Source organism: Pseudophryne corroboree, chromosome 12 (assembly GCF_028390025.1).
Source record: "Pseudophryne corroboree isolate aPseCor3 chromosome 12, aPseCor3.hap2, whole genome shotgun sequence".
NCBI lineage: Eukaryota > Metazoa > Chordata > Amphibia > Anura > Myobatrachidae > Pseudophryne > Pseudophryne corroboree.
This window is the reverse complement of record NC_086455.1, coordinates 70,379,287-70,667,644: the sequence shown is the minus strand read 5'-3', so window position 1 is coordinate 70,667,644 and position 288,358 is coordinate 70,379,287. Positions and strand designations below refer to the sequence as shown.

General features: G+C 48.1%; 2 protein-coding genes across 3 annotated transcripts; both read right to left on the bottom strand.

Moving 5' to 3' along the window:
* Positions 1-42,406: 42,406 nt before the first annotated feature.
* Positions 42,407-60,488, bottom strand: VCPKMT (valosin containing protein lysine methyltransferase). Of its 2 annotated transcripts, XM_063947621.1 has the most exons (6): positions 60,168-60,485; positions 59,263-59,373; positions 59,100-59,169; positions 58,899-59,018; positions 50,876-50,980; positions 42,407-50,112 (listed from the first exon to the last, which is right to left on the bottom strand). In XM_063947621.1, the coding sequence occupies exons 1-5, from the start codon at positions 60,401-60,403 to the stop codon at positions 50,876-50,878; spliced, it is 642 nt and encodes a 213-aa protein (XP_063803691.1). In that variant the 5' UTR covers positions 60,404-60,485; the 3' UTR covers positions 42,407-50,112. The 2 variants fall into 2 exon arrangements, with proteins under 2 accessions (XP_063803691.1, XP_063803692.1); XM_063947622.1 differs by lacking the exon at positions 42,407-50,112 and having other exon boundaries at positions 50,177-50,980; positions 60,168-60,488.
* Positions 60,489-75,861: 15,373 nt separating this feature from the next.
* SOS2 (SOS Ras/Rho guanine nucleotide exchange factor 2) lies at positions 75,862-257,795 on the bottom strand. The gene is made up of 23 exons (XM_063947620.1): positions 257,226-257,795; positions 207,290-207,415; positions 200,251-200,382; positions 171,162-171,326; positions 169,947-170,153; positions 144,211-144,354; positions 143,621-143,731; positions 140,956-141,054; positions 140,551-140,678; positions 127,338-127,993; positions 125,693-125,774; positions 125,225-125,347; positions 123,103-123,206; positions 122,805-123,027; positions 121,625-121,744; positions 121,113-121,275; positions 120,284-120,401; positions 118,161-118,333; positions 117,422-117,538; positions 117,058-117,319; positions 109,672-109,713; positions 91,253-91,362; positions 75,862-78,544 (listed from the first exon to the last, which is right to left on the bottom strand). The coding sequence occupies exons 1-23, from the start codon at positions 257,310-257,312 to the stop codon at positions 78,035-78,037; spliced, it is 4,002 nt and encodes a 1,333-aa protein (XP_063803690.1). The 5' UTR covers positions 257,313-257,795; the 3' UTR covers positions 75,862-78,034.
* Positions 257,796-288,358: the final 30,563 nt, after the last annotated feature.

Genomic DNA, 288,358 nt, shown 5'->3' with positions numbered 1-288,358 from the left:
ATCACCCATGACTTTATTCCGACGAACTTAACATTTATAACTAGCTAGCTTATCACTAAGAAATAAACACACGGACACCAACTGCTAGATTTAAAAGGTCAAACAGATATTTATTGTTTGGTGACCTGTCGTTTAAACTAAGAATATTGGAGGATGGCAAGAAAAAGGCGCTACCAACTCACCAGCACCAGTCAACTATAATAAACCATAAAATAGGAGGGGCCTCACAACCGCCTCCTTAACATAACCTGCACTGCGCAGGCTCACCCCCCTTACTTTAGCAGAGCCGTGGACGAACCCGCACGGGAACATCCGTAGTCCACCCGCAAGGGGAGGGCATACTCGCTGTTCATTCAAAAGGGGGTGCCCCACAGTGACCACTTATGTAACTATTTGACCGCTGGCTGGTAGCGACTTTCCGCCACAACAAGGATTTTAACAAAAAACCGCAGACCGCCATCCACCAACAACAGGAGAAGAGATTCAACCGGACAGTACTCTAACAATACTGTCCAAGAACACACCAATACCCGCAGGGGAAAGGTGAATACCATCTTCCCTATAAAACTGCACATTGTGCAGCACCAAAAGCGGATGCCTAACCACTAAACCTCCTATCGCCTGCACGTATACGGACACTGAGGAAATTAACTTTCTTCCTAGCTTTTTCTATAGCGGAGAAACGAATGGCACCCCGCCAATGGAAACGGGGCACTATGTCGGACCACACCACTATCACCCGTGGCCAAGATGCCCGTAACGCCACTAAGTCCGCTTTGATACTCAAGATGAGATCAATGCCTTTGACCCTCCCCATATCATTCCCCCCGAGGTGAATGACAACCCAGCCGGGCCGCCCCCACCTCCGCTCATGGCGAAACAGCAAGCGAAGTAAACCCATCCAACGTAAACCTCTAACTCCTAACCATCTAACTACCTTGTCCCCAAATAGTTCGCCCGTTCGTCCTGCCATTGGATGCCTCTCCGCCCAAAAAATAAAAGAATGGCCAATGAGCCAAATCTGATCCGCGATGTCCAAAGTAGCTGCAAAAAGAAAACTCCTTACCGTCAGACATTATAAAGATCAAAACAAATTAACTTAAACATGCAAGTAAGAACCCGAGTGAAGGAGAAAACTCAAAAAACCTCCCGTGAACCGTGTGTGAATGCCAATTGTAATTCGGTCCCCTCGGAGGAAAATTTAAAAATTCACTTCACACCCTCCATTTCTGAACGCTAGCCGTTCAAAACCCGACGAGTAAAACACGTTTCCGGGTTCGCGCAACAGGCGCAATAACAACAATACTTAACAGATCCTTATACTAGGCGCAAGCCTAGCCAACTGAATACCGGTTGCCCAAACCCAAACGGTATCCCGCCCGCAGGGGCAAGATCCACTCACCGGGGAGGGCCTTAGTCAACGATTCTCCACAGGAAGGGCGGCACCAATAGACCCCCAACCTCCGCATCGGGTACCAGCTCCCTAAACTTGTCGAACTCAAAACGCGACAGTGCGTCAGCAATTCTGTTGTCAACCCCTGGGACATGCGCAGCCGTGAAATGAATGTTATGCCTCAAGCACTTGAGCACAAGATAACGCAACAAGCGCAGAGCCTCAGGAGAGGACGAGCGCTGGTTATTAACGGCGTGCACGACGCCCAGATTGTCGCAGCGAAATACAATACTCCGATCCGACAAGCTGGGTGCCCACAACTCAACCGCCACTATCAAGGGGAATAACTCCAGCAGGAGCAAGTTCTTTGTAAACCCTCGGGTCACCCATGCTGTGGGCCAAGGCGCGGCGCACCACTGTGTTCTGAAAAAAGCCCCAAAGCCCGAACCACCAGCGGCGTCGGTGAAAAGTTGTAACGCAGCGTTGGAACAGCGTTTCGCTGGCCACAACACCTCCCGGTTAAAAGAAACCAAGAAAGTGGACCAGGTTCTCAAGTCCTCCCTGACCTCGCGCGAAATGTAAACCGTATGGTGAGGTTTCCGTACCCCCGCTATGGATCTCTCAAGTTTACGGCAGAAAACCCGGCCCATGGGTATGATCCTGCACGCAAAATTAAATGACCCGAGCAACGACTGAACCCGTTGTAGTCTGACCCTGCGCGAGAGGAGGCACTGCTCTATGAGACCCAACAATTTGAGCACCTTATCGGCCGGAAGCCGGCAACAGCCGGCTTCCGAATCGATTTCAATGCCCAAATAACTGAGGCATGCCGTGGGCCCCTCGGTCTTATCCGAGGCCACGGGAACGCCCAGGCGACCGAATAAACTCTGAGCTAAACCCAGTACATCCCCGCACGCCGACCCCACTCTTGGACCCACAAAGAGAAAATCGTCTAGGTAGTGGGCGACCCCCGGGTGGCCGGAGGCCGACACTACGCACCAATGCAAAAATTAGCTGAATTTCTCAAAATAGGCACAAGAAATGGAACACCCCATGGGCAAGCACCTGTCTACATAATACCCACCCCCTAACCTGAAACCAAGGAAACGCAGGGAGTCTGGGTGGATGGGCAGGAGGCGGAAAGCGGACTCAATGTCCAGCTTGGCCATGAGGGCGCCGGGACCCGCCCTTTGGACTAACCGCAGGGCCTCATCAAACGATTGATATCGCACCCTGCAAGCTTCCTCCGGGATGGAGTCGTTGACCGAGCCGCCACGGGGGTGTGACAAATGCTGGATGAGGCGGAATTTACCCTGAGCTTTCTTGGGGACCACCCCTAACGGTGAAATGCACAGCCGGGGCAGTGGAGGGGACGGGAAAGGGCCGCACATGCGCCCCAAATCGATTTCCGCCCGAACCTTACGGGCGACCACGGAGGGGAAATCCCGTGCGGATTTTAAATTGCGCCTGGAGACCACGAGGACCGAATCCGGGATGGGAAGCCTGAAACCGCTACGAAAACCTTCCAACAAAAACAACCCCGAAGTGACGTCGGGGTAACTGCCCAACCATTTAGCCAATTCGGGGACGTTGATGGGGGAAAACGCCTTACTTTCCACTTCCGGGCACCTCGGCAGCATCAGAGGGCCTGGACCCGGAAGGGGACTGGCAATCTTTGGCTGGGTGCCCCCCGCCGCACGCCTTGCAGGAGTGGCGAAAACGGCAGTTAGCCCCCCGGGAACACTTGCCCTCATTGAAGGCAAAGCATTTCCCTTTATTCCCCGTGGGCGGGCTCGGTCGGACATTTAAACCCGGCTTACCGCCCTGGGCTTCATAAAGGGGCCTATTCTGATGAGTGACCTCTAACCAAACTTCCACGTCCTTGAAACCCAAGGGTAGTGTCGGGTTACCTTCTTGGTTACGACGGAATTTCTCATCGTAATCCCTCCACGCGTAACCCTTGGATGTCAAGTACATTTCATGCACCAGGTACAAATACTTGACCGTGTTGTGATATTCCTTAGGCCTCGTCTCGGCGTAGCACGCCGTGAACACTAAAAACCCCCGGAGCCACTGGTGAAAATTGCGAAATGCATTCTCGCCAATGCCACCAACCTTCTTGGCCTTATCGAAAGCCTTCCGCATGTCATCCGTAAGGGTGAACATATCTACGTATTTACCTTTCTTAATCTTCTCCCTCATCCGTTTACGTAAACCCCTGGTGACCGCAGTGTTAGCGCAGTGCACCATTTCCGTAAAACGCGGAGGGTCAGGCGTCCTTAGCCTTCCTCGCTTTCTTGTGCAAGCGATGCGCAATGAGCCTAGCTAACTTACGCGGGCGCCTGGGGGACCCGGAAGACCTAGTATCAGAAGAGGAGCTGGAAGAAGAGCTATCAGAAGAAGGATTAACTGTCTCACCCGTTCCCGGAGGACCCCCCGCGTCTACTGCTGCGATGGCGGGGCCGGATGGAACCTCTTCAGGGACCCGAGATCCCCCCGTCTCCACATGTTCAGCCTGCTTCGCCGCTCCTGTCTGTGCCTCGCTGGATGTTGCTGTCGTCGTGGCCCCCGACAATCCGGCCGGGGGAGAGACCCCCCTCACCGTACCTGCACCTGTTGGGGAAACAGAAGGGGGGGGGGGGGGGGAGGCACAAAAGCAGCCACCTCCGGGGGGGGGAACCGGAGGTAGCGGGGGAGGGGGAGCCGCAAGTGGGGGCCGCGAACCGATTGCGGGCAAGCCCGGTGTCGCGACGCCCGTCATTTCAAACGCAGCGCCAGACGCTGGAGGCACTGTGCCCGGGGAAGTAAAACCAGCGTGCCAAGTGGACGGAGCCAGTGAAAACGGCGACGCCCAGTAAGGCGTCTGGCCGAGGGCCCCTGGGGTAAAACCACTGGAGTAAGAACTCCTCCATTGCGCAAAACCCGGACCACTCGGCGTGGGCCATGAGGTCACCGATCCCTGCGCGTGCGTAAACGCCGCCGGCAAATAAGTGGACGAAAAGGGGGCAGGAACCCCGCGGAATGCGGGTGCCGCCCCGGAAGTCATGACCGGGAGCTGCAATGACCCCGACCAGGCCACTGACACCGAAGCCGCCGGAAGGAAACCCGCGGGCGAAGCCGTATATGTGCCGCCCCGGTACGCGAATGGAGCGGCCAAGGAACTTGGTCCTGACCCCATCTGGTGCACCAGGAGCTGGCCAGCAGACGGCGTCGGCTCGCCGGGCCACGGGCCACTCACAGGCGGCAGCAGTATCTGGGACACCGGGAGCGCCCCAGGGTAAATCCCAGATGTCTGCCCGCTGACGCCCGACACCCCACTGCCCCCCACGATATTGGCACCTATGGAAACGGTGGGGGGAAACAGAGCCTGCGCATGCTCAAACGCAGGCCCCGCACCCCCCGTTGTCCCTGAACCAGAAGGCAGGGACACTACATCCTGCACCAGCCAGGCACCCGCAGGGGAGCTGGCCGGTGAAAGCCCCGTCATTCCCCTCCTCACCGCTGATTCGCGGCACCCACCCGCCGGGTCACGTGACCCGCCAATCGCGGCCGTGTGGAGAGGCGTACTAATGCCTGTGGAGGCCGGAGCCCCGGCGCGCGCGGCTCTGCCGCTGCGCCAGGCTCCGGGAACGGCCGACGCTGGGGAAGCACCGCCGCCCGTGGAGAGCAGGACCCTGTCTCCGGCGGGCGGCGAAGCGGAGGGGGGGACCGCGCGCACCCGCGGCCGGCGATAGCCCGCTGCCGCGAGCGGTCGGGAGGCCTCAGCCAGGCGGCGGGGGGGGGGGGGGGGGGGGGGGGCGCTGATCTTCTGGGACGGGGCATGCTGCAGCAAAACAGTGTGGATAACACCTAAAGTGTGCACTGACTGTAATATAAAGGGAGGGAGCAGTAGTATATGCAGTATTTAAAAGAGGGGAAATAACTGACAAAATGCTGACAGTATGCCTTACCCTCATCCAAGAAAAACTGGCAAGAGGAAGATGGCTGCCAAAACCCTGAACTATATACCCCTGTGCATACTCCTCCTACCTATCCCTAATAGGCACCCATCTGTCACCTGACCACCACTGTCAATCACTAAGGCTAGCCCTGCCTATCCTCAACACATGTCAGAAAAATTCAGGGAGTTTATGTGGCTTCGAGCCTATGCGGATCTCTGCCTGCCAAAACAAAAGTTCAGTAAAATGACCCAAAAATCAAAATTAAAAGCGTCTGAGGGGAAGCGCAAACTTGCCAATGTGCCATTTACGACACGGAGTGGCAAGGAACGACTGAGGCCCTGGCCTATGTTCATGGCTAGTGGTTCAGCTTCACATGAGGATGGAAGCACTCATCCTCTCGCTAGAAAACTGCAGTGCCACTCCTAGATGGGCCAGGTGTTTATGTCGGCCACTTGGGTCGCTTAGCTTAGTCATCCAGCGACCTCGGTGCAAATTTTAGGACTAAAAATAATATTGTGAGGTGTGAGGTGTTCAGAATAGACTGAAAATGAGTGGAAATTATGGTTATTGAGGTTAATAATACTATGGGATCAAAATGACCCCCAAATTCTATGATTTAAGCTGTTTTTGAGGTTTTTTTGTAAAAAACACCCGAATCCAAAACACACCCGAATCCGACAAAAAATTTTCAGGGAGGTTTAGCCAAAACGCGTCCGAATCCAAAACACGGCCGCGGAACCGAATCCAAAACCAAAACCCGAAAAATTTTCGGTGCACATCACTAGTTCAAACCAGTGTGACTTAATGAAACTTAACACCACATTAAGGTCCCAAGGCGCCACCGGAGGTACAAAAGGAGGCTGAATATGCAGTACTCCCTTCACAAAAGTTTGTACTTCAGGGAGAGAGTCCAATTCCTTTTGAAAGAAAATGGATAAGGCCGAAATCTGAACCTTAATAGATCCTAATTTTAGGCCGAAATTCACTGCAGGAAGTGAAGGAAACGGCCCAGATGGAATTCTTTCGTAGGAGCATTCCTGGCCTCACACCAAGAAACATCTTTTCGCCATATACGGTGATAATGTTTAGATGTCATGTCCTTCCTAGCCTTTATTAGCGTAGGAATGACCTCATCCGGAATACCCTTATCCGCTAGGATCCGGCGTTCATCCGCCATGCCGTCCAACGCAGCCGCGGTAAGTCTTGGAATAGACATGGCCCCTGTTGTAACCGGTCCTATCTTAGAGGAAGAGGCCACAGATCTTCTGTGAGCATTTCCTGCAGATCCGAATACCAGGTCCTTCGTGGCCAATCTGGAACAATGAGGATTGTTCTCATTCCTCTCCCTCCTACCATTCTCAACACCTTGGGTATGAGAGGAAGAGGGGGAAATACTTAGACCGACTGGAACACCCACGGTGTCACTAGGGCATCTACAGCTACTGCCTGAGGGTCTCTTGACCTGGTGCAATACCTCTGTAGCTTCTTGTTGAGGCGGGACGCCATCATGTCTATCTGTGGCAGTTCCCACTGACTTGCAATCTGTGCGAAGGGTTCCTAAAGAAGTCCTCTCTTGGATGCAGGTCGTGTTTGCTGAGGAAGTCTGCTTCTCAGTTGTCCACTCCCGGAATGAACTGCTGAAAATGCGCTTACATGATTTTCCGCCCAGCGGAGAATCCTGGTGGCTTCTGCCATTTCCACTCTGCTCTTTGTGCCGCCTTGGCGGTTTACATGAGCCACTGCGGTGATGTCTGACTGGATCAGAACCGTTAGGTCGCGAAGCAATGTTTCCGCTTGCCGAAGGGCATTGTATATGGCCCTCAGCTCCAGGATGTTGATTTGAATACAAGTTTTTTGACTTGACCCAAAGACCTTGGAAGTTTCTTCCCTGTGTGACTGCTCCCCCACCTCGGAGGCTCGCGTCCGTGGCTACCAGAATCCAGTCCTGGATGGCGAACCTGCGACCCTGCAGAAGGTGAGCACTCTACAGCCACCATAGGAGAGACACCCTGTCCCTAGGGGACAGGGTGATTAACTGATGCATCTGTAGATGTGATCCGGACCACTTGTTCCGTAGATCCCATTGGAAAGTCCTCGCATGGAACCTGCCGAAGGGAATGGCCCCGTAAGATGCCACCATCTTTCCCAGGACCCGAGTGCAGTGATGCACTGACACCTGTTTTGGCTTTAATAGGTTTTTTACCAGAGTCATTAGTTCCTGGGCCTTCTCTATCGGAAGATAAACCCATTTCTGGTCCGTATTCAGAATCATACCCAAGAAGGGCAGACGAGTCATAGGAACCAACTGTGACTTCGGGATATTGAGAATCCAGCCGAGTTGCTGTGACACTTTCAGCGAAAGTGACACGCTGTTCAACAACTGCTCTTTTGATCTCGCCCTTATTATGAGATCGTCCAAGTATGGGATAATTGTGACTCCTTGCTTGCGTAGGAGCACCATAATTTCCGCCAATTACCCTGAAATTGGTAATGACAATACTGTACTGTAATTCTCAGGTACGCCTGATGGGGTGGATAAATGGGAACATGAAGGTATGCAGCCTTTATGTCTAGATACACCATAAAATCCCCCCCTTCCAGGCTGGCGATGATCGCTCTGAGCGATTCTACCTTGAATTTGAACCTTTTCAAGTATAGGTTCAGAGATTTTAATTTTAAAATAGGTCAAGGTTGAGTAATATCCCCTTCCTTGTTGAAGAAGGGGAACCTTGAGCTCCACCTGTTGGAGATACAATGTGTGAATTGTATTTAATATTATCTCCCTTTCTGGGGGAGAAGCCGGTAGGGCCGATAAGGAAAACCGGCGAGGGGGCACCTCTTCGAATTCCAGCTTGTAACCCTGAGAAACAATTTTTATTGCCCAGGGATCAACCTGTGAGTGAACTCAGATGTGGCTGAAGAGTCGAAGACGTGCTCCCACTGGGGCGGACTCCCTTAGCGGAGCCCCAACGTCATGCGGTGGATTTAGTAGAGGCTGGGGAGGACTTCTGTTCCTGGGAACTAGCTGTGCCCTACGCTCCTCGTACTTTCTTGTTTTTCTGCGACCGAAAGGACTGCATTTGATAATGTCATGCTTTCTTAGGCTATGAGGGAATATAAGGCAAAAGATCAGATTTACCAGCTATAGCTGTGGAGACCAGGTCCGAGAGCCCTTCTCCACACAATTCCTCACTCTTGTAAGGTAAAACCTTCATATGCCTCTTTTGGTCGGCATCACCTGTCCATTGCATGTTCCACAGGACACGTCTAGCAGAAATCGACATAGCGTTGATTCTAGAACCCAGTAGACCAATGTCTCTTTGAGCATGTCTTATATATAAGACAGCATCTTTTATATATCCTAGGGTCAATAACATGGTATCCTTATCTAGGGTTTCAATCTCCGCTGATAAGGTATCTGTCCACGCTGTTACAGCGCTATAAACCCCTGCCGACACAATCGCCGGTCTGAGTAGTGTACCAGAATGTGTGTAAATGGACTTCAAAGTACTTTTCTGCATGCTATCTGCAGGATCCCTGAGGGTAGCTGTATCTTGGTATGTCAGCGCTACCTTTTGGGTAAACGTGTCAACGCCTTGTCCACCCTAGGGGAGGATTCCCATCGTATCCTGGCCCTAGCAGGGAAAGGATACACCATGAGAATTCTTTTGGGAAACTGCAGTTTCTTGTCTGGAGATTCCCGCTCTTTTTCACACAATTCATTTGGTTCATGAGAGGGGTGAAATGTTATCTCAGCTTTCTTCCCCTTAACCATGTGTACCCTCGTGTCAGGGACAGATGGGTCATCAGTGATATGCAAAACATCTTTTATTACAATAATCATATATTGAATACTTTTCTGCCAGTTTTGGCTGTAACTTTGCATCATCGTAGTCGACACTGGAGTCAGACTCCGTGTCGGTATCAGTGTCTGTTATTTTGGATAGTGGGCGTTTTGAGACTCTGAAGGTCCCTGCGACATAGGGACAGACATGGGTAGATTCCCTGTCTGTTCTCTAATCTTTTGTGCAATAAATTTACCTCAGCACTTAATTCCACATATCCAGTCAGGTGTCGGCGTTGCCGACGGAGACACCACACACACACACATTTGCTCCATCTCCTCCTTAAAAGAGCCTTTTACCTCAGACATGTCGACACACACGTACCGACACACCACACACTCAGGGAATCCTCTTATCTGAAGACCGTTCCCCCACAAGGCCCTTTGGAGAGACAGAGAGAGAGTATGCCAGCACACACCCAGCGCTAATACTCCAGGAAAAACACACAATGTGTTTACCCAGTAGCGCTGTAATACTATTATTTGCTGCCAATTATGTGCCCCCCCTCTTCTCTGAAACCCCCTTTCACCGTGTGATAAGCAGGGGAGAGTCCGGGGAGCTTCCTCTCAGCTGTGCTGTGGAGAAAATGGCGCTGGTGAGTGCTGAGGGGGAAGCCCCGCCCCCTCGGCGACGGGCTTCTGTCCCGCTTAAATATAATAAAAACTGTCGGGGGCTCTTTATATATACAGTGCCTAGCTGTATATATATCTCTTTTGCCAGAAATTAGGTTTATATTGCTGCCCAGGGCGCCCCCCCTGCGCCCTTACAGTGACTGCCGTGTGTGAGGTGTGTGGGAGCAATGGCGCACAGCTGCACTGCTGTGCGTTACCTCAGTGAAGATCATGAAGTCTTCTGCCGCCTCTGAAGTCTTCTTTTCTTCTCATACTCACCCGGCTTCTATCTTCTGGCTCTGTGAGGAGGACGGCGGCGCGGCTCCAGGGTGAGATCTGTGTTCTGACTCCCTCTGGAGCTAATGGTGTCCAGTAGCCTAAGAAGCAGAGCCTTGAAACTCACAGAAGTAGGTCTGCTTCTCTCCCCTCAGTCCCTCGATGCAGGGAGTCTGTTGCCAGCAGGCTCCCTAAAAATAAAAAACCTAACAAATATACTTTCTGTCAGAAAGCTCAGGAGAGCTCTCTGAAAAGCACCCAGTCTCCACTGGGCACCGTATCAAACTCATGTCTGGAGGAGGGGCATAGAGGGAGGAGCCAGTGCACACCAGATCTAAAGTCTTTCTTAAAGTGCCCATGTCTCCTGCGGAGCCCGTCTATCCCCATGGTCCTTACGGAGTCCCCAGCATCCTCTAGGACGTAAGAGAAACACATATGTATATCAATTCTAAGAATAAGAATGTTTAGTGCAAATTTTATATTAAAAAATAATATTATAAAGACGTGTCTGCACTCATCTCATTTCAGCCGTTGAAATATCTATATTAGCGCAAAGTGAATTAGTGTAATTGGTTTGTTATCTCCTGTAGCAACAGGGGGTGATTTTTTTTATATGCACACACAGGCATATTATCACTGTTTGCAGCTGATTATGAATTAAGATCATTGGAGATTATTTTTCTGGGCATTTATCTAACAAACAGTATTAGCGCCAAGAGACATATTTGTAGAGTTACGACTCCTCAGTCTTGCCAGTGACATGGCCTGCAGGACTACTGTTATTCCTGAGAAGGTAGTTGACGTTGAGGGAGTTGGTGGTGTGCCTTGCAGGAGCTTGGGTACAAGAGGAAGAAGGGATTTAGGTGTCAGTGGAATGCTTACGCTCTTACCCAAAGTTTCTGAACTTGACAATGACTTCTGATGAATGCGCAGCAGGTGACGCATAAGGGAGGACGTTCCTCAATGGTTATCGTCCTCCTTACGCCTACTTATTACAGATTGACAGAGGCAACACACGGCTTGACACCTGTTGTCCGGATTTGTGGAGAAATAATTCCACACAGAAGAGGTGTCTTTTTTGGTATTTTGTCCAGGCATCACAATGGGCTTATTCATCCCACGGACAACAACTGTCTCCCCCGGTGCCTGATTTAAAGAAACCACATCACCATCAGAATCCTCATCGTCAACTTCCTCCTTGGAGCCATCAACACCCATATCCTCATCCTGGTGTACTTCAACAGTGACATCTTCAATTTGAATATCAGAAACTGGACTGTGGGTGGTACTTCCAGCACTTGCAGAGGGCGTGCAAATGGTGGAAGGAGCCACCTCTTCCCTTCCAGTGTTGGGAAGGTCAAGCATCGCAACCGCCGACACACTTGGACTTTCCTTGGGGATTTGTGATACCATCTTAAAATGCACAGTTCTTTGCTGTGCTTTTGCCATCTTAACTCTTATAATTTTTCTAGCGGGAGGATGAGGGCTTCCATCTTCATGTGAAGCTGAACCACTAGTCATGAACATAGGCCAGGGCCTTAGCCGTTCCTTGCCACTCTGTGTCGTAAATGGCATATTGGCAAGTTTACGTTTCTCCTCAGACAATTTAAATAAATGTTTTGGGGTCTTTTTACTGAACTTTGGCTTTTTGGATTAAACATGCCCTCTACTACCACATTGGGCAGCGGCCTTGGCAGACGACGTTTATGACATTTCATCGCCTATGTCATGACTAGTGGCAGCAGCTTCAGCACTAGGAGGAAGTGGTTCTTGATCTTTCCCTATTTTATCCTCCAAATTTATGTTCTCCATTATTTTTCTGGAGTTAAATAACACAATATGCAGCACAGGACAGCGTATCCCTAGACCACACAGGGCAAACCCTGTAAAAATTATTTGGATTAAAATAAGAATTTACTCACCGGTAATTCTATTTCTCGTAGTCCGTAGTGGATGCTGGGTACTCCGTAAGGACCATGGGGTATAGACGGGCTCTGCAGGAGACTGGGCACTCTTAAAAGAAAGATTAGGTACTATATCTGGTGTGCACTGGCTCCTCCCTCTATGCCCCTCCTCCAGACCTCAGTTAGGGAAACTGTGCCCGGAAGAGCTGACATTACTAGGAAAGGATTTGGAATCCAGGGTAAGACTCATACCAGCCACACCAATCACACCGTACAACTCGTGATAACTATACCCAGTTAACAGTATGAACAATAACTGAGCCTCTCTCAACAGATGGCTCATACAATAACCCTTTAGTTAAGCAATAACTATATACATGTATTGCAGAGAGTCCGCACTTTGGACGGGCTCCCAGCATCCACTACGGACTACGAGAAATAGAATTAACGGTGAGTAAATTCTTATTTTCTCTGACGTCCTAGTGGATGCTGGGTACTCCGTAAGGACCATGGGGATTATACCAAAGCTCCCAAACGGGCGGGAGAGTGCGGATGACTCTGCAGCACCGAATGAGCAAACTCAAGGTCCTCCTCAGCCAGGGTATCAAACTTGTAGAATTTTGCAAAAGTGTTTGAACCCGACCAAGTAGCAGCTCGGCAAAGTTGTAAAGCCGAGACCCCTCGGGCAGCCGCCCAAGAAGAGCTCACCTTCCTCGTGGAATGGGCTTTTACTAATTTAGGATGCGGCAGTCCAGCCGCAGAATGTGCAAGCTGAATCGTGCTACAGATCCAGCGAGCAATAGTCTGCTTTGAAGCAGGAGCACCCAGCTTGTTGGGTGCATGCAGGATAAATAGCGAGTCAGTTTTTCTGACTCTAGCCGTCCTGGAAACAAAAAGTTTCAGGGCCCGGACTACGTCCAGCAACTTGGAATCCTCCAAGTCCCTAGTAGCCGCAGGCACCACAATAGGTTGGTTCAAATGAAACGATGATACCACCTTAGGGAGAAATTGGGGACGAGTCCTCCATCCTGCCCTTTCCATATGGAAGATCAGATATGGGCTTTTACATGACAAAGCCGCCAATTCTGACACACGCCTAGTCCAAGCTAAGGCCAAAAGCATGACCACTTTCCACGTGAGATATTTTAGCTCCACGGTCTTAAGTGGCTCAAACCAGTGGGATTTTAGGAATCCAACACACGTTAAGATCCCAAGGTGCCACTGGAGGCACAAAAGGGGCTGAATATGCAGCACCCCTGTAACAACGTCCGAACTTCAGGCAGTGAAGCCAGTTCTTTTTGAGAGAGAAAAAGGGATAGGGCCGAAATCTTGGCCTTTATGGATCCTAATTTTAGGCCCATAGTCACTCCTGACTGTAGGAAGTGCAGGAATCGACCCCCCTGGAATTCCTCTGTAGGGCCTTCCCGGCCACACACCAAGCAACCTATTTTCGCCATATACAGTGAAAAAGTCTTGCTGTCACGTCTTTCCTAGCCTTTATCAGCGTAGGAATAACTGCATCCGGAATGCCCTTTTCCGCTAGGATTCGGCGTTCAACCGCCATGCCGTCCAACGCAGCCGCAGTAAGTCTTGGATCAGACAGGGTCCCTGTTGCAACATGTCCTGACTGAGAGGCAGAGGCCATGGGTCCTCTGAGAGCATTTCTTGCAGTTCCGGGTACCGAGTCCTTCTTGGCCAATCCGGAGCAAAGAATATTGTTCACACTCCTCCGTTTATTACAATTCTCAGCCCTTGGGTCTGAGAGGAAGAGGAGGGAATATATAGACCGACTGGAACACCCACGGTGTTACTAGTGCGACCACAGCTATCGCCTGAGAGTCCCTTGACCCAGCGTAAAACCTTTTTCTCTAACGTCCTAAGTGGATGCTGGGGACTCCGTAAGGACCATGGGGAATAGCGGCTCCGCAGGAGACTGGGCACATCTAAAGAAAGCTTTAGGACTATCTGGTGTGCACTGGCTCCTCCCCCTATGACCCTCCTCCAAGCCTCAGTTAGATCTCTGTGCCCGAACGAGAAGGGTGCACACTAGGGGCTCTCCTGAGCTTCTTAGTGAAAGTTTTAGATTAGGTTTTTTATTTTCAGTGAGACCTGCTGGCAACAGGCTCACTGCATCGAGGGACTAAGGGGAGAAGAAGCGAACTCACCTGCGTGCAGAGTGGATTGGGCTTCTTAGGCTACTGGACATTAGCTCCAGAGGGACGATCACAGGCCCAGCTTGGATGGGTCCCAGAGCCGCGCCGCCGGCCCCCTTACAGAGCCAGAAGGCAGAAGAGGTCCGGAAAATCGGCGGCAGAAGACGTCCTGTCTTCAACAAGGTAGCGCACAGCACTGCAGCTGTGCGCCATTGCTCTCAGCACACTTCACACTTCGGTCACTGAGGGTGCAGGGCGCTGGGGGGGGGGCGCCCTGAGACGCAATAAAAACACCTTGGATGGCAAAAAAATGCATCACATATAGCTCCTGGGCTATATGGATGCATTTAACCCCTGCCAGAATCCATAAAAAAGCAGGAGAAAAGTCCGCGAAAAAGGGGCGGAGCCTATCTCCTCAGCACACTGGCGCCATTTTCCCTCACAGCTCCGTTGGAGGGAAGCTCCCTGTCTCTCCCCTGCAGTCACTACACTACAGAAAGGGTTAAAAAAAGAGAGGGGGGCACTAATTGGGCGCAGTATTAACTATACAGCAGCTATAAGGGGAAAAACACTTATATAAGGTTATCCCTGTATATATATAGCGCTCTGGTGTGTGCTGGCAAACTCTCCCTCTGTCTCCCCAAAGGGCTAGTGGGGTCCTGTCCTCTATCAGAGCATTCCCTGTGTGTGTGCTGTATGTCGGTACTTTTGTGTCGACATGTATGAGGAGAAAAATTATGTGGAGACGGAGCAGATTGCCTGTAATAGTGATGTCACCCCCTAGGGGGTCGACACCTGAGTGGATGAACTGTTGGAAGGAATTACGTGACAGTGTCAGCTCTGTATAAAAGACAGTGGTTGACATGAGACAGCCGGCTACTCAGCTTGTGCCTGTCCAGACGTCTCATAGGCCGTCAGGGGCTCTAAAGCGCCCGTTACCTCAGATGGCAGATATAGACGCCGACACGGATACTGACTCCAGTGTCGACGGTGAAGAGACGAATGTGACTTCCAGTAGGGCCACACGTTACATGATTGAGGCAATGAAAAATGTTTTACACATTTCTGATAATACGAGTACCACCAAAAAAAGGGGTATTATGTTCGGTGAGGAAAAACTACCTGTAGTTTTCCTGAATCTGAGAAATTAAATGAGGTGTGTGATGATGCGTGGGTTTCCCCCGATAACAACGGATAATTTCTAAAATGTTATTGGCATTATATCCTTTCCCGCCAGAGGTTAGGGTGCGTTGGGAAACACCCCCTAGGGGGGATAAAGCGCTCACACGCTTGTAAGGGCTCTACCTTCGCCTGAGATGGCCGCCCTTAAGGATCCTGCTGATAGAAAGCAGGAGGGTATCCTAAAAGGTATTTACACACATACTGGTGTTATACTGCGACCAGCAATCGCCTCAGCCTGGATGTGCAGTGCTGGGTTGGCGTGGTCGGATTCCCTGACTGAAAATATTGATACCCTAGATAGGGACAGTATATTTTTGCCTATAGAGCATTTAAAAGATGATTTTTTATATATGCGTGATGCACAGCGGAATATTTGCCGACTGGCATCAAGTCTAAGCGCGTTGTCTATTTCTACCAGTAGAGGGTTATGGACACGTCAGTGGTCAGGTGATGCGTATTCCAAACGGCATTTGGAAGTATTGCTTTATTAAGGGAGGAGTTATTTGGGGTCGTTCTTTCAGACCTGGTGGCCACGGCAACAGCTGGGAATTCCACGTTTGTACCCCAGGTCGCCTCTCAACATGAGAAGACGCCGTATTATCAGGCGCAGTCTTTTCGTGGACAAGCGGGCAAAAGGTTCCTCATTTCTGCCCCGTGACAGAGGGAGAGGAAAAAGGCTGCAGAAATCAGCCAGTTCCCAGGAACAGAAACCCTCTCCCGCCTCTGCCAAGCCCTCAGTATACGCTGGGGCTTTACAAGCAGAATCAGGCACGGTGGGGGGCCCGTCTCAATGAATTTCAGCGCGCAGTGGGCTCACTCGCAAGTAGACCCCTGGATCCTTCAGGTGATATCTCAGGGGTACAAATTAGAATTCGAGACGTCTCCCCCTCGCCGTTTCCTAAAGTCGGCTTTACCGATGTCTCCTTCTGACAGGGAGACAGTTTTGGAAGCCATTCACAAGCTGTATTCCCAGCAGGTGATAATCAAGATACCCCTCCTGCAACAGGGAACGGGGTATTATTCCACACTGTTGTGGTACCGAAGCCGGACGGCTCGGTGAGACCGATTCTAAATCTAAAATCTTTGAACACTTACGTACAGAGGTTCAAATTCAAGATTGAGTCACTCAGAGCAGTGATTGCGAACCTGGAAGAAGGGGACTACATGATGTCTCGGGACATCAAGGATGCTTACCTTCATGTCAAAATTTACCCTTCTCACCAAGGGTACCTCAGGTTTATGGTACAGAACTGTCACTATCAGTTCAGACGCTGCCGTATGGATGGTACACGGCACCCCGGGTCTTTACCAAGGTAATGGCCGAAATGATGATATTCCTTCGAAGGAAGTGAATTTTAGTTATCCCTTCCTTGGACAATTCCCTGATAAGGGTAAGATCCAGGGAACAGTTGGAGGTCGGTGTAGCACTATCTCAGGTAGTGTTGCGGCAGCACGATTGGATTCTCAATATTCCAAAATCGCACCTGGTTCCGACGACGTGTCTTCTGTTCCTAGGGATGATCCTGGACACAGTCCAGAAAAAGGTGTTTCTCCCGGAGGAGAAAGCCAGGGAGTTATCCGAGCTAGTCAGGAACCTCCTAAAACCGAGCCAAGTCTCAGTGCATCAATGCACAAGGGTTCTGGGTAAAATGGTGGCTTCCTACGAAGCAATCCCATTCGGCAGATTCCACGCAAGAACTTTCCAGTGGGACCTGCTGGACAAATGGTCCGGATCGCATCTTCAGATGCATCAGCTGATAACCCTGTCACCAAGGACAAGGGTGTCCCTCCTGTGGTGGTTGCAGAGTGCTCATCTTCTAGAGGGCCGCAGATTAGGCATTCAGGACTGGGTCCTGGTGACCACGGATGCCAGCCTGCGAGGCTGGGGAGCAGTCACACAGGGAAGGAATATCCAGGGCTTATGGTCAAGCCTGGAGACATCACTTCACATAAATATCCTGAAGCTAAGGGACATTTACAATGCTCTAAGCTTAGCAAGACCTCTGCTTCAAGGTCAGCCGGTGTTGATCCAGTCGGACAACATCACGGCAGTCACCCACGTAAACAGACAGGGTGGCACAAGAAGCAGGAGGGCAATGGCAGAAGCTGCAAGGATTCTTCGCTGGGCGGAAAATCATGTGATAGCACTGTCAGCAGTATTCATTCCGGGAGTGGACAACTGGGAAGCAGACTTCCTCAGCACGACCTCCACCCGGGAGAGTGGGGACTTCACCCAGAAGTCTTCCACATGATTAAAAACTCGACAGGTATTGCGCCAGGTCCAGGACCCTCAGGCAATAAGCTGTAGACGCTCTGGTAACACCGTGGGTGTACCAGTCAGGGTATGTGTTCCCTCCTCTGCCTCTCATACCCAAGGTACTGAGATTGATAAGATGGAGAGGAGTAAGCACTATATTCGTGGTTCCGGATTGGCCAAGAAGGACTTGGTAACCGGAACTTCAAGAGATGCTCACGGAGGATCCGTGGCCTCTACCTCTAAGAAGGGACCTGCTCCAGCAAGGACCCTGTCTGTTCCAAGACTTACCGCGGCTGCGTTTGACGGCATGGCGGTTGAACGCCGGATCCTGAAGGAAAAAAGGCATTCCAGATGAAGTCATCCCTATCCTGATCAAAGCCAGGAAGGATGTAACCGCAAAAACATTATCACCGCAATTGGCGAAAATATGTTGCGTGGTGCGAGGCCAGTAAGGCCCGACGGAGGAAATTCAACTGGGTCGATTCCTACATTTCCTGCAAACAGGAGTGTCTATGGGCCTGAAATTGGGGTCCATTAAGGTTCAAATTTCGGCCCTGTCAATTTTCTTCCAAAAAGAACTAGCTTCAGTCCCTGAAGTTCAGACGTTTGTAAAAGGGGTACTGCATATACAGCCTCCTTTTGTGCCTCCAGTGGCACTTTGGGATCTCAATGTAGTTTTGGGTTCCAAAAGTCACATTGGTTTGAACCACTTAAATCTGTGGAGTTAAAATATCTCACATGGAAAGTGGTCATGCTGTTGGCCCTGGCCTGGGCCAGGCGCGTGTCAGAATTGGCGGCTTTATCCTGAAAAAGCCCTTATCTGATTTTCCATTCGGACAGGGCGGAATTGAGGACTCGTCCTCAGTTTCTCCCCAAGGTGGTTTCAGCGTCTCACCTGAACCAACCTATTGGTGGTGCCTGCGGCTACTAGGGACTTGGAGGCCTCCAAGTTGCTAGACGTTGTCAGTGCCCTGAAAATATATGTTTCCAGGACGGCTGGAGTCAGGAAATCTGACTCGCTGTTTATCCTGTGTGCACCCAACAAGCTGGGTGCTCCTGCTTCTAAGCAGACTATTGCTCGTTGGATTTGTAGTACAATTCAGCTTGCACATTCTGTGGCAGGCCTGCCACAGCCAAAAATCTGTAAATGCCCACTCCACAAGGAAGGTGGGCTCATCTTGGGCGGCTGCCCGAGGGGTCTCGGCTTTACAACTTTGCCGAGCAGCTACTTGGTCAGGAGCAAATACGTTTGTAAAATTCTACAAAATTGATATCCTGGCTGAGGAGGACCTGGAGTTCTCTCATTTGGTGCTGCAGAGTCATCCGCACTCTCCCGCCCGTTTGGGAGCTTTGGTATAATCCCCATGGTCCTTACGGAGTCCCCAGCATCCACTTAGGACGTTAGAGAAAATAAGAATTTACTTACCGATAATTCTATTTCTCATAGTCCGTAGTGGATGCTGGGCGCCCATCCCAAGTGCGGATTGTCTGCAATACTTGTACATAGTTATTGTTACAAAAATCGGGTTATTATTGTTGTGAGCCATCTTTCAGAGGCTCCTCTGTTATCATGCTGTTAACTGGGTTCAGATCACAGGTTATACGGTGTGATTGGTGTGGCTGGTATGAGTCTTACCCGGGATTCAAAATCCTTCCTTATTGTGTACGCTCGTCCGGGCACAGTATCCTAACTGAGGCTTGGAGGAGGGTCATAGGGGGAGGAGCCAGTGCACACCAGATAGTCCTAAAGCTTTCTTTAGATGTGCCCAGTCTCCTGCGGAGCCGCTATTCCCCATGGTCCTTACGGAGTCCCCAGCATCCACTACGGACTATGAGAAATAGAATTATCGGTAAATAAATTCTTATTTTTATCTTTTTATTGAGGTGGGACGCCATGTAGTCCACCTGAGGCAGTTTCCATCAATTTGAAAAACTGCGTGAAGACTTCCTGATGAAGTCACCACTTTCCCGGGTGGAGGTCGTGTCCACTCCCGGAATGAACACTGCTGACAGTGCGCTTACTTGATTCTCCGCCCAGCGAAGAATTCTGGTGGCTTCTACCCTCGCCACCCTGCTCCTTGTGCCGCCCTGGCGGTTTACATGAGCCACTGCGGTCTGACTGGATCAGAACCGGTTGGTCGCGAAGCAGGAACTCCGCTTGACTTAGGGCGTTGTATATGGCCCTTAGTTCCAGGATATTGATGTGAAGGCAAGTCTGTTGGCTTGACCACAAACCTTGGAATTTTCTTCCCTGTGTAACTGCCCCCCACCCTCGGAGGCTTGCATCCGTGGTCACCAGGACCCAGTCCTGAATGCCGAATCTGCGGCCCTCGAGAAGGTGAGCACTCCGCAGCCACCACAGGAGAGACACCCTGGCCCTGGGGGATAGGGTGATTAACCGATGCATCTGAAGATGTGATCCGGACCACTTGTCCAGTAAGTTCCATTGTCCTTGCATGGAACCAGCCGAAGGGGATGGCCTCGTATGATGCCATCATCCTTCCCAGGACTCGAGTGCAGTGATGCACTGACACCTGTTTTGGTTTTCAATGGATTCCTGACCAGTGTCATGAGCTCCTGAGCTCTCTCTATCGGGAGATAAACCCTCTTCTGGTCTGTGTCTAGGATCATGCCTAGGCGAGGCAGATGAGCTGTAGGAACCAACTGCGACTTCGGAATATATAGAATCCAGTCGTGTTGCCGTTCCACTTCCAGAGAAGGTGATACGCTGTCCAGCAACTGCTCTCTTGATCTCGCTTTTATGAGGAGATCATCCAAGTATGTGATAATAGTGACACCTTGCTTCCGCAGGAGCACCATCATATCCGCCATTACCTTGGTGAAATTGGTAATGACAATCCCGTACCGCAATTCTGAGGTACGCCTGATGAGGTGGATAAATGGGGACACGAAGGTATGCATCCCTTATGTCCCGATTCATTTCAGGCTTGCAATGACCGCTCTTAGCGATTCCATCTTGAACCTGAACCTTTTCAGGTATATGTTCAGGGATTTTAATACAATATGGGTCTAACCGAACCGTCTGGTTTCGGGATTATAACATGGTCGAATAATAACACCCTCTTGTTGAAGGAGGGGACCCTTGACCACCACCTGTTGAAGATAAAATTTACGAATTGCAGTTAACACTGGCTCCCTCTCTTGTGGGGAAGCCCGCCGGGTCCTCGGTGAGGGGGCATCTTCTCACAGTCCAGCCTGTATCCCTGCGATACAATTTCTATTGCCCAGGGATCTAACAGGGAGTGAACCCACTTGTGGCTGAACTTACGAAGGCGTGTCCCCACCGGGCCTAGCTCCGCCTGTGGAGCCCCAGCGACATGCGGTGGATTTTTGTAGAGGCCGGGGAGGACTTCTGTTCCTGGGGACTAGCTGTGTTGTACAGCTTCTTTCCTCTGCCCCCGGCTCTGACAAGAAAGGACGCACCTCAGACTTTCTTGTTTCTTTATTCGAAAAGCTGCATTTAATAATGTCGTGCTTTCCTAGGCTGTGCAGGAATATAAGGCAAAATATCAGAATTACCAGCTATAGCTGTGGAGACCAGGCCCGAGAACCTTTCTCCACACAATCCTCAGCCTTCCATATGCCTCTTAAGTCGGCATCATCTGTCCAATGTATATTCTACAGGACACGTCAAGCAGAAATCGACATAGCTTTTGTCTCTAGGACCCAGTATACTCATGTCCCTTTGGGCATGCTTTATAATTATATATCTATCACTTAAGACAGCATCTTAAAATATTTATATGCATACTAGGGTCTCAATCTCTGCTGATAAGGTACCTGTCCACGCTGCCACAGCGCTATAAACCCATGCCGACACAATCGCCGGTCTGGGTAGTATACTAGAATGTGCACACTATCTGCAGGATCCCTGAGAATAGCTAGTGCAAACAGGACACCCAAGGGGAAGATTCTCAACACATCCTGGCCCTAGTGGGGAAAGGATACAGCCTGAGAATTCTCTTGTGGGAAGCTGCCGTCTCTTGTCTGGAGATTCCCGCTCTTTTTCCTTATGAGAGGAGGGAAATTTACCTCAGCATTCTTCCCCTTAACATGTGTACTCTCGTGTCAGGGACAGATGAGTCATCAGTGATATGCAAATCATCTTTTATTCCAATAATCATATATTGAATATCTTTTAGCCCTCTTGGCTGTAACTTTGCATTATCGTAGTCAACAGTGGAGTTAAACTCCGTGTCGATACTTTGTTATTTTGGATAGTGAGCATAGAGAGACTCTGAAGGACTCTGTGACATAGGGACAGACCAGGGTAGATTTCCTTTCTGTTCCCTAACCTTTTGTGCAATAATTTTACCTCAGCACTTACACATATCCAAACAGGTGTCGGCGTTGTCGACAGAGACACCCTCCCACACACATATCCGCTCTATCACCTCCTTAGAGGAGCCTTTTACCTCAGACATGTCGACACACGCGTACCGACACACCACACACACAGGGGATGCTCTATTTGAAGACAGTTCCCCCACTAGGCCCTTTGGAGAGACAGAGAGAGAGTATGCCAGCACACACCACAGCGCTATATAATACAGGGATGTACACTAAACTGAGTGATTTTTCCCCTATAGCAGCTTATATACACAGTTTTGCGCCTAAATTTATGTGCCCCCCCTCTCTTTTTTACCCTTTGTGTACCAGGATACTGCAGGGGAGAGCCTGGGGAGCTTCCTTCCAGCTGAGCTGTGAAGAGAAAATGGCGCCGGTGTGCTGAAGAAGAAGGCCCGGCCCCCTCAGCGGCGGGCTTCTTTCCTTTTATGTACTTTAATGGCGGGGGTTAATGCACATATACAGTTTATCAGACTGTATTATGTGCTTTTCGCCAAGTAAGGTAATCTAATTGCTGCCCAGGCCCCCCCCCCCCCAGCGCCCTGCACCCATCAGTGACCGGAGTGTGTGGTGTGCAGTGGGAGCAATGGCGCACAGCTGCAGTGCTGTGCGCTACCTTAATGAAGACCGGAGTCTTCAGCCACCGATTTTCAACTTCTCTTCGTTCTTCTGGCTCTGCAAGGGGGACGGCGGCGCGGCTCCGGGACCGGATGACCGAGGACTGGGCCTGTGTTCGATCCCTCTGGAGCTAATGGTGTCCAGTAGCCTTAGAAGCCCAAGCTAGCTGCAAGCAGGTAGGTTCGCTTCTCTCCCCTCAGTCCCACGTAGCAGTGAGTCTGTTGCCAGCAGATCTTACTGAAAATAAAAAACCTAACAAATACTTTCTTTTCTAGGAAGCTCAGGAGAGCCCCTAGGGTGCATCCAGCTCTGGCCGGGCACAGATACTAACTGAGGTCTGGAGGAGAGGCATAGAGGGGGGAGCCAGTGCACACCAGATATAGTACCTAATCTTTCTTTTAAGAGTGCCCAGTCTCCTGCGGAGCCCGTCTATACCCCATGGTCCTTACGGAGTACCCAGCATCCACTAGGACGTCAGAGAAATATTAATAACCCCTTTAAATGGAGTAAATAATATACAGCACAGGACAGTACCACTGAACTTATACGTTAGTATCACTGGACTGGATTTATACGCCAGTAGCACTAGAATTATACGGCAGTACAACTGGACATATACGGCAGTATCACTGAACATATATGGCAGTACCACTGGAATTATACGGCAGTACCACTGGAATTATATGGCAGTATCACTGGATTTATACACCAGTACCACTGGACTGGATTTATACGGCAGTATCACTGGACTTATACACCAGTACCACTGGACTGGATTTATACGGCAGTACCACTGGACATATACGGCAGTATCACTGGACTTATCCGCCAGTACCACTGGACTTTTACGGCAGTACCACTGGAATTATACGGCAGTATCACTGGAATTATACGGCAGTATCACTGGACTTATACGGCATTACCACTGGAATTATACGGCAGTACCACTGGAATTATACGGCAGTATCACTGGACATATACGGCAGTATCACTGGAATTATACGGCAGTATCACTGGACTTATACGGCAGTACCACTGGACTTATACGGCAGTACCACTGGACTTATACGGCAGTACCACTGGACTTATACGGCAGTACCACTGGACTTATACGGCAGTACCACTGGACTTATACGCCAGTACAATTGAACGTGAGGTGGCTCCTCCCACTTGGCGCTAATCCTATGTTACAAAATGTATAGACTTTATGACTTCGGTTTTAATAAGAATAGAGTATGAAAAACGTACCAACGTGATATGTTAAAAACAAGTAGATGTTTTATTCTGTACAAACACTAAAATTCAGGACAGAGAATGGCCCCAAATGGGAAAACAAATCCTTCCAGGATGACAATAGGAGCCGCAGGTGTAATATGCAAGGTATTCCCGGGAAAGATACCCTGCATCTGGCTCCTTCAGGTGTGTTTCCCAATGGTACTTTCCCCAGTCCAAATGTCCTTAAAAGTCCGGAGGCACTGGAAGGCAAACGCCTACGCGTACTAGATGATTTCTTAAATTCGGGGCTTTACGATAAATTATTTTTAAGAAAACATCTAGTACGCAGCGCTTTACCTTTTAAAAAATATAATCCAATTAGGACATCAGGTTTTCATCGCTCCGGTACTTGTCTGGGATGTAGAAACATCAAATCTGAAAACTCAAAGTACACTGAAGTAACTGTAAATGGAACGGTCATGAGAATTCGTGATTTCATCACGTGTAATACCACCAACGTTGTATATATGATCACATGCAAATGTGGTAAAACTTATATAGGCAGGACATCTAGATCTTTAAAGACTTCAGGTGGGAAACACACCTGAAGGAAGTATCTTTCCCGGGAGGGTAGGGTATCTTTCCCAGGAATACCTTGCATATTACACCTGCGGGTACTATTGTCATCCTGGTAGGATATGTTTTCCCATTTTGGGTCATTCTCTGTCCTGAATTTTAGTGTTTGTACAGAATAAAACATCTACTTGTTTTTAACATAACACGGTACTTATATCACATTTTTCATACTCTATTCTTATTAAACCCAAAGTCATGAAGTCTATACATTTTGTAACATAGGACTAGCGCCAAGTGGGAGGAGCCACCTCATGTTAAATTGTTTATCTAACTTTTTGGAGCTTTTTAGGGGACTTCTAGACTCCTCCCAGGCCTGCATAAGTCCCCACAATGCAGTTATCTACCTCTATCTTCCCCACTTGTTCTTATACGCCAGTACCACTGGAATTATACGGCAGTACCACTGGAAATATACGGCAGTACCACTGGAAATATATGGCAGTACCACTGGACTGGAATTATACGGCAGTACCACTGGAAATATATGGCAGTACCACTGGAAATATACGGCAGTACCACTGGACTGGAATTATACGGCAGTACCACTGGACTGGATTTATACGGCAGTATCACTGGACTTATACGCCAGTACAACTGGACTTATACGACAGTACGACTGGACTGGATTTATACGGCAGTATCACTGGATTTATATGGCAGTACCACTGGACATATACGGCAGTACCACTGGAATTATATGGCAGTACCACTGGAATTATATGGCAGTACCACTGGACATATACAGCAGTGCTACTGGACATATACGGCAGTACCACTGGAATTATATGGCAGTACCACTGGACATATACGGCAGTACCACTGGACATATACGGCAGTACCACTGGAATTATATGGCAGTACCACTGGAATTATATGGCAGTACCACTGGACATATACGGCAGTACTACTGGACATATACAGCAGTGCTACTGGACATATACGGCAGTATCACTGGACATATACAGCAGTACTACTGGACATATACGGCAGTATCACTGGACATATACAGCAGTACTACTGGACATATACGGCAGCACAGGGACACCACCACTGGACTGATGCAGGACAACACAGCACTGCTGCAATGGACTGGATTTATACAGCAGCACTGGACATAAGGCAGCAGAGGACACCACCACAGTGACTGGACTGATGCAGCACAAGACACCACCATTGTACTGATGCAGGACAACACCGCACAACTGCACTGGATTTATACAGCTACACTGGATTTATACAGCTACACTGGACATATGGCAGCAGAGGACACCCCCACTGTGACTGGACTGATGCAGCCAGCATAAGACACTACACTGGACTAAGCAGCACAAGACAGCACTGGAATCGCCACCCCACTTTCTCTCCCGCACAGACACTGAGGACGGAGACACACATCCTCTCGCTGCCGGAGTGAAAATGGTAGCGACGCGCGGCTCCTTATATGGAATCCAAAACCCGTGAGAATTCGACAGGAGGATGATGACGTTTTGCCTTGTTCTGGTTTCCGAGTCAGGTGGGAAAACCCGAGCCGGGCTCGGGTAGTAAAGTCCGGTAGGGTTTGGTTCTCGGGGAACCAAACCCGCTCATCTCTAGTCAGGACCCGTCTCAGTTCACATGTAAAACAAATAAGTAATACAAATGTTTCAAAATGAATTTATCGTAATACCAGTCTAAAAACAGTTATTGGAAAATACTTAAAGCAACATTGCTTATTGGGAGGGGTTGGGAGCTGGGGACAGGCGTAACATGTCAGATCAATAATGGTGAGAAGTAAGATGGAGATTATTTATTAACAGCTATTTACACACAGTGGTTTACAGAGACTATTTGACCATTCATATCAGTCACTGACCCAGTGGAGCTTACAATCTATCACAGCCCCTATCACATCAAGAAACATATAGTCTGAGGTTATTTTTTTATGTCAGGAGCCAATTAACCTATCAGTTTATTTTTGGTATATGGGAGTAAACTGGAGCACTTGTAGGAAACCCACATAAATGCAGAGGCACATACAAACTTCACACACAGAGGGCATGGCTGGGAACTGAACTCATAACCTCAATGCTGTGAGGCAGTAATGCTAACCATTACATCCTCTCAACTTTAGCTGTAGCAGGAAGCCTGAAAAAGGATGCAGAGCATAATGGAAAGAGGGTGGGGCCTTATATGGAAGGGGTGTGGCCATGCAGCACGCCTGTTTCCAACAACGTGTGGGGTACCCAGCTGCCCCCAGGCTCTTCCCGCACTGTGAATAGATGCCGTGAGCATTGCACGTCATCCATGTGCTATGCAGAGCAGCGTTGGCAGTGCTCCCCACCCCGGTGAGTGGGACAGGCCCCCCCCCCCCGCAAAAAAAAATGGGACTGTCCCGCTGAATGCAGTGTTTTGTGATTAACTTCACTAAGTTTGGGGAAAATGGTTCTCTTTTAAGCAACATTAAACAGCACTGACAGACATACTGATGACATCTTAGACTGGATTCAGTATGATATGCCGGTCAGGAGACCGACGCCGGGATCCCGACAGCTTTGGGTCCGGTGGGTGGTGGCGTTTACCAGCACCCAAATAGAGATACCGGCCGGCGGTTGGGATTTCGACCCCCGGTAATTTACCGGGTGCCAGGATTCCGGCGTCGGTATCCTGAAACCGGCAAAATTAATGCCTCCCCTCCAGCTAGACTGAGGCATTACACACCTGTCACCTGGGAAACAGAACAGGGTGCCACTATGACACCTACCCGTGCACTGTTCTCATGCATACTTCCTCATTCCCCAACCTAGGGGGTCATTCCGAGTTGATCCCTCGCTAGCAACTTTTTTCAGCGCTGCGATTAGATAGTCGCCGCCTATGGGGGGAGTCTATTTTAGCTTTGCAAGTGTGCGAACGCTTTTGCAGCTGACGGCACAAAAAAGTTTTTTCCAGATTCTGAGTAGCTCTGGACTTACTCAGCCGCTGCGATCACTTCAGTCTTTTTGGTCCTGGAATTGACGTCAGACACCCGCGCCCTGCAAACGCTTGGGCACGCCTGCGTTTTTCCAAACACTCCCAGGAAACGGTCAGGTGACACCCACAAACGCCCTCTTTCTGTCAATCACCCTGCAATCGGCTGTGCGAATGGATTCTTCGTTAAATCCATTGCCCAGCACCGATCCTCTTTGTACCCATACGACGCACCTGCGCAATGCGGTGCATGCGCAGTTATGCCGAGATTTAACCTGATCGCAGTGCTGCAAAAAGTTGCTAGCGAGCGATCAACTCGGAATGACCCCCCTAACCCCCAAACTTGGAGGTTTGTCATTAAGGGGTGCAGAATCTGCTCGTATAGAACGTGTGACTATTTACAGAAACCTAAAAGACTAGCTTTGTTTTTAAAATTAAAGCATTATGAATAAAAAAATGGTAACAGAACCCCAACCCATCTATATGTATCTATATGTATGTACAGTATGTAAAACTTTCAGATGTTTAACACAATTAAAGGTTTTCCATATATACAGTACATCAGCCTCGCTGTCAGTAAGTAAACCTAAGGACACTGCAAGGACCCTTTTGGAGCATAAAATGGCAGTGAGCCAATGACTATAGCTTGCGTTCCAGAATTGTACATGCATATTGATGTAGTGGTGGTTTTGGGATAGCGGCTATCTTGCCTTATAAAATAAACAACAGTCAATCTTCTAGTGACTGGAATGCATACAGTACACCTGCTGGGAATGTGGAGCATGTATAATTAATGAGATGAATCAGTGCTCTATAATGAAACACCTGGCCTAGCACATTTACCAGCGCACAGCTCTTTACCTAGGCACAACGATTCACATCACCATGATAACATACAACGAAGAATGCAATTTCAGCAAAATAAAACAAGTCATGCCTCTGATTTGGTGCCTGCACCTTAGTTTTGTAGCATCTAAGATTGGTTGCAAGATACGCAGTTCCTTTTAACCCAGATGATGTACGTATCATTGTGTTTAACCCCTTCAAAGCTAAGGACAAGTTGAACTCATCCTCCGCAGTTATCTCTTGTAGTTAGGGAGGCACCCCACTTGTTCTTAGTAATCATGGGATTTAAATACCTACAAATAACTATCTGCTCTTGAGCTGCAGGAACAGTGAGTGTGTATTAGTGGTGGTGCATGGGGGAAGCGGCTGTACGTGATGATGTCACAGAGCACAGGTCAGGGCACTATAAGTTTCTGATCTCTCCCATCCTGGAACATACATACTAAGGGCAACCATGTTTGAAAATATGTGGCCCACTAGAAGCTATTGTCCGTTTCTCATGTCCGGTGATCACCGCGAACAGTACCCTACACTACAGAAAAGCATGTAAGAAGTTCAGTTACTGTGGAAGGGGACATGGATCTCACCTATCCTGGCTTCAACACACTCATGGTTACACTTCATTTGAAAAAAGGGAATCCCCTCTTTTAAACAAAATCATCTTCACCATCCTTGTATTGATGCAATAGATGGTCTATTTTTTTTATTTTTTTTATAATGCTATACCTTGTTGGGCTAACCATTATTATAGTTACATACTGTACTTTATACATGTTCTCATTCAAGCCACAAAAAAAATAATAAGATTTTAAACCTACCGGTAAATCTTTTTCTCGTAGTCCGTAGAGGATGCTGGGACTCCGTAAGGACCATGGGGATAGACGGGCTCCGCAGGAGACATGGGCACTTTAAGAAAGACTTTGACTCTGGGTGTGCACTGGCTCCTCCCTTTATGCCCCTCCTCCAGACCTCAGTTAGAGAAACTGTGCCCAGAGGAGACGGACAGTACAAGGAAAGGATTTTTGTAATCCAAGGGCAAGATTCATACCAGCCACACCAATCACACCGTATAACTTGTGATATACTATCTAGTTAACAGTATGAAGAACAACATATCATCGGCCCAAAACCGATGAAACTATAACATAACCCTTATGTAAGCAATAACTATATACAAGTCTTGCAGAAGTAGTCCACACTTGGTGACGGGCGCCCAGCATCCTCTACGGACTACGAGAAAAAGATTTACCGGTAGGTTTAAAATCTTATTTTCTCTAACGTCCTAGAGGATGCTGGGGACTCCGTAAGGACCATGGGGATTATACCAAAGCTCCCAAACGGGCGGGAGAGTGCGGATGACTCTGCAGCACCGATTGAGCAAACAGGAGGTCCTCCTCAGCCAGGGTATCAAACTTATAGAACTTTGCAAAGGTGTTTGACCCCGACCAAGTAGCAGCTCGGCACAGCTGTAGTGCCGAGACCCCTCGGGCAGCCGCCCAAGACGAGCCCACCTTCATAGTGGAATGGGCCTTAACCGATTTCGGTAACGGTAATCCTGCCATAGAATGCGCCTGCTGAATCATGTTACAGATCGAGCGAGCAATAGTCTGCTTTGAAGCAGGGCCGCCAACCTTGTTGGCTGCATACAGGACAAACAGTGCTTCTGTTTTTCTGATCCTAGCCGTTCTGGCCACGTAAATTTTCAAAGCCCTGACCACATCAAGGCACTCGGAATCCTCCAAGTCAAGTGTAGCCACAGGCACGACAATAGGTTGGTTCATATGAAAGGATGAGACCACCTTAGGTAGGAATTGAGGACGGGTCCGCAACTCCGCTCTATCCATATGGAAAACCAGATAGGGGCTTTTATGCGATAAAGCCGCCAATTCCGAAACTCGCCTAGCCGAAGCCAAGGCTAACAACATGACCACCTTCCAAGTGAGATATTTCAACTCCACTGTTTTAAGTGGTTCAAACCAATGTGACTTAAGGAAACTTAACACCACGTTAAGGTCCCAAGGCGCCACCGGAGGTACAAAAGGAGGCTGAATATGCAGTACTCCCTTCACAAAAGTCTGTACTTCAGGTAAAGAGGCCAATTCCTTTTGAAAGAAAATGGATAAGGCTGAAATCTGAACTTTAATGGAGCCTAATTTTAGGCCCAAATTCACTCCAGTTTGTAGGAAGTGAAGAAAACGGCCTAGATGGAATTCTTCCGTAGGAGCATTCCTGGCCTCACACCAAGAAACATATTTTCGCCATATTAGTTGATAATGTTTAGACGTCACGTCCTTCCTAGCCTTTATTAGCGTAGGAATGACCTCATCCGGAATACCTTTTTCCGCTAGGATCCGGCGTTCAACCGCCATGCCGTCAAACGCAGCCGCGGTAAGTCTTGGAACAGACAGGGACCTTGTTGTAACAGGTCCTGCCTTAGAGGAAGAGGCCACGGATCTTCTGTGAGCATTTCTTGCAGATCCGGATACCAGGTCCTTCGTGGCCAATCTGGAACAATGAGAATTGTTCTCACTCCTCTTTTTCTTATTATCCTCAACACCTTGGGTATGAGAGGAAGAGGAGGAAACACATATACCGATTGGAACACCCACAGTGTCACTAGGGCGTCCACAGCTACCGCCTGAGGGTCTCTTGACCTGGCGCAGTACCTTTGTAGATTTTTGTTGAGACGGGATGCCATCATGTCTATTTGGGGTAGTCCCCACCGACTTGAAATCTGCGCGAAGACTTCCTGATGAAGTCCCCACTCTCCCGGATGCAGATCGTGTCTGCTGAGGAAGTCTGCTTCCCAGTTGTCCACTCCCGGAATGAACACTGCTGACAGAGCGCTTACATGATTTTCCGCCCAGCAAAGAATTCAGGTGGCTTCCGCCATTGCCACTCTGCTCCTTGTGCCGCCTTGGCGGTTTACATGAGCTACTGCGGTGATGTTGTCTGACTGGATCAGAACTGGTCGATTGCGAAGTAAGATCTCCGCTTGACGTAGGGCGTTGTATATGGCCCTTAGTTCCAGTATGTTGATGTGAAGACAAGTCTCTTGACTTGACCAAAGTCCTTGGAAATTTCTTCCCTGTGTGACTGCTCCCCAACCTCGGAGGCTCGCGTCCGTGGTCACCAGGATCCAGTCCTGAATGCCGAACCTGCGGTCCTCTAGAAGGTGAGAACTGTTTAGCCACCACAGGAGAGATACTCTGGCCCTGGGGGACAGGGTGATCCGCTGATGCAATTGCAGATGCGACCCGGGCCATTTTTCCAATAGGTCCCATTGGAATGTCCTTGCATGGAATCTGCCGTATGGAATGGCTTCGTATGTTGCCACCATCTTTCCCAGAACTTGAGTGCAATGATGTACTGACACTTGTTTTGGTTTCAACAGGTTCATGACTAGAGTCATGAGTTCCTGCGCTTTTTCCGTCGGAAGAAAAACCCTTTTCTGGTCTGTGTCCAGAATCATGCCCAAGAAGGGCAGACGAGTTGTAGGATTCAGCTGCGACTTTGGAATATTGAGAATCCAGCCGTGTCGCTGTAACACATTCAGTGAAAGTGATACGCTGTTCAGCAACTTCTCCCGTGATCTCGCTTTTATGAGGAGATCGTCCAAGTATGGGATAATTGTGACACCCTGCTTGTGCAGGAGCGCCATCATTTCCACCATTACCTTGGTGAAAATTCTCGGGGCCGTGGAAAGCCCAAACGGCAACTTCTGAAATTGGTAATGACAATCCTGTACCGCAAATCTCAGGTACGCCTGATGAGGAGGATATATGGGGACATGCAGGTATGCATCCTTTATGTCCAGAGATACCAAAAAATCTCCCCCTTCTAGGCTGGCGATGACCGCCCTGAGCGATTCCATTCTGAACTTGAACCGTTTTAAGTAAAGGTTCAGGCATTTTAAATTTAAAATGGGTCTGACCGAACCGTCCGGTTTCGGAACCACAAACAGAGTTGAGTAGTACCCCTGCCCTCTTTGAAGCAGGTGAACCTCTACCACCACTTGTTGAAGACACAATTTGTGAATCGCATGTAACACTATCTCCCTTTCCAGGGGTTGTTTCGGTAGGGCCGATTTGAAAAACCGGCGAGGAGGCACTTCTTCGAATTCCAGCTTGTAACCCTGGGAAACTATTTCTATTGCCCATGGATCCACCTGTGAGTGGACCCAGACGTGGCTGAACAGTCGAAGACGTGCCCCCACAGGAGCAGACTACCTCAGGGGAGCCCCAGTCATGCGGTGGATTTTGCAGAGGCCGGGGAGGACTTCTGTTCCTGGGAACTAGCTGTGTTATGCAGCTTTTTCCCTCTGCCCTTACCTCTGGCAAGAAAGGACAATCCACGTGCTCTCTTGCTTTTATTGGAACGAAAAGACTGCATTTGATAATGAGGCGCTTTCTTAGATTGTGAGGGAATATATGGCAAAAAAATTTGATTTACCTGCCGTAGCCGTGGAGACGAGGTCAGAGAGTCCCTCTCCAAACAATTCCTCACCCTTGTAAGGCAACAACTCCATATGTCTCTTGGAGTCGGCATCACCAGTCCACTGTCAGGTCCATAAGACACGCCTAGCAGAAATAGACATAGCGTTTATCCTGGAACCCAGTAAACTAATGTCTCTTTGAGCATCCCTCATATACAAGACCGCATCTTTTATATGCATTGGGTCAATAAAATGGTATCCTTATCAAGAGTCTCAATATCCGTTGATAAGGAATCTGTCCATGCTGCTACAGCACTACAAACCCAGGCCGACGCAATAGCCGGTCTGAGTAACGTACCAGAATGTGTGTAAATGGACTTCAGGGTAACCTCCTGCTTACGGTCAGCAGGATCCTTGAGGGTAGCCGTATCTTGGGATGGAAGCGATATCTTCTTTGATAAGCGCGTCAAGGCCTTGTCCACCCTAGGGGAGGATTCCCACCGTATCCTGTCCTGCGACGGGAAAGGATACGCTGTTAGGATCCTTTTGGGAATCTGCAGTTTTTTGTCTGGAGTTTCCCACGCTTTTTTACATACTTCGTTCAGCTCATGTGAGGAGGGAAAGGAGACCTCAGGTTTCTTTCCTTTATACATGTGTACCCTCGTGTCAGGGAAAGGGGGTTCCTCAGTGATATGCAACACATCTTTTATTGCGATAATCATATATCGAATACCTTTAGCCACCTTCGGCTGTAATTTAGTATCATCGTAATAGACACTGGAGTATGAATCCGCGTCGGTATCTGTGTCAACTATTTGGGATAGTGGGCGCTTCTGAGACCCCGAAGGTCCCGGCGACATAGGAACAGGCATGGGTTGACTCCCTGACTGTGCCCCAGCTTCGGCTTTGTCTAGCCTTTTGTGCAATAAATTAACATTTGCACTTAAAACATTCCACATATTCATCCAGTCCGACGTCGGCACCGCCGACGGAGACCTAACATTCATAAACTCCCCCTCCTCCTTAGGTGAGCCCTCAGCCTCAGACATGTCGACACACACGTACCGACACACCACACATACACAGGGAAGCTCTTTTCTGAAGACAGGTTCCCCACCAGGCCCTTTGGAGAGACAGAGGGGTATATGCAATTGCCGGCGAATCGCGGAAATTTTTCGCCCGTTTTTTTATTCTACACAATTCGACCGTCGAATTCCGGCAAGTGGGTGCCGGAATTCAACATATTCAATAAAAAACGGATTCGACAGTCCCGCTGTCGAAAAACGGCCGATTTGACGGATTTTGATTAGATTTAAAAAAAAAAACGGGAAAAAACTGTAAAAAACCCGAAAAAAAATTGCGTGGGGTCCCCCCTCCAAAGCATAACTAGCCTCGGGCTCTTCGAGCCGGTCCTGGTTCTAAAAATCCGGGGAAAAAACTGACAGGGGATCCCCCGTATTTTTAAAACCAGCACCGGGCTCTGCGCCTGGTGCTGGTGCAAAAAATACGGGGGACAAAAAGCGTAGGGGTCCCCCGTATTTTTTACACCAGCATCGGGCTCCACTAGCTGGGTAGATAATGCCACAGCCGGGGGTCACTTTTATACAGCGCCCTGCGGCCGTGGCATTAAATACGCAACTAGTCACCCCTGGCCGGGGTACCCTGGAGGAGTGGGGACCCCTTCAATCAAGGGGTCCCCCCCTTCCAGCCACCCAAGGGCCAGGGGTGAAGCCCGAGGCTGTCCCCCCCATCCAAGGGCTGCGGATGGGGGGCTGATAGCCTTTTGAAAAAATGAAAGAATATTGTTTTTTTTCCAGTAGTACTACAAGTCCCAGCAAGCCTCCCCCGCAAGCTGGTACTTGGAGAACCACAAGTACCAGCATGCGGGAGAAAAATGGGCCCGCTGTTACCTGTAGTTCTACTGGAAAAAAAATACCCAAATAAAAACAGGAGACACACACCGTGAAAGTAAAACTTTATTTCACACCTGCCGACACACACATACTTACCTATGTTGACCCGCCGACTGGCACGTCTCCAATGTCTCCGACGATCCGGGGTACCTGTGAATAAAATTATCCTCACCTGATCCAGTGTCCAGATTATAATCCACGTACTTGGCAAAAAAAAAAAACGAACACCCGGACCAGGCGGACTGAAAGGGGTCCCATGTTTACACAATGGGACCCCTTTCCCCGAATGCAGAGACCCCCGTGACTCCTGTCACAGAAAAGTCTCTTCAGCCAATCAGGAAGCGCCACTTCGTGGCACTCACCTGATTGGCTCTGCGCGTCTAAGCTCAGACGCGCATTGCACAGCTCCCTCCATTACTTTCAATGGTGGGAACTTTGCGGTCAGCGGTGAGGTCACCCGCGGTCAGCCGCTGACCGCGGGTAACCCCACCGCTGACCGCAAAGTTCCCACCATTGAAACTAATGGAGGGAGCTGTGCGATGCGCTGTCTGCCAGTTCAGACGCGCATACAGCAATCAGGAGAGTGCCACGAAGGAGCTGTGCAATGCGCGTCCGAGCTTAGACGCGCAGAGCCAATCAGGTGAGTGCCACGAAGTGGCGCTTCCTGATTGGCTGAAGAGACTTTTCTGTGACAGGAGTCACGGGGGTCTCTGCATTCGGGGAAAGGGGTCCCATGTGTAAACATGGGACCCCTTTCAGTCCGCCTGGTCCGGGTGTTCGTTTTTTTTTTTTGCCAAGTACGTGGATTATAATAAAAGACCACAGGACACTGGATCAGGTGAGTATAATTTTATTTTCAGGTACACCGTGGATTCTACTTGGACAAGTGGACAGAGGTCGGCGTGTGAACATAGGTAAGTATGTGTGTGTCGACATGTGTGAAATAAAGTTTTACTCTCACGGTGTGCGTGTCCTGTTTTTATTTGGGTATTTTTTTTCCATTAGAACTACAGGTCCCAGCGGGCCCATTTTTCTCCCGCATGCTGGTACTTGTGGTTCTCCAAGTACCAGCTTGCGAGGGAGGCTTGCTGGGACTTGTAGTACTACTGGAAAAATCAATATTCTTTCATTACTTCAAAAGGCTATCAGCCCCCCATCCGCAGCCCTTGGATGGGGGGGGGGGGGGGGGGGAGGACAGCCTCGGGCTTCACCCCTGGCCCTTGGGTGGCTGGAGGGGGGGACCCCTTGATTGAAGGGGTCCCCACTCCTCCAGGGTACCCCGGCCAGGGGTGACTAGTTGCGTATTTAATGCCACGGCCGCAGGGCGCTGTATAAAAGTGACCCCCGGCTGTGGCATTATCTACCCAGCTAGTGGAGCCTGATGCTGGTGTTAAAAATACGGGGGACCCCTACACTTTTTGTCCCCCGTATTTTTTGCACCAGCACCAGGTGCAGAGCCCGGTGCTGGTTTTAAAAATACGGGGGATCCCATGTCAGTTTTCCCCCCGGATTTTTAGAACCAGGACCGGCTCGAAGAGCCCGAGGCTGGTTATGCTTAGGAGGGGGGACCCACACATTCCCCCCCCCCTGATTTTTACCATTCCATAAAAAAAAAAAATATATTTTTTTAAATATATATATAAATAATACTTGTGCCTCCAAAATAGACAAACCAAGTACCTAATCCCTTCTAATATAAATAGATATGCTATTACCAATTAAAAAAACATGTTTTTACATTTTTTTATTAGATTCCGCCAGCAAAATGTGGCGGATTGAAAATGACGAATTTACTGTCTAAAAGCACTGTTGTCGAATTTACAATCTTCAATTGAATATACTTTTGTCGAATTGCCGCATTTGTACCATTGCAGAAATGTCGAATTTGACAAATGTCGAATTTCAAAAAGTCGAATTTTGAAAGTCCGTTTTTTTGACGAAAAGTACTGAATTGCATTGTCGAATTTTTTTTTTGGGGCGAAAATGTCCCGTTTTTCGACATTTTCGGGAATTCGACCGCAATTGCATATACCCCAGAGAGAGAGTATGCCAGCACACACCCCAGCGCTATATGACCCAGGAATAACACAGTAAATTAATGTTTACCCAGCAGCGCTGTTTTATGTATCTGCGCCAATTATGTGCCCCCCCTCTACTTTAAAACCCTCTGTCACCGTGTGTCAAGCAGGGGAGAGTCCGGGGAGATTCCTCTCAGCGGTGCTGTGGAGAAAAAATGGCGCTGGTGAGTGCTGAGGGAGAAGCCCCGCCCCCCTCGGTGGCGGGCTTCTGTCCCGCTCAATTTTTTCAGTACATGGCGGGGGCTCTTTTTATACATGTACAGTGCCCAGCACTACATCTGTGCCATAAGAGAGGTTTATATTGCTGCCCAGGGCGCCCCCCCCCTGCGCCTTTACAGTGACCGGAGTGTGTGAGGTGAAGGGGAGCAATGGCGCACAGCTGCAGTGCTGTGCATTACCTCAGTGAAGATCCAAGTGTCTTCTGCCGCCTCAGATGGGTCTTTTCCTCACACACTCACCCGGCTTCTTTCTTCCGGCTCTGCGAGGAGGACGGAGGCGCGGCTCTGGGACGGACGGCGAGGGTGAGACCTGCGTACCGATCCCTCTGGAGCTAATGGTGTCCAGTAGCCTAAGAAACAGAGCCCTGAACTCAGAGAAGTGGGTCTGTTTCTCTCTCCTCAGTCCCTCGATGCAGGGAGTCTGTTGCCAGCAGGCTCCCTGAAATTAAAAAAACCTAACAAAAATGCTTTCTTACAGGAAACTCAGGAGAGCTCCTGAAATGCACCCAGTCTCCACTGGGCACAGTATCAAACTGAGATCTGGAGGAGGGGCATAGAGGGAGGAGCCAGTGCACATCCAGAGTCAAAGTCTTTCTTAAAGTGCCCATGTCTCCTGCGGAGCCCGTCTATCCCCATGGTCCTTACGGAGTCCCAGCATCCTCTAGGACGTTAGAGAAATAATAATCAAGGAATGCATTATCATTTTCATGTGCAGATTTTTTTTATGAAAACTGATGTGCAGAATCTGTCTTTGCTGGTTTGGAAAGGTGAATGGATGCCAAAACAAGAACTACACTTTATTACTTTTTTTTTTTTTTTTTTAAAAGACGTATATGCATTTAGTTCTCATTCTATTCAATAAAAAACAAAACAAAACCTCCCCACTTTTTATCGATTGGACAAACCTGGCAATGACCGGATGCAGGGTAATGCGGCAGTGCACAATATATCCTCCAGTGTGTACAGCACAATATATATTGTAATATCAGTTGTGCTGTTGGCTTTAAGCTACAATGGGACATGAGCTTAGGGGGTTAGGCACTAGAAGGATTGTTAGGGTTAGGCCTTAAAAATGGAGGATAAGGTTAGGCTACGTTACACCCCCCATCACAAGGCCACGCTCGGAGTGGGTGGGTGAGACGGCCATTACCGGTTCAATACTGCACCACTTTGAGCATCCTAAGGACGCTTGGAGCAGCTACACAGCCTGCAGGGTGCATGGCTGGTATGTCCAAAGAACACACTGGCTAGCACTGCAGCAGTGACACTCACTCCATTCCTATGCTCTTTCTTTATCCATCCCTTTCTCAGCTCTCATGTGTCAACTCTCCTATAGTCTTCTTATATTCTATCCTTCACCTCCAAGAGCACAGAAGAACAGAGATAGAGTGTGAGCAGGGGGCAAAGCTACACGGCAGGTCTGCGCTTTCAGTGACAGCAGTAATGGAACTGGGAGAGGAGGAGCTGCTGTAGACCCAGGGCCTGATAGTTGGACACTGGACCGATTTGGTAACAAATGTCTGATGGTTTCTATAATGAGCATGCGTCGGAGCTGCAGTGTGCATGTGCCATTGCTCCACACACAGTGTGGGTAAAGCCGCAGCCTGATTGAAGGTGGCAGGAACAGGGAGCGTCTCAGAAAATGGAAGCATGTAGCCTCAGTTTCTGGGGGCATGCTGTAGCCAGCAACTGCATCTTCATACGCAGATTCACCAGCCTAGGCAGCATAGTTGTAGTGGCCATTCTGCATCACTAATTTAGCTTATTAGGGCCACCCAGTCTTAAGTGGGAGGTTAGAGTTATGCACTAGGGGGAAGTGTCGGCTAAAGGAGGTAAGGTTAAGGTTAGGCACTAGGGGAAGGGTTAGGCTACGGGAGGTAAGGTTAAGCACTATGGGAAGTGTTAGGTTACGGGAGGTAAGGTTAGGCACGAGGGGAAGTGTTAGGCTACGGGAGGAAAGGTTAAGGTTAGGCACTAGGGGAAGTGTTATGCTACGGTAGGTAAGGTTAGGCACTAGGGGAAGTATTAGGCTACGGGCGGTAAGGTTAAGGTTAGGCACTAGGGGAAGTGTTAGGCTACGGGAGGTAAGGTTAAGGTTAGGCACTAGGGAAAGTGTTAGGCTACAGGTGGTAAGGTTAGGGTTAGGCACTAGTGTGGCATACTGGAATGTTAGGAGACAAGAGATATTGGAAAGTTCCAAAAGCCATTTGATTCTTATCAGTGAGTGGGGGAGTTTATGGCCCCAAAACCAGTTAAATCAGTTCTGACAGACTCTGCAACATGTAGGGGTTTAGGACAGGAAGTGTAGGGGGTATTTAGAGGACAAGGAAAAAAAAACAGGATAGAGTTCAGTGTGAGCTGAGGACAGAGATGGAAGGCACAGGCTAAGTGACCAGGAAAAACACAATCTGGGGACTGTGGAACAAGCATGGTACTCCACAGTCACTAGCATTATGGAGAGAAGAGCAGCGTATGGGTGTTGCTATGAAGCGAGGGAGAGCCCATATCTGCAGTGTAACAGGAGAGCCAGCAGCTTCAGTGAGAGATGGAGGGTGCAGTATGAGAACCACCATATGCAGAGTACAGTGGATGGAACCAGGAACAAAGGGGATCCCCACCTTCAGGGGTATCCAAGAAGCCGGACAGGAGGTGTGAGTCTTCAGGAAAGGACGATCTGGGTGAGTGGTAGGAAACCACGTGTGGCGGAAGGCCCCAAGTAACGTGTCCATGAGAGATCCCGTTTAGATAGAGCCCCCAGCGAATAGGGGAGAGCACATTAATCTGTTTGCGGACGCCGTACTACTGATTCCCAGAGACTGCGCCGGTATGTACTGTAATTCTGTCCCATCATTGTTTATGCTATTATTGCCAGTGAAGCCAATGAAAGGAAATGTAACCCATATGAATATTACACTGGAGAGAGAACAAGAAATGAAATGTTATTGTCGTGATAACCCTGTCTGAACTGTGAATAAACTGCTTGCTTATGTGATGAGATGGCCTGGCGTACAATGCTTTAAAATGACTGACGGAACTGGCGCTGCCCGGCTGACACACTAGGAGGAGAGTTAGGCTACGGTAGGTGAGTTTAGGGTAAGGCACTAGAAGGAGCGTTAGAGGCCAGGGTTAGGATAACTTACCATTGTAAGTCACTCAAGATCGACTGGAAGTCACGAGGACGTCACTGACGAACCCCGGAAGACACAGTTGGAGCTGCCCCACTCGCAGTAAAAAAAGTAAGTCACCACTAGACCACAGGGATGTTTTGTTAACATTTTAATCATGTTGACATTTTATCAGTGTTGATGTAGTCAGGCATGTCAACATCATGACCATGTTGATATGGTGAATGGCGACAAATTAAATTGCAGCCGCTTTTTATACTATTACAATATCACTCCTATATATAGCCTACTTCAGAGTGATATTTTCTGCAAGGTAGTGGAAAGTTGATAGAACATGAATACTTCTCATTCCTATTTATAGCAATGCACCGATAAGGAGAACAGTTTTATACTGATAGCAACATTAATATTTATTTTTAAATGGAACGGCACCTGCTTTCATTAACAGTAATGATATCCTGCACACAGACATTCATTTTTGTATATATCAGCTCTAAACTTTGCACGCAGTCCAAGCTTAGTTCCTATACGCAGGCATTACACAAGCTTTGAGAATGGTATATTCATTCCCTAGCATTAAGGGCCAGGTAAGGAAAGAGGTTGTATATATAAATAATGCAGTACTGTCCTCACTATGATCCAGAGGATCTGTCAGGCCTGGTCTGTAACTTACTGTATTATTTAGCTTTCGGTGAGCTGGGAATTGATAATTAGGGGGCAGAGCTGCCTAACATTGCAGAAGGGATATTTCTGGCTTCTTAAAGCAGTTGGGGGTCTATTCATGAAGCAGTGAAAATAGTGGAAAAGGGAGCCAGTGGAGAAGTTGCACATGGCAACCAATCAGCAGCTCTGTATGATTTTATAGTATGCAAATTATAAATGTTACCTCAACACTGATTGGTTGCCATGGGCAACTTCTCCACACTTTTTACTGCTTCGTGAATAGACCCCTTGGTAATTTTGAACAGAAACGGGCAGATGTGATAAAACAGTGATAAGTGCAAGGTGATAACGCACCAGACAGTCAGCTCCTAACTGTCAATTTACATGTTGGAGCTGATTGGCTGGTGCGTTATCACCTTGCACTTATCACTGCTTTATCACTTATCCAATGTATTGCAGCTTTCAACCATGGCCGGCCATAGACAGAAGTGACCAGACACCCCTGTTTTCCATTTCTATGGATATAAATGTAGCATTAGAGGTTTAAATGACTGCAGATCCCCCTACACATCTGACCTAGATCAGTTCAATGTCAAGCTGCATAGCTCCAGTACCAGATGGTGACCACATATTACTTTGTGCGGTCATAGTACTTTACACACAATGGAAAATCTGCCATGGTTTTAAATAATCAATTTTTAGTGCGTTGTTTAAAAAAAAACAAAAAAACAAACAAACAAACAAACAAACAAACAACAACAACAACAACAACAACAACAACAACAACAACACATGAACCACACTTTATGTACTGCAGTAAGTTGCATTAATTCTTATTTTTAGAAACACATACAAAAACTGTAAAAATAAAACCACTTATTTTGGCAATGTTGATTACAAGACAGCATTAAATGTGAAAAAGCATGCAATAAATGCACTTACATAGCCAATGCCTATGTTCATGTGGGTGTGGTATGAAAGGTCGACCACACTTAGGTCGACAGGGTCTAGGTCGACATGAGTTTTTTCACTTTTTTTGGTGTAGTTTTCTCCGTACAGTGACCGGGAACCCCAATCAGTGCACCCACTTTGCTCGCCATGCTTCGGGCAAGGTGCCTCGCTGCGCTCAGCACAGGTTACCATTCCTAATTGTAGTCCACGTGGATCGCAAAGTATGAAAAACTTAAAAAAATGAAAAAAAAAGGGTAAAAACTCATGTCGACCTTTTGTCATGTCAACCTAGAGTCCCAGTCGACCTAGAAACCATGTTGACCTACTTACTGTCGACCAATGGTGGTCAACCTAGACACTGTCGACATAAGTCTGGTCAACCTAGAGACCGGATGCCGTTCATGTAGTTGAACGATTATTTGCAACTGTCCATGTGCAGAAAGCTCTGAAAACCCCTAGGGCACATGTATTACGCACAGAGTGTACACACAAAGGTGCTGCTGCGATCGGGTCAGGTGGTATGGAGTGTATCAGAAATGTGATGGGTGGTGACTGGGTGGTGCTAGACATCCACACAAAATTGTTCCGCTCAGTGGGCGTGTTCTGGGAGTGTCATGAGCAACTCAGCGAAAACGCAGACACATGACTGCCGCCATAGGAGGCCGCAGTCGGACAGAGAAATTGCAATGTCATAGGGCAAAGTTAAACAAAAGGTTCTTATTCCACAATATAGTGAGCTACATGATAGGTTGGCCAGGGGCAAATTTTACCTAGAGACTGCAGTCCCACCCCCCTCCCAATCCCCACCCTCGTGGCTTCCTATAGGAAGTACTAGCTGCTAATCACAGCTGGACAGGCAGTCCCAGGGGGAGACAGCCAATTTACCGCCTGTCGAGATCCCGGCGGTCAGGATACAGGTGCTGGAATCCCGACACCAGCTGAAATACCGGCGTACGGAGTCCCGAATATGACTTGGGGGCCCCCCCAACGCTAAAGAAAAATGAGGCGTTTAGTACCTTGTTGCAACGTGTGCCTGTGCCCTCTCCACAAGTGTTTTCCCTACATTCCTCCTTATGTGCCCCAAATGCCCCCAGTGTCTCCCCTGACATGGCTCCTCCACAGCAGAATGTTCCCTACATGCCCCCTGTCTGGCCCAAATACCCTAAGCATCTGTCACATGGGCCACCAGCAGCATGTGCCCAAAATGCCCTAAGCTTCTCTGTCACAAAGCCCCTGGCAGCACGTTCCACTACATGCCCCCGTGTGTCCCCATACAGTACTTTGCACTACATGACCATATATGCTGCACTACATCACTATACTACATACCTCTATACGCTACATCACTAAATATCCCCTATACGCTGCACTACATCCCATATATGCTGTACATCACTACTCGACATACCCTTATACACTGCACTACATCACTAAACTATATACCCCTATATGCTGCACTACATCACTAAACTTTATCCCCATATATGCTGCAGTACTTTACTGCACTACATCCGCCCAATACGCTGCACATCACTACTACATATCCCCCTATACACTGCACTACAATCACACTACATCCCCCTACACGCTGCACTTTACCACTAGACTACATCCTCTTATACACACTACACTACATCCCCTATATGCTATACTGCAGTTTTCAACCGCTGTGCCGCACGGCACACTAGTGTGTAGTGAGCATTTTTTAAGTGTGTCGCCTGAGTCACTGACCAGGTGCGCATCTGCCGCCATCAATTAACTTATAATTTCGGCTAGGCGGCTCAGACGTGGCCCGGGCCATGACCTAGACAGCATAGGTCATGCACACATGCCACGTCGGTGCCCCTTCCTAGTGCGCCCACCAGCTTAGAGCTGCTCCCTTCTCACCCTTAGTGCAGGCTCCTGCCACACGTTTGAGGCTGCTGAAGCTCCCTTCACTGAAGGACAGTGACAACGGAAATCCTTCTTTCTCACCAAGTGACAAGTAGGAGAGAGTGTTTTTTTTTTTTTTTCTGTAAAGGGCCGTTGTCTGTAATTATACTGGGGGACAATGTATTTGTTCTAATACTGTGGGGGCCAATGTATTTGTAGTATTGTGGAGGAAGTTTGATTTATTACTTTGGGGTCCAATAGGTTTGCACTACTGTGGGGGCCAGTGTGTTTGCACTACTGTGGGGGCCAGTGTGTTTGCACTACTGTGGGGGCCAGTGTGTTTGCACTACTGTGGGGGCCAGTGTGTTTGCACTACCGAGAGGCCCAGTGTGTTTGCACTACCGGGAGGCCCAGTGTGTTTGCACTACCGTGGGGGCCAGTGTGTTTGCACTACCGTGGGGGCCAGTGTGTTTGCACTACCGTGGGGGCCAGTGTGTTTGCACTACCGTGGGGGCCAGTGTGTTTGCACTACCGTGCGGGCCAGTGTGTTTGCACTACCGTGCGGGCCAGTGTGTTTGCATTAATATGGAGGTCAGTGTTTGTGTTTGATTGCTATGGGGCTAATGTGTGTGTGTTTTTTCCCCCATGGGGCCTTGCCATACTGTATCACTACACTGCACTACATTCCCCACAATAACATCAGAACATCTTAGTGCCTCCCTCCACATGAGCTTACCATGAGGAAGATCTCTCAGTCTCAGCACCTATGTCCTATGGAGCACCAGAAAGATTTGAACAAGGGCAGCATGGAGTGAAGATCCATTGGACAGGAGGGAGTCGAATAGTGGGCAGCAAGGAAAAGTGGAAGGAGGGGGCGAGCCTGGTCCTCTGGATGGGCGAGAGCAGAACAGACTAGAGGGTGGCAGGGTAGAGGGGAAGGAGGGTGGCAGGGTAGAAGGCTGGCCTGGTCCTGCAGAAGGGAGGGAGTACTTGGGTACAGCAGCTCACGGGTGGCTGGTCCTAGAGGAGGAACCAGCCCCCACTTACAACAGATCACTTGCAGCAGAGATTGGATGCACTCACTGACACTATGCTGTCCACCCTCCTCTCCTCCAGCCAGGCCACCTTCTTCTTTGTTATTGCCCGCATTGTCCTGCCAGCGTACTATAGTTAGTCATTCAGACTCGTTATTAGTACTGCTAATGCCTGCTGCGGGCAATTGGAAGCCACTTCTGTGTTGAGTATGCCAGAGCAACCTGGCTTATAGGGGCTGTAGCCAGTGTATTCCTTAGAAGCCAGGTTTTGTGCGCATGTGGATTTTTCACTACATTCCTGTTCCCAGTTTGTTCGTGTATGCATAATGGATGCACCCAACTGTAGTCGGAAATGAATAGTAGGCGGGCAGTGCCCCTCTCTCCACAAGGTAGGAGCTGACACTGATAGTGACCGTGGCTCCCATACGACCAAATTCCTGTGGGGCTCTTGCCAAAGCAGTGGCTAAGGTACGAAATAGCTCTGCCTACAATGTAACAGGTGATGGGTTCAAATCCTGACTATGACCTACCTCAAAGTCTCATCTTTGAACCAACTCCACCTACCCCATACAACTAATTCCATTAATACTCTTTCAGAGAAGTCAGTGTTGGAGAAAGAAGATGTGCTGTCACTGATCAGAATAGGAGGCATTCAGTACATATCGTGTGAGGCTATTTACTTTCTTATGCTAATATGAGATCTGCAAGAGCAGGGCCTTCTGCCCTCATGTGCCACTTACTTACACTATCTTATACTCTATACTCCCTTTGATGGCGCCTAACCCGTTTTTCCGTACATGTCCTATGTTGTCTTGAACTGTAAGTGCTGTTTTCTTATTTTGCTCATTTGTTTATATACTCTATAATGGGCGCTGCGGATCCCTTGTGGCGCCATATAAATAAAGGATAATAATAATGATGATATGTGCTTCTGCCCACTGTTTTTATATACACATTCACAATTGTTATCACCAGTACCTGGACTCGTCTGAACATGTACAAACGAGGGAGGGCCTCGTTAACGACAGCCTGCAGATGCAGCATGGGCGCCATTCCCCCCGCCGCCCCCCAACCACCGCTGCCTGTCCCGGCCGCATCGGCAAGTGTGTGTGCACTTGCCAATGCTGTCCCTTCCTCCGCCAATACCGGCATTGGCGGGGATTGGGTAGTTTATAGGGACCTTTACTAGAACACCATCACCTTGCTTCTGTATTGTATTATTTACACATGAATAAAACAGAAAATATCAGCAGCCCAGTGTGTTGTATACTGACAGATGATATGGTTGCCAGCCAAATCGGTCACTCTAACCAAATGATCACTGCACCATATGGGCACGCTGTTCTTTTGGCAGGCATGCAGGGACATGAATGGTTATGTCACTTGGGGGAAATTCATCAAATCTTGGAGAGAGATAAAAGTACCAATCTGCTTCTGTCATTTTACAAACTGGAATACAGAACTAAGGGCCTAATTCAAGGTTGATTGCAGTGTAAAAATAAAGCAGCCAATATTTACCCTGCACTTCTTGCAGCACGGCCCAACAACACGGCATCCCCGCCCCGCGAACGCCTCTGTCTGTCAATCACAGCTACAGCAGAGTGTAGACACTGAAAGCTGTATGGAAAAAGCTACTAAAGAACACTGTTCAAGCTAATGCTGGCTTCTGTAAGTTCTAATAATTATTACTACCAGTTATTTATATAGCACACACATATTCCACAGCGCTTTACAGAGAATGAAACAATTCTCTACTTTAATGAGCTCAAAACAAGCAACCTCAAATTTACTAGGGAGGTATAACAGAACTCTATGAACAGTTTAAAAAAGGAAAATGTATGTACAGTAGGAGGACATCAGCCGGTTGAGAAACATACTCAATGAGTGGAGAAACAGCTCCACCAGCAGGACAATGCCAGTCATTACCGTTTATAAGAAAGGAGCAGACTAGATCGGCCAAGTGGTTCTTATCTGCCGTCATAGTCTCTGTTTCTATGTTATGTGTGATAGAGTAGAACATTCTCTGTTTCTGTATACTTATTTTTAATGCTCCCGCCGATAATATATCTGGATGAACCACGTTTTACAAAACTGTTATTTTACCCAGACCGCTTATTCTGTATTAAATTTAGAGAGAACCCAAACAGACTCATTATCATGAATGCTTGTGCTGATCCTCATCCCAACATTGAAAGAGAATCTAGGTGACCTGTACAGGGACATGTGGAGTAATGTTTATACCTGGACGTTGTTATAGGTGGCTGCCATGGAAGGCTAAACGGACAACAGGAGCAGATACAAATAAGTGAATGGAAGACACGGCTCTTGCTGAGCATTAATGTTTTGTAGCCTATATAGAGATGGTCTTTGTTAAAGTCAATTGTTGTTCTTAGATGTTGGGACACACTTGCCATGTATAATGAAATCAGGATATGCACAGACCAGTACATGACACCTTTGTCTCATTCACGCGCAGACTGACTGGCTACACAGGAGGAGATGTATCATACCTTGGAGAGGGAGAAAGTGCCAACCAATAATCATCTCCCCCAGACTTATGGAGTTGGGAAGATAGCAGAAGCACTGAAGGAGACCTTTGGGTCTAGGCACACCCAGGCTTCTATACAGGAGGTGTCTGCCATGCTGTGGCGGAACTACTATTTATGAGAACTCTACCAAGACGGAGACCATTTGTTCTTGTTCAGCAAAGAAGCTTCCCTTGCCAAGTATGCCCAATATTAGTACCTAGTACACTATCAGGCAGAAGGGGCTGCTCTGAACCCTCGATCTGGGCAGTTACACAGACATTTCTGGATTACAGATACAGCAAGCATTCGTCTATTCTAACACGAGCAGCAAAACCAATATGTAGCCGTTTCCACAAAGAGACTTTCATATATATATTTTTTTAACTTGTGTTTTATTGAAAACGAGTTAGAGCAAAACTTGGCATCTGCATAACAAGCATTAGAAACGTACAGCCAGGATACAGAGAGGTCACAGTGATCACAAGGCATGTGTCAGCCAATCCTGATCTTCTATAAGTGCCAACCAGGCAGGTACAAAGACAACGGGGGCAGGGAATTACCAATCACAAATAAGCCATAGGGAGGTGTGGATCTAGCAGCAACGAACCAAAGGGAGACGCTTAGAGTTCCAAGTCATAAACTTGTACAATAAGCTGGTATCTAATGGATCCCACAACACAAATCCACTTAGTTTCCCAAAAAAAGAGGACTGCTGCTACTGAAGGAGGGTAAGGGCAGCTGTTAAGAGTCTAATGGTCAGGATTTATATTGTGTCAGTCTTTCAGGGTGCCAAGCTTATAGCAAATGAAAAGAGGCTAGCTGTAATAAAGAGGAGTAAATGAGATGCATGCTCTCAACAAGAAGCAGCCCCGATCAGTCCTTGCATAAAGCAGCAGTTGTAGACGCATCTACTACAGTGGTTGGGTATACAGGTGTCAGCTGGCCTGGATATATCAGACACTCCCACATCACGTACAGTACAGGTCAGTGCACCAATGGGGAAAGACTAGTTACAGAACATGGTGTATCAGGTTAGAGGTTTAACTTGCAATTAACGGTCACTCATTCCACCTCTTGAATAAGCAGACCATACATCTACTGGGAGTGAAATCAGGAGACTCGGGGTGCCACGCAGAAGTAATGGAAGATACAATGCCAGCTCAACCTAGTAGTCGTCTGATGTTAAGGCAAGTGGAGCACTGCCAGTAAAAGCTGCTGATCCCTGGCTCAGAGAACGGCCTCACATAGAGTGTACACCACTCAGGTGTACTCAGGCAAGGGCTCAGTAAGCTGGGGAAAGTGTGAACAGGTGCAGCGGCAGTGACTCATGACATCCAGGATAATAAAGTGATGTAGCTGTACGTAGATTGGCTACTCATCCTCAGGTTAGATATGCTGGTGGAAGATGCTGCGGAGTATGTGCGGCAGAACTCTCCTCTAGTACTGCCCTCTCATCAGCAGCTGTTTCTTAGAACTGTATTTTCACAAAGAGCGTCCTGTCTATTCCCCTTTAGGACTGCTGCAATGTCCAAGGTGGGGTGTGTGAAAAGATGGGAATTTTTATATTTTACATTTATTAATAAATATAATGGTCACTCTAGGTGCAGGGTGCTGATCTTGGAGGACAACATTTTGACGTGATGTATCGCTACAGCTACTGGTGCGACCACTTATCTTATAAAGCATCAGTTCTTTAGTGTAGGTGCTATCTGGAACAGTCTGCAGCAAGGGGAGTGCCCCTAATACAGTACCAATGACCCAGTCACAATAAGTGATGGGAGCACAGAGACGCATCAGACTGGGTTAAAGCTTCTACCTCAAGATTGCACATTAAACAAGCAGGAATGCATTCACATGAGGCGAATTCGCATCTACCCGAGTTCTGCTGCGCTGTCTTCAAACCATACGGTAAGCCTTAGGCAATCTGGCAGTTGAAAAGCTACAAATCTCAGCATGCCCTCATAGGGGATCCAGTCAGCATACTGGTGTTCGGGATGCCAGCAGCAGTAATCCCGACATTGGTCGCAATGCTGACACTGGGATCCCGACATGGATCAACATGCTGGCACCGGAATACCGACTGCCGGCATCCCGAAAGTAAGTATGCCAGGATCATGCTGTGAAGGGAGGGGGGGGGGGGGGTGGCGGAGGGCTAGCTTTAGGCTGTGCGGAGGGGGGTTATGGTGAGGCACCACAAGGGAGGGTTAGGGTTAGGCTGCAGGGGTGTGTTAGGTCTAGGCTGCGGTGAGGTGGGGTTAGGTTAAAGCACCGCCGGGAAGGGGGTGTGGGTGTTTAGAGTTAGGCTGGGGGAAGGGGGCGGCGGTTAGGTTAGATTAGGGTTAGCCTACTGACCTTCCAGGTGTCAGGATCCTGCACGCCAAGATGCCGCCGTTGGCATTCTGACCGACAGCATCCCAAGCGCCAGGATCTGGATACCATCCCTCAGATAGCATGGATTAACTGGAAAATGCATAGGCTGCCAAAGCCTTGTGTGGACCAATCTGTAAGTGATGTCACATCATATTAGTCACTGACACAATAAGTCAACTTAACACATCATCTGTCTCCCCTACTGGTCTCATTGCACCTCCTTCCACCAGTCACCACATGCCTGAGACCTTCTATCCCCGGCCTACAGGAAGCACCAGGCACAAACCAGCCTTGGGTTTGGAATTGCACATCGGAAACAGGACATCTCTAGTCTATTGCTTCTATTTAAATGTGGATATACATTCCTTTTAAAAAATAAAAAGGACACAGCATAAATGTAGGCTCCAACATCAAAGATGCTCAGGCCATCAGAATCAATGCGAAGGCCACCCAGCAGGAAAGAATTGGTAAGGCAGGAAATACCTTAAGCTCTCACCCAGTCATGCCATGTATGCACACAAGTGGCTGGCCATGCAGATTTTTATCCCATGACATTTTGAAATAAGTCAGTGATGGACCAGATAAGTCTTGCAATGTAAACGACTATTAGATCTGAGGATGACTTTTAGCCAAGTTTGGTCACCCATTTCCTGTCTCTATTCCCATCATTATCTGCTGATCCAGTCCAGTAATGCAAGAGGATGAGATGGTAAAACGCGGCCCCAATATATCACAGTCTGTGGAAAAAGGAGCAAGAAAAAGATAGGAGATATTACTTTGCCCCATTTTAACCCGTAACCACACTTTATGGGCAAACATAAGAGCAAATATTTCCAAAGCAGGACAAATATTTTGGGTTTAAACAATTCCTTTAAAATCAGAAATACAGTATATGACAAACTAGGAGGATATTAAAAATGATCTTTAAACTTTAAATACTAGGCGGGCCGTAACTGCGTTCCCAAGTATTCCAGCACAAATTCCGCACTGATAAACCCCATGTGTGAGCGTAACAAGCCCCTTGCGGGCTCGCTGCTCTCGCCACGGTGGCGACCACAAGTTCTATTCCCACTCTATGCACAAGTGGGAATAGTCCCTGTTTGTTGGATTTTTAGGGTGCGGGGTTGTCACATAACCGCATCCCGAGTGTCACACAACAAGGCAACTGATCTAAATGTTTGTGTATGATTACATATTGTTAAATGATTGCATAGATGCAGTGTGTGTGTGTGTGTGTGTGTGTGTGTAGCCTACACAAAACTTCAGAGACAAGTGTTACTATATATACTGTACATTATTATATTATGCAACGACAAGACAGTAGTTTTAGCACAGCGATTCCTACTTACAAATGCAGCACGATTTCAAATAAATAACACTAAAAAGATCACTATTCCTAACAGCAAGGCTTCATATGAAAGAGATAACATATAATAGATTTAAAAAAAAAACACTAAAACAGGGATGGATAACTGTATACAATATAATACTCGGGCTCACTTATTTTTTCCTGTAAACTTGTAGAATATGAATGTCTTCACTCCTATATTCTTCATCGTGTTTTTCAATGGACACTTCTTCATACTCAAAGTCAGTTTTTAGAAGCTGCAACAGGAAAGCAGATCAATACTGAAATAGGAACGTTTTGTAGTAATAGAAGAATGATTAGATACACAGATACACTTCCACTGAAATGTGCACATGACTTCCTAGCACTAGGACCCACTCGTTCTTTCCATGCCGTGGCAAACATCTCCAGGGATACAAGACATTCTGAACAATGTTCTGAAATACATATTTCCATTTGAACAGTATGGGGGCAATTTAATTGTGTCACGCCTTCCCTTCTGGCCATCTAAATGAATGGGCGTCTATCGGAACTATTCAATTGTTGATTCGATCAGACGCTAATGAGCATTTATCGCGACTGACAGCTCTGGGTTTATCCACCCAAAGTGGCTAAACTCATCTAAAGCTCTCCTTTGGGTGTTTTAAATTCCAGGTTAGGCCGCATTGGGAGCCCAAACTACGGACTTTTCACATTTTTTTTTCTCTCACCTCTGGAGGCTGCGAGAAAAAAAAAGTGTGTCTGCCACGGCTAATGGGTGTCCGATTGAAGCAACAACTGAACAGCTTAGATAGACTATGCCAAACAGCATGGGTATAAAGTGTACCGCCATGTGCACTGGATGCATAATGGCGCTGAGAGGTCATTAACGGATCAGTAGGCCTTTTCCTGGATCCCATTAAAATCAAAGATGAAGACTGCAGATAAAACCACATCCTTATTTTCTGTGCAAAGCTCTCAGGCAGCGCATATTCTGGAGGGATAATAACATTTAACTCTGGGGCAAGAGACTGGATAACTATTCAGCAGACTGAAGACTTTCCCAGGAGCCTCCTATGACCTTATGTATAAATATAACTATACTGAACATGGCTTTGCTGGTGCTCTGCTACTACTGGTCGCCTTAACACCCAGGCAGCAAACCAACCAATGAAAGGCAGTAACCCAGGGTCAAGGGGCAGCAGGCAACATACCTCACAGAAAATAAAAATGCAAAACAAAATGTATTCCTGCGACACTGGACCCCATATGTACGTTCTTTCCCTAGATCAGAGATTCCCAAACTCTGCCATTACAGTCCAGGTTTTAAGGCTATCCACGCTTGAGCACTTAATTAGTTAAGTACCTCGGACAATCTGATTTAACCTGGATTCAAACCTGGATATCCTTAAAACTTGGATTGTAATGGTGGACTCTGCCTTAGATATTTGTCTACAACTTTCTTTAATTGTGCTACTTGCAGAGATCACCCTTCAATTAAGTTGCCATAGTGTTGGTCAGTCTTACTGAGGTGTGATAGTCCTCATGTAATAATCTAGCATGGGGCATGGCCTAGGGGCTCAGATGAAGTAAGATAAACATGACTGAGGGAAGAGACATGCCAGACATGGGATCTGGTTAGGGTCGCGGCAGTCTAAATACAGACACCGGGATCCTGACATTGATCACTATCCTGGTCCCGGGATCCAGAACGAGGATTTGTTGGGCCTCGGGAGAGGAAAGCTGGGGGGGGGGGGGGGGGGGGGGGGGGGTTGGGTTCAGGTTGCGGTGGGGGAGGGTTAGGCTGTGGGTAGGAGGGGTTAGGCACCACCTTGGTGTCAGGATCTCCCTTGGTGTCAGGATCTCCAGCTTCGGGATGCCGCTGTCAGTATTCTGACAGCATCCTAAGTGCTGGGATCCCGATACCATCCCCCAAACACAATCTCTGTAGTAAGATAATAAAACTAGGCAGCATACTTTCCTCTTGGCACAATTAGGCAAAGAAATGGTTTGAAATCTCCATATCGAAGATATTTTGTATTCCTATTACATAATGGGGTATGAATCTAGGTGTGGCAGCAATTTATACATGAACTATAATAAGAATTTACTCACCGGTAATTCTATTTCTCGTAGTCCGTAGTGGATGCTGGGAACTCCGTAAGGACCATGGGGAATAGCGGGCTCCGAAGGAGGCTGGGCACTCTAGAAAGATTTATGACTACCTGGTGTGCACTGGCTCCTCCCACTATGACCCTCCTCCAAGCCTCAGTTAGGACACTGTGCCCGGACGAGCAGACATAATAAGGAAGGATTTAGAATCCCGGGTAAGACTCTTACCAGCCACACCAATCACACCGTACAACTCGTGATACTATATCCAGTTTGACAGTATGAAAACAACTGAGCCTCTCAACAGATGGCTCAACAATAACCCTTTAGTTAACAATAACTATTTACAAGTATTGCAGACAATCCACACTTGGGATGGGCGCCCAGCATCCACTACGGACTACGAGAAATAGAATTACCGGTGAGTAAATTCTTATTTTCTCTAACGTCCTAGTGGATGCTGGGAACTCCGTAAGGACCATGGGGATTATACCAAAGCTCCCAAACGGGCGGGAGAGTGCGGATGACTCTGTAGCACCGAATGAGAGAACTCCAGGTCCTCCTCAGCCAGGGTATCAAATTTGTAGAATTTTGCAAACGTGTTTGCCCCTGACCAAGTAGCTGCTCGGCAAAGTTGTAAAGCCGAGACCCCTCGGGCAGCCGCCCAAGATGAGCCCACCTTCCTTGTGGAATGGGCATTTACAGATTTTGGCTGTGGTATGCCTGCCACAGAATGTGCAAGCTGAATTGTACTACAAATCCAGCGAGCAATAGACTGCTTAGAAGCAGGAGCACCCATCTTGTTGGGTGCATACAGGATAAACAGCGAGTCAGAGTTTCTGACTCCAGCCGTCCTGGAAACATATATTTTCAGGGCCCTGACAACGTCTAGCAACTTGGAGTCCTCCAATTCACTAGTAGCCGCCGGCACCACAATAGGCTGGTTCAGGTGAAACGCTGACACCACCTTAGGAAGAAATTGGGGACGAGTCCTCAATTCTGCCCTATCCATATGGAAAATCAGATAAGGGCTTTTACATGATAAAGCCGCCAATTCTGACACTCGCCTGGCTGAAGCCAAGGCCAATAACATGACCACTTTCCACGTGAGATATTTTAGATCCACGGTTTTTAGTGGCTCAAACCAGTGTGATTTTAAGAAAACTCAACACCACGTTGAGATCCCAAGGTGCCACAGGGGGCACAAACGGGGGCTGAATATGCAGCACTCCTTTCACAATGTCTGAACTTCAGGTACTGAAGCTAATTCTTTTTGAAAGAAAATCGACAGAGCCGAGATCTGTACTTTAATGGAGCCTAGACTTAGGCCCATATTCACTCCTGCTTGCAGGAAATGTAGAAATCGACCTAGTGGAAATTCCTCTGTTGGGGCCTTTTTGGCCTCGCACCATGCAACATATTTCCGCCACATGCGGTGATAATGCTTTGCCGTAACATCTTTCCTGGCTTTAATAAGCGCAGGAATGACTTCTTCCGGAATACCCTTTTCCTTCAGGATCCGGCGCTCAATCGCCATGCCGTCAAACGCAGCCGCGGTAAGTCTTGGAACAGACAGGGCCCCTGCTGAAGCAGGTCCTGTCTGAGCGGCAGAGGCCATGGGTCCTCTGATATAATTTCCTGAAGTTCCGGGTACCAAGCCCTTCTTGGCCAATCCGGAAGCACGAGTATCGTTCTTACTCCTCGCCATCTTATTATTCTCAGTACCTTTGGTATGAGAGGCAGAGTAGGGAACACATAAACCGACTGGTACACCCACGGTGTCACTAGAGCGTCCACAGCTATCGCCTGAGGGTCCCTTGACCTGGCGCAATATCTCTTTAGTTTTTTGTTGAGGCGGGACGCCATCATGTCCACCTGTGGTCTTTCCCAACGGTTTACCAACAGCAGGAAGACTTCTGGATGCAGTCCCCACTCTCCCGGGTGTAGGTCGTGTCTGCTGAGGAAGTCTGCTTCCCAGTTGTCCACTCCCGGAATGAACACTGCTGACAGTGCTAGTACGTGATTTTCCGCCCACCGGAGAATCCTTGTGGCTTCTGCCATTGCCATCCTGCTTCTTGTGCCGCCCTGTCGGGTCACATGGGCGACTGCCGTGATGTTGTCTGACTGTATCAGTACCGGCTGGTTTTGAAGCAGGGGTCTTGCCTGACTTAGGGCATTGTAAATGGCCCTCAGTTCCAGAATTTATATGTAGGGAAGTCTCCTGACTTGACCATAGGCCCTGGAAGTTTCTTCCCTGTGTGACTGCTCCCCAGCCTTGAAGGCTGGCATCCGTGGTCACCAGGACCCAGTCCTGTATGCCGAAACTGCGGCCCTCTAGAAGATGAGCACCCTGCATCCACCACAGTAGAGACACCCTGGTCCTTGGAGACAGGGTTATCATTTGATGCATTTGAAGATGCGATCCCGACCACTTATCTAAGAGGTCTCACTGGAAGGTCCTCGCATGGAACCTGCCGAATGGAATTGCTTCGTATGAAGCCACCATTTTTCCCAGGACTCGTGTGCAACGATGCACCGATACCCTTTTTGGTTTTAGGAGGTCTCTGACTAGAGATGACAGCTCCTTGGCTTTCTCCTGCGGGAGAAACACTTTTTTCTGTTCTGTGTCCAAAATCATCCCCAGGAACAGTAAGCGAGTGGAAGGAACCAGCTGTGACTTTGGAATGTTCAGAATCCAGCCATGCTGTTGTAGCACCTCCTGAGATAGTGCTACTCCGACCAGTAACTGCTCCCTGGACCTTGCCTTTATAAGGAGATCGTCCAAGTATGGGATAAATAAAAACTCTTTTTTTTTTTTTTTTTTTTTTTTTGAAGGAGTATCATCATTTCTGCCATTACCTTGGTAAACACCCTCGGTGCCGTGGACAGTCCAAACGGTAGTGTCTGGAATTGGTAATGGCAATCCTGTACCACAATCTGAGGTACTCCTGGTGAGGAAGGTAAATAGGGACATGCAGGTAAGCATCCTTGATGTCCAGGGATACCATGTAATCCGCCTTGTCCAGGCTTGCAATAACCGCCCTGAGCGATTCCATCTTGAACTTTGTTATGTAAGTGTTCAAGGATTTCCATTTTAAAATGGGTCTCACCGAACCGGCTGGTTTCGGTACCACAAACAGTGTGGAATAGTAACCCCGTCCTTGTTGTAGTAGGGGCACCTTGACTATCACCTGCTGGGAATACAGCTTGTGAATTGCCTCTAGCACAGCCTCCCTGCCTGAGGGAGTTGTCGGCAAGGCAGATTTGAGTAAACGGCGGGGGGGGAGACGCCTCGACTTCCAGCTTGTACCCCTGAGATACTACTTGACGGATCCAGGGATCCACCTGTGAGCGAGCCCACTGATCGCTGAAATTTTTGAGGCGGCCCCCCACCGTACCTGGCTACGCCTGTGGAGCCCCCGCGTCATGCGGTGGAAGCAGGGGAAGAATTTTGATTCTGGGAACTGGCTGCTGGTGCAGCTTTTTTCCTCTTCCCTCGTTTGACCCGCCTGCTTTTTTGAAGCCGAAAGGACTGTACCTGATAATACAGTGCGTTTCTTAGGCTGTGAGGAAAACTGAGGTAAAATATTTTCATCCCAGTTGTTGCTGTGGATACGAGGTCCCAGAGACCAACCCCAACCAATTCCTCACCCTTATAAGGCTCTATGTGCCTTTTAAAGTCAGCATCACCTGTCCAGTGTCGGGTCTCCAATACCCTCCTGACAGAATGGACATTGCAATAATTCAGGATGCCAGCCGGCAAAATATTCCTCTGTGCATCCCTCATATATAAGACGACGTCTTATGTTCGCAAAATAGTATCCCTGTTTGAAAGGGGTACAGACCACGCTGCAGCAGTCTGCAGGTCTCAGTCTAGTACCTGAGTGTGTAATTACAGACTTCAGGATAGCCTCCTGCTATTTATCAGCAGGTACCTTCAAAGTGGCCGTATCCTAAGACGGCAGTGCCACCTTGACAAACGTGTGAGCGCCTTATCCACCCTAGGGGATATCTCCCAGCGTAACTTATCCTCTGGCGGGAAAGGGTACGCCATCAGTAACTTGTTAGAAATTACCAGTTTCTTATCGGGGAAACCCACGCTTTTTCACACTTCATTCACTCATTTGATGGGGGAACAAAACACTGCCTGCTTTTTCTCCCCACACATAAAACCCTTTGTTTTTAGTGGTACTTGGGTTAATGTCAGAAATGTGTAACACATTTTATATTGCCGGGATCATGTAACGGATGTTCCTAGTGGATTGTGTATATGTCTCAACCTCGTCGACACTGGAGTCAGACTCCGTGTCGACATCTGTGTCTGCCATCTGAGGGTTGATGGCCTTTGAGACGTCTGGGCAGGCGCGGGCTGAGAAGCCGGCTGTCCCATAGCTGTTACGTCATTCAGCCTTTTATGTAAGGAGTTGACACTGTCGGTTAATACCTTCCACCTATCCATCCACTCTGGTGTCGGCCCACAGGGGCGACATCTCATTTATCGGCATCTGCTCCGCCTCCACATAAGTCTCCTCATCAAACATGTCGACACAGCCGTACCGACACACCGCACACACACAAGGAATGCTCCAATGAGGACAGGACCCACAAAAGCCCTTTGGGGTGACAGAGTGAGAGTATGCCAGCACACACCAGAGCGCTATATAATGCAGGGACTAACTGAGTTATGTCCCCTATAGCTGCTTTTATATATTTTATACTGCGCCTAAATTTAGTGCCTCCCCTCTCTGTTTTAACCCTGTTCTGTAGTGTAGACTGCAGGGGAGAGCCAGGGAGCTTCCCTCCAACGGAGCTGTGAGGGTAAAATGGCGCCAGTGTGCTGAGGAGATAGGCTCCGCCCCTTTTTCGCGGCCTTTTCTCCCGCATTTTTATGGAATCTGGCAGGGGTTAATATACATCCATATAGCCCTGGGGGTTATATGTGATGTATTTTTGCCAGCCAAGGTGTTTATATTGCTGCTCAGGGCGCCCCCCCCCCCGCCCTGCACCCTCAGTGACCGGAGTGTGTGGTGTGCATGAGGAGCAATGGCGCACAGCTGCAGTGCTGTGCGCTACCTTGGTGAAGACTGATGTCTTCTGCCGCCGATTTTCCGGACCTCTTCTTGCTTCTGGCTCTGTAAGGGGGACGGCGGCGCGGCTCCGGGACAGAACACCAAGGACTGGGCCTGCGGTCGATCCCTCTGGAGCTAATGGTGTCCAGTAGCCTAAGAAGCCCAATCCGGCTGCAAGCAGGCGAGTTCGCTTCTTCTCCCCTTAGTCCCTCGCTGCAGTGAGCCTGTTGTCCCTAGTGGAAACGGGTCCCCCAGCAGGTCTCACTGAAAATAAAAAACCTAAATCTATACTTTCTTTCTAAGGGCTCAGGAGAGCCCCTAGTGTGCATCCAACCTCGGCCGGGCACAAGATCTAACTGAGGCTTGGAGGAGGGTCATAGTGGGAGGAGCCAGTGCACACCAGGTAGTCATAAATCTTTCTAGAGTGCCCAGCCTCCTTCGGAGCCCGCTATTCCCCATGGTCCTTACGGAGTTCCCAGCATCCACTAGGACGTTAGAGAAAAGAAGGAGCAACAAAATAGCATTTCATATCTCCCCCCCCCTCAATTACGCTAAGTAAGAGCATAAGGTAGAGCAGTGATTAGTATTGCTGCTTTGCAGGGTTGGGGTCATGGGTTCGCATCTGAGCAGGGCCTATCCATGCAGAGTTTTACATGCCCCACCACTTCCATATTTAATCCTTACTTTGTATGTTCTCAAACGCGCCAAAGATTTACTGGTAGGTAATTGGACTGGCGTTTGTGAGCTAAGAGATATGGATTTTAGCTCCAGTGGGGCAGGGCCAGAATATCCTCCGTACAGCATTGCTGATTATGTAGGCCAGGCATGTCCAAACTGCGGTACTCCAGCTGTTGTGAAACTACATATCCCAGCATGCCCTGACACAGTTTTGCTCTCAGAGAATGCTAAAGCTGTGTCAGGGCATGCTGGGATGTATAGTTTCTCAACAGCTGGAGGGCCGCAGTTTGGACATGCCTGATGTAGGCATAAGATTTACACTACTGCAATATCTCACCTCAAAAAACTTCCTTTCAATCTCTGGATTTTTACCAGTCATTCTTTCCTCATAGCAGCAGAAAATACAGGTCTCGTGCCCGGCGAGGTCCTTGAGAGTCTTCAGCAATGGTTTCAGGGACTGCATAATGAAGAATGATGCTGTAATCTGATCACGGAGCATCAACTACTAGTACTGATAATGCAATGCTATTATACAGACCTCCTCATAGTAGATGCAGTCAGCCATCAGTATGTAGTCAAGTGTGGGGAAGGAATCAGACACTTCTCCCCTACAGACAAAACATATTGGCATCACCAACAGCATTTTAGATGGTAAAGCGAACAACGTTTCCAATTCTTTTGAAAACCACTAAAATACAAACCATTTTAATACCTTCGCTTGGCAAGATCCAGTGATCAGATGAGAGTTACTATCAATGTTTGATTTCATCAGTTCTTGCAGTTCTTCTAGATCAGTCACAGTAACATCTGCCCTGAAATAAACAAAGTGCATGTGGTTTGGCAAATAGAGTGTGTGTGTGTATATCTCTCTTTCTCTCTACATCTCCCAACATGACCCTCTCCAGGAGGACAGAATGCTCCCTCTTGCTCTATGATTGCCATCACCTGTGCTGAACACCTTTCTTATCTATTAGCCTGTTCGAAACAGGTGTCGGCAATCCTAAACTAACACCCCTTTTCCACTAGATTTTTTAAACACAGGTAAATGCGCGGGGGCGCGCATTTACCCGTGTTTTTCCCTAGGGGAAACGGGTCCCCCGGCAAATTCCCGGATCAAGTGATCCGGGAATCCTACCCTGGTAGCTTGCCGGGTTGAACAGCTAGCTGTCTAGTGTGAACGGGAGCCGTGTCGAGGCTATACGGCTCCCGTTCACAGTGCATAGGGAGGTCGGCGCTGGGAGATCATGTGATCTCCCAGCGCCGCCCCTGCCACGTCACTAGCGCGTCACCAACCCGGCAATGGCCGGGTTGGTGAGCGCTGTCTGCAGGGGGCTGTAGCACGGGTCGCAGCCGTGTCAGGCGACACGGCTGCGACCCGTGCTATGCTAGTGGAAAAGGGGTATCAGAGAAAACTCCAGAAGCAGAGCATTGTATCCTTCCTGGAGAGGGTCATGTTGGGAGGTACGCATATATGAATCTATACAAGCTGTTGTGGAACTACGACTCCCAGCATGCCTCGCGTGGCCACATGTAGGTCGGCCTGAGACTGGGTAGAAGGTGGGGCCGCAAGTCATGTGACCACTCAGACGACCCGTCTCTCTCTTACCCCAGGGTGGCGGCCATGATGCCCACAATGCCGGTGCCGGAGCCCAGCTCCAGCGCGGATCGCCCTCTCAGCGAGCCCGGTTCCGTACACTCCCGGCGCTCCAGGAACTTGGATAAGACGATGGCGGCGTCCCAAACCACGCATCCCACATCACCGGAACTCAGCTGCCGAATCTCCAGCACGGACCCGTCCCGGCGCTCCACACACCTGATGAATATCCCGGCCGCTTCCGCCATGACGCCCCGGCGATCCCTCTGCTCTGCGCATGCGTGGCGCAAGGCAGGCGCTATGGGCTCCCTCCGCGCATGCGCACTGCTGTGCGCTGGAGAATCAACCCCAGCGGCTAACCTAGCCACTGCCGGTCATTAGGGGGTCTGTGTACGTGACGCTCGTTGACACCTTATCTCTCGCCAAGGCTTTGTAAATAGACCCCTAGGTTCCTGATTTAAGGATTAGAGAAGCTGTGACCATTATACAGTGACTGCAGTTATTTAATTAGGTTATGAATTATAACCTTCATAGTGTGAAATACAGTATTAAATGGCTAAAGACAGTGTTAGTGTTACAGTCGTGACATTATCATTGATAAGGATTGTAAGCTAGCAGCCAAATGGTAATGTGAAAGGTTATGGGGGAATTCAATTGGCCGCAAGGTGAATAATAAAAAAAAAAAAAAAAAAAGTGCAGACTTTCCACCTGATTTTGGATTACTGCAGGTATGCATGCATCTGTTACCTGCAGTATCCACTTAAATAAAAATAAGATTTTAAATCTACCGGTAAATCTTTTTCTCCTAGTCCGTAGAGGATGCTGGGGACTCTGTAAGGACCATGGGGTTGATAATGCTGATGATCTTTACAGGAATGAAAGCTATACCTTAAACATACCTTAAATACACTTTAAATCTTTAGCCGCTGCGGCCGCTATACTTAATTCACACTCTACGCACCTTTTACGCTATTAGCGTACAGTGTACGGACTTTGCGTACACACGCCGCGCTGACGGTACAAAGTACTCACAGCGCATACACACCTAGAGATACACTTTAAACCTTCTACAGCAATGCTATGCAATAATAATACACTTTAAACCTTAGCAGGGCAGTGAGGACACGACACCAATTGTGATTTTACCGCTGGGTTCCGACACCACAGTGGATTATTTATGAAAGGGGGTTTACAATACAAATTATACACTACAATACAAGTCAATATAAGAGAATAAGGGCTACAGTTAATGTACATACGTGAGTATATTCGCGTGCGCTTCCCGGTCCGGTCCTCCGTCATCAAATAGATAACGTTGTGAGTCTTGTGTGTGGCCAGGCTGCAGCAGTCTTTATTTATACAATTCTTCCAAAAGCAATACAATGGATACTGTAATCCCTTTGTCCATTGGACACAGGAATGCACTTTTACAGTACAGGAGAGATCATAGGTTGATTTGAAAAGGTAGGTGATGTCTTTCTCAACTGCTCTTGTGGGTGGTCTCCTCTGGATTCCCGCCGCATACATAATATACAGTAAATACAGTTTATATCTATATTCTGCACATAACTATCCGCAGGAACATGCGATCTTCCGCAGACCAACACCGGACAACACCGGAATGTTACCCTTAAAATACCCAACAGTTGGATACCAAATACCATCTTATAACCTTAGTCTGTCCCCTCTTATCCTGTAAAGGTGAATCCCTTTGTTCTGCAACCATTTAAACAGCTATAACTTTCTGATGTGGTGCAAGGAGACTATGTGTACATTGTGCACTATTTGGATTAAATATGTAATGTGTTTTGATGGCTCTCCATGCGTACACAAACTCTGCCGTAAATACCCATACCACGCGCCGATGCGCAGGACCGCGGGAGCGACCATACACAAATTGCGGATATGTGCACGCACGGCAGAACAAGTGCATGCGCAGTGGGCATGTGTGTGCAGTTTGTACGTGATGTGTGTTCTGCAATATTTTTCGACTTTGACAGGGTATAGACAGGCTCCGCAGGAGACATGGGCACTTTAAGACTTTAGATGGGTGTGAACTGGCTCCTCCCTCTATGCCCCTCCTCCAGACCTCAGTTATAGAACTGTGCCCAGAGGAGACTGACCGTACGAGGAAAGGATTTTTGTTAATCTAAGGGCGAGATACATACCAACTCACACCATACACACCGTACAACATGGTATATACTAAACCAGTTAACAGTATGAACAAAACAGCATCAGCCAGAGACTGATCTCAACTGTAAAATAACCCTTATGTAAGCAACAAATATATACAAGCCTTGCAGAATTTGTCCGCACTGGGACGGGCGCCCAGCATCCTCTACGGACTAGGAGAAAAGGATTTACCGGTAGGTTTAAAATCTTATTTTCTCTTACGTCCTAGAGGATGCTGGGGACTTCGTAAGGACCATGGGGTTTATACCAAAGCTCCAGACCGGGCGGGAGAGTGCGGATGACTCTGCAGCACCGATTGAGCAAACATGAGGTCCTCATCAGCCAGGGTATCAAACTTGTAGAATTTTGCAAAAGTGTTTGAACCCGACCAAGTAGCTGCTTGGCAAAGCTGTAATGCCGAGACGCATCGGGCAGCCGCCCAAGAAGAGCCCACCTTCCTAGTGGAATGGGCCTTTACCGAATTTGGTAACGGCAATCCAGCCGTAGAATGAGCCTGTTGAATCGTGTTATAGATCCAGCGAGCAATAGTCTGCTTAGAAGCAGGAGCACCAACCTCGTTGGCTGCATACAGGACAAACAGTGCCTCTGTTTTCCTAACCTGAGCCGTTTTGCTACATACATTTTTAAGGCCCTGACTATATCAATGGACTTGGAATCCTCCAAGTCACCCGTAGCCACAGGCACCACAATAGGTTGGTTCATATGAAACGACGAAACCACTTTAGGTAGAAATTGAGAACGAGTCCTCAACTCTGCTCGATCCACATGGAAAATCAGATAGGGGCACTTGTGAGACAAAGCCGCCAATTCGGACACCCGCCTCGCAGATGCCAAGGCCAACAACATGACCACTTTCCAAGTGAGAAATTTTAATTCAACTGTTTGAAGAGGTTCAAACCAGTGTGATTTAAGGAACTGTAACACCACGTTAAGGTCCCACTGGGGGCACAAAAGGAGGTTGGATGTGCAGCACTCCCTTTACAAAAGTCTGGACTTCTGGGAGAGAAGCCAATTCCCTCTGAAAGAATATAGATAAGGCCGAAATCTGCACCTTAATGGAGCCTAATTTTAGGCCCATATCCACTCCTGTCTGTAGAAAATGGAGAAAACGACCCAGCTGAAAATCTTCCGTAGGAGCATTCTTGGCTTCATACCAAGATACATATTTCCTCCAGATACAGTGATAGTGCTTCGCCGTTACCTCCTTCCTAGCTTTGATTAGAGTAGGGATGACTTCCCCCGGAATACCTTTCCTAGCTAGGATTTGGTGTTCAACCGCCATGCCGTCAAACGTAACCGCGGTAAGTCTTGGAACACACAGGGCCCCTATTGCAACAGGTCCTCCCTGGGAGGAAAAGGCCACAGATCTTCTGTGATCATTTCCTGAAGATCTGAATACCAGGCCCTTCAAGGCCAATCTGGAACAATGAGTATTGTCTGCACTCTTGTTCGTCTTATGATTCTCAATATTTTTGAGATAAGTGGAAGTGGAGGGAACACATAGACCGACTGAAACACCCACGGTGTCACCAGGGCATCCACCGCCACTGCCTGAGGGTCCCTCGACCTGGAAAAATACGTCCGAAGCTTTCTGTTGAGGCGTGACGCCATCATGTCTATTTAAGGAAGTCCCCAACGACTTGTTACCTCTGCAAAGACCTCTTGATGAAGTCCCCACTCTCCTGGATGGAGATTGTGCCTGCTGAGGAAGTCTGCCTCCCCGTTGTCTACTCCCGGAATGAAGACCGCTGACAGAGCGCTTACATGATTTTCCGCCCAGCGAAGAATCCTGGCGGCTTCTGCCACTGCTGCTCTGCTCCTTGTCCCGCCCTGGTGGTTTGCATGCGCCACGGCTGTGACGTTGTCTGACTGGATCAGAACGGGTAGGTTGCGAAGAAGATTCTCCGCCTGTTGCAGGCCGTTGTATATGGCCCTTAATTCCAGCACATTGATGTGTAGACAAGCCTCCTGGCTTGACCATATTCCCTGAAATTTTTTTCCTTGTGTGACTGCTCCCCAGCCTCGGAGGCTCGCGTCCGTGGTCACAAGAACCCAATCTTGAATGCCGAACCTGCAACCCTCTAGAAGGTGAGCACTCCGGAGCCACCACAGAAGAGAGACCCTGGGGGACAGGCTAATCCTCCGATGCATCTGTAGATGGGACCCTGACCACTTGTCCAGAAGGTCCCACTGAAAAGTTCTCGCATGGAACCTGCCGAACGGAATGGCCTCGTAGGCTGCCACCATCTTTCCCAATACTCGAGTGCATTGATGAACTGACACTCTTTTTGGTTTCAGCAGGTCCTTGACCATGTTCTGGAGTTCCTGGGCTTTTTCCATTGGGAGAAAAACCCTCTTTTTTTCCGTGTCCAGAATCATGCCCAAAAATGACAGCCGAGTTGTCGGAACCAACTGCAACTTTGGTAGATTTAGAATCCAGCCGTGTTGTAGTACTCTCAGGGAGAGAGACACGCTTTTTAGTAACTGATCTCTTGATCTTGCCTTTATCAGGAGATCGTCCAAGTATGGGATAATTGTGACCTCCTGCTTGCGTAAGAGCACCATCATTTCCGCCATTACCTTGGTGAAAATTCTCTGGGCCGTGGAAAGCCCAAACGGCAACGTCTGAAACTGGTAATGACAATCCTGTACAGTGAATCTCCGGTACGCCTGATGAGGATATATGGGGACATGAAGGTATGCATCCTTTGTCTAGTGACACCATAAAATCCCCCCCTTCCAGGCTGGAGATCACTGCCCGGAGAGATTCCATCTTGAATTTGAACCACTTCAAATATAGATTTAGGGATTTTAGATTCAGAATTGGTCTGACCGAGCCATCCGACTTCGGGACCACAAATAGGGTTGAATAAAACCCTTTCCCCTGTTGCACTAGGGGAACCCTGATAATCACTTGCTGTTGACACAGCTTTTGTATGGCATCTGAAACTATTTCCCTCTCTGGGGGAGAAGCTGGCAAGGCCGATTTGAAAAATCGGTGTAAAGGCACATCTTCGAACTCCAGCTTGTAGCCTTGGGACACAATTTCGACCACCCAAGGATCCAAATCCGACTGAACCCAGACTTGGCTGAAGAGTCGAAGACGTGCCCCCACCGGTGCGGACTCCCGTAGCAGAGCCCCAGCGTCATGCAGTGGATTTTGTAGAGGCCGGGGAGGATTTTTGTTCCTGGGAACTAGCCTTAGCTGGTGTACCTACCTCTGGCGAGGAAGTAAGAGCCACGCCCCTTTCTGAACTTATGAGACCGAAAGGACTGCATCTGGTATTGATGTGTTTTCTTTTGCTAGCAGAAACGGCCATGGCATTGGCTCTTGAACCCAAAAGCCCAATATCTCTCGCAGCCTCTCTCATATATAACGCTGCGTCCTTGATGTGACCTAAGGTCAACAAAATACTATCTTTATCTAGGGTGTCAATGTCAGATGACAAGTTATCTGCCCAAGCTGCAATTACGCTACCCACCCATGCCGACGCTACTTCAGATCTGAGCAGGGCTCCCGTAGTCGCATAAATTGATTTTAAGGTAGTTTCCTGCCTGCGATCCCCAAGATCCTTTAGGGCCGCCGTGTCCGGGAACGGTAGTTCCACCTTTTTGGACAAGCGCGTCAAGGCCTTGTCCACCGTGGGCGAGGATTCCCACCGTAACCTGTCCCTTGAGGGGAAAGGATACACCATAATAATTCTCTTGGGAACCTGCAGTCTCCTGTCTGGAGTTTCCCAAGCCTTTTCAAATAAAGCGTTCAGCTCATGAGATGGGGGAAACGTTACCTCAGGCTTCTTTTCCTTAAACATGCAGACCCTCGTGTCAGGGACAGAGGGGTCCTCTGTGATATGCAAAACATCTTTTATTTCAATAATCATATATTGAATACTATTGGCCACTCTTGGGTGCAACCTTACATCATCATAGTCGACACTGGAGTCGGAATCCGTGTCGGTATCAGTGTCTGCTATCTGGGAAAAGGGACGTTTATGGGACCCTGAAGGGTCTTGTGACACAGTAACAGCCATGGATTGACTCCCTGCTTTGTCCTTGGACTCTGCTTTGTCCAATCTCTTGTAATAAAGCCACATTAGCATTTAAAACATTGCACATGTCCAACCAATCAGGTGTCGGCTGTGCCGACGGAGACACCACCACCATCTGCTCTGCTTCCTCCCTAGATGAGCCTTCCGCTTCAGACATGTCGACACACACACTGGGATATATGAATATGGGGACAGACCCACAGTAAGGCCCTTTGGAGAGACAGAGAGAGAGTATGCAAGCACACACCCAGCGCCACTAGATACTGAAACAAAGTCCCAGCCTGTACAGCGCTTTATATATAGAATTAGCACCAAATAAATGTGTCCCCCCCCCCCTCGTTTTTGCCCCGTTACTTGTTCAGCAGGGGAGAGTCCGGGAGCAGCTTCTCTGCAGCATGCTGTGGAGAAAATGGCCCTGGTTAGTGCTGGAAGATCAAGCTCCGCCCCCTCGATGGCGGGCTTCGGTCCCGCTATTTTTATTATACTTGCAGGGGATTTATAATATACTGCCTCCGCAGTATCTATATATTTGTGCCAGTCTTATGTGAGGTAAAAATTGCTGCCCAGGGCGCCCCCCCTGCGCCCTGCACCCTTGCTGTGCCTGTGTGTGTTGTGGGAGCAATGGCGCGCAGCGCGACCTCTGCGCGGTACCTCATGAAGATCTGAAGTCTTCTGCCGCCTTTGAAGTCTTCTTGCTTTCTATACTTACCCGGCTTCAATCTTCCAGCTCTGTGAGGAGGACGGCGGCGCGGCTCTGGGACGAACAGCGAGGACGACACCTGTGTTCCGACCCTCTGGAGCTACTGGTGTCCAGTAGCCTAAGAAGCAGAGCCCATCAGTCCAGGAAAAAGGGTCTGCTACTCTCCCCTCAGTCCCACGATGCAGGGAGCCTGTTGCCAGCAGTGCTCCCTGAAAATAAAAAACCTAACAAAAGTATTTTCTAGAGAAAATCAGGAGAACTCCCCTAGTGTGCATCTAGTCTCCTCTGGGCACAGGATCTAACTGAGGTCTGGAGGAGGGGCATAGAGGGAGGAGCCAGTTCACACCCATCTAAAGTCTTAGGGTGCCCATGTCTCCTGCGGAGCCCGTCTATACCCCATGGTCCTTACGGAGTCCCCAGCATCCTCTAGGACGTAAGAGAAAATGTGTTTTCAGAGCCGAAAACTCCATGGTGCGAGTGCTCCCCATCTTTACACTGGGGAGGGGCTGCTGGGAGATGTAGTTCTCCCAGTCACTGGCTCCTGGGGATGACTATACACTCACAATACACTTCACACTCACTGCTCCAGGAGTCCGGATCACGACCCCTTCAAAAAGGTAATTACTAATTAAGCAAATTGGAAACTTCCGATTGCTTACTTAGTCCCCAGCGGGGGTGCCAGGGCAAGTCCCAGTGATTTTCCCTAAAATTAACGATTTTAGGGAAAATCAGACTTGCTCTGGGAGCGTGTGAAAAAAGATGTGGTTATTTCTAATGAAATCACTGCATCTCATTTTCTGTCCCACAATTGAATAGAAAAACCTCATGCAGCAGGATTTTTTGAATTTACCACCATCAGTTGAATTCCCCCCCTAAGCGTCTACTTGTACCCCTTACCTTATTGTTGAGTATCTTACCGGGAAGAAATATATGAAGTCATCTGCCATTTTCAAATATATCCTGAATACATGCAATCTATTTGTGTCCTGGTTACAGCCCGAGGCACTAGGGGGTTTGTTTAGTTAGGGGTGAATTGTGGCTGATGCATCATTGTAACACCAGCAGTGGCAGCCAAATCGTCTTTTATAATTCACAGCTCCATAGGGACTACAGTGTGTAGGGCTAAGGTGCGCACTGTATCGCAGCGTTGCCTGCGGTGCTAATTAGAATTTGGAAGAAAATGCAAATATATGTATACGTAAAACCCATTTCGTTCTGTGTGTTCAGAACCATTTGGATCTGTATTGTGGCTTTTCCGGATATTACTTTTCCACGTGTGCAAACCATACTTGTAAAAGCGCATGGTTCTCCATGGGAGCAAACAGTGTTGTGGTGTATTTGCCCATCCACTCCCATTGTTTTTTTGTTTCAATTAGAGGTGTAATCTTCACTAAAATGAAAGTGTCATTTACATGAATGGAGCTGCACAGCAGTGGTAATTGGGCTTCCCAACAGAAAGCAAATTAATCTCTTTTGATACACAATCAAAGTAATGCCGACCAAGGGTGGAAAATGGCTTGTGATTAACTAAGTGGCTGCTGACTCGCACGCCAGTATTTCCTCCCTAATTGTGCAGCCGGGCTCATAGAGCAGTGGTTCTCAAACTCTGTCCTCAGGACCCCAACAGTTCACGTTTTCCAGGTCACCTAGCAGATGCACAGGTGTATTACTCACAGATACATTTTAAAAGTTCCACAGGTGGAGCTAATTTTCTCTTACGCCCTAGAGGATGCTGGGGACTCCAAAAGGACCATGGGGTATAGACGGGATCCGCAGGAGCTTGGGCACACTAAAAAGACTTTGACTGGGTATGAACTGGCTCCTCCCTCTATGCCCCTCCTCCAGACCTCGGTTAGACTTTGTGCCCAGGAGTGACTGGACACTCACTAGGGGAGCTCTACTGAGTTTCTCTAGAAAAGACTTTTGTTAGGTTTTTTATGTTCAGGGAGACCTGCTGGCTACAGGCTCCCTGCATTGTGGGACTGAGGGGAGAGAAGTCAGACCTACTTCTACTTAGTTAAGGGCTCTGCTTCTTAGGCTACTGGACACCATTAGCTCCAGAGGGTTCGATCACTTGATACGCCTAGCTGCTTGTTCCCGGAGCCGCGCCGTCACCCCCCTCACAGAAGCCCGGTGAGTATGAGAAGATCCGAAGACATCAGACGGCAGAAGACTTCAGTAACGGTAGCATGTGCGCTCCATGCTCCCACACACTTCACCAACGGCATTTGTGGGTGCAGGGCGCTGGGGGGGGGGGGGGGGGGGGAAGCGCCCTGGGCAGCATGATACTGGGGTCATTGTAAGCTGGCAGACAGGCATATTCGGTGCCCAAGCACCGTTTTTCATACCCCCGCCAGCATGAGATTTGAATTTTTGCGGGACTGAAGCGCGCCGGGAAGGGGTGGGGCTTAGCCGCACAGCTCACCAGCACCATTTTCTCTCATTCACAGCTGCTGCATGAGACGCTGGCCCGGGACCTCCAGGCTCCATTCAAGTAAAAGGGAGCAAAACAGGGGGGGGGGGGGGCACAGATAAATTGGTGCTGGTTTATAATTAAGGGCAGCGCTATCTTCAGATATTATATTGGTGTGATATATGGGTGCTGGGGTGTGAGCTGGCATACTCTGTGTTTCTCTCTCCGGGCTTCCCTGTGGGTCTGTCCCCTGGTTTGAGCAGTGTGTGTGTGGGTATGTCGGTACTACGTGTCGGCATGTCTGAGGCTGAGTGTTACTCCCCGGAGGAGGTTATTGGGGGCGCAGAAAAGGGGCTGGAAATGGCTCTGTCGGCATAGCCGACACCTGATTTGGTTACTATGTTAAGTGCACTTAATGCAAATGTGGCCTCATTGTCCAAGAGGTTGGATAAATCTGGGTCTCAGACACAAGTATGGAGGAAATCCATGGGGGACGCTTTGACTCAGGTGCAGACCCCGTCAGGGTCACAAAAGCGTTCGTTTACCCAGAGGGTAGATACGGATACCGACACGGATTCTGATTCCGATGTCGATTTCAATGAGGCTACTTTACACCCAAGGCTAGTTAAGAGTATTCAGTACATGATTGTGGCTATTAAAGATGTTTTACGTATCTGACGAACCTGCGGTGCAGGAAACAAGGATTTGTTTATTTAAAGGGAAAAGACCTGAGGTGAAGTTTCCCCCCTCTCATGAAATGAATGCTCTTTGTGAAAAGGCTTGGGAGTCACCAGACAAGAGATGGCAGATTCCCAAGAGAATTTTCATGGCGTATCCTTTCCCCTCGGATGACAGGGAAAAATGGGAGTCGTCACTGAATGTCGACAAGGCTCTATCCCGTTTGTCTAAGAAGGTGGCGCTTCCGTCCCCTGACACGGCAGCTCTCAAGGATCCGGCGGATCGCAAGCTGGAAACGTCTTTGAAGGCCATTTTCGTTAATACGGGTGCATTGCTCAGACCTGCTGTGGCGTCGGTATGGGTGAGTAGTGCTATTGCTGAATGGGCTGATAATTTAGCTTCTGATATGGATACCCTTGATAAAGATAATATTCTTTTGACTTTTGGTTATATCAAGGACGCTGCAGATTACCTGAAGGATGCGGCGAGGGATGTTGGTCTCTTGGGATCAAGAGCCAATGCCATGGCAGTCTCGGCCAGGAGGGCGCTGTGGATCCATCAATGGAATGCGGATGCCGACTCCAAGAAAAATATGGAAGCTCTTCCCTTCAAAGGTAGTGTCTTGTTTGGTGACGGCCTGGCTGATCTGGTGTCTACGGCGACTGCGGGTAAGTCATCTTTTCTTCCTTATGTTCCCACACAACAGAAAAAGGCACCCCAGCAGCAGATGCAGTCCTTTCGACCCAATAAATACAAGCGAGGAAAAGGCTCGTCCTTCCTCGCTTCAAAGGGTAGAGGAAGGGGAAGGAAGTCGCCTGCAGTATCAGGCGCCCAGGACTAAAAGTCCTCCCCCGCCTCTACCAAGTCCACCGCATGACACTGGGGCTCCCGTGCGGGAGTCCGGGCCAGTGTGGGGCCGTCTACGGATCTTCAGTCAGGTCTGGGTTCAATTAGGCCTGGATCCGTGGGTCCTAGACATAGTGTCTCAGGGATACAAGCTGGAGTTTCAGGAGATGCCCCCCTCACCGCTTTTTCATTTCGGCCTTGCCAATGTCTCTTCCGGAAAGAGATGTGGTAAATGCTGCGATACAAAAGTTGTGTCAACAGAGGGTCATTGTTCCCGTTCCCCCGTCCCAACGGGGGGAGGGGTTCTATTCGAGCCTCTTTGTCGTACCGAAGCCGGACGGTTCGGTCAGACCGATTCTGAACCTAAAATCCCTCAATCCATACTTGAAAACTTTCAAGTTCAAGATGGAATCTCTTCGAGCTGTGATCTCCAGCCTAGGAGGGGGGGGGGGGATTTTATGACATAAAGGATGCCTACTTACACGTCCCGATATATCCTCAGCATCAGGCCTTCCTGAGATTTGCGGTGCAGAATTGTCATTACCAATTTCAGACGTTGCCGTTTGGGCTTTCCACGGCCCCGAGGATTTTCACCAAGGTCATGGCAGAAATGATGGTTCTCCTTCGCAAGGAAGGGGTTACAATTATCCCGTACTTAGACGATCTCCAGATAAAGGCGAGGTCCAAGGAACAGTTCTTAAGAAATGTTGATCTGTCTCTGTCGGTTCTGCGAAAACACGGTTGGGTTCTAAATTTGCCAAAGTCTCAGTTGATCCCGGGCACTCGGCTGCCCTTTCTGGGCATGATTCTAGACACGGAGTTACAGAGAGTGTTTCTTCCGGAAGACGAAGCTCTGGAAATACAGACAATGGTCAGGGAGCTTCTGAGACCGACAAGTGTGTCGATTCATCAATGTACTCGGGTTCTGGGGAAGATGGTTGCAGCTTATGAAGCCATTCCGTTTGGCAAGTTTCATGCCCAGGTGTTTCAGTGGGATCTGCTGAACAAATGGTCTGGGTCTCACCTGCACATGCACCGGAAAATAAGTCTATCTTCCAGGGCCAGGATTTCTCTCCTGTGGTGGCTACAAAGCTCTCACCTTCTAGAGGGACGCAGATTCGGAATCCAGGACTGGGTCCTGCTGACAACAGATGCAAGTCTCCGAGGCTGGGGTGCAGTCACGCAAGGAAGAAATTTCCAGGGAAAATGGTCAAACCAGGAATCTTGTCTCCACATAAATGTTCTCGAGTTAAGAGCCATTTACAACGGCCTGCTACAAGCAAAGAGCCTTCTTCAGGGTCGTCCTGTCCTGATCCAGTCGGACAACATAACAGCGGTGGCGTACGTAAACCGCCAAGGCGGAACAAGGAGCAGGGCGGCTATGGCGGAGGCCACAAGAATCCTTCGCTGGGCGGAACAGCACGTGAGCGCTCTGTCAGCAGTCTTCCTCCCGGGCGTGGACAACTGGGAAGCAGACTTCCTCAGCAGACACGATCTCCATCCGGGAGAGTGGGCTCTTCACCAAGAGGTATTTGCAGAAGTGACGGGGCGTTGGGGAATTCCTCTGATAGACATGATGGCGTTTCGCCTCAACAAGAAGCTTCTGAGGTATTGTTCCAGGTCAAGAGACCCCCAAGCCAGTGCAGTGGACGCCCTGGTAACTCCGTGGGTGTTTCAGTCGGTATATATGTTCCCTCCACTTCCTCTCATTCCAAAGGTGCTGGGGATCATACGACGAACAAGGGTTCAGGCGATTCTCGTCGTTCCAGACTGGCCACGCAGGGCCTGGTATCCGGATCTTCGGGAATTGCTTGTGGAAGATCCTTGGCCGCTTCCTCTAAGAGAGGACTTGTTACTGCAGGGGCCCTGCGTGTTTCCGGACCGCGGCTGCGTTTGATGGAAGTTAAGCGCCAAATCTTAGCTCGAAAAGGTATTCCTGGGGAGGTCATCCCCACTCTCCTTAAGGCTAGGAAGGAGGTTACGGCAAAACATTATCACCGTATTTGGAGATAGTATGTTTTGTGGTGTGAAACCAAAACTGCTCCTGCGGAGGAATTTTACTTGGGTCGGTTTCTCCATTTTTTGCAGGCAGGCGTCGATGCAGGCCTGAAATTGGGTTCCATCAAAGTGCAGATTTTGGCTTTATTCTTTATTTTCTTTCAAAAGGAATTGGCCGTCCTTCCAGAGGTTCAGACTTTTGTGAAGGGAGGCTGCATATCTATCCTCCATTTGTGCCGCCGTGGGATCTTGAAGTGGTCTTGCAGTTTCTTATGTCTCACTGGTTTTAACCTTTGCGTAAGGTTGAGTTGAAGTTTCTCACGTGGAAAGTGGTCATGCTTCTGGCTCTGGCGTCTGCCAGGCGAGTGTCAGAGTTGGCGGCCTTATCTCACAAGAGTCCATATTTGATCTTCCATTCGGATAGAGCAGAATTGAGGACTCGTCAACAATTTATGCCAAAGGTGGTTTCTTCGTTTCACATTAACCAACCTATGGTGGTGCCTGTGGCTACAGATGCTGTGGCGGTTCCAAAGTCTCTTGATGTTGTAAGAGCTTTGAAAATTTACGTCGCCAGAGCGGCTCTTACCAGGAAAACAGAGGCTTTGTTTGTCCTGTATGCTTCCAACAAGATTGGAAATCCTGCTTCTAAGCAAACTATTGCACGCTGGATTTGTAATACGATTCAGCAAGCTCATTCTTCGGCTGGGCTACCGTTGCCGAAGTCAGTAAAGGCCTATTCTACCAGAAGAGTGGGCTCGTCTTGGGCGGCTGCCTGAGGGGTCTCGGCACTTTAGCTTTGCCGAGCAGCTACGTTGGTGGGTTCAAACACCTTTGCTAAGTTTTACAAGTTTGATACCCTGGCTGATGAGGACCTCATGTTTGCTCAATCGGTGCTGCAGTCTCGTCCGCACTCTCCCGCCCGTTCTGGAGCTTTGGTATAGACCCCATGGTCCTTTTGGAGTCCCCAGCATCCTCTAGGACGTAAGAGAAAATAGGATTTTAGTACCTAATAGTCCGTAGAGGATGCTGGGCGCCCCATCCCAGTGCGGACTGTTACTTGCAGTGTATTATTACTGGTTAAATTTGTTTACACGCGGGTTGTGTATTAGTTATGTTCAGCTTGTTGTGTTGTTAATTCATACTGTTATCTGGTTTCCTGATACTCCGGTTGTACGGTATGTTTGTGGTGTGGGCTGGTAGGTTTCTCGCCCTTAGTTTAAACAAAAATCCTTTCCTCGAAATGTCAGTCTCTCCTGGGCACAGTTCCTATAACTGAGGTCTGGAGGAGGGGCATAGAGGGAGGAGCCAGTTCACACCCAGTCAAAGTCTTTTTAGTGTGGCCAAGCTCCTGCGGATCCGTCTATACCCCATGGTCCTTTTGGAGTCCCCAGCATCCTCTACGGACTAGGAGAAAAGGATTTACCGGTAGGTACTAAAATCCTATTTCACATCTGTGAGAAGACTCGTCTGGGGTCCTGAGGACTGAGTTTGAGAACCTCTGGCCTAGAGGAACAACTGCATCGTTTTTTTAGTTTCCAGTGAATTAAAGGAAGATTTTTTTCCTTTGGAATACAAGGAGATAACCTTGATTGGAATGCATGAATCATTTATTTTTTTTTAGTCCTAGTTTGATAACAGTTTGGAGGATTATTTTAATATGTTTAACAATGGGGTTTGTGTTTTACATATTGTTACTGTAGTATAGAGGTAGGCAAGGTGTGGCTGACACTGCAGCTGCTGTGGAACTACTCATCCCAGCATACCTTGCCCCAGTTTTAGAATGCAGTGCCATAAACAGTGGACGCTATTGTACCAAATGTAAAACATGCTGCTTTACATTTAAAATTATCACTAGAATACCAAAGTAGGGTGTTTGCTTTTTTAACTACTGTAAGACGAATCTGGTTCACACTAATGTGTCTACCCCTCTCCTAGCCAAACATTTCCTTTATTGCTGGTCGTTACTACCTTACTCTTGCCTGTGAATAACTAGTCTTGTTGTATTACTTTGTCTCTGTGGAGTATGATATCATATATATGTAAAGGTTAATAAATATAACAATTAAGCATCTCTTAATATTTACATTATACACATGGAAAAAATATATAAGGCTAGAGCCCTTTAATAACATTTTTACAGGACAGTATACCTCCATCTGGCCTTTTCCCCAATTTTATTAAAACAACCATCAATGTGCAAATAAACTCAACCTTACTGTGTTAGGTACTGCAGGAATGGGCTAGGTATGGCTGACCGGCACTGGGGATCCCGGCGGCCAGCATACCGACCGCGGGATCGCTGGCGGGGGCGAGAGCAACGAAGCCCCTTGTGGGCTCGGTGGCAAGCTGCGCTCGCCACAGGTTCTACTTCTATTCCCACTCTATGGGTGTCGTGGTCGCCCACGAGTGTTGGTCGGCATGCCGACTGTTGATATTTAGAGGGGTTGGGATGTAGGAGTCAGTATTGTGAAGACCGCCGATCACATAACTACATCCGTAGGTATAGATGAAAAAAAAAAAAGTGCGGTTGATTGGACGTGTGTACACACACCATAAGATGTGAACGATATCTCTGTACACTATATTGCATCGTTTGTGTAGCACAGCCGATGTGATATATCTGCTTAGGACGTCATTCACATAGACAGTGTGTGTACACATGTGCAGGTGGTTGCTACGATATATTGTTAGCTGTACGAATGATATATCGCCTGGTGCATATCCAGCCTTAGAATCTGACATGTACGCATGGCTTACCATATCTGATACAGATCACTTAGTCTCACACCTTCACGCGACACAGAAACGTATCAGAGATCCACAGGGTTAAGACTACTGTAAATTTATTACATCTGTTAAGAACACAGATACAAAGCACAGTAAAAGGCCACAGGACAGGAAATAAACGTGGCTCTTAAGACATCTGTACAAACACTGCTGAAACCTGATAAGTCATGTGACATCCCACACCATCGTCATTAGAGGCTCAGTTAAAATAAAATTGCGACTGAGTTTGCAGATTTAATCAGGAGCTTAACCTTAAGCGACGTCGGATTTATACCACCGCTACCAAAGTATGATTAATCAGAAGAGACTGTAGAATGCTTTCATTTGTTCTTGTTCGTGTATCACAATGTTATTTAGTTACCTTCCATATGCATCAGCTGAAATCCAGGTAGATCGATCCAGAATAGCCGTAAAAGAGGAATACAACATACCAGCTATATCAGTTTTTAATCACAATACGGTTTTCCTTCACTTTATCCGAGAGTGCCATGATTTTGGGAAAAAAATAAATAAATATAACTTTGTACTGTGCCATGCCCAGTGGAAGGAGACACACAGGTTGCATGTTCACAAGAGTGTAGCCAACATGTTCTCTCTTCCTCACGGATGTTATGAGCGCTTAACAAACCAATATTATCTTCTTACTAACGGTCTTGTCTATTACGTGGCTTCATCCATGGACTGTGCAGGCAACACATCTAAGCTGTGGTTTTGATGTAGACTACTCTACGTTATAAAAAAATATCTATAAAAGGGCAATAACTGAATATCTGATCGAACGTTCAATTTTTGTTTTTCAAATCCTTTTCATGCCATTTGCAAATTCTGTGCTTAAGACACATTTGTGATAAGATTTTGAAAAAAAAAAAAAACATGGCATGAGACTTTATTGAGAATATTGTGCTTCAACCTTTTTGCTTTGTGACCTACCAAGACTACCAAACACTTTGCCAGCGGCATTGGTTCTGCGCAGTAAAGCACTCCATGGCGGCTTAAGACATTCTTCAGAAAATAAGTGACTGTTTAAGAACCTGTTAAGGGAAAATTGTTATTACATGGCTGAAGGAGCTGGGATGTGTCCTTTGCCAGTTCCCAACACACAAACCTGATAGCGTATACATTCAGCGGAGATCTCCCCCCCAAAGAAAAGGCAACTTATGAGCCCAGTCTGGCTTTTACCTGCTAAAATAAAGGAAAAAGGCACATTTGAATACGCTGCATGCTTAATACTAATTATTCGAGATCCAGTAGCTATTTATTTCTTTAGGTAGTGTTTGTGACAAATAAACATGTAGTGCACTTCAATTCTATATGAAAACTTGTTTCTTGCTAGGTTCTCTTTGTTGAATTCTGACAGTCGGTAAACACTTGCCTATGCAAAGAGAGTCAGCTGCCGTTTGCGGGAGACATAAAAAAACAGACTTCCAATTCCCTAGGAAGCAGTAATAAACTTGAGGCACTGTGCGTCTCACTGCCGTCATTAGCTCCTAATGAATTTATGGGCCGCATTCTCCCGCACATTGGCTGCTTGTAGGCGACAGGTAGACTGTAACCCCTTCACCTTCGCAGGGGTCAGCACTGTCTGCTCTGCAGGGTCTATTAGGACTTATCCAGCAATAGAGAGCCTAGTGGAATGATGTAACTTCTAGATTCCTAAGGCGGTTCAATGACGCTGTATGTCCCGGTTCAGCGTTTGGAAATAAATAGGCCACTAGTGCTTTAAATAAATGTAACAAAATATCCCTCCTAAAAAAACAACAACACAATCCCATATAATTATATGGTTCCGTGTATATAACCGATGTCTCACTGATTTGGTCTTTCGGAGGGTACAGTGCAAAACAAAAAAGTAACAAACGAAAAAAAAGCTCTGGACAAGCATGGTGTGTCCAAAAGGTCAGGACACATTTTCACCTGAGGCAGTAACACGCTGTTTTAGTGTTTGAAGGCCGTAGTGTGTTGAAACAGTCCTCCCATGGACTTCATTCCTGCGCTTGCTGTTTGCGATCAGTAGCACTTAAAAAAAAAAAAAAAAGAGTGTTATTGTTAAACCCCTCTGTCGTTAAACAAGCGACAATAAATCAGGCAGAGAATGGGTTAAAAGTGAAAGTACAGTGCCTTTTCCAAAATAAATTACAAAAACACAAAGAAAGTGAAGTATAAGTCCATTTGCTGATCCCTATCCAGTGTCAAGGACTGTTATGGCTATACGTCATTGCGGAGTTTCTGAATTTTCCAATAAGGTTAGTCTGTGCAAAGGTGGATGGGAGAAATCCCTTTTGTAAGTCTTTGGAGGCAGTTTTGGTAGCTGAGGACTGGAGTTCTGCCTGGGAGGAACCGGAGGAGCTGCAGACTGAAAGAGGTTGTTGTGGCTCGCGCTAAGACCGCAGCAGCGTCGCAACACTCTTGGAGATGGGGTACTGGGAGGGGTACAAGGAGAGTTTGGAACTGTGTTGACCTCCCTGAACCATTCCTGCTCTCTGTGAAGACGTCCCAGGGGTGGAGGCTGAAGATTCAAGGGGCAGTTTATAAAGTGTTCTGGAGGCCTCTGTGGGACTGGTGGTGGGGTGTCGGGAAGCGGATCTCTCGGTGGAGGGGGAGGCGGGCTGTGCAGAGGTCCATCAAACTGCCCAATATAAGCAGGAACTCTGGGCTGGATCTTTGGAGGTGGAGGCAATCTGGGTGGAATGGCGGGAGGTTCCTCATCTTGTCTAGAATTTCCCTGGATGAAATGGTGAAACGTGCAATCAGTATAGCTCCAGTGATGTAAAAATAAAATGCACATATATATCAAAGGTATCAAATAAATACATAAATCCCAACAATTTATTTGTATTTCAAATTATTGATTAAAAAACGGGATTTTGGTACTTACCGGTAAATCCATTTCTCCGATTCCACAGGGGACACTGGAAGGTCATTATGGTGGGTATAGATGTTGGACAAGTGGAGCCGAAACTTTAAATTCTTTGAATAGTGACTGGCTCCTCCCCTTTATGCCCCCGCCCACAGACCAGTTTAGAAAACTGAGCCCGAGAGGAGACGGCGCGATACAACAAGACAAAGGAGGAGGAGAAAGAACGAGAACAGTATATGTGTATGTATATATAATAAGAATTTACTCACCGGTAATTCTATTTCTCGTAGTCCGTAGTGGATGCTGGGGACTCCGTAAGGACCATGGGGAATAGCGGGCTCCGAAGGAGACTGGGCACATCTAAGAAAGAATTAGGACTACCTGGTGTGCACTGGCTCCTCCCTCTATGCCCCTCCTCCAGACCTCAGTTGGGAAACTGTGCCCGGAAGAGCTGACACAATAAGGAAAGGATTTGGAATCCCGGGTAAGACTCATACCAGCCACACCAATCACACCGTACAACTCGTGATACTATACCCAGTGAACAGTATGAATAACACCTGAGCCTCTCAAACAGATGGCTCCAAACAATAACCCTTTAGTTAGGCAATAACTATATACAAGTATTGCAGACAATCCGCACTTGGGATGGGCGCCCAGCATCCACTACGGACTACGAGAAATAGAATTACCGGTGAGTAAATTCTTATTTTCTCTGACGTCCTAGTGGATGCTGGGGACTCCGTAAGGACCATGGGGATTATACCAAAGCTCCCAAACGGGCGGGAGAGTGCGGATGACTCTGCAGCACCGAATGAGCAAACTCAAGATCCTCCTCAGCCAGGGTATCAAACTTGTAGAATTTAGCAAATGTGTTTGAACCCGACCAAGTAGCAGCTCGGCAAAGTTGTAAAGCCGAGACCCCTCGGGCAGCCGCCCAAGAAGAGCCCACTTTCCTTGTGGAATGGGCTTTTACAGATTTAGGATGCGGCAATCCAGCCGCAGAATGTGCAAGTTGAATCGTGCTACAGATCCAGCGAGCAATAGTCTGCTTTGAAGCAGGAGCACCCAGCTTGTTGGGTGCATACAGGATAAATAGCGAGTCAGTCTTCCTGACTCTAGCCGTCCTGGAAACATAGATTTTCAGGGCCCTTACTAGATCTAGCAACTTGGAATCCTCCAAGTCCCGAGTAGCCGCAGGCACCACAATAGAGTGGTTCAAATGAAACGCTGATACCACCTTAGGAAGAAATTGGGGACGAGTCCTCAATTCCGCCCTAACCATATGGAAAATCAGATAAGGGGCGGGATGTATTAACATACATCGCCGCACCTCACCGGTTACCGCAGCGATGTTGATCGCGTATGTACTAACATGCGATCAACATCGCGATGCGGTGACGGAGGCCCCCCGCGATACCTGTTAGGTGGTCTGCGGGGGGTCTCCGTCACCTCCATGGGGTCCCCACACTGCCTTGATGCCGGGTAGCAGCAGCAGGCTGCCCCCGGCGCCTCCTCCTCCCCCCTGCAGCCGGAAGGACGTCCGGCTGCGTTGCTAGGGGGAGGAGGAGATTACCTTCCGGGTCCGGGGCATCATGGAGGAAGGTAAGCTGGGGGGGAGAGAGGTCGGCGTTTGCGGCGGTGTCGACGGGTTGCGGCGGTCGGCGAAAAGAAGCCCATAGGCTTCTATAGGGTATCGCCATCCAGAGATGGCGATACCCTGCACGCCGAAAACGCGGCGGTAGGGTGTTAGTAAATATGAAAATGTGGTAAAACCCCCGTTTTCGGGGGTTTTACCGCATTTTTGCTTTAGTACATCCCGCCCAAGGGCTTTTACAAGACAAAGCCGCCAATTCTGACACACGCCGGGCCGAAGCCAAGGCCAACAGCATGACCACTTTCCACGTGAGATATTTTAGCTCCACGGTTTTAAGTGGCTCAAACCAATGCGACTTTAGGAAATCCAACACCACGTTGAGATCCCAAGGTGCCACTGGAGGCACTAAAGGGGGCTGAATATGCAGCACTCCCTTAACAAAAAACTTCAGGCCGTGAAGCCAGTTCTTTTTGGAAGAAAATCGACAGAGCCGAAATCTGGACCTTAATGGAACCGAATTTGAGGCCCATAGTCACCCCTGACTGTAGGAAGTGCAGAAAACGACCCAGCTGAAATTCCTCCGTTGGGGCCTTCCTGGCCTCACACCACGCAACATATTTTCGCCATATGCGGTGATAATGTATTGCGGTCACATCCTTCCTAGCTTTAATCAGCGTAGGGATGACTTCCTCCGGAATGCCCTTTTCCTTCAGGATCCGGTGTTCAACCGCCATGCCGTCAAACGTAGTTGCGGTAAGTCTTGGAACAGACAGGGCCCCTGCTGCAGCAGGTCCTGTCTGAGCGGCAGAGGCCATGGGTCCTCTGAGATCATTTCTTGAAGTTCTGGGTACCAAGCTCTTCTTGGCCAATCCGGAACAATGATTATAGTTATTACTCTTCTCCTTCTTATTCTCCTCAGTACCTTGGGTATGAGAGGAAGAGGAGGGAACACATAAACCGACTGGTACACCCACGGTGTCACTAGAGCGTCCACAGCTATCGCCTGAGGGTCCCTTGACCTGGCGCAATATCTTTTTAGCTTTTTATTGAGGCGGGACGCCATCATGTCCACCTGTGGTCATTCCCACCGGTGTACAATCAGCTTGAAGACTTCTGGATGAAGTTCCCACTCTCCCGGGTGGAGGTTGTGTCTGCTGAGGAAGTCTGCTTCCCAGTTTTCCACTCCCGGAATGAACACTGCTGACAGTGCTATCACGTGATTCTCCGCCCATCGAAGAATCCTTGTGGCTTCTGCCATTGCTATCCTGCTTCTTGTGCCGCCTTGTCGATATACCTGGGCGACAGCCGTGATGTTGTCTGACTGAATCAGCACCGGTTGTTTTTGAAGCAGGGATTCTGTTTTACTCAGGGCATTGTAAATGACCCCTAGTTCCAGAATATTTATATGCAAGGAAGTTTTTGTCCTTGGACGTTTTCTTCCCTGAGTGACTGCCCCCCACCCTCGGAGGCTTGCATTCGTGGTCACCAGGACCCAGTCCTGTATGCCGAATCTGCGGCCTTCGCGAAGATGAGCACTCTGCAGCCACCACAGCAGAGACACCCTGGCCCTTGGTGACAGGGTGATCCACCGATGCATCTGAAGATGCGATTCGGACCACTTGTCCAAGAGATCCCACTGGAAGATCTTCGCATGGAACCTGCCAAAGGGAAACGCTTCGTAAGAGCTACCATCTTTCCCAGGATTCGCGCGCAGTGATGCACCGACACCTGTTTTGGTTGCAGAGATGATAATTCCTGGGCCTTCTCCTCCGGGAGAAAAACCTTCTTCTGTTCTGTGTCTAGAATCATACCCAGGAACAGCAGACGCGTTGCGGGAATCTGCTGCGACTTTGGGATATTCAGGATCCAGCCGTGCTGATGCAGCACTTCCTGAGATAGTGCTACGCTGACTAGCAACTGCTCCTTGGACCTCGCCTTTTCAGGAGATCGTCCAAGTACGGGATAATTATAACTCCCTTCTTTCTAAGGAGTATCATCATTTTGGCCATTACCTTGGTAAATACCCTCGGTGCCGTGGACAGACCAAACGGCAACGTCTGGCATTGGTAATGACAGTCCTGTACCACAAACCTGAGGTACTCCTGGTGAGGTGGGTACATGGGGACACCCTCTTCCAGGCTTGTATAACCGCCCTGGGCGATTCCATCTTGAACTTCCTTATATAAGTGTTCAAGAATTTTAATTTTAGGATGGGTCTCACCGAACCATCTGGTTTCGGTACCACAACATTGTGGAATAGTAACCCCGCCCCTGTTGAAGGGGGGGGGGGGGTACCTTGATTATCACCTGCTGGAAGTACAGCTTGTGAATAGCGTCCAGTACTACCTCCCTTCCTTAGGGAGCAGCCGGCAAGGCAGATTTGAGGTAACGGCGAAGGGGAGTGGCCTCTAACTCCAGCTTGTATCCCTGAGATACCACTTGTAGAACCCAGGGATCTACCTGTGAGCGAACCCACTGGTCGCTGAAGTTCCGGAGACGCGCCCCCACCGCACCTGGCTCCGCCTGTGGAGCCCCAGCGTCATGCGGTGGACTTTAGAGGAAGCGGGGGAGGATTTTGGTTCCAGGGAACTGGCTGTCTGGTGCAGCTTTTACCCTCTACCCCTGCCTCTGGGCAGAAAGGAAGCGCCTCTGACCCGCTTGCCTTTTTGTGGCCGAAAGGACTGTACCTGATAATACGGTGCTTTCTTCGGCTGTGAGGAAACCTGAGGTAAAAATGTCGACTTCCCAGCTGTTGCTGTGGATACTAGGTCCGAGAGACCCTCCCCAAACAATTCCTCACTCTTATAGGGCAAAACCTCCATGTGCCTTTTAGAATCAGCATCACCTGTCCACTGCCGAGTCCATAATACTCTTCTGGCAGAAATGGACATTGCATTAATTTTAGATGCCAGCCGGCAAATATCCCTCTGTGCATCTCTCATATATAAGACCACGTCTTTAAAATGCTCTATGGTTAGCAAAATAGTATCCCTGTCTAGTATCCATATTATCTGACAGGGTATCGGAGCAAGCTGCTGCAGCACTACACACTGAAGCAATTGCAGGTCTCAGTATAATACCTGAGCGTGTATATACAGACTTCAGGATAGCTTCCTGCTTTTTATCAGCAGGCTCCTTTAAGGCGGCCGTATCCTGAGACGGCAGTGCCACCTTTTTTGCCAAGCGTGTGAGCGCCTTCTCCACCCTAGGGGACGTCTCCCAACGTAACCTGTCCTTTGGCGGGACAGGGTACGCCATCAGTAACGTTTTAGAAATTACTATTTTCTTATCGGGGGAACCCCACTTCACACACTTTATTCAATTCATCTGATGGGGGAAGAACCACTGGATACTTTTTCTCCCCAACTATAATACCCTTTTTTGTGGTAACTGGGTTAATGTCAGAAATGTGCAACACATTTTTCATTGCCGTAATCATACAACGGATGGCCCTTGTGGATTTTACATTTGTCTCATCGTCGTCTACACTGGAGTCAGACTCCGTGTCGACATCTGTGTCTGCCATCTGAGGTAGCGGGCGTTTTTGAGCCCCTGATGGCTTTTGAGACGCCTGGGCAGGCACGAGCTGAGAAGCCGGCTGTCCCACTGCTGTACGTCATCTAGCCTTTTATGTAAAGGAGTTGACACGGTCGGTTAATACCTTCCACATATCCACCCACTCTGGTGTCGACCCCGCAGGGGGTGACATCACACTTATCGGCACCTGCTCCGCCTCCATATAATCTTCCTCATCAATCATGTCGACACAGCCGTACCGACACACACACACACACAGGGAATGCTCTGACTGAGGACAGGACCCCACAAAGTCCTTTGGGGAGACAGAGAGAGAGTATGCCAGCACACACCAGAGCGCTATATAATGCAGGGATTCACACTACACACAGTGATTTTTCCCCTATAGCTGCTATAAATATACAGTTTGCGCCTATATTTAGTGCCCCCCCTTTATTTTTCACCCTATTGAGCCTGGAAACTGCAGGGGAGAGCCTGGGGAGCGTCCCTCCAGCGGAGCTGTGAGAGGAAATGGCGCCAGTGTGCTGAGGGAGATAGCCCCGCCCCCTTCTCGGCGGACTTCTCCCGCTTTTTTAAGGATATTTTTGGCTGGGGATTTTACACATATATAGTCTTACTGACTATATTATGTGTTTTATGCCAATATAAGGTACTCTTATTGCAGCCCAGGGCGCCCCCCCCCCAGCGCCCTGCACCCATCAGTGACCGGAGTGTGTGGTGTGCATGGGGAGCAATGGCGCACAGCTGCAGTGCTGTGCGCTACCTTAATGAAGACCGGAGTCTTCAGCCGCCGATTTCCTGGACGTTCTTCTTGCTTCTGGCTCTGCAAGGGGGACGGCGGCGCGGCTCCGGGACCGGACGACCGAGGCTGAGGCCTGTGTTCGATCCCTCTGGAGCTAATGGTGTCCAGTAGCCTAAAAGCCCAAGCTAGCTGCAAGCAGGTAGGTTCGCTTCTCTCCCCTAAGTCCCTCGTAGCAGTGAGTCTGTTACCAGCAGATCTCACTGAAAATAAAAAACCTAAATATATACTTTCTTTTCTAGGAGCTCAGGAGAGCCCCTAGTGTGCAACCAGCTCGGCCGGGCACAGAATTCTAACTAAGGTCTGGAGGAGGGGCATAGAGGGAGGAGCCAGTGCACACCAGGTAGTCCTAATTCTTTCTTAGATGTGCCCAGTCTCCTTCGGAGCCCGCTATTCCCCATGGTCCTTACGGAGTCCCCAGCATCCACTAGGACGTCAGATATATATATATATATATATATATATATTAAACAAACAAGAACAATTGTCATCTGTCCACATTAGTGTAAAAAAACTGAAGACTATTCTTCCTCACTGGAGAAACTAAACCCAAAGACGCCCAGCGCTGGGAGGGTGTCCAATGTCCCCTGTGGTATCGGAGAAATGGATTTACCAGTAAGTACCAAAATCCCGTTTTCGCCTTCATACACTGGGGGACACTGGAAGGTCATTATGGTGGGGATGTCCTAGAGCTCCCATTACGGGCGGGAAAGGCTGAAAGTCCTGTAAAACCGCTCGGCCAAACTGAGCAGCCGAAGCCGCAAAAGTATCAAACTTCTAGAACTTGATAAACATATGTTTCCCCGACCAAGTTGCCGCTCTACACAACTGCGTCAAGGAAACGCCACTAGTAACCGCCCAGGAAGAACCCACTGACTTAGTGGAATGTGTGGAGACTGAAGTAGGCGGAGGTAGCGATGCTGCTAGATACGCCTGTCGAATAGTAAATCTGATCCAACGTGCTAATATCGGTTTTGAGGCCGGCCATCCTGGCTTGGCGGCATCATAGAGCACAAAAAGAGCATCCGTTTTGCGTAAAGTAGCGGTTCTCTCTACATAAATCCGCAGGCCCCGAACAACGTCCAGGGATCTTGAAGAGGGAGAGTCGCCTGAGAGTACTGGAACCACAATAGGCTGATTAATATGAAAGGCCGAAACAACCTTAGGTAAAAAAAGATCTGTGAGTGCGAAGTTCCGCTCTGTCCTCATGGCAGATCAAATACGGATGACGGCACGAGAGAGCTACCAACTCAGAGATCCTCCGAGCCAAGGCCAGTGCCAACAGTAACACCACCTTCCATGTAAGGAATTTGAGCTCTACCGATTCCAGAGGCTCAAATAGAGATGATTGCAAAAATGAAAGAACCGTATCCAGATCCCAGAGAGTTGTGGGAGGAACGAACGGTGGCTTAAGGCGGATAACCCCCTGAAGAAAAGTCTGTACCGCAGGCAGTAAAGCCCATTTTTTCTTTTGAAAAAAATTGACAGGGTGGAAATTTGAACCTTTAGCGACCCTAGGCTCAAACCCGCCGAGAAGCCAACCTGGAGGAAAAGGAGACGTCTGGCCAACCTAAAGGAAGTAGGCGAGAAATGACGCTGTTCACACCATGAGACGTATGACCTCCAAATGCGATAATAGTGTCTAGAAGTGACCTCCTTTCTAGCATTCATCATAGTAGGAATCACTGGTGTTGGGATGCCGTTTTGTCTTAAAAGTTCCCTCTCAACAACCACGCCATCAAATGTAGCCGCTGTAAGTCCGGATAAACGAAAGGACCTTATGACGGCAAATCCCGTCTCAGAGGTAGCGGCCACGGGTCGTCAGACTAACTGAAGGAGATCGCTGTACCAAGTTCTTCGAGGCTGGTCTGGAGCCACATGTAGAACTTTGACGGTTTCCCGTTTGATTCTCTTGAGAAGACGTGGCAATAGGGGAAACAGGTACACAAATTGGAAAGTTCAAGGTATCGTCAATGCGTCGACCGCCTCTGCCTGTGGCTCTCTGGTGCGAGAGCAATACCGAAGAAGGTTGTGGTTCCATCTGGACGCCATGAGATCGATTTGCGGGAGTCCCCATCGATGAACCAGTTGCTGAAAAACATGCGGAGTTAGTTCCCATTTGCTTGGATGCATATCCTGACGACTTAGGTAATCGGCCTCCCAATTCTCCACTCCTGGAATGAACAACGCCGATATTGCTACTGCATACCTCTCGGCCCATAAGAGGATCTTGGTGACCTCCTTCATAGCGTCTCTGCTGCGGGTTCCCCCATGGCGATTTATGTATGCAACAGACGTGGCATTGTCTGACTGCATGCATACTGCTCGTCCTTGTAGGAGATGACTTGCCAACAGGACAGCGTTGTAGACAGCTAGAAGTTCCAGAATATTGATAGGTAGAGTCTGTTCTTGGAAAGTCCAGAGACCCTGGAATTGGTAATCTAGAGTTACCGCTGCCCAGCCGCGGAGGCTGGCTTCCGTCGTGAGAATGACCCAATCCAGGACAGCAAAGTCTCTGCCCTATGACTGATTTGCCGTCTTCAGCCACCAAAGCAATGACAGATGAGTTTTGGGGCTTAGTTGAACCTTCTGATGCATAAAAAGATGCAAACCGGACCATTTGGAAAGGAGATCTAGTTGAAATGGTCTGGAGTGGAACCTCCCGTACTGTACTGCTTCGAACGCTGCTACCATCTTTGCCAGAAGACGAATGCAAAGATGAATCGAAACTCTGCAATGTTGTAAGACCAACCGAACTAACTCTTGAATGGATTGAATCTTGTCCTGAGGGAGAAATATCTTCTGAAGCACAGTGTCCATGATCATGCCTAGGAATTGAAGCCGCTGTGTCGGTTGTAAGAGACTTTTGGATATTTATGATCCAACCGTGTCTCCTGAGAAAGTCTTGTGCTGTTCTCATATCGTCTACTAACTTTTCCTCCGACTGGTCCTTTAGGAGAAGATCGTCTAAGTAGGGGACAATGTTGACCCCTGTGATCGTAAGCGCGCCATCATTATTGCCATCACCTTTGTGAAAACTCGAGGTGCTGAAGACCGACCGAAAGGTAAGGCTTGGAATTGAAAATGTATATCCTTTTCCGCAAAATGGAAACACTGATGGGGCGGCCAAATCGGGATATGGAGGTAGGCATCTCTGATGTTTATTGACACCACAAAGTCCCCTGCTTCTAGACCATTTATGACTGACCGCAGAGACTCCATCTTGAATTTGACTATTCTCAAAAAAGGATTGAGACTCTTTAAATTCAGAATGGTTCTTACCGAGCCGTCCGGCTTCGGCACCACGAACAAACTGGAATAAAATCCCTGTTTCTGCTAGTGTAAAGGTACAGGAACGATGACACCCTTCTCCAGGAGATTCTGTATAGCCAAGAGAAGAGAATCCCGACGCTCCTGTGAAACTGTAAACTTGTTGTAAAATATTTTGGAGGAGGATGTAACTGAAACTTGAGTCTGTATCACTGAGTAATAATGTCCCTTACCCAGGCGTCTGTGCATGTTTCCGACCGAATCTGTACGAAACTTAGTAACAGAGCTCCAACTCTGGAATCCCCCAAGAGGGAGTGAAGCCAGTCATGCGGCAGGCTTAGTGGCTGGTTCAGTGTCCGTCTGTATGGCAGCTGTAGCACGACCATGTCCTCTGCCACCTCTGAAAGACGTGGCTCCACCTCTAGAACTTCCTCTGAACTTTGATGGAGGTCGAAAGGACGGTCCAGAGTAAGTCTTTCTGGGAGGAGGAGCTGCAGAAGGAAGATGTGTTGACTTACCTCCCGTGGCCTTAGAGATTAGAGTGTCCAGTTCCTGACCCAACAGGAACTCACCATTATACGGTATTGCTTCTACCGCCTTCTTGGAATCCGCTTGCCATTGCTTAAGCCAAAGCGTACGGCGAGCTGAAATAGACAAGGCCGATATCCTGGATCCAATGGTTCCGGCGTCCTTGGATGCTTCCCCCAAATATACCACAGACTCTCTGATATGTTCTGCCAGAGTAATCAATTGATCTGTAGGGAGACCAGATTGTAAACCTGTTACCAATTGTTCTGCCCAGGCTTCTATTGCCTTGTTAACCCACATACCAACCAGAGTAGGACAAATAAGTATCCCTGCTGCTATGTAAATAGACTTTAAGGTATTTTCTAACCTGCGGTCTGCTTGCTCCTTTAACGTGGTAGCGCTAGCCACCGGTAAGACCGTCTTCTTTGACAATCTAGATACGGAGGGATCTACCAGAAGAGGGTTCTCTCACTTAGCTCTATTTTCCTCTGGGAAAGGATACGACAGTAACAGTCTACGTGTAACTTGGCATTTCCTGTCAGGGTGCTTCCATGCTAGTGCAAAATGATCATCTATTTCTGTGGAAATAGGAAAGGAGGTCGCACTCTTGTTTTTTTGTAAAAAAAAGCAGGCTGTGGAGGAGTTGGATCAGACTCTGTAATTTGTAACACCTGGCGCACTGCCACTATGAGAGCATTTAAGCCCTCTGATTCAACATCTGCGTCATCCTGTATTAACTCTGTATCCGAGTCCTGAGGAGCTTCACCCTCCTCTAACGCAATGGATATCTTCCATGTCTGAGTCGTCAGACTGCAAAACAGCTAGTAACGGTCTCTTTTTGGAGACTGCCTGTGTAGAAACACAGGTGGGGGATTTAGATGCCCCCATAGACTTATGTAAGTCCTTTACTGACTTGGCTAGACAGTACGCCCACTCTGGTTCAGATAGAGAAGTCTGAGCTCTGGATTCTTCTATATCTTTACGGGAAGCTGCCAGCTCCGCCGACAAATCTGTCATGACTCCGGACAATTGAACCAGCCATGGTGGAGTGGGATCCTGCATATTTTCTTCACAGTTATCACAATATAATGAACCCTCATTCTGTTGAGTGAACTTTGCAGAGCACTTCTTACAAGCATATAGCTTCTGAGAAGCCTTGGAAGAAGTGCCTCTGCCAGTCAGTAATAAAAATGAAGAAAATAAATAAATAAAAATACAGGTACAGTAGTGAACTGTTAGAAACAGAGAGAAGACAATAGAGAGGGGGAAGATAGGTGAGAGACCAGTCACAGCCGCCCTAACTGACAGTTAAACTTAGTGTAACTCACAGGCGTTCCTTTTACAGTTTTACTATATTATAGTGACTCTCCCCCTCTATAGTGGTATCAACGATACCGGACCACCGCTCTGAGCCTTCTGGTTCTGCAGCGTCCTTTGTGTGAACGCTGCCCCAACGTCCAAGCAGCACTTGCAGCGTGTTCTGAAATGGCACCGAGCTGCCGGAAGACGCCGCCGCCGCCTTCTAAGCACTGCGCTTTGGAGCATAGCTCCGCCCCCCCGAGCCTGCTAGGCGGGAAATTCAAAGATGCTTCCTTGCGGTTAGCGCTGAAGTACTGCCGCTGTACAGAGCGGCTTCGGTACTCAGGGTTGGAGCAGAGTGCCCTGTAGGAAGTTATCCGGAGACTCTGCTAGTCAGAGCTCCATTTATACTCACCACTGCCTTGGTGAACCGGCTGGGCACTAGGCTGTGGGGACCCTAGCAGACCTGCATGCAGTGTCTGTACGAGTCCCTCCAGGACTGAAGTCCTTGTAGCCGGGACAATGGCTGCAGTTTAAAGAAACTGTGCCAAAGTCCCACCGGCAGCTCCCACAGTGCAGACAGACAGGGGCAGTAGGCTGTTAAATTCAAAGAATTTAAAGTGCCAGCTCCACTTGTCCACCATCTATACCCACCGTAATGACCTCCCAGTGTCCCCTGGTGGATGAGATTATACAAATTATACAGAGAACAACAAGATGAACTATAGCATAACCTTTTGGGACAATACCTAAATATATTGAGTCGATTCTATGTTTTTGTAATGTGGCGACCATGATGGTGGGCTGCGCACATCATGGCAGACTATGCACAGTGCCATAACAATGCCTCCGCCCAGCTACTCCAGAGGCACTTTGTGGCTCAGGCTTAGAACTGAATCTCTCCCTTTAAGAGAGTCCCATTTCAGAATTGACGGGGGTATGGGGAGTTGATGCAAATAAGATTGTCGTTAATGGTTTTATGAGGGTAACAGCATGGATTGTGTACCATGGCTAACCCAACGCACACTGTCTACCCAATCTGTGTCACCCCCTCCCCTTTAGAATGTAAGCTCTCACAAGCAGGGTCCTCTTCCCTCATGTGCCTTTCCTTCTCTTACTTAAACAATCTTCTACTCCATACTCTATTCGACGGCCCCAGTTTCCTCAGTTTTCTGCCACCCTAACACTTATTTCAGTGTCGTCTGCTGATGCAGATATGTTTATATACCCTGTTCACGCCCTTTTTGTCTTGAACCGTAAGTCACTTTTTTTCTTGTTTTGCTTTTTTGTTTACAAACTGTTTAATTGGGCGCTGCGGATCCCTTGTGGCGCTATATAAATAAAGAACAACAACAGCAATGGCTCACAATTGTTGCGATTATGTACTCCATATTGGAAATGAAACAGATATGGTATATTACGTCATGGTATTAAGTATGGGGTCTGGTTTATTCCACTGAAATATTGATAATAAAAGAGGAGCTATTTATTTATTCAGATGTTTATTTATGCTGCAACCAAGAGGCAGTATAATTACACGTACCATGAGGTTGGAGGTATCCTGATCGACCTTCTTGCGTGGAGGCAATGGGGGAGGCAGCAGAGGCTCTTCACTTAGCCTGTGCAGACTATTGCAAGAACTGAAGAAAGACTCTGGAATGAAATGATAAACAAAATAAATATATCAAACATGCTTTGTGAATGCTGGTGTTGCTACTATTAATGGACTCCTGATTCACAGATTTATGAAAAAATGAAGAAAATCCAGCAGTTGTTCAGACATATCAATGACAGAACATTTAACTACAATACCTTCTAATGAAATTGTTTAGGAACAGAAGTGTTAATTAAAAGGATATGTATGAAAACAAATACAAAAAATACACCCCCCCCCCCCCCACACACACAATACCTAACTAAAAACTATTTAACAAAAAAAAAAAATGGCTTTTTATGATTTTTATTCTTTTAACCTTTTTTTCTTTCTTTCAAGAAATGCAATAATCAGCCAATTCAAACAATTTAAAAGCTCAAAGTATGTATCTTTGGGACAGTAAGGGACATCTATGCTGTTACTAAATATTTATTTGTAGTTTTTGTGGGAACAGGCTAATTTCCACATTGTTTTTAAAATTTCCCACAAGTTTTTGTTGGAAAAAGGACTACAACCGGTTTTTCTCAATTGGATAGTGCAAGAATCGCGAATGCACATACCCAGGTTCATTTATAAACAGGCGAGATAGCCGCATTAATTTATTGACAAAAAAACGTGTGCTTAATTGAATATTCCCCAAAGTGCTTTACATTTGCATTTAAAAAACACATCATACAAAAAGGGGATTTTTGTCCTTACCTGTCAATTTTTTTCTCTCTGAAGCCATGGGGAACATTGGGATGACTATGGATATCGAGTGGAATAGCGGAGACTTGTCACCAAATTGTTAACTGTTTTTTTCCCAGCAGCATAGGCTCCCTCTTCCCTATACCCCGTCCCCTGAGCACCAATAGGTCATGGAGATGGAGGAGGAGTAGAGGAGAGGGAAACCAGCATACATACCAAACGCATAAGAGAGAGAGCTAAGGCAGTAACTGGAAGCAGACAAGTACTGCAGACAAGTACTGCAAGCAGCAGCATCAGGGTGGGCGCCCAGTCCCCATGGCTTCAGAGATAAGGATTTAACAGGTAAGGATAAAAATCCCCTTTTCTCCTATGAGCCATGGTGGACACTGGGATGACTATGGAATGTCCTAAAGCTATCCCCTAAAGGGAGGGAATGCTCTCCTGTGCTACACCTAGCACTCTATGGCACTCTATGACCAAAACTCGCATCTGGCGAAGTAAAGGTGTCAAATTGGTAGAACTTAATGACTATAATGGGCCGGCGTGGCGACCTTGCAAAGCTGTTCCACTGAACCACTAAATGGGCTGACCAGGAAGCCCCGTATGCCCTGGTGGAAAGGGCAAGCACAGAGGTCAGGACTGAAAGGACAAAGCACTAAGGTCCATGACCCTATGGACTAAAGCAATGAAATAAGGAAGATGGTCTTTAATAGGTAAGCCACCAAAGGTCCACCATCTTCGAAGGTTCAAAAGGACCCACCTGGAGATCCCGAAGCACCAAAGAGAGGTCCTATGAAGCCACTGGAGGGACAAATCTAGGCTGGAAATAAGGAATTAAATCCTTGCAGACAAAGGCTTGCAGTCATTAAGTAGGGTACAGATCACCTGAGATGACAAGCTCTTATCTCTCAAGATGTACTTCTCAAGAGCCACCCCTTATAGCGAGGCGTCCAGATCTGGGTGAAGAAAATGACAATGAGACAGCAGGTACGGCTGGAGCAGAAGACAACATGGGGAGTCGACGGACAAGGACAGAAAGTCGGTGTAAAAAGCCTAACAGGCCCAGTCCTGGGCGATAAGAATCACTATGCCCCCCTCCCTGCTTGATCTTCCGCAGGACTAGAGGTATCATGGATATTGGAGGGAACATGTACAGAAGAGGAAATGCCCACAGGATCATTATAGCATCCACCAGAAAGGCTTCCGGATCTTTTTTGCAGGAGCAACAGCGAAGGAGTTTGTGATTGTGGCGCTTTGTCATCAGGTCTATGTCTGGACGACCACAGCAACTTACTAACATGAGAAACACTTCGTGGTGCAGAGTCCATACACCTGAGTGGACATATTGGCGACTTAGAAAGTCGGCCCCCAGTTCTGGACTCTGGGGATGTGAACAGCAGTCAGCCCCAAAAGTTCGGCCCATTGGAAAATGCAGCGGACTTCCCTAATGGCACTCTTGCTTTGTGTACCCCCCCTGATGATTTAGGTACACAACAGCTGTTGCACTGTCAGACTGCACCTTGACAAGCCCGTGAAGAAGGAGGCACTTGACCTTGTAAATGGCCCCGAGTTACAGGACGCTGATCGGACGATTCACTTCCTGTATTGTCCAGCATTCCTGAAATATACATTATGGTAAGAACTTACCGTTGATAACAGTATTTCTCCTAAGTCCACAGGTTCCACAGGATACATTAGGATATGGTTGAGCAACAGCGGATCTTACACCAATCGGTTAAAGCTTTCTGGCCTCCCAGCATGCAGTGGGCCCGTCCATATATCCCCGTCTCCTGGCTCAGGCAAATCAGTTGTTTTCCAAAGCTTAAAGCAGGAGCATCATGCAGAGCACTAATCAGGCGAGAAGGGCACACATGCACACCCTACCGTACAAGAGGGAAGAGGTTAGTGAGTAAAAGGAACCTCAAATCAGGTGCGTCAGGGTGGGATCCCTGTGGAACCTGTGGACTTAGGAGAAATACTGTTATCAACGGTAAGTTCTTACCATAACGTAAATTTCTCCTGCAGGGTCCACAGGGTATCCACAGGATAAATTGGGATGTCCCAAAGCAATTTAGTGGTGGGGACGCTCCTGATAAGACAGGAGAATCCTTCGCCCGAATTCAGCGTCCTGAGAGGCAAAGGTATCTACGGCATAATGTCTAATGAGTGTGTTAATGGAAGACCATGTGGCTGCCTTACATATCTGTTCTGCTGAAGCACCACGCTGTGCTGCCCACGATGGACCTACCTTACGAGTAGAGGGAACAGAGACATTATCCAGAACTGGGAAATCAGCCTGTGAATATGTTTCTGAACTAGTCAACTGAAGCCACCTCGCCAGTGTCTGCTTATTAGCAGGCCATCCTCTCCAGTGAAATCTGTAGAGAACAAAGAGAGAATCTGTCTTTCTGATAGCACTGGTACGATCTACGTAGATCCTTAAGGCACGGACTACGTCCAAATATGCATCTCCCACAGTGAGGTCCGGCCCCTGGAAAGCCGGGACTACAATTTCTTCATTAAGGTGGAATTTAGACACCACCTTAGGAAGATAATCACATTTAGTTCTGAGAACTGCTCTATCTGGATAAAAAAAAAATCAGAAATGGAGGACGACATAATAATGTGCCTAAATCTGAAACTCTTCTAGCTAAAGCCATGGCCAGTAGAAAGAGAACCTTAGCTGTCAACCATTTAAAATCCACTCTTTTAAGTGGTTCAAATGGGACACCTTGAAGGGCCTTTAGAACTAAACTTAGGTCCCAAGGCACAAAAGGAGGTTGAATGCACAGCATTCCCCGGAAAAAAGTGCACACATCCTGTAGGTTGGCAAATTTCTTTTGGACTCATACAGTTAGTGCTGACATCTGCACTCTCAAGGAAGCCACCCTTAAACCTTTATCCATTCCTGCCTGAAGGAATGCTAGGATTCTGGAAACTCTAAAAGACCTGGGATTAAGTTTCTGTTCTCTGCACCATTGAATATAGGCTTGCCATATTCTGTGATAAATGCGAGCTGAGGAGGGTTTCCTTGCTCTAATTAGTGTTTGAATTACCTGTTGTGAGAATCCTCTTGACTTCAGGATGGAGGTTTCTAGAGCCAAGCCGTCAAAGACAGTCGATCCAGATGTCTGTGATGACAAGGCCCCTAAATCAGTAGATCTGGACGTTAAGGTAGTAGGAATGGAGCATCCATCGACATCCTCTGCAGATCTATGTACCAATGTCTTCTGGGCCAAGCCGGAGCTATTAGTATCACTGCACTTTTTCCTTGTTTTACCTTTCTCACCACCCTGGGTAACAGGGCGATGGGAGGAAACACATAGGCCAGATGAAAGTCCCATCTCACTGACAGGGCATCCACAAAAATCGCTTTGGGATCATTTGTTCTTGATCCGTATGCGGGCACCTTGTGGTTCTGACGAGACGCCATGAGATCTATCTCTGGCAACCCCCATCTGGCGACCAGGAAGACTTCCAGGTGTAAAGCCCATTCGTTTATATGAATGGTGTGCAGACTGAGAAATAGACGTTATGGTAAGAACTTACCGTTGATAACGTGATTTCTCTTATGTCCACAGGTATCCACAGGATAACATTGGGATATGGTTGAGCGACAGCGGAAATGGCACCAACACGGTCACGAGCTTTCTGGTCTCCCAGGATGCATCGGGGCTTCACCATATAATCCCGCCCACTGACTCAGTCAGATCAGTTCTTTCCACAGCGATTTAGGCAGGAGCATCAGGTAGAAACCTATTTAGGCGATAAGAACACACATGCACACCCTTCCATACAAGAGGGAAGAGTTTTAGTGATTGTCAAGATCCTCAAATCAGGTGCGTCAGGGTGGGATCCCTGTGGATACCTGTGGACATAAGAGAAATCACGTTATCAACGGTAAGATCTTACCATAACGTCTATTTTTCTGGCTGGGTCCACAGGATTATCCACAGGATAACATTGGGATTCCCAAAGCCAATTTTAGTGGTGGGGACGCTCCTGATTACACAGGAGGACCTTTCGCCCGAAGTCTGCGTCATGAGAGGCAAAAGTATCCAAGGCATAATGTCTGATGAATGTGTTTATGGAAGACCATGTGGCTGCCTTACAAATCTGTTCTGCTGAAGCACCCTGTTGTGCTGCCCATGAAGGACCTACCTTACGTGTAGAGTGTGCAGAGACATTAGCCAGAGTAGGGAGATCTGCATGAGAATAAGCTTCTGATATTACCATTCAGAGCCATCTCGCCAGCATCTGTTTACTAGCAGGCCATCCTCTTCTATGAAATCCGTAGAGGATGAAGAGAGAATTTTTTTTCCTGATGGCACTAGTACGATCTATGTAGATTCTTAAAGCTCGGACCACGTCCAGCGACGCTTCTCCCGCAGATAGTCCTGATACCTGAAAAGCTGGGACTACAATCTCTTCATTCAGATGAAACTTTGATACCACCTTTGGAAGATAACCAGATCTCGTTCTGAGAACTGCTCTGTCTGGAAAAAAACTTAGGAAAGGAGACTTACACGATAACGCTCCTAAATCTGACACTCTTCTGGCTGATGCCAGTGCCAGTAGAAAAAGTACTTTAACCGTTAACCATTTAAGATCTGCTCTCTTAAGCGGTTCAAACGGAGGACCCTGGAGGAATTTCAGAACTAAGGAGGTCATTCCGAGTTGTTCGCTCGCAAGCGGATTTTAGCAGATTTGCTCATGCTAAGCCGCCGCCTACTGGGAGTGAATCTTAGCATCTTAAAATTGAGAACGATGTATTCGCAATATTGCGATTTTCATTACACACCTCGTAGCAGTTTCTGAGTAGCTTCAGACTTACTCGGCATCTGCGATCAGTTCAGTGCTTGTCGTTCCTGGTTTGACGTCACAAACACACCCAGCGTTCGCCCAGACACTCCTCCGTTTCTCCAGCCACTCCTGCGTTTTTTCAGGAAACGGTAGCGTTTTTTCCCACACGCCCATAAAACGGCCTGTTTCCGCCCAGTAACACCCATTTCCTGTCAATCACATTACGATCGCCAGAACGATGAAAAAGCCGTGAGTAAAATTCCTAACTGCATAGCAAATTTACTTGGCGCAGTCGCAGTGCGAACATTGCGCATTAAGCGGAAAATCGCTGCGATGCGAAGATTTTTACCGAGCGAACAACTCGGAATGAGGGCCTAAATTCAAATCCCAAGGAGCTGCAGGAGGAACAAATGGAGGTTGAATATGTACAACTCCCTGAAAGAAAGTACGTACATCCTGTAAATCAGCAATCTTTCACTGAAACCATACAGTTAATTCTGATACTTGAACTCTCAAGGAAGCCACTTTCAAACCTTTATCCAATCCTGCTTGAAGGAAATCCAAAATCCTGGATACTTTAAAAGATCTTGGATTCAAACTTTTTCCAGTACACCAATGAATATAGGCTTGCCATATTCTATGATACACACGAGCTGAAGAAGGCTTTCTTGCTCTAAGCATAGTTTGGATTACTTGTTTCGAATATCCTCTAGCTTCTAGGATAGAGGTTTCAATAGCCACGCCGTCAAAGACGATCCAGATGGCTGTGCCAACAAGGACCCTGCATTAGCAGATCTGGACGTTGAGGGAGCAGTATTGGTGCTTCCACGGACATCGTTAGTAGATCTGTGTACCAATGCCTTCTTGGCCAAGCTGGAGCGATTAGAATTATTGCTCCTTTTGCTTGCTTCATTTTTCTCACTACTCTGGGTAACAGATATTGGAGGGAACAGATAGGCCAGACGAAATTTCCATTCTACTGACAGTGCGTCTACAAGGACCGCTCCGGGATCCTTTGTTCTCGATCCATACCTTGGAACTTTGTTGTTTAGACGAGACGCCATGAGGTCTATCTCTGGTAGACCCCATCTGTTCACTATTGCCTATTCGGTTTCCTGAATGGTGTGTCGACTGAGAAAATCCGCTTCCCAGTTCAGTACACCTGGGACAAACACTGCTGACAATGCTGGGAGATGGAGTTCTGCCCACTTTAGAATGGGAGTTACTTCCTCCATCAGTCTCTTGCTGTGAGTTCCTCCTTGATGATTGAGGTATGCTACTGCTGTCGCATTGTCTGAGCGAATCTGGACCGGTCTTCCTTGCAGACTGTCCTTTGCCTGAACTAAAGCCATGTAAATGGCCCTTATTTCCAGCAGATTTATTGGCAGGCGACTTTCCCTTGCGGTCCATTTTCCCTGGAACCACAGGCTTCCGAGTACCGCACCCCAGCCTTGCAGGCTGGCAACTGTTGTCAGGACTTGCCATTCTTTTATCCAAAAGGATCTCCCCTTGTTTAAATGGTCTGTCTGTAGCCACCACGCTAGAGACCTTTTTACGTTTACTGGAAACTTTATCATCTGCTTTTTTATCGTCTGATGATTTCCGTTCCATTTGGTCAGAATAAGGTGCTGCAATGGTCTGGAGTGGAATTGCGCATATTCCACCATGTCGAAGGTTGATACCATCAGACCCAACAGTCGCATTGCTGCATGGACTGACATTGTCTGGGCGTGCAACGCTTCCTGAGCCATGACCTGCACCTTGACTATCTTTTTCTCTGGTACGAGAACTTTCTGTAGGTCTGAATCCAATATGGCCCCAAATGAACCATCCGCTGTGACGGATTCAGAGACGACTTTTCCCAATTTATGAGCCACCCATGTCTCTGTAAACAAACTATTGTCTGTTGAAGATGGCTCAAAAGTAAATTTTGCAAATGTGCTAAGATTAACAGGTCGTCGAGGTATGGGAATATTCTTATCCCCTGCTTGCGCAGACAAGCTGCCATAACCACCATAATCTTGGTAAACACCCTGGGTGCTGTTGCTAGCCAGAAGGGCAAGGCTTGGAAGTGAAAATGTTCCTGCAGGATGGCAAACCTGAGGTAACACTGATGAGACAGTGCTATAGGCACATGTAGGTAAGCATCCCGTACATCCAGAGATACCATGAAATCTCCCGGTTCCATAGCCAACATTATGGAGCGTAACGTCTCCATATGGAACTTCGGGATCCAAATGTATTTGTTTAACATTTTCAGATTGAGAATTGGTCGATATGACCCATTTGGCTTCTGGATCAAAAATAGATTGGAGTAAAACCCCTGTCCCCTTTGTGATGGAGGTACTGGGACAATCACACCTGACTGCAGTAATTTTTGGACTGCTTCTTGCAGGGCATTGGCCTTCGACTCTATACGAGACGGGCTGGTGCAAAAATATCTTTGAGGAGGCTGCCTCCTGAATGGGAACCCATACCCCTGAGATACTACCTTCTGCACCCAGGCATCTGTTGTTGACGGTTGCCATATGTGTGCAAATTGAAGGAGTCGGCCCCCAACCCTGGAATCCTCCAGGCGGAGGCCCGTCTCTTCAGGCTGAGGGTTTCTGATCAGGTTTGGAAGCTGGCTTTTTGCTAGCCCACTGCTTCCTACCCCTGGCTTTAAACTGGGGTTGCTTAGGCTCCTCTTTAGCTTTCGCTTTGCTTTGCCAACGAAAGGAGCTAAATTTTAAACCCTTGGACTTAGGGTTATAGGTAGCCGGAAATCTGACCTTTTTCGATTCAGCCTCTGATTCTAGGATATCCGATAACGGTTTTCCAAATAATATATTACCTACAAAAGGCAATGCTTCCAATTCCTTCTTGGATTCCGCATCTGCCTTCCAGGTACGTAGCCAGACTGCTCTGAGAGCGACTACTGACAAGGCTGAAGCTTTAGAAGCGACTGTACCTATATCAATTGCTGCTTCTTCCAAATACTGGGCAGATTGTCTCAAACGGCAAAAACGATCCACTTGCTCCCTAGTAGGAGAAGGGATGTCATTCTCTAGTTCCTCTATCCATTCGCCCATTGCCTTTGCTACCCAGGCCGAAGCCATAGCAGGTCTTACCACTGCTCCTACTAGAGAAAATATATTTTTCAAAAGGCTATCTACCCTTCTGTCTGTGACATCATTTAGTGAGGTAGGTGACAGTGGTAAAGCAGATTTTTGCACGAGTCGCAGAACATGTGCATCTACTTTCGGAGGAACTTCTCTTTTTGAACAATCCACAGCTGGAAATGGATAATAAGAATCCCATCTTTTAGGAATCTTATACTTTTTACTGGGCGCCGCCCAAGACTCATCCATCATTCCGTCAGCTCATCTGACGCTGGGAATACAGCTTTCACTGCCTTTGTTCGTTTAAATACAGGTGCTAGAGTTTTTAACGCTGTCTTGGCTGGCTCTTCTAACGAGAGAACAGCCTTCACAGCATTAATAAGTTCAGCAACATCATCTGAACTAAAACTCTGCGACTGATCATCATACGGAGTCGAGGCTACTGTATCATCATCCGTTGTATCATCTTGTGTAGTCTGCCACATAGACGTATCTGTCTTAGTCTTATCTGACTCTTGGTTGCTAGTAGAGGCTACTGGAACCAGGCCATAGGAAGGGAGCTGCATGTATGGGTTCATAGTGTAACCTAACCCTTGAGGTGGTGCTACTGGAGCCAACTTGTCCACAATAGAGGACAGAGTCTTTGAAAACATATTCCATGGTGGCTCTGTTGGTGGTTGAACCAACTCCTGTCTTTTACTTCGCTGAAAAGCGAAACAGTTTGCACACAAACCCTCATAAGTGACCAATTGATTCATATCAATTACCCCTGACTTACAAGATAAGCATGTTAGGGCTATGGGAGTGCTTGACAAATTCTCCTCATCACTTTTGCCGCTCACAGACATTTTATCTGATATTGACTACACAATTTTGTGACTGAAAAACACCCTATAATCAGTATATAGAGGTGAAATCAATCTGACCACAGTGCACCTGATTTGAGGGTCAGAACAGGACTGACATTACACAGAAAAGTCAGCACGCATACTAGCAGTCAGTCACATGTTAAAGCATTAAACATTGTCATATGAGAATACAACCTCCATAATAACTTATACATAAGTAGGAAAATTGTACTTCTGTTTAACTGGTTCTTTTTTCAACATAACATGCAGAAAACACAGTAATATACAGGTCTCATATGCAATAGGTACTAAAAATTAACAATGCATACTAAAAAGTAGAAGGAATTTTTAGTACTGTATACCCTGCCTCCGGAGAGCGGGATACAGGGAGACTCACCACACTTCCATATCCAAGCAAAGACGCTCGTAAGACGCTGAGTGGATTCAGACGCTACTGATGTACACTGCCGCTCTTGATAACTGATAACTGACACGGACGCTCACTGACGGACACGGACGCTGAGCGATTTCCACGTGTATGCAGACGCTAAGGCCTGCGACTCGGTCTGGCGGGTTTTATCTCCAGTGTACACAACCGCAGCGTCTAAGCTGCGACCGAGTACCCTCGTGGTAGCGTCTGAGCCGGAAGTGAGGTCATTCAGTTCATGAAACGAGAGACACGCGGGAACTGGCCATGAACTCGGAGGAGGGACGGCCAGGAGAGCGTCTGAAACCCCCTGTTGACTTAAACTCCCAGGATCGTGGCCTCACCTAGTCCTGGCGCCTATGATCCCCAGAGCGTAGCGCTGTCACACCGGGATGTTCGGCGCATCAACACACTGTTTGTAGTCTCCACCAAATCAGTGTAGCTGTGTCCTGACCCCTCTAGTAAGAGGAAGTCCATAGACTCACCGTCTCCCCATGCTCCGGCCACAGCCTGGTTACGTCTGCTGGACCTGCTAGAACATCCGACACAGACGCCCGTCGAGACAGCACTGATACCCGAAGGTAAGCGTTGTTGCGACCCGGTGGGGAGTTCTTGGAGCGACTCTTTCTAATATGCGTTTAAGACGCTGTTAAGAGAAGTCGCTCAAACCAAAACAGTAAGTCTATAAAAATAAATGAATGAAAACTTAAGGCTGCTTTCACAGCAGCCCTGTGACCATGCGGCTTCCTGCCGCACCAAGCAAAAAACTGATCTGACTGAGTCAGTGGGCGGGACTATATAGTGGAGGCCCCAATGCATCCTGGGAGGCCAGAAAGCTTGTGACCGTGTTGGTGCCATTTTCGCTGTCGCTCGACAATATCCCAATGTTATCCTGTGGATAATCCTGTGGACCCAGCCAGAGAAATACCAGCTATTGCAGATATTAGTGCTAAGGAGGCGGTGTATAAGGGAGGGAGAACCTGTGCTTCTGAGAAAGGAAAGTTAACTATTTGGTCCCAGGCTCTGCTGCACCACTCTATACCCATAGTCACTGCAGTGTCCCCATTGGCTAAAAGGAGAAATAAGCTTAAACGAAAAGAGAACTAAGCATTTGGGTTGTATTTTGTTAGGAAATAAAGGAACATTAGTGAAATGTCTCAGTAAATAGGCAAGTCTTGAGTCTGTTTTTGAAGGATTCTAGTAGAGGCTTCTCGACTTGTGCGGGGTTGAAAGTTTCGGAGAGTCGGTGCCCCAAAGCTAAAAAGCAGGACCCCCACCAAATTAAATAAGGGAGATTATAGGTATTGCTAATAGTCCTTCATATACAGATCGCACTTAGCGTGAAGGACAGAAACTTTCCTTTATAAACGTTCTTCCAAGCTTACATAATACTCCTCTTTAATATATAACTTCTGTGCAATTTCAGGACAGTTGCAATGAAAAAAACAATATTATAATCATAATAAAAAAAAATAAGATTTTACTTACCAGTAAATCTATTTCTCGTAGTCCGTAGAGGATGCTGGGACTCCGTAAGGACCATGGGGAATAGACGGGCTCCGCAGGAGATAGGGCACTTTAAGAAAGCTTTGGACTCTGGGTGTGCACTGGCTCCTCCCTCTATGCCCCTCCTCCAGACCTCAGTTAGGGAAACTGTGCCCAGAGGAGATGAACAGTACGAGGAAGGATTTTTGTAAATCTAAGGGCGAGATCCATACCAGCCACACCAATCACACCGTATAACTTGTGATAAACTACCCAGTTAACAGTATGAACAACGACATAGCCACGGTTCAACCGATAAACTATAACATAACCCTTATGTAAGCAATAACTATATACAAGTCATGCAGAAGAAGTCCGCACTTGGGACGGGCGCCCAGCATCCTCTACGGACTACGAGAAATAGATTTACCGGTAAGTAAAATCTCATTTTCTCTAACGTCCTTGAGGATGCTGGGACTCCGTAAGGACCATGGGGATTATACCAAAGCTCCCAAACGGGCGGGAGAGTGCGGATGACTCTGCAGCACCGATTGAGCAAACAGGAGGTCCTCCTCAGCCAGGGTATCAAACTTATAGAACTTTGCAAAGGTGTTAGACCCCGACCAAGTAGCTGCTCGGCACAACTGTAATGCCGAGACCCCTCGGGCAGCCGCCCAAGAAGAGCCCACTTTCCTAGTGGAATGGGCCTTAACCGATTTCGGTAACTGCAATCCTGCCGTAGAATGCGCCTGCTGAATCGTGTTACAGATCCAGCGAGCAATAGTCTGCTTTGAAGCAGGAGCGCCAACCTTGTTGGCCGCATACAGAACAAACAGAGCTTCAGTCTTCCTGATTCTAGCTGTTCTGGTCACATAAATCTTCAAAGCCCTGACCACATCCAGGGACTCGGAATCCTCCAAGTCCCGTGTAGCCACAGGCACGACAATAGGTTGGTTCATATGAAAAGATGAGACCACCTTTGGCAGAAATTGAGGACGAGTCCTCACCCTATCCACGTGAAAAACCAAGTATGGGCTTTTATGTGAAAAAGCCGCCAATTCTGAAACACGTCTAGCCGAAGCTAATGCCAACAACATGACCACTTTCCACGTGAGGTATTTCAACTCCACAGTTTTGAGTGGTTCAAACCAAGGTGACTTGAGAAAACGTAACACCACGTTAAGATCCCAAGGCGCCACCGGAGGCACAAAGGGAGGCTGAATATGCAGCACCCCCTTCACAAAAGTTTGTACTTCAGGAAGAGAGGCTGATTCTCTTTGAAAGAAAATGGATAAGGCCGAAATTTGGACTTTTATGGACCCTAATTTTAGGCCCAAAGTCACTCCTGTTTGAAGGAAGTGAAGCAGACGGCCCAAATGGAACTCCTCCGTAGGAGCAGCTCTGGCCTCACACCAAGAAACATATTTCCGCCATATACGGTGATAATGTTTTAACGTCACGTCTTTCCTAGCCTTGATCAGGGTAGGAATGACTTCCTCCGGAATTCCTTTTTCCGCTAGGATCCGGCTTTCAACCGTCATGCCGTCAAACGCAGCCGCGGTATGTCTTGGAACAGACAGGGCCCCTGCTGCAGCAGGTCCTGCCTTAGAGGAAGAGGCCACGGATCTTCTGTAAGCAACTCTTGCAGCTCCGGATACCAAGTCCTCCGTGGCCAATCTGGAACAATGAGGATTGTTCTGACCCTGCTCATTCTTATTATTCTCAACACTTTGGGTATGAGAGGAAGAGGAGGAAACACATAGACCGATCTGAACACGCAAGGTGTCACCAGAGCGTCTACCGCTACCGCCTGAGGGTCCCTTGACCTGGCGCAGTACCGCTTTAGCTTTTTGTTGAGACGGGATGCCATCATGTCGATTTGAGGCAGTCCCCATCGATCCGTGATCTGTACGAAGACTTCTTGATGAAGTCCCCACTCTCCCGGATGCAGTTCGTGCCTGCTGAGGAAGTCCGCCTCCCAGTTGTCCACCCCCGGGATGAACACTGCTGATAGCGCGCTTACATAGCCTTCTGCCCAGCGTAGAATCCTAGACGCTTCTGCCATGGCCACTCTGCTCCTTGTTCCGCCTTGCCGGTTTTTATGAGCCACTGCCATGACGTTGTCCGACTGAATCAGAACCGGTTTTCTCTGAAGCAATTCCTCCGCTTGACACAGGGCGTTGTATATGGCCCTCAACACCAGGACGTTGATGTGGAGACAAGTCTCTAGGTTTGACCAGAGACCTTGGAAATTTCTTCCCAGTGTTACTGCTCCCCAGCCTCGGAGGCTTGCGTCTGTGGTCACCAGGACCCAGTCCTGAATGCCGAACCTGCGACCCTCTAGCAGGTGAGCACTGTTCAGCCACCACAGGAGAGATACCCTGGTCCTGGGACACAGGGTGATCCTTTGATGCATTCGTAAATGGGACCCGGACCACTTGTCCATGAGGTCCCATTGAAAGGTCCTCGCATGGAACCTGCCGAAAGGGATGGCTTCGTATGAAGCCACCATCTTCCCCAGGACCCGCGTGCAATGATGCACTGAAACCTTTTTTGGTTTTAATAGGTTCCTGACCATGGCTATGAGCTCCTGAACCTTTTCGATCGGAAGAAAAACCTTTTTCTGGTCTGTGTCTAGAATCAGGCCCAAAAAGGTCAGACGCATTGTAGGGACTAGCTGGGACTTCGGTATATTGAGAATCCAGCCGTGTATCTGCAACGTCTTCATGGACAGAGACACGCTGTCCAGTAACTTCTCCCGAGATCTCGCCTTTATGAGGAGATCGTCCAAGTATGGGATAATTGTGACCCCCTGCCTGCGCAGGAGCACCATCATTTCCGCCATTACCTTGGTGAAAATCCTCGGGGCCGTGGAAAGCCCAAACGGCAACGTCTGAAATTGGTAGTGACAGTCCTGCACTGCAAATCTCAGGAACGCCTGATGAGGGGGGAATATCGGAACATGAAGGTATGCATCCTTTATATCCAGGGACACCATCCAATCCCCCCCCTCCAGGCTGGCGATGACCGCCCTGAGTGATTCCATCTTGAACTTTAACCTCTTCAAGTACAGGTTCAGAGATTTTAGGTTTAAAATGGGTCTGACCGAACCGTCCGGTTTCGGAACCACAAACAGGGTTGAGTAATATCCCTCTCCTTGCTGGAGATGAGGAACTGTGACAATCACCTGTTGAATATACAATTTTTGGATTGCCGCCAACACTAGCTCCCTCTCTGATGGGGAAGCCGGCAGCACCGATTTGAAAAACCGTCGAGGAGGCAAGTCTTCGAATTCCAGCCTGTATCCCTGAGAAACAATCTCTAATGCCCAGGGATCCACCTGCGAGTGAACCCAGACGTGGCTGAAAAACCGAAGACGAGCCCCCACTTAGATCTGCCTCCCCCCGGGAAGCCCCAGCGTCATGCGGTGGACTTTGCAGAGGCAGGGGAGGACTTTTGCTCTTGGGAACTAGCTGTGTGCAGCTTCTTTCCCCTGCCTTTCCCTCTGGCAACAAAGGACGATCCCCGTACCTTTTTGTTTTTATTGGAACGAAAGGACTGCATTTGATAATGAGGTGCCTTTTTTGTATGCTGCGGGGGGACATAAGGTAAGAAATTCGACTTACCAGCCGTAGCCGTAGAGACAAGGTCCGAGAGGCCGTCTCCAAACAACTCCTCCTTTGTAAGGCAAGGACTCCATATGCCGCTTTGAATCGGCATCTCCCGTCCACTGTCGGGTCCACAAGAGCCGCCTAGCAGAAATAGACATAGCATTTATTCTGGAGCTTAATAAACAAATGTCTCTCTGAGCATCTCTCATATACAAGGCAGCATCTCTGATATGCTCTATGGTCATTTGAATAGCATCCCTATCTAAGGTGTCAATCTCCGTAGATAAGGAATCTGCCCATGCCACAACCGCACTACAAACCCAGGCCGACGCCATAGCCGGTCTAGCAATAGTACCTGAATGAGTGTAAATGTGCTTCAAGGTAATTTCCTGCTTGCGGTCAGCAGGTTCCTTGAGGGAAGCCGTATCCTGAGAAGGCAGTGCCACCTTTTTGGACAAGCGTGTCAGCGCCTTGTCTACCTTAGGCGAAGATTCCCAGCGTATCCTATCAGTTTGTGGAAAAGGATACGCCATAAGAACCCTTTTGGGAACTTGTGGTCTCCTATCCGGAGATTCCCAAGCCTTTTCGCACAATTCACTTAGTTCAAATGAGGATGGAAAGGTGACTTCAGGCTTTTTCCCTTTATACATGTGTACCCTCGTGTCAGGGACCGGGGGTTCTTCAGTAATATGCAAAACCTCTTTAATGGCAATAATCATGTACTGAATACCTTTTGCCACCTTCGGCTGTAATTTTTCATCTTCATAGTCGACACTAGAGTCAGTATCTGTGTCATCGATCTGGGATATGGTGCGCTTCTGAGACCCCGAAGGGCCTGGCGCCACAGGGACAGGCATGGACTGGCTACCTGACTGTTTCCTAGCTTCTGCCTTATCTAACCTTTTATGCAATAGATTGACATTTGCATTCAAGACATTCAGCATATCCACCCATTCCGGTGTCGGCGCTGCCGACGGCGACATGACATTCAAGCACTCCCCCTCCACATTAAGCGAGCCCTCCTCGTCAAACATGTCGACACACGCGTACCGACACACTTCACACACACAGGGAACCCCTTTCCTGAAGACAGTATCCCTGTCAAGGCCCTTTGGAGAGACAGAAAGAGAGTATGCCAGCACACACCCCAGTGCAATGATCCTGGAGACCAACACAAAATGTTTTTCCCCAGCAGCGCTATATAATATGTTATCCGCCAATTATGTGCCCCCCCCCCCCCCCCTCTCTTTTAAACACCCCTTCACCGTGTGTAAGCAGGGGAGAGTCCGGGGAGCTTCCTCTCAGCGGTGCTGTGGAGAGAAAATGGCGCTGGTGAGTGCTGAGGGAGAAGCCCCGCCCCCTCGGCGGCGGGCTTCTGTCCCGCTCAAACTTACAAAAATATGGCGGGGGCTCTTTTATATACATGTACAGTGCCCACCTGTACATGTATATTGTCTTTTGCCATAAGAGGTGTTTATATTGCTGCCCAGGGCGCCCCCCCCTGCGCCCTGCACCCTTACAGTGACCGGAGTGTGTGAGGTGTATGGGAGCAATGACGCACAGCTGCAGTGCTGTGCATTACCTCCGTGAAGCTGAAGGCTTCTGCCGCCTGACGACTTCTGTCTTCTGTTCTTCTAGCTCTGTTAGGAGAACGGCGGCGCGGCTCCGGGGGTGGACGCCCAGTAAGAACTTGCGTTCACCCCCTCTGGAGCTAATGGTGTCCAGTAGCCGAGGAAGCAGAGCCTATCTTAGACAAGAAGGTCTGCTCCTCTCTCCTCAGTCCCTCGATGCAGGGAGCCTGTTGCCAGCAGTGCTCCCTGTGAAAAAGTAGAAAAAGTAGAGAAAAAATCCAAACAAAAATGCTTTTAGGCAGAGAACTCAGGAGAGCTCTCTGCAGTGCACCCATCCTGCTCTGGGCACAGTGTAAAACTGGAGGAGGGGCATAGAGGGAGGAGCCAGTGCACACCCAGAGTCCAAAGCTTTCTTAAAGTGCCCTATCTCCTGCGGAGACCGTCTATTCCCCATGGTCCTTACGGAGTCCCAGCATCCTCAAGGACGTTAGAGAAAAAAAAAAATCAAGATGTAAGACAAATGGTCAACGTGGGAACTAGAAAACCACTGACGTTTGCGCAGGCTCAAGAGACTTATCCGTTTATTCTAAATTACCCGCTCGCATTTTTACAGATGCAACACTACACATGCTCGATACTTAACGCCCTTTCGGAGGAGGACTACACGAATGACCTCGATATCCTTCTCAGAACACCATCGGCCACTAAAAAGGCCTTATCTATACATTATAGAACACTTAACGCTCCGATGGATCATTCACGGTCGAAATCGGGGATGACAAAATGGTTATCAGATTTTCCTACACTAACGTGTGAGGCGTTGCTAAACAACCTGCTCCTTTCTTGCAAATTACTACCCTCGGCACAATATCACGAAATGTTCTACAATATTGTCCATAGGGCATATTTTTCCCCTTACAAACAATACAAAGCGGGCATGGTAGATTCGGACAGGTGTCTGAAATGTCATGCCCCGAGAGCAGATCTCATACATTGTTTCTGGTTGTGTCCGATGCTCCGACGCTTTTGGCTTCAGGTGCGGCAATTTGTCACAGGGCAGTTGATAAATTTTATTCCCCTCACGGCAGAATGGGCGGTTTTTGGAATAATTCCGGCTGGACAAAGGGTAACGAGGGGATGTAAAAGGTTGTTAGTGGCGATTAGTGCGGCTGCGCGCAAAGCTATTTTGCAATCTTGGATATATAAAGATCCGCCTACCCTAGATTTGTTTAAGGGAAAACTCCATCATTTGTTTCAGATGCAATGGTTAGAAACTACGTTACAGAAAGATAAATTGGTGGGGAGATTTTTCGACTCCTGGGAGAGTTACGTTGCTACTCTTCCTATAGACTTCCAAGCTAGGATTAAACACTCCTTTAAAGCCACTGAGTGGTATGAGACAAGGGTAGCGGTGGGGGACCCCCCCATTGTGTTAGATAACCGAATATTGATGGTGTGGTGGGACCCCGGCCTCCCCGCTTCGCCTAAGATGCAGGTTGTTGGTTTTTTTTTTTTGTAGTAAGAATTGTACTATACCTAATATCAAAGGTACAGGTGAATGACATTACTATATGTATTCAGCTTTGTTTTTTAAAATGACTAACTGTGAATTGTATATTCATGTCTATATGGTATAATTGCACTTATGCCTGACTTGCAATGTTATCTGAACACGTTTTTCATTTTGTACTGCTTATACAACTTTTCCTGTATTATGAAGTGATGCATTAATAAAAAATTGTTTTACAAAAAAAAAAAAATATCAATATACTTACTGGAATTTGGCAGAAGTACCGGGGCAAAGATGCTGTTGCAACCTATAAAAGACAGGGATATCCAGGTATTCAATCATTTTGCTTGCATTAAAGTGTGACATTTGAGACACTGTTGACGTTAAGAGAAAAACAGGATTTTGATACCTACCGGTAAATCCTTTTCTCGTAGTCCGTAGAGGATGCTGGGGTCCACTTCATGACCATGGGGTATAGACGGTTCTGCAGAAGCCATGGGCACTCTTAAGACTTTTCAATGGGTGTGAACTGGCTCCTCCCTCTATGCCCCTCCTCCAGACCTCAGTTATAGGAACTGTGCCCAGGGAGACGGACATTTCGAGGAAAGGATTTACTTTAATACTAGTGGTAAGATACATACCAGCTCACACCTCAACCATGCCGCACAACATGGCATTCAACATAACACACACCAACAGGCATGAACCAATGACAGCAACATGCTGAAACTAATATAACACAACTTGTGTAACTGTAATAACAAAACTGCAGGTAAAGTACGCACTGGGACAGGCGCCCAGCATCCTCTACGGACTAGGAGAAAAGGATTTACAGGTAGGTATCAAAATCCTGTTTTCTCATACGTCCTAGAGGATGCTGGGGTCCACTTCATGACCATGGGATTTATACCAAAACTCCAGTACGGGTGGGAGAGTGCGGATGACCCTGCAGCACCGATTGACCGAACTTGAGGTCTTCATCGGCCAAGGTGTCAAACTTGTAGAATTTTGCAGATGTGTTTGACCCCGACCAAGTAGCTGCTCGGCAAAGTTGTAATGCCGAGACCCCCCGGGCAGCCGCCCAGGAAGAGCCCACCTTCCTAGTGGAATGGGCCTTCACCGACGTCGGTAACAGCAATCCAACCGTAGTATGAGCGTGCTGAATCGTACCTCTGATCCTACGCGCAATAGTCTGCTTGGAAGCAGGACATCCAATCTTGTTGGGAGCATACAGGACAAACAGAGCCTGTTTTCCATATGCGAGCTGTTCTAGCGACATAAATCTTCAAAGCCCTAACCACATCTAGAGACTTTGAATCAGTGAATGTGTCAGTAACTACTGACACCACAATAGGTTGGTTTATGTGGAAAGATGAAACCACCTTTGGAAGGAAATGTTGACTCTGCCCTATCTTCATGGAAGATCAGGTAAGGGCTCCTGTGAGACAAGGCCCCCAATTCAGACACCCGCCGTGCGGATGCCAATGCCAAAAGCATCACCACTTTCCAAGTGAGAAACTTCAACTCTATCTCTTGTAGAGGCTCAAACCAATCCGATTGAATGAACTGCAACACCACATTAAGGTCCCATGGTGCCACTGGAGGCACAAATGGAGGCGGGATGTGCAGAACCCCTTTCACGAAGGTCTGAACCTCTGGAAGAGAGGCCAATTGTTTTTGGAAGAACACTGACAAGGCCAAAATCTGGACCTTGATTGATCCCAATCGGAGGCCGGCTTCCCACACCAGCCTGCAGAAAATGGAGAAAACGTCCCAACTGAAAAACTCTTCCATAGGAGCCTTCTTGGATTCACACTAAGACACATATTTTCTCCAAATACGGTGGTAATGTTTCAACGTTACTCCTTTCCTGGCCTGAATAAGGGTGGGGATGACTTCCTTGGGAATACCCTTTCGGGCTAGGATCCGGCGCTCAACAGCCATGCTGTCAAACGTAGCCGCGGTAAGTCTTGATACACGCACGGCCCCTGCTGCAGCAGGGCCTCGCGAAGAGGAAGAGGCCGAGGATCTTCTATGAGCAACTCCTGAAGATCTGGATACCAAGCCCTCCTTGGCCAGTCTGGGGCAATGAAGATTGCTCGAACCCTTGTTCTTCTTATGATTCTGAGTACTTTTGGGATCAGCGGAAGTGGAGGGAAGACATACACTGACCGGAATACCCACTGGGTCACTAGCGCATCCACTGCTATTGCTTGAGGATCTCTCGACCTGGAACAATATTTCTGAAGCTTCTTGTTTAGACGAGATGCCATCATGTCTATTTGAGGAAATCCCCAAAGACTTGTCACCTCTGCGAAGACTTCTTGGTGGAGGCCCCACTCTCCTGGATGGAGATCGTGTCTGCTGAGGAAGTCTGCTTCCCAGTTGTCTACTCCCGGAATGAAAATTGCCGACAAAGCCTTTACATGTCTTTCTGCCCAGAGGAGGATCTTCGTCACCTCTGCCATTGCCGCTCTGCTTTTCGTTCCGCCCTGCCTGTTTATGTACGCGACTGCTGTTACATTGTCCGACTGGATCTGCACGGGATGATCTTGAAGAAGATGTACCGCTTGTTGAAGGCCGTTGTAAATGGCTTTCAATTCCAGCACGTTTATGTGAAGGCAGGCTTCCTGACATGACCATTTTCCTTGGAAGCTTTCCCCCTGAGTGACAGCTCCCCAGCCTCGGAGACTTGCATCCGTGGTTACCAGGACCCAGTCTTGAATCCCGAACCTGCGTCCCTCTAGTAGGTGAGAACTGTGTAGCCACCACAGGAGCGAAATCCTGGCTTTTGACGACAGGATTATCTTCCGGTGCATGTGTAGGTGGGATCCCACCCACTTGTCCAACAGGTCCCACTGGAATACTCTGGCATGGAACCTGCCAAACTGTATGGCCTCGTAGGCCGCCACCATCTTCCCCAACAATCGAATGCACTGATGGATCGACACACTTGATGGTTTCAATATCTGTTTTACCATTTTCTGGATTTCCAGAGCCTTTTCCACCGGAAGAAATACTCTCTGAACTTCTGTGTCCAGAATCATTCCGAGAAAAGACAATCTTGTTGTCTGTTCCAACTGTGACTTTGGATAATTTATGATCCAACCGTTTTGTTGGAGTATTGACAGGGAGAGTGTGATGTTTTGTAATAACTGCTCCCTGGATCTCGCCTTTATCAGGAGATCGTCTAGATAAGGAATTATATTGACTCCTTTTTAACGCAGGAGAACCATCATCTCTGCCATCACCTTGGTGAATACCCTCGGCGCCATGGAGAGACCGAAAGGTAACGTCTGGAATTGGTAATGGCAATCCTGAACCGCGAATCTCAGATAAGCCTGGTGAGGAGGATAAATGGGAACATGCAGGTAAGCATCCTTTATGTCTACAGACACCATGTAGTCCCCCTCCTCCAGACTGGAAATCACTGCCCTCAGTGATTCCATTTTGAACTTGAATCGTTTCAAGTAGAATTCAGATTTTTTAGGTTTAGGATCGGTCTGACCGAGCCGTCCGGCTTCAGAACTACAAAAAGGCTTGAATAAAACCCCTCTCTCCTTGTTGTGACAAAGGTACCAGGACTATGACCTGATCCTGACATAATTTTGGATTGCCGCTGTTACTGCTTCCCTTTCCGGAAAAGAAGCTGGCAAGGTCGATTTGAAAAATCGGCATGGGGGAATGTCTTGAAACTCCAGCTTGTACCCCTGGGATACCATCTGCAAAACCCAGGGGTCCAGGCCAGACAGAATCCAACCTTGGCTGAACAGTTTGAGATGTGCCCCCACCCGAGCAGCCTCCCGCAAAGGAGCCCCAGCGTCATGCTGAAGATTTGGCAGAAGTAGGGGTATTCTTCTGTTCCTGGGAACCTGGAGCCGCTGTGGACTTCTTTCCCCTTCCCCTATCTGCAAAGACGGGGGAACCTCTTGCTTTTCTGTATTTATTGGGCCGAAAGGACTGCATGTGCGGGTGATATGTCTTTTTTGCCGGTGCAGGCGCAGAGGGCAAAAATGTCGACTTACCTGCTGTAGCCACCGAGACCAACGCATCCAGTCCATCGCCAAATAAGGTCTCACCTTTATATGGGAGAGCCTCCATATTTCTTTTGGAATCTGCATCCGCGTTCCTCTTATGTGACCCAGAGGGGTCGCCTGCGGATGAAAGAACAGAGCCCTGAAAAATCACATCCTCCACAGATTTTCTCCAGCACTCAGCATGAGATTCAGATTTATCTAATCTCCTATTGATATGATGCATACTATCACGAATTTCTTTCACCCATGCAGGCTCTTGGTGTGCCGGCAACGCCACCACATTACAACTCTGTGTCCCTAAAATGCCTTCCTCTGGAGAGGAACTCCCTGCCTCAGACATGTCTTACACACGTGTACAACACACACTCACAGACACACTGGGACTTATAGGAGACAGACGCACAGTAAAATCTGTCAGAGGGACACAGTTTAGGAGCAGCCAGTTCACAACCCAGCGCCAAAGAAAAAATCCCCGTACCGCGTACTTTGTACACAGAGACAAAATCCCCGTGTTGCGTACTCCGTACACAGAAACCTTTAAGCGCTATTATATTATATGTATTAGCACCCAGGCCCCCCATTTTTCACCCTGATACTTGTTCAGAAGTGGAGGAGGACCAGCTTCTTCTCTGCAGTCTGTGAATGAGAGAAAATGGCGCTGAACAGTCTGCTGGCTGCCTGAGGAGGAAGCTCCGCCCCCGCAATGGCGTGTTTCTCCTCAGAGATTTTTCACATAATATTTATACTGGCGGGGGTAGGGCTGTGCCTTGGCATCTTATGCCCCCTTTTATCCAGTTTACAAGGTTATTTGCTGCCCAGGGCGCCCCCCCCAGCGCCCTGCACCCTGCAGTGCCTTTGTATGTGTGGGCAGCAATGGCACGCCGCGCGGTACCTCAGCCGTCACTTTGCTTGATTGAAGATCTATCTTCATACACTCACCTGTCTTCTGACTTCTGGCTCTGTGAGGGGGGTGACGGCGTGCTGTGGGAGTGAGCATCTAGACACGGCTAGCGTTCAGTTCCCTTCAGGAGCTAATGGTGTCCTGTCAGCCAGAAGCAGAGCCATGAAACTATTCAGGATGTTGGTTCCTACTTCTGCCCCCTCAGTCCCACGAAGCAGGGAGACTGTTGCCAGCAGTTCTCCCTGAAAATAAAAAACCTAACATAAGTCTTTTCAGAGAAACTCAGTAGAGCTCCTCAGAGTGCATCCAGTCTGCCTTGGCACATTTCTAAAACTGAGGTCTGGAGAAGGGGCATAGAAGGAGGAGCCAGTTCACACCCATTGAAAAGTCTTAAGAGTGCCCATGGCTCCTGTGGAACCTTCTATACCCCATGGTCATGAAGTGGACCCCAGCATCCTCTAGGACGTATGAGAAATAATATCTCTCCAAAACTTATCATCCTTTCACTTTAACTGAAGTGCTTACCAGGGGTGCAAGTGGGCGGGTATGGGTGGGCACGGCGTACTCTTAATAATTTAGCCGCAGGTACGCCGTACCCACGCCGACAGGCCGCCACTTCCTCCCTCCCTGCTCACCGCCGTTGCATGAGGGGAGGAGAGCGCAGCGTGCGCTTCTCCTACCCCTCAAGTGTCTTCAATTCAGCGCCAGCCCGCTGCGCTCTCCTCCCCTCACACACAAGACAGCAGCAGCGCGGTAAACAGCAGGGGAAGGGGGGGCATGTGTATCTGGCAGTGGGGACATATCTGGCACTGGGGGCATTTGTGTAACTGGCACTCTGGGGGCATTTGTGTAACTGGCACTCTGGGGGCATTTGTGTAACTGGCACTCTGGGGGCATTTGTGTAACTGGCACTCTGGGGGCATTTGTGTAACTGGCACTGTGGGGGCATTTGTGTATCTGGCACTGTGGGGGCATTTGTGTATCTGGCACTATTGGGGTCATATGTGTATCTGCCCCTCCCCCCATATGTGTATCATTCCCCCATTTTCATTGGCCACGCCCCATGTGGCATTTGGCCACACCCATTTTTTTTGCACGCGCGCACCTTCGGCGCGTGCACACAGTACCTGGAAGACATTTTTTCTACTTGCACCACTGGTGCTTACCAAACAATGGACAACAGTTCATAGTTCATAGCGGTTTCCACACATGCGGGGAGATGTATCAAGCCTTGGAGAGATAAAGTGGAGTAGACGCCCAAAGCATCACCTTTTTATTACTAGCCACGGGGCGGGCCGTAGCAGACGCAGGTCCCGGTCATTCCCAGGCGACCACGACGCTGCTTGTCTTCTTGCCGCTCAAGTCCTCAGCCCCCGTCCGGTGCCTAGCAACCACGGTGCAGCGGCCGCAATGCCTGCCAGGTGCTAAGCAAACGGGATGCTGGACGTAGGCGGCGTTCTCGGTTGCTAGGTAATGTTACGCAGGCGGCTTCTGGCTCTCAGCCTGGATGAGGTGGACGTGCAGCAATGCAGCTACACGTCATTAGAGATCACTGCTCACTCCTCACTACCTGCGTGCTGATTGGTCAGATACCCTTTATATATCTTGCTGACCACTCCCTCTGTGCTGGTTATAGGTTACCCTTGCCGTGTAAACCACTGGTCCCTGTTATCTATATCTACGTTGATCGTTGTCCCATGGATACTCTGCTGAAATCTCTGCCCGTCAGCGTCCTGTATCCTGCTCTGCCTGCCATTACCCAGGCTTGGTGTGGCGGTCTCCATCTACCAAACCTTGCTCTCCGGCTGGGAGCTTGCATACCATCTTCACTGCTGCCTAGATTGAGGTTAATCAAACTTGTGCCGCATACCTCAGGCAGCCATGTACCTCATTCTCATCTGCGATCCAGTGCACTCGGGGTTCTCAGTCTATTGGGTGAGCTCCTACTGCTGAAGGTATCTAGTCCAGTGGGCCCGTCAAGTACAGATTGTGTGCAACAAGCGCTAAGGGAACAGCAGGGGGTTACTACTGTTGAAAACCCTCTTGAGGGCTCAAGGAGTCTCACCCCAATAGTACCAAGTTCCCTACAACATCAAGCAAGTCCAAGTATCTTAACATCTATCAAGTCCAAGCATCTGCAGACTTATTAAGTCCAAGTATATTCACGTTTATCAAGTCCAAGTGTTTCCACACTCATCAAGTCCAAGAACCACAGCGGCTAATTCAGACTGGCGATCACAGTCTCATGTGGGGCAGACTAGCTCTGTGCTGGGCATCCCCCTGCATGTCTGAGACACTGATCGTAGATGTGCTAAATTTAGCATATCTACGATCAGATCTGAATTAGGCCCACAATTCTAAAATGGGTCCAAGAGTCTTGACGCCAAGCGAGTCCAAGGTTCCTAACACTTCTGTCATTTCAAAGACTCTGCTGATTGGTTGCTTTGGGCAACTTCTCTACTTGATCTCTCCAAGGCTCGATACATCTCCCCAAGGGAGATAGGATTATGGGAAAAAAAAAAAAAAAGACTACAGGCTCCTCGCAGCAAGCACAGCTGGTAGTGGCTTTATGAAAGCCAAGTTAAGGCCTTCAATTGGATTATTACACATTTATGTTTTTGAAAAGTGACAAGCGCTGTAATTTAATGTGTGAAGATGCCTTTTTATAGACACTTGGTTAGAGCCGATATTACTGTAAGCAGTAAATACTTACTGAAAGAACTGCTCAGATCAAGGTCTAAAAACACGCTGAGTTCGGATGAGGCAGACACAGGAGGCGTACAGGGAGTGTTAGGAGAAACAGGTGGAGATGTTGTAGATTCGTGTTCTGATTCGGTGATCCTGCTAAAGCTAATCTTATACGGTTCTCTCTCCAGAGGGGTGGGATGTCCGCGGAGTGTGCCAGACGAGGAGAGGTGCCTCCCGCTATTGGGTCTTATACCTGGGGACTTCAATGGGTACGTGGTTTTCCGTGGCTGCAATAAATAGAAGACATAACAATGAAATCATCTTTGCTGACCATGAACGGATTTCGATTTTATATTCAAAAGGGCCATCGAGGCAGGAGCAATACGCACAAATCTGGGAGGCTGTTTGCAACCTCGGGGTTCGATCTCTTGCGATTTGTTGAACAAATAGTCTGTGAAATCTTTTTCAGCCGTGTTCCCCATAGGGTTCAGGTTCTCAAAGAACCGCTGCAAGAAAAGACATAGAATATTATTAAGCTCACAGGCACTTTAAGCAGCAATCCCATAAAAAAGCCAGATTTGGTATTTTTTTGTTTGTTTGTAATTACGACATAAATTACTGCAGCTTTATTAAAAACCGTTTTTCCTGGGTTTGTTTCTTCAGGCTGCTATTAATGCTTTATAATGGGCACAGTGTGAAGATCTACCATTGCAGCCAGTCACGTGATGTAGTGATCAGACACACTTTGGAACACCCCTCTGAGCTCTGAATGCACTGTAAAATCCCCCCCCCCCCCATCCCCCATCACATAACATGCTGTGTCCGGGTCTGTGTTTTTGCAGGACTGGCAGCCTTAATCTCTGTTCTTTATAGAAAGACAGCTGATCTAGTGCAGGTGTCCAAGAAAACAAAGTCTGATTAGTTGCTATTGGTTACTGTACTGCTAACAGATAACCCTGACGGTCCAAGAAAAATGTCTTGGTCCAAAACACAGCACTAACTAGGTACATAAAGACATATAGGACATATTCTCTCCCAATGGAATTTATGCAAATTGGTATACAGGATAAATGACTGATTGCTATAGGTTCCGGCATCAAAGTGCAACCTTCATTTCTGGTTGAGTACCTGAATATCTGCTTCGGTCCTTAAGCAATAAGGCTGGTTTTGGTACTGCTGAATCTCCCCTGTTATTTCTGCCACTTTTCGTCTTTTGCTGAAATTGATTAATTCCTTCCCATGTCTCTTCAGAAAGTCAGGATTCCCTTCTTCTGTCTTCAGTATATTCGTTAAATATATTCCTAAAATATGTAAAAGAAGTGTACTGTATAGGTAGCTATAAATAAGAAACTATTCTATGTAAAGGTCACTCTGACTGCTCACAGTGTGAAGTGACCTGGCATTACATTCCGATCACACACCAAGTGGCTGATCTCAGCTAGCTGCCAGGCTCCCTAGTAACCTTGCAGCTACGTGTCTGAGCGCGGATCAGATGATGAAGACGGCACTCATCTCCGATGGGGCGTGCGGCGAGAGGACTCCACAATAGGGGCACGCAGCGAGAGATGTCCACGATGGGGGCAATGTGACGAGAGGTGTCCACAGTGGGGGCAATGTGGCGAGAGGTGTCCACAGTGGGGGCAATGTGGCGAGGTGTGTCCATGACGGGGGCAATGTGGCGAGAGGTGTCCACGACGTGGGCAATGTGGCGAGAGGTATCCACGACGGGGGCAATGTGGCGAGAGGTGTCCACGACGGGGGCAATGTGGCGAGAAGTGTCCACGACGGGGGCAATGTGGCGAGAGGTGTCCATGACGGGGGCAATGTAGCGAGAGGTGTCCACGACGGGGGCAATGTGGCGAGAGGTGTCCACAGCGGGGGCAATGTGGCGAGAGGTCTCTGATGGGGTAATGTGGCGAGAGGTCTCTGATGGGACAATGTGGCGAGAGGTCTCTGATGGGGCAATGTGGCGAGAGGTCTCTGATGGGGCAATGTGGCGAGAGGTCTCGGATGGGGCAATGTGGCGAGGATGGGACAATGTGGCGAGAGGTCTCTGATGGGACAATGTGGCGAGAGGTCTCTGATGGGACAATGTGGCGAGAGGTCTCTGATGGGGCAATGTGGCGAGAGGTCTCTGATGGGGCAATGTGGCGAGAGGTCTCTGATGGGACAATGTGGCGAGAGGTCTCTGATGGGACAATGTTGCGAGAGGTCTCTGATGGGACAATGTGGCGAGAGGTCTCTGATGGGGCAATGTGGCGAGAGGTCTCTGATGGGACAATGTTGCGAGAGGTCTCTGATGGGACAATGTGGCGAGAGGTCTCTGATGGGGCAATGTGGCGAGAGGTCTCTGATGGGTAACGTGGCGAGACAGATAAATCGAGAGAGGTCTCTGATGGCGAGAGGTCTCTGATGGGACAATGTGGCGAGAGGTCTCTGATGGGACAATGTGGCGAGAGGTCTCTGATGGGACAATGTGGCGAGAGGTCTCTGATGGGTAACGTGGCGAGACAGATAAATCCTTAAGGCCCATATACACAGTACACATCTCTCCCGCCGCTCAGCACAGCGCAATTTGTGCTGAACGATGCGGGGGAGGACGGGGGGCCGCTCATTTCACCCAGCGGGTGAAATGAGCGACGTGCTAGATTGGCCTGCGCTGCATGCAGGCTCAATCTAGCACCGCCGAGGGGGGTACACACGAGTGATCTGTGCTTAAAATCTAAGCTAGTCAGATTGCTTAGATTTTAAGCATGGATCTCTCCGTGAGTACCCCCCTTTAGGCTCTTGCTCCCTACCTGGTTGGCCACTTTCTAACAATTGTAACAAACTTGCTGAACATAGGACATAAAGGGTCAGTAATCTGATCATTAAGGGGGGTACACACGGAGAGATTAGTGCTTAAATTCTAAGCAATCCGACTAGTTTGCTTAGAAATTAAGCACTGATCTCTCCGTGTGTACCCCCCCAGGGATATCGATGCGCGGCCCTGTGCGTCGCTGTCGCCGGTGCTACTAGATTGGCCTGCATGCAAGTTTAATCTAGCACAACGTTAATTTCATCCGCTGGGTGAAACGAGCGCCCCGTCCGTCCCCCTCGCTCAGCACACATCGCACTGTGCTGAGTGCGGGGAGAGATGTGTGCTGAGCGGTCTGTGTTAAGATCGCTCAGCACACATCTCTCCCATCAGTACTGGCCTTTAGTCAATTAATTACAGGACAATGAAGAGATAGGGGTCCAGAGACACATACCAAAAAAAGGCACACAAGGTGGGTTGATAGACTTGAGTTTTGCCAAGTATTTCTTGAAGTGATCCTGACTGAGCTCAACCGCTTCATCCAAGATCTTCTTCTTCCTTTCCTGTAATGCCTGTGGGAAGATCAGTGAACAACTTCTGTAGGAGCCAGCTGTGAGCAATGTGCGGTGAATGGCCGTGTGATCGGAAATCATACTACGCCGGCTTCCTCTGGTGTTTAGTGCCAGATATGACCTCACTTTACACCATCTACATTTTGGAGCAATGTTTTCTGTTACCTTTAACTAGCTGTTATTTTGGTGCAGTTTTTTATTTTATTTTGCCAGGTTTTGAATTAACAGCTTCTACAGTGCTGATCAGTGACACAATGCAGGGGTCACGCACAGGAGTAGTTCCTTTATGTCCCCAAGCCGGGCCGTAGATGGGACTATACTGCTCATTGCCATATATGCATGTGTGTCTCATACTTTACATTCTACTTTATGATAATCTATCCAATCACTTCCTAGACCTTTTTTAATTAGCAAATAAAAATAATCTTTGGCCATCTACAATAGTGTCTGCGACAGCCAATCGAAGGAGTTTCTCCTACTCTTATATTACCTTAGATTGCAAATTCCAATTTATCAAGGACATACAATTATCCATCTTTTATATATTTATTTTATACAATGAGGTTAAATTATACAATGCTATGGACAATGTTGCCACATTACACAATCCATATTTCAGGGCAGAAAGAATATATTCCATCACAGCCTACCCGCCCTGAAAAATGAAGGTAGTACCATTACTCTAATGGAGGCGAAGGCGTCACAACTAACCTCGAAGGTGTGATCCAGCCGATACACAGGAACGGAGTTTACTGCGCTCACAATCTCCAAAACACCATTGAAATTATTCAAATCTTGAAAAACCTGGAGGATTTCGATGATTCGACTGAAAACCGCCACCCTCTCCTCAAAGTTCTCCGTTTCCACAAGACACCTAAACTCCAGAAAACAACAAAAAAATCCAGAAACTGGAGTTTTCAACACTTGCTGTCGTTACATCACGATTACTCAATAGGATTGAGGGAAATGTATTCAAACGGTGCAAAGGAAGAGATGCTGTAATCATGAGATTTCACAGTTTTCCCAAACCGTGGTCTAGGAAATTTAAGCTAGCTTATGCTTGGTTGCCCTGAGCTACAGCACTTGTTCCTACTTCCTAACCTTGGGGACTCCGATATTATTAGGTTAGAATGTGACCCCCGACCTCACTAGCTTACAGGAGAGCTGAGACGTTGCACCCAATGACATTAGACACACACGGACAGAACATAGGCATAACCTACTTTTCAAACCAAAGCGTAAGGTTTGTCGTGTGACGGATCATCTTCAGCAAGTTAGGGGAATGAATTTCTTTGTCTTCTTTTGTCCAAACGCTGCCTACAAGCTCTGACGGCTGCACTGCCCTGGAGGGGGACAGTAAATACTCATCAGAAAATAATTATAGATCCGCCACAATATACAGCACACACTAAGGGGCTACTGCAGAGATGGCAGCAAAATTGGGTGCAAATTACAGAGTACCCAAAATAAGTGACCGTATGCACTAATGCCGTGCCGTACACATCTCATCATCCTCATCAATGGCAGCAGGTGTAAAAGATATGCCACCCAACAGGTGTACATGTTTGGGTCTACATGTGCGGCATTTGCCTTTGATGTACTCAACCTAAATTAGAAAGCTCCTTCTCTGCCCACGATCCACAGTTGTAAGGAGTCGCCAGTATCACAGGCATGCAGTTCTGCAATCACAAGCATGCATTTGCTTTCTGTGTAAGCGCAGAGCTAAATAATGCAAATCAGCACAGTACCATATCAGCCTCTAAATTCCGCCCTGTAAGTCAGCTCAGTACTGCCTCAGCTTGTAACATTTTACTTACTAGGTGCCCGATTCAGACATGGATGCAATAGGTGCATCATTCGCTACTGACCGATGCTTAGTTGCCTGCGCGCAATGCACATGTACCGCAATACTGCTACAATAGCAGATGCAGCGTGGGGGGTGGCAGCAGCCTGACTGAGATCTGCAGCCATTTGGGGGAGGAGACAGGGGCCGTGGCTCAAAAAGGAGGTGTCACGTCCGCTTTGTGGGAGTGCTGAGGCCAGTGGCTGCTTTTTCCGACACAGATTCACTGGCCTTGGCAACGGAGATGTAGCACCCAGATGCCAAATGGTTGCGATAGTTATCCGATGCTGCGTCTTTCCGAAGCCGACAGTGGGAGTATTTTTTTTACACAAGGCGCCTCCTGCGGCTTTTGCACATACTGCTGCCTTCATCCAATAACTGCTTTGAATAAAGCACTGCAAAGTGATCAAACATGTCCCTGCCCTGTGAGAATTCTTTTCGTGCAAACGCAGGGAGGGAGCTCGGCCTACAGCATGGCCAATTACAGCCGCCAGGTCTAAAGAGGCTTCTCCAGTTTACGGACATCACCTCTATTAAGGTAGTGAGGCCAGGACACCTACCTGTACAGATCAGACTCTATGAGAGTCAGCTGACGAGCGATCTCTATAGGGTGCAGTGTCATCAGGTCAAATGTATCACTCTGGCCAGCGCGGCTTATGTGCCACTCAATAGGAGGAGGGGGGCTCTCGAAAGTGATATTGTGGCTAATACCATTCGCCTGCGCTTGTTTCTTCCTTCTGATTATTTTAGCGATGGACTCGACCCATTTCTTCATGGATTTGCCTTAAAGACAAAAGTGAAGAATAAACCACCATATAATCAGGGGAGCTCTAGTTCCTATAGTTCATCTAAGATTACCTTTGACATTGGATATAAAAGTTTCCATTCGGTCGAGAAGCTCCGGGTCTCTTTCAAAATCATAGAAATGATGTTCAACCCAGTGCCGAAATACATTTAATACCCTGCAGGAGACAATGCCGTCTATCAGAGTTTACAAAATAACAGCCTAATAAAAAAAGGTTACATATATGAATCAGGTAATGGACTTCAGAGACATTTAATTAAAGGAATCACTATGGCAAACCCAGAGGAAAAGTAATTTTACAAGCAAAAGATGGGGAAACAACTTGCTATTGAAAGTCCTACCTGCCAGTCACCCGCAGGGCAGGCAGTCCCATTGGGAGTTATTTCTTCCCTCTGGGACTGCCAGACTAGCCTGCCTTATAGCCCTAGCCGGCTTCTATGGGCTGCAGGCGATGCAGTCCGTAGAAGCCAAGTGTTTGCGCATGTTACCACCACTGAGCATGTGCTGGTCCTGGCACCTGTCACCTCCTCCATCCAGATAGGAGCCACAGCTGCTAGTAAGTCACTGTTTTATGTATGTACAGATATGTCCTTAAACATAAAGGCTCAAACTGCGTTGCGAGATGCCTGGCGCACATAAGCCAGTCCAAGTGATGTAGCGCCCTTGTCACTGAAATGATCGCCATAATCGTAATGCAATGTGATAAACTGTGCCTTGCAAGACTGCACTGATTAACTTGACACTTGTATATCTGTGTGCCCCCGTAACTGTATATGCAACACAACGGAAATGAAGAGGACACTCAGTGCATACCAAGTGGCACAGGACCTGACATGAGAAGGGATATTTGGGTAACAGCAGCAATAGTGAATGAGGACAAAATCTGTACTGCAGACCACTACGAAGGAATATGCACCTTATAAATAGATTATAATAATAAATTATGTCAGGTGTTCATTATTGCGTGAAGTGTTTAGAACTTATTTGGTTAAATTACACTATTTGTACAGTTACCACAGGAATATATGGACTATTTTTGTATGTAGTAAATTATTTTAGAATGTCTGACCCATTTAAAAACACCTATGGATACATGGGTGCCGTGCAGGGCCACAGTGAAGCCCCCAATGATCGGATTTATAACATCAACAGAAATAAATGCAGAACAAGCCTTAGATTTAGCATTTATTGAGGTTGCCACATTGAAACCATCGGCAAAGGCCACCGAGTACTATGTAACAAAGTTTATTGTTTTTGTTTGAAGTGTTGTTTCCTAATTGCCTAGTCCCCAAGAGTATAGAAAAGGCAATTATACAAACTATGTTTTTGTGACCTGGAGATGTTTTGAAATGTTCTTATTTTCCAGGACAGTTCTGATACTTCATTGCTGTTGCCAGAGGGAAGCCCAATAACACTCCCTGTTCCTCCAAATGCTGCTTCATATTGCCAGGAGTCTGCGGGAACGGTAATCTCACCAGGGATCGACTGGGTGTATATAATAGCCGCTGCCAAGATAGAGCATTCAGCCATTTCCCTGCTACATCTGCCCGCCCCCCAAGTTCACGTGTCACTGTTAGCTAGCCAATAGGAGCTGACAGTAAATTACTAGATGTCACTTTTTGAACCTTCTAATAATATAATCTACTATAGTATAAACATCGAAACCTTAAGCTCAACAATTCAGTTTACCTTCAGTTTCCAAAACTGGATATATAACTAGCAACCCAAAACACCTGTAAACATAAAGGACGTCACTCTACCAGTTGAACTTTACGCCAGCACCTGTAATGCTTAGACAGACATGAGATTTGCACTGGTGGCTTTCCACAGAGTTCAATCTACGCGAGTGTCTCTATCTACCCACCTTCCTCCCAGCATGCAACAGAATGGAGGCTGAACAGATTTACAGGAAGCTCCTATTTGAAATATTAAGGGCTCTGGAGCAAATGTACTAGAGTGATAAAGTGGAGAGATATAACGTACCACCAACCAATCAGCTCCTGTCATTTTTCAAACACAACCTGTAACATGGCAGTTGGGAGCTGATTGGTTGGTACTTTCTCACAGGGGGGACAGATGTACTAAGCATTAGAGAGAGAGAAAGTGTCTGTAACGAGTTATATATGGGTTGAAAACCCAATGTCTGGCAGTCGGTTGCTACAACAGATAACCCACCTGAGTTGCACGGGCTGAACATATTCCTTCCTAAACCTTTTAAGGTTGGCGCTGATCGGCTGCTCTCCTTTCTCAATAGCCATCCTGTCTGCTTCCGTGGGTTCAGGATCTGGTATTTCAAACCTAACAAACCAGCAGGGAAAATTATATTTACGTATGCACTAATAAAACAACGAAACGGACGCATCACCTCAGCAAAGTAACAGCAGCCATATTTGTGGGTGGGAAAACTATTAATTGCTAAAGCATTTTATCCAGCAAACTAAGGAATTAATAGGCTGCATGCATACCAATGTGTTCAGCCCACAAATGGCTGCCATCATTGTGTGTAGGAGCGACAGACAGACTAGAAACCTGTTTTTTACGTGGTAGATATCCACCCCAAAAAATACAACCACTATTATTTAGAATGCTTTTTAAGCCATTGTAATTAAAAATACATATATATATATATTTTTATTTACTTGCCTTTCAATCAACAGGCTTAGTAACTCCTGGGGCTTACAGAAAGAGCGATAGGTGGTCAGGAAAGTGCGTACAAAGTTAGGATCTGAGGGGGTGAAAGAAAAAAAGAAAACACAGAAAATAAGGAACGTTGTACAGCAAAATATCCTGCCCATGTTTCTATCGCCATATACAAGCTATTGCGGAAATCCTTTTAAAACCATGTTAAACAAAATAATAGTAATTCTATAATTATAAACAGTTTGCTGGCATATTAAACTAACCCTCTTGCTATACTTTCTGCATCTTATAGCTGTAGTATTAAACTGTATGATAACAGTAACTAACATTTCATCCATTTATTCATAAAGACGTGAAAAGAGTGGTGAAGTGACCCAGTGGAGAAGTTGCCCATGGCAACCAATCAGCAACTACGTATCATTTTATAGAATGTCCTTTATAAATGTTACCTCAAAGCGGATTGGTTTGCCATAGGCAACTTCTCCACTGGCTCGCTTCTCCACTCTTTTCACTGCTTTATGAATAGACCTTTAGGTCTATGGTTTCCTTTACAACTTGCTTGACAGCATTGTGTGTCCCTCTTCAGTTCTGCTACCATGAGAGTGCAACAGACTACACGTGACAAAGTGCAGCACACAACTAGGGAGGGTATTACAGGTTGAGTATCCCTTATCCAAAATGCTTGGGACCAGCAGTATTTTGGATATCGGATTTTTCCGTATTTTGGAATAATTGCATACCATAATGAGATATCATGGCGACGGGACCCAAGTCTACGCACAGAATGCATTTATGTTTCATATACACCTTATACACACAGCCTGAAGGTCATTTTAGCCAATATTTTTAATAACTTTGTGCATTAAACTAAGTGTGTGTACATTGAGTCATTAGAAAACAAAGGTTTCACTATCTCCGCCTCACTCAAAAAATTCCGTATTTCGGAATATTTGGCTATTGGATACTCAACTTGTATACAGTTTATACAGCACACAACTAGGGTGGGTATTATAGACAGTTTATACGTCTATGCAGATGAAGGGGTCTATTCATGAAGCAGTGAAAAGTGTGGAGAAGTTGCCCATGGCAACCAATCAGCTGCTACTTATAATTTTATAGAAAGCACTTTAGGGGCGGTATTCAAATGATATATCACGCCCAATCTCCTTTTTAAAGTGATCCCCGTTATCACGTATATCACACCCATAGTAATCAGGTTTAGCTGCGTAAAGGGTTGGACACCCTCGCTACCCTGAGGATAGCGAGCTGAAATTATTATACCACGCCCATCAGCAGAAACGGGAGAGGTGTGGAAATGTTACCTTAACACTGATTGGTTGCCATGGGCAACTTCTCCACTGACTCACTTCTTCACTCTTTCCACTGCTTCACGAATAGTCCCCAAAGTCCCTTTCATTTAAATATTCATAGTTCAGGTCCACTGTAAAGGTTATATTACAGGAGAGCTAATGTTTGACAGACATCAGCAAGAGTAAAGCTCAAGTAAAAACCACATTACCTCAACACATGACTGGTAACTAGCTAGTAGACATTTAAAGCACAAATGGAAGTTTTCACATGTTTACTTGGGTTTGTGACGTTCTCCAACCGGACGACAATGATAATATTTCCAGGAAAAAGAACGTACCTGCGTACATGTGATATGTTAGTCTCTCGATGAGCTTTACCACAGTCCCTCCCTTAATAATGGGGATTCCTCCCCTACTTTGCACATTGTCCTCAAAGACAATGTTTTCCTCAGAGTCCTCCTCTACAAAGCGATAAACGTCCGGGCTGGGCAGGCGCAAGGGCTGCTCATTCTCCTCCTGGATCAGCACAGAGTCCAGCATACGGTCCAACGTGCTACGGTACTGCAATGAAATCAGAGCCGCCATCCAATTGTTTTTCTCTTCTGCCGTCTTGGCGGCAAAAGCCACACAGTTCTCATCTTTGGAGACCAGCTCGAAGGCGTGCTTGCACTCGCTGGAGTCCTCCCGGTCGACCACCTGCACCTTTCTCATGACGAATTTCTCCTTCAGCCGAAACTCTGCGGTGTTGTAACCGGGGATGCGAGATTGTCCGTGGTTCGTTTTGCAGCTGATCATCAGGCCGTCAAAAAGGAAAATGTGCCGCTCATGTTTGGCCCCCACCCTCGTTAGGGAGCCTTCCATGATAAACTCGTTACAGCACTGCCCAATGTCTTTGCCTTCCCAACCATCAATGTTTTTCTGGATTTCATTCATCTTCTTAATGGCCAGGTGCTTGCTGCGCATTTGCCGGTTGTACAGGCGCCAAATGGGCTCTCTGAAAAACACAAGCAACAATTATACCCAACATGTTGTTAGCATTTTGTTTCTCAGTGATATTACACCTCATAGTGCCTAGGAGCTATAATGTTTTAATCTGATGAGGGCCTGATTCAGAGCTGCTGCGGCCGCTTTTGCGATTATTGCTGACTGCATGCTGATGATAGGAAAAGCACTACCCCTGGTATGCAAGTGTATGTCTGAATGTGCAAGGACTGGGGCACCCATTATGTGCGTTTTTAGACGTAACAATCTTGCATGGTGCGTCTTTAGGCGCTACCATCGGACTCTCCATTGAATATTGCACCTGCCCCGTGTAGATTCTCTCTCAGAGAATGGCCTCCAAAGTGAGGGAATAAGCTTATGAGATCACAACCAGTTTAGCGATGCGCCCACCAGACGGTGCATTTCCATGCCTCTGAATAGCCTCTCAGTTACTACTTTGACTAATTTTTAGTAACTTAGACAACCATTTGCGCAAATAATAAGATTTATATTCTTAGCTAGGTAAATCTTTTTCTTCGAGTCCATAGTGGGCACATGGAGAGACGCTGGGTATAGGCTGGCTGAGTCCGGGCACCAAAGAGTTACAGAACTCTTCACAGCAACCCTCAGTCCTCCTCTCTCCTATACCCCGCACCCAGACCGCGGCGTGCCAGTTTTTAGTTAGCAAGACCCCGGCAGGAGCGAGGAAAAGAGGAAAGAAGACCATCACATAGACAGAGTCACACACGGCTATCAACTGTACACACCTACTAAAATAGGAACAATGCCTAGCAAGTAAGGTGCGTGAAGGGAGGGCGCCCTGTGCCCCCTATGGACTTGAAGAAAAAGATTTACCTAGGTAAGAACATAAATCTAATTTTCTTCAGTGTCCACTAGGGGGCACAGGGAGAGATGCTGGGACGTCCAAAAGCTGTCCCCTCAGGGTTGGGAACGCTCCTCGACTACGCCAAGAACACTACGCCCGAAGGTGGCGTCCTGGGACGCAAAAGTGTCAAAGGCATAAAATCTGACAAAAGTGGCCACAGTAGACCACGTGGCCGCCTTGCAGAGCTGCTCAGCCGAGGCACCCCGGCGACCAGCCCAAGAGGGACCAACAGAACGAGTGGAATGGGCCGTAACCTTCACAGAGATCGAAAGACATGATGTCATATAGGCATGTTGGACAGTCAAACGGAACCACCGAGCTATAGATTGTTTTGCAGCAGGCCATCCCTGCTTGTGAGTGTTATACAAGACAAACAAAGAGTCAGACCTCTGGAGGTCCTTAGTATGGTCGACTTAAACCCGGGGAGCCTGTACCACATCCAGGGTAGCCTCCGAAGCTGAGGAGGCAGAAAAAGCCAGGACCACAATTTCCTGATTGATGTGGAAATGGGAAACAACCTTAGGCAAGTGATCTAACCGAGTCCGTAGGACAGCACAATCCGAATGGAACACCAGAAATGGAGAGCGGCAGGATAAGGCGCTTATATCAGAAACTCATTGGTCAGACGAAATGGCCAGAAGAAAGACTGTCTTCCACGTAAGCCATTTGAGTTTGACCTTATCCAGCGGTTCAAGCGGTGCCGACTGAAGAACCAACGCGAAGTCCCACGGAGAAACCGGAGGCACAAATGGCGGGTGTAGATGTAGCACACCCTGCAAAAAGGTACTAACATTCGGCAAGTTAGCCAGCCGACGTTGGAATAGGACAGAAAGGGCAGAAACCTGAACCTTATGAGAGGAAAGTCTAAGGCCTAGATCAAGCCCCGACTGGAGAAATGCCAAAAGCCGTGAAACACGGAGAGACCGCGGACTAAACTGTCACTTAGAACACCAAGCAAAGAAAGCCTTCCACACTCTGATAAACTCTGGATGAAGATGGTTTCCTAGCCCGAAAGCATGGTAGAGATAACCCTCCGAGAAAAGCCTCGCTCTCAGAACGGAGGTCTCAAGAGCCACGCAGTCAAAGCCAATCTGTGGAGATCCGCATGCTGACAAGGACCCCGAAGACAGAAGATCCGGCCGCTGCGGGAGGCTGAGAGGAGAATCGATGGAGAGACTCTGTAGATCCGCGTACCAACCGCGACGTGGCCAGTTTGTGGCAATGAGAATCATTGTGCCCCCCTCCAGCTTGAGTTTGCAAAGTACCAGCAGCATTGAGATCGGAGGGAAGACATAGACCAGTGGAAACTCCCATGGAACTGTTAAGGCGTCCACAAGGAAGGCTGCCGGATCTCTTGTGCGAGCGCAGAAGTTTGGTACTTGGTGATTATGTTGAGATGCCATCATGTCGATGTTTGGAACGCCGAACCAGCAACTGAAAGACCTCCGGATGAAGGGCTCATTCTCCGGAATGCACGCCCTGGTGACTTAGGAAGTCCGCCTCCCAGTTATGGACTCCTGGTATGAATATTGCCGACAGCACGGGCAGATGCTGCTCCGACCAATGGGAGATGTGTGTTGCTTCTCACATGGCCCCGCAACTGCGGGTGCCGCCCTGTCGATTTATGTAAGCGACTGCGGTCAAGCTGTCTGAATTTTGACTGGTCGACCCTGAAGGAGAGACCGCGCTGCTCGAAGGGCTCTGTATATAGCCCTGAGCTCCAGGACATTGATGGGAAGCTTGCTCTCCTGGGCAGTCCAACGTCCCTAGAACGTATACTGAATGGAGACCGCACCCCATCCTTGCAGGCTGGCATCCGTGGTAAGCAGGATCCAAAAGGGGAGTCCCTGATTCAGATTGGACCGAAGAAGCCACCACGAGAGGGAGTACCGCACCTCCCTGGAAAGGACAATTGATTGTCTGGCGATGTGTAGATGGGAACCATTCCACTTGGTCAGCACTTCCAACTAAAGAAAGTGCGAATGAAACTGCGCATACGCTACCATGTCGAACGTGGCCACCATGGACCCCAGAACTCGCATACAAGCCTGTATGGACACTCTGCGGTGTAGGAGAAAACGTAAAATCTTGGATTGAAGGGCCTGAATTTTGTCCTCTGGGTAGAAGATGCGCTAGAGCTGCGAATTGAGTAGGGCTCCCAAGTGCAACATTTCCTGCGAAGGCACTAAGGATGATAAGCGCCAATTTATCTTCCAGCCGTGAGATTGCAGAAGTTAGCTGAATATGCTGGAGTAGTACCTCCGAGGACCATAAGGAACAGGTCGATTAAGTAAGGTAGGATCTGCACACCTCTGGGACGTAGTCTGGCTGCCACTTCTTTTGTAAAGACTCGAGGCGACGTTGACAACCCGAATGGCAACGCCTGAAATTGATAATGGTACCGTTGAATGGCAGGAACTGTTGATGACTGGCCCAAATGGGAGTATGTAAATAGGCATCCTGAATGTCCAGGGTTGCCAGAAAGTCCCTGGGCTCCAAGGCGAGTATAATCATACGGAGGGACTCCATGCGGAATTTGGGGATTCGCAGAACCCTGTTCAATTACTTTAAATTGAGGATAGGGCGTAAGAGCCATCCGGCTTCCGCACCAGAAACAGCGTTGAATAAAACCCCGTCCTCTCTGGGACTGAAGAACCGGGAGAATTACGTTGGAGGCCAGAAGGAAACTAACCGATTCCCATAGAGCTTCTGCTTTCCCCAGATCTGCTGGGAGACCTGTGGAGAAGAGCCGGAGACATGGACGCTTCCGAAAGGACATTACTTATCCCTGAGAAACTATGTCCCTGACCAAAGTGTCCGACGTGGTCTCCAGCCAGAACGGGGCAAACCGCAGAAGTCGGCCTCCCACCCTCGGGTCCCCCAGGGAGAAGCCCGCCCCGTCACTCGGCAGGCTTCTCAGTCTGCTTGGGAACTGGTAGTCTGGTAGCCCATGGCTGCTTAGCGCAGGGCTTGGCTCCCTTGGATGGGGCCTGGTACCTCAAGGAAGCCTGACCTTTTGCTCTGCCCTGCGGGCTAAAGAACCAAAAGGTAGTCCTGGCCTTGGACGGAGTTGCTGAAGGCGGTCTTAGACGCAGCTGTTGTGACAATCTTGTCCAGACCCTGCCCAAATAGAGTATCTCCAGAAAAGGGAAGAGCCTCCAAAGCCTCCTTCGAGTTGTCATCAGCACGACAAGAAAGGGAGCCAGAGAGCCCGTCTAGCAGCTATAGTTGCTGCCGACACCTTGGAAGTCAGGACCCCAGTATCCATGGCTGCTTCTCCTGAATATGTACTAGCCTTCCGAATATTGATTACATGGGCGAGCAATTCCCGTCTACTGGTACCAGCAGAAAGGCCCTGTTCCAACTATTCTGCCCAGCTACCGATGGCCCTGGCAACCCAGGCTGAGGCCAGGGCAGGACGAGCAACCGCCCCAGCATGAGAATTAGCTGCTCTCAGGAAAGCTTCCAACTTCCGATCCGTAGGATCCTTAAGCGAAGACGTGTCCGGAATAGGAAGGATTGAAGGTCTTACCAATCTGGCTACATGGGCGTCCACTGGTGGAGAAGATTCCCACTTAGCACGCTCCTTAGGAGGCAGCGGGTAAAAGGAAGCCATGCGCTTAGGTACATGAAAGAGTTAAGTGGGCTACGCCCAGACAACCTCTAGAAGACCCTCTATCTGAGAGGAGGAAGGAAACAGAGTTGACTCCTTTTTCTGGCGTTTAAACAACGGAGCCTTATCTTTAGGAGATGGTTCGGAGTCTTCAATCTGAAGCACCGACCTGACTGCTCGACCCAGAGCCTCCACATCAGTAAGAGACATGGAATCTTCCATAACCGAAGAGGACTCCAAAATTACTCAACCCAGTGTCTTCCGGGTCAGAAACTGATACAGGGTCGGACTGGGCCAGTGAAGTAGAACTATCACGGGCTGTTAACCTACGCCTAGTAGGCCTGTCTCTCTCTAAGAGTTGTTGAACAAAAGCTGACATCTGTGTTAAGCCCTGCACCAACTGAGTTAAAGACTGCATCCAAGGTGGTTCTACAGGATGCATCTGAAGTTGGAAAGCAGTGGGTCCCCCCTGCGGGGGCCCAACCGGATGCGGTTGGCAGTGGAGCTGGAGGCGGAGCCGCCAGGCGATCTACCAGTTGAGACATTACCTGTGTCAACGTCTACGCCCAAACCGGTTCAGGAGAGGGTGTCGGCAGTACCGCTGTCACATTCTTAGATAACGTGAAGCAGCGGACACATAAGCCATCGTTATCTGGGTCCTGTGGATACATAATATTGAGACACACTACAAGTACGAGGCTCTGGAGGAGTGACCTCCTTGTTAGCCTAGTTTCTGAAACACATGTCAGCAGAATACAAGGCAGTCACCACACTGAAACTGAAACAACAGTAAAATACTTAACAGTGCAAAAGAGTAAACTAACCTTCCCTAAATAATGGGGTAAGGCACAGAAATAATAGGTATCAATGGAATAACAGGTATCAAAGGAACAACAGATTGTTCCTATTAGTGAGTTGCAGAATATATCAGGCATACTCTACATGCACACAGAAACTCTCAATGCACAGCTACCAATCCAGCTACCAAGCAGCAGGAAGGAGCAGGCGAAGAACCAGGCTGAAGAGCGAGGTACTGGGGAGAGAAAGGCTGAGGGTCCCTCTCCTTCTGAATCTGGAGCAGCAATGTGCCTATAATGGCTGCCCAGCATCCTGAGGGAGGAGAAGAGAGAAGGAGGAGGAGACCGCCCCCAGGTAGGCAGATTACAGTGTAAATGTGAGCCTCAGGGGTGGGAGAGGAGCTACAGCCAAGGATTCATTCCCCCTCAGACGTCAGGACTCCAGGGACGCAGCGTTGTGCCTGTCGCTGATGCCCTGGTGTTCTAGTGACTAAGCGCAGCAACCTGGGCTAGCACTGCGCCTGCACCCTACGCTCTCCTCCGTGGGATGGATTGCTGCAGCTGCCTGGAGCCAGGGAGCCGGTCTACTCACCATCCATTGCCTGGTCGCGACTGCGGGCTCCGGGAGGTGTGTTGCTGCCTGGAGACCCGCAGCGGAAGTCACCAACCCAGTCGCCGGTGCTGTCGCCGCCGCAGGGGCTGGGCGGTGGAGTAACTATGCAGGCATCAAAGGGATGCCTCATAGTTACTCAAAAGAATCGAAATCTGTAACAGGGAGCTTAGTTTAGCTCTGCACGCAAGGTGCCCAGCTTCTGCCGTGCACCAAAGAAAACAAAAAACAAAAACTGGCGGGCCGCGGTCAAGGGGAGGGGTATAGGAGAGGGGAGGACTGAGGGCTGCTGGGAAGAGTTCTGTAACTCTTTGGTGCCCAGACTCAGTCCTCAGCCAGCCTATACCTAGCGTCTCTCCCCGTGCCCCCTAGTGGACGCTGAAGAAATCGGCATTTTGTGCGACTTAGGATCATGCCTAATATGTGTGTTGTACTAATGGGTTACCTGCACACCCATCGAATAAGCTCCTGGCAGCACAAATAACACGTTTACCCCAAGATATCATTAAATAATAAGATTTTAAACCTACCAGTACATCTATTTCTCCTAGTCCGTAGAGGATGCTGGGGACTCCGTAAGGACCATGGGGTATAGACGGGCTCCGCAGGAGATAGGGCACCTAAAAAGAACTTTGACTATGGGTGTGCACTGGCTCCTCCCTCTATGCCCCTCCTCCAGACCTCAGTTAGAGAACTGTGCCCAGAGGAGATGGACAATACAAAGCAGGATTTAGCAATCCAAGGGCAAGATTCATACCAGCCCACACCAATCATACCATGTAACCTGGAACATACATAACCAGTTAACAGTATGAACAAAAACAACAGTAACGGTCCTAGACCGATGTCAACTGTAACATAACCCTTATGTAAGCAACAACTATAAACAAGTCTTGCAGAGTTTCCGTACTGGGACGGGCGCCCAGCATCCTCTACGGACTAGGAGAAATAGATTTACCGGTAGGTTTAAAATCTTATTTTCTCTTACGTCCTAGAGGATGCTGGGGACTCCGTAAGGACCATAGGGTTTATACCAAAGCATCCAATCGGGCGGGAGAGTGCGTATGACTCTGCAGCACCGACTGAGCAAACGCTAGGTCCTCATCAGCCAGGGTATCAAACTTGTAGAACTTAGCAAAAGTGTTTGACCCCGACCAAGTCGCCGCTCGGCAAAGTTGTAAAGCCGAGACGCCTCGGGCAGCCGCCCAAGAACAGCCCACCTTCCTAGTGGAATGGGCCTTAACCGAATTTGATACCGGCAATCCAGCCGTAGAGTGAGCCTGCTGAATCGTATTGCAGATCCAGCGAGCAATAGTCTGCTTTGAAGCAGGAGCGCCAATCGTATTGGCCGCATACAGGACAAACAGTGCCTCTGTTTTCCTAATTCTAGCCGTCCTGGCTACATAAATCTTTAAGGCCCTGACTACGTCTAGGGATCTGGAATCCTCCAGGTCACCGGTAGCCACAGGCACCACAATAGGTTGATTCATATGGAACGAAGAAACCACTTTAGGCAAAAATTGCGGACGTGTCCTCAATTCAGCTCTATCCACATGAAAAATCAAGTAGGGGCTCTTGTGTGAGAGAGCCGCCAATTCTGACACTCGCCTTGCTGATGCTAAGGCCAACAACATGACCACCTTCCAAGTGAGAAATTTCAACTCAACCTTGTTAAGCGGTTCAAACCAGTGTGATTTTAGGAACTGCAACACCACGTTCAGGTCCCATGGTGCCACTGGAGGCACAAAAGGGGGCTGGATGTGCAGCACTCCCTTTACAAACGTCTGGACTTCTGGAAGAGAAGCCAATTCCTTCTGAAAGAAAATCGAGAGGGCCGAAATCTGTACCTTAACCGAGCCTAATTTCAGGCCCATATCCACTCCTGTCTGTAGGAAGTGGAGAAGACGACCCAGATGAAAATCTTCCGTAGGTGCATTCTTGGTCTCACACCAAGACACATACTTTCGCCAGATACGGTGATAATGTTTTATCGTCACCTCCTTCCTAGCCTTTATTAAAGTAGGGATGATCTCTTCCGGAATCCCCTTTTTTGCTAGGATTCGGCGTTCAACCGCCATGCCGACAAACGTAACCGCGGTAAGTCTTGAAATACACAGGGCCCCTGCTGCAACAGGTCTTCCCTCAGAGGAAGAGGCCAGGGGTCTCCTGTGAGCATCTCTTGTAGATCCGAGTACCAGGCCCTTCGAGGCCAGCCTTGGACAACGAGTATCGTCTGTACTCTTCTTCGTCTTATGATCCTCAACACTTTCGTGATGAGAGGAAGAGGAGGAAACACGTAGACCGATTCGAACACCCACGGTGTTACCAGTGCGTCTACTGCTACTGCCTGAGGGTCCCGAGACCTTGCGCAATACCTCCGAAGTTTTTTGTTGAGGCGTGACGAGATCATGTCTATTTGAGGGGGTCTGCAAAGACTTCTTGATGAAGTCCCCACTCTCCTGGATGGAGATCGTGTCTGCTGAGGAAGTCTGCTTCCCAGTTGTCCACTCCCAGAATGAAGACAGCCGACAGAGCGCTTACATGATTTTCCGCCCAGCGAAGAATCCTTGTGGCTTCCGCCATCGCGACTCTGCTTCTTGTCCCGCCTTGGCGGTTCACATGAGCCACTGCTGTGACATTGTCTGATTGAATCAGAACCGGTAGGTTTCGAAGAAAACTCTCCGCTTGTCGAAGGCCGTTGTAAATGGCCCTGAGTTCCAACACATTGATGTGTAGACAGGACTCCTGGTCTGACCAAAGACCCTGAAAAGTCTTTCCCTGTGTGACCGCTCCCCATCCTCGGAGGCTCGAGTCCGTGGTAACCAGGATCCAGTCCTGAATCCCGAACCGGCGACCCTCCAGCAGGTGAGCACTTTGCAACCACCACAGGAGGGACACTCTGGTTCCTGGGGACAGAGTTATTTTCCGATGTAAGTGCAGATGGGACCCTGACCACTTGTCCAGAAGGTCCTATTGAAAAGTCCTTGCATGGAACCTTCCGAAGGGAATGGCCTCGTAGGCCGCCACCATTTTCCCCAGAACTCGAGTGCATTGGTGAACTGACACCCTTTTCGGTTTTAGCAGGTCTCTGACCATGTTCTGGATGTCTTGGGCCTTCTCTATTGGGAGAAAGACCTTCATTTGTTCCGTATCCAGTATCATACCTAGGAACGGTAGGCGAGTTGTCGGAATCAACTGTGACTTTCGTAGATTTAGAATCCAACTGTGTTGCTGGAGCACTCTCAGAGAGAGCGCCATACTGCTCAGCAATTTCTCCCTTGATCTCGCTTTTATCAGGAGATCGTCCAAGTATGGGATAATTGTGACTCCATGCTTGCGCAGGACCACCATCATTTCCGCCATTATTTTGGTGAAAATCCCCGGGGCCGTGGAAAGTCCAAACGGCAACGTCTAAAATTGGTAATGACAATCCTGTACAGCAAATCTCAGGTATTCCTGATGGGGGGCATATATGGGGACATGAAGGTACGCATCCTTTATGTCCAGAGACACCATAAACTCCCCCTCCTCCATGTTGGCTATTATCGCTCTGAGAGATTCCATTTTGAATTTGAATCTTTTTATGTACAGGTTTCGGGATTTCAGATTCAAAATAGGTCTGACCGAACCGTCCGGTTTCGGGACCACAAATACGGTTGAGTAGTAACCTCTTCCCTGCTGGTGCAGGGGAACGTTGATTATCACTTGCTGTATACACAGCGTTTGAATTGTAGCTAACACTACATCCCTTTCCGATGTGGAAGCTGGTAGGGCCGATTTGAAAAATCGGCGCGGGGGCACATCCTCGAATTCCAATTTGTAACCCTGGGAAACTATTTCCAACACCAGGGATTCAGGTCCGAACTGACCCAGGCCCGACTGAAAAGTCGAAGACGTGCCCCCACCGGTGCGGACTCCCTCAGGGGAGTCCCAGCGTCATGCTATGGCTTTTGGAGCAGCCGGGGAGGACTTTTGTTCCTGGGCACCTGCCGAAGCAGGTGCTCTCTTGCCTCTGCCCTTACCTCTGGCGAGGAAAGAGGATCCCCGACCTCTTTTGGACTTGTGCGACCAAAATGACTGCATCTGATAGGGTGTTGCTTTCTTTTGCTGTTGGGGAATATATGGTAAAAAATTAGATTTACCTGCTGTAGCTGTGGAAACCAGGTCCGTCAGCCCATCCCCAAACAATACATCACCCTTATAGGGTAGTACTTCCATATGTTTTTTGGAATCCGCATCACCCGTCCATTGGCGAGTCCATAAGGATCTTCTCGCTGAGATAGACATGGCATTGGCCCTGGAAGCTAGCAATCCAATGTCTCTTTGAGCATCCCTCATAAATAAGACTGCGTCTTTTATATGGGCTAGAGTTAGGAATATAGCATCCTTATCCATAGTATCAAATTGATCTGTTAGCTCATCTGCCCAAGCTGCAATTGCGCTACACACCCATGCCGACGCAATCGTCGGTCTTAACACAGCACCCGTATGAGAATAAATACCCTTTAATGTAGTTTCTTGCCTGCGATCTGCAGGGTCCTTAAGGGCCGCTGTGTCAGGAGACGATAGCGCCACTTTCTTGGACAAGCGCGTCAGGGCCTTGTCCACAGTGGGGGGTGATTCCCAAAACTCCATGTCCTGCTTAGGGAAAGGGTATGCCATAAAAATTCTTTTGGGGATCTGCGGTCTCTTATCCGGAGTCTCCCAAGCTTTTCCAAAGAACTCATTTAATTCATGAGATGTGGGAAAATTAATAATCTGTTTCTTTTCCTTAAACATGTGTACCCTTGTGTCGGGGACCGAGGGTTCATCCACAATATGCAACACATCCCTTATTGCCACAATCATGCACTGAATGGTTTTAGTCACCCTAGGGTGCAATTTTACTTCGTCATAGTCGACACTGGAATCAGAATCCGTGTCTGTAGTAGTGTCTTGTGTCAAGGGACGCTTTTGAGACCCCGACGGGCCCTGTGAGTCGGTCCAATCTGAGGATTGACCGCCTGATGTCCCCCCTAAACCATTTATGTAAAGATGTCACACTTGCATGCAACGTATGCCACATATCCATCCAATCTGGAGTCGGCACAACCGACGGGGACACACCACTCATTTGCTCCACCTCCTCCTTGGAGAAGCCTTCCGCCTCAGACATGTCGACACACACGTACCGACACCCCACACACACAGGGAGTAACCTATAAGGGGACAAAACCCCAACCAGGCCCTTAGGAGAGGCAGAGAGATTGAGTATGCCAGCACACACCCAGCGCTTAAAAACACTGGAATATATGACCAGATAGCGCTGTTATATGTATATAATTGTAATCTCCACTCACTGCGTCGCCAAAGTGCCCCCCTCCTCTTTTTTCCAGCCTGTGAAGCTCAGCAGGGGAGGGAACAGGGAGCCAGCGTTTCCTCATGCAGTCTCTGTGGAGAAAATGGCGCTGGTTAGTGCTGAGGATCAAGCCCTGCCCACCCGACGGCGGGCTTCGGTCCCATCAACTTTGTATAGAAAAAATGGCGGGGGTTACCGGATTTACTGTGCCACAGCCTAATCCATGTTTATTAATGCCAAATATGAGGAATATTGCTGCCCAGGGCCCCCCCCCCCCTGCGCCCTGCACCCTTCAGTGCCTGCTTGTGTGTGTGTGACTGGGAGCAATGGCGCGCAGCTTACCTCATGAAGATCTGATGTCTTCTGCCGCCTGAAGTCTTCTTTGCCTTCTCATACTCACCCGGCTTCTATCTTCGGCATCTGTGAGGAGGACGGCGGCGCGGCTCCGGGACGAACCCCAGGTGAAACCTGTGTTCCGACTCCCTCTGGAGCTAATGGTGTCCAGTAGCCTTAGAAGCAGTGCCCAACTTAACAAGCCAGCTCTGCTTCTCTCTCCTCGGTCCCACGATGCAGGGAGCCTGTTGCCAACAGGACTCCCTGAAAATAAAAAACCTAACAAAATTATTTTTCCACAGAAAACTCTGGAGAGCTCTCTGCAGTGCACCCATTCTCCTCTGGGCACAAGATCTAACTGAGGTCTGGAGGAGGGGCATAGAGGGAGGAGCCAGTGCACACCCATAGTCAAAGTTCTTTTTAGGGGCCCTATCTCCTGCGGAGCCCGTCTATACCCCATGGTCCTTACGGAGTCCCCAGCATCCTCTAGGACGTAAGAGAAAACAAAACAAAATTAAGAGTGCGCATGTCGACTACACACGGCAAATGCGTCTGCTTTGTACAGTAGTCCAAGATGAGTAAGAAGACACACAATCAATTCACAAGGCACCAGAGACACCACTACAGCATAGAATGCATTGGTCTAATCCACAACGGGCCTGCTTCCACTTTTTACAGACGACAGATGAAGTCTATGATGTTCCAGAAATGACGTGTGACTTGTAATTCCATATATGCAACAATTTGACAGAATAATATTTGCATGCAAGATGTGTAGTGGAAACTATGGGGTGTGTGGGAGGAGTGGTCCACCAGATCCTTGGCGCACCATATCTGTGGCTCTGCAGGTCAAATGATTGGTCACCAGAGGCGTGCACACAGAGTTACCAAACTTACAGCTAAATAACACCATGATCAATTTTTCCTAGATTCTATCCTGCTAGTAAAATCATCCATAAGATAAGCACTTGGTACATTTGCGATCTCTCTTACCCGGGTCGGCGTCGCGGCGAGTGCTTATTGTAAATGCGTTCCATGCTACATCTGAGGTTCAGTAGAGCGGTGATGGCTTGTTTCAGACATTCTCTGTCCTCTTGGTCTTTGCTGCGTTCTTGTAACATCTTAAAACAAAGAAGTGGAAATCTCGCTTAATAAATTGTGCTAATCTGCCAGTACCAGCCAGGGTACACTAGTGCTCCTCTCAGGACCATAATAAAGCCCGGCAGATATAAGATACATACATTATATCGCATATTTATTACTCGTTTGGGATAGACTGAAAGTAGCAATTAATGCATGTTATTCTTAATTGCATTTTTGTGCCTTTTTTTATATTCTTAAACAAATTTTTGCGAAAGAAAAAAAATTTCTTTAATATCCAATCTCCGTTTTCCTTACCTCTAATAATTCGAAATAGTGCAAACAGTGATAAACAGGAACAAGCATCAGACGCGGGAGGACGTATCTCAATGCTTCTTTAAAGCCATCTGATATGGACTACGGGAAAATACACACAGTTACAGAGGCACTGTAGTATAGCTAACATCACTATTTAATGCAGGGCAACATTACACCCCCACCCCTTTCTTCCAACTACATGATCGTCCAGGAGTCACAGCAGGACAAGTTCCATCTAAAGTAGGTTACACTATATTCCATATGTGAGTCTTTGAGGACCATGATGGTTCTACCTTCTGTGAGGAAGGGAGGGGGGCAGTCACTTACTAAATAACATTTTTATAAAACATTGCAAGCGTCTGCATAGCACCAGGAGGAAACATTTCTGAGAAAAAGTCTGAACAAGAGGTTGTGCTGGGGGCACGGGGAGGTCTTAGAGTAAACTTTCTGGAGCACAGTGTTAGAAAATGAAATGATAAGAAAAAAACACCACACAACTAAGAACAGATCATGTTCAATAACTTCCAAAGCGTTCCTAAGAGCTTAAAGATTTACAGGAACTAGACACCATAACAGTTCAACCTTTCAAATTGTTGTTAACATGTTCCAGATGTACCTCTCACCAATTGATAAGACTATTTGCAAAGTAATGTTTTGTTTTCTTTAGAGCACATGAATTTATCACCATTGCAGCACTAAGAGCGTTAGCGGCTTGCAATCTTTCATCTGTACATTGGACAAGCCCTTCTTAACTCACTCCTACCATGCACAAAGCAGGGAGCCAAGCTCTTGCCCTTGGTTTGTCCATAAGCAGCACTTCAGGAGCCCTATGGTAGTTAGTATATATTGGCTGCTTGCACTGTGCCTATTCCCCATCACATCCAAAAATCACGTATACTACTAGTGAGCCAGCTTCTCCGACAGACAATGGGAAAGGTCAGCCGTGTCTGCTACGCATGTAAAGCAGGACTGACTACAAGGGGTGGATCACTTCTGTAATCTCCTGTAAGGTGGTAGGGCTCTGCAGACTGTTGCATGGAGAACAGCATTGTGGATTATGTTCACACTATATTAAAAGATAATAATGTGATGGGGGGACACAAACTGACATTTTAAACTAATCTGTTGTTCAGAATAGCTTTGGTGTGAACAATATTTTCATCGCAATGTAACAGACATGGGGCCTAATTCAGACTAGATCACTGCAGCGATCGCAGTCTGAATCCCTATGTGGAGTGCGCACCCCGGGAGCCCAGTGAAATGTCTCAGAGTTGCAATCGCCTCTGCCTGATTGACAGGCAGAGGCGGTCACGGGGCGGGAGGGGGCATGCCAACGGCGCTAGAACGCCATTGGCGGGGCGCGGTCCAGACAACGGAGGTGTGTCCAGACCGTTGCGGGGGCAGGACGCCGTGAGTAGCGCTGCGCGCTGGCAGGGAGCTACACAGAAGGTGCAAAAACATTGCTGCTGTGCAATGCTTTTGCACCCTTGCAGGGGGTGGGAACAGACGGGTGTAGTATGGAATGCCGGCGGTCGGGCTCCCGGCGACCAGCATACCGGCGCCGGGAGCCCGACCGCCGGCTTACCGACAGTGTGGCGAGCGCAAATGAGCCCTTTGCGGGCTCGCTACGCGCGCCACGCTATTTTATTCTCCCTCCAGGGGGGTTGTGGACCCCCACGAGGGAGAATAAGTGTCGATATGCCGGCTGTCGGGATCCCGGCGCCGGTAAACTGTGCACCGGGATCCCGACAGCCGGCATACTGAAGACCACCCGGAACAGACATGCGGGCCAGACTAGCCCTGTGCTGGACGTCCCCCGCATATGAGAAAATGATCGTAGATGGGCTAAATTTAGCACATCTACGATCAGATCTGAATTACCCTCTTGGTAATAAGGAAGAGTTGCAGAAAGCTGGTTATAAAATGGGTTTGTCTGGAGGCCCAGAAGTAAATTTACTATAGCTTCTAAAAGTAAAAAGATGTATTTATTGCATCCTAGGAAATGTTAGAGAGAATATGATTAGTTGCTATGGGCAACATCACCTCTTTTCACTTTTAGAAGCTTTATTATTTACCCCCCAGAGAGGTGGTATGTAGTGAAGGGGCCCTGGTGTTCACTACAGGGAATGACCAAACCCTACATAATTTTCCACGCCATCTAGAACCAGCGTCCAAAAGGTGACCTGTTAGCCGTGGGTGCCGCAATAGCAGATATCACACTCTGTTTCTAAAATGCTGCATGCCAGCAGGAAAACAGCTTAAACAAACACATGCTTCATATCATAATCCAAGATAAACGCTGCACATTTTACAGCCAATTAATCACAGTTTTCCAAATATAAAAAATCCTAACCTTCACCTTATGTTGAGGAGAGTGTCTATAAATTCACCAGGCATCACTAAGGCACTCTGCATAAAACTGGGAAATGAAACTATTAAACCCTTCCCGTAACACAATCTCAGCGGTCCTCCATACAATAATGAAATACACAGCACACATACACCGTTTACATTCCAGTGTAAAGACGTAAATTATTATCCTAGTCCCCTAGAGTGGGGTTAGAGCAGGACGTGGACTGACACAACCCGGGACGGCCAACTACCGTAAGTGAAGTGACGGACCTCCTACAAAACACTAGAATATGCAATTAAATCAAACACTCACCTGAAAATAGAGAGCAACAGTAGGCTTAGCCATGAGGTTATTAAAGTGTTCTTGGAACTGGGTGGCAAGGATGTCCTGGGATAAGGTTTCATATGGGTCAAAAGCTTGTTCCTGTGGAAGGAATGGAGAGGGGTTTCCACACTGAATCAAGTGATGTGATGTCTAATTCACTATTCTGTATAAGAGGGGCCATCTAGAAATTAGGGTTTTTGATAACCGACCTTGCTACGGAATAATCAAACCAAATATCCAATTCAGAGCCTGAGGGCTCATTCAAATATCTAAACAATTTAATTGCCAGCGGTGGACAAGGAACAACAGTTCTTTTTTAATTTGAGATTAGGCCAAAAATGATTAAAAAAACAACAACAACAACAACAAACTGTACAACTTTCCCAATCTTTTTAAAGAAATGCAATGTATAAAAGTAGATTGATGTGTGTAATTCATATAGCGATCTACACTACAGAACTGGACCGGGACACATTTTGTGAAGGGCGGGCGGGCCCTCCCCCTCCCTCCCCGATCGGACAATTACTGCCTCGGAGACATGAGGGAACTGAGAGACGGTAACAAGCCACAATCCTTACCTCCGCTAAATCTTCAAAGCAGCTTCCTACCAGAGGATGTGGGCTGCTTTCATCTGTCATCTCCACAGTGTCCTCAATCAGACCCAAGAGCTTCACTGTTAGCTCATGGATGTCTAGAATGTTACTGAAGATCATCTCGATGTCCTGTGAGAAGGTATATGAAGCAGGTTATGAATCATGATAAACAATGAAGATAATGTTGGAATCATGTACAGGAGAAGGATTACCAACTAATCTCTTTAAATGTAAAACACATGCAATTTATACAGGCTCTGTGGCAAATTAAAACCAAAATAGACCCGTAAAATCAGCCGCAGAAGATGTACAGTGTAATATACAGTAGGACATCTGGGCAACTTGGGTCACAACCCTGACCCAGCAGGCCATGCCAAGATCAGCTCCAGCAATGCCCCTTCACCACAAGACCACACTCTTTTCTGGTAGACTGTAGATACTGGAGTGGGCAAGAGAAGGTCAGGACTACGTGGAGCTATGATTAAAGAGATAATTTGGTATCCATACTGAGGCCATTCTGGCAGAGCCGGCCCTAACCAATATGATGCCCTAGGCAGGATTTTGGCTGGTTCCCACTAGCAGCACCGCTAGTTCCGCCTCTGACCCTGCACCCCTTTCCCAGCACCATCACCCCTCACCCATAGCAGTCCTCATTTTGGTGCTCCTAACCCCCTATATTTTAAATAGGAACAGTGCGCACATTCGGCGCACAGCCCAAAAAGAGGTGCGTTCTTGCTGGCAAGGGCCATGGCCACACAATAGTACCACCAATTCAAATTACGCCACATAGCAGTGCAACTTCATTCACATTTTATCATGTGATAGTGTCCCTCACAAAATAGTACCATTTTACCTTATATACATTACTCTTCACAGTAGTGCCCTTATTCACATTACACCACACTATATTGCTCTTTATTCACATTAGACCACACACTAGTGCCCTTTTTATACATTACGCCAGTTTTCCAGCGTGTCTTTGGGAGTCAGGAAGAGCTGTGTGTGCCGATTGCTGCTGCAGTAAGCAGAGGAAAGTGCCAAAATGCCTCTGGTCCCGCTCTGAGGTAGCTCCACCCCCCCCCCCCCCCCCGAATGGTGCCGGAGCTACTGCGTTTTTTATACTGGCAATGTCTCCAATCATGCTTAAAAACATTGCACCAGTGCTAGTTTAAGCCATCCTGAGCCAGTTTACACAGGGGGCTCTAACGGCTCCCCCCAAGGAAGCCAAGGAAGGTCCTGCATGCTGCGTCCGTGTTAAGCCGCACTTTGAACCGGGGGACCCCCCCTAGCAGTGCCCCCGGTTTGTACTCACAACAGCTGTCACCTTCAGGCTAGTGTTAGGGGTGCGCGGCGTGCTGCGATTGCAGTGCCCCGCTTAACAAACAAACTCTTAGGACGGTGGTCCTGCAGCGGGGAAGAGGCTCTGCACCTCGCAAGGCCGGTGACCGCACCCTTTCCCCCCAACTTCCCACGGTGCAGGTATGCTGTTGCCCAAACAGCATACCAAAAATAATAAAAGTTTAAAAGAAATTGAAGAAAACTCTCTGGAGCTGCAGAGATGTGCATCCTCTCCTGAGGGCACTTTTTTCTAAACTGCCTGTGGGAGGAGGCATAGAGGGGAGGAGCCAGCACACCCAGTGAAGACATTTAAAGTGCACCGGCTCCTTTGGACCCCGTCTATACCCTATCGTACCAAGTCTCCCCAATATCCCTTATGAATGCTAGAGAAAAAACTATAAAAATAAAATAAAAAAAAAGCTTATGGCTGCTAAAAACTAGCAGCTCACTGACCATGGTCCGGCTCCTGCTGCACCAAAGAAAAAATAAGATTTTAAACCTATCGGTAAATCTTTTTCTCGTAGTCCGTAGAGGATGCTGGGGACTCCGTAAGGACCATGGGGATAGACGGGCTCCGCAGGAGACATGGGCACTTTAAGAAAGACTTTGGATCTGGGTGTGCACTGGCTCCTCCCTCTATGCCCCTCCTCCAGACCTCAGTTAGAGAAACTGTGCCCATAGGAGACGGACAGTACGAGGAAAGGATTTTAGCTAATCCAAGGGCAAGATTCATACCAGCCACACCAATCACACCGTATAACTTGTGATACACTATCTAGTTAACAGTATGAAAAACCAACATAGCATCGGTCCAAAACCGATTAAACCATAACCTAACCCTTATGTAAGCAAAAACTATATACAAGTCTTGCAGAAGCAGTCCGCACTTGGGACGGGCGCCCAGCATCCTCTACGGACTACGAGAAAAAGATCTACCGGTAGGTTTAAAATCTTATTTTCTCTAACGTCCTAGAGGATGCTGGGGACTCCGTAAGGACCATGGGGATTATACCAAAGCTCCCAAACGGGCGGGAGAGTGCGGATGACTCTGCAGCGCCGATTGAGCAAACAGGAGGTCCACATCAGCCAGGGTATCAAACTTAAAGAACTTTGCAAAGGTGTTTGACCCCGACCAAGTAGCAGCTCGGCACAGCTGTAGTGCCGAGACCCCTCGGGCAGCCGCCCAAGAAGAGCCCACCTTCCTAGTGGAATGGGCCTTAACCGATTTTGGTAATGGCAATCCTGCCATAGAATGCGCCTACTGAATCGTGTTACAGATCCAGCGAGCAATAGTCTGCTTTGAAGCGGGAGCGCCAACCTTGTTGGCTGCATACAGGACAAACAGTGCGTCTGTCTTCCTGACTCTAGCTGTTCTGGCCACGTAAATTTTCAAAGCCCTGACCACATCAAGGGACTCGGAATCCTCCAAGTCACACGTAGCCACAGGCACGACAATAGGTTGGTTCATATGAAAGGATGAGACCACTTTAGGTAGGAATTGAGGACGAGTCCGCAATTCCGCCCTATCCATATGAAAAACCAGATAGGGGCTTTTATGTGATAAAGCCGCTAATTCCAAAACTCGCCTAGCGGAAGCCAAGGCTAACAACATGACCACCTTCCAAGTGAGATATTTTTACTCCACCGTTTTGAGTAGTTCAAACCAATGTGACTTAAGGAAGCTTAACACCACGTTAAGGTCCCAAGGCGCCACCGGAGGTACAAAAGGAGGCTGAATATGCAGCACTCCCTTCACAAACGTCTGTACTTCGGGAAGAGAGGCCAATTCCTTTTGAAAGAAAATGGATAAGGCCGAAATCTGAACCTTAATAGATCCTAATTTTAGGCCCAAATTCACTCCAGTTTGTAGGAAGTGAAGGAAGCGGCCCAGATGGAATTCTTCCGTAGGAGCATTCCTGGCCTCACACCAAGAAACATATTTTCGCCATATTCGGTGATAATGTTTAGATGTCACATCCTTCCTAGCCTTTATTAGCGTAGGAATGACCTCATCCGGAATACCTTTCTCCGCTAAGATCCGGCGTTCAACCGCCATGCCGTCAAACGCAGCCGCGATAAGTCTTGGAACAGACAGGGCCCCTGTTGCAGCAGGTCCTGTCTTAGAGGAAGCGGCCACGGATCTTCTGTGAGCATCTCCTGCAGATCCGGATACCAGGTCCTTCGTGGCCAATCTGGAACAATGAGGATTGTTCTCACTCCTCTTTGTCTTATTATTCTCAACACCCTGGGTATGAGAGTAAGAGGAGGAAATACATAGACCGACCGGAACACCCACGGTGTCACCAGGGCGTCCACAGCTACCGCCTGAGGATCTCTTGACCTGGCGCAATACCTTTTTAGCTTTTTGTTGAGACGGGACACCATCATGTCTATTTGGGGCAGTCAACACCGACTTGCAATCTGGGCGAAGACTTCCTGATGAAGTCCCCACTCTCCCGGATGCAGATCGTGTCTGCTGAGGAAGTCTGCTTCCCAGTTGTCCACTCCCGGAATGAACACTGTTGACAGTGCGCTTACATGATTCTCCGCCCAGCGAAGAATCCTGGTGGCTTCCGCCATTGCCACTCTGCTCCTTGTGCCGCCTCGGCGGTTTACATGAGCTACTGCGGTGACATTGTCTGACTGGATCAGAACTGGTTTGTCGCGAAGTAATGCCTCTGCTTGACGTAGGGCGTAGTATATGGCCCTCAACTCCAGGACGTTGATGTGGGGACAAGTCTCTAGGCTTGACCAAAGACATTGAAAATTTCTTCCCTGTGTGACTGCTCCCCAACCTCGGAGGCTTGCGTCCGTGGTCACCAGGATCCAGTCCTGAATGTCGAACCTGTGTCCCTCTAGGTGGTGAGCACTCTGCAGCCACCACAGGAGAAATACCCTGGTTCTGGGGGACAGGGTGATACGCTGATGAATTTGTAGATGTGACCCGGACCACTTGTCCAGTAGATCCCATTGGAAGGTCCTCGCATGGAACCTGCCAAAGGGAATGGCTTCGTATGATGCCACCATATTCCCCAGGACTCGAGTGCAGTGATGCACTGACACCTGTTTTGGCTTCAACAGGTTCCTGAGCAGAGTCATGAGTTCCTGAGCTTTTTCCGACGCAAGAAAAACCCTTTTCTGGTCTGTGTCCAGAATCATGTCCAAGAAGGTCAGACGAGTTGTAGGAACCAGCTGCGACTTCGGTATATTGAGAATCCAGCTGTGTTGCTGTAACACCTTCAATGAAAGTGACACGCTGTTCAGTAATTTCTCTCGAGATCTCGCTTTTATGAGGAGATCGTCCAAGTATAGGATAATTGTGACACCTTGCTTTCGCAGGAGCACCATCATTTCCGCCATTACCTTGGTGAAAATCCTCGGGGCCGTGGAAAGCCCAAACGGCAACGTCTGAAATTGGTAATGACAATCCTGTATCGCAAATCTCAGGTACGCCTGATGAGGTGGATATATTGGAACATGAAGGTACGCATCCTTTATGTCCAGGGATACCATAAAATCCCCCCCTTCCAGGCTGGCGATGACCGCCCTGAGTGATTCCATCTTGAACCTTTTCAAGTATAGGTTAAGGGATTTTAAATTTAAAATGGGTCTGACCGAGCCGTCCGGTTTCGGGACCACAAACAGGGTTGAGTAATATCCCCTCCCTTGTTGCAGTAGGGGAACCTTGACCACCACCTGTTGAAGATACAATTTTTGAATCGCATCTAACACTAACTTCCTCTCTGAAGGAGAAGCTGGCAGGGCCGATTTGAAAAACCGGCGAGGGGGCACCTCTTCGAATTCCAGCTTGTATCCCTGAGAAACAATTTCTATTGCCCAGGGATCCACCTGTGAGTGAACCCAGATGTGGCTGAAAAGTCGAAGACGTGCCCCCACTGGAGCGGACTCCCTCAGGGGAGCCCCAGCGTCATGCGGTGGATTTTGCAGAGGCCGGGGAGAACTTTTGTTCCTGGGAACTAGCTGTGTTGTGCAGCTTTTTTCCTCTGCCCTTACCTCTGGCAAGAAAGGACGATCCACGTACTCTTTTGCTTTTATTTGAACGAAAGGACTGCATTTGATAATGAGGCACTTTCTTAGGCTGTGAGGGAACATAAGGGAAAAATTCGATTTACCTGCCGTAGCTGTGGAGACGAGGTCCGAGAGGCCTTCTCCAAATAATTCCTCACCTTTGTAAGGTAACAACTCCATATGCTTCTTCGAGACGGCATCACCCGTCCACTGTCGGGTCCATAAGACTCGCCTAGCAGAAACAGACATAGCGTTTATTCTGGAACTCAGTAAACAAATGTCTCTTTGAGCATCCCTCATATATAACACAGCATCTTTTATATGCCCTAGGGTCATTAAAATGGTATCCTTATCAAGGGTCTCAATTTCCGCTGATAAGGAATCTGTCCATGCTGCTACAGCACTACAAACCCAGGCCGACGCAATTGCCGGTCTGAGTATTGCACCAGAATGTGTGTAAATGGACTTCATGGTAACCTCCTGCTTGAGGTCAGCAGGATCCTTGAGGGTAGCAGTATCTTGGGATGGCAGCGCTATCTTTTTTGATAAGCGCGTCAATGCTTTGTCTACCCTAGGAAAGGATTCCCACCGTATTCTGTCCTTTTGCGGGATAGGATACGCCATAAGAATCCTTTTGGGAACCTGCAGTCTTTTGTCTGGGGTTTCCCAAGCTTTTTCGCATAATTCGTTCAGCTCATGTGGGGATGGAAAGGTGACCTCAGGCTTTTTCCCTTTATACATGCGTACCCTCGTGTCAGGGACAGGGGGTTCCTCAGTGATATGCAAAACCTCTTTTATTGCAATAATCATATATCGAATACATTTAGCCACTCTTGGCTGTAATTTTGCATCATCGTAGTCGACACTGGAGTCTGAATCCGTGTCGGTATCTGTGTTAACTATTTGGGATAGTGTGCGCTTCTGAGACCCCGAAGGTCCCGGCGACATTGGGACAGACATGGTTTGACTTCCTGACTGTTCCCTAGCCTCAGCTTTGTCTAATCTTTTGTGCAATAAATTTACATTAGCACTTAAGACATTCCACATATCCATCCAGTCAGGTGTCGGCGCTGCCGACGGAGACCTTACATTCATACACTCCCCCTCCTCCTTAGGTGAGCCTTCAACCTCATACATGTCGACACACACGTACCGACACACCACACACACACAGGGAAGCTCTTTTCTGAAGACAGGTTCCCCACCAGGCCCTTTGGAGAGACAGACAGAGAGTATGCCAGCACACACCCCAGCGCTATATGACGCAGGAAAAAACACAGAATGTTTACCCAGTAGCGCTGTTATGAATGTATATGCGCCAATTATGTGCCCCCCCCTCTTGAAAAACCCACTGTCACCGTCAGTAAGCAGGGGAGAGTCCGCGGAGCTTCCTCTCAGCGCTGTGCTGTGGAGAAAATGGCGCTGGTGAGTGCTGAGGGAGAAGCCCCGCCCCCTCGGCGGCAGGCTTCTGTCCCGCTCAAAATTCTTAAAAACATGGCGGGGGCTCATTATATACATGTACAGTGCCCAGCAGTACATGTATATATGTAGTTTTGCCATTAGAGAGGTTTTTATTGCTGCCCAGGGCGCCCCCCCTGCGCCCTGCACCCTTACAGTGACCAAAGTGTGTGAGGTGAATGGGAGCAATGGCGCACAGCTTCACCGCTGTGCGTTACCTCTATGAAGATCCAGATGTCTTCTGCCGCCTCTGAAGTCTTCTTTTCTTCTCATACTCACCCGGCTTCTATCTTCCGGCTCTGCGAGGAGGACGGCGGCGCGGCTCTGGGACGGACGGCGAGGGTGAGACCTGCGTACCAATCCCTCTGGAGCTAATGGTGTCCAGTAGCCTAAGAAACAGAGCCTTGAAACTCAGAGAAGTAGGTCTGTTTCTCTCTCCTCAGTCCCTCGATGCAGGGAGTCTGTTGCCAGCAGGCTCCCTGAAAATAAAAAACCTAACTAAAATACTTTAACAGGAAACTCAGGAGAGCTCCCTGAAAGCACCCAGTCTTCACTGGGCACAGTATCAAACTGAGGTCTGGAGGAGGGGCATAGAGGGAGGAGCCAGTGCACACCCAGATCCAAAGTCTTTCTTAAAGTGCCCATGTCTCCTGCGGAGCCCGTCTATCCCCATGGTCCTTACGGAGTCCCCAGCATCCTCTAGGACGTTGGAGAAAACTGATTTGCCTGAGCCAGGAGGCGGGGATATAGTTACGGGCCAGTTGCATTCTGAGAGGCTGAAAGCTTTGATCGTTTGGTGCCAATCCGCTGTCGCTACCTCATATCCCACTGTTATCCTGTAGATAACCTGTGGAGCCTGCAGGAGAAAAACAGAATATAGGCATGTCGCATATCATTTTAATCAGCAAAAGCTGCTTGTGCCCCTAGGCATATCAAATGCTCTATGCATTCTGGAATGGACAACATCTATCCCCTGGGCAAAGGAGTTACTACACCCTATTTACTACTCCTTTGGGCATGTGTACTCCATGCTCTTAACTGTCTACCATGTATAAAAGGTGATGGAGATGTGCTGTTCATATAACGGTGTACAGTTGCACTACTGAACTGTGAAACATATACACTTAACACACAGAAGGCCCTTAGACAGAATGGCCCAGCAGGGACCCACTGGCTCCCACACGTGCTCCGAAGAACAGTTTGGGGGGCTCAGTGCAGATGGACCCATAGCAGGAGCTTAGGCCGCTCTGGTGTTAGTTATACCCCTACTCCCAATAGAAAAGCAATTATGGAGGAGATACTTTAATCTTCTCAAAGTAACACATGTGGTGACCATATAATCAGTTAGGATTTAAAGAGACCAGTTTAGTATCAGACTGATTTAGAGTTGGTTACATGAAAAATGTGTCCATAAATTTACCGGTCAGCCTCTGTATTTTGCTATAAAGATGCATACAGCTTTAAAGCTGGGTACACACTATGAGATTTATCAAGCAATATACACGGGTGAGTCACATTATTGTGACCACCAGCTAATAAATTTGTTATGGTAAGAACTTACCGTTGATAACGATATTTCTCCTAAGACCACAGGATCCAGAGGATAACATTGGGATATAACGACGCAACAGCGGATTTGCACCAAACGGTCAAAGCTTTCGGCCTCCCAGCATGCAACAGGCCCGTCCATATATCCCTGCCTCCTGGCTAAGGCAAATCAGTTGTTTTCCAAAGCTCAAGGCAGGAGCATCATAGAAAGCCCTAATCAGGCGAGAAGAACACACACGCACACCCTTCCGTACAAGAAGGAAGAGGTTAGTGAGTAAAAGGATCCTCAAATCAGGTGCGTCAGGGTGGGATCCCTGTGGACTTAGGAGAAATAACGTTGTCAATGGTAAGCTCTTAACATAACGAATATTTCTCCGGAAGGGTCCACAGGTTATCCACAGGATAACATTGGGATGTCCCAAAGTAATTTAGTGGTGGGGACACTCCTGATTGGACAGGAGAATCCTTTGCCCGAATTCAGCATCCTGAGAAGCAAAGGTATCAAAGGCATAATGTCTAGTCTAATGAATGTGTTAATGGAAGACCATGTGGCTGCCTTACATATGTGTTCTGCTGAAGCACCACATTGTGCTGCCCATGATGGACCTACCTTATGAGAACAGTGAGCAGAGACATTAGCCGGAACAGGGAGATCAGCTTGAGAATATGCTTCTGACATTTTCATCCGAAGCCACTTCGCCAGTGTCTGCTCAAAAGCAGGCCATCCTCTCTTGTGAAATCCGCAGATAACAAAAAGAGTGTCTGTCTTTCCGATGGCACTGGTATGATCCAGTAGATCCTTAAGGCACGGACTACATTCAATGATGCATCTCATGCAGAAAGGGCCGGCCCCCTGGAAGGCCGGGACTACAATTTCTACGTTAAGGTGGAATTTAGACACCACTTTAGGAAGATACCCAGATTTGGTTCTGAGAACCACTCTATCTCTATAAAAAAAATCAGAAATTGAGGGCGACATAACAATGCCCCTATATCTGAAACTCTTCTAGCTCAAGCAATAGCTCGTATAAGAGAACTTTAGCTGTTAACCATTTAAGATCCACTCTTTTTAGTGGTTCAAATGGGACAACTTGAAAGGCCTTTAGATCTAACCTTAAGTCCCCAGGCACTGTAGGAGGAACAAAAGGAGGTTGAATCTGCAGCATTCCCTGGAAAAAAGCGCGCACATCCCTTAGGTTAGCAATTTTTCTTTTAGAACCATACAGTCAATGCTGACACTTGTACTCTCAAGGAGCCATCCGCAGACCTTAGCCTAAAGAAATGCTAAGACCCTGAAATTTTTTAAACCTAAAAGGTCAAGTTTCCAGTACCTGCACCATTGAATATAGGTTTGCCATATTCGGTGATAATGCGAGTTAAGGAAGACTTCCCTAGCATTTTTCTAAATTACCTGTTGTGAGATCCTCTTGCTTTCAGGATTGAAGTCTCAAGAGCCGTGCCGTCAAAGACAGTTGATCCAAGTGCTTGTAATAGCCAAGGACCCCGAGCCAGTAGATCTGAATGTTGAGGGAGTAGGAATGGAGCATCCATCGACATCCTCTACAGATCTGTGTAACACTGCCTTCTGGACCAAACCGGAGCTATTAGTATCACGGCACCATTACCTTGTCTTACCTTTCGCATCACCCTGGTTTACAGGGCGGTTGGTGGAAACACATGAGCCAGACGAAAGTTCCATCTCATTGATAGGTCATCTACAAAAGGTCACTCTGTGTTCCTTTGTTCTTGACCTGTATCTGGAAACTTTGTTGTTCTGACGGGACACCATGAGATCTGGTAACCCACATTGTCTGCCAGAGTTTGAAAGGCTTTGTAGTATAAAGCCCATTTGTGCATGAATGGCATGTCTACTGAGAAAATCCGCTTCCCAGTTTAGGACTCCCGGAATGAATACTGTGGACAAGGCTGGATAATGAAGTTCTGCCCACCTTAACGTGTTACTTACCCTCTTCATTGTGTTTTGGCTGCGAGTTCCTCCCTGATAGTTGAGGTACGCTACTGCCATTGCATTGTCCGAGCAGATTCGAACTGGTTTTCCCCTGAAGGATGTTCTTTGCCTGAATAAATGCCATATTATATATATATATATATATATATATATATATATATATATATATATATATATATATATATATATATATATAAATGTATTTATTTATTGGCAGGCAACTTCTTCCTTGGTCCACTGCCCCTGGAAACAACTCCTTCCTGACACTGCTCCCCAGCCCTGAAGGCTGGCATCCATTATCAAAGTTTCCCAATCTGATATCCAAAGGAGTATCCCTTTGTCCGGATAGTCTTGTGGCTACAGACATCCTATTGACCTCCTAACTTCCAGAGGAAAGATGATAATCTGAGCTTTTATTGTCTGATGAAACCATTTCACTTGGAAAAGATCAGACATTGCAGATGTATCGAGTGGAACAAAGTATACTCCATCCTTAAAAGACTTATGGATATTTTGTTCTCTTAATACCCAATTGTAACACAGCTCCCAAGTGAGTCATCCATTGGGACTGAACCAGAGATGACTTTGCCCAATTTATGAGCCAACCGTATCTCTGTATATGGCTATTGTCTGTTGCAGATGACATTCCTGAGACTGTGCCATAAGTAGTCGAGGTATGGAAAAATCCTTATCCCCTGCTAATGGATATAAGATGCCATCACCACCATAACTTTGGTTAATACACTGGGAGCTGTGGTCAGTTCAAATGGTAGGGTCTGAAACTGAAAATTATGCTGGTGGATAACAAACCTGAGAGAGCACGGATGAGATAGTGCTATAGGAACATATAGGTAAGCATCCTGGATATCCAGGTATATAAAAAATAATAATGGAACAACGTCTCCATATGAAAACCGAGGCACCGAAATGTACTTTTTCGGCGTTTTGAAATTGAGTATGGGCCGGAACGACCCATTTGGCTTCTGGACTAAAATAGGTTGGAATAAAAACCTTGTTCTCATTGTGCAGGAGGAACTGGAATGATCACTCCTGACTGAAGCAACTTCTGAACTGCCCCTTGCAAAGCCCTGGCCTTCTTTTCCACTGAAGATGGGCTGGTACAAGACCTTTGATGAGGGTGTTTCTTGATATCAAATGCATAACTGTGAGATACCGCTTCTTGCACCCAGGCATCTGTAGTAGACTGCTACTAGATCTGTGCAAACTGAAGAAATCTGCCTCACACCCGTGGGGGCCCGCACCATCAGGCTGATGGCTTATCTTTTGATTTTGAAGCCAGTCCTCTGGTAGCCCAATACTTTTTAGTCTTACCAGACTTACTGGACTGTTTGCCATCACCTTTTCCTGTTCCCTTGATTCCGAAAGGGCTGAAAAGCTGGAAATCTAGGCTTGAATTTGTGTGTGGAAGGAAACTTCACTTTCTTGGAGTCTACTTCTGACTCCAAATTACTGTTTAATTCTTTACCCAAAAAGAATATCTTCAGTAAAAAAGGTTAAGACTCCAGAACCTTCCTGGATTCTGAGTCAGCTTTCCATGTTCGTAGCCAACACGCTTTACGAGCTGTTACTGGTGAAGCTGATGCCTGAGAGACAATTGTACTCCTATCCAAGGCTGCTTCCATAAATGTTGCCCGTTTGATATGTGCAATATGGGATTTTTGCTTTCTAGATACCATTGAAAGGTCCTCCTCCAATGCATCAGCACAGGCTGCCACTGCTTACGCCATCCAGGCTGAGGCCATGGCTGGTCTTATGATTGCCCAAAACAAGGAAATTTATTTTCCCCCGAAAACCATCGACTCTCTAATCCTGACATAATTTATTGATGTTGAAGGCAGAAGTAATGTAGATTTTTCGCACCAATCTAATGACATGCGTATCTACTTTGGGAGCCACCTCCCTTTTTTAAACAATCCCCAGCTAGATCATTGGAATTCGATTTCCTTGCCTCCCTATTGAGTAAATTCCCACTGCAGATAGGCTGATCAGCTGATCTGACCCAGGAAACTCAGTCCTGTTTTGGGATGTTTAAACACAGGTGCCTTAGTTTTTAACCAAGGCACTACTGCCTCTTCTAAGGATAAAATGGCTTTCATAGCACTAATTACCTCAGGTATGTCCACTGAACTGAGGCCTTCCTCCTCGTCTCTGTATGCAGACCCGAAGTGCGATGAGCCCTCATCCTCCGACGAGTCCTCATCTGAAACATGTAGACTGTGAAGATGTTGTTTCATGTCTATGTGATTTACTTACCACTGGCCTTTCAGCCTGCCTATGTTGAGAGGCTGCCAATTCCCGTGGTGGATATGATAACCCCAGGAGGAATGTTGCATGCAGGGGTTAATAGGGTAACCTATTCCTGGTATAGGAGATGGCCTTTTACGCCAGCTATACTGGATAATGTCTGTGCAAAAGGTAGCCATGGAGGTTCAACTAGAACCTGTGCTTTGCCTCGGATTATTTTAAGAGGCTTCGAAGACAGCTAAACCAATTTGCACATAATCCCTTTTGAACCAGATCCTGAGAGGTTAACCCAGCTTTGTAAGACAAACATGAAATGAGTGTTGATGCTGCTGTGGAAAGTGTATTTTCCTCCCTCTTGCCGCTCTTAGACATGATAAATAAATCACACACCTGTACAGTGTTACTACACAATTTGTGACTGTAATAACTTTAAAATTTGTTAAAGTGACACACAATCCGACCCTACCCTGCCTTGCACCAGCATTGAGGATCGGAATACACAGAAAAACTGACAGAATTATAGTAAAGTCAGCAATCACACTATCAGTTAGTCACAGGTTATACATTAGTATAATAAGCAATATGAGCACATAATCAACTACAAATACATTTCAAGTATGTAGGAGAAACATATTACTGCATTACCTTATAAAGGATTTAACCGTATTCAGTCACACAGCGAAAGAAAACAGCAGCAATAGTTATCAGACTCATATGCATCAGGCACTTATCCAACTATTCGTACTCAAAAGGTAGATACTTAGTGCTGTATTTTTTTTGTATAATCTGTTTTTATTGTAACAATATAGACTTATAACAAGTTGTTAACTTATCTGGGTAACATTCAATGGCAAAATGGTGTGACAACATGAGCGTACACAGATTGATAGTCGCATGTTCAGTACAGTTATAGTCCACATTAACATTTTGGGTTAAGGAAACATAATAAAGGATAGGTATATAACAAGAAAAAGAAAAAGAAAACATCAAAAGATTGGGGTGACTGAACAGAGTATGTTAAGAAAAGGAGAGTAAGACATGTGCAATGATTTAAGAGTTAAGCTTATTCGTCTAGGACCTCATTACAAATTGAGACAAAAAGCAGTTCCCGTCATCTATTCTATTTCGCAGAGGAAATGTAAGTCTTATACGACTCAGATGTCTTGTAGTCTATCCAAGGCCACCACATAGCAGTAAATTCCGAACGCCTGTCCCCAGCGCTCATTAATACATCTTCCATGTTCATGTAATAATCTAATCTGGAGAACCAGGTATACCTTGTGGGGGGGCTGACAGATTTCCACATTGTGGGGATCACTGCTCGTGCGGCATTGCCCAGGTGTCGTAATAGCGATGACTTATAGGTAGAGATTGGGATAGTGGAATGATTTAGTAACCAAAAGGCCGGGTCAGATGGGACGGAAGTATGTAAAATAGCCTTGGAAGTTGAGATTACATCATCCCAGTAATTTTTAATAAGGGGGCAGGTCCACCAGATGTGTAGTAGAGAACCTAGGTCCCCATGACATCTCCAACAGGTAGGTGAGATGGATGGGGAAATGACGTGTAAGAGAGTGGGGTGTCTGTACCATCTCATCAGGATCTTATATTGCGTTTCTCTAACTTGGATACAAATGGAGCTATTATGGGTTTTAAGAAAGATAGAGTCCCATTCCTTGTCCGAGAGTGAGATGTTTAGATCCCTCTCCCACTTTTGAATAAAATGGGGAGGCATCAGGGAGTCAGACGCAGATAGGAGTTTGTACAGGGTGGAGACAGTGTGTATGGGATTTATAGGGGCCACGCACATTTTTTCAAACGCGGTCAGCTCCCTTGATGCCTCACGGTATGCATTATCTGTGTGTAGGAAGTGACGGACCTGCAGGAATTTCCAGAAGTCTGTCCGTGGGATCTCCCATTTCTCTCGTATCTCCGAAAACTGTTTAACCCCGGATGGGTGGACCAACTGCCCCACTCTAAAGAGTCCCTCTAGCGCCCAATTTTGATAATATCCCAGTGTGAGGCCAGGTGGGAAGGTCGGATTGCTCAGAAAGGAGGTGAGGGGGCCAAAAACAGAAGAGATGCACGATCTTCGTCGTATCCCCTTCCAAAAAGAGAGTGTAGGAGAAATGGTTGGGTGAGGGCGTAGTGGTTTGGGCAAGGCCGGGAGCCACGGGAAGACTTCTGGAAACAGTTGTAAGCATAAACCTTCTAAGACCACCCATTGTTTAATCTCCCGGCTCCTGGTCCAATCTAAGACTCTGTTCAAGAGGATTGCTTGGTAGTAGATTTCAATATCTGGTAACAGGAAACCACCCTTCTGGGGTGGTCGAATCAGGATTGATCTTTTGATTCTAGGTCTCTTACGACGCCAGATAAATTGCTGGATCAAAGATCTCACAGTCCGGAACCAGGAGTCGGGGATCTGAATCGGTAAGGTCTGAAGAAGATAGAGCAGTTTGGGTGGCGTGTTCATCTTTACAACGTTGATTCTACCTAGCCAAGAAAGATTATGATATTGCCATCTGCAATAGTCATTTCTAATGGCTTGGAGAATGGGGTGGAAGTTTAAGGACAATAGACGTGTGAGGTCGCTAGATAGCTGAACTCCCAGGTATGTGATGTGGGAGTCCCTCCACTGAAAAGGAAATGTAGCTTTCAAGCCGGTTAAGACCGAATGGGGGGTTGAGATATGAAGGGCATAGGATTTGGATGTGTTGATTTTAAAGCCTGATAGTGAGCTGAAAATGTCCAACTCGCTCATCAGGTTGGGGAGCGAGTGTGTGGGGTCTGTGACCGTCGTCAGCAGATCATCTGCAAATAGAGCAAGTTTGTAATCTATATCCCCTACTTGTAGTCCCTTAATCTTGTCATTAGCCCTAATCGCCCTGGCCAGGGCTTCAATACAAAGGACGAAAATCAGGGGGGACAAGGGGCAGCCCTGTCTCGTTCCATTACTGATTAGAAAGTTATCAGAGAGGGTTCCATTAACCCGTACTTTAGCTGATGGTTGTGTATACAAAGATAGTATTCTATGGAGGGCTCGTGGGCCCAGCCCAATATGCTCCAGCACCACTCTCATGAAATCCCAATTTACCCTGTCAAAGGCCTTTTCGGCATCTGTAGACAATAGTACAGTGGATGTCTTACTGCTAGAGGCCAAATGGATTAGATTGAGGAGTTTAGTCGTATTATCTTTAGCTTCACGACCGGGTACAAAACCCACTTGGTCGTTATGGAACTTAGTGCTGTATTACCTGGCTCAGTAGAGTGGGATGCAGGGAGACTCACAACGCTTCCAGGATCGATCAATACGTTAGCGAACGCAGAGTGGATCCAGACACTAATAGTGTACACACTCGCCCCGTGAACCTACAGTGAACACAGACGCCCAAGTGTACACTGACAAACCAGTCACACAGCCGCCTATGCTGCGACTGGGTCTCCTAAGATACACAGTGTCTCAGACGGAAGAAGGAAATCAGTTCATGGCGGGAGACTCGGAGGAAACTGGTCATGAACCGGAAGGGGGAGGGGGGACAAACGACCAAGGGGCGTCTAACTCCCCACTGCTGATGTCAACCCTAGGGATCGCAGCCTCATACTACCCCTGGAGCCTATGATCCCTAGGGCCTAGCGACTGTTTATTAGTCTCCTCCCAAAACAGTGCGGCTGTGTCCGTGTTCCCCCTCGCAGCGGAACCGATGCCTTACCTTCTCCCCATGCTACGGCCACAGCCTGGTAACGTCTGCTGGACTTGCTAGTACATTCGACACAGACGCCCGCCGAAACAGCACTGTACTTGTGGGTAAGCGTTGTTGCGATCCGGCAGGGAGTTGTTAGAGCGACTCTTTCTAAGGTACATATAAGACGCTTTTTAGAAAGATCGCGCAAAAAAATAGTTAGACTATAAAAATAAAATAAAAAAAGCCTATGGCTGCTAAAAAACCAGCAGCCCTCTTGACCCAGGTCCGTCTCCTCCACACCAAATAAAAAACTGATTTGCCTGAGCAGTGAGCATGGTCTGGCTCCTGCCGCACCAAACAAATTTGCCTGAGCCAGGAGTCGGGAATATATGGACGAGACCGTTGCACACTGGGAAGCCGAAAGCTTTGACCAATTGGTGCAAATCCGCTGTTGCGTCATCATAAACCAATGTTATCCTGTGGATAACCTGTGGACCCTGCCGGAGAAAGCCAGAGTATCCGCCATGTGCAGCACAGACAGCAGCTAGACAGGCTTAACTGTCATTTTAGACACACGTCTGGTAGCCCCCAGATTCGTTTTGATGGTGAGCTGCTCCACTGTAGCGTGTCGGTCGGCCCTCATGCACCTTCGTAGCCGACGCTCACCTCTCGCATCAATGGCAAGTGGTGCTCTGCAGTTTCCATGTCGGTTATTCGCAATGGTGCCAATTGTCCAGTAACGATACACCTCCAGCACAGCAGCACGCGATAAATATATACCATAGACAGTGTAATGTGTACCCTCGATCCGCACTAAATCGTCCATCAGTGGATGTGCTAGGCGTCCAATGGCACGATTCCTTGGCCGATACGATGTTATTACATGTAACAATACATCACAGATCATTTAGTGAGTACGGCTATGCGATGTATCGTTACATCTCATTGCATGTCACACTGTTGTGTACCCAGCTTAAACCTAGCATATAGATCTATCTGGTGCAAGTATTCATTTATTGTTCCAGTCAAAGCAAACCTACCAAGGTAATGCCACTAGACTAACTCTCTAGCAATACACACAGTGCACCACTGGCCTTATCTTAACCTTGAAAATCTCTGATGCATTTTGATGACATTGAAGTCAATTTTAAATCATTCAAAGTTCATAGCTTGCTATACAGCTCCTTTACTATAAATAACTTGTGTGTTAGTGAGGACAGGGGAGGTGACAAGATGTGAGGAGGGGAATGGGGCAGCAAGAAGCCACAAACTGAGTTATGTAGTGGGAGGAGCAGGGTTCCCAAGAAACACAGAGTATATCAGGAGATGAGTGATGGTGTTAGTGAAGTCAAGGCTACCAATTGACAGGGGCAGAGACATGATGTGAAAGGGGGGGGATTGGAGGCAGCAGGAAGCCACAGACTGAGTCCTATGTAGTGGAAGGAGCAAGGTCCCCAGCAGCACAGTTATATAGTGGAAGGAGCAAGGTCCCCAGCAGCACAGTTATATAGTGGAAGGAGAAAGGTCCCCAGCAGCACAGTAATATAGTGGAAGGAGCAAGGTCCCCAGCAGCACAGTAATATAGTGGAAGGAGCAAGGTCCCCAGCAGCACAGTGATATAGTGGAAGGAGCAAGGTCCCCAGCAGCACAGTTATATAGTGGAAGGAGCAAGGTCCCCAGCAGCACAGTGATACAGTGGAAGGAGCAAGGTCCCCAGCAGCACAGTTATATAGTGGAAGGAGAAAGGTCCCCAGCAGCACAGTAATATAGTGGAAGGAGCAAGGTCCCCAGCAGCACAGTGATATAGTGGAAGGAGCAAGGTCCCCAGCAGCACAGTTATATAGTGGAAGGAGCAAGATCCCCAGCAGCACAGTGATATAGTGGAAGGAGCAAGGTCCCCAGCAGCACAGTGATATAGTGGAAGGAGCAAGGTCCCCAGCAGCACAGTTATATAGTGGAAGGAGAAAGGTCCCCAGCAGCACAGTAATATAGTGGAAGGAGCAAGGTCCCCAGCAGCACAGTAATATAGTGGAAGGAGCAAGGTCCCCAGCAGCACAGTGATATAGTGGAAGGAGCAAGGTCCCCAGCAGCACAGTTATATAGTGGAAGGAGCAAGGTCCCCAGCAGCACAGTGATACAGTGGAAGGAGCAAGGTCCCCAGCAGCACAGTTATATAGTGGAAGGAGAAAGGTCCCCAGCAGCACAGTAATATAGTGGAAGGAGCAAGGTCCCCAGCAGCACAGTGATATAGTGGAAGGAGCAAGGTCCCCAGCAGCACAGTGATATAGTGGAAGGAGCAAGATCCCCAGCAGCACAGTGATATAGTGGAAGGAGCAAGGTCCCCAGCAGCACAGTGATATAGTGGAAGGAGCAAGGTCCCCAGCAGCACAGTTATATAGTGGAAGGAGCAAGGTCCCCAGCAGCACAGTTATATAGTGGAAGGAGAAAGGTCCCCAGCAGCACAGTAATATAGTGGAAGGAGCAAGGTCCCCAGCAGCACAGTGATATAGTGGAAGGAGCAAGGTCCCCAGCAGCACAGTTATATAGTGGAAGGAGCAAGGTCCCCAGCAGCACAGTTATATAGTGGAAGGAGCAAGGTACCCAGCAGCACAGTTATATAGTGGAAGAAGCAAGGTCCCCAGCAGCACAGTGATATAGTGGAAGGAGCAAGGTCCCCAGCAGCACAGTTATATAGTGGAAGGAGCAAGGTCCCCAGCAGCACAGTTATATAGTGGAAGGAGCAAGGTTCCCAGCAGCACAGTGATATAGTGGAAGAAGCAAGGTCCCCAGCAGCACAGTGATATAGTGGAAGAAGTAAGGTCCCCAGCAGCACAGTGATATAGTGGAAGGAGCAAGGTCCCCAGCAGCACAGTTATATAGTGGAAGGAGCAAGGTCCCCAGCAGCACAGTGATATAGTGGAATGAGCAAGGTCCCCAGCAGCACAGTGATATAGTGGAATGAGCAAGGTCCCCAGCAGCACAGTGATATAGTGGAAGGAGCAAGGTCCCCAGCAGTACAGTTATACAGTGGAAGGAGCAAGGTCCCCAGCAGCACAGTTATATAGTGGAAGGAGCAAGGTCCCCAGCAGCACAGTTATATAGTGGAAGGAGCAAGGTCCCCAGCAGCACAGTTATATAGTGGAAGGAGCAAGGTCCCCAGCAGCACAGTTATATAGTGGAAGGAGCAAGGACCCCAGCAGCACAGTTATATAGTGGAAGGAGCAAGGTCCCCAGCAACACAGTTATATAGTGGAAGGAGCAAAGTCCCCTGCAGCACAGTTATGTAGTGGAAGGAGCAAGGTCCCCAGCAGCACAGTTATGTAGTGGAAGGAGCAAGGTCCCAAGCAGCACAGTTTTATAGTGGAAGGAGCAAGGTCCCCAGCAGCACAGTTATGTAGTGGAAGGAGCAAGGTCCCCAGCAGCACAGTTATATAGTGGAAGGAGCAAGGTCCCCAGCAGCACAGTTATGTAGTGGAAGGAGCAAGGTCCCCAGCAGCACAGTTATGTAGTGGAAGGAGCAAGGTACCCAGCAGCACAGTTATGTAGTGGAAGGAGCAAGGTACCCAGCAGCACAGTGATATAGTGGAAGGAGCAAGATCCCCAGCAGCACAGTTACATAGTGGAAGGAGCAAGGTTCCCAGCAGCACAGTTACATAGTGGAAGGAGCAAGGTCCCCAGCAGCACAGTTATATAGTGGAAGGAGCAAGGTCCCCAGCAGCACAGTTATACAGTGGAAGGAGCAAGGTCCCCAGCAGCACAGTTACATAGTGGAAGGAGCAAGGTCCCCAGCAGCACAGTTACATAGTGGAAGGAGCAAGGTTCCCATGAGATAAGTGATGTGTCAGTGAAAACAGGGCTTCATGTGACAGGGGCAGTGACATGATGTGAGGAGAGGAATTGAGGCAGCAAAAGCCACATCTAACAGTTCACCTTCTTACAAGTTCCTGAGACCTTAATATAGTAAAATATTACATAGGATACACATTCTTGTGTGCATCATCGTCTACTTATAATCTCTACAGAGTGTAAGAGACAGTCTGTAGAAAATAATACGATTTTAAACCTACCGGTAAATCTTTTTCTCCTAGTCCGTAGAGGATGCTGGGGACTCCGTAAGGACCATGGGGTATAGACGGGCTCCGCAGGAGACATGGGCACTATAAAGAACTTTAGATGGGTGTGCACTGGCTCCTCCCTCTATGCCCCTCCTCCAGACCTCAGTTAGGACTGTGCCCAGAGGAGACGGACAGTACGAGGAAAGGATTTTTGTTAATCTAAGGGCAAGATACATACCAGCCCACATCATCCACACCATACAACATGGAATATACGCAACCAGTTAACAGTATGAAACAAAACAGCATCAGCCAAAGACTGATCAAAACTGTAACATAACCCTTATGTAAGCAATAACCATATACAAGCCTTGCAGAATTTTGTCCGCACTGGGACGGGCGCCCAGCATCCTCTACAGACTAAGAGAAAAAGATTTACCGTTAGGTTTAAAATCTTATTTTCTCTTACGTCCTAGAGGATGCTGGGGACTCCGTAAGGACCATGGGGATTATACCAAAGCTCCAGACCGGGCGGGAGAGTGCGGATGACTCTGCAGCACCGATTGAGCAAACATGAGGTCCTCATCAGCCAAGGTATCAAACTTATAGAATTTAGCAAAAGTGTTTGAACCCGACCAAGTAGCTGCTCGGCAAAGTTGTAATGCCGAGACACCTCTGGCAGCCGCCCAAGAAGAGCTCACCTTCCTAGTGGAATGGGCCTTTACCGAATTTGGTAACGGCAATCCAGCCGTAGAATGAGCCTGCTGAATCATGTTACAGATCCAGCGAGCAATAGTCTGCTTAGAAGCAGGAGCGCCAACCTTGTTGGCTGCATACAGGACAAACAGTGCCTCTGTTTTCCTAACCCGAGCCGTCCTGGCTACATAAACTTTTAAGGCCCTGACTACATCAAGAGACTTGGAATCCTCCAAGTCACCCGTAGCCACAGGCACCACAATAGGTTGGTTCATATGAAACGATGAAACCACCTTAGGCAGAAATTGAGGACGAGTCCTCAACTCTGCTCTATCCACATGGAAAATCAGATAGGGGCTTTTGTGAGACAAAGCCGCCAATTCGGACACCCGTCTCGCAGATGCCAAGGCTAACAACATGACCACTTTCCAAGTGAGAAATTTTAACTCAACTGTTTGAAGAGGTTCAAACCAGTGTGACTTAAGGAACTGTAACACCACGTTAAGGTCCCATGGCGCCACTGGGGACACAAAAAGAGACTGGATGTGCAGCACTCCCTTTACAAAAGTCTGGACTTCTGGGAGAGAAGCCAATTCCTTCTGAAAGAATATTGACAGGGCCGAAATCTGAACCTTAATGGAGCCTAACTTTAGGCCCATATCCACTCCTGTCTGCAGAAAGTGGAGAAAAACGGCCCAGGTGGAAATCTTCCGTAGGAGCATTCTTGGCTTCACACCAAGATACATATTTCCTCCAGATACGGTGATAATGTTTCGCCGTCACCTCCTTCCTAGCTTTTATCAGAGTAGGGATGACTTCCCCCGGGATACCTTTCCTAGCTAGGATTTGGCGTTCAAACGTAACCACGGTAAGTCTTGGAACACGCAGGGCCCCTGCTGCAACAGGTCCTCCCTGGGAGGAAGAGGCCATGGATCTTCTGTGAGCATTTCCTGAAGATCTGAATACCAGGCTCTTCGAGGCCAATCCAGAACAATGAGTATTGTCTGGACTCTTTTTTCGTCTTATGATTCTCAGTATTTTTTAGATGAGTGGAAGAGGAGGAAAGACATAGACCGACGGAAACACCCACGGTGTCACCAGGGCGTCTACCGCTACAGCCTGAGGGTCCCCTGACCTGGAACAATACCTCCGAAATTTCTTGTTGAGGCGTGACGCCATCATGTCTATTTGAGGAAGCCCCCAACGACTTGTTATCTCTGCAAAAACTTCTTGATGAAGACCCCACTCTCCTGGATGGAGATAGTGTCTGCTGAGGAAGTCTGCTTCCCAGTTGTCCACTCCCGGAATGAAGACTGCTACAGCGCGCTTACGTGATTTTCCGCCCAGCGAAGAATCCTGGTGGCTTCCTCCATTGCCACTCTGCTCCTTGTCCCGCCTTGGCGGTTTACATGAGCCACTGCTGTGACGTTGTCTGATTGAATCAGAACAGGTAGGTCACGAAGAAGAGTCTCCGCTTGTCGTAGGCCGTTGTATATGGCCCTTAATTCCAGCACGTTGATGTGTAGACAAGCCTCCTGGCTTGACCACAGTCCCTGAAACTTTCTTCCTTGTGTGACTGCTCCCCATCCTCGGAGGCTCGCGTCCTTGGTTACCAGAACCCAGTCTTGAATGCTGAACCTGCGAACCTCTACGAGGTGAGCACTCTGCAGCCACCACAGGAGAGACACCTTGGCCCTGGGGGACAGGCTTATTTTCTGATGTATTTGTAGATGGGACCCCGACCATTTGTTCAGAAGGTCCCACTGAAAAGTCCTCGCATGGAACCTGCCGAAGGCGATGGCCTCGTAGGCCGCCACCATCTTTCCCAGTACTCGAGTGCATTGATGAACGGACACTCTTTTTGGTTTTAACAGGTCTCTGACCATGCTCTGGAGTTCCTGGGCTTTTTCCGTTGGGAGAAAAACCCTCTTCTTTTCCGTGTCCAGAATCATGCCTAAAAATGATAGCCGAGTCGTTGGAATCAACTGCGACTTTAGCAGATTTAGGATCCAGCCGTGTTGCTGCAGCACTCTCAGGGAGAGTGACACGCTTTTCAGCAACTGATCTCGCTTTTATCAGCAGATCGTCCAAGTATGGGATAATTGTGATTCCTGCCTGCGTAGGAGCACCATCATTTCCACCATTACCTTGGTGAAAATCCTCGGGACCGTGGACAGCCCAAACGGCAACGTCTGAAACTGGTAATGACAGTCCTGTACAGCGAATCTCAGGTACGCCTGATGAGTAGGATAAATGGGGACATGAAGGTATGCATCCTTTATGTCTAGTGATACCATAAAATCCCCCCCTTCCAGGCTGGAGATCACTGCCCAGAGAGATTCCATCTTGAACTTGTACCTCTTTAGATACAGGTTTAAGGATTTTAGATTCAGATTGGGTCTGACCGAGCCATCCGGTTTCGGGACAACAAATAGGGTTGAATAGTACCCTTTTCCCTGTTGTATTAGGGGAACCTTGATAATCACCTGCTGTCGACACAGCTTTTGTATTGCAGCTAAAACTATTTCCCTCTCTGGGGGAGAAGCTGGCAAAGCCGACTTGAAAAATCGGCGAGGAGGCACTTCTTCGAATTCCAGTTTGTAGCCGTGGGATACAATTTCTATCGCCCAAGGATCCAAATCTGACAGAACCCAGACCTGGCTGAAGAGTCGAAGACGTGCCCCCACCGGCGCGGACTCCCGCAGTGGAGCCCCAGCGTCATGCGGTGGATTTTGTAGAAGCCGGGGAGGACTTCTGTTCATGGGAACTAGCCGTAGCAGGCATTCTTTTCCCTCTACCCTTACCTCTGGCGAGGAAGGAAGAGCCCCTAAAGGACTGCATCTGATATTGAGGTGTTTTCTTTTGCTGTGGGGGAACATGATGCAAAAAAGAAGATTTACCCGCAGTAGCTGTGGAAACCAGGTCCGCGAGGCCCTCCCCAAATAAAACCTCACCCTTGTAAGGCAAAGTTTCCATATGTCTCTTTGAATCGGCATCACCCGTCCATTGGCGGGTCCACAGGGCTCGCCTAGCAGAAATTGACATGGCATTGGCTCTTGAACCCAACGTCTCTCGCAGCGTCTCTCATATATAACGCTGCATCTTTAATGTGACCCAAGGTCAATAAAATGCTATCCTTATCTAGGGTGTCAATGTCAGATGACAAGTTATCTGCCCATGCTGCTATTGCGCTACATACCCATGCCGACGCTACTGCCGGTCTGAGCAAGGCACCCGTATGTGCATAAATTGATTTTAAGGTAGTCTCCTGTCAGCGTTCAGCAGGATCCTTGAGGGCTGCCGTGTCTGGAGACGGTAGCGCCACCTTTTTGGACAAGCGCGTCAAAGCCTTGTCCATACTGGGCGAGGATTCCCACCGTAACCTGTCCTGTGCGGGGAAAGGATACGCCATAAGAATTCTCTTGGGAATCTGCAGTTTCTTGTCCGGAGTTTCACAAGCTTTTTCAAATAAAGCGTTCAGCTCATGAGATGGTGGAAAGGTTACCTCAGGTTTCTTCTCCTTAAACATGCATACCCTCGTAGCAGGCACCGAGGGGTCCTCTGTGATATGCAAAACATCTTTTATTGCAATAATCATATAATGAATACTTTTGGCCACCCTTGGGTGTAACTTCGCATCATCGTAGTCGACACTGGAGTCAGAATCCGTGTCGGTATCAGTGTCTGCTACCTGGGACAGGGGACGTTTATGAGAGCCTGAAGGGCCTTGTGACACAGTCAAAGCCATGGATTGACTCCCTACTTTTTCTCTGGACTCTGCTTTGTCCAATCTTTTATGTAATAAAGACACATTTGCATTTAAAACATTCCACATATCCAACCAATCAGGTGTCGGCGTCGCCGACGGAGACACCACAATCATCTGCTCTACCTCCTCCTTAGACGAGCCTTCCGCTTCAGACATGTCAACACACACGTACTGACACTCCCACACACACTGGGATATACAATTATGGGGACAGCCCCCCAATAAGGCCCTTTGGAGAGACAGAGAGAAAGTATGCCAGCACACACCCAGCGCCACTGGACACTGGAATAAAATCCCAGACTGTACAGCGCTCTTTTATAGAATAAATAATACACTCACTGCGCCAATTAAATGTGCGCCCCCCCCCCCCCCCCCCCCCCTGCGCGGTACCTCAGTGAAGAACTGAAGTCTTCTGCCACCTGTGAAGTCTTCTTTCTTCTTATACTCACCCGGCTTCTATCTTCCGGCTCTGTGAGGACGGCGGCGCGGCTCCGGGACGAACAGCGAGGACGACACCTGTGTTCCGACCCTCTGGAGCTAATGGTGTCCAGTAGCCTAAGGAGCAGAGCCTATCAGTTAAGTAGGTCTGCTTCTCTCCCCTCAGTCCCACGATGCAGGGAGCCTGTTGCCAGCAGTGCTCCCTGAAAATAAAAAAACCTAACAAAAAGTATTTTCAGAGAAACTCAGTAGAGCTCCCCTGCAGTGCATCCAGTCTCCTCTGGGCACAGGATCTAACTGAGGTCTGGAGGAGGGGCATAGAGGGAGGAGCCAGTGCACACCCATCTAAAGTCTTTAGAGTGCCCATGTCTCCTGCGGAGCCCGTCTATACCCCATGGTCCTTACGGAGTCCCCAGCATCCTCTAGGACGTAAGAGAAAACCTGTTTTTATACACAGATATATAACTTACGCTGGATGTAAACAGCTTCTTGTTTGATAGGAATGCTTCCCGAAAGACTTTAATGATCAGGTTGAGTTCACGCAGGTATTGTCTCTCTCCAGCAATTTCTGTCCTGACCAGCTCATAGTAGTTCAGCTCTCCTGTTGAGGACGGCTCCTCGTCACAGAGGGCAACTAATCCAATGTCGTCATCTTGATCAAACATGTCCATCAAAACCTGGGGGTGGAATGAAAATTACAAAGCAAAGTTCCAATGGAGTTTTTCAGAATAAAGACATTAAATGCAGCGGGGGTCTCTGCCTGGCAGCACACTGTGTCTTCCCTTTAGCTGGGTCCCTACTTACAATTATAGAAGCCCCTGTCCAGCCTACCTCCTGATTGGATGGCTGTGGAGATCGTCCAATCAGGCTCTGCCTCTAATGTCTAGTCCTGCTAATTCTAACTATAGAGACATTGCATGACTGGCCAATGGCTGGAGGGCCTGCACTTAAATACTAGTATGGGGATTGTATTGTTTTAAACTGTTTAACATGGAAAACCAGAATTAACATAAAACACCACTTTTGCTAGAACTAGCTTTGAACGAGATACAGAGGAATCAGAAAGTAAAATTAAAAATGGCACCTAAATCAAATCAATTACAAACAACTGCCAATTAATATATGTGTTTTGTAAGTCAACCCCCTATGTGTCTTTAACAGGAATACTGAGATAATATGTATAGATTTTACTATCTGAATTGCCAGAATATTTAGCCTTTTCCTTCAATCATTACCCGTCCACTTTCACTGTACATTATGATGTGGAACAAGTCGCATTTGGTGGCTCACTCTGTAAACAGAGCTTGTCGCTAAGCACACAACCCACAAACCTCACCCAAACTATTGTCCGTTACGTACTATACACATTTGCTCAGTAAACTTGGAATAAAAATACCTGAGCATGCAGCAAGTCTAGCCGTTTAATCACTGATCTACTAATAAGGTTATGGCAGTACAGACTGCTCCATCCACTTAAACGCAACACTAATGTAATAGCGCACTATAAAGAGGCAACTCAATACATACAAGCTCGCCACACAGAGGACTTTGCAACAGGATCATCATTTAATTTGTCCACACGAGTGAGTGGGGAAAACGAAACAAGATCTGGCCGACTGGACCCTGCGGCTAAGCAGTCAGATCACTTTCAGATCCACTGCAGCCTATCAGAACGTGTATCTTACCTTATCGGCACACATAGACACTTTAATGTCCTGCTGATAGATTTCATAATGTCGAATGTTGAAAACATAGTTTCCTGCCAGCTTCAGAATGTCAGCGGAGATGTATTCCAGCACCGCCACGATGTAGAGAGACACGTGGTAATCCACCTTGTAGCCAAGCACTTCCTGGGTAGGACAAAAGGAGAACATAACTGCATTAAGTCCATGCTGGTACATATCTGTAAGTATAGATCAGCAGTATAGAGCCAGCGGGGGCAGCGTATTTTATATGCGCTTGTCTCTATCTAACTTAGACGGGAGCTAACCCTTTGCCATGGTGTACTGAAGGGGAAATACACATTTGCAGTTGTCAATGGAAACTGGGCCTATATAAACACACCCTATTTAAATGGCAAAACAGATCAATGTGATCACCTGTAGCAAAATGACCATATATATGCTCACTGTGCTATGGAACCAAATGTGAATGCTACACCACTACTAAAACTCCAACTTACATTAGCTCTCTATATACTGTACAAAGTCACAATGCAAATTCAATGTTTCGCAGCTGTGCTACACTAAGGGTATACAGTCAAAAAGGTCTCATATTGTAATAATTAACCAGACTTAGCTAATTAGACAATTAGGAAATTCCTGTTTCCATTTTCCCTTCATAGCACTCCATATGTTGAGCAGGAAATACTATCCTGCAATGACGGTCCACAATACAGTGGAAGAGTCTGGCCGGGAGAGCGTTCAGGTTCAGCGCCGGCCGGGAGAGCGTTCAGGTTCAGCGCCGGCCGGGAGAGCGTTCAGGTTCAGCGCCGGCCGGGAGAGCGTTCAGGTTCAGCACTGGCCAGGAGAGAAGTCAGGTTCAACGCTGGCCAGGAGAGAATTCAAGTTCAGATCTGGCCTGTGTCATGCTATCGGTACCTTGTGATTAAAAATAGGATTTTAATTACCTACCGGTAAATCCTTTTCTAGAAGTCCGTAGAGGATGCTGGGGTCCATATTAGTACCATGGGGTATAGACGGGTCCCTTGGGAGCCATGGGCACTTTAAGAGTTTAATAGTGTGGGCTGGCTCCTCCCTCTATGCCCCTCCTACCAGACTCAGTCTAGAAACTGTGCCCGAGGAGATGGACATACTTCGAGAGAAGGAAACACACAGATAGTGGTGAGATTCACAACAGCTTACACATAACAGAAAAAATCAAGCAACCAGCTTGAACCAAGTCAGCAACGGCTGAACATCAGTACTTAACAAAGTAACAAGGCAGTACTGAACCAAGTAACAACTACAGGAAAACGAAGCGCTGTGCAGGCGCCCAGCATCCTCTACGGACTATGAGAAAAGGATTTACCGGTAGGTAATTAAAATCCTATTTTCTCTTACATCCTAGAGCAGTGATGGCTAACCTTGACACTCCAGCTGTTGTTGAACTACACATCCCAGCATGCCCTGCATCAGTTTTAGCATGGCCAAATAGCAAAACTGTAGCAGGGCATGCTGGGATGTGTAGTTCAACAACAGCTGGAGTGTCATGGTTAGCCATCACTGTCCTAGAGGATGCCGAGGTCCACATTAGTACCATGGGGATGTACCAAAGCTCCCAGTACAGGAGGGAGAGCGCGGAGGATCCTGCAGAACCGATTGACCAAACTGTAGGTCCTCAGAGGCCAAAGTATCGAACTTGTAGAACTTAGCAAACATGTTCGACCTTGACCAAGTAGCTGCTCGGCAAAGCTGTAAACCCGAGACACCCCGAGCAGCCGCCCAGGAAGAAATCACTTTACGAGTAGAGTGGGCCTTAATGGATTTCAGACACGGCAATACGGCCGTAGAATAAGCATGCTGGACAGTAAACCTGATCCAGCGAGAAATCGTCTGCTTAGAAGCAGGCCACCCAACCTTGTTGGGATCATAAAAGGACAAACAGAGCGTCCGACTTTCTGTGACGAGTCGTTCTCTTCACATAAATCTTCAAAGCCCGTACAACATCCAAGGACTTTGAGGTAAATGAGGACTCAGTAGCCACTGGCACCACAATAGGTTGGTTGATATGAAAAGCCAACACAACCTTCGGAAGAAATTGCTGACGCTTCCTGAGCTCAGCTCTATCTTCATGGAAAATCAATTAGGGACTCTTGTAGTACAATGCACTTAATTCTGACACATGTCTAGCAGATGCCAATGCCAACAGTGTGACAGTCTTCCAAGAAAGAAACTTGACCTCAACCTCCTGTAAAGGCTCAAACCAATCCGATTACAGGAACTGCAGTACCACGTTAAGATCCCAAGGTGCCGTAGGAGGCACAAAGGGAGGTTGGATGTGCAGAACCCCTTTCAAGAAAGTCTGAACCTCAGGTAGGGCAGCCTATTGTTTGTGGAAGAAAATGGACAAGGCCGAAATCTGGACTTTTATGGAGCCCAGGCGCAGGCCCACATCCACCCCTGCTTGCAGGAAGAGGAGAAACCGTCCAAGTTGAAACTCCACCGTAGGAAACTTCTTGGAATCACACCAAGACACGTACTTTTTCCAAATCCGATGGTAATGTTTTGACGTTACTCCTTTCCTAGCCTGTATCAGGGTAGTAATAACTTTGTTCGGAATGCGCTTCCGAGCTAAGATCTGGTGTTCAACCTCCATGCCATCAAACGTAGCCGTGATAAGTCTTGATAAGCGAACGGCCCCTGTTGCAGAAGGTCTTCTCGAAGAGGAAGAGGCCTTGGATCTTCCAGCAGTAACTCCAGAAGATCCGCGTACAGATGGGTCCATGTTTATCTTGACCTTTAAATTGGATTAACTGGGAGTGGGAGTGGGCAGTCGGACTTAATCTCCTGCTTTAATGAGTTAATCCCCTGCTGTATTGTTCTCTGTATTGCATTGCATTTGAGAACAATAGATGAAGGGTTTATGTTAATAAACCATGGTGTGCCTAGACACAGCAAAGAAGCCAAGATAACCATGGACCCATCTGTACCAAGCCCTTCTTGGCTAGTCCGGAGCAATGAGGATCGCCTGAACTCTTGTTCTTTTGATTATTTTGAGAATCCTTGGGATAAGTGGAAGTGGAGGGAACAAATACACTGACTTGAACACCCACGGAGTTACCAGGGCGTCCACCGCCACTGCCTGTGGATCCCTCGACCTAGAACAATACCGCCAAAGCTTTTTGTTGAGGCGTGAGGCCATCATGTCTATTTGAGGTACGCCCCAAATACTTGTCACCTCTTCAAACACCTATGGGTGGAGGCCCCACTCTCCTGGATGGAGATCGTGTCTGGTGAGGAAGTCCGCTTCCCAGTTGTCCACTCCAGAATGAAGATTGCCGACAGTGCCACCGCGTTCCTACCCGCCCAGAGGATGATTTTTGTCTTACCTCTGACATTGCAGCTCTGCTCTTCGTTCCGCCTTGTCGGTTTATGTAGGCCACTGTCGTTACATTGTCCGACTGAACCTGAATGGCCTGATCTGTCAGAAGATGTGCCGCTTGTAGAAGACAGTTGTACACGGCTCTTAGTTCCAGAATGTTTATCGGAAGGATGGATTCCAGATTTGACTACCTTCCTTGGAAGTTTTCCCCTTGTGTGACTGCCCCCCAACCTCTGAGACTTGCATCCGTGGTTAGGAGGATCCAATTCTGAATCTCGAACCTGCGTCCCTCTAGTAGGTGAGAGGTTTGCAGCCACCAGAGGAGCGATATTCTTGCCTTCGGTGACAGACGTATCCTCTGGTGCATGTGAAGGTGAGATCCTGACCATTTGTCCAGGAGATCCAGTTGAAAAGACCATGGATTAAATCTTCCGTACTGTAGAGCCTCGTAGGAGGCTATCATCTTCCCCAGAAGGCGAATGCACTGATGAACAGATACCCGGGTTGGCTTCAATACATCCCGGACCATTGCTTATCTCACCAACGCCTTCTCTTCCGGCAGAAACACCCTCTGAACTTCTGTGTCGAGGATCATCCCCAGGAAGGACAGCCTCCTTGTCGGCTCCAAATTCGACTTTGGAAGATTCAGGATCCATCCATGATCCTGGAGCAGTTGAGTTGAGAGAAATACTCTAACAGCTTACCGGGGCGCCGGCCTCATACTCACCACCGCATCTTCTGGCTCTGTCAGAGGGTGGCAGCAGTGCTGCAGGGGTGAGCGGTCGCCTCAGGGCTTGCGATCGACACCCTCAGGAGCTCAGTGTCCTGTCAGCGGAGATAGGGGCCATTAACCTCAGAGGGTTGGATCCTACACCCCCCCTAAGTACCACGAAGCAGGGAGGCTGTTACCAGCAGCCTCCCTGTACCTAACTCTTTAAAAAATAAAATAAAACTAAAAGAACTCTTAGGAGATCCCCTAGCTGTGACCGGCTCCACCGGGCACATTTTCTAAACTGAGTCTGGTAGGAGAGGCATAGAGGTAGGAGCCAGCCCACACTATTAAACTCTTAAAGTGCCCATGTCTCCCAAGGGACCTGTCTATACCCCATGGTACTAATGTGGACCCCAGCATCCTCTAGGACGTAAGAGAAAATAAGATTTTACTTACCGGTAAATCTATTTCTAGTAGTCCGTAGTGGATGCTGGGGACTCCGTAAGGACCATGGGGAATAGACGGGCCCTGCAGGAGACAGGGCACTTTAAGAAATTATTTGGATTCTGGTGTGTTCTGGCTCCTCCCTCTATGTCCCTCCTCCAGACCTCAGTTAGAGAAACTGTGCCCGGAAGAGCTGACAGTACAAGGAAAGGATTTTGGAATCCAGGGCAAGACTCATACCAGTCACACCAATCACACCGTATAACTTATGATAAACATACCCAGTTAACAGTATGAACAACAACGGAGCATCAGATCAACCCTGATGCAACCATAACATAACCCTTATTTAAGCAATAACTATATACAAGTATTGCAGAAGAAGTCCGCACTTGGGACGGGCGCCCAGCATCCACTACGGACTACGAGAAATAGATTTACCGGTAAGTAAAATCTTATTTTCTCTAACGTCCTAGTGGATGCTGGGGACTCCGTAAGGACCATGGGGATTATACCAAAGCTCCCAAACGGGCGGGAGAGTGCGGATGACTCTGCAGCACCGAATGAGCAAACACAAGGTCCTCCTCAGCCAGGGTATCAAACTTGTAGAACTTTGCAAAAGTGTTTGAACCTGACCAAGTAGCTGCTCGGCAAAGCTGTAATGCCGAGACCCCTCGGGCAGCCGCCCAAGAAGAGCCCACCTTCCTTGTGAAATGGGCCTTAACTGATTTAGGCAGCGGCAACCCAGCCGCAGAATGAGCCTGCTGAATCGTGTTACAGCGAGCAATAGTTTGCTTTGAAGCAGGCGCCCCAAGCTTGTTGGAAGCATACAGGATAAACAAAGATTCTGTTTTCCTGACCTTAGCCGTTCTGGCTACATAAACCTTCAAAGCCCCGACTACATCCAGTGACTCGGAATCCTCCAAGTCAGTAGTAGCCACAGGCACCACAATAGGTTGGTTTATATGAAAGGATGAAACCACTTTCGGCAGAAATTGTGGGCGGTCCGCAATTCTGCTCTATCCGCATGGAAAACCAGATAAGGGCTTTTATGTGACAAAGCCGACAATTCTGACACACGCCTAGCCGAAGCCAAGGCTAATAGCATGACCACCTTCCACGTGAGATATTTTACTTCCATCGTTTTGAGTGGTTCAAACCAGTGTGATTTCAGGAAACTCAACACCACGTTAAGATCCCAAGGTGCCACTGGAGGCACAAAAGGGGGCTGAACATGCAGCACTCCCTTTACAAACGTCTGAACTTCAGGCAGAGAAGCCAGTTCTTTTTGAAAGAAAATGGATAAGGCCGAAATCTGAACCTTAATGGAACCCAATTTAAGGCCCAAAGTCACTCCCGACTGTAGGAAGTGAAGGAAAAGGCCCAGCTGGAATTCCTCCGTAGGGGCATTCCTGGCCTCACACCAAGCCACATATTTTCGCCATATACGGTGATAATGTTGAGCCGTCACATCCTTCCTAGCCTCTATCAGCGTAGGAATGACCTCATCCGGAATGCCTTTTTCTGCTAGGATCCGGCGTTCAACCGCCATGCCGTCAAACGCAGCCGCGGTAAGTCTTGGAGCAGACAGGGCCCCTGTTGCAACATGTCCTGTCTGAGAGGCAGAGGCCATGGGTCCTCTGTGAGCATTTCTTGCAGTTCCGGGTACCAAGTCCTTCTTGGCCAATCTGGAACAATGAGTATTGTTCTCACTCCTCTTTTTCTTACTATTCTCAGCACCTTGGGTATGAGAGGAAGAGGAGGAAACACATAGACCGACTGGAACACCCACGGTGTTACCAGGGCGTCCACAGCTATCGCCTGAGGGTCTCTTGACCTGGCGCAATATCTCTGCAGCTTTTTGTTGAGGCGGGATGTCATCATGTCCACCTGTGGCAGTTCCCACCGACTTGCAATCTGCGTGAAGACTTCTTGATGAAGTCCCCACTCTCCCGGGTGGAGGTCGTGCCTGCTGAGGAAGTCTGCTTCCCAGTTGTCCACTCCCGGAATGAACACCGCTGACAGTGCGCTTACGTGATTCTCCGCCCAGCAAAGAATTCTGGTGGCTTCTACCATCGCCACCCTGCTCCTTGTGCCGCCTTGGCGGTTTACATGAGCCACTGCGGTGATGTTGTCTGACTGAATCAGAACCGGTTGGTCGCGAAGCAGGGACTCCGCTTGACGTAGGGCGTTGTATATGGCCCTTAGTTCCAGGATGTTGATGTGAAGGCAAGTCTCCTGACTTGACCACAGCCCTTGGAAATTTCTTCCTTGTGTGACTGCCCCCCACCCTCGGAGGCTTGCATCCGTGGTCACCAGGACCCAGTCCTGAATGCCGAATCTGCGACCTTCGAGAAGGTGAGCACTCTGCAGCCACCACAGGATAGACACCCTGGCCCTGGGGGATAGGGTGATTAACCGATGCATCTGAAGATGTGATCCGGACCACTTGTCCAGTAAGTCCCATTGGAAGGTCCTAGCATGGAACCTGCCAAAGGGAATGGCCTCGTATGATGCCACCATCCTTCCCAGGACTCGAGTGCAGTGAAGCACTGACACCTGTTTTGGTTTTAATAGATTCCTGACCAGTGTCACGAGCTCCTGAGCTCTCTCTATCGGGAGATAAACCCTTTTCTGGTCTGTGTCTAGGATCATGCCTAGGAGAGGCAGATGAGCTGTAGGAACCAACTGCGACTTTGGAATATATAGAATCCAGCCGTGTTTCCGTTACACTTCCAGAGAAAGTGATACGCTGTTCAGCAACTGCTCTCTTGATCTCGCTTTTATGAGGAGATCGTCCAAGTACGTGATAATAGTGACACCTTGCTTCCGCAGGAGCACCATCATTTCCGCCATTACCTTGGTGAATATTCTCGGGGCCGTGGAGAGACCAAACGGCAACGTCTGAAATTGGTAATGACAATCCCGTACCGCAATTCTGAGGTACGCCTGATGAGGTGGATAAATGGGGACATGAAGGTATGCATCCTTTATGTCCAGAGTCACCATAAAATCTCCCCCTTTCAGGCTTGCAATGACCGCTCTTAGCGATTCCATCTTGAACTTGAACCTTTTCAGGTATATGTTCAGGGATTTTAAATTCAATATCGGTCTGACCGAACCGTCTGGTTTCGGGACTACCACATGGTCGAATAATAATGCCCTCCTTGTTGAAGGAGGGGAACCTTGACCACCACCTGTTGAAGATACAATTTGTGAATTGCAGTTAACACTGTTTCCCTCTCGTGGGGGGAAGCCGGCAGAGCCGTCGGTGAGGGGGCATCTCCTCAAAGTCCAGCTTATATCCCTGAGACACAATATCTATTGCCCAGGGATCTAACAGGGAGTGAACCCACTTGTGGCTGAACTTACGAAGGCGTGCCCCCACCGGGCCTAGCTCCGCCTGTGGAGCCCCAGCGACATGCGGTGGATTTTGTAGAGGCCGGGGAGGACTTCTGTTCCTGGGAACTAGCTGTGTTGTGCAGCTTCTTTCCTCTGCCCCCGCCTCTGGCAAGAAAGGACGCACCTCGGACTTTCTTGTTTCTTTGTTCGAAAGGCTGCTTTTGATAATGTCGTGCTTTCCTAGGCTGTGCAGGACTATAAGGCAAAATATCAGAATTACCAGCTATAGCTGTGGAGACCAGGTCCGAGAACCCTCCACACAATCCTCAGCCTTCCATATGCCTCTTAAGTCGGCATCATCTGTCCATTGCATATTCTACAGGACACGTCAAGCAGAAATCGACATAGCTTTGTCTCTAGGACCCAGTAGACTCATGTCTCTTTGGGCATGTTTTATATATATATATATATATATATATATATATATATATATATCTTAAGACAGCATCTTTAATATATATATCTCTATATATATATCTCTCTCTATATATATATATATATATATATATATATATATATTGTAACACTGTAGGGGTGCAAGGTGCCTTTTCCTGGGGAATATGGCAGCACGCAGCAGCTGAGGAACAACACAAGTCCAGTTTCTGGTACAACTGACCCCGGCCAGTTTTATTGAAACAGAAAATAAAACAAACCCCAAAATAAAAATACCTTGCCTGTCCGGCACTAACTAAACATAAGATGTTCCTAACTGTCACTAAACAAAACACAGAGTTCTTCAGTACATACTGTATAGCTTACTTGCATCAGAAAGCGTGTCTCTCACACACAGATCCTGCAGCCTTCCCAGGCAGTCTGCCCATACTAATCAGGTTAGAAGCACTATATCACTCTTACACAGCTGAAACCCTGATTAGCCCTCTGTGAGGCCAAAGACCCGAACTGGGCCCAATGTCTAGAACTCGCCTTATCTCTCTCTCAGAGACTTTACCCAGCTTTTACAGCAAACTGAAAAGGTTCAGACAAAACAAAAAGCATTTTTCCTAGAAGTTAACATTTTCTAAAACATGTAAGACAAGAACCTGGGACAAATATACCTGCCCTCAAACACTATCCCAGTGTTCTTGTCACATATCCCCCTCCCCTGTTTCGACCTAGGGGCCGGAACACTTGTAGCCCCCAAACAGAAGATGCGAGACAATGCATCTGCGTTGGCCAATTGTGTTCCCGGTCTATGTTCGACAGTAAACTTAAAGTCCTGCAACGCTAGAAACCATCTAGTTACACGAGCATTCTTGCCTCTATTTACATACATCCATTTTAAAGGGGCATGGTCTGTCACTAGTCTGAATTGTCTACCCAAGAGGTAATATCTCAAGGTATCTAGTGCCCACTTAATGGCCAAAGCCTCCTTTTCCACAATGGCATACCTTTTTTCATGCTCATTGAGTTTCCTACTCAAATAAATGATAGGGTGTTCGTCCCCATCTCTGGTTTGGGACAGCACAGCACCTATCCCAACCTCTGAGGCATCTGTCTGTACCACAAATTCTTTTGAAAAATCTGGTGTTATCAACACCGGTTGTGAACACAAAGCCACTTTTAACGCTTGGAACGCCTTTTCTGCATCAGGGTTCCATTTCACCACATTTGACTGCTTCCCTTTGGTAAGGTCTGACAACGGCACCGCTGTTGTCGCAAAATTAGGAATAAACCGTCTATAGTACCCAGTAATTCCCAAAAAAGCCCTTACCTGTTTTTTATTCACTGGACGAGGCCAGTTTTGAATAGCATCAACTTTATTCAATTGGGGCCTAATCAGACCTCTGCCTATGGTGAAGCCCAAGTATTTGACCTCCTCCATTGCGAGGCAGCACTTCTTTGGGTTAGCAGTTAACCCTGCCTCTCTGATTGAGTCCAGTACTGCTTGTACTTTAACCAAATGTGACCCCCAGTCTGTACTGTGAATTACCACATCATCCAAATAGGCAGCTGCATATTTTCTATGGGGCCTCAAAATTTTATCCATCGCCCGTTGAAAGGTTGCTGGAGCCCCATGCAACCCAAAGGGTAACATCTTATACTGGTACAGCCCCTCCGGAACCGAAAAGGCTGTTTTTTCTTTGGCGCTATCAGATAAAGGTATTTGCCAGTAACCTTTGGTCAGGTCCAATGTGGTGAGAAACCTGGCTGTTCCCAGCCTTTCTACAAGCTCATCCACACGGGGCATGGGGTATGCGTCAAACTTGGACACCTCATTTAACTTACGAAAGTCATTACAGAAGCGTATGCTACCGTCGGGCTTCGGGATGAGCACTATGGGACTGGACCACTCACTGTTAGACTCCTCTATGACTCCAAGTTCTAACATGGTTTTAACTTCCTTAGAAATAGCTTCTCGCTGAGCTTCAGGAATCCTATATGGCTTTAAATGAACCCTGACCCCTGGTTCTGTGACAATGTCATGTTTTATTATGGTCGTTCGGCCAGGCAGCTCTGAAAATACCTCCCTATTTTGGATGAGAAATTCTTTAACCTGATTGTTCTGATCAGCTGATAATGTCTCTGACACCTTCACTGCGGGAAGCAACCGGGGTGAAGACACCGAAGGGCAAGGCTCCGCTGACAGAGACAACCTATCTTTCCAGGGTTTGATTAAGTTAACATGGTAGATCTGTTCGGGTTTTCTCTTTCCCGGCTGGTATACTTTGTAATTAACCTCATTCACTTTTTCCCTAATCTCAAATGGACCCTGCCATTTAGCTAGGAATTTGCTTTCCACAGTGGGTACCAAAACAAGAACTCTATCTCCAGGAGCAAATTCCCGTATCTTGGCACTCCGGTTATAGACCCTCTGTTGAGCACTTTGGGCCTGTTCCATGTGCTCTCTGACAACAGGTACCACGGCTGCAATCCTATCCTGCATTTGTGTTACATGCTCAATAACGCTTCTATAAGGAGTGGGCTGTCCTTCCCACGTCTCTTTGGCAACATCCAACAGCCCTCTGGGGTGTCTACCATACAACAAATCAAATGGAGAAAACCCCGTAGAGGACTGAGGAACTTCTCTGATGGCCATTAACAAGTAGGGCAACAAACAATCCCAGTTTTTCCCATCTCTCTCAACAACCTTTTTTAACATACTTTTTAATGTTTTATTAAACCTTTCCACCAACCCGTCAGTTTGGGGATGGTAGATGGACGTCCTGAGGTGAGTGACCTTAAATAACTTGCACAATTCTTTCATGATCCTTGACATAAATGGAGTACCTTGGTCAGTCAAAATTTCTTTTGGTATTCCCACTCTACTAAATACCTGCACCAGCTCCCTAGCTATCGCCTTGGTTGTGATAGTGCGTAAAGGGACAGCCTCAGGATATCGAGTGGCATAGTCCATAATTACCAGGATATACTGATGGCCCCGAGCAGACTTTAACAAGGGCCCCACGAGATCCATGGCTATTCTGTCAAACGGGACCTCTATAATAGGCATGGGAACTAGTGGGCTCCTGAAATGGGGTCTAGGGGCATGATACTGGCATTCAGGACAGGAAGAACAATATTCAGACACTTCTTTATAAACCCCTGGCCAAAAGAACCTTTGTAAAACTCTTTCAGTGGTTTTTTCTGCCCATAAATGTCCTGCGGTAACGTGACTATGAGCTAAATCTAGTACCGTTCTCCGATAAGGCTGGGGAACTACCAGCTGTTCCACCACATCCTCACCCCTTTTGACAATGTGGTACAAGAGCTCATTACAGATGGCCATGTGGGGATACGTAACCCTGTCACCTGGTACCACAGGTTCCCCATTAACAATCTTAACATTCTCTCTAGCCTTTATTAAGGTAGGATCCTTTAACTGTTCAGACGCAAACAGATCCTTCTTTACCTCCAGGTCAGGCACGCTTTCAGTTCTAACTACTATGTCTCTGTTCCCGGCAAGAGGGTCCTCACTGGACTCCCCATCTGTCACTTCCCCAGCCAAACTAGCAAAAGGCAAAGGGCCAGAAAGTTCCGAAGACCCACGTACATCCATAAAATCACCGGTATTATCAACTGGCTTTTTACTTCTCACATCTGTTGATAACCGTGATTCCCCCAGTTTCCAAAAATGAGGAAAATCCCTCCCTATTATGGCCTCATGCACCAAGGTAGGGACCAGTCCCACTTTAACCATTGCTGACCCACAACAAGTTTCTATATTCACCTCAGCAGTGGCATAATATTGGGTATCCCCATGTATGCAAGTTACCCCAATAGGTATTTGCTGGACCTTTAAGGGGTTCACTAACCCAGCTTTCACGAGGGTAACTAAACTTCCTGAATCTAGCAAGGCCTCTACCCGGTTACCTTCTAAGAACACATCACACATTTGTTTTTCCAGCTCAGGTGAAGGTACCACAGTACAGGCTAACCTAGCAAAGAAAGACATTCTGCGACATTCAAAGGCAGCATCACATTGCATGGGTTCTTGCGTGACTGGGCAATTGGCAATAACATGACCTGGCATACCACACCTAAAACATTTAACCACACGATTATCAACCCATTTGGGCAGCATAGACCGTTCTAGCCCCATTGGCCTGTTTCCAGGGCCAGTGTTTACAGTCTCTCCAGCCTTGCGTTCTCTTAACCGCCCAGCAACGTTTTCCCACGGAACAGTCTTACCAGTCTTTACTGAAGGGCGCTGTCGAGGATCTATGGGTTGCTGGGTGGTCATCAGTAGTTCCTCTGCTGCCAAATACCTCTCTACCATGTCCACTAATTGTTCAGCAGTACCCGGGTTTCCATGGCTCACCCACTTGCGCAGGACCATGGGCAAAGATCTCAAGTAGCGGTCCATGACGACTCTTTCCACCATCTGGGGACCAGTTAATGTCTCTGGCTGCAGCCATTTTTTTGTTAGCTGAATAAGGTCGTGCATCTGGGAGCGCGGAGGCTTCTCCATGGCGTACAGCCAACGGTGCACCCGTTGTGCTCGTACTGACAGCGTGACTCCCAGGCGGGTCAGGATCTCAGTCTTTAGTTTATCATAGTCCCGAGCCTCAGCAGGGCTTAAATCAAAGTAAGCTTTTTGGGGCTCACCTGACAGGAAAGGTGCCAGCAGACTGGCCCACTGTGCTTTCGGCCAGTTCTCACGCTCGGCAGTCCTTTCAAACGTGGTCAGATAGGCCTCCACATCATCAGCCTCTGTCATTTTCTGCAGGAAGTGACTGGCTCGTATAGAACTAGAGCTGGTTGGAGCACTGACGGCCACATCTCCAACCCGAGCTGCAAGTCTCTGCACCACTTCTGCTAAGGCCTCTCTATCCTGACGCTGTTGCCTGTAAAGTTCATCAACAACTGCCTGCTGTTGTCTCTTATTTTCCTCCATTGCCACCTGCTGCTGTCTGTTGGCCTCCTGCTGTAGTCTCCAATTTTCCTCCATTGCCACCTGCTGTTGTCTCCTATTTTCCTCCATTGCCACCTGCTGCTGTCGGTTGGCCTCCTGCTGAGCCGCTGTAGCTTGCAGCAAGGCTTTAAGCAGATCCTCCATGTCAACAGATTTTTCAGGCGGCTTTGCAGCTGCTTTCACCCAGGACATATATCAAACCCTCAGGGGTGAGTCTCAGTAACTTCACACTGGGCTGTATCTGCATAAACCACCGTTTTCTGCAGGCCTCACAAAGCTGCTGCTTTCACTTATGCGCAGAACGGCCTGCTCGCATTCTCCACCAAGTTGTAACACTGTAGGGGTGCAAGGTGCCTTTTCCTGGGGAATATGGCAGCACGCAGCAGCTGAGGAACAACACAAGTCCAGTTTCTGGTACAACTGACCCCGGCCAGTTTTATTGAAACAGAAAATAAAACAAACCCCAAAATAAAAATACCTTGCCTGTCCGGCACTAACTAAACATAAGATGTTCCTAACTGTCACTAAACAAAACACAGAGTTCTTCAGTACATACTGTATAGCTTACTTGCATCAGAAAGCGTGTCTCTCACACACAGATCCTGCAGCCTTCCCAGGCAGTCTGCCCATACTAATCAGGTTAGAAGCACTATATCACTCTTACACAGCTGAAACCCTGATTAGCCCTCTGTGAGGCCAAAGACCCGAACTGGGCCCAATGTCTAGAACTCGCCTTATCTCTCTCTCAGAGACTTTACCCAGCTTTTACAGCAAACTGAAAAGGTTCAGACAAAACAAAAAGCATTTTTCCTAGAAGTTAACATTTTCTAAAACATGTAAGACAAGAACCTGGGACAAATATACCTGCCCTCAAACACTATCCCACTGTTCTTGTCACAATATATATATATATATATATATATATATATATATATACACACATACATACTAGGGTCTCCATCTCTGCTGATAAGGTACCTGTGCACGCTGCCACAGCGCTATAAACCCATGCCGACACCATCGCCGGTCTGAGTAGTGTACCAGAATGTGCACGCTATCTGCAGGATCCCTGAGAATAGCTGTTACGTCAGGGCTACCTTTTGGGCAAACGTGACACCCTAGGGGAAGATTCCCATCATATCCTGGCCCTAGTGGGGAAAGGATCAGTGGCGTAACTACTGCCCCCGCAGCCCTCGCGGTGGCTTGGGGGCGAGGGGCGCCACTGATTTACAGCAGACTGACATGCGGACGAGCGTCCGCATGTCAGTCTGCGGTCTCCTTCCCTCCGCCGCTTGTTGGAGGGCACAGCGCGCCTCCCTGTGTCCCTCCTGCATCATCTCCGGCGGCCGCGGGTCTAATAGGGGGAAGTGCCGTCCGTGAGCTCTAATTGGCTCACGAACCGGCACTTCCCCCTATTAGACCCGCGGCCGCCGGAGATGATGCAGCAGGAGGGACACAGGAGAGGCGAGCTGTGCCCTCCGTGTCCCTCCAAAAAGCAGGGGGGGGGGGGGGATATCTGGCACTGGGGCATATCTGGCACTGGGGGCATATATGGCACTGGGGGGGGGGAATATCTGGCACTGGGGGCATATATGGCACTGGGGGGGGGAATATCTGGCACTGGGGGCATATATGGCACTGGGGGGGAATATCTGGCACTGGGGGCATATATGGCACTGGGGGGGAATATCTGGCACTGGGGGCATATATGGCACTGGGGGCATATTTGGCACTGGGGGAGGAATATATGGCACTGGGGGCATATTTGGCACTGGGGGGGGAATATATGCCACTGGGGCATATCTGGCACTGGGGGCATATGTGGCACTGGGGGCATATGTGGCACTGGGGGGGAATATCTGGCACTGGGGGCATATGTGGCACTGGGGGGGTATATGTGTACCTGGCACATGGGGGGGGCTATATTTGGCACTGGGGCATGTGAGTACCTGGCACCGTGGGGGAATATCTGGCACTGATGACATATGTGGCACTGGGAGCACAGCCCTAGCAACAAGGACTACCTCCTAGCAACGAGCATGACACCCAGTGCATGAAACACCTGGCAACGAGCATGACACCCAGTGCATAAAACACCTGGCAACGAGCATGACACCCAGTGCATGAAACCCCTGGCAACGAGCATGACACCCTGAGCATGAAAACCCCTGGCACCGTGCATGGAACCAAGAGCATGAAACCCCTGGCAACGAGCATGACACCCAGTGCATGAAACCCCTGACAACGAGCAGGTAATTGAAAAGTAATTAGAAGCCTTACTGTAGGACTTAATGTGTAATGGGCATTACGGTGTGTGGCATAATGTATCACGGACATTGCGGTGTGTGTCATAATGTGTCACAGGCATTACGGTGTATGGTATACTATATCGCGGGCATTGTGATATGTGGTATAATGTCTCAGGGTCATTGCAGTGTGTGGCATAATGTATCACGGACATTGCGGTGTGTGTCATAATGTGTCAGGCATTACGGTGTGTGGTATACTATATCACGGGCATTGTGGTATAATGTCTCAGGGTCATTGCAGTGTGGCATAATACATAACGGGCATTGCGGTGTGTGGCATGGGGTATAACGGGCAGGGCATTGCGGTGTATGGTATACTATATCACGGGCATTGTGGTATAATGTCTCAAGGTCATTGCAGTGTGTGGCATAATGTGTCACAGGCATTGTATGTGCTATAATGTATCGGGCATTGCAGTGTGTGGCATAATGTATCACGGACATTGCGGTGTGTGTCATAATGTGTCACAGACATTGTATGTGCTATAATGTATCAGGGGCATTGCAGTGTGTAGCATAATGTATAACGGGCATTGCGATTCCTGTCATAATGTGTCACAGGCATTACGGTGTGTGGCATAATGTGTCACAGGAATTACGGTGTGTGGCATAATGTGTCGGGGGCATTACAGTGTGTGCATATTGTGTCATGTGCATTATTGTGTGCGGCATAATGTCTAAGGGCCATTGCAGTATGTGGCATAATGTATACTGGCATTACTATAAGGAGGAAAAATGACAAATAATGTAAGGGGCATGAGTCAGGATTATTTTGCTTTCCTGTGGTGGCCAACGTCTGGGCGTGCAGGTTGCAAAACTGGGGTATAAGTTAGTCTTTTCCTGCAATGCCACGCCCCTTTATGCGAAACCACGCCCATCCCAACGAAACCACGCCCCTTTTTTGCCGCGCGCGCGCATATTTATCCCTTTCTTAATCCCAATTATGGAGCATGAAGGGGGGCGAAAAATTTCTAGTTACGCCACTGGAAAGGATACTCCCTGAGAATTCTTTGTGGGAAACTGCAGTCTCTTGTCTGGAGATTCCCGCTCTTTTTCATCATGAGAGGAGGGAAATTTACCTCAGCTTTCTTCCCCTTAAACATGTGTACCCTTGTGTCAGGGACAGATGAGTCATCAGTGATATGCAGATCATCTTTTATTACAATAATCATATATTGAATACTTTCCTGCCATTTTGGCTGTAACTTTGCATTATCGTAGTCGACACTGGAGTCAGACTCTGTGTCGATATCAGTGTCTATTATTTTGGATAGTGAGCATTGAGAGACTCTGAATGAATGTCTCTGCGACATAGGGACAGACATGGGTAGATTCCCTGGGCGGGATGTACTAAGCGGAAAATGCGGTAAACTCCCTGTTCACCGCATTTTCCTGATGTACTAACCCCCGGCCGGCAGGACAGCGCCGCGTCGGGGTACGCCAGCTTTAGCTGGCGTACGTCCATAGAAGCCTATGGGCTTCTCTCCGCGGCGCTGTGTGAGGGATCCGATCGGATCCCTCCCAGCATGCCCTGCGGCCGCCCCCGTCACCCCGCGCATGCGCAGACTGACTTCTGGGGCAGAATCACGGAAGTCAGGCTGCCTCTGCGCATCGCGGATGACAGCTCTTATCGGAAGAGCTGTCCTCCGCAATGCTGATCGCATATGTTAGTACATATGCGATCAGCATCGTGGCGCAGGGAGGCGATGGGCGGCGATGTACATTAGTACATCCCGCCCCCTGTCTGTTCTCTAATCTTTTGTGCAATAAATTCACATTAGCACTTAATTACACATATCCAAACAGGTGTCGGCGTTGTCGACGGAGACACCCTCTCACACACATATTTGCTCCATCTCCTCCTTAGGGGAGCCTTTTACCTCAGACATGTCGACACACACGTACCGACACACCACACACTCAGGGAATGCTCATCTGAAGACAATTCCCCCATAAGGCCCTTTGGAGAGACAAAGAGAGAGAGTATGCCAGCACACACCCCAGCGCTATTAACCCAGGAATAACACAGTAACTTAATGTTAACCCAGTAGCTGCTGTTTATATTGATTTTTGCGCCTAATTATGTGCCCCCCCTCTCTTTTTACCCTCTTCTACTGTGTAACTGCAGGGGAGAGGCTGGGGAGCTTCCTCTCAGCGGTGCTGTGGAGAAAAAACATGGCGCTGGTGAGTGCTGAGGAAGAAGCCCCGCCCCCTCGACGGCGGGCTTCTGTCCCGCTTTCATGTACAATTTTTGGCGGGGGCTCATGCATATATACAGTGCCCAACTGTATATATGCCCACTTTTGCCAAGAGGTCCTAATTGCTGCCCAGGGCACCCTACAGTGACCGGAGTATGTGGGTGTAGTGTGGGAGCAATGGCGCACAGCTGCAGTGCTGTGCGCTACCTCAGTTTGAAGACTGGAGTCTTCTGCCGCCGATTTCGAAGTCTTCTTGCTTCTTTCACCCGGCTTCTGTCTTCCGGCACTGCGAGGGGGACGGCGGCGCGGCTCCGGGATCGGACGACAAAGGGTGAGATCCTGTGTACGATCCCTCTGGAGCTAATGGTGTCCAGAAGCCTAAGAAGCAGGACCTATCTGCAGAGAGTAGGGCTGCTTCTCTCCCCTCAGTCCCACGATGCAGGGAGTCTGTTGCCAGCAGATCTCTCTGAAAATAAAAAATGTAACAAAATACTTTCTTATAGCAAGCTCAGGAGAGCTCACTAAGTAGCACCCAGCTCGTCCGGGCACAGATTCAAACTGAGGTCTGGAGGAGGGACATAGAGGGAGGAGCCAGAACACACCAGAATCCAAATTCTTTCTTAAAGTGCCCTGTCTTCTGCGGAGCCCGTCTATTCCCCATGGTCCTTACGGAGTCCCCAGCATCCACTAGGACGTTAGAAATAGATTTACCGGTAAGTAAACAAGTAAACATTAACAAACAAGGCTGCAATGTAAATCCTCATGAAGGAGGACTCATTTTTGAGTACAGGTTGAGTATCCCATATCCAAATATTCCGAAATACAGAATATTCCGAAATACGGACTTTTTTGAGTGAGAGTGAGATAGTGAAACCTTTGTTTTTTGATGGCTCAATGTACACAAACTTTGTTTAATACACAAAGTTATTAAAAATATTGTATTAAATGACCTTCAGGCTGTGTGTATAAGGTGTATATGAAACATAAATGAATTGTGTGAATGTACACACACTTTGTTTAATGCACAAAGTTATAAAAAATATTGGCCATAATTAGCTTCAGGCTGTGTGTATAAGGTGTATATAAAACATAAATGCATTCTGTGCTTAGACTTAGGACCCATCACCATGATATCTCATTATGGTATGCAATTATTCCAAAATACGGAAAAATTCCATATCCAAAATACCTCTGGTCCCAAGCATTTTGGATAAGGGATACTCAACCTGTATTACATATGTATACACACACACACACACACACACACACACACAAAGGACATAAGACTACAGTGCATCCGGAAAGTATTCACAGCGCTTCACTTTTTCCACATTTTGTTATGTAACAGCCTTATTCCAAAATGATTAAATTCATTTTTTTCCTCAAAATTTTACACACAATACCCCATAATGACAACGTGAAAAGTGTTTTTTAGATTTTTGCAAATTTATTAAAAATAAAAAATCTAAGAAATCACATGTACATAAGTATTCACAGCCTTTGCTATGAACCTCAAAATTGCGCTCAGGTGCATCCTGTTTCCACTGATCATCACTGAGATGTTCCTACAGCTTAATTGGAGTCCACCTGTGGTAAACTCAGTTGATTTGACATGTTTGGAAAGGCACACAACTGTCTATGTAAGGTCCCACACTTGACAGTGCATGTCTGAGCCAAACCAAGCATGAAGTCAAAGGAATTGTCTGCCGACCTCCGAGACAGGATTGTCTCGAGGCACAAATCTGGGGAAGGGTACAGAAAAATATCTGCTGCTTTGAAGCACCCAACGAGCACAGTGGCCTTCATCATACGTAAATGGAATAAGTTCGGAACCACCAAGACTCTTCCTAGAGCTGGCCGGCCATCTAAACTGAGCGATCTGGGGAGAAGGGCCCTAGTCAGGGAGATGACCAAGAACCCGATGGTCACTGTCAGAGCTACAGCATTCCTCTGTGGGGAGTGGAGAACCTTCCAGAAGGACAACCATCTCTGCAGCAATCCACAAATCAGGCCTTATGGTGGAGTGGCCAGACGGAAGCCACTCCTTAGTAAAAAGCACATGGCAGCCTGCCTGGAGTTTGCCAAAATGCACATGAAGGACTCTACGTCCACAAGAAACAAAATTCTCTGGTCTGATTAGACAAAGATTGAACTCTTTGGCATGAATGCCAGGCGTCATGTTTGGAGGAAACCAGGCACCGCTCATCACCAGGCCAATACCACCACTACAGTGAAGCATGTGGGGATGTTTTTCAGCGGCAGGAACTGGGAGACTAGTCAGGATAGAGAGAAAGATGAAGGCAGCAATGTACAGAGACATCCTGGATGAAAACCTGCTCCATGCCTCAGACTGGGGCGACGGTTCAACTTTCAGTAGGACAACGACCCTAAGCACACAGCCAATATATCAAAGGAGTGGCTTCAGGACAACTTTGTGAATGACCTTGAATGGCCCAGACAGAGCCCAGACTTAAATACGATTGAACATCTCTGAAAATGGCTGTGCACAGACGCTTCCCATCCAAACTGATGGAGCTTGAGAGGTGCTGCAAAGAGAAATGGGCGAAACTGCCCAAAGATAGGTGTGCCAAGCTTGTGACATCATATTCAAAAAGACTTGAGGCTGTAATTGTTGCCAAAGGTGCATCAACAAAGTATTGAGCAAAGGCTGTGAATACTTATGTACATGTGATTTCTTAGTTTTTTATTTTTTAATAAATTAGCAAAAATCTCAAACACTTTTTTCACATTGTCATTATGGGGTATTGTGTGTAGAATTTTGAGGGAAAAACATGAATTTATTCCATTTTGGAATAAGGCTGTAACATAACAAAATGTGGAAAAAGTGAAGTGCTGTGAATACTTTCCGGATGCACTGTATTTAGATTAAGATAGGACTTAGACGTGCAAACACCTACTGATTCTCTCAGGAACTGACTAGCATTTCTTTTTGCATTCTTGAGATGATTAGACTGTGGGGGTCATTCCGACCCGATCGCTCGCTGCAGTTTATTGCAGCGCAGCGATCGGGTCGGATCTGCGCATGTGCCGGCGATGCAGTGCGCCGGCGCATGCTGGACCACCAAAGGCCGTTGTTCCCTTGCGATCGCCTCTGCTTGATTGACGAGCAGAGGCGATCGCTGGGCGGGAGGGGGCGGAACGGCGGCATTTTGCTGCCGTTATGGGGGCGCAGTCCAGCCAAAGCAGGCTTGGCCGGACCGTGCGGGCCGCAGCGGCTGTGTGACGTCACACGCCGCAGCTGCGACCAGGGGCAGCAACGAGCAACTCCTGGTCAGCCGCAGGAGCTGCGCTGGCCGGGAGTTACTCAGCAAGTACAAAAGCATCGCCGCTGTGCGATGCTTTTGTACTTGTGCGGGGGAGGGGGATGCCAAACATACATGCGGGGCGGACTAGCCCTGTACTGGGCATCCCCCCGCTTGTCTGGGAACATGATCGTAGCACAGCTACGATCAACTAGGAATGACCCCCTATGTCAGAAAGAGCTATCACTGTCACTGGAATATGCAGATCCTTTACCTTTTCAATTGGCTGTACAATGCCATAAGGTCACAGGTTCACTTGCACCAATATATGTGTTGGTATGAAAGCTCAAAGACTTAATGCAACTGAAAACCAAACCCAAGGCAGCGCAAACACTGACAAGAGACGGGAACTCTTTGCAATATTCATGTGGATGAGTAACATGCATATACTGAATTGCAAAGCAAACAAATCACACAGGGCCCAATAAGTGTCGGCAGAGGACATGACACACCGTCCACACACTAGTTTCCTGCCAGCTCATTGGCTCATCTCCATTAACATGTAAAACAACAAAATGCATCGTCCAAATATTTAGCATGGGTAGGTTTACCATTCCACCCTTTTAAACTGGGACGCTCATGCATTACACCGGTTCTATGGCTGATTTAAACCAGGTGAAAAGCAGACTTGCCGTCAGCCAGCCACAGAACCTGTGTAATTCATGAGTGTCCCGGTCTAAAGGGATAGTATGGTAAGCCTGAGTATGCGCAACTCTACATTTAGGAGGTATACCAGGGGCATAGATCTTTATCTCAGAAAATGTCATTTATTAATACACCTAATAAAAATATTAACATAATTGCATTTTAACATCCACAAATGTTCCGTTTCTGAGGAATTGTTGGGATTATAAACATGCCAGTCTATTACCATGAATACTAAGTTACAAACTAAGGGCCTAATTCAGTAAGGATTGCAAATTCTGCTAATTAGCAGAATTCGCAATCACTCTGAACGCATGCTGGGGGGGCGCCCATCGCAGGGCAAGGCTGCCCAGCATGCTGACTTTCACCTCCCCCCTTGATCAAGCAGAAATTGTGATCGCTTCGCAATTTCTGCTTGAATGCAGAAAATAAGATTTTACTTACCGATAAATCTATTTCTCGTAGTCCGTAGTGGATGCTGGGACTCCGTAAGGACCATGGGGAATAGCGGCTCCGCAGGAGACAGGGCACAAGAATAAAAGCTTTAGGATCAGGTGGTGTGCACTGGCTCCTCCCCCTATGACCCTCCTCCAAGCCTCAGTTAGGATACTGTGCCCGGACGAGCGTACATAATAAGGAAGGATATTGAATCCCGGGTAAGACTCATACCAGCCACACCAATCACACCGTACAACTTGTGATCTGAACCCAGTTAACAGTATGATAAAACGAAAAGGAGCCTCTGAAAAGATGGCTCACAACAATAATAACCCGAATTTTTGTAACAATAACTATATACAAGTATTGCAGACAATCCGCACTTGGGATGGGCGCCCAGCATCCACTACGGACTACGAGAAATAGATTTATCGGTAAGTAAAATCTTATTTTCTCTGACGACCTAGTGGATGCTGGGACTCCGTAAGGACCATGGGGATTATACCAAAGCTCCCAAACGGGCGGGAGAGTGCGGATGACTCTGCAGCACCGAATGAGAGAACTCCAGGTCCTCCTCAGCCAGGGTATCAAATTTGTAGAATTTCGCAAACGTGTTTGCCCCTGACCAAGTAGCTGCTCGGCAAAGTTGTAAAGCCGAGACCCCTCGGGCAGCCGCCCAAGATGAGCCCACTTTCCTTGTGGAATGGGCTTTTACCGATTTTGGCTGTGGCAGGCCTGCCACAGAATGTGCAAGCTGAATTGTACTACAAATCCAACGAGCAATCGTCTGCTTAGAAGCAGGAGCACCCAGCTTGTTGGGTGCATACAGGATAAACAGCGAGTCAGATTTTCTGACTCCAGCCGTCCTGGAAACATATATTTTCAGGGCCCTGACAACGTCAAGCAACTTGGAGTCCTCCAAGTCCCTAGTAGCCGCAAGTACCACAATAGGTTGGTTCATGTGAAATGCAGAAACCACCTTAGGTAGAAATTGAGGACGAGTCCTCAATTCTGCCCTGTCAGAATGAAAAATTAAGTAAGGACTTTTATATGATAAAGCCGCCAATTCTGACACACGCCTGGCTGAAGCCAGGGCTAACAGCATCGTCACCTTCCATGTGAGATATTTGAAGTCCACAGTGGTGAGTGGTTCAAACCAATGTGACTTTAGAAAACTCAACACAACATTGAGATCCCAAGGTGCCACTGGAGGCACAAAAGGAGGCTGTATATGCAGTATCCCTTTTACAAATGTCTGAACTTCAGGCATTGAAGCCAGTTCTTTCTGGAAGAAAATCGACAGGGCCGAAATTTGAACCTTAATGGACCCTAATTTTAGGCCCATAGATAGTCCTGTTTGCAGGAAATGGAGGAAACGACCCAGTTGAAATTCCTCTGTAGGGGCCTTCTTGGCCTCACACCACGCAACATATTTTCGCCAAATGCGGTGATAATGTTTTGCGGTTACGTCCTTCCTGGCCTTGACCAGGGTAGGGATGACTTCATCTGGAATGCCTTTTTCCCTCAGGATCCGGCGTTCAACCGCCATGCCGTCAAACGCAGCCGCGGTAAGTCTTGGAACAGACAAGGCCCCTGCTGGAGCAGGTCCTTTCTCAGAGGTAGAGGCCACGGTTCGTCCGTGAGCATCTCTTGAAGTTCCGGGTACCAAGTCCTTCTTGGCCAATCCGGAACCACGAGTATAGTTCTTACTCCTCTCCTTCTTATGATTCTCAGTACCTTTGGTATGAGAGGCAGAGGAGGGAACACATACACTGACTGGTACACCCACGGCGTTACCAGGGCGTCCACCGCTATTGCCTGAGGGTCCCTTGACCTGGCGCAATATCTGTCTACTTTTTTGTTTAGACGGGACGCCATCATGTCCACCTTTGGTTCTTCCCAACGGTTTACTATCAGGTGGAAGACTTCTGGGTGAAGTCCCCACTCTCCCGGGTGGAGGTCGTGTCTGCTGAGGAAGTCTGCTTCCCAGTTGTCCACTCCCGGAATGAACACTGCTGACAGTGCTATCACATGATTTTCCGCCCAGCGAAGAATCCTTGCAGCTTCTGCCATTGCCCTCCTGCTTCTCGTGCCGCCCTGTCTGTTTACGTGGGCGACTGACGTGATGTTGTCCGATTGGATCAATACCGCCTGACCCTGAAGCAGGGGTTTCGCTTGACTTAGGGCATTGTAAATGGCCCTTAGTTCCAGAATGTTTATATGAAGAGATGCTTCCATGCTTGACCACAAGCCCTGGAAATTTCTTCCCTGTGTGACTGCTCCCCAGCCTCTCAGGCTTGCATCCGTGGTCACCAGGATCCAATCCTGAATGCCAAATCTGCGGCCCTCTAGTAGATGAGCACTCTGCAGCCACCACAGAAGAGACACCCTTGTCCTTGGCGACAGGGTTATCCGCTGATGCATCTGAAGATGCGATCCGGACCATTTGTCCAGTAGATCCCACTGAAAAGTTCTTGCATGGAATTTTCCGAATGGAATCGCTTCGTAAGAAGCCACCATTTTTCCCAGGACCCTCGTGCACTGATGCACTGACACCTGGCCTGGTTTTAGGAGGTTCCTGACTAGCTCGGATAACTCCCTGGCCTTCTCCTCCGGGAGAAACACCTTTTTCTGGACTGTGTCCAGAATCATTCCTAGGAACAGTAGACGTGTCGTTGGAATCAGCTGCGATTTTGGAATATTTAGGATCCACCCGTGCTGACGTAACACTACCTGAGATAGTGCTACTCCGACTTCTAACTGTTCCCTGGACCTTGCCCTTATCAGGAGATCGTCCAAGTAAGGGATAATTAAGATGCCTTTTCTTCGAAGAAGAATCATCATCTCGGCCATTACCTTGGTAAAGACCCGAGGTGCCGTGGACAACCCAAACGGCAGCGTCTGAAACTGATAATGACAGTCTTGTACTACAAACCTGAGGTACCCTTGGTGAGACGGGTAGATTGGGACGTGGAGATAAGCATCCTTGATGTCCAGAGACACCATATAGTCCCCTTCTTCCAGGTTTGCTATCACCGCTCTGAGTGATTCCATCTTGAATTTGAACCTCTTTATGTAAGTGTTCAAGGATTTCAGATTTAAAATTGGTCTCACCGAGCCGTCCGGCTTCGGTACCACAAACAGCATGGAATAATACCCCTTTCCCTGTTGTAGGAGGGGTACCTTGATTATCACCTGCTGGGAATACAGCTTGTGAATGGCTTCCAAAATTGCCTCCCTGTCGGAGGGAGACTTTGGTAGAGCAGACTTCAGTACCGGCGAGGGGGAAACGCCCCGAATTCCAGTTTGTACCCCTGCGATACTACCTGTAGAATCCAGGGGTCCATTTGCGAGTGAGCCCACTGCGCGTTGAAATTCTTGAGACGGGCCCCCACCATGTCTGAGTCTGCTTGTAAAGCCCCAGCGTCATGCTGAAGACTTGGCAGAAGCAGGGGAGGGCTTCTGCTCCTGGGAAGCGGCTGCATGGTGCAGTCTTTTTCCCCTTCCTCTGCCCTGGGGCAGGAAGGAATGGCCTTTAGCTCGCTTGTACTTATGGGAACGAAAGGACTGAGTTTGAAAAGACGGTGTCTTTTTCTGCTGATGTGAAGTGACCTGGGGTAAAAAGGTGGATTTTCCAGCCGTTGCCGTGGCCACCAGGTCCGATAGACCAGCCCCAAATAACTCCTCCCCTTTATACGGCAATACTTCCATATGTCGTTTGGAATCCGCATCGCCTGACCACTGTCGCGTCCATAACGCTCTTCTGGCAGAAATGGACATAGCACTTACTCTTGATGCCAGGGTGCAAATATCCCTCTGTGCATCACGCATATATATTAATGCATCCTTCAAATGCTCTATAGTTAACAGAATATTGTCCCTATCCAGGGTATCAATATTTTCAGTCAGGGAATCCGACCACGCGACTCCAGCACTGCACATCCAGGCTGAGGCGATTGCTGGTCGCAGTATAACACCAGTATGTGTGTATATACTTTTAAGAATATTTTCCAGCCTTCTATCTGCTGGTTCTTTGAGGGTGGCCGTATCAGGAGACGGTAACGCTACTTGTTTAGATAAACGTGTGAGCGCCTTATCTACCCTAGGGGGTGTTTCCCAACGCGTCCTAACCTCTGACGGGAAAGGATATAGTGCCAATAATTTTTTAGAAATTAGCAGTTTTTTGTCGGGGGAAACCCACGCTTTTTCACACACCTCATTTAACTCATCTGACTCAGGGAAAACTATTGGTAGTTTTTTCACACCCCACATAATACCCTTCTTTGTGGTACTTGTAGTGTCAGAAATGTTCAATGCCTCCTTCATTGCCGTGATCATGTAACGTGTGGCCCTACTGGACATTACGTTTGTCTCCTCACCGTCGACACTAGACTCAGTATCTGTGTCTGGGTCTGTGTCGACCCACTGAGGTAACGGGCGTTTTAGGGCCCCTGGCGGTGTCTGAGACGCCTGGACAGGCACTAATTGATTTGCCGGCTGTCTCATGTCATCAACCGTTCTTTGCAAAGTGCTGACATTATCACTTAATTCTTTAAATACGATCATCCAGTCAGGTGTCGACTCCCTAGGGGGTGACATCACTAACCCAGGCAATTGCTCCGCCTCCACATAATTTTCCTCCTCATACATGTCGACACACACGTACCGACACACAGCACACACACCGGGAATGCTCTGATAGAGGACAGGACCCCACAAGCCCTTTGGAGAGACAGAGGGAGAGTCTGCCAGCACACACCAAGCGCTATATATATATATACAGGAATAACCTTATATAAGTGTTATTCCCTTATAGCTGCTGTTTATATAATTTTTAGCTGCCAATAGTGCCCCCCCTTCTCTTTTTTACCCTGATTCTGTAGCAAGTCTGCAGGGGAGAGTCAGGGAGCCGTCCTTCCAGCGGAGCTGTGAGGGAAAATGGCGCTTGTGTGCTGAGGAGATAGGCTCCGCCCCTTCACGACGTCCTTATCTCCCGCTCTTTGCTGTAAAAATGGCAGGGGTTAAAATACATCCATATAGCCCAAGAGCTATATGTGATGTATTCTTTTGCCAACCTAAGGTATCATCTGTTATATTGCGTCTCAGGGCGCTCCCCCCCAGCGCCCTGCACCCTCAGTGACCGGAGTGTGAAGTGTGCTGAGAGCAATGGCGCACAGCTGCGGTGCTGTGCGCTATCTTAGTCTGAAGACAGGATCGTCTTCTGCCACCGATTTCACCGGACCTCTTCGCTCTTCTGGCTCTGTAAGGGGGCCGGCGGCGCGGCTCCGGGACCCATCCAGGCTGAACCTGTGATCGTCCCTCTGGAGCTAATGTCCAGTAGCCTAAGAAACCCAATCCACTCTGCACGCAGGTGAGTCCGTTTCTTCTCCCCTTAGTCCCACGATGCAGTGAGCCTGTTGCCAGCAGGACTCACTGAAAATAAAAAACCTAAAAAACACTTTTATTCTAAGCAGCTCAGGAGAGCCACCTAGCCTGTACCCTTCTCGTTCGGGCACAAAAATCTAACTGAGGCTTGGAGGAGGGTCATAGGGGGAGGAGCCAGTGCACACCACCTGATCCTAAAGCTTTTATTCTTGTGCCCTGTCTCCTGCGGAGCCGCTATTCCCCATGGTCCTTACGGAGTCCCAGCATCCACTAGGACGTCAGAGAAATTAAGGTTGCCTCCTCTCGGCGCAGCTTAGCTGCGTCTGCAGGAAACCCGCCACCATCTCTCCGATCTCGTCCATGCCACGCCCCCTTTTAACGCAGCCCCCGTTTCACTGGCTCCGCCCCCGCAATGCTCCGTATAGGAAACGGAGCGTTGCGCCACCCCCTGCGCCTGATTGGCAGGCAGAGGCGATTGCATTTTCTGCGGTCCCCTGCAGAATATGTGGGTGCATGCGCAGGACAGGCGCAGCGCATGCGTCCGCATCTTTTTTGTAATTTTTGCAGTTGGATCGCGTTTTGCAATCCAACCTGAATTAGGCCCTAACTTCTTTTTGGTGGAGGGGTGTAGAAGGGAATGGACTGGAAACAACAAGTTTTAGGTTGCAGAAGGGCCAACTCCAGCCACAGTGCATTCCACACCCCAAGGTCAAGCAGCGCCCTCCAGATAGGATGAATGAGAAAGGCATATTTTGATACTAAGGGGTATATTCAATTGATGTCGAAAGCTGCAGTCTGTCGAAAAGACTTTTTTTTTAGGTCGGAAGGGGTTCCAACCTATTCAATATTCTCGACAAGTTGAGGAATTCAACTTGTCGAAAAGCACGTGGGTTGGCGGTATAGCTGCCGATTCACGTGCATTTGGCCCCCTTTTCGACCATCTCAGTCAGGGCATAAAAAAATGTCGGACTGAGATGTGGACCCAGAGCAGGAGAGGGGGTAGAGCCGCAGGGAGACGGGGGACAGCCGCCGGCAGACGGAGGAGATCAGCGCTACAGCAGAGCGCTGCAGCAGGATGTCACACAGCCGCGCCGCTCACGGCAGCTTCCACCCGGCTCCAGCAAGTGAGGTCACGCTTGCTGGAGCCGGGTGGACACTGCCATGAGGTTCGGCGGCTGTGTGACGTCCTCCTGCAGCGCTACTGTGGCGATGATCTCCTCTGGCTGCCGGCGGCTGTTCCCGCTGGTCTCCCCGCGGCTCCCCCCCTCACCTCCTCTTGGTCCCTCATCTCAATTCAACTTGAAAAAGTCGAATTGAGATGAGATTTGAATAGGGGTTGTCTGATCCATTACGACAAATGCATGTCGAAATGGATCCGACGCTAATTGAATATACCCATAAAGATTCATTCCAAAATGAAAAAAAAAAATTGTAATGAAAATCCCCAAAGCATAGCTCGTAAAGGTGAATGAGTGCCAACATACATCTCTACATAACACAAAAAAAGGAGAACAGCAATTACCTTCAATAAGGGATGGATTTTATCAACAGGTAGAAGCAGGGGATTCCTTCTTTTCCGTTTTTCTATGGCAGACTGAGCATCAGCGATGGCCCATTTATCAATCGGGTGAGGAAAGGTTTTCTGCACTCGCTCCTACACAGATCAAAGGGAAAAGGTCAGGAACAGCAGCATTTAGAGAGAGACACAATAAAGAATGTTCTGGCACTGGAACGGAGAAGATTTCAATCACCACTGCGGTTCTATATTAGCAAAAACGCATATCCAGAATACTGAAGGCATTGTATAACACAAAGACAAGATTCCATGCAGACTATTCAAATCTCCGTGATGTTCCGCAGAGTGTTTCTGGAACAGTCGTGAAGGTGCTCCGCAGAGATGTATCTTTGCTCATTTATAACACCATAGAGCGTGCTGGAAAACTAGCGGAGATTCAGAATTGCCATTGGTGGGTTAAAAAAAATCAATGGCATAAAGGCAGGTGGGGAAACACAGATGGATTGCACCCATCGATAGAAATGCCAGGTGGCAGGCCACTCACAGGAGGGGGCGGACTTACCCGGCCACCAGAGCCAGCTCTGAGAAAAAGAGACATAAAGAAGAAATAAAGCATTGCCGTCTGATAGCTTTATGCATCTAAACACGATGCATTTTGGCGCGACATGTGCAAAAAGTAGTGTGCGCCCCCTAGTCTTAATTGCGTTTTGGCTGCACCACTGCAGCAGCAGATGTTATAAGCATTCAGGGTATATATTTTAAAAGGTATCAGACCGTATTATCAAAATAGTCTATATAGTAAATTGATGTGTATATATATGACCTTTGGAACGGCACATGTGTGTTACACAAAGGCTACATTTGTACTATTTTGTGCAAATGTTGTTTATTTTTAATTGCTTCTTTCCATCAAATCTTAATATACAGTCAATATTCACTATACTGAAACCACGTTTGCTTATGGGTTGTAACGATCTGACATGTAGCCTGATCTTGGATTCTTAAACTAATAGAGCAAAGCTATATAAAGATAAAATATAACAAAAAAATAAACAAAAAGCAAATATGAGATCTGATTGTCATGTAAGGGTGGGTACACACCAGAATGATATTGCACCGATTTGCCATATTGGAATGACAAATCATGTAGGGCAGGGGTGGCCAACCTGTCAGAGACAAAGAGCCAAAAAATCTCGTTAGGTAAGTCAAAGAGCCGACATCGAGCAGAAGGCGCATGTGCAAAAATGGTGTGTGACATTGTACCTGCTAGGCCACGCCCATGCTATAAAATACATTGAAAAAGCCAGAGCCACATGAAATACATTTTAAAACCAGATCCAACATAAAATACATTGAAAAAGCCAGATACACACAGTATATTGAAAAAGCCAGATTCACATAATGCACTTTAGCTCCACCATGTGTCGCCAGCACCCTCCTCTGTCACTCCTGCTGGCTCCCCCATGTGTCACTCCAGCCAGCACCCTCCTGTGTCACTCCTGCCAGCTCCCCCATGTGTCACTCCTGCCAGCACCCTCCTGTCACTCCTGCCATCACCCCCATGTGTCACTCCTGCCAGCTCCCCCATGTGTCACTCCTGCCAGCTCCCCCATGTGTCACTCCTGCCAGCACCCTCCTGTGTCACTCCTGCCATCACCCTCCTGTGTCACTCCTGCCATCACCCTCCTGTGTCACTCCTGCCAGCTCCCCCATGTGTCACTCCTGCCAGCTCCCCCATGTGTCACTCCTGCCAGCTCCCTCCTGTGTCACTCCTGCCAGCACCCTCCTGTGTCACTCCTGCCAGCACCCTCCTGTGTCACTCCTGCCATCACCCTCCTGTGTCACTCCTGCCATCACCCTCCTGTGTCACTCCTGCCAGCTCCCCCATGTGTCACTCCTGCCAGCTCCCCCATGTGTCACTCCTGCCAGCACCCTCCTGTGTCACTCCTGCCAGCACCCTCCTGTGTCACTCCTGCCAGCACCCTCCTGTGTCACTCCTGCCAGCTCCCCCATGTGTCACTCCTGCCAGCTCCCCCATGTGTCACTCCTACCAGCTCCCCCATGTGTCACTCCTGCCAGCACCCTCCTGTGTCACTCCTGCCAGCACCCTCCTGTGTCACTCCTGCCAGCACCCTCCTGTGTCACTCCTGCCAGCTCCCCCATGTGTCACTCCTGCCAGCTCCCCCCTGTGTCACTCCTACCAGCACCCTCCTGTGTCACTCCTGCCAGCACCCTCCTGTGTCACTCCTGCCAGCACCCTCCTGTGTCACTCCTGCCAGCACCCTCCTGTGTCACTCCTGCCAGCACCCTCCTGTGTCACTCCTGCCATCACCCTCCTGTGTCACTCCTGCCAGCACCCTCCTGTGTCACTCCTGCCATCACCCTCCTGTGTCACTCCTGCCAGCACCCTCCTGTGTCACTCCTGCCATCACCCTCCTGTGTCACTCCTGCCAGCTCCCCCATGTGTCACTCCTGCCAGCTCCCCCATGTGTCACTCCTGCCAGCTCCCCCATGTGTCACTCCTGCCAGCTCCCCCATGTGTCACTCCTGCCAGCTCCCCCATGTGTCACTCCTGCCAGCTCCCTCCTGTGTCACTCCTGCCAGCACCCTCCTGTGTCACTCCTGCCAGCACCCTCCTGTCACTCCTGCCATCACCCTCCTGTGTCACTCCTGCCATCACCCTCCTGTGTCACTCCTGCCAGCTCCCCCATGTGTCACTCCTGCCAGCTCCCCCATGTGTCACTCCTGCCAGCACCCTCCTGTGTCACTCCTGCCAGCTCCCCCATGTGTCACTCCTGCCATCACCCTCCTGTGTCACTCCTGCCAGCACCCTCCTGTGTCACTCCTGCCAGCACCCTCCTGTGTCACTCCTGCCAGCACCCTCCTGTGTCACTCCTGCCAGCACCCTCCTGTGTCACTCCTGCCAGCTCCCCCATGTGTCACTCCTGCCAGCACCCTCCTGTGTCACTCCTGCCAGCTCCCCCATGTGTCACTCCTGCCAGCACCCTCCTGTGTCACTCCTGCCAGCACCCTCCTGTGTCACTCCTGCCAGCACCCTCCTGTGTCACTCCTGCCAGCACCCTCCTGTGTCACTCCTGCCAGCACCCTCCTGTGTCACTCCTGCCAGCTCCTCCATGTGTCACTCCTGCCAGCACCCTCCTATGTTACTCCAGCCGGCTCTCCCAAGTGTTAATGTGTCACTCCTGCCAGCACCCTCCTTTGTCACTCCAGCAAGCTCCCCCATGTGTCAATGTGTCACTCCCCCTTTGTCTCTCCTGTCAAGACCCTCCTGTGTCACTCCAGCCAGCTCCCCCTTGTGTCACTGCAGTACGCCCTCATATGTCACCAATGCTGCCCCCCAACTCGTGCCATTGCAGCAGCCCCTTATGTGTCCTCTGTTTGCCGGTGGCTCCCTCAGTTCTTCGTCCCTGTAGTGTTGCTGCATGTCTGGCTGGCATGCAGCAGTTTCCAGATCTCTTGTGGTCATGTGACTGAGTGTCAGGAGCCACATCTGAATAAAGAAAGAGCCACGGGTTGGCCACTGCTGATGTAGGGTGTACGCATAATTGCGCGCTCCCGCCGGTCGTATGCAACATCCTCCGGTTTTCCTTGCAGTATGATCAACCGATAGATATTGCATGTGACTCAGCTCTTTGTAATAAAGACATAACAATGATTGTTCCGTTCTTCAGTACAACGGCCTGGTGTGTACAGGCAATCAGGCATTGTCTGGGCCAAAGGGAATTCAGTCCACTATATGTACACTGCAGTACGCCGAGACAAAACATGCTGTTGACAGGAAGGCTAGTATCATCGGATTTCATCTGTGGCTAGGTTACAGTCTAGTGTAATAGCCAGCCAGTAGAAGAAATGTTAGCATTAACACAGTGTGATAACATTGAACTTTTCAGTCTAGTGTGCGGACATTAACACTTTCATGCTATGTTTCCAACATGTAACTTCCGGCCCAGTCTGCGGTGACGGCTAATACGCCACTGAGGGAGAGACCACAGACTGTTCCTAGAAAATAGTCTAGAGAGACTAGTGGCTAGTGCGAGACGAAGCGTCTGCCAACACATCAAATGTAGGTCTTGGCTACAAACCAGCAGAAGCCATGCCAGCCTGGAGCATAGGAACAGCCAGGTCCAAGGTGCAGGTCTATCCCACAGAGAGGAGTAATGAGGGCCTGCTGTGTGGCTTAGCTATTAAATCCTGTTGTTTTGTACACATGCACAGGTACATTATATTATTAACTGTATGAATTATACATTTCTACCTGTAAAAGCAGATTTCACATCTAATTCAGTCACTGTCAGACCCATTAGAAATGGTTTAATCACGACACACCAGGACAGAACAAGCCAGCAATTGTGTTATGGTGAAGAATAAGCAGAAGCTGTGATTCTCAATTAAGCCAACTATGGATGGAGCTGACAGTTGTAAAAGTCGAAAAATATCGTGCTTCACGTTGCCATATACTAACCCCATGCACATGCCCGCTGCTCGTGCATTCAGTCTGCCGTACGTGCACATGTCCGCAAATTGCGTACGCTCGCTCCGGCGATTACGCGCGGTATATGCGTATTTACGGTAGAGTTTATGAGCTTGTAGCGGGCAACTCGTTTATAGCATAGTTAACCTTTATAGTGTGTTTTGTAGATATTAATCCCTTTAATAATGTCTGCTAGTATGTTTAGTGTAAATGGTTCATGGACATGGGAATTCCTCTTTGCATGATACGAAGGGTCTGACAAAGGTTGAACAGTGGTGTCTAGTACCTAACTGAAGAGTATTTTATTAGAAACATTCCGGTGTTGGTTAGGAAGAGATTAATCGCTCCTGCGTATAGTTATGTCTATAAGAAGTTTATGGACATTTACTATATTTGCAGTTCATTATCCATGCGGCGGGAATCCTGTGGATACCTCCCACCTGAGCAGTTTGAAATAGTCACAGCCCACCTGTTCAAATCCACCTATGACCTGTTGTTATAATGCAGAGGGACATTCCTGTGTCCAATGAACAATGAGATTGTAGGGCCCATTGTAGTGTACTGTATGTTGTGTATATAAAGGCCACTGTCCCCTAACCGGCCAGTACTCTCTCTCATCAACAATTATCAGTCGGATAATTGGAGGACTGGATCCGGTTGCGCTAGCGAGTGTTCCCCCGTATGGTATGTTTCTCTGTGGCCACTTTGTTACCCGTTTAATGTAAGCCATTCATTCTTATTCTATGTATTTGTGTTTGCGTTCGTTCGCCATTGTGTATATTTTTGTCTAGATATTCTGTTTAGTTATTAATGTTAGGTTTGTAGTGTATAAGCTGTAATCTGTATTCTTTTCCCTTTTATTTACTAAAAATCATCTGGTAAGGTGTTGGAACCTTAACAAGTGTTTGTTTGATTCACCATATAAGTGCTAAGGGTTTCAGGGCATCTCAATTGCTCAAACAGCTTGCATAGTACCAAGGTATTAAGGTTTACAGTGTAAGCATACTCTGTGTTTAAAGTTTATAAAGGTTACTGTCTGTGTGTACGCTCACTGTGTGTATTCCGTACACCCAGCGCAGCGTGCGTACGTAACTAGCGTACCACGTGTGCGGTCTTTGTTCGCAAATAGCGTACAAAGTGCGTAGCACGTGCACGAGGTTTAGCGGCCATTACGGCTTTACGGTATTAGTAAATAGCTTATGTTAAAAGGTAAATATTTAGCTTTAATCACAGTAAACCCGGAACGCTGCTGGTGAGTGGTCAGTGGTGCTGCGGAGGAACTGTTTCTTACTACCAGCCAAAAATGCTCAGGGAGGGACCATGGGCGAATCATTGCCTACTTGTGGATATACATCAGGCAACATATTGGACGACATCGTTCATTCGACGCAGGAAAGATACATCCTCCATATGGGTCAGGGTGTACCCGCGACTGTGCGCTCCTGGCCATCGCCAGTGGGTTTGTCTCATTTTCCATTGTTGCACGTCAGACGGGCCTACTCCGCTGACAGTGGTGTGCAGGTGAATGCGGCAGGTAATGGTATATTGTAGCATCAGTCCTTGGGATGGCTGAGATATACACTGTCCTGATGTGTAGCCAGCCTGGTATACTAACATATCATTAAAGTATCCAACACTATGGTCTGAATGGGGCTTATTACCCAGCACTAAGCAGCAGCGGGCTCGGTGGCGAACTGCGTCCACCATAGGTTCTATCCCCACTCTATGGGTGTCGTAGACACCCACGAGTGGGAATAGTCCCTGTTAGTTGGCATGCCGACTGTCGGTATTGTGGGTGGTCGGGATGTAGGTGGTGGTATTGTGACCGGCGGTCACTTAACTACATCCCATGTAAAGATGGACTAATCACAAGAGACTGCATGAGTAGTGTTTGGATAGCGTAATACGGATTTGCCACTAGGTGTGAATAACAGACAAAACCATCTCTATTACAGCAGGTAGGAGTGTGAGCAATGGTGTCCGGCGTCACCAGCACCTCCGGTACATGGCGTCCGTTGTCATCAGCACCTCCGATACATGGAAACGATACAGTGACATATCTCAGAGTCTCTGCATAGGTTACGTGAAATCACTTTTACTGGACTCGATCTACACTGCACCAACCTGCCTCTCTAGGAGTAAGCACACAGGCGTGCGTCCATGTTTGCAGGCATCGGCAGTTTGTGCATTTTATGTGACACAACCTGGCTACGTCCCACTGTGCGTCAGCCCCTTATGTTTCTACTACTGCAAGCCTGACTGATGCTGTGACTCACATGGTTTCTAAATGAAAACTTAAGTAACAAAGACTGAAGACTACACAAGAATATCCTGAAGCGTTAGTACATGAAATAAAAGCTACAGGGAATAAGAATAAAAGAGTTGGAAAACTGGATCCTCCATTTTGATGGTGACGCCAGTGTTAGAAACACTGCACACATTTGCTAAGGACCATTGACATGAACGAGACCTTCTGCGTATCAGTGATGTCATTGTATCCTGGTAAAAGGACAGGTGGTCTCTAGGTGACCTGTGCACCACAACATGGCTTACCTCCACATCTTGAACAGTCCTGGGCTGAGCAATGCATAATTTATTCAACAGCTGGAGGATGAGTTCTTCTATGTAGTACAAGGAGTCTTCTTTGGCAGACAGTGTGGGATGAACTTGCTGCTGGACCTGAAAAGCAACAGGATAGTCAGCACATAGTCTCTGAATGCATAGAACCTTCCTCAGAAAATGCTCTAATGCTCTCTGAGGTACATAATGTAACCAGGTTATGCCATAGTTCTAGGACACTTTACCAAACAAAACACAATGTCCAACATTTGTCTAATAAAATAACTGTTCCCAGCCAATAACTCACAAACTGTAATAGACACCAGTCATTACCAAGGAAGGTGTCCTGTATTCGTATATAGGATTACATAATAATTGCAAATGTTCAACTGCTTAAAGCAGTATGCTGTTAAAGAACTATATACATACAGCTCCCAATATAAACCCATTGTCTAACAGAGACAGCCATTTTGTGGGTTCAGTATAATATAGATCGCTCGCCGGGATGCCGGCGGTCACATGACCGACACCAGCATCCCGACAATGAATATCCCAACATTGGAGAGGGTATTTTTACCACCCCCATCTCCCCTACCCCTCCAGAGGTGGTGGCAAGGGCTAACCCTCGAAGGGGTGGTGACTATGGCTAGCCCCCCTAGTGCCTAAACCTAACTCGCCCCCAGTGCCTAAACCTAACCCTCCCCCCTCGGGCATTAACCCTAACAGTTAGCCTGAATCTTGCCTTCAGGATGTCGGCCGTCGGTCTTCCCTCGCAGATCTTCAGAGTGGAGTCGGGATTCCGGCGTCGGTCACATGACCACCGGCATCCCGTCCATCGGGATGCTAAACGCATCCCCATTTTGTAATAGGGTCATTTATTGCGGGGTAATATTCTGCACAAGAGCAGGCAATGCTGTACTTTTCTTATATAAACCAATTAAAACAAAAGGAAGCAACCATTCATTACGGACCAGTGACATTGTGCCTCAGAGATGTCTCTTTCTCATTTTAGCACCCTACACCTGTCACAACCCGTGCAGTTCCTCTTTCCTGTCTGGGGTTTCGCTCTCTTCTCTGGTGCTTCTTGCACACTCTAGGCCCAAATGTATTAAGCCTTAAAAAGTGATAATGTGTGCAACGTGGCAGCGAGGAAGCCGATTGGCTGGCACACTTTAAGTACTCCACCTTATCACTTTTTAAGGCTTAATACATTTGGGCACTGAGCAGGGTGGGTTAGAAGAGGAGTACAGTGTTATACCCCAGGCAGGATAGAGGAACTGCAAGGGTTGTGACAGGTGCAGGGTGCTAGAATGAACAATAGTGAGCGCAAAGGCTGCATTCTCAGGAAAATTACCAAGAAAATGGCAGCCTCGCTATGCGTAGATGATGATAACGCTTTAATAGATATACAAGAGACTGGCTCCTAAATACACATATTAAATCATGTTCAATAATAAGCAAGCCATTAGCTTTCTAGCCACTGAAGGAAACCCTGTGTTAATACATACAGGTCTCATAAACACATGCTACAACAGCAAAACATTTTGGTGTTGCTCTTGCTGAAGATTCACTGCCGCAGGCGTCGATAATGAATGAATGGTTAAAAAAAAAATGGATAAATCTATGACACAAGAACTTGACTAACAGGCAAAACCAGTAACTAGGTGCAAACTTGCCAGGACAGGGTGTGGCGGCAGCAGGAGAACATCAGGTCCAACCTACCCTACCAAGACAAAATATTCTGCAAAACTATCAATGAATGGGACAGATTGGAAGTTCCCCAAACATTGCAAAAGCAGAGGACTGGTGGGAGTCAGCATTTGGGGCATGGGTTATATAGGAGATACTGTACTGAGTCGAGGTTATTGTCCAGCAGCAGAGGCATTATGTCTCGCCTATAGCTGCAGTAACTGTTGTGTTGTAGTAAGACACATGACAAGGTAGGAGATAGCAGAAGTACAGGAGAGGCTGACAAGAGAATCAGGACGACAATATGTGCATACTGATTTGGGTGCAAGGAGGCTGAGTGAGGCAAAAGGAAGCAGGTTGGGACACAAGTGTGGATAGAGTTGGAGAAGATGGAGATGGCAGAAGAGGTCCGGGGGGGGCAGTGAGATGAGTGGTAGATAATGTCCACTGACACTGAGAAACACCAAAAGGATTAAGGAAGAGAGGAGTGTGAAGTGGCAGTGCCAGACACGCTGGTCGATGGGGACAAGAGTCTCTAGAATGAGAGAGGGTATGTCCGTGGGCTGGAAGATGTCAGGTAGACTGCACCACGGGGTGCTTGAAGACGACGACAGATGTCAATGCAGTGGACAGAAACAAAACATACGGCATGTATGTCAGTAACTGGAGGAGAGGGATAGTTTTGGTGGAATAACTTGGAAGCCGGTACAGCCTGAGAATAGAAACAAGCCTTCACCACTACCCTTGCAGTGTGAAGTAGTCACAATTCCGACATGCAGCATGTAGACACTAGAATGTTGACATATGAATGTTTGAATGTCAACACTGACAAAATGCCAACATCATAATATTAGAATCTCACCATGGGGGGCGTGGCCTGGATATCCTGGAGTGTGCATGTGGATCCCAGAGCTCCTGCTTAATTAACCCTCTTTTCAAGCCATATACACTCCTAGTCACCGCCAGACTGCCCCTAATTACTTATAAAGAGCCTTAATACTCTCTGGCAACTGCTGCAGGGGACCCGCGGAGTCGGGGAGTGCTTTTAAGCACTCCCGCGGATTGCGGCCTTCCCCCCGGCCTAAAGCCTGGAGCTCGATTTTGGGGCTGGATCGACGGAACGGGACGGACGTCCCACAAGAGCCCATCGCCTCTCTACCTTTCTACAAGCGATCCCCAGCACCTCCGGAGCCGCACCAAAGGACGGAACGAGCGACTGAGACCTCCTGCTCCCTCATACTGCGGACGGCTCGTGACCCGACTGATGCGCCTGGAGCTCACACCGCGGACCCGCTAGCCGGAAGGAGACGGGATCGGACGTGGGCAACGGGGTAAGTCGAGAGGCTGACTCTCCCTGCACCCCTAGCCCTAAGACCCGTTCTCCGGAGCCGCAAAGAGTTGAGGCCTAACCGCGGGGCCGGAGCCGGGACCTCAAGTAAGAAGACGGCCCGCCCACTGGTCACGGACCCGACTAGCCCACCTGGGAGCCCCCTAACAAGCCCCAGGAAGGCCCCTCTCTCCTGCTCTTCCTGCAAGTGCACATCCCCCCAGCCAGCTTTGCCGCTGCTGACTGCAGTAGCATATCCGGAGGGGCACTGAAGCTGCATGCCGTCCCCCCTCCATTGCTATCCCCACAGAGGCCAGAAACATTGCTGGCACTAGATCCTGCAGGAGATCCACCCCACTTCTATATAAATGCTCACCGGAGCTAGCTCCGAACCCAGCCGGTGATCCCCCTCTCCCAGCTACAGTCCTCATCCCCCGCAGAGTGGAGACGCCCCGGTCACTGGCAGGTCCGTGTCCGGGCCATGCTTCCGCGTTTTCTGAACGGGGGTCAACGCTATAAACGGCCTCATCAGGTCATATTACACCCCCCTCCGGTGGAGAGGTACCGTGAACGCTCTCGTCTGCTCCCTCCCGCCAATATTCTCCGCATCTGCAGAGTCCCTCCAGCCTCCAAGCTTCTCCTTCTTGCTGCCTGACGCCCACATATCACCATGTATTGTCCTGGACCTTTGTTTCCTACTACTCTACCCGAAGCCACCTGATGGTCTTCTGAAATCAGGCCACGGGGGATGACCGCTTCCTAAGAGCCATGTCGCCATATGTATCCTGCTGATCCTGACACACCTTGAGCTACTTGCAAACATCCTCCCTACTGTCCCCCTTCCGGAATATGAGACGTACCTCGAGATACTCTAGACGGAGCAAAAACAACCAACCACGAAAAGTCACGAGATCTCAAACCGACCTGAGGCCCTTCCTTCACCCCACGATATCCCCACAGATGGAGAGCCGTTCCTCCCCCCGCTCCCCTACCTCTCCTTCAGCTTCTTCGACCTCGAATCCAGCTGATGAGATGGCTGACCTTACGGCAGCTAGTAGTCGCGAGCTCAGAGATATCCTGACCTTCAAGAAGTCCCTTCCTACGAAGCAAGACCTTCAAGACACCATCAGGAACGAGCTCGCCTCCATCAAAAGCGATATTACACACCTATCCGACCGGGTGGTTACCCTAGAGGAAGACCAAGAAGCCAGCGCTTCCTGTGTATCCCAGCTGAGAGACTCTGTCCTTGCTCATTCCAAAGAAATCCGAGCTTTACAATCTAGAATGACAGATATCGACAACAGGGGCAGACGGAACAACATCCGAGTCCGAGGTCTCCCGGAGGAGGTTCCCCAATCTGGGCTAGTGGACGCCCTGACCAAGATATTCAACAAACTTTTGGGAACAAACTCGGATAACGTCATCACTTTCGACAGAGCCCACAGGGCTCTTAAACCAAGGAGCCTCGCCACTGACCGGCCTCGTGATGTTATCTGCCGACTCCATTACTTCGCCCAGAAGGAGGAAATCATGTTTAAAGCCAGACAACTTGATGGTATTGATTTCAATGGCAGCTCCATAAGCCTCTATCAAGACCTCTCCTGGTACACACTCCAGCAGCGGAAATCCCTGAAACCCCTGACAGACGAGCTACGGAAACGTCAGATTCGCTACCGCTGGGGATTTCCCTTTCACCTTCAAGCCTGTTCCTCGGGGAAATGGTACACCCTGTCTTCCCACACAGGCCTCATCCCCTCCTGTACCTCCCTAGGCCTCCCTCCACTGTCCATTCCGGACTGGGAATTTCCTCTTTCGGATATACCTCCTCCTAAACGGGCTTCTAACGTGGAACCATGGCAAGAGGTTCGAGGCACTGGGAGAAGATCCCAGTCAACTACATCTCCTTCCAAAACCAACTAGCTGTAAAAGACCCTTCTGATTGATATTGTTATTCCCTCCAACAGAAATGATTGCTGTTAAAGCAATATGGGAGGGTAATTTTCATTCTCGAATGGGACACGACGAGGTCACATGTCATTTCCCAGTTATTTAAGGAAGTCGTTGATAAATGGTTAACATTCCTGCATATGCTGACCGGCGAGGGGAGGGGGTAGCGGACTTGATCGCTGCCCTTGTCCCCCCTCCGGCCACCCCCCTCTTATCCCTCTCCCCTCCCCCTTTTCCTGTGTCAGTTTAAATATGTTATTGCTGTTATCATGGTTCGGGTTGCGGTTCACCCCCATTCCCCCTACAATACCCGCCTTTGACTATTTGTCGGTAGGGAGACTGACGGGATTACGGTTCAGTCTCTCTCCTGCGGGTCTTTTGCTGATGTTATTACATTGTTTTTGTACTCCTTTCTCTTTTATTTCTTTTTCCATGCTTGCTCTTCCTTCTCCCCCCTCCTCCTCCCTCCACTTTAAGGTTCCTAGGAACGTGTTCTACTTCATTCCGCCATGAGCACCCCGGGGAAGATTAAAGTACTATCCCTCAATGCACGTGGTCTCAACTCTCCGGAGAAGAGATCCAGTCTTCTACGTCTGTTAAGGTCTGAAAGAGCAGACGTTGCATTAGTGCAGGAGACCCATTTCAAGGTTGGGATCCGTAACCCCTCTATCACCAATCGCTACTTTCCAATAGCGTTCTACAGTAACACCCCCGGTAGCAAATCCAAGGGAGTGGCTATTGTTCTCTCCAGGGATTTACATGTCTCGGACGTAGCCGTACACAGGGTGGTTCCGGGAAGGTTCCTTATTTTGACTTGCAAGATCTCCGAGCAAATATTCACCTTTGCGGTGATGTACGCCCCTAACCAGGCCCAACTATCCTTCTTTAACTCCTACCTCCCGAAATTAGATTCTTTGATGCAAGGTGTCACGGTTTTAGGTGGTGATTTCAACTGGACATTAGACCCTAATACTGACACCTCATCCCAAACCTCTAGATTTGGTGCATCTAAATACCGCCGCGTTAAACACCTACTCCACACACAACAACTGGCCGACTCCTGGAGAACCCTTAACCCCTCAGGACGTGACTATTCCTATTACTCCCATCCCCACAGGGTTTATTCCCGCATTGATTATTTATTCCTCAGTCACAGACACCTCCCGCTTCTTATAGATGCCACTATTGGCTCGATCACATGGTCTGACCATGCCCCGGTGACCCTAACCTTGACCCTCCCTCACGGCTCTCATAAACAATGGACCTGGAGACTCAATGAGTCCCTCCTATATGACACACTCTGTAAAGAAACCTTAGACAAAACTCTAGATGATTATATTGCCACGAACGTCACAGATGATGTCTCCCATCTCACCGTGTGGGAAGCGCATAAATGTGTCCTTCGCAGTAAGTTGATACAACTGGGCACCCACAAAAAGAAACAGAGACAGTCTCTGATCACAGGTCTTTTACATAAAATTCACACCCTCGAGACATCCCACAAAGTATCCCTGTCAGATGTGACCCTAGTAGAACTGTCAGAAGCCCGCTCCCAGCTGAATAAGCTCCTCTCTAACAACATAATCCATTCCATCCGTAAATGTAAACAGAAATACTACCAGTGGGGCAACAAGCCTGGCCGAGTCCTAGCCCATGCGATACGAGCCCAACATTCGGCCTCATTTATTGGCTCAGTGAAAGACGCCGGAGGGACTCCCAAATTTAAATCACCTGAGATTGGGGCCTGTTTCGCACACTTTTACACCTTGCTTTATAATCTAGAGAACACATCCCCTGATGCAGATCCCCACCTTCTACACCAAAAAATAAAGGACTACCTGAAGTCCATCGACTACCCTGTTCTTCCACCTTCGAAGCTTAATACATTAGAAGCCCCCTTCACTACCCAAGAGATAGACCGGGCCATCTCCTCTATGACGTCGGGGAAAAGTCCTGGCCCCGACGGCTTCACTATCGCATACTATAAGGTGTTTAAAGATAGACTGCTCCCTCTCCTGCTCCGTGCATTTAACTCAATATCATCTGGCTCCCACTTTTCCCGCGATTCACTTGAGGCCCACGTATCGGTGATACCGAAACAGGGCAAAGACCCTTCGGCCTGCTCCAGCTACAGACCCATCTCCCTCCTCAACGTGGACCTGAAAATCTATGCGAAGATTTTGGCAAACAGACTTAACGTACTGATCCCTCTCCTGGTCCATAGCGACCAGGTAGGTTTTGTGGTGGGCCGAGAGGCCAAAGACAACACCACCAAAATCCTCAATCTTATCCACCTAGCATCCCACAGTTCTACCCCCACCATTCTGCTCTCTACTGACGCCGAAAAGGCTTTTGACAGGGTCAGTTGGAAATTTATGGAAACCATCTTAGAGCACATAGGCTTAGGTCCCAATGCACTCACATGGATAATGGCCCTATATGACTCCCCGACGGCAAGGGTTCGCGTAAACGGCACCCTGTCGGACCCATTCAACATAACCAATGGTACCAGGCAGGGCTGCCCACTATCTCCTTTGATTTTCGTGCTATGTATTGAGGCATTGGCCAGGTCCATTCGGGCTAACCAGGATATCAAAGGTTTCACCGTAGGCGATGATGAATATAAACTAGCCTTATTTGCCGACGACCTCTTGGCCATAATATCACACCCTACTGACTCCCTTCCGCACCTAATGAAAGAACTAGACCTATTTGGACATCTCTCCAATTTTAAAATTAATTATAATAAATCTAGTGCTCTTAACATATCCGCTCCTGCAGACTCCGTTACAGCCCTTAAACGCTCTTTTCCTTTCTCATGGCAGCCCTCCCACATAACATACCTAGGTGTTAAGTTGAGCGCTAAAGAGTCTCAGTTATTCTCACTGAACTATTTACCCCTATTGCAAACGATTCGGAATGACTACTCCAGATGGAATATGAAACTCTTATCCTGGTTTGGGAGGATAAACGTAGTTAAGATGAACACCCTCCCAAAATTATTATATGTAATGCAGACCCTCCCGATCCAAATCCCGGAGACCTGGTTTCGATCTATTTCATTCCTGATCCAACAATTTGTCTGGCAACGGAGGAGACCTAGGATTAGTCGCTCCCAATTGTCAAAACCGATTGTAAGGGGAGGCCTTCAGCTTCCCGACATAAAAAATTACTACCATGCTATCCTTTTGAATAGAATTATAGATTGGACGAGATACCGAGAGCTTAAACAATGGGTGAAGTTGGAGGGTCTGTACGTACACCAATTTCCAGAAATATTTCCCTGGCTACCCTCCCCCCCCAAACTGCTCAACCCTCATCCCACCATGACTCCTACACTTGCTACGTGGAAATCATTGCGCACATTACCCTACATCTCTTCTAAATTCAGTCCCCTGACGTCCTTCCTGGCCAACCCTGAATTTGCTCCGGGAATCAACCCAGCCCACTTCTCACACTGGGCATCAACAGGTTTGTTCAGGGTCGGCCAGATGGTGTCATCAACTGGAGTTAAGCAGTTCTCAGACCTTAGGGCAAAATGGGACATCCCCCAACAGGACTTTTGGAAATTCCTGCAAATAAGACACTTCTTGATATCTAGCTCTAGACTCCAGAAAGCCGCCAGAGAGATGACCCTTTTCGAGAAACTTTGTGTCGCCGCCCATGACCCGACTCATACTATCTCCACTCTTTACAAGATTGTCAGCCATACCCAACCTTCCGACGTTCCATCCTATGCTGCGGCATGGGAAAGAGACCTAGGCATTTCTCTGTCATGTAGAGACTGGGAAAAAATATGCTTAAAAACCCATACAAGCTCTGTTTGTGTCCAAGTAAGAGAGACTCAATATAAAGTCATGACAAGATGGTATAGGCCCCCCTCCCTTCTCCATGCCATGTACCCCTCCTCGTCGGCACTCTGTTGGCGCTGCTCCTCCCCTTCTGGCACCCTTCTACACATTTGGTGGACATGCCCACTAACACAACCCTTCTGGCAGGAAGTTATACACATCTCCCAGATCATCCTTAAGACCCAAATCCCACATGACCCAGCATTCTGGCTTATCAATCATTCAACAATTCCAATGTCTCAACACAAACACTCCCAACTACGACACTTAAGCAATGCAGCACGTGCTGTGATCCCAGCCAAGTGGAGATCCCAAATTACACCCACGAGTCGTGCATGGTTCACTAAATTGAACTATTTTATGAGAATGGAGGATCTGTTCCTCTCATCGATAGGCAAATCTAGTGAATTCGATACCACATGGGCCCCTTGGTTGGAATACAAGACCTCCCAAGCCTATCTGGCCACTCCCTTGGATGGTAACTGAAATTTTTCTTCGCTACATCCCATAACCTTATTAAGTGGTAACCCCCCCCCCCCCCCCTCCGTCCTTCTCTTACCCTCTTCCTTTCTTACCCCACACATTTTTCTACTTCTATCTTATCGCCCTCGGGCGCCCCTATTCTTTGACTCTCTTTATTCTATTACTCTATATATTCATGAGGTGTGGAGGCGCCTTCACGGATACAGGATAAATTTATCTCCTACATCACTTAGTAAACGCCACCCCTAACACACCTATTCGTTCCCACAGGGCTGTTTACTCTTCCCTTTGACATCTGTACAACTCGACTTGTATTTAATGATTATGCACTGTTGATATTGATGTTTTTCTACCTGTGTTTGTGTGGGAACTTTCCCCCTACCTGTTGATGCATTTAAAACCTCTAATAAAAACTGTTGGTGATATGTATGCCAGCATCCCAAGCGCAGGACTTCTGCTACCATCTCGTTGCATACAACAGGTTTATGCAATACTGTAATTAAGGGGGGGATGTATCAACCAATGAAAAGAATGGAGAGGCTGCCCATAGCAGTTGATCTGCTTCTACCTAAGGATATAAGGGGAGATGAATCAAGCCTTGGAGAGAGATAAAGTTTATACTTGTCATTTCAAAAGCTGAGCTTGGCAAATGACAGAAGCTCATTGGTTGCTTTTGTCAACTTCTCCACTTTGTCACTCTCTCAGGCTTGATACATCTGACCTATAGTATGTATGTTAGAGCTAGTAGTGTAAACCCTACCAATCAACACTGCAATTGTTACAGATTACTGTCAATTGGGTTTAAGTCCTAATTTTAGACACATTGTTTCCTGTACCCAGAGCTCTACACTGATGGGAACCATAATACCCATTTCACACCGCAGCTTTAACCCGGTAAATTGTCGATTTTTAAGCCTTCCAAAACGGTTCTAGCTGCGGTGTGAAAGGGCCACCTTGAATAACCGTTTTCAAAATACCGGTATTTTGAAACGGTTAAAAAGCAGGGTCCTACACGGTTCAGACCCGTTTCATTGTGCAGTGTGAAAGGCTCAGAAACGGCATTTCCAAACCACAGAAGGTGATAGGCTGTCTCCATGCGTGATGTCACCAGGCAGAAGCAGGAAATAAACTGGAGGAAACACATGAGAGTGAAGAAGCATTTTATTATACAGAATACAGTTTAAAATGGCAAATTGGAGTGATGAGGAGGTTAGGGAGCTGCTTAGGATCAGAGGGGATGAAGAAATATGTAGAAAAATCACTGGGACAGTGAAGGATGCAGTAATCTACAAAAACATGGTAAAGATGCTTGAAGCTGCTGGGTTCCATCGTACGACTAGCCAAATTATTAATAATTAATTAATAATTATTAATAATGTGTGGGCCAGAAAAGTCCATTTACAATGACAATCACTGTTTTCTATGGGTGAAACGGGTTCAGTGTGAAAGGTACCAAAACGGTAATGAAATGGTAATATACTGGTTACAACATGCGATGTGAAGGGGGTTTAACTGCTCAGACCCGTTTTAAGAAACCTTTTAAAAGCAGGGTTTGCAATGTGAAAGTATGTAATATCACTGCACGGAAAGCTCTTTTGCAATAAGTGTAGATCACAACTTCTCAGTGGTGTGTAACAGTTCTTTAAGTAGTTACCACAAAGCAATAAATCAAACTGGTTTGCCTAAAAATGCTGCTCTTTTTCTGCGGGACTCCTTTATCTGCTGACATCCTGTACCCTGCAGGTAGGAGCAGGGATGACTGGTGCTCCATAACATCCCTGGCAACAAGGGAGCATGGCCACAGCTCATGGCCTGTGTCTGTGTATGCCAAGTGGCCTAGCAGAGTGCCATTAGGTGGAGCTGCTCTGCCAGCACCAGTCTCTCTGTGTGGCCGAGTCGGCCCATCAGGCCAATGGCCCTTCTGGCATTTGCCAGAAGAGGTACATGGCCAATCCAGCCATGGGTAAGAGCAGTTTCTAATCCATCCCTAACTGCCCTGTGTTGAAAACAGCACCCTGAGCAAATGGCTCTGCCTATAACCCTGCGGTCCTAATACCCCGAGTTAAGCTGGGCAAACACTGAACCACAGTGCAGCTGACAGGGGAGGAGCAAACAGCCCAATAATCGGAGGGCCTCCACAAGTTGCATGATAGTCGGTATTTATCTGTTTTAGGAGTAATAGGAGAACTCGCCAATACCCAGCAGCTTCTACTCTTTCTCCACTTCTGCAGTACTGCGTGGGGGACCGTAGCAGAACTCCATTTATACTCTATAAATGCACCATAGTGCAGCTGACCAGATGACAGAGGACAGATTAGACTGCCCAATATTATATAACACAACAGCAGACAGCGGCTTTAGGAGTATGGTGGTGGCAGAGACTACTCTCTTATGGGATGTAGTTGCCATCCCGGCGTTTGGGATCCCAGCTGTCAACATACCGACGCAGGGATCCTGACCGCCAGAATGCCGGCAGGGGGCCCAGGACTATTCCCACTTGTGGGTGTCCAAGACACCCATAGAGTGGGAATAGAACCTGTGGCAAACGCAGCAAGCCATCGAGCCCGCAGCATGGCGAGCACAGCGAGCCCGCAAGGGGCTTCATTGCGCTCGCACCCCTGCCAGCCGGGATTCCAGCGTCGGTATGCTGAACGCCGGCCACCCGACCCCGGTCGTCTCTCTTATAACCTGTTTGCAGTTGGCATTTACCCTCTCTAATGGCCAAAAATAAGATTTTAAACCTACCGGTAAATCTTTTTCTCCTAGTCCGTAGAGGATGCTGGGGACTCCGTAAGGACCATGGGGTATAGAGGGGCTCTGCAGGAGACATGGGCACTATAAAGAACTTTAGAATGGGTGTGCACTGGCTCCTCCCTCTATGCCCCTCCTCCAGACCTCAGTTAGAGAAACTGTGCCCAGAGGAGATGGACAATACGAGGAAAGGATTTTGTTAATCTAAGGGCAAGATTCATACCAGCCCACACCATCCACACCGTATAAACTGGAATATACGCAACCAGTTAACAGTATGAACACAAAACAGTATCAGCTAAAGACTGATCTCAACTGTAACATAACTCTTATGTAAGCAACAACTATATACAAGCCTTGCAGATTTTGTCCGCACTGGGAGGGGCGCCCAGCATCCTCTACGGACTAGGAGAAAAAGATTTACCGGTAGGTTTAAATTCTTATTTTCTCTTACGTCCTAGAGGATGCGGGGGACTCCGTAAGGACCATGGGGTTTATACCAAGCTCCAGACAAGGCGGGAGAGTGCGGACGACTCTGCAGCACCGACTGAGCAAACGCAAGGTCCTCATCAGCCAGGGTATAAAACTTACAGAACTTTGCAAAAGTGTTTGAACCTGACCAGGTAGCTGTTCGGCAAAGCTGTAAAGCCGAGACGCCTCGGGCAGCCGCCCAAGAAGAGGCCACTTTCCTAGTGGAATGGGCCTTTACCGAATTTGTTAAAGGCAATCCTGCCGTAGAATGAGCATGCTGAATCGTGTTACAGATCCAGCGAGCAATAGTCTGCTTCGAAGCAGTAGCGCCAACTTTGTTGGCTGCATACAGGACAAACAGTGCTTCTGTTTTCCTAACTCGAGCTGTCCTGGCTACATAGATTTTTAAGGCCCTGACTACATCCAGGGACTTGGAATCCTCCAAGTCACTCGTAGCCACAGGCACCACAATAGGTTGGTTCATATGAAATGAAGAAACCACCTTAGGCAAAAATTGAGGACTCTCAACTCTGCTCTATCCACATGGAAGGTCAAATAGGGGCTCTTGTGAGACAAGGCCGCCAATTCGGACACCCGCCTTGCAGATGCCAAGGCCAACAACATGACCACCTTCCAAGTGAGAAATTTCAATTCAACCGTTTGAAGAGGTTCAAACCAGTGAGACTTCAGGAACCGTAACACCACGTTAAGGTCCCAAGGTGACACAAAAGGAGGCTGGATGTGCAGTACTCCCTTTACAAAAGTCTGGACTTCTGGGAGAGAAGCCAATTCCTTCTGAAAGAAAATAGATGGGGCCAAAATCTGTACCTTAATGGAGCCTAATTTTAGGCCCATATCCACTCCTGTCTGTAGAAAGTGGAGAAAACGGCACAGATGGAAATCTTCCGTAGGAGCATTCTTGACTTCACACCAAGAAACATACTTCCTCCAGATACGGTGATAATGTTTTGCCGTCACCTCCTTCCTAGCCTTTATCAGAATAGGGATGACTTCCTCCGGAATACCTTTCCCAGCTAGGATTCGGCGTTCAACCGCCATGCCGTCAAACGTAACCGCGGTAAGTCTTGGAACACGCAGGGCCCCTGTTGTAACAGGTCCTCCCTGAGAGGAAGAGGCCAGGGATCTTCTGTGAGCATCTCCTGAAGATCTGAATACCAGGCCCTTCGAGGCCAATCTGGAACAATGAGTATTGTTTTCACCCTTTTTTGTCTTATGATTCTCAATGTTTTTGAGAGGAGAGGAAGAGGGGGGAACACATAGACCGACTGAAATACCCAAGGTGTCACCAAGGCGTCCACCGCTACTGCCTGCGGGTCCCTTGACCTGGCACAATACCTCCGAAGCTTCTTGTTGAGGCGTGATGCCATCATGTCTATGTGAGGAATTCCCCAAAGACTTGTTATCTCTGTAAAAACTTCTTGATGAAGTCCCCACTCTCCTGGATGGAGATTGTGTCTGCTGAGGAAGTCTGCTTCCCAGTTGTCGACTCCCGGAATGAAGACCGCTGACAGAGCGCTTACGTGATTTTCCGCCCAGCAAAGAAACCTGGTGGCTTCCGCCATTGCCACTCTGCTCCTTGTCCCGCCTTGGCGGTTTACATGAGCCACGGCTGTGACGTTGTCTGATTGAATCAGAACCGGTAGGTCGCAAAGAAGATACTCCGCTTGTCGTAGGCCGTTGTATATGGCCCTCAATTCCAGTACGTTGATGTGTAGACAAGCCTCCTGGCTTGACCATAGCCCCTGAAAATTTCTTCCTTGTGTGACTGCTCCCCATCCTCGGAGGCTCGCGTCCGTGGTCACCAAAACCCAGTCCAGAATGCCGAAAATGCGACCCTCTAGAAGGTGAGCACTTTGCAGCCACCACAGGAGAGACACCCTGGCCCGGGGGGACAGGCTTATCTTCTGATGGATTAGTAGATGGGACCCGGACCACTTGTCCAGGAGGTCCCACTGAAACGTCCTTGCATGAAACCTGCCGAAGGGGATGGCCTCGTAGGCTGCCACCATTTTCCCCAGAACTCGAGTGCATTGATGAACAGACACTCTTTTTGGTTTTAGCAAGTCTCTGACCATATTCTGGAGGTCCTGGGCTTTTTCCATCGGGAGAAAAACCCTCTTCTGTTCCGTGTCCAGAATCATGCCTAGGAATGATAGTCGAATCGTTGGAATCAATTGTGACTTTGGCAGATTGAGAATCCAACCGTGTTGTTGTAGCACTCTCAGGGAGAGCGACACGCTCTTCTGCATTTGATCTCTCGATCTTGCTTTTATCAGGAGATCGTCCAAGTATGGGATAATTGTGACTCCCTGCCTGCGCAGGAGCACCATAATTTCCGCCATCACCTTGGTGAAAATCCTCGGGGCCGTGGAAAGCCCAAACGGCAACGTCTGAAACTGGTAATGACAGTCCTGTACAGCGAATCTGAGGTACGCCTGATGAGGATATATGGGGACATGAATGTATGCATCCTTTATGTCGAGCGACACCATAAAATCCCCCCCTTCCAGACTGGAGATCACAGCCCGGAGCGATTCCATCTTGAATTTGAACTTTCTCAAGTACAGGTTTAGGGATTTTAGATTTAAAATGGGTCTGACCGAACCATCCGGCTTCGGGACCACGAACAGGGTCGAATAGTACCCTGTCCTCTGTTGGACTAGGGGAACCTTGACAATCACTTGCTGTTGATACAGCTTTTGAATTGCAGCGAACACTACTTCCCACTCAGGGGGAGAAGCTGGCAAGTCCGACTTGAAAAATCGTCGAGGGGGCACCTCTTCGAATTCCAGTTTGTAGCCTTGGGATACAATATCCATCACCCAAGGATCCACGTCTGACAGAACCCAGACCTGGCTGAAAAGTCGAAGACATGCCCCCACCGGTGCGGACTCCCTCAGTGGAGCCCCAGCGTCATGCGGTGGATTTAGTAGAAGCCGGGGAGGACTTCTGCTCCTGGGAACTAGCCGTAGCAGGCATTCTTTTCCCTCTACCCTTACCTCTGGCGAGGAAAGATGAGCACCAACCTCTTCTGGACTTACGCGACCGAAAGGACTGCATCTGATACTGTGGAGTTTTCTTTTGCTGTGGGGGAACAAAAGGCAAAAAGGTAGATTTACCCGCGGTAGCTGTGGCTACCAGGTCCGCGAGACCTTCCCCAAATAAAACTTCACCTTTGTATGGCAAAACCTCCATGTTTCTTTGAGTCTGCATCACCCGTCCATTGGCGAGTCCACAGGGCACGCCTAGCAGAAACCGCCATGGCGTTGGCTCTCGACCCCAACAGCCCAACGTCTCTTTGAGCATCCCTCATATATAAGACTGCGTCTTTAATGTGGCCTAAGGTTAATAAAATGGTATCCCTATCTAGGGTATCAAGGTCAGCTGACAAGGTATCTGTCCAAGCTGCAACTGCACTGCACACCCATGCCGATGCTATTGCCGGTCTGAGCAAAGCACCTGTATGCGCATAAATAGACTTTAAAGTAGTTTCCTGCCTGCGATCAGCAGGATCTTTTAGGGCTGCCATGTCCGGAGACGGTAGCGCCACTTTCTTGGACAGGCGTGTTAAAGCCTTGTCCACCCTGGGTGAGGATTCCCAACGTACCCTGTCCCGTGCAGGGAAAGGATATGCCATAAGAATCCTCTTGGGAATCTGCAGTTTTTTTATCAGGAGTTTCCCAAGCCTTTTCAAATAACTCGTTAAGTTCATGGGATGGGGGAAAGGTTACCTCATGTTTCTTTGCCTTATACATGCGTCATCTGTGATATGCAAAACCTCTTTTATTGCAATAATCATATAATGAATACTTTTTGCCACCCTCGGGTGCAACCTCGCTTCATCGTAGTCGACACTGGAGTCAGAGTCCGTGTCGGTATCAGTGTCTGCTATCTGGGATAGGAGACGTTTTTGAGACCCAGAAGGGCCCGGTGACCCAGCCGAAGCCGTGGATTGACTCCCTGCTCTTTCCCTGGACTCTGCTTTGTCCAATCTCTTATGTAATAAGGTCACATTTGCATTTAAAACATTCCACATGTCCATCCAATAATGAGTCGGCGTTGCCGACGACGACACCACAATCATCTGCTCCACCTCCTCCTTAGCTGAGCCTTCCGCATCAGACATGCCGACACACTCGTACCGACACCCCCACACACACAGGGATATAGTTATAAGGAGACAGTTCCCCAATAATGCCCTTTGGAGAGACAGAGAGAGAGTATGCCAGCACACACCCAGCGCCAACTGACACTGGAAAATAATGTCCCAGATAATATAGCGCTTTTATATTAGATTACTGTGTAATACACTCACTGCGCCTTACAAGTGTCCCCCCCCCCCCCTCCTCTTTTCAGCCCTGTGTCACCGTGTTCAGCAGGGGAGAGACCGGGAAGCCAGCTTCTCTGCAGATCTCTGTGGAGAAAATGGCGCTGGTTGGTGCTGAGGGACCAAGCTCCCTCCGGCGGCGGGCTTCGGTCCCGCTCAAAATATTTAAAACTGGCGGGGGATATAAAGAATTACTGCCTCCGCAGTGTCTATGCCAGATCCAGAGGTTTTATTGCTGCCCAGGGCGCCCCCCCCTGCGCCCTGCACCCATCAGTGCCCGCTAGTGTGTGTAGTGTGTGTGGGAGCAATGGCGCGCAGCGTTACCGCTGCGCGCTTACCTCAGTGAAGATCCTTAGTCTTCTGCCGCCTTGAAGTCTTCTTTTCTTCTTATACTCCCCCGGCTTCTAAGAAGCAGATCCTATCATTTAAGTAGGTCTGCTTCTCTCCTCAGTCCCACGATGCAGGGAGCCTGTTGCCAGCAGTGCTCCCTGAAAATAAAAAACCTAACAAAATTCTCTTTCAGAGAAACTCAGTAGAGCTCACTGTAATGCACCCAGTCTCCTCTGGGCACAGGATCTAACCGAGGTCTGGAGGAGGGGCATAGAGGGAGGAGCCAGTGCACACCCATTCTAAAGTTCTTTATAGTGCCCATGTCTCCTGCGGAGCCCGTCTATACCCCATGATCCTTACGGAGTCCCCAGCATCCTCTAGGACGTAAGAGAAAAACTCCAGTAGAAGAAGTAACAGCGGGTTACTAATACCCTTTCACACTGACAAATATTTCCCAGGTTATTGCACATGAACGCGCATCAACCCCGGAGTTTGCTCAGTGTGAAAGGGTCCTGAAAGAATATCCCAGGTCGAGCGTCCCGGCATTTCATCCCAAGTCTCGACCTAAGTTGAATCCGGAATCTACCCGGGATGCATGCAGTGTGAATGGGTAAGCCGGGTCAAGGCAACCCGGCACCCCTTCTCTGCATAGGAGGAGGCGGTGCTTGGAGATGATCATCTCCAAGCACCGCCTCCGGTAGCATCAGCGGTGACATCACCAACCCGGCAATATGCCGGGTTGGGCTGCAAGTCTGAAGGGGTCTCAAGCCGGGTCGCACCTGGGAAGCACCCGTGTACATATTCCCAGGTGCGACCCGGCTATTGTCAGTCTGAAAAGGGTATAAAGGGAAGAAGAAACCCCAAGAGGAATCGATAAAACCACTTTCCCCACACGCAGGGCGGCAGAGACATTTGTCTTAAACATAGATTTTGACAGCAGATAAAAACTACTAGGCCCATTTAGCCTGCCCTAAAGGGTTGGGTATGTGATGCGGCCTATCCTGACCGCCGGGATGCCGACCACTGGTTACGCGATTACATCCCGTCCTAAACACATGTACGTGCACACACTTACACACTAGGGTTCATTTTTTGTTGGGAACCAATCATATTTTCGGATTGTTGGAGGAAATCGGAATACCTGGAGAAATCCCAAGCAAGCTCAGGAGAGAATATACAAACTCCACAATTCGATCCATGGTGGTAACCAAACCTTTGTCCTCAATGCTGCGAGTCTTGTCACACTAACTCCAAACCTGTTTCTGTATTTTTCAAAATCAGCTGATTTGTGTTAGCAAGAAATGAAAAAAAAAAAAAAAAAAAAATAGTTCATACGTAATCCTCAATACACACTTCAATAATAAGTTGCCTGATTAACGAGGAATTCCTATGACTTGTCTGGACAGAAATGCTTGGGTAGCACTGATTACATTCAGAGGTGCATTTTATAACAACACTGTACGGTGCATGCTGGAAGATCCCAGCCAAATCATCTGTGATCCGTCCTAATTACTCCATTACTACCAGAGATAGAGCAAATAGAGTCATGCGGTGGAAAGCACTGCCTACCAATGGTCCAAAGCCCTGCGATGCCACCTTCTAATCAGCGCGTGCCGTTCTATACCGCCGCGTATTTCTATATGGTGAAAGCTTGCACAATTCCAGTACAAATGCATAATGAAATGCATCTCTATGCACTAGTGCTTTACTGTAACAGAAGCATGAGGTGCCAAGTGTCTCACGCCTCAGAGATGCCACTAGTTCCTGGATAGCCTATATTCTCCTTAGTAACAGTTGAACCTGCAGAAATGGCTGCTTTCTCTACATACAGGCCACAGGTACATGTTTTATTGATCGGCCTATTAAAAAGCACACTCCCAATGTATTCTGTGTAGAAGGGTTAAAAAATGCAGCATACGCATAATATGCATCTACAAATAGCCTGCAATGGTGAGTGCCTTTCCTTAAGCGAACCGCTCTCTCCAATTCCTAGAGGCAATAATAGTATGTAACCTGAGCTGCATTCAATGACTACATCTCATTTTCCAAACACTTTGGGGGTATTAATGGATTCTTGTTTGCCTCGGTGAAAATGACAGCTTGCAAAGATCACAGCGAATCCAAATCCACATAAAAAATATATTACACACATTATATATATATATATATATATATATATATATATATATATATAACGAGGGCAAAAAACTGCGGCACTCAGAGACTTAATGCAAAACTCTGAGTTTTGCATTAAGTCTCTGAGTGCCACAGTTTTTTGCCCTCGTTTTACATTACATGCTTTCTGGAGGCACCGGAGCAATTGAGTCCATCAGGAGGAGTGCCGGTCCGTACATTGACCATATATATATATATATATATATATATATATAAATAAACAGCAAAGAACTCTCCTGGCAGAGAGAGTAATACGCGGCACTGCAGGGTTTGTGAATAATAGAAAAAGTTTTACTTCAACGTTTCGGGACGCTGAGTCCCGTCGTCAGGAAAAAAGCATACATAACACATACACATAAATATATATATATATATATATATATATATATATATATATATATATAAATATAAAAAGAGAGAGACAAAAGGTTGTATTAAATATTTATTTTCATCTGAAAACCATTTCAAATTATATAGGCATTAGTATGAAAAACTATTTGTTTCATCAGCGCAATAAGTATGGTATAGACCAGTGGTTCTCAACCTCGGTCCTCAAGTACCCCCAACAGTTCATGTTTTCCAGGTCACCTAGCAGTTGAACAGGTGTATTCATTACTCACTGACACATTATAAAAGAACCACAGGTGGAGCAAATTATTTCACTTGCAATCCTGTGAGGAGACCTGGAAAACATGAACTGTTGGGGATACTTGAGGACGGAAGTTGAGAACCACTGGTATAGACGATCTACAGTAATTAGACAGACAGTCATTAAGTTTGCCCCATATGGTCGACATGCATTAGATTGACAGGGTCAAAAGGTCAACATGGAAAAAGGTTGACAGCAAAAAAGGTCGACAGGGTCAAAAGGTCGACAAGGTGTCATTTTCTATGTTTCATTATATGTGGCCCCAATTATAACAAATGTAGACAGTTGCTTGCTCGCCATGCTTCGGGCAAGGTGGCTCGCTCCACTAGAGGTTACTATTCCCAATCGCAGTCCGCGTAAATCAAACAAAAATGTAAAAATATGTGAACCCCCCCCCCCAAAAAAAATGTGTCGACCATGTGTGTGTCAACCTTTGCCATGTCAACCTTTTGAACCTGTCGATCTTAAGCACTATCTACCTTTTATCTGTCGACATATGGCGTCAACCTCCTGACTGTCTATCTACACAATGTAGATCTATCATCTGGATACCCAGCACAAGTTCCTAGGAAGCAGAGGGAGCAAACATCATTTAGAGAGACAGTCATGTAGTGCATGCATTGCAGCTGTTTACTGAGCAAATATTAATGCGATCTTAATGGCATCCTAGCGCATCCAGCACCAATCAGCAAAATGTCAGGCTGCTGTAGAGATTTCCTTGCAGGCGAGAACTGTACATGGTCAGTTTCTGCTGCCAGATTTGAGAGGCTGGCAACAGATAAACCGTTTAAAATCCCCTTTAACTCTAACGAAGAAACCGTTTCAATGCTATGACCCCCCCAATAAAGGGACAGCCAATCTCTGTACAGTAATAAGGACACGCTGACAACTAGACTACAGTATCTGCTGTGATAATGTTAATGTAGTATTATCCCGGCGCTCAGGATCCTGACGGTCAGAATGCCGACACAGTAGGATCCCAGCAGTCAGAATCATAGCGGTAAGTACTGGGGTTACGGTTGGGCACTAGGGGATTGGTAAAGCTGCAAGGGGATGGGGAGTGGATGACTGTTGGGGTTAGGCTGCGGGAAGGGGGGGTTAGGATTAGGGTTGACGTGGCGATGACGCTGTAGGGATTCTGTGCTCCGTGATATATCGATACCAACCCTGATATATTGGTGGTATATACTACTGGAAATGAGATGAACTCACAAGAAATATAATAACAATAATAATGATAATAAACAGCACAGTAATAAAGGTCCGTACACATTAGACGATGTCGCTCTGTGAGCGATGTCGTCTAAAGTTTCCCACTCCCGGGCCGGCCGGTCGGCGGCCGACTGTACACTCTGCGCGATATGACCGCTCAGTGACGTCACGCCTCCGCCAGCCCTGCATGCAGGTCGTGGACGACAGTCCAGATCCTGCATGCATGCACTGGCGACAGCGACGATCGTTGCCGACCCGCGGGGCCGCGCATCGGTCGTCGCTGGCGGCATGCACACTTGCCGATAAAATGAGCGACGTCACTCAGGGAGGGGGAAAATGAGCGACGTCGCTCATTTTATCGGCAAGTGTGTATGGGCCTTTAGCCTTTATACTATTTTGGTATTTTCAATAATATTGCAAATATATTTATACCACAGTATATGGTCATAATTTTCTTATCTGGTTAACAGCACAGTTTATAAAAAAAAAAAAAAAAAAACAGTAACAAGCCACGACCTACAATAGCGGCTTTTCTAAAGTATTTGGGGAAGCAGAGGGCCCAGTCTGGGCGGGATGCGGTTAAAAATACGCTAGTCAGATCTGGACCATATTTAACCAATTTTAAAAAGCTGTGTTAGGACCCTTTCACTTAATGTGCATATACACTGCTCAGCGACAATTTACGAGCAGCACAAGTGGTCCTGACAGCCAGTGTTTGGTAACAGAATCACAGGGAAAGTAGAGAGAGACGCTTGTTCTCTTGCGAATCATTTCACACTCTCGCTACACCACAAAATTCAGCAAACATTCAACAGTCAGAAATTCTTGGAAGAGGAGGACATGGAAAGAACAACCAAATAAAACCAGAAAGCAAAAACAAAGCAAGACCATCCGGCAAGGCTACTAATCTCCTCTTTATGCTCTAACATACACAACATTATTCACGTTTTCTCTTTCAGTATACAGCCGACATACTGTTCTATGCTACGGACATTGCTATTATTATTTTAACTTGCATACGTAAACGGTCACTAAGTTATGAATTCAGTAGGAGACGGTGCAATCAGCAACCTCAGATCAGAATAGTATTACAGTGCAGGGAACATTGGAGAGATTCCTGCATGTTACTGATCGATGGAAAAACAGTTTTAATAGATCAAATTAAAAACGAGATTTATGGCAAGAACTTACCGTTGTTAAATCTCTTTCTGCGAGGTACACTGGGCTCCACAGGGAATGACATTCGGGGGGTAGAGTAGGATCTTGATCCGAGGCACCAACAGGTTCAAAGCTCTGACTGTTCCCAGAATGCCTAGCGCCGCCTCCTCTATAACCCCGCCTCCGTGCACAGGAGCTCAGTTTTTGTTAACCAGTCCAATGCAGTAGCAGGCAAAAGAGACGACAACTGTTAGTAGCCACATACACCACATTCTCACGTCAGGATAAAGTGTCAGCGGCTAATGCCATACCAACCCAAAGAAGCTAAATGCGTCAGGGTGGGCGCCCTGTGGAGCCCAGTGTACCTCGCAGAAAGAGATTTAACAAGGGTAAGTTCTTACCATAAATCTCATTTTCTGCTGGGGGGTACACTGGGCTCCACAGGGAATGACATTGGGGATGTCCTAAAGTAGTTCCTGATGGGAGGGGACGCACTGTAGCGGGCACAAGAACCCGGCGTCCAAAGGAAGCATCCTGGGAGGCGGAAGTATTGAAGGCATAGAACAGGGGTGGCCAACCAGTCAGAGGCAAAGAGACAGAAAAGTTCCGTAGTCAAGGGATAAGAGCCACTATCATGCGCGCGCTGAAGGCGCGTGTACAAAAAATGGGGGCGTAGTCTAGTTGTCACAAAGCCACGCCCCTTTTTTTGCACACACCTTTCGGTACTACGTTTGTAGGAGTATGACCTTGTGTCATAACCCCGTTTTTAGTCATGTTGTACTGTGCCACATACATATAATTCCCCAGTACATATAAAAATGCCTCCACAGTGCCAGATACACACATGTCCCTACAGTGCCAGATACATATATGCCCCACAGTGCCAAATACACGTCCCCACAGTACCAGATATGCTCCCAGTGCCAGATTCACATGCCCCCAGTGTGCCAGATATGCCCCCAGTGCAGATACACATACCCCCAGTGTGCCAGATATGCCCCCAGTGCAAATACACGTCCACACAGTGTGCCAGATATGCCCCCAGTGCAGATCCACATGCCCCCAGTGTGCCAGATATGCCCCCAGTGCAGATCCACATTCCCCCACAGTGTGCCAGATATGCCCCCAGTGCAGATCCACATGCCCCCACAGTGTGCCAGATATGCCCCCAGTGCAGATACACGTCCCCACAGTGTGCCAGATATGCCCTCAGTGCAGATCCACATGCCCCCACAGTGTGCCAGATATGCCCCTAGTGCTGATACACATGCCCCCACAGTGTGCCAGATATGCCCCCAGTGCAGATACACATGCCCCCAGTGCAGATACACATGCCCCCAGTGTGCCAGATATGCCCCCAGTGCAGATACACATGCCCCCACAGTGTGCCAGATATGCCCCCAGTGCAGATACACATGCCCCCACAGTGTGCCAGATATGCCCCCAGTGCAGATACACATGCCCCCACAGTGTGCCAGATATGCCCCCAGTGCAGATACACATGCCCCCACGGTGTGCTTCTCCCCCCCCCCGTGCTGCTCACCACGCTGCTGCTGTGAGGGTAGGAGAGCGCAGTGCGCGCCTCTCCTACCCCTCAGTCTCCGGCGGCGGTATCTGAAATTCGGTGCCGGCCCGTGAGCCAATCAGAGCTCGCGGTCCGGCAGCCTATCAGGAGCCTCAGCTGCCGGTCCGCGAGCTCTGATTGGCTCACGGGCCGGCGCCGAATTTCAGATACACACCGCTGCCGGAGACCTTAGAAGTCTGTGCGCCCGGCTGTGAGTGTGTCAGCGTGTGCACTGTGTGGGGCAGCGGTGGCCAGGAGCGGATCGACTCGAGCCGCATGCGGTGGATGAAAGAGCCGCGGGTTGGCCACCGCTGGCATAGAACCTTATGAACGTGTTCACTGAGGACCACGTAGGCGCCTTGCACAATTGTTCAAGGGTCGCACCACGGCGGGCTGCCCAAGAAGGTCCAACCGACCGAGTAAAATGGGCCTTTATGGTAGCAAGAGCCGGAAGGCCATCCTGTACATAAGCATGTGCAATCACCATTCTAATCCATCTGGCTAGGATCTGCTTGTGAGCAGGCCAGCCACGTTTGTGAAAACCAAACAGAACAAAGAGAGAATCCGACTTCCTGATGGAGGCAGTTCTCTTCACATAGATACGGAGAGCCCGTACCACATCCAAAGACCGCTCTTTAGAAGACAAGTCAGGAGATGCAAAGGCCGGAACCACAATCTCCTGATTAAGGTGGAAAGAAGACCCCACCTTAGGTAAATACCTGGGACGTGTCCTAAGAACAGCCCGATCATGGTGAAAAATCAGAAATGGTGACATACAAGACAAGGCACCCAGATCCGACACCCTTCTAGCAGAGGCAATAGCCCGCAGAAACAACACCTTATGAGAAAGCCACTTAAGGTCTGCAGATTCAAGAGGCTTAAACGGAGACCCTTGCAACGCCTCCAAATCCACCGACAAGTCCCAAGGGGCCATAGGCGGGATATAAGGAGGCTGAATCCGCAACACACCCTGAGTGAACGTATGTACATCAGGTAAAGTCGCAATTATTCTCTGGAACCAAACCGACAAGGCAGAAATATGAACCTTGATGGAAGCCAGACGAAGGCCCAAGTCCAGGCCCTGTTGTAGAAAGGCCAAAAGTTTGGCAGTACTAAACTTGTAAGCGTCATGATTGTTAGATGCGCACCAAGCAAAGTAAGAATCCAGACCCTATGGTAAATCCAAACAGAAGCCGATTTCTGGGCCTTCAACATGGTTTGAATGACCGCCTCAGAAAATCCTTTGGCCCTCAAGATGGAAGCTTTAAGAGCCATGCCATCAAAGCCAACCGGGCTAAATCCTGATGTACACAGGGGCCCTGAACGAGGAGATCTGTGCGCTGTGGAAGTAGAAGAGGACGCTCTATCGAGAGACCCTGAAGGTCTGAGGACCAATGCCGTCTGGGCCACGCGGGAGCGATCAGAAGTAGGATTACTCCTTCTTGCTTGAACTTCCTTATTACTCTGGGCAGGAGTGACACCGGAGGGAACACGTATGGCAGCCGAAAGTTCCATGGAATTGCCAGCACGTCCACGAATGCTGCTTCAGGAACCCTTGTCCTTGCTCCGAAGACCGGAACCTTGTGATTGTGTCGAGACGCCATCAGGTCCACATCTGGAAGGCCCCACCTGTCCACGAGGAGTTGAAACACTTCTGGGTGGAAGCTCCACTCTCCGGCGTGTACGTCCTGACGACTGAGAAAGTCTGCTTTCCAGTTTAGGACCCCCGGAAAGAACACTGCCGATAGGCTGGCAGATGGCGTTCTGCCCACTGAAGAATCCGTGATACTTCCCTCATTGCCATGCGGCTTCGAGAGCCGCCTTGATGATTTATGTACGCCACCGTGGTGGCGTTGTCCGACTGTACTTGAACAGGTCTGTTCTGTATTAAACGCTGGGCCAAGTTCAGAGCATTGAACACCGCCCGCAGTTCCAGAATGTTTATCGGGAGGAGAGACTCCTCCTTGATCCACCGACCCTGAAGGGAGTGTTGCTCCAACACCGCGCCCCAACCTCTCAGACTGGCATCCGTCGTCAGAAGGACCCAGTTGGAGATCCAGAAGGGACGACCCTGCTCAATCGTTGTTCCTGAAGCCACCAGCTCAGTGACAGACGGACCTCCGGAGACCAGGAGATCATTTGAGACCTGATCCGGTGAGGCAGGCCATCCCACTTGGCAAGAATCAGCTTCTGCAGAGGGCGGGAATGGAATTGAGCCGACACCATGAGACCTAGCACTTGCATTGCCGAATGTATTGACACTTGCGGACGAGATAGGAAGTATCGAATCCTGTCCTGAAGCTTCAGGACTTTCTCCTGAGACAAGAACAACCACTGGTTGTGAGTGTCCAACAACGCCCCCAGGTGCACCATGCTCTGAGCAAGGACCAGGGAAGAGTTCTTCCAGTTGAGGAGCCACCCGTGGGCTTGCAGATACTGGAGAGAGTCAGATCCAGATGGCGTAGGAGAATGTCTGGGGAATTTGCCAGGATCAACAAGTCATCCAGGTACGGTAGGATCCTGACCCCCTGACGGCGGAGTACAGCCGTCATTACCGCAATGACCTTGGTGAAAACTCGCGGAGCTGTGGTCAAAACAAAAGGTAACGCCCGAAATTAGTAATGGAGGTTGCTAACAGCAAACCTCAGGTATTGCTGATGCGAAACTGCAATGGGAATATGCAGGTAAGCATCCTGTATGTCCAGGGAGACCATATAATCCCCATGTTCCAAAGCCAGAACAATAGAGCGAAGAGTTTCCATGCAAAACTTGGAGACCCTCACAAATCTGTTCAAGGACTTGAGGTTGAGAATGGACCGGGAGGACCCATTCGGTTTCGGGACTAGGAACAGCGGTGAATAGTACCCCTTGCCTCTCTGAGCCAGAGGCACCTGTACTATCACTCCTGTGTCCAGGAGGGACTGTACCACCGAATGAAGAATTTTTGCCTTCACCTGATCCGAAGGGACGTCTGTCAGGCAAAATCGATGAGGGGGACGATTCTTGAATGATACGGCGTAACCTCGAGTGACGACTTTCCGTAGCCAGGAATCGGAAGTGGTCTTGAACCATTCCTGGGTATACCTTAGAAGTCGGCCCCCCACCCTGGGATCCCCCAGAGGGAGGCCCACCCCGTCATGAGGCAGGCTTGTCAGTTTTGGAAGCAGGCTGATGGGCGGCCCAGGCCCATTTGGGTTTGGAACTGCAAACCTGTTTCGGGTACGCCTGATCTTTTGCTTTCCCTGAAGGACGAAAGGGGCGAAAAGGAGTACTCTTGGCCTTCGGCACTGAAGAAGTAGTACTAGGTAGACATGCTGTTTTAGCAGAAGCTAAGTCAGCCACTATCTTGTTGAGAACGTCTCCCTTAAAAGGAAGTACCTCCAGGGTTTTCTTAGAGTCCATGTCCACAGACCAGAACCGTAACCAGAGAATCCGGCGAGCCAAAATGGACGTAGTAGAAGCCTTGGCCGCCAGAATACCGGCATCAGAAGCCGCCTCCTTAAATGTAATGAGACATTGTGACAATATATGACAAGCATCGTCTAGCATGATCAGAAGCGTTGGAAGGCAACTCCACCTCCAGCTCCTGAGCCCACGCTTCCACAGCCCATGTCGCTGCAATGGTGGGCTTATGCGCAGCACCGGTTAGGGTGTAAATTGCCTTTAAACAATCCTCCACACGCTTATCCGTCGGCTGTCTCAGGGACATGATGGTAGTTACAGGCAGAGCTGAAGATACCACCAGCCGCACCACCTGCGAATCCACTGGCGGGGGTGTTTCCAAATTTTTACTTAGCTCCGCAGCGAGGGGGTAGCGAGCCAGCATCTTCTCGTGAGGCATGAATTTCTTTCCGGATTTCCCCAGGACTCCTGACGTATGTCAACTAAATGGTCAGAGTGAGGTAAAACTTGTTTAACAACTTTCTGACGTTTAAACCTGTCAGGTTTCTTACGGGAAGCATCAGGCTCCGGGTCATCATCAACTTGAAGAATGAGCCAGATAGCCTCCAACAAGTCCACCTGAGAAACAGCTTCCCCATTAGAAGCATCGGGATCAGAATCTGTGGGGTCAGTATCAGGGAGGCCAATCCTGGGATCGGCGGGATCCCGAGATTTGGGCCCAAAAATGCCGGGATTTGAATCCCGGGATTGGAGCCTCCAATCCCGGGATTCACGGGATTACATTGCGCATGTGCGGGAGGGTGGGTGTAAGTAATACTACTTACTATTAGGCGGGCGGCAGCCATGGACACACGCTGAACGCGGCAGCACTTCAAATGTAGCGCCGGCCGCCAGCCAATCAGCTGGCGGACTAGCAGTCAATCAGGGAAGCTGCCGCAGCAGCGGCGTCCAATCATGAGTGACTGCTGCGGCCGCTTCCCTGATTGGCTGCCGGTCCGCCAGCTCTGGTTGGCTGGCGGACGGCGCTTCATTTGAAATGCCGCCGCGTTCAGTGTGTCCATGGCTGCCGCCCACCTAATAGTAAGTAGTATTACTTACACCCACCCTCCATCCGTGCAGTGCTCTCTAACAGCCTCCCTCCCGCGCCGCTACCTACACCAACCCTCCCTCCTGCACCGCTACCTACACCCTCCCTTCCGTACCACTACCCACACCAACCCTCCCGTGCAGCTACCTACACCCTTCTCCACTGCCCTTCACTGATCCCTACTGCAATCCCGGGATTGAGCGTTTTTCAATCCTGAATCCCGGGATTGAAAAAACGGCCCGGGATTGGCCTCCCTGGTCAGTATAAACGCCATTTTCATCAAACGAGGTGTCTGGGACGTTGGTGGATTGTGAGGAAGTAATTGCCCACTTAGTGGACCCCTTGGTCTTAGGCGGGCGAGGGTAAGACTTCTGAGTAGTCAGTGATTGGTTCAATTGCTGTAACTGATTGGACAGTTGATCTGCTCAAGGCGGGTAAACCGCGGGGACCATAAGTGGTTGTACCGGCACAGGAGGTCCCATAGGGGGTGTTAGTCTAGTTACTAGTGTATTCAATAGCGTAGAGAAGGTAGCCCAAGGTGGGTCATTTTGAACCCCCATTGCTACAGTCCCACTGGGGGGGTAAGGAATCCCCAGAACCTGAACCCTCAGCTGCTATGTTATCCTCAAATGTGTCTGCAGCGTCAACACTACGCAATGTGGGATCAGCCCCAGCACCGTTGCCCTTTGTAGCGGACATGATCAAAAGCTCAATGCAAGGCAACACAGTACAATATCAGCAGCACAGTACCTGACAAGAACCCCCTGTGCAGTGTATTTCAGCACAAACAGGAAATTCTAGCGGTACTTGGTGACTAAAAATCACAGAGAAAAATACACACTGGGTATATCCTGTGAACTACCTATTTTATGAAAAACCTGACACACCTAGCCCCCTCAGGTTTAAGAATATAGGGTTAGCAATCTGAGTGAGATATACGAAATGGAGGTCACACAGCAGCTATATGCACACACACAGAGTCACAGTTTGTACAATGCAAAAATTATGACATGCAATAAAACTGCACTGGACTAGCAATACATAGTAGTACTAAGTATAGCTATACACTTAATAGATATAACAATGCACAGTAAAGACTGGATGTATATCACAGGGTACTTGTACTATATAACCCTGGCTAAATGCACTCTTTCTTAACTAACACTGTCAGCAGACATGTAGAATACTTAAATGTCCTGTAAAATGCACAGCGCTGACAGGCAGGTGGCTTTACAGAGGAGGATTTGCCCAAACAGTCCCAGGATCAGCTCAGCTTGTCCTAATGGCGCCAAAACGCTGACAGGGAGTGAGGGAGAGAGCGCTATGCAGCTCCAGGGCGGGAGCATTTACTCTAAACGGCGCCCTGGGGCTGGGGGAGGAGCTACAGGTCAAAGCCTTATCCTCCTGCTGGACTTCACCACCGGGTACTGGGGGCTTAAATAAAATGAGAGAAAACCGACCTGTGCCCATGCCCTGGTGGTCTAGTGGGGTCCCTGTACTGCCACAGTGTCCACGCCAGCATGCGCGTCCCGCCTCCCACCGGCCGCGCAGGATCGCGATTTACAGCGGGTCCCGCCAGGGGTACCCACTTACCTCCTCCCTGAATGCGGCCACGCGATCCAGGAGAACAGCGGTCGTGTGTGTGACTAATTGGAAGAAAACTGGAGCCTCCGCTGTCGGTACCCGGCAGCCAGGGAGCAGGAGTGTACAGCGCCGCTGGGGGAGGTGGGGGAGCTGCAGCAGGAGATGTCTGACTGACATCTAACACAGTCAGTGTCTCTGCTGAAGCCCTTGAAGTCTTAATTTTTCTTTAAAAGCTTCTTCTCAGGGCTGCAGGAGCAGCCCCCAAGTTGTATGCCTGCTTACTGCATGGCACCAACTACAAAACTGAGCTCCTGTGCATGGAGGCGGGGTTATAGAGGAGGCGGGACTAGGCATTCTGGGAACAGTCAAAGCTTTGAGCCTGTTGGTGCCTCGGATCAAGAGCCTACTCTACACCCAAATTGTCATTCCCTGTGGAGCCCAGTGTACCCCGCAGCAGAAAAACCTACCTCTATTAAAGAAAGTGCAACCCGACTGTTTTTTGGCTGACACAATCACGCAAAGATGAGCATCCAGATTTAGGGGTTAAAAAACAAACAACAAAAAAACAGGAGCTAAATGTCGTCACCTATATTCATATCAGGAACGGTAACAAGAGCGCTGGCTCCTCCCTCTATGCCCTTCCTACAAGACTCAGTAAAGGAAACTGTGCCCGAGGAAACGGAGATACTTTGAGAGAAGGATAGATAAGGAAAGTGGTGAGATTACGAACCAGCACACACAAAACAAGAGGAAAGCCATGCTAACCAAACTTGAAACCAGGAACAGCAACAGCTTAACCAACCAGAATACTTAACCAAGTAACAGTGCAGGAAGAACGAAGCACCGGGCAGGCGCCCAGTATCCCCAACGGACAAAGAGAAAAGGATTTACCGGTAGGTAATTAAAATCCTATTTTCTCTTACCTCCTAGAGGATGCTGGGGTCCACATTAGTACCATGGGGATGTACCAAAGCTCCCAGTACGGGAGGGAGAGTGCGGAGGCCCCTGCAGAACTGATTAACCAAACTGAAGGTCCTCAGAGGCCAAAGTATCGGACTTGTAAAACTTTGCAAACGTGTTAGAACCTGACGGCAGAGCTATACAGCCAAAACACCCCGGGCAGCCGCCCAAGAAGAACCCACCGACCTAGTAGAGTGGGCCTGTACAGATTTTGGAACCGGCAAGCCTGCCGTGGAATAAGCATGCTGGATAGTGAGCCTGATCCAGCGTGCAATAGACTGCTTTGAAGCAGAACACCCAATTTTATTGGGATCATAAAGAACGGACACAGAGTCCGATTCCCTGTGACGAGCTGTCCTCTTTACGTACACCTTCAAAGCCCTCACAACATCCAAAGACAGTAGTAGAGGTTTCCGTAACAACCGGAACCACTATAAGTTGGTTGATGTGAAATGCGGACACCACCTTAGGAAGAATTGCTGACGAGTCCTGAGTTCAGCTCTGTTCTCATGGAAAATTAAGTAGGGGCTCCTGTAAGACAATGGCCCCAGCTCAGACAGACGTCTTGCTGAAGCCAAGGCCAGCAGTGTGACGTTTGTCCACGTAAGGTACTTTACATTCAACTCCTATAACGGTTCCAACCAGTCCGATTGTAGGAAGCGCAGAACCAAATTGAGATCCCACGGTGCCGTGGGAGGCACGAAGGGAGGTTGGAAGTGCAAAACATAATTCAAGAACGTCTGGAACTCAGGGAGAGAAGCCAATTGTTTCTGAAAATAAATAAATCAATAGACAAGGCCGAAATCTGGACATTAATGGAGCCTAGACGTAGGCCCACATCCACTCCCAACTGCAGAAAAAGCAGATGTCCCAGATGAAACTCCACCACAGAATATTGTCTGCTTTCACACCAAGAGACATACTTCTTCCATATATATCGTGGTAATGTTTAGATGTTACTCCCTTCCTGGCTTGGATCATAGACGGGATGACCTTGTCAGGAAACTCTCTCCTGGCTAGAATCAGCCGTTCAACTTCCATGCCGTTAAACGTAGCCGCGGTAAGTCCTGACAGATGAACGGGCCCTGTTGCAGAAGATCCTCGCGAAGAGGTAGAGGCCACGGGTCTTCGATCAGCATCTCGAGAAGATCCACGTACCAGGCCCTTCGTGGCCAGTCCAGAGCAATGAGTATTGCTTGAACCTTTTCCCTTTTTATTCTCTTTAGAATTCTTGGGATCAGAGGAAGTGGAGGAAACACGTACACCAGCTGGTAGACCCACGGAGTTGTTAGAGCATCTACCACCACTGCTTGTGGGTCCCTCGACCTGGAACAATACCGCTTGAGCTTCTTGTTGAGAAGAGAGCCCATCATGTCGATCTGTGGATATCCCCACCAACATGTCAACCACTGGGTGCAGGTCGTGTCTGCTGAGGATGACTGCTTCCCAGTTGTTTACTCCCTGAATGAAGACCGCCGACAACGCCACGGCGTGTTTTTCCGCCAAGAGGAGAATTCTTGACACCTCTGACATTGCTGCTCTGTTTTTCGTTCCACCCTGTTGGTTTATATACGTTACTGCTGTTACATTGTCTGACTGGACTTGAATGGCCTGATTCCGAAGTAGAGATGAGGCCTGCAGAAGGGTGTTGTAGATTGCCCTGAGTTCCAAGATGTTTATTGGAAGGACGACTTCCCGACTTTACCATCTTCCTTGAAACTGCACCCCCTGGGTGACTGCTCCCCAACCTCTGAGGCTTGCGTCTGTGGTTAGCAAACTCCAATTCTGAATCCCGAACCACCGACCCTCAACGAGGTGAGAAATCTGTAGCCACTACAGAAGGGAGATCCTGGCTCTTGGCGACAGACGGATACTCTGGTGCATGTGAAGATGCTATCCAGACCATTTGTCCAACAGATCCAGCTGGAAGGGCCTTGTATGAAACCTACCGTACTGAAGCACCTCGTAAGAGACCACCATTTTCCCCAGAAGGCGAATGCAGAGATGCACGGGATTCGGGTTGGCTTCAGGACAGCCTGAACCATCAACTGGATTACCATAGCCTTCTCCAAGGGAAGGAACACTCTCTGAGACTCTGTGTCCAGTATCATTCCCAGGAAAGGAGCCTCTGCGTTGGTTCCAGGTGAGATTTTGGTAAGTTCAGAATCCACCCGTGATCCAGGAGTAGTCTGGTTGAGAGGCCAATGCTGTCTAACAACCGCTCCCTGGGCCTAATTCAGAGTCGATCGCAGCAGCAGCAAATTTGTTACCAGTTGGGCAAAACCATGTGCACTGCAGGTGGGGCAGATATAACATGTGCAGAGAGTTAGATTTGGGTGGGTTGTCTTCAAACTGAAATCTAAAAATTGCAGTTTAAAAATAAGGCAGCCAGTATTTACTCTTCACAGAAACAAAATAACCCACCCAAATCTAACTCTCTCTGCAAATGTTATATCTCCCACACCTGCAGTGCACATGGTTTTACCCAACTGCTAACAAATTTGCTGCTGCGATCAACTCTGAATTACCCCCCCTGGACGGTGTCTTTATCAGAAGATCGTCCAGGTACGGAATTATGTTCACTCCCTGTTTGCAGAGTAGAAACATCATCTCTGCCATTGCCTTGGTGAACACTCTCGGTGCCATGGAGAGACCAAATGGCAGGGCCTGGAACTGGTAATGACAGTCGTGCAATGCAAACCGTAGATAATCCTGATGAGGCGGCCAGACCGGAATGTGAAGGTATGCATCCTTGATATCCAGTGACACTAGGAATTACTCCTCCTCCAGACCTGAGATCACCGCTCTCAGAGACTCCATCCTGAATTTGAACACTCGTAAGTACGGGTTCAACGACTTGAGGTTCAAAATCGGTCTTACCGAACCATCCGGTTTCAGTACTACAAACAAGTTGGAATAATATCCCTTGTTTTGCAGATGATGTGGAACTGGAACAATGAGTCACTCTGTACCAGTTTTTGAATGGCGTCCTGTAAAGTTATACTTGTCTCTTGTGAAACTGGTAAGCCTGATTTAAAGAATCTGTGAGGTGTGAGCTCCTGGAACTCCAGTCTGTAGCCCTGGGAAATAAGATCTATGACCCAGAGATCCTGGCACGAACTTGTCCAGATGTGACTGAAAAATTGTAGTCGGGCTCCCACCCGCCGGTCTTCCAGGCATTGCGGTCCACCATCATGCTGAAGGTTTTGAGGAAGCAGAGCTTGAGCTCTGTTCCTGAGAACCGGCAGTTGCTGGTTTGCGTGGTTTACCTCTAGCACCACTGGTGGCTGTAGAAGAACCTCTGGTTTTGCCCCTAAACTTGGCCATCCGAAAGGACTGTAAATTGGAACCTGAGTAAGCCTTCCTGGCTGGGGGAGCTGCAGAAGAAAGATATGTGGACTTACCCGCAGTAGCTTTGGAGACCCATTTGTCTAGTTCATCTCCAAATAAAGCTTCTCCATGCCTTTCATGGAGTACGTGTCAGCAGTCCACTGGCTTAGCCATAAGCCCCTGCTTGCTGACGCTGCCAAAGCAGTGGTGTGTGAATTAAGCAAGCCTATTTCTTTTATGGCTTCCACCATAAAGTTCGCAGAGTCCTGCATATGTTGCAGGAGTAAAAGAATCTCCCCTTGAGGCAAGGTATCTAACCCCTCAATTAGCTTACCCTACCCATTTAGCAATGGCTTTAGTAATCCACCCACATACTATAGTGGGTCTCTGGACCACTCCCGCAGCTGTTTATAAGGATTTGAGTGTGGCCTCAATTATACGATCAGCTGCGTCTTTCAGGGAGGCTGCACCCGGGACAGGCAATACAATTTTTTGTGACAGCCTGGATACTGATGCATCCACTATCAGTGGATTTTCCCATTTTTCCCTATCCTGAGGAGGAAAAAGAAAAGATGTTATCAACCTTTTAGGGATTTGAAATTTCCTATCAGGATTAACCCATGGTTCTTCAAACAGGGTATTTAATTCCTTTGATACAAAAAAAGTGGCTGAGGATTTCTTTTTTATATTAAAATAAGATTACTCACTCTCCTCTGTTACCTTATCAGGGATATGCAGAACTTCTCTGATAGCTTCTATGAGAGTCTCTATTCCCTGTGACAGAGTAGCCTCCTCCACCTCTGAGTCCACCTCCCCCTCCTCCATGTCTGATACTTCATCATCAGAGTCAGACTGCAGGATATGGGCCAAAGTACGTTTTTGCGGACAAATGGTAGGGGACCGAGACGCTGGTTTGGGTACTTTTCATAAACTCAGTCATCGATTGTCTCAAGTTTTGCTACTCTTTCTCACTGCAGGACAATTTAGTAGAAATATTGGAAATCGTTCCCTTAATGGAGTCCAGCCATGCTGGCTCTGCACCGCTAGTCTGGGAAGGTACACTACACTGAGTACACAGCAGTGAACCCCCTGGAGAAAAGGAACACTATGCCTTACATGAAACACACTCTTTGCCTGACATACTGTGACAGTGACAGCACACACACACACACACACACACACACACACACACACACACACACACACACAGGAAAAGGTTAAATGCACAAATAACCCACAAACAGCCCTTCCAGGGACACACAGACATAGTATGGAGCCAGCACACGGTGCCTTTACTGCTAATGCCAAGCTTAGCCGGGTCGCAGACTAAGTACCTGGAAAAGGGACTCTGTACACTAATAATCATTCCCCGCCCCCCTGACCCCCTGATAACGCTGAGTCTCTCCGGAGGAGCTGCGTGTCCCTGTCAGTCAGTGTCTGTGTCCGCTGCAGAGGGAAAATAGCGCTGGTGAGCTGCTGGATCCACTCATAGTGAAACCCCGCCCCTTCAATGGCGCGCGGTCTTCTCGCTCTTATTTATACTGGCTGAGGTAATTTTGTGCCTAAAATTGAGTCAACTCCCTTTTAAGTCTGTCATGCCAGTCTGGGTAGTGTACACATATAGTGTACTGAGACTCCGTTTGCCCCCTCAGGAGCTGTGCGTCTGCACTGTGTACCGAGTCTGGAGACCCATCCGCCCCATTTAGAAGCCGTGCGTCTCCGTACCCTCCTGCCGCAACAATGACCGGCGACCCGTTAACTGGAACGCCGGCTTAGTACTCTTCTTTCTTCTGGCTGTGTTAGGGGTGGCGGCGTGCTGCGGGAATATACGCTTGCCGTGGTGGGACTTGCGAATAGTTCCCTGAGGAGCTAGTGTCCTGTCAGCGGGGAACGGGACCATTAACCCTGAGAGAGGTTGGGCCGTTAGTCCCCCGTCCCCCACCTAAGTCCCACGAAGTAGACAGGAGGGTGCCATCCAATCCTGCCTGAAAATAACAGATAAAATAAATGCAGAACACTCTTCAGGAGCTTCCAGAGACATGACCGGCTCCTCCGGGCACATTTTCTAAACTGAGTCTGGTAGGAGGGGCATAGAGGGAGGAGCCAGCACACACTGTCAAATTCTTAAAGTGCCCAAGGCTCCGAGTGGACCCTTCTATACCCCATGGTACTAAATGGATTCCCAGTATCCCCTAGGACGTAAGAGAAATATAAATATATATATATATTTAAATTTTTTATTTTTATTTTTTTGCAGGAGATACACATCATATAGATAACTAATGTGCAATGTAAACAAATACAATCCAAAAAGATAAACATAAAAAAAGTATGCAAGTAAACAAAGCCAATACAGAAGCTCCCATCAAGGATCCAAATATTGTGCACTGGGGGGCAGCACAGTTGGCAGGGTGGTTAGCATTACTGCCTCACAGTTCTGAAGTCAGGGACTAATGAGAATGACTGAAATACTCTCTGTAAAGAGTAGAGTAATATGTGTGCACTACATACATAGTTGTTGACAAATAACGAAATAGATAATTTGTTAGGTAACAACAAATAATCCTTGGGAGATAGCAAGTTTGGTTACATACAGCAAGTTTGGGTATCACACTACCTATGAACAATAAGATCAAATGATGACCCGTCCGCACACATGCAGCAATAAAAGGCATTGTTGGGCATACGCCCATAATTCGGTCATTTTGACATTGATTAAAAAAAAACACGACTGCAATGTGTTTTCCTGCTATGGTGTGTCGCTGTCTGATCTAGTGCTTCTACACTATGGGGGTCAATGACCGCGGTTAATTGTATCACCGGGGGCTATCCTATTAGCCCCGATGCAGCGCACTCCTGCCCCTGATGCCGGCACTTATCGCGGAAGGCACCCGAAGCATAATCCGCAATAAGCAGGCTGCTGGAGTTGCGCTAACACATGGGATTGGGGACTTATCCCAGATCCCATGTGTTTTTTGTGCGATCTCGGGTCCATGAAAACGACCTGTAAAAGGATACCGCAATTATGACCATCAGTCATTAATCGCAACATCTGGCTGGTTTCATCAGCGAAAAACAGATCAGGGTTAATTGGATACCCCCCTATGTAGACATGTAGCACTGGGATACAAATCAGAGTGTGTTAGAAGCACCAGAGCAGAGTGACACCCTAGGCAGGAAAGAGGAACTGCACAGGTTGCGACAGGTGCAGAATGTTGGAATGAACACTTATCAAAACATTTATCTTCTAGCAGAAGTATCCTGTCATAGTTATGTTGGTCAGTGTATATTGAGCAATTAGAAGCAGTTATCTACATTTAAGCAACCCCTTAAGGTGCAACTTGCACCTCCACATATGGGGATGAACCCTGGAATCCACTAGTTTCAGTAGCTGACAGCGCTGGAGAAATCAATCCACCCTCTTCATGTAGAAATACATGTGTATTTTTTTAGTTTTTGCATTATCCAGTCACAGTCTTACACTTGTCTTAGGATAACCCTTGTAATTGTGCATTCAGTAGTTATAAAGGCATTTTGCACGAGTCAGTGAGGTATCCCTTTCCTGTATATTATAAAGGCATTTTGCACGAGTCAGTGAGGTATCCCTTTCCTGTATATTATAAAGGCATTTTGCACAAGTCAATTAGGCATTTCTTTCCTGGACGTTATAAAGGTATTTTGCATGAGTCAGTGAGGTATTCCTTTCCTGGACATTATAAAGGCATTTTGCACGAGTCAGTGAGGTATTCCTTTCCTGGATATTATAAAGGCATTTTGCACGAGTCAGTGAGGTATTCCTTTCCTGGACATTATAAAGGCATTTTGCACGAGTCAGTGAGGTATTCCTTTCCTGGATATTATAAAGGCATTTTGCACGAGTCAGTGAGGTATTCCTTTCCTGGACATTATAAAGGCATTTTGCAGGAGTCAGTGAGGTATTACTTTCCTGGACATTATAAAGACATTTTACACGAGTCAGTGAGGCATTCCTTTCCTGGATATTATAAAGGCATTTTGCACGAGTCAGTGAGGTATTCCTTTCCTGGACATTATAAAGGCATTTTGCACGAGTCAGTGAGGTATTCCTTTCCTGTATATTATAAAGGCATTTTGCACGAGTCAGTGAGGTATCCCTTTCCTGTATATTATAAAAGTATTTTGCACGAGTCAGTGAGGTATCCCTTTCCTGTATATTATAAAGGCATTTTGCACGAGTCAGTGAGGTATCCCTTTCCTGTATATTATAAAGGCATTTTGCACAAGTCAATTAGGCATTTCTTTCCTGGACGTTATAAAGGTATTTTGTATGAGTCAATGAGGTATTCCTTTCCTGGACATTATAAAGGCATTTTGCACGAGTCAGTGAGGTATTCCTTTCCTGGACATTATAAAGGCATTTTGCACGAGTCAGTGAGGTATTCCTTTCCTGGATATTATAAAGGCATTTTGCACGAGTCAGTGAGGTATTCCTTTCCTGGACATTATAAAGACATTTTGCACGAGTCAGTGAGGTATTCCTTTCCTGGACATTATAAAGGCATTTTGCACGAGTCAGTGAGGTATTCCTTTCCTGGACATTATAAAGGCATTTTACACGAGTCAGTGAGGCATTCCTTTCCTGGATATTATAAAGGCATTTTGCAGGAGTCAGTGAGGTATTCCTTTCCTGGACATTATAAAGGCATTTTGCACGAGTCAGTGAAGTATTCCTTTCCTGGACATTATAAAGGCATTTTGCACGAGTCAGTGAGGTATTACTTTCCTGGATACTATAAAGGCATTTTGCATGAGTCAGTGAGGTATTCCTTTCCTGGACATTATAAAGGCATTTTGCACGAGTCAGTGAGGTATTCCTTTCCTGGACATTATAAAGGCATTTTGCACGAGTCAGTGAGGTATTCCTTTCCTGGACATTATAAAGGCATTTTGCACGAGTCAGTGAGGTATTCCTTTCCTGGACATTATAAAGGCATTATGCACAAGTCAGTGAGGTATTCCTTTCCGGGATATTATAAAGGCAGTATGCCCGAGTCAGTGAGGTACTCCTTTCCTGGATATTATAAAGGCATTATGCACGAGTCAGTGAGGTATTCCTTTCCTGGACATTATAAAGGCATTTTGCACGAGTCAGTGAGGTATTCCTTTCCTGGACATTATAAAGACATTTTGCACGAGTCAGTGAGGTATTCCTTTCCTGGACATTATAAAGGCATTATGCACAAGTCAGTGAGGTATTCCTTTCCTGGACATTATAAAGACATTTTGCACGAGTCAGTGAGGTATTCCTCTCCTGGATATTATAAAGGCATTTTGTACGAGTCAGTGAGGTATTCCTTTCCTGGATATTATAAAGGCATTTTGCACAAGTCAGTGAGGTATTCCTTTCCTGGATATTATAAAGGCATTATGCCCGAGTCAGTGAGGTACTCCTCTCCTGGATATTATAAAGGCATTATGTACGAGTCAGTGAGGTACTCCTCTCCTGGATATTATAAAGGCATTTTGCACGAGTCAGTGAGGTATTCCTTTCTAGACATTAAAACGGTCACAAGAATGAAATCAGGAAACAGACAGTCTATTCTGTGCAGCCGCAGCAAGGTCAGGGGGAGCGTTTCCAGGAAAGGGCATATGTATATGATAAGCAGCAGCGCGGGAAGCTGGGGCATTTCTGTGCTGGCAGAAAAAAGTATAATAAGGGAGGGCACAATGAGGGACAACAGAACATACACTTCTGTTTCTTCAACTCAAAGAGAATTTATGACATGTAGGTTAAATATTCTTTCCCATAAAAGCTTCCAGATCGCTCACTGCAGTAGATCATGTCTTCAGTACATTGGGGCTGTCATTTAACATTTGGTCAGCAACAGTCCTGCCAGACTTACATGCCCTAGGCAAAACTATAGTAATAGAAGTGTACAGCTATTTACAAGCCAAGTGTAGTCAAACACTTGCTGCAGGTGCGAATTGCAGAAGGGTCAACAACCACTTCAAAGCAGAGAAGCAAAGAGTCTGTAGGAACGCCAGGCGAGACACATTACTGATACATAGCCACTATAGGAAACAAACAGCAGAAACGACACCAGCACATATATACAATATAGCAAAATATAGTTGGTTGAGAACAGAGTACTAAAGGCAAAGTATAAAAAGTGACATAAAAACATGAATGGGAGAATGTGCACGGAAAGAAAATGAATCATTTAACCAGCATTAATAAACCCAAACATAACAATATAGCTAGTATTTGCAGTCTTAGGAGCATATTTATTATCTTGTCCTAGACCCAATAATTATAATTTCTCATTGCTTATATTTGTGACTAATAGGCCCTACACACTGGCCGATCCGCCGCCGAGCTGCCCGACGGCGAATACGGCCGACGGGCAACCCGGCGGCAGTGAAGGGGGGAGTGAAGATTCTTCACTCCCCCCGTCACACGGCTCCATAGAACTGCAGGCAAATATGGACGAGATCGTCCATATTGGCCTGCATGTACAGCCGACGGGGCACCAGTGATGAACGAGCGCAGGGCCGCGCATTGTTCATCGCTGGAGCCTCCACACTGCACGATATGAACGTTATCTCGTTCATATCGTGCAGTCATGTCGGCCAGTGTGTAGGGCCCTTAAGACATTAAAATTTGCCAGAATGTATTAAAATACGGGATATAGTTATGCGACCGATGGTCACAATACCTCCCCCAAACTTCCCGCCCCCTCACAATATCAGTGGTCAGCATGCCGACCAACAGGGACTATTCCCACACGCGGGTGTCCACAACACCCATAGAGTGGGAATAGAACACCGAGCCCACAAGGGGCTTGTTGCGCACCCCCCCTCCCACGCTGTCAATTCCCTCATGTGCTTTTCCCTCTCTTATTTCTCCTCCGTACTCCCTACAATGGCACCTAACCCTTGGCTTCTGTCACCCTGATGCTTAAGTCAGTGTCCTGTCCCCTGATGCAGAAATGGTCATATATCTTGTTTTGCGCATTTCTGTACTTTATTAGGCACAGCAGAACCCTTGTGGCACCATATAAACTATAATAATAATTATATATGGGCGTGGCATAACAAAAAGTGGGCGTGGTATAACTTAAAGGGACGTAGCCTTGCTGCGCAGAGTGTAATGACTGCCTCACACGAAATAACACATTGGCCCCCACAGGTAAAAACCTCAAACACATATGCCCCCACAGTGCCAGATACACATGCCCCCACAGTGCCATGTGCCCACAGTGCCAGATATGCCCCCACAGTGCCAGATACAGATATGCCCCCACAGTGCCATGTGCCCACAGTGCCAGATATGCCCCCACAGTGCCAGATACACATGCCCCCACAGTGCCATGTGCCCACAGTGCCAGATATGCGCCCACAGTGCCAGATACAGATATGCCCCCACAGTGCCATGCGCCCACAGTGCCAGATATGCCCCCACAGTGCCAGATTACAGATATTCCCCCACAGTGCCAGATATGCCCCCACAGTGCCATGTGCCCACAGTGCCATGTGCCCACAGTGCCAGATATGCCCCCACAGTGCCATGTGCCCACAGTGCCATGTGCCCACAGTGCCAGATATGCCCCCACAGTGCCATGTGCCCACAGTGCCATGTGCCCACAGTGCCAGATATGCCCCCACAGTGCCAGATACAGATATGCCCCCACAGTGCCATGTGCCCACAGTGCCAGATATGCCCCCACAGTGCCAGATTACAGATATTCCCCCACAGTGCCAGATATGCCCCCACAGTGTCATGTGCCCACAGTGCCAGATATGCCCTCACAGTGCCATGTGCCCACAGTGCCAGATATGCGCCCACAGTGCCAGATACAGATATGCCCCCACAGCGCCAGATTACAGAAATGCCCCCACAGTGCCAGATATGCCCCCACAGTGCCATGTGCCCGCAGAGCCAGATATGCCCCCAGTGCCACATATGACCCCACAGTGCCAGATATGCCCCCACTGAGCTATGTGCCCACAATGCCAGATACGCCCCCATAGAAGAGCTCACCGTTGGTGTGTGGAGAGCGCAGCGCGCGCTTCTCCTGTCTGCCGCTCTGCCTCCTCAGTCTGATCTCCGGCGGTGACGGCAGCGTGTATGGCTCAAATCAGGTGCCGGTCCGCGAGCTCTCATTGGCTAACGAACCGGCACCTGATTTGAGCTATACACTCGGCCATCACTGCCGCAGACCAGACTGAGGAGGCAGAGCGGCAGGCAGGAGAGGCGCGGCTTCGGGTGGCTGGGCGGCGGATCGCGATCGACTGGTCGCATGTCCGCGATCGACTGTTTGGCCACCCCTGACGTACACCAAGCAGGTAATGGCACAAAATGGTACTTTTATTAAGCGGCTGGTGCCAGGGATACTGGAACAACTATTTGCAAGATACATTTATTCTAGAAATGTGTGCTGACAGCAACTAGGATCACATAGCTCCCAAATCCTATGTCCATTATTTACGAAACGTCCCTTTAAATTCATCTCCAACTGGTGATCAATCACCTGGCCATGTAAAGGGTCTTGAGGAAGTGCCTCATTTACTTTGGAAAGCCATCAAATTGAAAGAAGGCTCAGACCATCATTATTCTTAATAAACAGAGGACTTCTGATGCCAATGCAGGAGGCTGATAAAAACAGCAAACAAGGCAAACGAGAGACACCAACAATTTTTAAAGAAATCGTAGTGACAGACCCGAAACCTGAATCTGAATAATGACTTATTACCCAGGTTTGTTTCCTTCGCGGCACAGACTTGGCTGGTGTCCACATGCAAATACCAAACCTATGATCTTATGAAAAGAAAGCAAAACGTGGCCTTCGAACAAGTTTACGGAGCCAGGAAACTACACTTTCTTGCGACTAACTCTGACATTAGTCAATCAGGAGCCAGTCGGTAGGGTCTACAATACATATGGAGACTAGGTAGAAAGTAAAGAGACAGCAGATATTTCAGCGGTGTAGCTCCCTGACACTTGCTATGTCCAGCCCTGCTGTAAAAAAAATTATTAGATCACGCCAGCAAAATGAGGCGGACTGAAATTGGCGAAATGACTGTCGAAAAGCACTGTTGTCGAATCGACATTCTCCAATTGAATATACTTTTGTCGAAAAAGCTGCATTTTTACCATTGCAGACATGTCGAATTTGACAAATGTCGAATTGCAAAAAGTCAAATCTGAAACGGCAGTTTTTTTGTCGAAAAGTACTGTATTGCATTGTCGAATCAGTTTTTTTTGTCGAAAATGCCCCCGTTTTCGACATTTGCGGCAATTCGACCGCAATTGCATATACCCCATTAGCTCTTATTGCCCTCAAATAATCTACAAATATTAATAGCAACAAAGAAAAATAAATCCCTAATATAAACAAGGGAAAAGCCTGCAACCTATAACTATTCTCAAGGACATCTTGCAGCTTCTGTAGCACTGGGACGTAGCTGCAGGCAGAGATACCATATGAATCAATGGGGCAGATGTATTAACCTGGAGAAGGCATAGGGAAGTGATAAACCAGTGATAAATGCAAGGTGATAAAAGTAAGGTGATAAACGCACCAACCAATCACCTCCAATATGTAAATTAACAGTTAGGATCTGATTGGCTGGTGGGTTATCACCTTGCACTTCTCACTGGTTTATCACTTCCTTATGCCTTCTCTAGGTTAATACATCTGCCCCATTATTTCCTAACACATCACTGTTGAAATACTGTAACAGAACCAAATTCCTAAGTAACTATATGGAAGTATATAACCACTATACAGTTCTTACATGCGATTTACTATTAAAACATTACTACACAAATTCAGCATACAGGATTTTAAGTATCAAATCCCAACTGGCAGAACGACAGAAATGCATCCGAAACACTGGTTTGTAATAATTTAGGTCTGCTACTGTAACAATGCATAGTATTCCCTCTGATATGAGAGCACAATACAAGTTTTAAGTAAAAAATAAATAAAAAGATTGTAAATAAACCAATTCATAGTAAATTAAAGGGCCCATTTATCGATGAGTGATAAAACACGTCGTGAATAATAAAACTCCTTGCGTAGGATTAATGGTGCTCCAGCCAATCATTTTCCAACTGTCATTTGTCAAACACATGACATTTGGGAGCTGATTGGCTGGAGCACCAGTTATCATAGGCACAGCGTTTTATCATTCACATCAAGTTTGATCACTCAGTGATAAATGAGCCTCTAAGTCAGGCATTCCCAACCGCAGTCCTCAAGGCACACCAACAGTGCAGGTTTTAGGGATATCCAGGCTTCTGCACAGATGGGTAAATCAAAATAACTGAGGTACTAATTAAGTAACCGTTGTTCAAGCCTGGGTATCACTAAAACCAGGACTGTTCGTGTGCCTTGAGGACCGAAGTTGGGAAACACTGCTTTAAGGTTTCAATTCAATTAAGTGCGAGTTGGGTGCTGTGAGCCATTCTCACGATGAACTCGCACCATGAATTACAGTTGCAATCCAATTCCAAACCTGCACTGATATTCTAGATGAAATTAGTGGTTTGTTTTTGTTTGTGTTTTTTTTTTTTTTTTGGTGGGGGGGGGGGGGGGTGATTTGTTTACATAACCCCCTGAGCAGGTGAAAAGTAGGGAACATCTCTATTTTGACCTGCAAATGTTGGGACAGTATAGAACCTCTGGTACTGTACATCCCTCCTAATAAACAATCATGCACTTGGAAGGATTAAAATAGTATAATTTGGCCATTAAAGAGGAGTTTTCAGGTGAATTTCTCTAAAATGCTCAATGATGGGTATAAATGATGTGGGACAGGTACTCAATTGCAGATGAGAGGTAAAGTGTTTATTCCAACTTTTTACAAACTTCTATAAAAACACTAAAAACAAATTACTATAGAACATTTTTTGGTCCCCAGAAATGTTGGTAAGACTTTAATTTGCTGAAAAACACTTGCTGGCTATCATTTTTAAACCATATAGTGCAAAAATCATCCATTTGATACAGTTTAATAAATTCCAGTACTCTCCTTATTGCCCCTAACTGCCTTCTATGTGCTCCTGTTTGTCAGCTGTCACTTTACTGTATCCAGGAAGGTCACTCCATTTTTTCACACTTTTACCAGATAGCAATTTGTAGAAAATGTGTACAACCTTACCGCGACTACTGCGGATAGGTATTTGTCATTGGACACAGCATTTCTTGGGTACGCCCATTTGTGCGATGTATACGAGTTTTAGGAAAGAAACTCACACCTAAGCATCATCCGTGTAATAGATTTATCCATATCTTTGATACAATTTTCAGCTGCTTATTGTTTCCCCCCAAATTAATACGGAATTTTTGTCCACTTTGTAGAACATATATTTTGGACAATGGCAGGCAAACTGTGGCTCGTCAGCTGATAAAGAACTACAAGTCCCATTGCTTGACATAGGTTTTCTGCCTATGAACCAGTCAGTATATGCATGTGAACACAAGCAGAAAAGTTAAACACGTGAAACAGGCTATTGCGAGACTAGAAAGCAAGGGAGACGGATTCAGTAATTTAATGGCTTCTATAAATGGATCTCAGACCTTGAAAGCAACAGACAGTGTATCACTTCCATAAATGTCCATGCGGTTTCTCATAAAAAAACCCAGCATCAAAACACTTACTTCCCGTATGTACCAAAACATGCAATGCAACCTGCAGGATATCAGTGTCTCACCGATAAGTCCCTAAACTTGGTCAGTAATGATCCCAGAACAAAGCAATGTGTAAATGACCATTCAGTCTTTTCTTGCAAGAAAAGAAACCTACATTCACCTACACAAGGTTGTACATTTAATCTATCAATTACAGATTTACCATTGGGGTAATTAGTTGCTGTCAACCAATACAAATTGGCATTTGTGCATTTACTAATCTTGTTTCCATACTATTCATCGGTGTGTATATTTTGCTGGTCACTACCAATAGATTAATTCCCTCCCAAACACTATAGTGTAAAACAATGGATATGGAGAAATTCAGACATACTTTTAAAACATATAGGGCACGATTCAATTCAGTGACAGTTGAATGGCGCTGGGAATTAACTCCTGGCGCTATTTAATACAGCCCAGTGGTAAGTCGGTGAATGCCCGTTCTCCCGGACTAAACAGGGTGTTTTATCGGGAGAACAGGCATTCTCCGACGTAACTGCCCGGTGCGACGCTGTTTCCGCCACGCTAAGGGCAGAAATCAGCATTGTGCCAGCACTTTTGTCGGATTTCTGCTCGCACCTGCCGGGGATTCGGGAAAAAATCCCATCGTTGGGTGTCACATGGCACCGTTCTGAATAGCGCCACAAGCTAATTCCCGGCGCTATTCAACTGTCACTGAATTGAATTGTGCACACAGACCTTTAACGTACATTATTATAGGCTAATTATTAGCATCAATGTTGATAGGATGCTACAGAGTTTTGCAGCGTGGTACAGCTCGGTAATAGAGCATACTGCAAAGATGTGGAGGGCCAAAAGTAAAATAGAAGAAAAGTAAAAGCCAAAATACAGAACTTCAAGAAGCATAAAAGCAAGGAATAAATAATAATGTTGTTCCGAAGACATAAGTTAGGTAAGTATACTAGGACTGTAGATAGGAATGACAGACGTACGCACAAGTGGGTGAGGCGTGAGTGGATGGGATAACAAACATTTACTAAAGCAGGCATGTCCAAACTGTGGCCCTCCAGCTGTTGAGAAACTACACATCCCAGCAAAACTGTCAGGGCATGCTGGGATACGTAGTTTCACCTCAGCTGGAGGGACGCAGTTTGGACATGCCTGTACTAAAGGCTTCTAAAAAGGGAAAGTGGTAGTGTCGCCGATAGCGACCAGATTCTAACATTTTCCAGAATGCAATAGAGAAATGATAGCTATGAGCAACGCCACCACTTTTCTTCTTGAGAAGTTTTACTAAATCCACCCCAAGGAGACCAGGCTCTACGTGTGAGATATTACAATCTTTATTGGCGCCACAAGGGATCTGCAGCGCGCGTTACACAGTACATAATCAAATGAGTAAACAAGAAAACAGCACTTACAGTTCAAGACAATATAGCACAGGTATAGAAAACATGGGGTTTTCTACGCTATAAAAGGGAGTATGGCGTATAAGATTGTGTAAGTAAGAAAACGAAAAGGCACATGAGGAAAGAAATCCCTGCTCTTGCGAGCTTACAATCTTTAGTTCCGAATGGCCGCGCTATTATCTACTAACCGGTCATCTCGGAGTAAGATATGGTACTACAGTTAGGGAAGAGAAAGACAAAATAACCTTTTTTGGGAGCACTCGTTAGTAAATGATAAAGAAAAATGTTTTAGTCAAGTGTAAATATTGATATAAAACTTAACCTTTAATTAGTTCCTAAGTAAACTATTGATCATAACGATGAACAAATCGATTTATCATAAAAACTCGATTGCCTTTTTAACAAATAAGGTTCAAAATGAGGTAATGGTGAAAATATCAAAGAATGTGTTCAGGATTCCTGTATATAAATTGAAGGATATCCAAATGATCACTGAATAAATTAGGATATTTATTAGCTTAATTGACAAGCTGTGACAATAATAATGACAGGGCCAGAAAATAGGCTGCAGAGTAATCAGTGTAGAGTGATAAGGGCCCTACACACATACCGATCCGCCGCCGAGCTGCCCAACGGCGGATACGGGTGGGGAGGTGACTGGTGTCGGAGTGAAGTTTCTTCACTCCCCCTGTCACCCGGCTCCATAGCACTGCACGCTAATATGGACAATCTCGTCCATATTGGCCTGCATGCATAAGCAACGGGGCACCAACGAGTAACTAGCACGGGGCCGCGCATCGTTAATCGTTGGTGCCTACACACAGAACGATATGAATGAGAACATTCATATCGTTCTGTTTTATCTGCCAGTGTGTAGGGCCCAATAGTCTCCTGGAAAAATTGCCCACTGCACCTAGTATTCCCAAGCGGCCTCCCATCCAAGTACTGACCTGGCCTCACCTGCTTAGTTTCCGAGATCGGACAAGTAAAATATGGTAGTCTGGTCCTTCATCTTCTTACCGCTATTACAAATATGAACTAACGCCAAACATCTCAAATTCTTGACACTCTTAGGGGGAATTTATTAACGCTGGGAGAGACATAAAATTGTGAGATAAAGTACCAGCCAATCAGCTTCTTCCTTACAATGTACAGGCTGTTTGAAAAATGAGTACAGCTGATTGGTAATTTACCTCTCCAATTTTCTCTCTCGTGGGGCAATATGTAATAGCCTGCAATGTGCAGGAAGTTCTGCAGGTCTGCCCGTATTTTTAAAGCAGCAACCATTTACAAGGCAAAACCAAGTCTGTTTTACCTTGTAAACAATTGCCGCTTTAAAATTACAAGGAGACTCAGCTTCCCGCACATAGCAGGCTATGATATATTGCCCTAAACTTTGATAAATACCCCCTTTATTATTACTAATGCCATTTTTTCTTGTATAGCGCAAACAAATCCTGTAATGTTTTACAAATGGGGACAAAGTAATAAACACGACTGGGTATTGATATTACAGAGTGATAAGAGGGCTCTGCTTGTAAGCTTACAATCCATGCAAAGCAATGCACAATACAAATCTTACATATACAGCGGATCCTCATTATACAGAGGAACCTTATGAACTGCAGCACACTCCAGCATCAGGAGCGCTCAATGCATCTAATGTCTCTCGAGACAGCAGCATGTTCCATTATGTTCCTCACCTGCCCCAACATTCCCATTAACCAAGACGTATTCCAGGACACGGCAGTCTCTCCCTCTTGAAACACTAGGAATTACCAGTTGCTCATAAATTGCGCCTCCATCCTACCAGAAGTCACAGGAGACAACCCACCAATTGTCCTCTCGGGCCGTGCTTGTGTAACCTGTAACTTGGTGACTGTTGTGGAGCTACAAGTCTCAGCATACTCTGCCACTAACATGAACTGGCCATGCATATGGTGAAGAGGATGTCTATCTGTGGCTCCTCATCCCTAGTCTAGCATGACCATCACCTGGAAGTCCCTATGGCAAGCACCACGGTATCAATATCCAACAAAGTTAGAGACAGGCAACATGCGGCTCGCCAGCTGTTGTAGAACTACAAATCCAAGCATGCCCCACCAGCATCTGTTCCACTAGGCATTCTAAGACTTGTGGTTCCATAGCACCTGGACAGAACACCAACAGGATAATATACATGTAAGCATCCTTATGCATTTCAGCTGTTGGAGAACTACAAGTCAAAGCATTGTTCATCAGTTAGTGTCTGCCAGGGCATGCCGGTTCCAGAGCAGCAGAAGGACATATAGTCAAATAATTCAGAAATTAGCACCTGCTGCGGTGGAACTACAAGTCCAAGCATGCTCTGTTATTAAATGTCTCTTATGACATGCTGGGACTTGTAGTTTCACAGCACTAGGAAGCAGTCAGCCTACAAAACTCATATATTCAAAGGTAGGCAGTGGCTACTCTCCAGCTGTGGTGGAACTACAAGTCCAAGCATGCTCTACCATGTAATGTCTGTCAGGGCACGCTGGGACTTGTGATTCCACAGCGCCAGGAGCCAGGCACCTCTCCCCCCTCACCTTCCGTAAGGCCGGCACGAAGAGCCCCCGCCACTTGCTGCCGTTCTCCTCGCTGAAGAAGTCGTAGTTGTGCGGTGGCTGCTGCATGATCCCGGCCTCATGGGACGTCAGCCCGCTGGCCGCCAAGCACAGGCCGGGGCAGGGGGGCCGCTCAGGCCGCAGCCCGGGAGCTCGCTGCTGACCGCTAGCTGTGTGTCTGTATCTGGAGCTCTGCAGCCGGCATGTCCCCCGGGAGAACAGGATCCCCGGCCTGCTGCTGCTGCTACATGCCGCCAGCGTCAGGCTCTCAGGGCAGGCGGTGCTCCGGGGCAGGGGGCCATGGCCGCCCCCCGCTGCCTCATTCTGGGGGGCCGGAGTGATGGAGGCCGGGGAGGGGGGTGGAGGCTGCTGCTGGTTGTTGTGATGGGATCCGGCGTCCTCAGGGACACTGTCCTGCAATCTCAGCCCCAGCTGTCCTCCCACTGCCCCGCACCGACGCCACGGAGCATGCCCGGAACCTGGGGGAGGGAGGCGGCCACGGGCGGGAGGAGGAGCCGCTCAGCAGCCTCCCAGTCAGGGAGCAAGGACGGGGGGACGGGGACAGCGCGGACGCCAGAGCTGGGATACAACCAACGGGAAGGGGGGATGCGGCACAGGGGAGCCGGGATACAGGTGACGGTATGCGGGGATGCTGCACAGGAGAGCTGGGATACAGGTGACGGTTTGCAGGGATGCTGCACAGGAGATCTGGGATACAGGTGACGGTAAGCGGGGATGCTGCACAGGAGAGCTGGGATACAGGTGACGGTATGCGGGGATGCTGCACAGGAGATCTGGGATACAGGTGACGGTAAGCGGGGATGCTGCACAGGAGAGCTGGGATACAGGTGACGGTATGCGGGGATGCTGCACAGGAGATCTGGGATACAGGTGACGGTAAGCGGGGATGCTGCACAGGAGAGCTGGGATACAGGTGACGGTATGCGGGGATGCTGCACAGGAGATCTGGGATACAGGTGACGGTAAGCGGGGATGCGGCACAGGGGAGCCGGGATACAGGTGACGGTAAGCGGGTATGCTGCACAGGAGAGCTGGGATACAGGTGACGGTATGCGGGGATGCTGCACAGGAGAGCTGGGATACAGGTGACGGTATGCGGGGATGCTGCACAGGAGATCTGGGATACAGGTGACGGTAAGCGGGGATGCTGCACAGGAGAGCTGGGATACAGGTGACGGTAAGCGGGGATGCTGCACAGGAGAGCTGGGATACAGGTGACGGTATGCGGGGATGCTGCACGGTGAGCCGGGATACAGGTGACAAGATGGTGGGATGCTGCACAGGGGAGCCGGGATACAGGTGACGGGATGAGGGGGATACTGCACGGGGAGCTGGGATACAGGTGACAGGATGAGGGGGATGCCGCACAGGGGAGCCGGGATACAGGTGACAGGATGAGGGGGATGCCGCACAGGGGAGCCGGGATACAGGTGACGGGATGAGAGGGATACTGCACGGAGTGACGGGATGAGGGCGGGGGATGCTGCACAGGGGTGCCGGGATACAGGTGACAGGATGAGGGGGATACTGCACGGGGGATCCGGGATACACGTGACGGGATGAGGGGGATGCTGAACGGGGGAGCCGGAATACAGGTGACAGGATGAGGGGTATACTGCACGGGGGATCCGGGATACAGATGGGGGGATGCTGCACAGGGGAGTTGGGATACAGGTGGCAGTATGAGGGGGATACTGCACGGAGGAGCCGGGGTACAGGTGGCAGTATGAGGGGGATACTGCACGGGGGAGCCGGGATACAGGTGACGGGATGCTGCACAGGGGAGCCGGGATACAGGTGACGGGATGAGGGGGATACTGTACGGGGGTGCCGGGATACAGGTGACGGGATGAGGGGGATGCTGCACGGGGGAGTTGGGATACAGGTGGCAGTATGAGGGGGATACTGCACGGGGGAGCTGGGATACAGGTGACGGGATGTGGGGGATACTGCACGGGGTGCCGGGATACAGGTGACAGGATGAGGGGGATCCGGGATACACGTGACGGGATGAGGGGGATGCTGAACGGGGGAGCCGGAATACAGGTGACAGGATGAGGGGGATGCTGAACGGGGGAGCCGGAATACAGGTGACAGGATGAGGGGGATACTGCACGGGGGATCCGGGATACAGGTGACAGGATGGGGGGGATGCTGCACAGGGGAGTTGGGATACAGGTGGCAGTATGAGGGGGATACAGCACGGGGGAGCCGAGATACAGATAACAGGATGAAGGGGATACTGCACGGGGGGGGGGGGGGGGGGGGCTGGGATACAGATGACGGGATGGGGGGCTGCTGCATGGGGGCGCAGGGATACAGATGACGGGATGAGGGGGATACGGTACATGGGAGCTATATAAGTGACAAGATGAGGGGGATACGGCACAGGGGAGCCAGGATACAGGTGACAGGATGAGGGGGATATGGCACAGGGGAGCCGGAATGCTGCACGGGGGAGCCGGGATACAGGTGACATGATGAGGGGGATACTGCACAGGGGAGCCGGGATACAGATGACGGGATGTGGGGGATACGGCATGGGGGAGCCGGGATACAGGTGACAGGATGAGGGGGAAGCGGCACAGGGGAGACGGGATACGGTACAGGTGACCGGGATACGACACAGGGGAGCCGGGATACAGGTGACAGGATGAAGGGGATACTGCACGGGGGGGAGCCGGGATACAGATGACGGGATGGGGGGCTGCTGCATGGGGGAGCTGGGATACAGATGACGGGATGAGGGGTATACGGCACATGGGAGCTATATAAGTGACAAGTTGAGGGGGATACGGCACAGGGGAGCCGGGATACAGGTGACATGATGAGGGGGATACTGCACAGGGGAGCCGGGATACAGATGACGGGATGTGGGGGATACGGCATGGGGGAGCCGGGATACAGGTGACAGGATGAGGGGGATACGGCACAGGGGAGACGGGATACAGGTGACAGGATGAGGGGGATACGGTACAGGGGAGCCGGGATAGAGGTGACAGGATGAGGGGGATACTGCACGGGGGATCTGGGATACAGATGGGGGGATGCTGCACAGGGGAGCCGGGATATAGGTGGGAGGATGAGGGTGATGCACCACAGGGAGGCTGGGCTACAGGTGTGAGATGCAGCACAGGGAGTCCCGCTGAACTCTGCACAGTCCATTCATCTTGGGGTGGTGCGGAGGTAATGTACACAAAACTTGTACCACTGAAATTGCATCTCTTGATCATTTATTATTTTCTCCAGAAAGCTAAAGATATTGAGAGCCTGAGTGACATGCTCATTATTTATGGACACTAGCGCCACAGTTTCAGGATAGGCTGTAGCGTAGTCTACCACAGGTCTATTCATAAATCAGTGAAAAGAGTGGAGAAAAGGACCAGTGCCTATAGCAACCAATCAGCTTTGAAAGAAGTACATTCCATAAAATGTAAGGGAGATGCTGATTGGTTGCAATGGCCAACTTCTTCACTGGTCTGTTACTCCAGTTTTCACTACTTCATGAATAGACCCCTTATAAGGGGTTGGGTATGCATGACCGGTGGTCTTGCATACCGACCCCAGGAGGGGGTGGTGAGCGCAACAAGCCCCTTGCGGGCTCGGTGGCGACCGCAGGTTCTATTCCCACTCTATGGGTGTCATAGACACCCACAAGTGGGAATAGTACCTGTGGGTCGGCATGCCGACCGTCGGGATTGTGAGGGGGCGGGATGTAGTGGGAGGTATTGTGACCGCCTGTCACATAACTACATCCCCTTATAAGAATAAGGGGGAGATGGACTAAGCAGTGATAAAAGTGAGCCAGTGGAGAAGTTGTCCATGGCAACCAGTCAGCATTGACATGACATTTATAATTTGCATACTATAAAAGTAGAGCAGCTGATTAGTTGCCATGGGCAACTTCTCCACTGGCTCACTTCTCCACTTTTATCACTGCTTAATACATGTCCCCCTTAACCACATCCCTGTCAGACTGGGTTTCTTAAAACCGTCTACATCATCCTTGAACCCATGGAAAGGGTTCACAAATTATGGGCATTGTTTATAGGGCTGCCCAGTGCGGTAGGCCCCCAAGATGTTGGCACACTTCACAAGAGGATAGTTATGTCTTGGTGGATTCCAATACAGAATAAATTATGCTGGAGCTCCCCAAAGTCCACCTCACTTCGCTATATCAGCTTCAACAATGCTCACTGGTGACTGTTCATTTTTTTGGTGGCTATTCCATCTGGAACTCCCAGAGTTAGCATGGCAGGGTTTGGTTTCCTGGATCGCGATTGGCCCCCACAAAGCAGTTGACCAGTCCTTGCCCCAAATTTCCCCAGGATAATATGGGTTGGCAAATCCTCTAGTAATGTGACATCCACCTCCCCCCAGATCATTGACTCGATACAAATGAACGCAAGCCATGAAAATGTTGGTTTGCTAGCTACCTGAAGGGCAATCTTATTCCTTTAATTTCAAAGGAATTGATAGGGTGGGACCAATTCAGGATGAATAGGGTAATAAATGCACCAGAGTCTCTCAGACGCTGTAGTTCTTGAAGTTGACTTTAAAGTAGTCCTTCATGTTGTTCCTAGTAGCTTTTCCAATTGCAGCCACCACTTCTACACGCGTCTGACGCATCAGGAGAGCAGTATCCTTTTCCACAACTGGTCTTTCTTGACAATGCTACCCGAGGTGCAAGAGTCCTCCTCTCCACGGGCAATCCACTTGGAGGAAACAATACCAGAATTCATCTCCCATGTGTCTTGCTCAAGGTAATCCTCCCCAAAACCTAGTGGAACCATTGTTTAAAAATTGATGGAAAACAGAGACAATGAGGTTATAATCCACTCTGTGCCTGATTACACTCCATGCTTTATGAGATAACTCAGGAGGGGCTTTTTCAGTCCAATGCTTATGTTCCCTCACGAAGAACATCATTTTTACACACAACAGCCACATGGTAGCATTCAAAAACAACATGCTTTATCACTATAAACAATGCAATCGGGCACCGTACATTAATAACACTGCCCAGAAGGCACAACCAGAATATACATTGTGCAGGGATTATCTGGGGTGTGCCAGACGCCAGGCTCTTGCCACAATAACATTAAGAGATTTGATACAGTGGGAAAACCAGGTTTTATTCGGAAAGGTGTGTCTGTGGTAGGAGGAACTGTAATGTAAATCTTGGGCCGGTTACATATTGTCTAAAAACAAACAATGCCACGGGAAGGGAGCTGGCCAATTTAAATAAAGTGATAGGTCCATATTAGCCTTTTCTAACTGGCTCTATAATCCTGTTACAAACATCGTTAAAAAAAACAAGCAAGAGATTAGCAACAACCCAAGCAATACCCTGTCTCCTTTACTGTTACAGATGTGTCCTTTTGTATCTTTGCTGCAGTCACGCTAAACAGCCCTTGAAGGTGCGCCATGCCGTGGGGGGACTCTGTAGCGACCAGCCTCGTTTTTTGCGTTCCCCCCTCGCGAAAACGTCTTAGTCTCAAAGTAATGCAATCTGACAGATGAGCAGTGTCTGCTGATTAAAATTATATACAGCATACCTATATTGTGTGTAATTGCAGCTGTATCTGCATCTGAAATGCCACGTTAGTGTTTTAGGAAAACACTGTAGCATAGCATTTTGTATGCAAATACAGTCACAAACAGAATATAGGCATGCTGCATATCAAGTTATTGCATTACTTTGCAACTAAGGGGTGTATTTAATTCTAGTCGGGACTGCCGCCTTGTCGGAAAGACTGCAATTTCCAACTTTTTTAGGTAGAAACGTGATTCGACCTATTCAAAGGGGATGCCGTTTTTCCGACAGATCAGCAATTCTGACTTGTCGGAAAACACAGGGAACCACGTGTTTTGTCGGATTTGCGGCCAAATCCAACAGCTTTTAGTACCGTTTTTGACAATGTCAATCTGACTAAAAAAAGTCGGATTGACATTGTCGAGAACAGCCAAAACATGTCAGATTTGGGCGTAAATTGATTACTGTATTGTCGGATCCTTTCCGTCGGAAAGGATCAGACATGCATTGAATACTCTTATGACGTGTCTCTGGAAAAAACGCAAGCAAAGAAGCTCAGCGCTTCTGAGTCACACGGCACTCACATGGGGTTGGGGATGGAATCCCGGGGGTCAATATACAGACACTGGGATCCCGGGCCGACAGCGGGGCAAGCGCTAGAAAGATCCTTGCGGGCTCGCCACAGGTTCTATTCCCACTCTGGCGCAGTTGTCGGCATTCTCGGCAGTAAGGATCCCGCCGTCGGTATTCTGCCCACTGGGATCCTGACCGATAGGACGTTAACTACATCCCCTCACACGGTATGTGTAATGTGACTTAAGAGTACACGGAGCAAAGATGTAAGAGGACACATCTGTACATAGTGACAGTAGCACACACATTATACAGATCAAGAAAAGGGTTAATTAAAAGTAAAAATATAACTTCGGATACAAATGACCAGCATGATAAAGAGATGGAGTTTTATCAAACAAGTGAATGCTTTAGGCTGGTGACACGTGGCTGCGTTGATGGCTTTCAGCCCTCACAAAGCTTACTAGCACTCGTGTGACATGCACTAGGTGTGCAGCTGAGATAAGCATGTAAATGTTGAATAGAGAGCACGGAACTGCCGTTACCGTTTACAATTATTTTGGTGTTCTGGCTCTACCACTGAGCGGCTGATCAAACTTACGAGGAAAACCATTACATGCATCCCATATTGGTATACGTTCTGGCCTGGTGTTAATAAAGGATTTTAATCACCTACCGGTAAATCCTTTTCTCGTAGTCCGTAGAGGATGCTGGGATCCACATTAGTACCATGGGGTATAGACGGGTCCCTTGGAAGCCATGGACACTTTAAGCGTTTAATAGTGTAGGCTGGCTCCTCCCTCTATGCCCCGCCTACCAGACTCAGTCTAGAAACTGTGCCCGAGGAGATGGACATACTTCGAGAGAAGGAAATACACAGATAGTGGTGAGATTCACACCAGCTCACACATAACAAGGCAAACCAAGCTAACCAGCTTGAACAAGTCAGCAACAGCTTAACAACAGTACTTAACCAAGTAACAATGCAGTACTAAACCAAGGAACAAGGTAGTACCGAACCAAGTAACAACTGCAGAAGAACGAAGCGCTGGGTGGGCGCCCAGCACCCTCTACGGACTATGAGAAAAGGATTTACCGGTAGGTAATTAAAAACGAGATCTATGGTAAGAACTTACCGTTGCTAAATCTCTTTCTGCGAGGTACACTTGGCTCCACAGGGAATAACATCGGGGTGTAGAGTAGGATCTTGATCCGAGGCACCAACAGGCTCAAAGCTTTGACTGTTCCCAAAATGCACAGCACCGCCTCCTCTATAACCCCGCCTCCGTGCACAGGAGCTCAGCTTTGGTTAACCAGTACAATGCAGTAGCAGGTAAAAGACGACAAACGTTAGTAGCCACATACAACACACACTCACAACAGGAGAGGGTGTCAGTGGCTAATGCCATACCAACCCAAAGAAGCTAAGTGCGTCAGGGTGGGCACCCTGTGGAGCCCAGTATACCTCGCAGAAAGATTTAACAACGGTAAGTTCTTACCATAAATCTCGTTTTCTGCTGCGGGGTACACTGGGCTCCACAGGGAATAACATTGTGGATGTCCTAAAGCAGTTCCTTATGGGAGGGGACACACTGTAGCGGGCACAAGAACCCGGCATCCAAAGGAAGCATCCTGGGAGGCGGAAGTATCGAAGGCATAGAACCTTAGGAACGTGTTCACTGAGGACCAGGTAGCCGCCTTGCACAATTGTTCAAGGGTCGCACCACGGCAGGCCGCCCAAGAAGGTCCAACAGACCGAGTAGAATGGGCCTTAATGGTAGCAGGAGCTGGAAGACCAGCCTGTATATAAGCATGTACAATCACCATTCTAATCCATCTGGCCAAGGTCTGCTTATTAGCAGGCCAGCGACGTTTGTGAAAACCAAACAGTACGAAGAGAGATTCAGACTTCCGAATAGAAGCAGTTCTCTTCACATAGATACGGAGAGCCCGTACCACATCCAAAGACCGCTCTCCGGAAGACAACTCCGGAGAATTAAAGGCAGGAACCACAATCTCCTGGTTAAGGTGGAAAGAAGACACCACCTTAGGTAGGTAACCAGGGCGTGTTCTAAGAACTGCCCGATCACGGTGAAAAATCAGATAGGGGGACTTAAAGGATAAGGCACCCAAGTCTGAAACACGTCTAGCAGAAGCAATGGCTAGCAGAAACAAGACCTTAAGGGAAAGCCACTTAAGATCTGCGGATGCAAGAGGTTCAAATGCAGATTCCTGCAAGGCCTCCAAAACCACCGACAAATCCCAAGGGGCCACAGGCGGGACATAAGGAGGCTGAATGCGCAACTCACCCTGAGTGAAGGTATGAACATCAGGCAGAGATGCAATTTCTCTCCAGACCCTATGTAAATTCAAAATAGTTTGAATGACCGCCTCAGAAAAACCTTTGGCCCTCAGTACGGAAGCTTCAAGAGCCACGCTGTCAAAGCCAGTCGGGCCAAATCCAGGTAGACACAACGGCCCTGAACGAGGAGGTCTGGTTGTTGTAGAAGTAGAAGGGGACGCTCTAACGAGAGGCCCTGGAGGTCTGAGAACCAATGCCGTCTGGGCCACGCGGGAGCAATCAGAAGTAGTATGCCTCCTTGTTTGAACTTCCTTATCACTCTGGGCAGTAGAGACACTGGAGGGAACACATATGGCAACCGAAAGTTCCACATGATTGCCAGTGCATCCACGAACGCTGCTTGAGGATCCCTTGTTCTTGCTCCGAAGACCGGAACCTTGTGGTTGTGTCGAGACGCAATCAGATCTATATCTGGAGTGCCTCACTTGTCCACGAGGAGTTGAAATATTTCTGGATGGAGGCTCCACTCCCCGGCGTGCACATCCCGACGACTGAGAAAGTCCGCTTCCCAGTTGAGGACCCACGGAATGAACACCGCCGATATGGCTTGCAGATGGCGTTCCGCCCACTGAAGAATCCTTGATACTTCCCTCATTGCCATGCGGCTTCGAGTGCCGCCTTGATGATTTATGTACGCTACCGTGTTGGCGTTGTCCGACTGTACCTGAACCAGTCTGTTCTGAATTAAATGCTGGGCCAGGTTCAGCGCGTTGAACACCGCCCGCAGTTCCAGAATATTTATCGGGAGGCGAGACTCCTCCTTGGTCCATCGACCCTGAAGGGAGTGTTGCTCCAACACCGCGCCCCAGCTTCTCAGACTGGCATCAGTCTTCAGAAGATGGAGATCAAGAAGGGACGACCCCCGCTCAAACGTCGGTCCTGCAGCCACCAGCTCAGTGACAGACGGACCTCCGGAGACAAGGAGAACATGTGAGATCTGATCCGGTGAGGCAGGCCGTCCCATTTGGCAAGAATCAGTTTCTGCAGAGGGCGTGAATGGAATTGCGCGTACTCTACCATGTCGAAAGCAGACACCATGCGGCAGGCTGGTCAGTTTTGGAAGCAAGCTGACGGGCAGCCCAGGGCCGTTTGGGCTTAGCAGGTTTGGAAGTGCTAACGTGTTTCGGGTACGCCTGACCTTTTGCTTTTCCCGGAGGACGAAAGGAACGAGAGGAAGTACTCTTGGCCTTCGGCGCCGAAGGAGCAGTACTAGGCAGACATGCCGTTTTAACTGAAGCTAAGTCAGACACTGTCTTGTTGAGGTCTTCTCCAAAAAGAATGTCTCCCTTAAAAGGGAGCACCTCCAGGGTTTTCTTGGAGTCCAGATCTACGGACCATAACGGCAACCAAAGAATCTGGCGAGCCAGGATAGATGTAGTAGAAGTCTTGGCCGCCAGAATACCGGCATCAGAAGCCGCCTCCTTCACATAATGGGAAGCTGTGACAATATACGACAGGCATTGTCTAACGTGATCAGAAGCATTGGAAGGCAACTCTGTCTCCAACTCCTGGGCCCACGCCTCAATGGCCTCTGCAGCACAAGTTGCTGCAATAGTGGGCCTATGCGCAGCACCAGTTAGGTTGTGTACACACGGTGAGATCCCTGCTATGTTCGATTTTGACTATGCGATTTCCCTTGAACTCCCCCAGAGCTCAGATAGCACAGATTGTACAGATTTTGACTATCTGTGCTTGAGATTTTGTCTATGTACGATTTTGACTAAGTGCCAATTTTGACTATACTTTGTACTAGATTGTACACTAGATAGTCAAGATTGACTTGCCTGCACAGTCTATCTAGCCTTACGATACCGACCCCACGGGAGCACGCATCGGGATCGAATCTGTATCGCAAGCTGCCTAACACCTTGAAATATGCACTAACTTTTCATAAGATTTTGACTATATAGTCAAAATCTCACAGATTTATCTCACCGTGTGTACACACCCTTAGGGTGTAAATCGCCTTTAAACAACCCTCCACGCGCTTATCCGTCGGTTCCTTCAGATATGTGACTGTAGTCACAGGCAGAGCTGAGGATACTACCAGCCACGCCACCTGCGAATCCACTGGCGGGAGAGTCTCCCAATATTTACTTAGCTCCGCAGCAAGAGGATAGCGAGCCAGCATCTTCTTGTGAGGTGTGAATGTCTTACCTGGAGTTTCCCAGAATTCCTGACGTATGTCCACTAAGTGGTCAGAGTGAGGTAAAACTTGCTTAACCACTTTCTTACGTTTGAACCTGTCCGGTTTCTTAGGAACGGCATCAGGCTCTGCGTCGGTGACCTGAAGAATCATCCTGATCGCTCCAACAAGTCAGGAACATCTACCTGTGAACCAGCCTCCCCATCATAACTATCAGGATCAGAATCTGAGGGGTCAGTATAGACACCATCCTCATCAGATGAAGTGTCTCGGACAGTGGTAGACTCTGAGGAAGTAAAGGCCCATTTAGATGACCCCTTGGTCTTAGGCGGGCGAGAGTCAGATTTCTTTTTAGTCAGCGACTGGTTTAATTGCTGTAACTGATTGGAGATTTGATCTGCCCATGGCGGATTAACTGCAGGAACCATAATCTGTTGTACTGGCACAGGAGGTCCCATAGGGGGCGCAAGTTTTGTTACAAGCGTAGTTAATAATAGGATTTTAATACCTACCGGTAAATCCTTTTCTCTTAGTCCGTAGAGGATGCTGGGGACTCCAAAAAGAACCATGGGGTATAGACGGGATCCGTAGGAGACATGGGCACTTTAAGACTTTAAATGGGTGTGAACTAGCTCCTCCCTCTATGCCCCTCCTCCAGACCTCAGTTATAGAAACTGTGCCCAGGGAGACGGACATTTCGAGGAAAAGGATTTTTGTTAACCAAGGGTGAGATACATACCAGCTCATACCACAACACACCATACAACATGGCATTTAACTAAAACCAGTTAACAGCATGAACCAAAAAAATCAGCAACAGGCTGATCTTAACCAAAACACAACCTTTGTGTAACAAAAGCAATAACTATGAACAAGTACTGCAGATACAGGCCGCACTGGGACGGACGCCCAGCATCCTCTACGGACTAAGAGAAAAGGATTTACCGGTAGGTATTAAAATCCTATTTTCTCCTTCGTCCTAGAGGATGCTGGGGACTCCAAAAGGACCATGGGGTTTATACTAAAGCTCCAGACCGGGCGGGAGAGTGCGGATGACTCTGCAGCACCGACTGAGCAAACATGAGGTCCTCATCAGCCAGGGTATCAAACTTGTAGAATTTTGCAAACGTGTTTGAACCCGACCAAGTAGCTGCTCGGCAAAGTTGTAGCGCCGAGACTCCCCGGGGAGCCGCCCAAGATGAGCCCACCTTCCTGGTAGAATGGGCCTTCACTGATTCCGGTAACGGCAATCCAGCCGTAGAATGAGCATGCTGAATCGCATTACAGATCCAGCGTGCAATAGTCTGCTTAGAAGCAGGAGCCCCAATCTTGTTGGAAGCGTACAGGACAAACAGAGCCTCCGTTTACCTAATACGAGCCGTTCTGGCTACATAAATTTTCAAAGCTCTGACCACATCGAGAGACTTTGAATCAGCCAAGGCTTCCGTAGCCACAAGTACCACAATAGGTTGGTTCATGTGAAACGAAAAAAAGGTATTTGTTTCCCCCAGCACCCTGAATGATAACCGTAACCAGATATAAATTCCACATAATAATAGAATTCAGAGATCTTCGTTACACATATTTGTGCAAATGTGTGAATAAGCGCCAAAGCCGCATCAAGGCGTCTCTATATGTTTGGGGTCCCTAGCGCTATATCTAGGTGCAGGGTGTGGCACCCCAAAACACCAGCATAAGCCAGAAAGCCCAGCGTAGCATACCAGTGAAAAAACTATAGTGTTAATAAATTAGTATTTAGGAAGCCGAAGCTATAGAGAAAGTGATACAAAAATGAAATGCAATTAAAATAGAGAAATAGTGTAAAAAAATTAATAAGTGAAAAGTGTTAGTAGAATGTAAAGGTATGCCACACTAAAGCCATCCAGCTCAGCCAGTCCAGAGGCACCACACCTCACACCTCCATTACCCCAATCTGGGTCTAAGATTAACCAGCAAGGAGCCACATGATAATGGCTCCTTACTACAATATGTCTAAGCTAAGAGCTACCGGCCCTTGCTGTAACAGATCCTCTCTTAGAGGAAGAGGCCAGGGAACTCCTATGAGTAATTCCTGAAGATCCGGATACCAGGCCCTCCGTGGCCAATCTGGAACAACGAGTATCACCTGTTCCGCCCTGGCGGTTTATGTGCGCCACTGCTGTTATGTTGTCCGACTGAATCAGGACGGGCAGGCCGCGAAGATGTTCTGCTTGTAGAAGGCCGTTAATTCCAGAATGTTTATGTGCAGACAAGCATCCTGGCTTGACCATTTTCCCTGGAAATTTTGTCCCTGTGTGACTGCTCCCCAACCTCGGAGACTTGCATCCGTGGTTACTATGATCCAATCTTGGATCCCGAACCTGCGTCCCTCTAGAAGGTGAGAACTTTGGAGCCACCACAGGAGATAAATCCTGGCCCTGGGAGACAGGCTTATCTTCCGGTGCATGTGTAGGTGAGACCCGGACCACTTGTCCAAGAGGTCCCACTGAAAAACCCTGGCATGGAACCTGCCAAACGGGATGGCCTCGTAGGCCGCCACCATCTTCCCCAGCACCCAAGTGCATTGATGAATCGACACTCTTGCCGGTTTCAGAATCCCCTTGACCATGTTCTGTATTTCCAGAGCTTTTTCCATCGGGAGAAAAATTCTCTGCAGTTCCGTGTACAGAATCATGCCCAAGAACGACAGCCGTGTTGTCGGAATCAACTGTGACTTTGGCAAATTTAGGAGCCAACCATGTTGTTGCAGAACTGTCAGGGAGAGCGCAACGTTTTTTTAGTAACTGCTCCTTTGATCTTGCCTTTATCAGGAGATCGTCCAAGTACGGGATAATTGTGACACCCTGCTTGCGCAGGAGCACCATTATTTCCGCCATTACTTTGGTGAAAATCCACGGGGCCGTGGAAAGACCAAACGGCAACATCTGTAATTGGTAATGACAATCCTGAACAGCAAACCTCAGGTAAGCCTGATGTGGAGGATATATGGGGACATGTAGGTAAGCATCCTTTATGTCGACTGATACCATAAAATCCCCCCCTTCCAGAGTGGAAATCACTGCTCGGAGAGATTCCATCTTGAATTTGAATCTTTTCAAATATAGATTGAGGGATTTTATGTTCAGAATCGGTCTGACCGAGCCATCCGGCTTCGGGACCACGAACAGGCTTGAATAAACCCTTCTCCCCGTTGTGACGGGGGTACCGTGACAATGACTTGCTGTTGACACAGCTTTTGTATTGCAGCGCACACTACTTCTCTTTCCGGAAGAGAAGCTGGCAATGCCGATTTTAAAAATCGGTGGGGGGGGGGGGGGGGGGGGGGGGGGGCACATCTTGAAACTCCAGTTTGTATCCTTGGGCTACAATTTCCAGCACCCAAGGATCCAGGCCTGAGTGAGCCCAGCCCCGACTGAAGAGCTGAAGACGTGCCCCCACCAGCGCGGACTCCCGCAGCGGAGCCCCAGCGTCATGCGGTGGACTTGGTAGAAGCCGGGGTGGACTTCTGCTCCTGGGAGCTTGCCACAGCCGGTGATCTTTTTCCCCTTCCCTTACTTCTAGCAGCAAGGAAGGAGAACCCTCGTCCTTTTTTGAATTTATTATACCGAAAGGACTGCATCTGATACTGAGGCGTTTTCTTTTGCTGTGGAGGGACAAAAGGTATTAAAGATTACTTACCCGCGGTAGCTGTAGAGACCAGGTCTGTGAGGCCCTCAACAAACAAAACATCACCTTTATATGGCAGAGCCTCCATAGCCCTCTTAGAGTGAGCATCACCATTCCATTGATGAGTCCATAATGCTCTCCTAGCCGAGATTGCCATGGCATTGGCCCTTGATCCCAAGAGGCCAATATCTCTCGCAGCCTCCCTTAGATAGACTGCAGCGTCCCTGATATGACCCAGCGTCAAAAGAACGCTATCCCTATCCAGGGTGTCCAAGTCAGATAATAAGTTATTTGCCCACTTTTCAATAGCACTACTCACCCATGCCGATGCCACTGCAGGTCTGAGCAGTGTACTCGTAGTGACAAAAATAGATTTCAAGGTAGTTTCCTGCTTACGATCCGCAGGATCCTTTAGGGCCGCTGTGTCAGGGGACGGGAGCGCCACCTTCTTGGGACAGCCGTGCTAGAGCCTTGTCCACATTGGGGGTCGACTCCCACTTTTTCCTATCCTCAGAGGGAAACGGGTATGCCATAATAATTCTCTTGCGAATCAGCAACTTTTTGTCAGGAATTTCCCAAGCCTTTTCAAAAAGAGTGTTCAGTTCATGAGAGGGAGGAAACGTTACCGGAGGTTTCTTTCCTTTAAACATACAGACCCTTGTCTAAGGAACAGAAGGGTCTTCCGTGATATGTAACACTTCTTTTATTGCCACAATCATGTACTGAATGCTCTTAGCCAGTTTAGGATTCAACCTGGCATCACCATAGTCGACACTGGAGTCCGAATCCGTGTCGGTATCTGTGTCTGCTATCTGGGTAAACAAACGTTTCTGTGACCCTGAGGGGGTCTGAGTTTGTGACAAAACATCTTCCATGGATTGTCTCCATGCTTGGTTCTGAGACTCAGATTTGTCTAATCTCTTATGCAACGAAGCCACACTTAGAACACTCCACATATCTACCCAATCAGCAGTCGGCGGCACCGACAGAGTCACTCCCACATTCTGTTCTGTCCCCACACCAGCCTCCTCCTGGGAAGAGCATTCAGCCTCAGACATGTCGACACACGCGTACCAACACCAACTATCACACTGGGCTATAGGGAACAGACCTACAGTAAGGCCCTTCAGAGAGACAGAGGGGGAGTTTGCCAGCTCACACCCAGCACCTCACCCGGTCTGCAGGAATAAACAATGCCCCAGACCTTGCAGCGCTTTTATATATTCAACACCAAAAATGCTGTGCCCCCCCTGTTTTTGCACCCTGTTACTTGTGACAGAAGTGAAGGGCCAGGACCAGCGTCTCTGCAGCTTGCTGTGAAGAGAAAAGATGGCGCTGATAAGAGCTGGAAGGACGAAGCCCCGCCCCCTAAATGGCAAGCTTGTGTCCCGCTTATTTTTATACTGGCGGGGGTCTGTATACAGTGCCTGCGCACTGTATACCTCTGTGCCAGATCTTAAAAGAGGTTTTATTGCTGCCCAGGGCGCCCCCCCTGCACCCGTGTAGTGCCGTTTGTGAGCGGGAGCAATGGCGCGCTGCGCAGTACCTCCGAGACTGATGTCTTCTGCCGCCTTCACTGAAGTCTTCTTTGCTTCGGTTACTCACCCAGCTTCTCTCTTCTGGCTCTGTGAGGGGGGCGACGGCGCGGCTCTGGGAACGAGCAGCTAGGCTATACCAAGTGATCGGACCCTCTGGAGCTAATGGTGTCCAGTAGCCTAAGAAGCAGAGCCTTTAACTCACAGAAGTAGGTCTGCTTCTCTCACCTCAGTCCCACGAAGCAGGGAGCCTGTTGCCAGCAGTGCTCCCTGAAAACAATAAACCTAACAGAAAGTCTTTTCTAGAGAAACTCTGTAGAGCTCCCCTAGTGTGTGTCCAGTCTCTCTGGGCACAGAATCTAACCGAGGTCTGGAGGAGGGGCATAGAGGGAGGAGCCAGTTCACACCCATTTAAAGTCCTAAAGTACCCATGTCTCCTGCGGATCCCGTCTATACCCCATGGTCCTTTTGGAGTCCCCAGCATCCTCTAGGACGAAGGAGAAAATAAGAATTTACTCACAGGTAATTCTATTTCTCGTAGTCCGTAGTGGATGCTGGGAACTCCGTAAGGACCATGGGGAATAGCGGGCTCCGAAGGAGGCTGGGCACTCTAGAAAGATTTATGACTACCTGGTGTGCACTGGCTCCTCCCACTATGACCCTCCTCCAAGCCTCAGTTAGGACACTGTGCCCGGACGAGCTGACATAATAAGGAAGGATTTTGAATCCCGGGTAAGACTCATACCAGCCACACCAATCACACCGTACAACTCGTGATACTATATCCAGTTTGACAGTATGAAAACAACTGAGCCTCTCAACAGATGGCTCAACAATAACCCTTTAGTTAGCAATAACTATTTACAAGTATTGCAGACAATCTGCACTTGGGATGGGCGCCCAGCATCCACTACGGACTACGAGAAATAGAATTACCGGTGAGTAAATTCTTATTTTCTCTGACGTCCTAGTGGATGCTGGGATCTCCGTAAGGACCATGGGGATTATACCAAAGCTCCCAAACGGGCGGGAGAGTGCGGATGACTCTGCAGCACCGAATGAGAGAACTCCAGGTCCTCCTCAGCCAGGGTATCAAATTTGTAGAATTTTGCAAACGTGTTTGCCCCTGACCAAGTAGCTGCTCGGCAAAGTTGTAAAGCCGAGACCCCTCGGGCAGCCGCCCAAGATGAGCCCACCTTCCTTGTGGAATGGGCATTTACAGATTTTGGCTGTGGCAGGCCTGCCACAGAATGTGCAAGCTGAATTGTACTACAAATCCAGCGAGCAATAGTCTGCTTAGAAGCAGGAGCACCCAGCTTGTTGGGTGCATACAGGATAAACAGCGAGTCAGATTTTCTGACTCCAGCCGTCCTGGAAACATATATTTTCAGGGCCCTGACAACGTCTAGCAACTTGGAGTCCTCCAAATCCCTAGTAGCCGCAGGCACCACAATAGGCTGGTTCAGGTGAAACGCTGACACCACCTTAGGGAGAAACTGGGGACGAGTCCTCAATTCTGCCCTATCCATATGGAAAATAAGATAAGGGCTTTTACATGATAAAGCCGCCAATTCTGACACTCGCCTGGCTGAAGCCAAGGCCAATAACATGACCACTTTCCACGTGAGATATTTTAGATCCACGGTTTTTAGTGGCTCAAACCAATGTGATTTTAAGAAACTCAACACCACGTTGAGATCCCAAGGTGCCACAGGAGGCACAAACGGGGGCTGAATATGCAGCACTCCTTTCACAAATGTCTGAACTTCAGGTACTGAAGCTAGTTCTTTTTGAAAGAAAATCGACAGAGCCGAGATCTGTACTTTAATGGAGCCTAGTTTTAGGCCCATATTCACTCCTGCTTGCAGGAAATGCAGAAATCGACCTAGTTGAAATTCCTCTGTTGGGGCCTTTTTGGCCTCGCACCATGCAACATATTTCCGCCATATGCGGTGATAATGCTTTGCCGTAACATCTTTCCTGGCTTTAATAAGCGTAGGAATGACTTCTTCCGGAATACCCTTTTCCTTCAGGATCCGGCGTTCAACCGCCATGCCGTCAAACGCAGCCGCGGTAAGTCTTGGAACAGACAGGGCCCCTGCTGTAGCAGGTCCTGTCTGAGCGGCAGAGGCCACGGGTCCTCTGAGATCATCTCTTGAAGTTCCGGGTACCACGCTCGTCTTGGCCAATCCGGAACCACGAGAATTGTGTTTACTCCTCGCTTTCTTATTATTCTCAATACCTTTGGTATGAGAGGCAGAGGAGGGAACACATAAACCGACTGGTACACCCACGGTGTCACTAGAGCGTCCACAGCTATCACCTGAGGGTCCCTTGACCTGGCGCAATATCTTTTTAACTTTTTGTTGAGGCGGGACGCCATCATGTCCACCTGTGGTTTTTCCCAACGGTTTACCAGCATCTGGAAGACTTCTGGATGAAGTCCCCACTCTCCCGGGTGGAGGTCGTGTCTGCTGAGGAAGTCTGCTTCCCAGTTGTCCACTCCCGGAATGAACACTGCTGACAGTGCTAGCACATGATTCTCCGCCCATCGGAGAATCCTTGTGGCTTCTGCCATTGCCATCCTGCTTCTTGTGCCTCCCTGTCGATTTACATGGGCGACTGCCGTGATGTTGTCTGACTGGATCAGCACCGGCTGGTGTAGGAGCAGGGATTTTGCTTGACTTAGGGCATTGTAAATGGCCCTTAGTTCCAGAATATTTATGTGAAGGGAAGTCTCCCGACTCGACCATAGTCCTTGGAAGTTTCTTCCCCGTGTGACTGCCCCCCAGCCTCGAAGGCTGGCATCCGTGGTCACCAGGACCCAGTCCTGTATGCCGAACCTGCGGCCCTCCAGAAGATGGGCACTCTGCAGCCACCACAGTAGAGACACCCTGGTTCTTGGAGACAGGGTTATTAAGCGATGCATCTGAAGATGCGATCCGGACCATTTGTCCAATAGGTCCCACTGAAAGATTCTGGCATGGAACCTGCCGAAGGGAATTGCTTCGTAAGAAGCTACCATCTTTCCCAGGACCCGTGTGCAGTGATGCACCGATACCTGTTTTGGTTTCAGGAGGTCTCTGACTAGAGATGACAACTCCCTGGCTTTCTCCTCCGGGAGAAACACTTTTTTCTGGACTGTATCCAGGATCATACCCAGGAACAGTAGCCGTGTCGTCGGAACCAGCTGTGACTTTGGGATATTCAGAATCCAGCCGTGCTGGTGCAGCACTTCCTGAGATAGTGCTACTCCCACCAACAACTGTTCCTTGGATCTCGCCTTTATTAGGAGATCGTCCAAGTACGGGATAATTAAAACTCCCTTTTTTCGAAGGAGTATCATCATTTCCGCCATAACCTTGGTAAATACCCTCGGTGCCGTGGACAGTCCAAACGGCAGCGTCTGGAATTGGTAATGGAAATCCTGTACCACAAATCTGAGGTACTCCTGGTGAGGATGGTAAATGGGGACATGCAAGTAAGCATCCTTGATGTCCAGGGATACCATGTAATCCCCCTCGTCCAGGCTTGCAATAACCGCCCTGAGCGATTCCATCTTGAACTTGAATTTTTTTATGTATGTGTTCAAGGATTTCAAATTTAAAATGGGTCTCACCGAACCGTCCGGTTTCGGCACCACAAATAGTGTGGAATAGTAACCCCGGCCTTGTTGAAGTAGGGGTACCTTGATTATCACCTGCTGGGAATACAGCTTGTGAATTGCCGCTAGCACCGCCTCCCTGTCTGAGGGAGCAATCGGCAAGGCAGATTTTAGGAACCGGTGGGGTGGAGACGCCTCGAATTCCAGTTTGTACCCCTGAGATACTATTTGAAGGATCCAGGGATCCACCTGGGAGCGAGCCCACTGATCGCTGAAATTCTTGAGGCGGCCCCCCACCGTACCTGGCTCCGCCTGTGAAGCCCCACCGTCATGCGGCGGACTTGGAAGAAGAAGCGGGGGAGGACTTTTGCTCCTGGGAACCTGCTGTTTGTTGCAGCCTTTTTCCCCTACCTCTGCCTCTGGACAGAAAAGACCCGCCTTTTCCACGCTTGTTTTTCTGGGTCCGAAAGGACTGAACCTGATAAAACGGCGCCTTCTTAGGCTGTGAGGGGACATGGGGTAAAAATGCTGACTTCCCAGACGTTGCTGTGGAAACTAGGTCCGAGAGACCATCCCCAAATAATTCCTCACCCTTATAAGGCAAAACTTCCATGTGCCTTTTAGAATCTGCATCTCCTGTCCACTGGCGAGTCCATAAGCCTCTCCTAGCAGAAATGGACAATGCACTTACTTTAGATGCCAGCCGGCAGATTTCCCTCTGTGCATCTCTCATGTATAAGACTGAGTCTTTGATATGGTCTATGGTTAGCAGGATCGTGTCTCTGTCTAGTGTGTCAATATTTTCTGACAGTTTATCTGACCACGCGGCGGCAGCACTGCACATCCATGCTGACGCAATAGCTGGTCTAAGTATAATGCCTGAGTGTGTATATACAGACTTCAGGATCGCCTCCTGCTTTCTATCAGCAGGTTCCTTGAGGGCGGCCGTATCCGGAGACGGTAGTGCCACCTTTTTAGACAAACGTGTGAGCGCTTTATCCACCCTAGGAGGTGTTTCCCAACGTGACCTATCCTCTGGCGGGAAAGGGAACGCCATTAGTACCTTCTTAGGAATTACCAATTTTTTATCAGGGAAAGCCCACGCTTCTTCACACACTTCATTTAATTCATCTGATGGGGGAAAAACTACGGGTAGTTTTTTCTCCCCAAACATAATACCCTTTTTAGTGGTACCTGTAGTTATATCAGAAATGTGTAACACCTCTTTCATTGCCTCAATCATGCAGTGAATGGCCTTAGTGGGCATCAGGTTAGACTCATCGTCGTCGACACTGGTGTCAGTATCAGTGTCGACATCTGGGTCTGCGGTCTGAGGTAGCGGGCGTTTCAGAGCCCCTGATGACCTTTTAGACGCCTGGACAGGCACGAGCTGAGAAGTCGGCTGTCCCACATTTGGCATGTCGTCAAATTTCTTATGTAAGGAGTCTATACGTGCACTCATTTCTTTCCATAAGCTCATCCACTCAGGTGTCTGCCCCGCAGGGGGTGACATCCCTTCTAAAGGCATCTGCTCCGTCTCCACATCATTATCCTCATCAAACATGTCGACACAGCCGTATCGACACACCGCACACACACAGGGAATGCTCCAACAGAGGACAGGACCCACAAAAGCCCTTTGGGGGGACAGAGTGAGAGTATACCAGCACACACCAGAGCGCTATATAATGCAAGGACTAACTGAGTTATGTCCCCTATAGCTGCTTTTTCTATATAAATGTATACAGCGCCTAAATTTAGTGCCCCCCCCTCTCTTTTTTTACCCTTTTCTGTAGTGTAGACTGCAGGGGAGAGCCAGGGAGCTTCCTTCCAGCGGAGCTGTGAGGGAAAAATGGCGCCAGTGTGCTGCAGGAGATAGCTCCGCCCCTTTTCCGCAGACTATTCTCCCGCTTTTTCCTATATTCTGGCAGGGGTATTTTCCACATACATAGCCTCTGGGGCTATATATTGTGGTATTTTTGCCAGCCAAGGTGTTATTATTGCTTCTCAGGGCGCCCCCCCCCAGCGCCCTGCACCCTCAGTGACCGGAGTGTGAAGTGTGTGAGGAGCAATGGCGCACAGCTGCAGTGCTGTGCGCTACCTTGGTGAAGACTGATGTCTTCTGCCGCCGATTTTCCGGACCATCTTCTTGCTTCTTGCTCTGTAAAGGGGACGGCGGCGCGGCTCCGGGACCGAACACCAAGGCTGGGCCTGCGGTCGATCCCTCTGGAGCTAATGGTGTCCAGTAGCCTAAGAAGCCCAAGCTGGCTGCAAGCAGGCAGGTTCGCTTCTTCTCCCCTTAGTCCCTCGCTGCAGTGAGCCTGTTGCCAGCAGGTCTCACTGAAAATAAAAAAACCTAATTTCTATACTTTCTTTCTAAAGGCTCAGGAGAGCCCCTAGTGTGCATCCAACCTCGGCCGGGCACAAAATCTAACTGAGGCTTGGAGGAGGGTCATAGTGGGAGGGGCCAGTGCACACCAGGTAGTCATAAATCTTTCTAGAGTGCCCAGCCTCCTTCGGAGCCCGCTATTCCCCATGGTCCTTACGGAGTTCCCAGCATCCACTAGGACGTCAGAGAAAACGAGGATAATGTAGCCCAAAGTGGGTCATTTTGAACCCCCATTGCCACTATTCCACTGGGGGGTAGGGAACCCCCAGAACCTGAACTCTCTGCTGACAAGTTTTCCTCAAACATGCCTGCAGCGTCACCTCCACACACTGTGGGATCAGCTGCAGCTCTGTTGCCCCCTGTAGCTGACATATCTGAAAGCACAATCTCAGGCAACACGGTACAATATTAGCAGCAATATACCTGACAAGCACCCCCTGTGCAGCTTATATACTCCGCAAACAGGGAATTCCAGAGGTATATGGTGACTAAAAATCACAAAGAAAAATACACAATGAGTATATCTTGTGAGACGCCTATATCAGATAATAAACCTGACGCACTGAGCCCCCTCAGGTCATAGAATACAGGGATAGCAATCTGAGTGAGAGACACGAAATGGCGGTCACACAGCAGCTACATGCACACACATATAGTCACAATGTACAATGCAGAAATTATGGCATGCAATAAAACTACACTGGACTAGCAATACAAAGTAATACTCAGTATAGCTATATAATTAGTAGCTATATCAATGCACAGTAAAGACTGGATGTATATCACAGGGTACTTGTACTATATAACCCTGACCAAATGCACTGTTTCTTAACTAACACTGTCAACAGACATGTAGAATACTTAAGTGTCCTGTAAAATGCACAGCGCTGACAGGCAGGTGGCTTTACAAAGGAGGATTTGCCCAAACAGTCCCAGGAACAGTGCTGCTCTGTGTAATGGCGCCCAAATACTGACTAGGAGTGAGGGAGAGAGAGAGAGATGCAGCTCCAGGGCGGGAACATTACTGTAAATGGCGCCCTGGGGCTGGGGGAGGGGCTGCAGGTCAAAGCCTTATCCCCCTGCTGGACCTCACCACTGGTACTATGGGCTGTAATAAAAACGGTTTTAATGAAGAAAAACCGACCTTTGCCCTTGCCCTGGTGGTTTAGTGGAGTCCCTGCCCAACCACAGTGTCCACCGGCCGCCGGACCTCCATTTCAGCGGGACACGCCTAGGGGACCCACTTACCTCCTCCCTGAGTGCGGCCACGCGATCCAGGAGAACTTCGGCGAGTGTGCGACTAACGTGGAGCAAACCGGAGCCTCCGCTGTAGATACCCGGCAACCAGGGCACGGGAGTATACAGCGCCGCTGGGGGAGGTGATGGAGCTGCAGCAGGAGATGTCAGACTGACGTCTATCACTGCTGCAGCCCTTGAAGTCTTCTGTCTTCGCTTAGAAAAGCTCTTCTCAGGGCTGCTGTAGCAGCCACCCCCGTTGTATGCCTGCTTACTGCATGGCACATACTACAAAACTGAGCTCCTGTGCACGGAGGCGGGGTTATACAGGAGGAGGCGCTGTGCATCTTGGGAACAGTCAAAGCTTTGAGCCTGTTGGTGCCTCGGATCAAGATCCTACTCTACACCCAGATGTTATTTCCTGTGGAGCCCAGTGTACCCCGCAGCAGAAATCCTATTTTCTCTTACGTCCTAGAGGATGCTGGGGTCCACATTAGTACCATGGGGATGTACCAAAGCTCCCAATACGGGAGGGAGAGCGCAGAGGCTCCTGCAGAACCAATTGACCAAACCGTAGGTCCTCAGAGGCCAAAGTATCGAACTTGTAGAACTTAGCTAACGTTTTCGACCCTGACCAAGATGCTGCTCGGCAAAGCTGTAAAGCCGAGACACCCCGGGCAGCCGCCCAGGAAGAACCCACTTTACGAGTAGAGTGGGCGTTAACGGATTTTGGACACGGCAATCCTGCCGTAGAATAAGCATGCTGGATAGTAAACCTGATCCAGCGAGAAATCGTCTGCTTAGAAGCAGGCCACCCAACCTTGTTGTGATCATAAAAGGACAAACAGAGCGTCCGATTTTCTGTGAAGAGAAGTTCTCTTCACATAAATCTTCAAAGCCCTCACAACATCCACTGCCTGTGGATCCCTCGACCTGGAACAATACCTCCGTAGCTTCTTGTTGAGGCGTGAGGCCATCATGTCTATTTGAGGTACGCCCCAAAGACTTGTCACCTCTGCGAACACTTCTGGGTGGAGGCTCCACTCTCCCAGATGGAGATCGTGTCTGCTGAGGAAGTCCGCTTCCCAGTTGTCCACTCCCGGAATGAAGATTGCTGACAGCGCCACCGCGTGCTTTTCCGCCCAGAGGATGATTCTTGTTACCTCTGACATTGCAGCCCTGCTCTTCGTTCCACCTTGTCGGGTTATGTAGGCCACTGTCGTTACATTGTCTGACTGAACTTGAATGGCCTGATCTTTAGAAGATGTGCCGCTTGTAGAAGACTGTTGTACACGGCCCTTAGCTACAGAATGTTTAGCGGAAGGATGGATTCCAGACTTGACCACCTTCCTTGGAAGTTTTCCCCCTGGGTGACTGCTCCCCAACCTCTGAGACTTGCATCCGTGGTTAGGAGGATCCAATTCTGAATCCCGAACCTACGGCCCTCTAGTAGGTGAAAGGTTTGCAGCCACCAGAGGAGCAATATTCTGGCGTTCAATGACAGACGTATCCTCTGGTGCATGTGAAGATGAGATCCCGACCATTTGTCCAAGAGATCCAGTTGGAAAGACCGTGCATGGAATCTTCCATACTGTAGAGCCTCGCAGGAGGCAACCATCTTTCCCAGAAGGCAAATGCACTGATGAACCGATACCCGGGCTGGCTTCAGGACATCCCGGACCATTGTTTGTATCACCAACGCTTTTTCCTCTGGCAGAAACACCCTCTGTACTTCCGTGTCGAGGATCATTCCCAGGAAGGACAGTCCCCTTGTCGGCTCCAAATGCGACTTTGGAAGGTTCAGGATCCATCCATGATCCTGAAGTAGTTGAGTCTTGAGAGCAATGCTCTGTAACAGCTTCTCCCTGGAAGACGCTTTTATCAGTAGGTCGTCCAGATAAGGAATTATGTTCACACCCTGCGTGCGGAAGAGTAGCATCATCTCCGCCATCACCTTGGTGAACACCCTTGGTGCCGTGGAGAGGCCAAATGGCAGTGCCTGGAATTGATAGTTGACAGTCCAGTAGCGCAAATCTGAGATAAGCCTGGTGAGGCAGCCAGATCAGGATGTGAAGGTACGCATCCTTGATATCCAAGGCCTGAGACCTGAGATCACCGCTCTCAAAGACTCCATCTTGAATTTGAATTCCCTCAAGTAGGGGTTCAATGACTTTAGGTTTAATATTGGTCTTACCGAACCATCCGGTACCACAAACAGGTTTGAGTAATAACCCTTGTGGTGTAGGTGAGGTGTAACCAGAACAATAACATTTGACCTCCGCAATTTTTGAATGGCTTCCTGTAGGATAGCACTTTCTGTCAGCAAAGCTGGCAAGCCGATTTGAAGAATCTGTGAGGTGGGAGTTCTTGAAACTCCAGTCTGTACACCTGGGTAACAATTTCCAGTACCCAGGGATCCAGGCAAGAGGACGCTCAGACCTGACTAAAATTTCTGGAGAGCTGACAACCAAGAATTATATAAAATGTATTTATTAAAATGATAACACACCAATGGAAAACTAATTATACAAATATATATAAACCTTCTAGCTTTGTATAAACTCTGAAAACCGTCGTTGTATCTAGTAAGCAGTATCCACAGATTAAAATTGTTAAAGCAATGTGTTAGATATTGACTCAGTGCGGATAAAAGTTTGTAACACTGTTTAACATTTGTAACTTTATACATCCATGCTTAATGAATTGTATCACTTAAAGGCAGTAACTCAATGACAAAGATTAGCTACAGGTGCAGAGGCAACATGCACACTCCAGCTTATAGGGACATATGATTCCCGAGAATATGATAGCAATTAGTGCCGTGTGATTAATTGTCCTGTGGCTTGTAGACACCGAGCGTCCTCGGTAAAGTCCGCCACAGCTCACTAATTGTTTAACAGTAAAGGAGAGAATTGAGCTAAAAAGCTCTAGCAGAGGCTGCTGTATATTTACCGGCGTCTTTAAGATGGTTTTGGCCAGGAACTTCAGGTAATCTCCCGAGGGCTAAGGAGAATCCTTTAATATCCACTTGTGATACAAAACACAGATGATTACCTATCTGAGGCCTATAGACAACTAAATGATATAAAAATATATACTCTATTACCAACAGATCCATCCAGTGATTTTCATAGGGCACTTAGTGAACTTGTTGAAGGCGCGTTTAGGGAGGGAACGATATCAAGGGATGAGATGAAATACCTTATACCTGCACACCCTATCACTCCCACTTATTATCATTTGCCCAAAATTCACAAATCACTTACTGCACCTCCTGGTAGGCCTATTATTTCTGGTGTTGGGTCCCTTACCTCTAATCTATCACATTTTGTAGATTATTTTTTACAGCCCCTAGCGTCCACTCTCCCTTCTCACATCCAAGACACCACAGCCTTTCTAAATTCCATTGCAAGAATAAAATGGAAGGATTCTTATTTTTTTGTGACCTGTGATGTACAGGCTTTATACTCTAATATCCCGCATAATAAAGGCATTTCTACTGTTGCCCAACATCTCTCTAAATCTGAAACCCTATCTAAAGAACTTCAGGAATTCATTCTGTCCTCCATCAAATTCATATTGTCGCACAATTATTTTTTGTTTAATCACCAATTCTTTTTACAAATCCTTGGAACGGCCATGGGTACGAGGTTCGCGCCTAGCTTCGCCAACCTATACATGGGAGCGTTTGAGGACGCACATGTTTGGGGGCGGAGTCTGGGCGCGGACCTTGTATACTATGGCCGTTACATAGATGACCTTTTCTTCATTCTAGATGGGGATATAAACCTCTTTTCCAACTTCACTTCTTATTTAAATGATAATGATTTTAATTTACAATTCACTTGCACGTTAGGTAAGTCCTCCATCTCATTCCTTGATATCTCTCTCACTATAATAGATGGAATGATTTCCACTAAAACCTTTAGGAAGGAGGTAGACAAATATAATTTCTTACATTATGAGAGTTCTCATTATAAACCATGGATAAGAAATATTCCGTATGGTAAGCTACGACGCATCAGGCGTAATTGTAGCGAACATCATAATTACTCAACACAAGCGGATGAATTATCCCGATCTCTATGTGATAAGGGTTACCCTCTAGAATTAATTCAAAGAGCCCGGACACAAGTTGACCAGATTGATAGGAAGGACCTTTTACAATATAAATCAGTTGACTCCAAATTTAAACAAGACCAACCACACTTTTTTTCACAATTTAACAACTCCGACAAAAATTAGGAATATTATTGTCACCAATTTTCCTATTCTTCTTACTGATCCTATTCTTAAAACAGAAATCGGTGAAAAACCTTCCATCATTTTTAAACGATCTACAAATCTGCAACAACATCTTGCTCCTAGCTTCTTTGTAGATAGAAGAACTTCAGGACAATCGAATGCCTCCCTAAACTCCTCCCAGTGGCTTAAAAAAACAAAAGGCTGTTTTAAGTGTGGCTCCAATCACTCCATCACATGCTCTTACATACTAAACAAAACTAAAGCATTTTCCTCCACAGATAACATACAATACACTATTAATTCCTTCATCAACTGTAATAGTGTCTTTGTTATTTATATTCTAGTTTGTAGTTGCAAACTCATCTATGTGGGACGTACTACACGGAAACTTAGAATTCGTTTTTTAGAGCATAGGCGTAATATCCTTAAGGGACATTTATTTCATAGTGTCTCCAGACACTTTGTCCAATTCCATCATAAAAACCCACAAGATATTCACCTTATAGGTATTGAAACCATTTCATCTACCCCAAGGGGGGGCGACAGATATAGGAAACTCTGTCAACGAGAAAACTTTTGGATTCATAAGCTGAGAACCCTCGTTCCCAATGGCCTCAATGAAACCATAGAATTTGATCCCTAACATCAACATACCCATTCCATCTTCCACAGACAAGATTTTCGTCAGCCCACAGTTTACAGTCCTTACTCCCTTCCTCCTCCCCCTACTCTCTGTCCTCCTGTGATAGTCCTCTTCTATTTTATCATCATTTTCTTAACTTATATGAAGTATCTATCTGTAATATTATTTATTGAAATAAGATATATATAATTCTATTATAATTAATTATCCTACTATTTGGTCCTTAATTTTAGAATCTCCTCTCCCGGGGGTCGGTCTTTTGGCCCGATGGCTGAATCTATACATAAGTTTATTCCCAATAGGGATACACACACATTACTCCTATACAGAGTATTGGGTTAATTGGGTGAACACAATTGTGAACACATTTGCTAATCATTCCTATTTTTATTTCCATCTCTATCTACTCTTGCTTGTTATTCCATTTAATTTTCTCTCTGATTGGATATGGTTGCTATTCAGTTCCAGTGTTAGTATTAATTATATATGTTCTGTCTTTTTTCTCTCTCCTCTGAGAAGTAATCTGTTTTCAATTCTTCCGAGAAATACTTATTCCTCTTCAGTCTGTTGGACTTATTAAGAGGGGATATATATTAATTAATTAATATCAAATTTGGTTACTCATAAACCTTTATAAGGTTCACCTTCTAAATTCATTAATAATTAAACAGAATTAGGTATAAATCTTATATGATAGAATATCAGCACAGCAGTGCCAAATGTGTTTTTTCCTCTGTCACGTTCTTTTTACACCTGACCACAGTCTGATTATTAGTCCGGCATATATACTTTTAATTTACATATGTCTCCTACGTTAATTTTATACTGTAGTTATTTCTAACAGAGCTATATTTGATTATTATGTTCTTTATATATAAATTTCTTTTTTATTTATTTATATAAACTTCAGGATTCAATTCCGTGTATATTTTATGGAGAGCTGACACCCTTTTTTTGCCTATGTACTGATTGTGGATCAGCTTCACCTGATCTGATTTCTTTTTATGCTATAAATATGGTGTAGTTTCCTAGAGGAGGTATCCCTTTGAAAAAAGTCACGTGATTCGTGACGAAACGCGTTAGCTCCTCCTCCAACTCTGATCACCGATCATTGAACTCTATCCACTGACACTGTCGGCATACGGGGACACGTCCCGTTGTCATATAGAGGATTCCCCCGATCTGCAAGAGGCTGCTCCGGCTCACGCTGCCATCTGATACCTCAGCCTGTACTTCCAGTGGCTGCCATCTCACTGTTGAAATCCCTGCACACAGCGGCGGCTCCGGCCAGCGCCACTGCACGGCGCCTACAGCAAGTAGAGGGCTCTCCCGGCAATTAAGGACGACTGTGGTCAGCGCTGCATCACGGTGCCCACAGCTGCAAGAGGTCTCTCCGTGTAGACAGTCAGCACACGGCTTCACCCGACCACAGCCACTGCACGGCTTATCTTATCTAGTCAACAGCACTTCTGACTAGCAACACTGGTTACCATCTACAAGTGGATATTAAAGGATTCTCCTTAGCCCTCGGGAGATTACCTGAAGTTCCTGGCCAAAACCATCTTAAAGACGCCGGTAAATATACAGCAGCCTCTGCTAGAGCTTTTTAGCTCAATTCTCTCCTTTACTGTTAAACAATTAGTGAGCTGTGGCGGACTTTACCGAGGACGCTCGGTGTCTACAAGCCACAGGACAATTAATCACACGGCACTAATTGCTATCATATTCTCGGGACTCATATGTCCCTATAAGCTGGAGTGTGCATGTTGCCTCTGCACCTGTAGCTAATCTTTGTCATTGAGTTACTGCCTTTAAGTGATACAATTCATTAAGCATGGATGTATAAAGTTACAAATGTTAAACAGTGTTACAAACTTTTATCCGCACTGAGTCAATATCTAACACATTGCTTTAACAATTTTAATCTGTGGATACTGCTTACTAGATACAACGACGGTTTTCAGAGTTTATACAAAGCTAGAAGGTTTATATATATTTGTATAATTAGTTTTCCATTGGTGTGTTATCATTTTAATAAATACATTTTATATAATTCTTGGTTGTCAGCTCTCCATGAATTTTGATATACTAACAACACTGTAGGCGCAGCTAATTCTTTCTCTTCCCCTTGTGTACAAATTGTCAGAGGCACATACACAGTGCTTCTTTGGCTGCGCCCCACTGTTGTTTAAATCATTTATTAATATTTCTAGGCGCTTCAAGCAGATTTGTTTGTGTTTTTGTTTTTTCCTGACTAAAATTTCTTAGTCTTGTTCCCACCTGTCCGAACTCCAGGCTGGGGGGTCCACGTCATGCCGAGGATTTTGAGGAAGCAGAACCAGGTTTCTGCTCCTGGAAACCTGCGGTGTAGGTTTTCTGAATTTTCTCCGGCCACCTCTAAAGAAAGTGGGTGGGGATTTGGACTTTTTTGCTTTAGCAGTCCAAAAGGACTGCATCGCAGACGTAGAATATGATTTCTTAGTCCGTGCTGCAGCAGAGGGAAGAAAGGTTGAATACCAGCAGTTGCCGTGGAGATCCACGCATCTAACGCTGCCCCAAATAGAGCCTGACCTGTGAAGGGTAGGTTCTCCACACTCTTCTTAGATTCCATGTCCGCAGACCATTGGCGCAGCCAGAGTCCCCTGTGTGCCGAGACAGCCATGGAAGACGTCCGTGCATTCAGATGACTAAGGTCCTTCATGGCCTCCCCCATGAAACCTGCAGAATCCTGTATGTGACGTAAAAACATTTCAATGTCACTTCTATCCATAGTATCTAAATCCTCTAGTAATGTGCCTGATCACTTTACTATGGCTTTAGAAATCCACGCACAAGCGATAGTGGGCCTTAACGCCACGCCTGAAGCAGTGTATATGCATTTGAGCGTAGTCTCAATCTTGCGGTCTGCCAGCTCTTTCAAAGCGGTGGACCCAGGGACAGGTAAAACCACCTTTTTAGACAATCTAGATACAGAAGCCTCTACTATAAGGGAACCACCTTTTTAGACAATCTAGATACAGAAGCCTCTACTATAAGGGAACCACCTTTTTAGACAATCTAGATACAGAAGCCTCTACTATAAGGCGGTTTTCCAACTTTTTCCTATACTCTTCAGGGAAAGGAAAAGCAATGAGAACCCTTTTTGGGATCTGGAATTTT

What these genes read in the sequence shown, in the direction of transcription:
- VCPKMT (XM_063947622.1), bottom strand. Translation starts at nt 60,403, where the DNA reads ATGGCGGAAGCGGCCGGGATATTCATCAGGTGTGTGGAGCGCCGGGAC. An exon ending in ATCATGGCCGCCACCCTGGG is followed by an intron (nt 59,374 to 60,167) that starts GTAAGAGAGAGA and finishes TGTTTATTTCAG; the next exon opens with GGCAGATGTTACTGTGACTG. An exon ending in ACTGCATCTACTATGAGGAG is followed by an intron (nt 59,019 to 59,099) that starts GTCTGTATAATA and finishes TTCATTATGCAG; the next exon opens with TCCCTGAAACCATTGCTGAA.
- SOS2 (XM_063947620.1), bottom strand. Translation starts at nt 257,312, where the DNA reads ATGCAGCAGCCACCGCACAACTACGACTTCTTCAGCGAGGAGAACGGC. An exon ending in AGAAGCTGTTTACATCCAGC is followed by an intron (nt 144,355 to 169,946) that starts GTAAGTTATATA and finishes ACCTTCTCACAG; the next exon opens with GACATCGAGATGATCTTCAG. An exon ending in CTAAGCCTGTTGATTGAAAG is followed by an intron (nt 125,348 to 125,692) that starts GCAAGTAAATAA and finishes CTGGTTTGTTAG; the next exon opens with GTTTGAAATACCAGATCCTG.